The 241,674-nt window shown below is 38.6% G+C and overlaps 18 protein-coding genes across 27 annotated transcripts; 15 read left to right on the top strand and 3 right to left on the bottom strand.

Annotated features, from left to right (window-relative positions):
• Positions 1–541: 541 nt before the first annotated feature.
• On the top strand, positions 542–4,140 carry LOC130432835 (macrophage mannose receptor 1). 2 transcript variants are annotated; one of them, XM_056762379.1, is made up of 6 exons: positions 542–660; positions 762–871; positions 1,001–1,381; positions 1,505–1,840; positions 2,558–2,641; positions 2,902–4,140. In XM_056762379.1, exons 2-6 carry the CDS (start codon positions 841–843, stop codon positions 3,312–3,314), a joined length of 1,245 nt encoding a protein of 414 aa, XP_056618357.1. In that variant the 5' UTR covers positions 542–660; positions 762–840; the 3' UTR covers positions 3,315–4,140. The 2 variants fall into 2 exon arrangements, with proteins under 2 accessions (XP_056618357.1, XP_056618358.1); XM_056762380.1 differs by having other exon boundaries at positions 569–660; positions 745–871.
• Positions 2,683–11,040, bottom strand: LOC130432834 (uncharacterized). The gene is made up of 2 exons (XM_056762378.1): positions 10,938–11,040; positions 2,683–7,643 (listed from the first exon to the last, which is right to left on the bottom strand). The coding sequence occupies exon 2, from the start codon at positions 7,633–7,635 to the stop codon at positions 5,569–5,571; it is 2,067 nt and encodes a 688-aa protein (XP_056618356.1). The 5' UTR covers positions 7,636–7,643; positions 10,938–11,040; the 3' UTR covers positions 2,683–5,568.
• Positions 11,041–11,080: 40 nt separating this feature from the next.
• LOC130432836 (uncharacterized) lies at positions 11,081–14,418 on the top strand. The gene is made up of 4 exons (XM_056762381.1): positions 11,081–11,259; positions 12,457–12,485; positions 12,576–13,060; positions 13,254–14,418. The coding sequence occupies exons 2-4, from the start codon at positions 12,463–12,465 to the stop codon at positions 13,763–13,765; spliced, it is 1,020 nt and encodes a 339-aa protein (XP_056618359.1). The 5' UTR covers positions 11,081–11,259; positions 12,457–12,462; the 3' UTR covers positions 13,766–14,418.
• A 9,117-nt stretch (positions 14,419–23,535) lies between these two features.
• Positions 23,536–42,281, top strand: c4b (complement 4B (Chido blood group)). The gene is given in 42 exon segments (XM_056762058.1): positions 23,536–23,671; positions 24,527–24,713; positions 24,904–25,093; positions 25,471–25,541; positions 25,636–25,721; positions 29,920–30,002; positions 30,245–30,329; positions 30,433–30,553; positions 31,004–31,136; positions 31,369–31,481; positions 31,598–31,759; positions 31,853–32,020; positions 32,229–32,414; positions 32,546–32,713; positions 32,841–32,973; positions 33,108–33,179; positions 34,045–34,254; positions 34,435–34,546; positions 34,728–34,798; positions 34,885–35,024; positions 35,234–35,440; positions 35,568–35,619; positions 35,734–35,823; positions 36,188–36,394; positions 36,637–36,712; positions 36,841–37,033; positions 37,701–37,802; positions 37,900–38,014; positions 38,017–38,061; positions 38,569–38,789; positions 38,875–39,033; positions 39,335–39,394; positions 39,699–39,789; positions 39,899–40,067; positions 40,223–40,313; positions 40,480–40,554; positions 40,650–40,752; positions 41,012–41,101; positions 41,214–41,306; positions 41,409–41,492; positions 41,609–41,741; positions 41,833–42,281. Coding segments are annotated over 42 exon segments (5,166 nt in total). The 5' UTR covers positions 23,536–23,594; the 3' UTR covers positions 41,975–42,281.
• Positions 42,282–50,012: 7,731 nt separating this feature from the next.
• tnxba (tenascin XBa) lies at positions 50,013–57,920 on the top strand. The gene is made up of 14 exons (XM_056762192.1): positions 50,013–51,148; positions 52,258–52,461; positions 52,536–53,612; positions 54,323–54,445; positions 54,676–54,819; positions 54,907–55,026; positions 55,101–55,256; positions 55,898–56,022; positions 56,115–56,247; positions 56,338–56,489; positions 56,935–57,031; positions 57,265–57,426; positions 57,503–57,666; positions 57,804–57,920. Exons 1-14 carry the CDS (start codon positions 50,878–50,880, stop codon positions 57,918–57,920), a joined length of 3,045 nt encoding a protein of 1,014 aa, XP_056618170.1. The 5' UTR covers positions 50,013–50,877.
• Positions 57,921–59,017: 1,097 nt separating this feature from the next.
• Positions 59,018–66,000, top strand: LOC130433106 (steroid 21-hydroxylase). The gene is made up of 12 exons (XM_056762804.1): positions 59,018–59,144; positions 60,794–60,985; positions 61,091–61,180; positions 61,274–61,428; positions 61,672–61,767; positions 61,871–61,981; positions 62,062–62,148; positions 62,653–62,739; positions 64,741–64,854; positions 64,957–65,123; positions 65,372–65,475; positions 65,560–66,000. Exons 1-12 carry the CDS (start codon positions 59,018–59,020, stop codon positions 65,802–65,804), a joined length of 1,575 nt encoding a protein of 524 aa, XP_056618782.1. The 3' UTR covers positions 65,805–66,000.
• Positions 66,001–66,723: 723 nt separating this feature from the next.
• Positions 66,724–68,540, top strand: LOC130433065 (uncharacterized). Of its 2 annotated transcripts, XM_056762735.1 has the most exons (4): positions 66,724–66,952; positions 67,058–67,125; positions 67,283–67,376; positions 67,507–68,540. In XM_056762735.1, the coding sequence occupies exons 2-4, from the start codon at positions 67,097–67,099 to the stop codon at positions 68,032–68,034; spliced, it is 651 nt and encodes a 216-aa protein (XP_056618713.1). In that variant the 5' UTR covers positions 66,724–66,952; positions 67,058–67,096; the 3' UTR covers positions 68,035–68,540. The 2 variants fall into 2 exon arrangements, 1 of the variants encoding a protein (XP_056618713.1); XR_008908529.1 differs by lacking the exon at positions 67,058–67,125.
• Positions 68,541–70,612: 2,072 nt separating this feature from the next.
• Positions 70,613–82,127, top strand: si:ch211-257p13.3 (kinesin-like protein KIFC3). Its single transcript, XM_056762999.1, has 20 exons — positions 70,613–70,821; positions 71,163–71,342; positions 71,838–71,934; positions 72,019–72,176; positions 72,629–72,884; positions 75,680–75,852; positions 76,190–76,255; positions 76,391–76,528; positions 76,773–76,970; positions 77,379–77,552; positions 77,677–77,824; positions 78,139–78,269; positions 78,376–78,487; positions 78,868–79,049; positions 79,132–79,236; positions 79,352–79,482; positions 79,761–79,881; positions 79,966–80,095; positions 80,256–80,485; positions 80,573–82,127. Exons 2-20 carry the CDS (start codon positions 71,244–71,246, stop codon positions 80,702–80,704), a joined length of 2,781 nt encoding a protein of 926 aa, XP_056618977.1. The 5' UTR covers positions 70,613–70,821; positions 71,163–71,243; the 3' UTR covers positions 80,705–82,127.
• Positions 82,128–82,244: 117 nt separating this feature from the next.
• ccdc12 (coiled-coil domain containing 12) lies at positions 82,245–88,960 on the bottom strand. The gene is made up of 7 exons (XM_056763000.1): positions 88,799–88,960; positions 87,018–87,091; positions 83,862–83,941; positions 83,473–83,534; positions 83,321–83,355; positions 83,151–83,227; positions 82,245–82,543 (listed from the first exon to the last, which is right to left on the bottom strand). Exons 1-7 carry the CDS (start codon positions 88,880–88,882, stop codon positions 82,464–82,466), a joined length of 492 nt encoding a protein of 163 aa, XP_056618978.1. The 5' UTR covers positions 88,883–88,960; the 3' UTR covers positions 82,245–82,463.
• A 2,504-nt stretch (positions 88,961–91,464) lies between these two features.
• Positions 91,465–147,694, top strand: nbeal2 (neurobeachin-like 2). The gene is given in 56 exon segments (XM_056763001.1): positions 91,465–91,604; positions 101,580–101,668; positions 101,946–102,107; positions 102,263–102,344; positions 102,742–102,854; positions 103,470–103,552; positions 104,186–104,271; positions 104,379–104,691; positions 105,751–105,857; positions 106,256–106,342; positions 108,438–108,521; positions 109,854–109,952; positions 110,121–110,752; positions 111,203–111,335; positions 111,779–111,898; positions 111,979–112,324; positions 112,445–112,527; positions 112,860–112,952; positions 113,462–113,633; positions 114,873–115,006; positions 115,778–115,937; positions 116,034–116,136; positions 117,271–117,421; positions 117,663–117,821; positions 118,122–118,281; positions 118,367–118,455; positions 118,650–119,345; positions 119,480–119,655; positions 121,839–121,995; positions 123,111–123,257; positions 124,605–124,922; positions 133,271–133,420; positions 134,017–134,174; positions 134,552–134,676; positions 135,136–135,253; positions 135,741–135,901; positions 136,005–136,138; positions 136,259–136,366; positions 136,528–136,623; positions 136,699–136,823; positions 138,668–138,808; positions 139,088–139,218; positions 139,320–139,429; positions 139,589–139,706; positions 139,848–139,945; positions 140,994–141,107; positions 141,191–141,277; positions 142,049–142,158; positions 142,539–142,711; positions 144,233–144,327; positions 144,431–144,547; positions 144,667–144,675; positions 144,677–144,829; positions 145,063–145,211; positions 145,333–145,468; positions 146,821–147,694. Coding segments are annotated over 56 exon segments (8,406 nt in total). The 5' UTR covers positions 91,465–91,553; the 3' UTR covers positions 146,926–147,694.
• A 5,052-nt stretch (positions 147,695–152,746) lies between these two features.
• nradd (neurotrophin receptor associated death domain) lies at positions 152,747–165,228 on the top strand. Its single transcript, XM_056762536.1, has 6 exons — positions 152,747–153,125; positions 159,265–159,391; positions 159,494–159,862; positions 162,535–162,763; positions 163,525–163,667; positions 163,914–165,228. Exons 1-6 carry the CDS (start codon positions 153,072–153,074, stop codon positions 164,225–164,227), a joined length of 1,236 nt encoding a protein of 411 aa, XP_056618514.1. The 5' UTR covers positions 152,747–153,071; the 3' UTR covers positions 164,228–165,228.
• Positions 165,229–169,341: 4,113 nt separating this feature from the next.
• Positions 169,342–190,598, bottom strand: setd2 (SET domain containing 2, histone lysine methyltransferase). Its single transcript, XM_056762065.1, has 22 exons — positions 189,953–190,598; positions 188,482–188,599; positions 185,489–185,510; positions 181,375–185,354; positions 180,593–180,724; positions 180,284–180,412; positions 180,084–180,207; positions 179,922–179,999; positions 179,583–179,680; positions 179,328–179,472; positions 178,643–178,777; positions 178,409–178,537; positions 176,975–178,126; positions 176,632–176,680; positions 176,284–176,545; positions 175,413–176,157; positions 175,134–175,259; positions 173,511–173,644; positions 172,519–172,630; positions 171,310–171,384; positions 171,106–171,207; positions 169,342–170,826 (listed from the first exon to the last, which is right to left on the bottom strand). The coding sequence occupies exons 2-22, from the start codon at positions 188,508–188,510 to the stop codon at positions 170,665–170,667; spliced, it is 7,920 nt and encodes a 2,639-aa protein (XP_056618043.1). The 5' UTR covers positions 188,511–188,599; positions 189,953–190,598; the 3' UTR covers positions 169,342–170,664.
• A 1,422-nt stretch (positions 190,599–192,020) lies between these two features.
• Positions 192,021–195,772, top strand: rbm12bb (RNA binding motif protein 12Bb). The gene is made up of 2 exons (XM_056763309.1): positions 192,021–192,226; positions 193,307–195,772. Exon 2 carries the CDS (start codon positions 193,329–193,331, stop codon positions 195,216–195,218), a length of 1,890 nt encoding a protein of 629 aa, XP_056619287.1. The 5' UTR covers positions 192,021–192,226; positions 193,307–193,328; the 3' UTR covers positions 195,219–195,772.
• Positions 195,773–195,993: 221 nt separating this feature from the next.
• gra (granulito) lies at positions 195,994–202,354 on the top strand. Of its 2 annotated transcripts, none has more exons than XM_056763195.1 (8): positions 195,994–196,076; positions 197,451–197,575; positions 198,421–198,500; positions 198,622–198,662; positions 198,779–198,854; positions 201,028–201,134; positions 201,270–201,317; positions 201,406–202,354. In XM_056763195.1, exons 2-7 carry the CDS (start codon positions 197,493–197,495, stop codon positions 201,294–201,296), a joined length of 414 nt encoding a protein of 137 aa, XP_056619173.1. In that variant the 5' UTR covers positions 195,994–196,076; positions 197,451–197,492; the 3' UTR covers positions 201,297–201,317; positions 201,406–202,354. The 2 variants fall into 2 exon arrangements, with proteins under 2 accessions (XP_056619173.1, XP_056619172.1); XM_056763194.1 differs by lacking the exon at positions 195,994–196,076 and adding an exon at positions 197,058–197,079.
• Positions 202,355–202,693: 339 nt separating this feature from the next.
• upp1 (uridine phosphorylase 1) lies at positions 202,694–206,196 on the top strand. 6 transcript variants are annotated; one of them, XM_056763191.1, is made up of 8 exons: positions 202,694–202,850; positions 203,011–203,066; positions 203,464–203,575; positions 203,696–203,854; positions 203,957–204,071; positions 204,484–204,693; positions 204,786–204,948; positions 205,422–206,196. In XM_056763191.1, exons 2-8 carry the CDS (start codon positions 203,029–203,031, stop codon positions 205,483–205,485), a joined length of 861 nt encoding a protein of 286 aa, XP_056619169.1. In that variant the 5' UTR covers positions 202,694–202,850; positions 203,011–203,028; the 3' UTR covers positions 205,486–206,196. The 6 variants fall into 6 exon arrangements, with proteins under 6 accessions (XP_056619169.1, XP_056619165.1, XP_056619167.1 ...); XM_056763187.1 differs by having other exon boundaries at positions 202,695–202,850; positions 204,786–204,932; XM_056763190.1 differs by having other exon boundaries at positions 202,743–202,850; positions 203,017–203,066; positions 204,786–204,932.
• A 483-nt stretch (positions 206,197–206,679) lies between these two features.
• stmn2a (stathmin 2a) lies at positions 206,680–212,618 on the top strand. Its single transcript, XM_056763559.1, has 5 exons — positions 206,680–206,856; positions 208,987–209,082; positions 209,331–209,506; positions 209,701–209,892; positions 211,125–212,618. Exons 1-5 carry the CDS (start codon positions 206,838–206,840, stop codon positions 211,182–211,184), a joined length of 543 nt encoding a protein of 180 aa, XP_056619537.1. The 5' UTR covers positions 206,680–206,837; the 3' UTR covers positions 211,185–212,618.
• A 3,116-nt stretch (positions 212,619–215,734) lies between these two features.
• Positions 215,735–216,702, top strand: fabp4b (fatty acid binding protein 4b). The gene is made up of 4 exons (XM_056762665.1): positions 215,735–215,886; positions 216,028–216,203; positions 216,311–216,412; positions 216,537–216,702. The coding sequence occupies exons 1-4, from the start codon at positions 215,814–215,816 to the stop codon at positions 216,588–216,590; spliced, it is 405 nt and encodes a 134-aa protein (XP_056618643.1). The 5' UTR covers positions 215,735–215,813; the 3' UTR covers positions 216,591–216,702.
• A 2,354-nt stretch (positions 216,703–219,056) lies between these two features.
• On the top strand, positions 219,057–240,664 carry ankib1b (ankyrin repeat and IBR domain containing 1b). Of its 2 annotated transcripts, XM_056762162.1 has the most exons (21): positions 219,057–219,192; positions 221,319–221,583; positions 222,932–223,232; positions 224,025–224,207; positions 225,173–225,290; positions 227,564–227,772; positions 228,586–228,674; positions 228,786–228,930; positions 229,705–229,871; positions 230,762–230,850; positions 230,985–231,115; positions 232,076–232,210; positions 232,435–232,521; positions 232,912–232,978; positions 233,144–233,289; positions 233,368–233,546; positions 233,733–233,784; positions 233,935–234,009; positions 236,040–236,151; positions 236,706–236,749; positions 236,836–240,664. In XM_056762162.1, the coding sequence occupies exons 2-21, from the start codon at positions 221,396–221,398 to the stop codon at positions 237,595–237,597; spliced, it is 3,279 nt and encodes a 1,092-aa protein (XP_056618140.1). In that variant the 5' UTR covers positions 219,057–219,192; positions 221,319–221,395; the 3' UTR covers positions 237,598–240,664. The 2 variants fall into 2 exon arrangements, with proteins under 2 accessions (XP_056618140.1, XP_056618141.1); XM_056762163.1 differs by lacking the exon at positions 233,935–234,009.
• Positions 240,665–241,674: the final 1,010 nt, after the last annotated feature.

The raw sequence follows: 241,674 nt of genomic DNA, 5'->3' as shown, positions 1-241,674 counted from the left end.
CAACAAAAAAAACATGATTTTTTAAAAGTTATCTCATTTTGGAACCAATCTCTTCATAGCCTTTATAACGTCATATATACAGATAAATATATATATATATATATATATATATATACACACATATATGTTAATAGGGTCAAATATTTAGATGCCTCTAGAACACACGTTATACTGTATTTTAAGTACTTCTGAAACAATCTGATATAATTTATGAATAGACACAAATCCATTGACCGAAACTAGCTTGTAAGCTATATATGCCAACTTTGTGATTTTAAAAGCAAAGTGTTTTAAGACTTTTTATAGGCAGATTAAAGACCACAAACACAGCACACTTTTCCAGTGTGACATTTCCATTAGTTTGATCTGCAACATGACCTGCTCACCCTCATTCTTACACTAAATGCCTGAATGAACGACAAATGCATTGTCATTTTCAGGTGTCAAGGTAACCTCATAACTCATAACTTCCAATTCTTTGGAAATATGTAGCCAGTGCGCACATTCACCGCATGAAAGCTGATCTGATGAAATACTGTGCACAGGAAGGTTTTAATTGCAGCTTTTCCAAACAGGTTAAGCAACTTTCTTGAAGTAAACCACGTTTAAAATAGTTAGACTTTGGTCACGCAAGACAGGTGTAGGATCATTTTAGAGACGGTAAGTACTTGTAGATTCTTTTTATTTTAACAATCAAAAAGCTATCAAATGTAATGTTGTTATGCTATGGCTGATTTGTTGAAGGATGTGTATTTTTGAAGGAGAAAAGGAGGCAGAACAGACCATGTTAGTTTGCTTAAAGCCACACACCGTTCTCAGTGTTGTTCATGAAAATAGAACATGATGCTCTTCTTTCTCTTCATTCTCTTTGGTAAGTGTGCAAAAAGAGACTTGTGTATACATCTTTCAGTTTATGTGTGTGTACGATTTGTGATTTATTATATGATTTATACTTTAGAGTTGAAGTTAAACTTCATGATGTGATCTTGTGTCTTTTTAGGAGTCCTCTCCTGCACTTCAAGCCAAATGTATAGGGAATATCACTTCATAAACGTAAATAAGAACTGGACTGAGGCTCAGAGTTTCTGCCAGGCGATGTACACAGATCTGGCAACTGTAAATAATAGAGATGAGATGAACAGCTTGCACAAAAACATATCTGATGTGTCACAAGATATGTATATTGGACTTTATAGAAGTCAAGTGTTCAAATGGCATTGCTCAGTGACAGATGGTTTCTTCAGTGGAGGGGGTTCAGTTTTTGAAAACTGGAAACCAACAATTTCAGATGGAAATCACGAGGGCTGTGCCGTAATGGAAAACAATGGGAAGTGGATTAATGATAGCTGTGATTCACAGAGACAGTTTGTTTGCTTTAATGGTAAGTCACCGTATTCATTTGTCACTGTAACTGATTTCTAAAAGAAATAAAACCAGTTTAACATTGTACCATATGTGATGTAACACATCTAAACCTTTGATTTCTGGTGTCATTTGTCTGTAGCAACAGCCACTGAAAAGTATATTTTGATTGAGGAAAACAAGTCCTGGAGGGAGGCCCAAGAATATTGCAGAACCTTCCACACAGACCTCGCCTGTCCCAAGGTCTCTTCAGAAAATCAGGATATCAAGAACACCGCCAAGAAAGAAGTGTGGATTGGACTATTTAAAGACTCTTGGTCATGGTCGAATCAGAGCAACACGTCCTTCCGTTTCTGGAACTCCAGTCAGTCGAACAGTGTGAGCAAAGGCCTGGACTGTGCTTCAGTGATGGTGAACCAATCAGGGAGATGGAATGAGGTCTCATGTAATGTCTCTCTGCCCTTCATATGTCATGGTGGTAAGGATTTATATCTACCACATAAGCAGCCTTCAAATTCTGTTAAGACTTGCTCGTGGCTCAATGTCTTTTGTTCTTGCCCAATCTGACTCCCTTACCTTATGTTTAACATAAAGGTGCAACAAAACTAGTGACAGAAGCGATGACAAAGTAGACATTTTAGTAAAAGGCTCTTAAAATATTTTTATTTTACTTTAGAAGTCCAAAGAGCCTTTTTGCACTAAACATATTTTTTAAATTCTTTAGATAATAAATTGTACTTATGTAAGCAGGCAAAAATGTTTGTTCTATGGCATTTTTTTGCCACCTTTTTACCAGATTTTGTGTGTATTACCTACTCCTTACACTAGAGTGCAGCAATAGACTGACAGGACCCCAATCTAATCATAATCGTTATTAAAAAAACTGCCTTCTATATACCGTATATTATGCTCATTTTATATTATTTTGTTGCTTTATTATTTTTATTTCATAGCTTAGGATATGTAAAGGAGTTATGTTTGTAAAGAATCAACAGCATGTCTCCTAAAAATGTTTACAAACATAATAAATTATTATTATTATTACTAGAATAATATCAGTGAATAATATTGTTGTTTGTATAGCTTCTTTAATACAGTCAAGACATTGATCTCTCTTCTGAAATCTTGCACATGTGACATTACTTTGTAAAGCAGGAAATATTGTTGAATCTTTTCTCATTTTATTTTCACTAAGATCTGAAATCTCAACCAACCACTGAACCAGTTACACTACCAGCAGGCGGTCAGAATCTGAACACATCACCCTCAGCACCTTCATGTATGTAATGCTTGCCACATTCATCCTGAAGACAAAAAAAATGCAATAAAAAGCCAGTTTATTAAAAAACATTGCACACCATATTGATTGATATAGAACAACGTACATGTTATACAGCCAGAGTTTATAATAAATGCATTTCAGACTGTTACAGTGCAAGCCTGAAAAATGCTATTTTAGAGCAAACACATGCTTCCTGAATTGTTTGTTGTTAATAGAAACATAAATTGAATATACTTTTTCGGCAAACTGTCACACAGACAACTTGATTCTGGTCAAGGAGAACCTGACATGGATGGAAGCTGTGAGTTACTGCAGAAAACACCATGTGGACCTGGTCTCCATTCATAGCCAAGAGCCTCAGGACCGGACAGCAAGAAAGGCCACCGAGTCCAACACCTCTTACGTATGGATGGGTCTTCGTTACACGTGCAATTTTCACTTCTGGTTCTGGATAAACAACAGAGAAATGGGCTGCTACCAGAACTGGGCGCCCGGCCATGGGCCACATGGTTTTGAGGAGTGTGGACTGTCAGGAGCTATGGAGTCCACCGGGGGGCACCGTTGGGTAGGGAGACCAGGGAGCGATAAGCTTAATTTCATCTGCTATACTTGTGCCAATTCATGTGCTAGTGGTGTAACAATAGAAAACAAGAACACAGGTTGTGTATAGCTGCTTATATGGTGTGATATGCCACAATGTAATAGAAAATATGCAATAAAATGCATACAGTATAATAAAAATAAAAAAGTATTTTGGGAACATCATGAGATCAGATTTATTTAAAAGGTTTGGTTTTATTATTTCATATTATATTTATAACTTGCTAATATAGTTTGAAGACCTAATTTTTGGAACTTCAAACACTTAAAATACAAGCACTATAAATGCGCATAAAATATAAAATTCTATTGTAATATTGTACACATAAAGCCAAGGAAAACATTAAGAGACCATTTCAAAATTATTTTGAGTTTTTCTGAATTTACTATTTATATGTATGTGTTTGGGTAAAATTATATATATTTTTATTCTATGTATAACTACCAACAATACTTTTCTCCAAAATTAAAAATAAGATTGTTTCTATTTAAAAATATTGTTTTTACAGAAAATAAAAACCGGAGAAAGAGGTCAAAATAACAGAAATGTTTCTAATTTCAGACCTCAAATACAAAGAAGTTCATATTCACTTTTAAGCAATACAACAGTTATGTACATGTATTTAGGAAATGTAAAAAGCATGTGAATTATTTTATGAGTGCTTTTATTTTGATCAATTTTCATTTGTCTTGTCATGCTGTCAGTCTTTCACATTGCTGTTGGATGACTTTGTCACTCCTGAGGTTTGACACTGTGTTTGACACTGGACTGGAATGGCCATAATACATCTAGAAACGTAATTTAATGAAATCTAGAATGGTCTCTTTATTATTTATCGCGTATAATTGCCTTTACGTTTAATTGTACATATTAAAAAGCACAAATTTGTCTCTTATTACTTTGTCTCGCTGTCTATGTTCAGTAATTTTCCACTGTTACTTTCCTTTACATTCTTGTACTCACACACACCCATTTCCTGTCTCACAAACATCCTCTTTACACTTGGTTTACTTGAACATTGTCTTCTGATATGTAATTGACAAAATCTTTCTTTTAAGCAAAAGTTAATGTTTATATCTGAATCAACCCATATCTACCCTTTATGCTATTGCCCTCCGTTTTAAAACAAATTCTTCCATAATAAAGCTGTGAAACTAAGCAAAATTCTTACGTCTGAGTTACTTATTTAATCCTTCCAACATTGTAATCTTTTAATAATCTAGTTATATCTGTTAACTTTTTCATATTATATTTATAACTTGCTAATATCCTGTTAATGTGTTCAAATAAAAGTATGAAGACCTAATTTTTGGAACTTCAAACACTACAGCATTCACCCAAAGCACTTAAAATGCATATAAAATATAGAACTCTATTGTAATATTGTACACATAAAGCCAAGGAAAACATTAAGAGACCATTTCAAAATTATTTTGAGTTTTTCTGAATTTACTATTTATATGTATGTGTTTGGGTAAAATTATATATATTTTTATTCTATGTATAACTACCAACAATACTTTTCTCCAAATTTAAAAATAAGATTGTTTCTATTTAAAAATATTGTTTTTACAGAAAATAAAAACTGGAGAAAGAGGTCAAAATAACAGAAACGTTTCTAATTTCAGACCTCAAATACAAAGAAGTTCATATTCACTTTTAAGCAATACAACAGTTATGTACGTGTATTTAGGAAATGTAAAAAGCATGTGAATTATTTTATTTGTGCTTTTATTTTGATCAATTTTCATTTGTCTTGTCATGCTGTCAGTCTTTCACATTGCTGTTGGATGACTTTGTCACTCCTGAGGTTTGACACTGTGTTTGACACTGGACTGGAATCGCCATAATACATCTAGAAACGTAATTTAATGAAAATCTAGAATGGTCTCTTTATTATTTATCGCGTATAATTGCATTTACGTTTAATTGTACATATTAAAAAGCACAAATTTGTCTCTTATTACTTTGTCTCGCTGTCTATGTTCAGTAATTTTCCACTGTTACTTTCCTTTACATTCTTGTACTCACACACCCATTTCCTGTCTCACAAACATCCTCTTTACAAGTGTTTTACTTGAACATTGTCTTCTGATATGTAACTGACAAAATCTTTCTTATAAGCAAAAGTTAATGTTTATATCTGAATCAACCCATATCTACCCTTTATGCTATTGCCCTCCGTTTTAAAACAAATTCTTCCATAATAAAGCTGTGAAACTAAGCAAAATTCTTACGTCTGAGTTACTTATTTAATTCTTCCAGCTTTGTAATCTTTTGATCATATAGTCATATCTGTTAACTTTTTCTCCCATATACCCCATCAGTAGTAAGATGCTGCTTCATCCTCAATGAATCCAGCTTGAACAGCCTCATGAATTCTCTCCATTTGCTCTGGAGGAGCAGGGGGCAGAACGGACAGCAACTCCTGCTCAATCCGTTGTTGTCTTGCAACACTCTTATTTTCAAACTCCTCTTTTTTCTTCAGAACAAACTTTAAGATGTTTTTCTCTGCCGCCTCACAGGAATCGTGAAATCTATGACGCGCCGCCTGAAATTCTGGTCTGCTTCTGTCCATGGTCATAAGAGCGCTCAGTGAACCGATGCTCTCCATCAGATACCTGTCGGACACCTCTGTGTATGTTCCTGAGATCATATGAACCAGATTGGCGATGTTAGAGGCTTGGAAGGCTTGCTCGTAGATCAAGTCTTTCGATAAGAGCTTGTTATTGTAGGATAGGCATTTGGTGTCCGCAGATGTTGAGACAAAATCTTTGAGACACGGACTGAGGTTCGTTTTTACAATGTTGGAAATCATCTGAAAGAACTGAACCATCATCTGCCACCTCTGCTGCAATTCCCCCATGGCCTCCATACCTTTGACCAGCATGTCTATGGTGGTTTTGAAGTCAATCTCTTTAAGGTCACAGTTTCTCATGGTGTTGATGAGTTCGGTTAGATCTTTCTCGTTTTGCTTGTGTGCCTCCATTAACTTTTCACGGTGTTCCATCGACATGCTTAGCTGAGCTCGGTTCTGCTCCATGAGGAACCGTGCATTTTCTGATGCCCGTTGTGCAGGATTCACACACTCCTTATTGTTTGCTTTTTGAAACATCATTGGAGGTTGTGGAGAAACGGCTGGGGATTGTGTTGAAGCTTTGCTTTTGCTGTCAAAAATACGAGCAGATTTTTTTAATTCTGAGAACTCCTTTATTATCTTCAAGCATTTGTTTTCGTCACATACACCTTCCGGTGCATAACATGCCAACTGCCTGCATATGTTAATGCCCTTTTGGCATACCACATGAAGTTGGGATTTTCCCTGGCATTCTGAGACTCCCTCTAAATCTCCAAGAATTCTTTCGAACTGCTGTTGTATGAAATCAGTTTTTGTATACTCCTTCTCCTGATCATAAAGATTCTTCCAGTCAATCTCATTTTGGCCATTCACAAACATGTTTTCTTCTATAGCATTAACAAATGCAAGAATCTCAGCAGATTTACTCAATGATATGATGTCATCAATCGTATTACTGCGACCCTGACTTCTAATGTTTTGGACCGTTTCAGCAACCTGTGTTGGTACGGCACACATGTGTGTCACTGGGTTGGCTACAAATGATGTCAGTCCATTTAACAATGTGTTGAAACTCTGGAATATTCCTCCGGCGATCTCCATCCCAATCAAATTCCACCCAGTTGGAAGAGAATGCTCCGCTTTCTGGAAGTTCCCTCTAGCTCGCTCGATATCTTTGTCAATGTCTCTCATTGCCTGCTCAAGTCTTCTCTTGGTTTCTTGTGCTGAATTCTCACTACTTTTGGCAGCTTCTAGTTTCCTCCTGGTCTCCTCCCTCTCATTGCCATAAACTTTCTTCGAATCCACACATGCCGTCAACAGCTCCTGGATAGAATAGAGGACCGTTTTGAAATGGTCTTCTGTTTCAACAGACAGTTTAAAACATTCTTCTGATATGATTTGGATATTTTTCAGCTGACCTGGAAGATGTGCATTAAGGACCTCGTCATTGTCTTGGAATAAAATCTTCACAGCCCTCTTCGTGTAATCTGGAATTCGTGCAGTATGGAGACGAATTTGATCCATGTTTTTATGGGCTTCATTAAATGCCCACCAACCAGAGTTACACACTTGCATGAGGCAAGCTCGGAAGGATTCTGGGTATCGCATGTATTTGAAACCACCTTCTGGGGAATTCTTGTTGATAGAGAAATCTGTCTTGGAGGATAGGAATACCAGCTCTCCCAGGATAGCTATGGACATTGGTGCTGGAGTCAAATACTTTTCCCAGTTAGAGTAGGACAGCAGTTCGGTTTGGTTCCTCATGTCCTCGGCAGTGGTAATGCGTTGGGTACTCGAAATGATAGGATCCATCTCTGTTTCTGTTCAAAACAAAAAAGAATTTAGGATATTTCATCAAAATTGATTTTAGGATATTTCATAAAAATATTGTTGTGTCCCTTCTAAAACGCTTTTCCACCATCAGGGGCGTATCTAGGATATAAAACCATCAGGGGCTGAGCATAAAACATTAGGGGTTAATGTAAAGTATTTGGATTATGTTTTAAGGGGTATTCTTTTCAAGGAAAATATGCATTGCATTAACTTTTTTATGCAATATAGTTTATAAGCAAACACTAAATATTTTCAGTATCTATTTGAAATATATTATATAATATATGTATAAAAATGTGAAACCTATTAAAAGAATGCCCAAAAATTGATATAAAAAAACTGCTGATGAGACCATCAAGGCATCTAGTGGTTAATCCATGTCATGTTAATACATTTCATTTTCTTTATTTCTACAAAAAAAATGAATGTCAATTTTTTATGTAAGTATATAATTTTGAAATGTGCTTTATTAGTGCTTTCACGTTTATGAGCTGGACGATAATAATGCATGAAATTAACAGTTAGTCCCTTTAGGATTTCATTCTATGATTTCGTGCAATTTCTCCAGTGCTGTCCTGACATTAGCCAATGGTGGTATGTAAACTAATACAATCAGAAAAACTCCCTTGGCATGTAGAACAGCATCCATTTTACGGCCAAATATTCCAAATATATTCCAAATCTTGGGAGCAGAACGTTTCAATGACATTCGTTGCAGTGCACCAATTATTGTGAACATACTGTAGATGCACACTCTACCGCCTTTACTCTTACCACAAGCTGCCGTCCTGTCAGCTCGATAAACGGAGTGGCCCTTCAATTCAATAGCCTCGTCAGGTTTATTGTTATTAAGCCAAGTCTCTGTGACGATCATCAGGCATCTATTCGTAGCACGCAACATAATCCTGAGCATTAACTCATCCAAAATTGGACTTTTTGAGTGTAAACTACTTTTTTTCTTAAAAAATGTAATTAAGTAAAAGGACAAGTATTCATTTATAATTGTACTCAAGTAATGTACAAATCCCCCAAAATAATACTTAAGGAGAATAATCAAGCAAACTTACTTAAGTACTTTACACCTCTGCTTCTACTTTACCTCGAAGGGACAGCCAAAAGCAAATTGTCAGCAGACCTAAGTGCTCTTAGCGGAGCATATAGCTTAATTAAGTCGGAAAAATATTTAGGTGCTAAACCATTAAGCGATTTAATTGAACGAAATAGAAGCCTGACTATTGCCTATATAGAAACTATCACAGTAGTCCAGATGAGGAAAGATTTTTCCTTGGTGAGTTGTCTCATTTGGAAAAAACTAGATTAAAGTATACCGTTAATCTGTTTGTCTAGTTTCAAATCACAATCCTTAATAACACCTACATTTTTAACATAGGGCTTCACAACTGGTATAATTCACCAAGGTACAAATCTAATGACTCACAGGTACCTCCCTGTTTAAACAGCATAACTTCCATTTTGTTTTCATTAAAATTAGGGACATTTATTGACATCCAGTCCTTGATTTCCTCAAGGCACTGCAGTAGTGGTGCTTGAGAGCCAATATCTTTCATTTAAAAGGGAATAAATTTGCGTGTCATCAGCGTGGCAATGAATTAAAAAAATCCTAAACATATGTCCTAAGTGAAACATATACAGTGAGAACAGAATAGACACCAAAATGGAGCCCTGGGGTGAAACCATGACATTATCGTGTGATATTCGGCAGCTCCATCAAGGGTTACTTGCTGAACGTGCTTTCATAGGCTGGAATGCAAATGTAGTTAAGGCCAAATGCTTGCCAATTTTTAAAAGAAAGCATTTCATCTGGCAGGCTCTTATCTCATGAGCCGGGGCTGTTGCTCATGATACCAATATTATGAACAAAAACTCAACTGTACTAAGACTAGTTCTATCAAACTGTTAAGCCAAAAAAAAACCTGCTCTTTTCAAAACTTATAACAATTATTGCGGAAATATTTTCATGTATTTATCATTTTTAAAAAGACACTTTACTTGCCAAGAGATTCTTCTTGTGAGAGAACATACAGAGAGTTTAATGCCATTGCTACTGTACGGTGTCTGTTTGCATCTCGGCAAACTTTATGTCTACAGCTGGATACATATCAATTGTATTGATATGTCTAGATATTACAGTGCCAGAAACACATATTCCAAAATGAAATGGGAGGTGGATTTTGGAATTTCAGAGAAAACTCGATGTGATTTACGAAATGACATGACAATTCTGTTTTGTCACTATTTAAATGAATAAAAGGAAACATTAAAACCTAAATCACTGATCTTTGTTTAGTTTTTCTGAGCTATCCTGGGGGGTGTTTGAACATATAGTAGCATGAAAATAACATGTAACAGGGATTTTAAGAAGAGCTTTGTCCATTTAACTACATCAGCATTAAGAGACAATAACCTGTAACGTAGAGGGTTTGACGGATTATCCGATTAAGGTTTACGGATCCGTTTGTAGTAAATTATGAATTTTATTAAATGATGACAAAATAAAGATCTAAACAAAGAATGCGTAATCCCCATGGCAAACTAAGAACAAGAAACATAACAAAAGCTCTAACAGGACAAGAGCCAGATTAACCCAATACATCGACTCAACCCAGACAAAGGAAACACAGGGGTTTAAAAACATAGAAACTAACAAGATAACCAGACACATCTGGAGGAACTAATTAACACTAAAAACTACAAGGACTACAAAACATGGCACACGTTTTCAGCTGAGGCCGCCAGCTGAAATGCTTTCTTTTAAAAAATGGAGAGAGAGAGAGAATACATCATGTTCTTCCTGTGATCCTGTCAAAATCCTGGCTAAAGTCTCATAATTCTGAGAAAATGAGCACTAAAGTTTGATTTCAAGCATTTTTTTAAATTTAGATTTTAATCTTTGACCTCAACTCAATTTTAAACATATCAAAATCAGATTTTCACGGAATCTGACATCATGAAGGATCCTATCACAGTGAGAAAACGGTAAATCACAACGGTAAAAAGCTGTTTTCACATGTTATCTGTGAGACTTAAAACTCCAGGTCTGTACATTTAAAATGACAGACTAATAAACATTTACATACTGTACATGCCGATGTTCACAGACAGTCACAGAGCGACATTTTTATAAAAGCACTCAGGATTGGGATTTTTTCTACATAAGTCTTGAATGTTTCTGCCATAAATTGACTTGAATCTACTAGCTAGCGAGCAGAAAATACAATGTGTATTTTTAATTTGTGCAAATATAAATGCAGTTGCATTACCTTGTTTAAGTTCGAGAGATGTCTCAGGGATAGGGTCTGTTGAGATGCTGTTTTAAAGTGGTAAGACGTGGTAAGAGAGTTTCATGTGGTGTCCGCGCCCCTGTGTTCTGTTTGTAACGGAAAGTAGTTCAGCTAGAGGTCAGGCATAAATACAGCGCAGCGGAGCTGTTTGTCATCGAGCGAAATTCTGACTGTAACATAAGCATAACTTGAGGGCTTTAAGACTGGTTCGGTGATTTCAAGAATGAAAGCACAGAGAGCTTTGTTCATTATATAGAATTTAACTTTGGCTTCTCTCAGTTTTGGACACAGTAAGGACACGGTAAGGCTTGTTTTGATATTTTGCCATTTACACAATTTAATAGATCACGGTTGCTCTAATAGCACACATACAGTTAATCTCTGAGACATCTATCTGATGTCTGCATTAACACCTGCAAGATGTATTTTTGGATTGTTTTGAGACATCTCCTGTCAGATGTCATACAGATATTTGGAAGATATCTGTAAGATGTTTATGATTTAGAATGTATTTAAAACTTCTTTTAAAACACGTTAAAGAGACATTGTAGATGCAGCAAATGTCTTCAGATCTCCAGATCTTCAGCAGACATCTTATAGACCTGCTTGTGCTATCAGAGCTTAAGCTAACTCCATGTTGTGTTCAAAACCACGTGCTGTGACATGAGATGGAACATCATGTAAATTGCAGACAGATTTTACTTTTATTAGAAGTTTAATACACTGTATAAATAAAGTTTAAAGAAGTGACGTATGATGAAAGAGTTAAAAATACTTAAATTATAATCTTACTGACAGCTCAGAAGATTCTAAAGAGACAATTTCCAAGTAATGCATAATTTTTTGTTTTATTTATTTACTTCTACTTCTTTATTTTGATTACACATTTTCTAGCAGCTGGGGCACCAGAAATATTCCAATAAATAACAGTTTTCCCTGTAAAAGTAAAACATTTTCTCTGTTTTTCTTGTAATTTTGCAGGGGCGCCAGAAATATACTATAAAAACTGTTTTTTTTTCCTGTTTTCTGTAATTTAACGGTTGTCAAATTACCTTTTTGATTGTATCTTTTAAGTAGTGGATTTGATTTCAAGCATTATTTTTCATTTTGATTTCATCTTTGATATGGCTTTCCTCAACTCAATTTTAAACAAATCAAGATTAGATGTAGACACTGTAAAAAAGAAAAAAAAACTTGGACATTTTCCAGCAGCTGGGGCACCAGAAATATTCCATAAAATAACAGTTTTCCCTGTAAAAGTATGGTTTTCTCTGTTTTTCTTGTAAATTTGCAGGGGCGACAGAAATATGTTTTCTGTAATTTAACAGTTGTCAGATTACCTTTTTGATTGTATCTTTCCTCAGAAAATCTGTTAAATAGGATAACACTTTTTCAGCATGTCAGGGACCATAATCAGGGACAATTTGTTTTCATGCAGACAGTTCTCTGCCACAGTCACGAATATAATATAAGCCTCTGTTGTATTTCTGTATAACAGGTCAAAATGAGCCAGTACTACTTATCCAGGTAAGTTATTACGTGCATATATTATATGATTACAAGTTAACAATGATACAAAATATGTCATATTAATGCCAGCAAAATTTGAACTTTCAGTGCGAATGACTTGCAGTCTATGGAGGCCATAACTAGGCTCATGCAAGAGGGTATTTGGTCTCTCAGTAACATGTGCACATCCCTCTTTAACGCACATGTAGATCCAGTCACTGACATGTGCTCCAATTTTCAACAAATCAAGAGACACATCGAGCACGCCGATCGGTGCTTGAAGGAGTCAGAGAGATTACTGAAAGGAAAACTGACAGATTTGGACGAAAGCATGGTACGACTTACAAAAGAGCAGCAACACGTTCAGCAAGAGAAGCAAGAGAAAAGCCTGACCATTGAAACATTACACAGAAGGATGACGTCTGCTGAAGAGTCATTAAACGCTTCTAATGCAGCTGTGAAGCAAGCAGAAAGAAACCAAGAGGCGGCAGAATATGAGCTAGAAAAAATGGAAGAGTTGAAGACCAGTGGTAAATTGGTGGCAATTGCAGGGGCCGTCATTACTGCAGTACCAGTTGTTGGGTGGTTTGCTGGTAAGAGACCCCCCTTTTTTATTTTATGCAACTTTTGTCAAATTCAATCAATCAAATCAGCGCCATCCATCACATATCATCAGAAGATGACATCAAACAGGCTTACACATCACATTATGAAACACATCTACCCACCTTAAAACTTGAATTTAAACATTTGTTTGTTTTTCAAAGATGTCTTGTTTTCTTTTAGGCCCACCGATATTGTGTGACGGATTAGAAACAATTGTCAAGGCTGAAAACGCCATCGTAAATGCTAAAAACGAGGTGGAAGAGTGCACGTCTCAAGTGTGGAAGCACACAAAAAATATTAAAGACTACAGGAGCAGAATCTCCAAAACACAGAATGAGATTGAGCGGACCAACCAGATGCTCAGTAATGTTCAGAGCAATATTGAATGGCTGCAGCAGCGCCTAGTGGTCATAGGTGAAATTCAGCACAATTTCAGGCCAGCTGTCTTCCACATGAACATTCTAAGTGGGCGGGTCAATGTAATGCAGACTCACACTGGAGGTTGCATTTACTGGGAGCCTGTGATCAAGATTATTCAAGATGTTGGGAATGCAGTAATAACTATTGCAAATAATCAGCTCCTCAATGGTCAGAATGTACCGGCTCTTATAAATACTTTGAGTAAGAATATTAGAGGACTGAAGGCTTTATGCACAACACCTGACCATTCTGAATATGTTGGCTATTACTGAAAGATCTCCATCTATTTTTATAACAATCATTTTTATATTACCAACCATATAACACCATTTCACTTCACACAACTGACTTATATTACTTCAGTACATTTTATATTTACATTACACAGCAACTCAAATAACAAGCACCTATTTTGTTCAATTTATTACTTAAATACTTTTAAACCACTCTGTTATGCCAAATCTCAGTGTAAAGTCTAAGTTATTTTTATAGCTTTTTATTATAGAAATCTAGATATTAGTTGAGATTTGTTTTGTCCTGTAATATTTTTTCACTCATTGTATTGCATATTGTAAAAATCCTTTCAAAAGTAATAGCAGTAATATGAAACTTTAAAAAGACAGAGAGGGGTTAACATGAAGTGAAAGGGATATCGGTTTAAATAGAAAGAGCTTACATGAGTCTCTATTACAGAATATCACATCAAAAGTCAAATACAATATGTATAGTGGATAGATAAAACAAACTTAGTATTTCTAAATGACTGTTTTGATGAACAATATTGGACTTTGAAAATGCAATCTTTATTAAAATATTTTCAATTTCATTTGATCTAAAGGCTTATAAGAATATATACAGAGAAAAGTACATTTCAAATGAAATCATGTTTGTCTTTTCACAGTTCTAATAAAGCAGCTGTGAATAAAATGTAGGACTGGATGTTTATTTGCATATGGCTCTCCTGTTTTTGCCAAGTTGCCTCTCCTGTTCTTGCCAAGTGGTGGATGTCCTTAGGACAACATCATGTTGACCCCGGAACAGCATTCAAATCAACCAATCAGATTTCAGAAATCTTTAAATTTCAGAAAGTTTAAGGTTATTTAATGTTTAATCTTTCAACCAGGATTAGGTGATTCTAGACCATTGTTTTTCACTGATCATTTCCCACTGATCATCTCGTCCCACCAGCACTTTATTGTCTTTTAAAACTCAGTAAAAGACGCATTCAGGATTTCGTATGGACATTTTCATAGAAATCCGATTGCTTTTGGACAATGCAAGTTCTCTTGGAGGACATATGGGAATGTAAATCAGCAGCCAAATGAACCAATTCACCATTCATTTGCATATTGCTATTGCCCTCTTAGCTGCTCTTTTGGCCGATTCCCCTTGACCCCCTGGAACAGCCTCACAACCAGTCAACCTGACCTTAGCTCGGCTGACCTCACCTTCACACCGCTCTGAAGAGCAAGCAGCGGTTGGTACCTCAGACCATCATTGCCCAGAACAAAATAATAGTTCTTTAAGTTTCTTTTTGAAATAGATCAACAGGATGCAGAAATAAAAGTACTAATATTATCCTGTCAAGCTACACAGAAATGATAGATTTAACTATGACTATCCCAACAATGGCCCTACAGATCCAAGATTTAAGATTCACTTGCACTTTTTGCACTTTATCTCACTTTGTCAGGAAAACTTTGAATGTTACTCAATGACAGGCATAGGTAATATTCCTACTTTACCATGAGGCAGATAAAGATGGGGCCAATAGTGGGTAGAAAATAGTCCATGCATTTAAAACAAGGTTAAAATTAACTTCATTCAGTCTTCAATAAATATACAATATAGATATATACGGATATATTTAGGCTATACTGTATTATATTTATATAATTTTCAGTCTGACTTCATCTCACTAGAAACACATTCAGAAGGTGTATTCAAGACAGTGGAGATTTATACTGCTTTAACAGCAATGTCTCATGATAACATTAAAAACCCTGAGATTGAGACATTCCTTATCTGGACTGTACTCCCCCTTTACAGATAAAAAAACATAACAAGTTTGGTACAAATTTTGGGGTACATAATTATATCCAGTGTTGGGTGTAATTAGTTACTAAGTAATTAGTTACTGTAATTTAATTACTTTTCCCTTGAAAAAGTAAAGTAAGGGATTACTCATATGTTTTCTGTAATTTAATTACAGTTTCTTTTGATGTAATTAAACTAAATACTTTGTGAAATATATGCGTGTGCAATAGTGTAATTGACATCAAGTCTTACTTTACTTTAAATCTGTGATTTAATGTATAATTATCACCTTTGTAAGACTTTGGTCAGTTAATAATATTATTTATTATTAATTGTTATATTATTTCATGTCTATCCTTGAATCACTTAACTAATCAAGGTTGATGTAGGATATAGAAAGTAATTAGTAATGAGTAACTAAATACTTTTTGGACAGAGTAATTTGGACAGTAATCTAATTACACTATTGAATATGTAATGAGTAACTAGTAATTAATTACTTTTTCAGAGTAACTTACCCAACACTGATTACATCCTAAGTACCCATTTTAATGTTTTGTTCTCATAGGAATAAAACTGTACCTTCATAGTACTTTTTTCCTAAAAGTGTGTGAACGCAATATAGACTCAGTGTAAAATCATGAAACAACAGTATACTACTTAAGGATAGTAATACAAGTTAAGTAGAATGGGAAAGTATGGAAATAATGTATACAATTTCATACTTTATAAAATGAATTTATAATTTAATAAATAAATAATGGAGATGGGCCGATATACCGGCCAATAATCGGAAACAGTTGTTAAAAGCAATTGTTCACACTATCGGCTGATGATCAGGGCCGATATATCCAGTCGATCAATTTTTTTTTTTTTTTTTAAACAAAATCACCATTTCGATGTTTAATAGTAATAGACATTATATGAATAAAAAACATTCAGAAAGTTAAGAAATATTAACTTAATCTTCATAATCAGCATTGGCAGATATCACTCAATAATCCAACAATCAGCATATCTAATAAATAGATTTAACGATAGAAAAATAAGTAGTGAAATACAACAGTGTTAGTTCTCTCTAGTCAGAATTTTACCTCTCAGACAATACACATGCAAATCTTTAGATATGAATTGTTACTTTCAGCAAATGTGATTAAGAAAGCACATACTGGTTTCTTTCGTATTTCTAAATTGTTGTGATTTATTTTATTTATCACCAGGCTAATGGAAATAACCATTCTCTATAGCATACATTTACTGTAAGCGCTACTTGTCACCACTGAATGTAAGTTTGACTATTTATCTAGTTATCAATAAAACTATCATTGTTATTTTTGTTGTTTATGTTGTTTACTTATTTACACTGGAATTTTTGTGTTTATAATTGTATTTTTTCTGATAAGTAGTTTTTACTGTGTATTTAATATTGCTTATTTTAATAATTTGTTGGTTAACAGTTGTCATTTTTGTTTGTCTTGTTTGTTTGTTTGTTTGTTTGTTTGTTTGTTTGTTTGATGTATTACTAATCGTAATTTCATTCTTTTCTTGTCTATATATTATCCAATATTATCTTCCTATGAAATGATTCAGTTATTACCAGCTGCTTTACCACAAGATTTAGCATTTTTCTCTTGTTTATCAAATAGATATTCTAATATGAATATGTTGCTAGTGTCCAAAGTGTCATCATTATATACACCTCAACTGCAATGAATCTTTACATATTTATTTCATGGTATTCAAGTATAAGTCTGCCACCACACATCCCGGATACAGATTTGTGTCGCCGCTTTTCATCCAGCGCCACTGGGACATTCTGTCCGGCCTGAATCGCATGCAAAGTTCCTTAATACCTATAGGAGCCTGAAGCAGATGTCACCGAATCGCAGAATCACATGAACCGTTACACATTAGCGGGTTTTTCTGCAGATCTGGCCTTGTCAGCTGAAGACTGTTCAATGGACCCTCATCAATATTCTGTATTATTCTGCAGTTCAATGTTAATGTCTTGTTGAAGCAGCTGCAATCCCCCCACTCCCCTCGTCCCCTGTTCCTTTCTCACCCTCCTCTCCTCTTGTGTGTTGTCCAGCTGCTGGTGATCCCTGACCTCATGACCCTCACTCCTGACCTCAAAGAGCCTTTCCCACGCCACACCCTTTTGTGTGGAGGTTGTCACGGTAACACAGTGGTCAGTGGTACCACATGGTATTCCTATAAGGGAAGCGTTTTGATTTTGCACATCAAGCATCACTAATGCCAAAAGAGTCCTGTTATTACAGCAGTAGTTTCCAAAAGTGTTAGGGAATGAAGAATTGACGATGAAAATAATAATAATATTGGTTCAATAATTAAAAAATTACCCCAAACAGGCGATAACAAAATCTAAAATTATTTATTTGTCCGTTTTATCTAATGGACCTTTTTCGGTTTCTCAACAGCGAAATAGTCATAGTTGGGTAAACTTCTGTAGGGGTGAATGGGAGACTATAACACAAATGTAATTTTTGCATTCTCATTTGCTCAAATAGCAAACTCAACAATAGAGTTTTCACTACTTTTAACTAAATGAAAAAAAATAGAGTGAGTGATAATGGCAGTCAAAAGAGAGAATCCTGTCAAATATTCCTTGACTTAGACGCCCTCACATTAAGCGTTAACAATTATTTTTGTAATTTGATGCAAAGGTAATTTAATGCAAAGTATATTTACTTAAGTAAATACTTAAGTATATAAAATATAAAATCTTTAGTGGATTTACGATGCTAATGAACGTTGAACGCATCATCACAGTCTTGTGAAAAAGCTCCTAAAACAATGTCAGAGAAGGCCGAACTGAGCTCAGAGTAAAACACACAAACAAACGAAATAAGGGGCAGTTAAGTAATTTACAAATGTTGCGTTTCTTTTGCTTGCGTTTCTTGCTTGCATTTCTTGCTATTTTTGAGCATTTTTTGAAAATGATAGAGTTGCTTATTTTTTAACTACATGCACGACTTAAAGATAAAGTCTGTAAAAAGTCCAGTTTCTTGAGCAAATCATCAAAAAACATTTTATAAGTCCGACTCGAGTGCTTGAAACACACTCTTGAACAGATTGACTATCTGGGGCATAGTCACACAAGTAGTTGCAGTTATTCTTGAATCCATCCACCTGTCATCTGTACTTCTCTCACTCTTTCTCCATCTCTCTCAATCCCCCGCCCCCCATCCTCTGTCACTTTCTCCGTGTATTGTAGTAGGAGAGATGTTCTCTTTTCAGGCCTGGTCTCTTAGGCAACCCCACTGCTGCATGTAATGAGATGGATAGAAGGAAAGGCAGAGGAAGGTGTGGACACACACACAGATACCGACAGACTGAGCAGGACGCTGACCAGAACACTCCTCTGTGGATTTATCCATAACATTTGAAGTTTGTGGGTTAAGAAATAGAACAGCGTAGCTACAGGTAAGATGGAAAGCAAACTGTGCTATGGGAATTTCAGCATAAAGATTTATTTAACTGTAATTTAACTTTCTTTTTAAATTGTCTTCAGTCAATAGTTTAGATTTTGTCTGTCTGTGCATAGTATATCATAGTCAATGATTTTAGAGAGAAATACACTTGATTCAGTCTTATTCTCATTTTATTTTACAATGTTTTGATGTGAATTGATGTTTAACTCTGACTGATATAATACATAATCTTAAGGTACATTTCTAGTTATATATCAAATCCTACTGAAGTCTATACAGTCTGGGAATAACTTTTTACAGAAGAATCTGAATCAACCGAAAAATGATTCACTCTCTTTTTTTCAGAAGATGCTTTCAGTTCATTCTTGATTCTAGCAGTGGATTGAGTTGGACTCTTCTATCAAACCTCCATATCTTCTGTTCTCTACAACCTGGCAACCAGAGACTGATTGTCCAAACGCAATTCTTGTGTCTTCTTGATCATAGTGCAGGAGTTGTGGATGGACATCATGCCTCTGGATGGCCACTGTCATCAATCTGGAATTATTTTTTTCTTTATAACCTAAAGGGCAGCATACTAAATGCCTTAAAGAATTTGTCATATCTGTATAATTTGAAAGTTTATCTAGATCTTGGGACTAAATAAGAATAATCTAGAAATCAAGTAATATCATACTGAAATTCCTGAAGCATTTTTCTTCAATCTCATCTCATCCTTAGAGTTCAATAAAATATTGTAGTAGAGTAACATCTTGTTACTGGATGAGCATCATGATCCTTTAAAACTGTAAATTATATAATATGTAATTTTTAAATTATACAACAGAATTAAAAATTGATTTTAAATTGTATAATATATAATGAAAATTGCAGTAGGATTTCTTTCTTCAGGTTTTGACTTTTAATCGTTTTGTTTTGATTTGTTAACAATTTTGGGAATGTTTAACTAGAAAGAGTTCAAGGACTATTTGTTTAAAAGATGAGGGAAATACTATCGAAAAAATGTAAATAACCTAGTCAAAGCACAACAGACCCACTGACCAAACTAATTAAAGTTAGACACACTGTCAACTCTGTTACACACACACACACACACACACACACACAGGAATTGCGTAATGTGAACACTTGTTACTTAAGATTTCCTCCACAGAGAGGAGAGTCAGAAGTAAAGGTTACTAAAATTAAAACTTTGAAATCGTCACTGTTCATTGATATCAAATACTGTAAAATGTTGACCTAAAATAATTGGAAGAACTTATATTAAGAAATATCTGAAATAAGTATAAAGCACAAAAATTGTAACAGTAAACAAAAACTAAAATATAACAAAACAAAAACATCAATTAATGTTATATAGCAACATAGAAAATAAAAAAATAATTATACAACGACCAAAGCATATACCAAAATTTCTACAACTTTAACAAAAATTAACATAAGAACTACAGGTCTAAAAATAAAAGCTACTTTAAAATATTAATTAAATTAATACAACAAATAATATTTTAGGATAATTTCTGTAAAATTAAAATATGAGTAAAGTAGACTCCTGCGACCGTGCAAACATTATTTGATCATTATCCATTCATCCTCTAAACTGACCCTTTCTTCACAGGGTCGCAGGAGGGATGAAGCCTATCCCAGCATCACTTTCACACACAATTTCACACTAACCTCACACTATAGACCACTTTTAATGATGTAAACAATGCTGGTTCAAAGCTGGTCCAGAATAATTTATTTCAGTTTTTTAAACTACACATACATTTGAACAAAATACCAAACCAAACCAACTCAAAATTTTCATAGATAAATCAAAGATCGATATCTGTATAAAATATTAATTAAAATTAAAATGGAAGGATCAGTTTTTGCATCTAGTGAAGTGGTCAATAGTGTTGTTCATTATATCATAAAGGATGTTTTCTGTAAATACAACAACACTTATTATACAATATTTATATATCACCAAGATTTTTGAAGGGGGAGCACTGATCATGTCCGTAGCCAGTTATGAGGTCATATTCAAAAATAAAAGGTAAAGCTCTGAAAGAATAATTACCACTCTAAAACTCTTCTGAGTGTCAGCGTTAAGGGTATATAATTCCGACCATGAAGTGTTTTTTGCATACTTTTACATTAAAAGAAATTGGGAGACACTCATGTCTTCATGTTTTCATTTCATCAAGGAGCTTTATACACAACCCTATCAGAGCTAAATATCAACAATGTCTTCGTGATTCCACTGCTATCGATCAAGGAAGCACTGCGGCTGGCCAAGGTGGAATCTAAGTCCTCGTTCCTGATTCTGCTTGACCTATCTGCAGCGTTTGACACTGTCAATCACCAGATACTGCTAGCAACCCTTTCATCTCTAGGAATCTCAGGCTCTCCACTCCGCTTGCTCAAATCCAACCTCCCCGGCAGATCCTTCAGGGTGTCATGGAGAGGCTCACAATCTACACAACATCCTTAGGACCCATCATATGGGCACTAGGCTTCTCGTATCACTGTTATGCTGATGACACCCAGATCTACATCTCATTTCACCGAAACGATACCACTGTAGCAGCTCGCATTACAGCCTGCCTAGAAGAAATCTCAGTTTGGATGAAAGCCCTGCCAAGACAGAACTAATCGCATTTCCGGCACACCCCACGGTGCAACACAATCTCACCATCCAACTTGGCAATACCACGATCACTCCTTCCAAAACAGCCAGGAACCTCAGAGTCATATTTGATGAACAGCTGTCTTTGAATGATCACATTGCAAAGACAATGCGGTCATGCCAATATGCCTTATTCATATTATAAAGGTTAGACCCTATTTCACTGAGCATGCGGCACAACTCCTTGTCCAGGCCCTGGTAATCTCAAGGTTGGACCACTGCAATGCTCTCCTTGCTGGTCTTCCTGCAAAGGCTATTAAACCACTCCAGCTGGTTCAGAACGCAGTAGCATGCCCACAAAGGCTCATATGACACCCCCTTTCATCTCTCGCTACTGGCTACCGGTTGAAGCCTGTATTAGATTCATGTCACTAATGCTCGCCTACAGGACTATCACTGGATCTGCACCGACATACTTTCACACCCTCCTACAATCCTACACCACATCAAGGATCCTGCGTTCAGCAAACCAGCGGCCTCTTGTTTTGCCTTCTCATAAGGGGAGTAAATCCCTTTCCCGCTCATTCTCCTTCACAACTCCTTCCTGGTGGAACATAATTCCTAACTCGGTCAGGTCAACCACATCTCTCAGAACATTAAAAAAACTATTTAAAACCCATCTCTTCTGTGAATACTTGACAGACAAATGAGGAAAAAAAAGAAAACAAAAACACTAACCCTCTCTCTTTCTCTCAACAGGTAGTGGTCTAGCTAACTTTGTATAAGCACCTATTATACTACTGCTACTGTATGACATATCGCTTATTGCTCCCTGAACTCTTTGTAAGTGGCTTTTGTTAAAAGTGTCTGCTAAATGACTAAATGTAAATGTTAACAACGACCATATACAGTTTTGATTTGGGTGCATTCATTAAACATGTACATTTATAAAAGGTGCCAGCTCAATTGAATTTTAGCATGCTAATGTCAACATTTATCATATAAAACAATTTCCCAAAAACAAAATTGTGGTGCCAGTGAAAATGTTGTGTCAAATGGTCAAGCCCTGCACATACAGTGTAAAAGTTTGTCATTTTACATTATTATTGATAACATTATAAAACAATATTAATAGCATTTATTAATAATATTAGGTAATTATACTTTCACCCCACCCTGGACCTCGCTAATTTTCAAACCCTGGCTACGGCCATGACACTGATTAAAAATATATTAAAAATATGGTGTATATTTATTTGCACACCGATTAGAACAGGCTAGATGGAACAAATCAATTCTTTGTTGAACATCTTTGGTTGAACAAACATTGCACCAGCTAAAGTTAACAACACACATATGTGCCAACGTGTCATTGGCATAAAAGGCACATTAAATATCACACAAAATCCTAAAAGTTGGTTATTCATAAGATATGCTCTACAATTCTGTTGATTAACACCAGACAACTGAACACAATCGTCTCTATTAATGCAACAGTGAATTTAAGAAATTTTATGTCAAGGCAGTAAGAAACAGCTGTCAAATTAGCATGTTACGAATGGTTTTGTTCAATTTGACATTACAGTTATTTTGTAGCTATTTATGTCTTTCAAACAGTAAGATTTTAGTGAAGACATTTGAGACATATAAAACTGCCAGAAAATGGTTTAATGCTGTTTCAAAATTGAATCACTGCAGTTTCGCATTTTGTGTTTGAATTTCTAGACTGAGGTTTAAAAAGACTTTATGTCTGAGCTGAATGCAGCAAATTGTCTTTAGAGATGTTATGTAAGAATGACATTTTGGTCTGAATATCTTTCAAATCACATGACTTTGGAGAAGGCAATTGTGTATATCCAATGAAAATACACAAGCACCGGTTGTGCAATAACAGAACCACTAAAATCCACATCTAAGCTGCTCTTGTGCAACATTTACACAGCAGAGTTGAGTGAACAAAAGCAGCCTGCATGTCTTGCTGCTCACAAAGGGTTCACTATGGACGTACAGATGAGCCCTCTCCTCTGTCTGCTAGTGTACATGACTTGTGTTATTCATGGAGATAACACACACAGGTATATGTGGCATCTTTTGGCATCTATTTATGGCATGCGGGAGATCATGTAAGAGCATGTTAGCTATACTTGTTTATTTTGTGGTCTGTTTAAATACTGGTCTCTGATTGGCTGGAAGGTGTGCATTAAAAGTGTTTAATGCATGGGTAGTTCCAGTCAGTTTGATCAACGTTTGAAATTAACTGATTCAATTACCAAAATATCTGACCAAATATTGTATAAAATACCACAAATTACCATGGTATAAGTGTGATATTTAATGGCTAGTATTTTAAAGCACTTTGCGTCGGGGGGTTCTTTGCCTCCACTTCTGGCTAGCTTTGTATTATTCCTTACTACAGTATTAACAAAAAATATGAAATATCCATTTTATACAACTTTTACTTTTAGAATAGTCTGTCTTTGAATAACTGTTCAGTGGTAAGAGCATTGCGTTAACAACCCAAGGTTGTTGGTTCCAACACCAGGGGATTGCATATACATATGTAAAAATGTATAGGATAATGAAATGTAAATGCATTTACATGAATAAATAATAAATTAAAAACTAAAATTGTCATCATGTATTTACCATTATGCTCTTCAGAACTGTTATGTGACTCTTTCTTCTGTAAAATACAAAGAAAGATATTCTGAGCAATGTCTTAGGGTTTCCATTCAGTAGAAGTCAATGGGGGACAATGTTCTTTGGTTACCAAAGTTCTTCAAAATATCTTCTTCTACGTTCTGCTGAAGAAAGAAAGTCATGGAGGTTTAAATTAAATGAGAATAAGTAAATGATGTAAGAATTTTCTATTTGAAGTGAACTATCCGTTTAACATGAGTTAAAAAAAAATTAAATAATTTGTGTGTCAGATTTCTAATTACAGCCCCGAGTGTCTTTCATGTGGGGGTGAAGGAACGCATATCGGTCCAGGTGGGAGAAACATTGCTCGACAAGACAGTGTCCTGTTGGTTAGAAACTGAGTTGCTTGTTCCAATGTCTGACAGACAAAGTGAAACAATCACCGAAAAAGGACAGGTTAAGACGATGGATCTTGAGGTAAACGAAATATGTAAATAATAAATACTTGTATATGCAATTCAAACACAGAAAGCTAGGTATACATTTAAATAACTGTTGTTCAAAACCTTTACCAAAAGTAATATAACAATACAGAACATAATTAAAAGATAAAATTATATAAGCATCCATATAGATTCCATCCACATCATTCCTTTTCTTTTTAAAGATTTATGCGAATGAAGTTTCAAACCTGAAACTGTCCACTGTTGGGACTCTATACGTCAATTTGGCTTGCAAAGTTGGAGGTGTAAAAAAGACGGCCGCTGTCCTGGTCTCTCAACACCGTGGTTACATCTTTATTCAGACAGACCAGCCCTTATACAACCCTTCAGAAAAGGGTGCAGGCCGTGGCACAGGTATCTTCCTTGTTGATTCTGTAATAGTGTGAAAAACTATTAAATTCTGCCATCATTAATACACTCTCAACCCATTCCAAACCTCACAGGGTTTTTTGAATAATGACAAAATGTTGGGGTTAACTTTTCCTTTTATTTAGCCAACATCAGATGTAGTAAATACAGGCTGGAATGACTTAAATGTGGACCATTTACAACTATTTTATTCTTAGTGGAAAAAAAAGAGAAATATTCAGTACATTTGAAAAGATTAGGAAAGAAAAGCACACTGAATGGGATTTTTCTGATCCGTTTATTCATGTATTTCCTGCAGTTTTAAGCACTAAAGGTTTAAAAGTGGACATGTCATTAATAGATTTAAAATTTGTATTTCTCAGTAAGGTTCAGGATCTTCGCTCTGGATCACTCCATGCGACCAAAATCGGACTTTGTTCATGTGTCTGTGTTTGTAAGTGAGTTTGAAACCTCAAAAACAGACAATGTTTGTTTATAAGATTATTTGATACGGTTTGCTGTTTAATCTCTGTCTGTTTTTTTAACAGAACGCTGATGGAAACCGGATCAAGAAAATGATGGTCAAAGTTGATCGCATTATCTCAAAGAGCTTCCACATTCCTGATGTTTCAAAGTAGGCATTCATTTAGTTTCATCTTCTATCATACGGAGATGAAACTTAACTCTCTACTGAAAGTAGTCCAGTGGTTGAGAGTCAAAGAATTAAAATCAAATAAGCACAGTCTGCTTTAATCCTTTGGGGTCTTGGGGTGTTTCAAATGAAATTCACAATCAATTCCAAAAATTGTTCTTTAGAGGTTCTTCAGCGGTTCTTTGGGATGATTGAGGTGCTATATAGAACCGCTGAAGAACCATCTGTAATGGTGCTGTATGGTTCTTTAGTGGATCTATATAGCACATCAGTAATCCAGCTGAAGAACCACTGAAGAACCACTAAAGCATCAAGCATCAAGACTTTCGATACTTCTCTTTTTCTGCATAGCAGGACGCTATGGGTAAACTCCTTTTTCTCCGATGACTGAAGCCTTTGGTTCGTGCTAGGGGTGACCCCGAATCATCGACGATGCAATGCTTCGTTGGGAGGAGCCTAATTCGACTACCAATCTAACAGTTGAATCTACAGGGAGGTGTTATGCAACGGGGATCATGACATTTTTGCCATATGTGAAGTGGCGTAGCAGACGGGCATGCACTGGGCTATTTATGATGTTAAGAAATGAGACATGTTTAGCGTTGGTAACCGAAACCCCCAGCTCATATAAGCGTGAGGTCTGGCTATGACTCAGGATCACGTCTCTCTGCGTCTTCTGTGCTGTGAGACCGGCAGAGAAAAAACACTTACTGAATGTTTGGGCATTTATATGTCAGAGAGCTTATCTGCCCCTTGTGCCCTTCCGTTTTATTCATCACAAGATGCGAGTAAAATGCAACAGGGTAGAGGATCTAAGCACTCGGAGAAGAGTGGGCTAATGCCACCACAGCGTGCCACGCCTGCTCCACAGAGAGAGATTTCGCGGTTCGTTTCACCCAGCCTGACCAGCGTCTCTTGGCTGCCTCCAGTGATATGGTCTTGTTTGGCGGAAGAGAATTTGAGGAAGACGACAGCATGTCGTTAGCGGCTTCTTTTGTTCAGATATGTGTTTTTCTACCCTGGTGTGAATGTTGAGCCCGTTCTAGCCCGTATAGCAGAAAATGTAAAAAAACACAAACATTTTCAGAAAAAAGCTACATTCCTCTTCCACTTACCATGGGAGTCAAGCCCCCACTGGGCGGTGTACCTCCCCAAAGCATTCAACCCCTTGCCACATGGGCCAAGGCGTGGCAGGCCATTCCCGGGGTATCCGATCCGGTTCTGGGCATCCGATCCGTTCGGGCCCTGGCTCCTCACACTTTCACGAAGTGCATGGAAGCAGCTCTATCCCCTCTCAGGAAGAAGATAATCTGTGTGCTAAACTACCTTGAAGACTGGCTTGTTCTAGCACAGTCAGATGATGAGCTATGTTTCAACAGGTCCCTTCTCCTAAGCCATCTAGAATGCCTGGGACTTAGAATCATCTTTGCCAAGAGCGCTCTGTCTCCCAGCCAACGGGTCTCGGTCCTGGGAGCAGTTTTAAATTCGACCCGAATGGTGGCCAGAATTGCACCAGAACGTGCATTGGCTATTTAGCAGCTTGCGGCCTCTTTCAAATGGGGAAATTCACAGCCCCTCAATGCTATTCAGAAGATGCTGGGTCTCATGGCCTCTGTGAACTGCAGTTAGGCAGCCTCTTCAGTACTGGCTGAAACAGAGAGTTACGCCACACGCTTTGCGTCTCAGACGCCAACGTGTCAGGGTGGGTCATGCCGCTTAACTACCCTGGCTCCCTGGAAGGATCCTTTTTGGCTGGAGCAGGGTGTGTCCATGGGCACGACATGCAGATGAAAGTGTTCACAACAGATGCCTCCAACACAGGTTGGGTGCTCTGTGCGATGGCATGCCGGCTTTCGGCGACTGTTCGGATAAGGAAAGAAGCCTGCACATCAACTGCCTGGAGATGCAGGCAGTGTGGCTGGCCCTTCACAACTTCCTGCTGGTCTTACAGGATTGCCACGTCTTAGTCCGGTCGGACAGAATGACGGTTGTGTACATACAAAAAATGGCCAGGGAGGCCTCTTTTCGAGGTGCCTTTTTTCCCTGGTACTTCGTCTCTTGGAATTGGCCCGGTTCAATCCGCGCTCACTGAGAGCAACACACGTGCTGGGCAGACTGAACCAAGGAGCGGATATGTTATATCGGAGCAATGTCCCTTCAGAAGAATGGATCTTCGGCATGGCAGAAGTCGATCTTTTTGCCTCAAAAGACAACGCTAATTGCATAACTTACTTTTTGAATGGCGGGGATGCCTTGGCCCACAACTTGCCCAACCGGCTCCTCTCATACCGCAGAGAACCCGCACACAGGATGCTTTTCGTAGCCCCACTCTGGAAAAACTAGTCTTGAGTTGCGGAACTGTCTCGGCTTCTTGTAGCAGCTCTGTGGCCTATTCCCCTGAGATGGGACCTACTCTCTCAGGCAGCCAACACGATTCGGCAGCCCAAGCTGTGGGCACTGCACGGTTGGCCTCTCGATACGAGCTCACGGACCTCCCCGTGAGTATCATGAACACTATCACTTATACTAGAGCTGCGTCCACAAGATGGCTCTACACCCTCAAGTGGTCTGTCTTTTCCACCTGGTGTGCAGTCCACGGCAAAGACCAATAATCCTGCAACACATTGTTCATACTGTCCTTCCTGCAAGATCTGTTGGATAAGGGTCATTCCCCTTCCACGCTCAAGGTCTATGTGGCAGCCATTGCGGCTTCCCATGCCCCCATAGCAGGTCAAACGGTGGGTAAGAACAATCATGTAGTTTGTTTCTTGAAGGGATCCGGGCAGCTCTAACCTCCTTGCCCCCTCCCTGTTCCCACATGGGATATGCCCACAGTGCTGAGAGCTCTGAAGAGCTATCCCTTTTAGCCTCTGCGGTCTGTGGACCACGTCCCCTTGCGCTTAAAACCGCTCTGGCATCGATTAAACGTATGGGTGATTCACAGGCGCTCTCTGTGAACCCCTCCTGTTTGGGGGGTGGTCCTCAAAACAAGGCATGGCTATGTGCCTAAGGTGCTCTCTTCCCCGTTTAGAGCACAGGTAGTGACGCTTTCTGCGCTCCCCTCCTATGAGCAGGACCCGGAGCTAAACCTGCTCTGCCCCGTCAGAGCACTGAAGGTTAACATAGAGCGTTCTGCCCCCTTCAGGCTGTCGGAACAGCTCTTTGTTTGCTTCAGTGACCGCACCAATGGTCCCCGGTCACTGAAGCAGAGAATTTCTGAATGGATAGTTGAGGCTATTAGACTAGCATATTCTTCCTTGGGCTTTCAATAACCCATGGGAGTCAGAGCCCACTATACTATAGGTGTCCCTTCTTCGTGGGCATTGTCTAGCAGTCTGTCCATAGTGGAGATTTGTGCGGCAGCTTCGGCTTCCACATTTTTCAGATTCTATAGTCTGTACACCCTGGCTGTGCTTACAAGGTGCAGCTGGTCATCGCTTCAGTCGAAGGATAACTATAGCAGATTACTTTGATTGATTCTTAAAGCTGTTGCAAGGTGAGAAGCTTAAACATAAATGGACTAGTTTAGACTTTGTTGCGTCTATTCTAAAGCTCCTCACAATCAACTCGATTCTCAAATGCATAAAAATACTTTCTTGGCATATTGTTTTATAAAACTTTGGGGTGTGTAACTGATAGAATTCATAGTTTATGTTAACTAAAACAACTTTTAGGACCATAACACAAAACAGGGAATGTAAATCACATATATTTTTTTAAACTGGGTGACTTGTTTCTTTCTCGTTTGACCTCTCTTCTCTACCTTACGGCATGTTAATACACGTTGAGAACTGTGAAGCGCTGCAGCGCCAGTGCCATTTCTCTAAATGATCCGCTTACATCTTTTTAAAAGACACACACACACCTCATACGTCATAAGGGGATACGGACAAACACACCCAGGTTTTGATGGGCCCTTAGTGAAACAAGGGGCCTGAGAATCGTCCTCATTCTAACAGCCCCCCCGTAACGGTGCCCCTGAACATAAGGACATGTTTAGCAGGCTCCATCGGAAAAGGAGTTTTCCCCATAGTTTGCTGCTATGCAGGACTGGGAACCGAGATTACGTTAGTAAACGAGTACATTCTATATAGCACTTAAAGTTGTTCCCATATGATTATTAGCCAAGAACCCCTTTTAGTGGAATATAGCACCATTGATGACTTTATAATCTCTCCAGGACGGGTGTTTGGAAGATAACAGCGCATTACAAAGGTGATGAGAAAAATCCTGCAGTGCGTGAATTCAAGGTCCAAGAGTTTGGTAAGTGACAACTGGCATATCAATTATAAAGAGATGTGAAGAGAAATATACACTTTCCTTTAAAAATTTTGCTTGAAACAAACATCTTGATAATCCGATTGTTGTACACAGTACAAGCTATGACAGGTTTGTGCTATCAAATCAGACAAGAACTGTAAAATCTGTGAAAAATCTGAGGCAGCAAATACATCTTTTCTTTGAAAAATGTTAAGGCATTACATAAACAATGCTTTTCTGGTCAGTTCTTCCCAGCTTTGGGGTTTCCATTCAGCCATCGACAGGCTTTCTGCTTGTGAGTGAGAAATTCACATTCACCATTCAAGCTTCGTAAGTCCACATTCACATCAAAAGCTCTTGATAATATCAACATGTTTTGACTGAATTAACGGTAGTAGATTAAAACCAAAAACTTTTTGATTAATATATGAAGATACACATATGGAAAGACCATTGAAGGTGCTTTTCACTGTCGATTTGGGATAAAAGAGGATAAGTCTGAGAATAAAGGGCAGGAAATCAAATTCCTTGGAGGACTGGAGCAAATGGGATCTGTGAGTAAAAAAAAATCTATTTAATTTCCAAGTTGAATAGGTACATTAAAAAGTCATGTATTTTTCACATACAATTACGTTTTTCTGGTAAATTTGCAGTCTTTTTTGTAATTTAACGTATTAAAAAAAACATAATTTTCCCACACCTGGTGCGCCAGAAATAAACAGTAAAACTGTAACTTTTTCCACCTAAAATTACATGTTTATCTTATCTAAATTTGCAATCTTAAAAAAAAAAATAATAATAGACTGTTGAAAAACATGTGAAAAAAACATAAATTTCCCGCACCTGGGGTGCCAGAAATATATACCATAAAACTGTAACTTTTTCTCAATAAATGACGTTTTTTAGACACTGTATATGTGAAAATCTTTTTGAAATTTTGTCAACAGATAGATTTCAGTGACTATTATCGCTCATCATTTTTATCTTGTCGTCTTCTGTTTCAGGTGATAAAAGGGAAAGCTGAGGTTACAGTTCAAATTGCAGACCTCCAATCAAAACTGAAGAATTTAACACTAGAAGATTTGGCAGAAACTCAGTCCAAATTCTACATTGCCGTCACAGTCACAGACATTTTAAGTAAAGCAGTCAATAATAAATTATTGTGTTAACTATGCTATTTCAATGTTAAGTAAAACATGAAAATAGATCAGTTCGGTCAAAGTAAATTCATTTTATTTTGATATCAACACATATGACAAAAGCTGACTTAATGCAAAGTTCTGAAACATATTCTAAAAGCCAATTAAGCAAAGATTTATTCGTTGTTTTAACTTCAGTTCTTCCACTATAACTTTGCACCCATTATAAGGTGGAGAGGTCCAGGAATCAGAAGTTTTTCTTCCCATTGTTAAGAGTCCATTTATCGTGGACCTGTCACGGACAAGATTATTCTACACCCCGGGATTTCCCATTGATGTGGTGGTAAAGATACCTTACACAACTGTTCAGTACTGTACAGGACAGCACTTATTCATAATAGATTTTAGTATTTTCCTATCATTTTGTGCTGTGGTACCAGTGGTTTCTTTTATGACCAGGTGACGGTTCATCACCCGAATGGTTCTCCAGCCACACGTGTCCTGGTGGATTTAAATGTATCAAGTACAGATAAGAAGTCTATCAGTATTAAAACTAATGGAGATGGAATAGCTACTACTACTTTTAACTTAATAGAAACACCATCTTCCATATCAGTAAAGGTAAATATCTCCAACAAGTGTTTAGAAATTCATCCTTTTTAACATATTTTGAGACATTTATCTGACCTATTTCTGACCTGTCAATCTCACCAGGCAACGGTAGATGGTGTCAAAGAAACGCTAGTAGTGCGGCGTATCAGTTCCTCAGGAAACAGCTTTCTGTATATGAGCGTGACTACTAAGGTTTTGTCACAAGGAGAATTTATAGAGGTTACGCTGCATGTCAACGGTGATCCAGAAGACGGAAAAATTTATTACATGGTATGTAAAAGTTGTTGATGATGATTTCATTTACTTCGAAAGACGCAAAGGTGGCACATTGGGAAACTTACATGAAAGAAAGCTTCCATTACTTTTGGTCATGTCTAAATGTAAATAAATAAATGTAGAATCACATACTTAGGTGTGTGGTTGTTATTGTTGTCATGTACAGTAGGCCTATGTATAAAGGTTAGAAATATCTCTTCAGACTCTGAGCAGAGGGTTACTGAGAGAAGCAAGATCTCTCGATTCAGGTTCTGTGGTAAAATTCCACATCCTCATCACTCCAGAGATGATCCCTTCCTTCAGATTGATCTCCTTCTACTATAACACTGGCGGGGACATCATTGCAGACTCTGTGTGGGTGGATGTAAAGGACACGTGTGGAGGAAAGGTAAAAAAGTGATCAGAGACTTTTCTAGTGAGATTCCAATAGCTTCATTCAGTCCATTCCATCATTCATCATGGAAAATACTTGAAAAAATAATCCACTGCAGATTACATCCTGTTAAATTTTATGTTAAGCTTGAGGTAAAACTCAAACAAAAACCTGGTCAAAATCAGTACGGTCCAGGAGATTCGGCTGACCTTGAAGTTGATGTGGGAAATCAGGAAGATGCAACTGTGGCCTTACTAATCGTGGACAAAGCCATCTACGCCCTTGGCACTCAAAACAAACTCACTTCAAAACAGGTGTGAAGTAAAATCAGTCTGAAGAAACGTTCAATTCAAAATAATCTGGATTTGTAAATGTGAAGGTCAAATACAGTCTTTATTCTATTTGTATTTAATGTCTTTTCTACTGTATTCCTGCTTGAAGGTGTTTACCTCAATGCAGTCGTATGATCTGGGGTGTTCATATGGGAGTGGAGAGAATGCAGCTGCAGTGTTTAATGATGCTGGTCTGGCTTTCATCTCCCACTCGACCTCAGTCCTCTCAACAGTGAGAAAAGGTATAAACTCCCAATTCCAGAGCCAGTACTTCTAAAAATGTGACAGATTACAATCTACATGAAAAGACATTGTCTCTATAAAATTGTGTTGACACAATATGTTATATATATATTTTTAAATCCATCTTGTCTAGGTTTCAGCTGTAAATCTGGGTTTAGACGAAACAAACGCTCTATAGATCTCCAAGCTGAAATGGCAAGAAAAGGTAAGATGTTGTCAGTTGTATGGATGTTGTGAGTTCATCAGTGTCAAAACTTAGGCTATTCACATGATGATTATAAGTAATAAGTTAGATACATTATAAGTAAAATACATATTCAGTCAGTCATGAAGCTTATATAGCAAATAAAGAAGCTTTATTTAAGCTACTATTACATACACACACTAATCAAACAAAGAGCAACAAACTTCAACACCACTCCAAAAAACACCACAATTCTATGATCTCATTGACATTGATCCAAAAAACTCCAACAGGGGTGTAACACTGACCAATCAAACACAAAAGCGACCCTCCAGTTGTTCCGAACCTGTGTATGTGTTCACCTGAACTGAACTGAACAGTTCTGGGGCACAATTGACTTGTGACATTTGTTTGAGTAAATGATGACAAAAGTTTTATGTCAACTTTCCCTTTATAGCATCTACACTGTAAAACCGTCACTTTGTAGATTTTTTTTACAGATTTTCCACGTAAAATAAAAAAAATGTAAACTGTTTTTACAGATTTGTATTTGTTTTAAAAATATAATCAAAAGCTGAAAATTTACAAGAAAACCAGGGGGGGAGAAAAGATTTGTTTTTTTACAGATGTTTTTACAGTGAAGGCCTATTTCATGTAAATAAACATGATCATATATTTTATTCAAAGTACTATTCATTTCATTAATGTTTTTTAAATAAGAAAAACTATTACTGCATGTACATTTAAATTTTGTAATTACAAATATATAGAATATATCACAAATTATATTTTTCTTAAAACTTTCACCTGAGTTGACTTTGATCTGATTTTGAAGACTAACTGTAAAGTTATGTTCATCCTCATTTATATGACATTTGTTCTAAAGAGGCTGCATTTGAAAAGGAACAGCAGAGGAAATGTTGTCGTCACGGCTTTACCCAGATTCCAATGAAGCTCACTTGTGAAGACAGAGTGAAACGAGTGAGCAAACTGGAAAACAAAGACTGTGTTGATGCCTTCAGAGAATGCTGTGAATTTGCAACCAAACTAAGAGACAAAAAGAGGAGAGAGGACCTAAAAAAGGGACATGCTCGAAGTGAGTATGAGTAGAGCAAGGGGTCCAGTTAATAAGACACTGTACATTGCTTAGTCATGCAGGTCTTTTCAAAGCATCTAACATCACATGCCTTGTTGTTTATACACCATGAAATCTAAAATCCATCAATTAGGCTAAAGCAAAAATCCTCAAAAGAAGATCTGTCATTTCTTCACACAGGTATGAATGCCAATGAAATCGAGGAATTATTTATGGATGAAGTACAAACTATTCGCCGACATTTCCCCGCAAGCTTTGAATTTAAAGAGATTAAGGCTAAAGGAATATTTGAGTATGTCAGTTTTGATCTAAATTTTAACAGTATCTACTTTGTAAATTATAATAATATATTTTCTGTGTTAAATAAATATAAAACAAATATTATTTGCATAGAGATAAAATAGTTCAAATCAATACATATAGTTATTAAAAACTATACTGGTTAATATTTGTGTGACCATACTTTCTTGCAGACACAAAATCTATATTCCTGACTCTATCACAACCTATGAGATCCAGGCTGTCAGCACGTCTATATCGCATGGTACAGTCGGTTCCCTCACTGTTACTAAATTCCACACATCAGTCTGCTAAAGAATTACTGCTTCTTCTTGCTTTCATTGCTTACAGGATTCTGTGTGGCAGAGCCTGTTGACCTTCGTGTATTTACGGCACTGTTTTTGTCCTTGAGGCTTCCCTATTCTGTGAAACGATTCGAACAGCTGGCTATTGTTGTGGTGATCTTTAATTATGAAAAGAGTGAGCGTGAGGTTTGTTGAAATGGATTTTATTCGTATTTATCTGAATATTCCAAATTCACTGAGTATCATGTAGGTATCAACTGTAGCCTGTGTGTGTATTTATCTACATGCAAGTGCTCTGCACAACACCTAATATGATGTGCAAATTGCAACACATATACTTGTCAATGTATTACATTTTTTCATTAACATATTTTCTTTATCGCTCTGTTCGTCAGCTTATTGTGCGCATGAGAGAAGTGGAAGGTCTTTGTTCACCAGGGACATCATCCTACGTCACTATCCATCTGGAACCTGAGTCCTCTCAGACTGTGTCTTTCTCTGCTGTTCCCATGGTAACAGGCGAAATACCCATCAGCATTGAACTTTATGATACTGACTTCAGAACACAGGTGGACGCCATTCAGAAGATGCTCTTGGTCAAGGTAAGTGGAGGTAGAACTGGGAAGTAGCTTGCATTTACTCGCCAGTTAACCTGACAGATAATCCTGTTACATTTTGTGCATTGAGACTGCCAATAGTCAACTGTCTGAGTTTCTCCTCATGTTTCAGAATGAGGGAGTTGAAATAAGAAGTGAACAGACTTATGTCATTAATCTGGATGGTGAGATTGTGTGCTGTCATTTGTTAGCCCATCATTGATACAAGACATACAGTGTGGCAAGCTGTGACAAACTACAACTAAGTATATACAAATTTCTTGTCTTGTGCACATCAGGTAGAAGTGACCAAAACCTTTTGATCAATGGAGTTTTCCCAAACAACACAGTGCCTGAAACAGACGTTAACCTGTTCGTCAAACTAGAAGGTTCAACACAACATGCTAGAAACCAACACAACTATGCCATTTTCACCTAAGAAAAAAGAGAGTTGTCATCATTTCATTTCACTCTCATGTCATTTTAAACCTGTATGAATCTTTCTTCTGTGGAACACAAAAGAAGATATTTTGAAAAATGTCTTCATACAATGTAAGTCAATGGGGTCCAATTTGGTTTGGTTATCAATGTTCTTTAAAATATTTTCTTCTGAGTTCTGCAGAAGAACGAAGGTAATTCAGGTTTGGAATGACACGAGTATGAATAAATGACAAAAAAAACTGTCCCTTTTGGGTGAACTATCCCTTTAAGTGCAATATACAATGTAACATAAAGTCAATTGTTTCATTGCAGAAGATGGATTTGGCCAGTCGACTGCTGTTCAGCTGCTTTCACCAACGAAAGTGGAAAACCTGATCATGGAACCTTTAGGCTGCGGAGAGCAGACTATGATCAGAATGTCCCCGACTGCCTTATCAATCCGCTACTTAGATAAAATTAACGGCTGGCTGGAGCTGGAAGCAGGGTCCAGAGACAAAGCACTTCTTTTAATTGAAAAAGGTGTAGTGTATGAGTCAACTCTTAAACCCATATACCAATCCAATGGACCTAAATCTGAAACAAATAGATAAAATTGAACAAAAGTGAAGAGCTGTTGAAAATCTGAAATATTAATATCTTAACCACTAGCCTTTCATTTACGTTTTATACAAAATGTTGTCTAACTTGACAAAGTTCTATGATCGGAAACTATTTGTACTGTACTCTGCATTAAAAGTTGTGGTATTATTTTATGTTGACAGGTTATGAACGGATTTTGACATTCAAGAAGCCTGATGGATCATATGGAGCTTGGACCAACTATCCAACAAGTACATGGTAAATTTTGTGTCTTACCAATACGCCAAATCAAACATACATAACTTTTTGCTGCATATCATTGTAACAGTTTAAGCCCAGGATTTTGTTTGTTTTCTGAGCTGTCACGTGTACCTCGCCTCACACAGGTTGACGGCACTAGTGGTGAAGGTGTTGTCCCTCGTGGCTGATCGGCAGATAGAAACCAAAGAACAAAAAGGACAGACAGAAAAAGAGATTTCTCAGGAAGAAATCCGCCAAACAGTCCTTTATCTGATTAACACACAGAGTTCAGATGGATCCTTTACTGACTCTAATCCAGTCATTCATCGGGAAATGCAGGTCATTCTACACATTATTTATAAGTTTTACCATGATTTTACAATTGTTTTTACTTAGGGGAAAGTTCATCCATAATTGAAAGTTCTGTCATCATTTACTCACCCAAAAGTTGTTATAAACTTGTATAAATGTCTTTGTTCTGCTGAAAACAGAAGATATTTGGAAGAATTTATGAAACCAAACAGTTCTGGTGCACTATTGACAACCATAGGGAAAATCTAGAAGTGTACATACAACTTACATTTGTTCATTTGGCAGACGCTTTTATCCAAATCGACAATAGGGTGCAGTTGGCAGCTATCACTGCAGAGCAAACAGGGGTATGGTGCCTTGCTCAAGGGCACTTCGGTCATTTCCTGGTAGCACTGGGAATTGGACCAGCGACCTTCTGGCTACGAGTCGAACTCTCTAACCACTAGACCACAACTGATTAACTAAGTAGAGCTGTTTGTACATTCTTCCAAAAATCTTCTTTGGTGTTCAGCAGAACAAACAAATTTGTTGTTGTGGGTGGGTACAAGATGACAGAATTTACATTTTTGGGCGAACTATCCCTTTTGTCAAAAACTGAATTATATGTCAAACATTACAAAATAGTATGAACACGGCTTAGTGTTCTTGTAAAACTATAGTGAATGTGTTCTGATGTTGAGTGTTTTGATTGTAGGGTGGTGTTGGGGGAGTTGAGCAAGATGCCTCTTTAACAGCTTTCATCACTATAGCCCTCTGTCGCTCCCTGCCTTTTCTGGACCAAGAAACAGAACAAGTGGTATGAACGAGTGATCATTGATATTAACATGATGTAAACACTAGACTAGTAAAGACACAAAGGCTTCCCATAAATACTGTGTTTAAATGTTTTGTAGAAAAACAGCATCTCCCGTGCCACTGACTTCCTGCTCACACGGGTTAAGGATCTGAAACGAACATATGCCTTAGCCATTACAGCGTACTGTTTGTCTACCTGCCTTACTGACCGAACTCTGCAATCTCAGCCTGGGAGAAACTCAAAAGTCTAGCAAAAAAAGGTGACAATTCAAGGAAGTTATGCTGAAGGTCTTTGCTTGCCATGATAAACTTTAGCTTCCTGCGTCAATGTCTATATTCAAGTTTTAGAAGACATCTCAACAATGTCAAACTAAACTCAATATGATTTAAATACATATCTTATTCAAATTTAATCAAATTTACCTAAATCAAGATGAAGTATTAACAATATACAACAATTTAACTGTTTCATATCCCATACAGGCTAAAGGACAATTTGTTTCTATTTTTGTTTATTCTAAGCATTTTTGCAAGAAACATCTGAGTTGATATACTGTATAAAACACAACGGAGAACAGTAGAGAGCTGAGAGCTATTAAAGAGCAACCTTCTTTAGGACCATAACATGACCTAAACTTTAAAACTATAGATATACGGTCAACCATGATTGTATGAACCTGCTTAACTTTTCCATGTCACAATCATTTATATTACTGCCAATTTCATTATGTGTGGCTAAATACTTCCCGCCTGATCCACTAAAACAGATACAAAGAATGATTGTCTTGTATGGGGAGAGGATGACACTATGCGATTGAAAAATGAGGCTAAAGGTTACCTGGTTCCCTCTGGAGTGGCAATGACAATTGAGAGCACAGCATACGCTCTTCTGACCGCAACTGAACATAAGGACTTCGAGACTGCAAGTAAAGCTGCCTGCTTCTTGTCTTCACAAGAGAACTATGAAGGGGGTTTTAAATCAACACAGGTCAGATCAAGTTTTTATTGCAAAGAATTTACATTTCTGAAGAAGGAAATTAAACTACTCGAATACTGTTCAAACACTCTGACAGGACACTATCGTGGCTTTGGAGGCTCTCTCTGAATACAAATTGAGCATACCAGAACCTCCCATCACTAATGTCAATGCACAATTCACCGTGTCAGGCAGATCTGAGACCGAAAAGCTGCTTTTCGACAACAAAGAAAAGGGAGTTGAAGCAGAATTGAAGGTTTACTATGTTCATTTCTTAGTGAAGTTCTTTTGAACTGAAATTTAAAAATCTACAGATGCTTTGATAAAATAAGATTTCCATTAAGATCTAATTTCCAACCAGTTTTCTATTGGGATTTATATTTGATTCTGTGTAGTATATTTGAATATATTTGCAATTTAAATTGTCTCCTGTGTAATTTAACCCATTTCCTCTGTGCTGCTGTTTGCACATTTATATATTGTAATGGTGACAGTTTTGTTTTATTCATTTTGTTGATATTTTCTTCCTATGATCACTATTTTGCCTTCTTATCCAGAGGCTTCTCGGAAACAACATAAATGCAAAGTTTTCGGGAAAAGGAAAAGTTCAACTGAAAGTAAGAAGTTCAGAAATATTGATTCATACCGTCTATAGACCACTTTGCAAGATGTAAACACTTGTCCAGAAGCACTTCCGGTTTCTCTTTTGTTTTAGTATTTACACATATAAACTAAAATCTAAATTCGTTTGGCATCTAACATCCTATTATAATGTTCTGTTGCATTTTGTTCGAATGTTTGTGTAGCGTTAATAAACTGAAACAGAATATTCTTCTTGACCAGCATTAACGTCTTTCAATATGCTCTATAGTGTCACAATATCATATTTTTTTTAAAACAATGCCTTGTTTGTTGTCACAGGTGGCAAAAGCTTATTATGCTTTTAAGGAAGATAGCAACTGTGCTGATGTATCAATAAATGTGACTGTGACGGGAAAAGTAGAATACACAAGTGAGAAGATTTAAATAATTATCATATCTATTGATACATTATTCAGAATTATACAACTACATTCTCATTGTTGTCCTGCTCTTTTAAAATGATCATATTTCCTTTTTAGCTCAGATAAAAGAAAATTATGATTATTATGACTACGGAAACGAAGAGGAGAGGAAGGAAGAGGAAGACTTCCCTCGAACCAGCATCGAGTGGTTTGATGCCCGCAGCAGACGCAAAAGAGACACCGTGCAGAACAAAAAAGATGACGTGATATACGAAGTGTGCCTTAGGTGAGCAAAAATGGTTTCTGTAGCTCAACCGGTAAAGCGTGGCACTAGCAATGCCGAGGTCATGGGATTGTTGCCAGGGAAAGCACACTTACAAGTTGCTGGGGGTAAATTGTGATCTGCTGTATTGATGTAATGGCATCTGTCTTGTCTCACAGTCACGCTCAGGGGAGGAACCTCTCTGGAATGGCAATTGCTGACATCACTCTTCTTAGTGGCTTTGTTGCTGTCACTGCAGATCTAGAAAAGGTCAGCTATGGTCATGTCAATTGAGTATGAACCAATAGTATACAAAACATTTTGAGTACAACATTACATCCATGAGCAAGAGCATCGGTTACTTTATTTTAAAATGTTGCTGTATTGCTTCCTGTTTCTCATTTTTGTATTGCTCCCTGTTTCACCTTTCCTACAGCTGAAAAACCTGGTTGATAGCTATATTTCTCACTTTGAGACAACAAAAGGAAGAGTCTTGCTGTACTTCAATGAGGTGACCGAAAGCACACATACCACACAAACACATGAATAGTTCAAAACATCTTCATGTTAGAAAATTGTTCATTATGTCTTTATGACACCTTTCAGATAGAAGCCGATCGGACGTGTCTAGCATTTGGAGCTGAGCAAGATGTACCCATTGGTTTAATTCAACCAGCTCCTGCTACGTTTTACGATTACTATGAGCCAGGTAAACTATCATCTGTATCAATAAAAAAAATTACATAAACATAACAATTAGCCCTGTATGTGTAATATACAGACTCAATACAGACACTAAAAGAGACAACTTAATTATAAAATTCCTAGGTTTTTTCATAGAAATAACTAAAGAAAATTGGTATTGTTAATGGTAAATCTAAAGAATCACAGAATCCCATAACATTTGTAAATAAGTCATTTATCTTGTTTCCTATGTCGCTAACAACTGCTCTCCATATCCCTGACAGACAGGAGATGCTCTGTGCTCTACAGCGCCCCCAAGAGGAGCAAGATGGTTTCTATTCTGTGTTCTGATGATGTTTGTGAATGTGCAGAAAGTAAGCTTCACGAAATGATTTAACCATTCAAACAAATGTGAACCTATTTGCATTTGCATTGAACAGTTTCATGTCATAATGCAATTTTCATAAAAGATCTCTGTGTCCTCAGAGGGTTGTTTCACTGAAAGGAAAACAATTGAGATGAAAATTCAAAAAAAGGACCGCTTTGAATATGTCTGTTACCGATACCATGTCGATTATGGTGAGTAGCACCCACGTTTTTTGGAAGCAAACAATAATGAAATGTACGTGCTAACAAATTGTGGTAGAACTAACATTGAATTATTTTTTTATTTTATGACAGCTTTCGAGGTAAGCGTGGAAAGAGCTGATAAAGAAGGAAGCTTTGTGATGTACTCCACAACTATAAATGAGGTCCTCCGATACAGTAAGTAATGAAGCTTTTTATGTTAGATTTAACTAGTTCTAATAATTACAAGCATTGCAGATCATGTCATGATAAATACAAGATTTGCAAGGATAAATGACCTCTTTGACCCTCAGATGAAGACCAGGATGTGAAGCCAGGCAGCACCCGGGTGTTTGTTAAGAGGAATCACTGCAAAAGTCAGCTGATAGTGGGAAACACATACCTTATCATGGGCAATGATGGCAGTACCAGAGACTCGGATGGAAGGTATGTAGCGATCCATGAAACTTCTATACTTCCAGAAAGTACTGTAAAGAAAATGGACCAAGGTCACTGCTATTTCCTTTTTCTTTCCCAGCATGAAGTACCTGTTGGATTCAAAGACATGGGTCGAGCAGAAGCCAACAGAATCAGCATGCTTGGCGTCAGTCAAAAAGGAATTCTGTAGGGGATTTAAATTGTTTATGAAAGAGTACCAAGTTGATGGATGTGACGTTTAATCTGTATTTGAGGCAATTTAATTACTCCACCTGACACTAAACCACTCTTTTATTAACAGAGTGTGAGTGAGAACCTTAATTTCTAGGTCTTGGTTTGACCATTATCATGCCTTGTTTGTGTATGGAAATGGCATCTTTTACAATTTCAACTCATACTTCACATTTTAGAAACAGCCATAATTCATCAATTTTATTGTATACAGTATCACAATACCAGAATTTGACTACATGATTATTATGCTCAAATGATTTCACAATATTATTGAATATCTACTGATATGTTTTAAATAAATAAATATTGTCATCATTCAAATGCGTCTTTACTTTTGTTGGGGTGTTTTTGCAAATGAATCCCACTCCCAATACACGTGTAAGAGGGCAAAACAGAGTTTGTGGTTCTTAAGGCAAAAACTATGATAATGTATCAAGCAAATACAAGAAACGAATTGTTTTCAGGTCCCCAAAATACACAGACCACTTTTATCTTTCATATGGCGTTGCTGTCCTTCTGAAACCTCAGATGTCCTATTACACTGTTTTTCAAAAACTTTACTTTCTTTAATGATTAAATACTGTGTTGTCAAAGTGGACAAGCACTTTTTATTGGTTAGATATTTACCAAACCCAGTGACAAACATGAAAGATGACTAATAATAATGATTTATGGCAAAGAATAAAAATCACAAAATGGAGATACGAGGTTTCAATAGGAGCAGCAATATGCAATAACATTTGTGTCCTATGAAAGTATTTAAAAGTAGTCATGATTCCATCCAACGACAAAGTTAAATAAACCCATTGATGCCAACTTCAACCATGATGCCTTATTTGTTCTTGTCCTCTGCCGAAATAAAAAAAATTGATCATTATTTGATTTTACTACACGTTTTAAATGTACACAGATATATATCATCACTGTGAATTTGGAGCACAACCTATTACGAATATTATCGAACGCACAGTATTAACACAATCTCATTAACTTCAGTTATTAATATCATGATCATTGTATAAAACATATTTTCGCATTTGGCTAAAAGATGCAGCAAATTACTAATCACTGACCACACGCAGATAAATCAACACCAACGTACGTTTACTGAAACTTTGTGGGCAGGCATCTTTCACCAATCTGTTTCATGCTGGTCTTGTGATTGAGACTCGGGTTAGGGATCTTTGGGTGATTCAGCTTCCTAGCATACATGTTTCATTGTTTTGGAAGACTTCCCTCCTTGCGCCCACACTTGTCAGTTGAGAGTGTGAGAGGGGTCTCTGTGCTCGAGGTAAACCTGGTAACATCTGTGCGCGGGTGGGAAAAGAAAGTGTATAACGGTGCAGTCACTCTGTTGGAGGGCAATGCATCACAAGTCCATATGAAGTGTCCAAGTAGCACACTCCGCTTGGAAAGGCTGGGGTGCTTTTCTCAGTTGGTGTTAAAACCTGTGGATATGGCTCTGTGGTAAAACAGCCGAGGCTGGAGGATGGATGACACTTGACTGAATTATATTAGTCCTGAATTAATCAATCCCCTAATTGCCGGGTGAAAGTGGAAATGTGTTTCCCTGTTACATGTCATTCTTGTTTATCAATCAAAACCCATGTTTCACTGAGTTGAAATTTTCACTTAGTCTTTAAAACTCTTGGAGGGAGCGACATAAAGAGGTAAGAGAGTTAAGAGCGGAGGAACAGACGCAGGCTTTATGCTCATATATTATTCTAATCTCTGAGGGCTGGTCCAACATAAGCAATAGGGGGGGATTGGCCATCCCTTCAATCAGCTTCAGATCAGTGCTCGCCTTGTTTGTGCTGTCACCATTAAACTTGTCATTAAGTTTGCAAAGTTTGAACAAATATGAAGAGGCTGAAACACATATATTTTTCTTTGAGAGGAAAAAAGGTCAAATCCTGTATTTATGAAACTGCTTCTCCATCTCCTAACATCATCTCGACATGCTTGTTATGCATTTCTTGAATTTTGGACTGTTTTCAGCATGGACTTGCCAGTTTGATTTTTGACAAGTTCCGTGTCAAAAAAATAGTGCAGCCACTATTTAGCCACTATTTAGCCACTATTTGGCTGCACCACTATTTATTGGTGCAGCCAATAGTAGCATTCTTTTCAATGCTACAACACTTTAAGTCAAATCCTGTCATCTTCTACTCACCTTCAAGTTCCAAATCTGTATCAATTTCTTTGTTCTTATGAACACAGAGAAAGATATTTGGAATAATGCTTATAACCAAACAGATCTCGACACCCATTGACAACCATATTATTATTACCGGCATAAACATTAATAAGCATTTAAGTTGCAAGCCATTTCTCATAAACCACACAGAGAAACTTAGATAAATAAATGCTTGAGAATACAAACTGACCTATGGGAAGTGTTCATCCAAGTAAAAACAGAAAATGCTCTATTTGAAAATACGTTTCAGTAAATTCACTGAAGTGCTTTCCAGAAAATGTTTGTTTCTTCAGGTGTATATACAGCTATGTTCAAGGCTTGGCTCTGATCTGTCTGAAAGGGTAAGGTCAGGTCAGCAATAGATGAAGGGTGGTCTCACCTTCATTTGCATCAGATAAATATCCTCCAGCTGGGGGCGCTGGTGAACAAAGGCCACCCATCGTTTCGCATCATCTGGCATGACAAGCGGCATGTTTCCACTAGAGGGGATTTTGGGGACACTGAAACGTTCGTCTGCTGCCTGGAACGGAAAAGTACAAGTCTTTTTCAAGGCTTGCTCCCTAGATGGGTGAAATAGCCGTGGACTCACATGGGGTCCAAAATAACTATCTGTGACATTTCATAGATCAAAATGTTTTATGTTCAGTAAGGTGCTAAAAGTATTACGTTTGCAAATCTGAACACGAATTTTTGTTCTGCTTTTATAACGCATGACATGATGAGTGGGCACAAGTCATTCAGGCCCGTAGCCGGGGGGGGGGGTTCGGGTGGTTCGAACAAGTTAACAACCCACCCCTCACTGTCAAAGGTTTGTGAATTTGTGTGATGAAAATGTGTCCTTTTAAATAACTGCCAATAATTTATATCACGGGCGTCGAAATCACAGAATATATAGTACTGCAAAAACGACTCAACTTTATTAGCATCTTCGGTGGAGCAGTGAGTAAAGCCCAATTTATGGTTCTGCGTGGAACCTACGCCGTAGCCAACGCAGAGCCGCCGTAGCCTGAGCGCACCTCTCCAAAAATGTAACAACGCAGCGAACCCCTCCTTCAGGTAAAAAAAACTCATGTTTACGCAAACGCATTTCCGAATGAATTATCTAAGTAAATTATGTGTGCTTCTGTATTTAACATCTTACATATGCAACAAAAGTTACTGTTTACTTGCCGCTATCACTGCTAATGCTTCTCAAACGATAGTGTGTGATCCTGTCATCTGCTCTGCAAAAAATGACGTTCTTACTTAGTCTTTTTTTTCTTGTTTTCCAGTAAAAATGTCTACAAATTCTTGAAACAAGATGCATTTTCTTGGTGAGCAAAGTGACCTAAGAAAATAAATCTTGTTTTTAGTAAAAAATATGAAATTTCAGTGAATTCGTGCTTAAAACAAGCAAAAAAATCTACCAATGGGGCAAAAAAAATAATCTTGAATTAAGGTTTACCTTTTTCTTAGTCACTTAATTCAAGATCATTTATTTTACTCCATTGGCAGATTTCTTTGCTTGTTTTAGGGGAAAATTCACAGAAATTTCATATTTTTTGACTGAAAACAATACTTATTTTCTTAGGTCACTTTGCTCACCAAGAAAATGCACCTTTTTTCAAGAATTTGTATACATTTTTACTGGAAAACAAGAAAAAAAGACTAAATTAGAACGTCATTTTTTGCAGTGTGCCCGACATCTCCCCATGCAATTATCCCTTCGTATTAATTTTTCATACTTAATGTCATCGTGTCTTTGTCCCTTGCCGGTTCGTTGCTTATATTGTTCATGTCGAGTTGTTGGTGTTCATGTTGGTTTATTGAAGAAGCGCACATTTTTGATCCGCGCTTTGTTTGTATAGTCATATTTTTTCCTGTTTTGCCCCATTGTGGGGTTTGTTTTGTGTTTTTATTCAAATAAAGTATTTACGTTAACCCTTTCCTGTCTGCGCTTGGGTTCTGTCCTCAAAATCACATATCGTTAGATAGCCTAAGTGTTTTATAAGGATTGGACTTTGGGTAATCGTGTAAACAAAACGATTCATCAATGTAGCGTTTACTCGAGGTAAACTGTAAAATATACTTTGCCAGTTTTTGACAATAAGCGTTTATAAATTTGCACTAGCTTTTACATCGTGAGAGCGTGTGTTCATGCTTTCAAACCCGCATGCGCAAAGAGAGCTCGCCACAGGTGTGTTCGACTCTATGCGGCGCCGAAAGAACCGATAGGCGGGTGACATCACATCAGCCCGAGAGAGAGAGAGAGAGAGAGAGAGAGAGAGAGCCGACTGCTACATATGCTTTGATGTCGATTCTTGCGCAGCCGCATAAAGTCGAACTAGCCTAATGTTGTGTTCAGACCAAACGCGAATGGCGCGTCAAGCGCGAGTGATTTACATGTCAAGTCAATGCTAAGACGCGATAGACCTACTTGCGGCGCGAATGAGGCGGCGCAAATGACGCGATTCGCGCGAGTTGAAAAATCTGAACTTTGGCGAAAATTCGCGCCGCGTTAACCAATCAGGAGCTTGCTCTAGCAGTCAGGTGATTATGATGTTGGGAGGGGAGGCAAAAATCCCAAACAACAATGGAGGACAAAATCATCGTTGCTGTATGTGGATACCTGGAGCTGTACGATACATATTACTTTTATCGAAACAGAAATAAAAAGGATCTTGCTTGGAAGAAAGTGAGTTAGGAGGTCGGACAATCTGGCAAATTGTCAAAAACGATCTTTACACAATTTAAGCAATATGGGACTGGAGCCGCCTGGCAGAAGCCCCTCCCATGACGCGAATTCGCGTCTGCAATGAAGCGAATTTGACGCGCGAATGAAGCGAATTTGATGCGCTAATGAGGCGAGTAAACTAAAATGTTCAAGCGTCCAACTACGCGCGAATAGCGCGATTCATTCGCGACATTCGCGTTTGGTCTGAACACAACATTATAATACAGCTGTTGGCTGTTTTCATGTGACCATATTTTTGTTATAAAGTAATCACCTTGTGATTTGCCGCTTTGTAACAAAACTGTTAGTTATTGAAATACACAATCATGACAAGAACCGCAAATCTGTAAACATAAAAAAACTAAAATCTGTTCTCCTGACAAAAACGTCTCACTCAGCCAAATTATGTACCACCGCAGTTTTATTATTTTTTTAATATATATGTGGGAGATTGAATTGGTACATTTGTTTTGGTCAACAATTATATATGAATATGTCAAATCTTTGACCAGCAGAATAAAAAAAACACGGAATCAGTTTAAAAATAGTCAATAGCTTGGGAAAATAGCGAGAGTTGGCAACCCTGGCTGGAGCTCTGATGTTATTGGCAGAAGTCTACACAACCTCTTTCTTAATTATGCAGAAATTTTAGAGTTCAAGAAGACGACAATTAAATAAAAAATTGAATTCCAAAATAACGTTCCATAAATTTCACGGAAACACATTTGTAATGTAAATTTGAAATGTATGCAATGTTATTTAATCATTATTTTAAACGCTATTATAAATTCGACATAGGTGTAGTTCACCAAGAAAAGGTCCCCATTACAATGGTCAAGTCAATGGGGACCATTTCGGGGTGAAACATTCCTTTAAGTGGTTATGAGAATGAATCAAGGTGTTATAGTAAAAGTAACAGTTTTTTGTATTGATTACCATTTGTGTAACTATGGTTTTACTATATAAAAACGGAGCAGGAGGAGGAGTTTGGAAAAACTTTAAGTATGAGGTGATTTGATTGCCCCGATTCTCTTTGCCCGTGAAGCTCCTGCGCACACGTTCTCTCTCTTCCCATTTATCTCAATCAGTCACATTCAGCTTCTCAACTCTACTACTGCAGCAGGACAGAAGGCATCTTCAAATACCGGTGAGCCAATATTTTCACTATATTACAAGTACTGTAATCATTACTGGCTTGAAAGAATGAAACAACTGTGTCATGACATTACTGTATTGAATGTTGAATTTATTATTTTATAAGTGTTTCTAAATTACAGATGCTAATAATACCATTTTTCTTTAATAGCTATAATTTCAATTTTATCGTTGAAAAAACTCAATGTTTTATCACTTTCCAAGAGCAGATTTTATGTTTGTTTTAATTTTATGTGCACTTTTGTTCACATTTTTAAAAAAAAATGATGATTATAAAGTGCATGTATAAATATGGTTGGAGGGTTTTTTAACTTAAAATTGTGATAGGCAGTTCTAAGACGCCTAAATAAAGTTTATGTAAAACTTGAGTCAAAGACATACAGTAAAGTCTCTCTGAGAAGGAGACAGTGCAGCTCTGTTACTGCGGTAAAGTCTCTCTGCTGACAGGGGTCTGGGGGCTTTTTTCCCAAATATGCGGTCTTGAGCTCAGCCGCCCTACATAATCCTTGCGTTATGCCAAAAGCATTTTTTGTTTGTACACATGAGTTTGATATGACATGCAAAGGTATTTAAAGTACTATGACACCAAATTCTTGGTTCCTTTAATGAAGACAAACTAACTTTGCTTTCTCTGCTTTTCGTTTTAGGGAAAACTTCAATTTTTAGCACACATTTCTAAAAAAATAGAAAATAACAGATATTCATCTAACTAAATTTCAACTTTCAATGTAGTTTTCAGAGGTTTAGTTTATTATTAGATATAAGGCACTTTAACTTATTGCAAAATGTTAATGTCATTGGCCTTTATTCTCTTCCTAATTCCTCTGTCCTCTGTTCAAGGAATACTTAGTGAAAACAAAAATTTGACGACCGAGTTTACAGAAGACACTATTAGTTCAAATGTTCCTAAGCAGGTAAATACGTTATTAAACAACAAAATCCAAACCCAAACTTTTTCTACATCTTCAAAACCCAGCACTTTGAATCAAACTCTATCATCTTATTCTAAGCCTTCTGTGGATGCTGACCAGAAACACTTGTCTTCACTTCAAACCACAGCCGCTGAAAAGAAAAATACTACAACCAAGTCAAAAGCCCATACTGCTAGTTATAATTTTTCAAAGCCTTTAACTACATTATTAAACACCAAAATAAAAAACATAACTCAATCGGATTCATCCAAAACTATCAATTTCAATCAGACGCTCGCATCTTCCTCTAAGCCTGCTGTAGATGGTGATCAGAAACATGTGTCTGTTAGCGAGAAAAAGAATAGACAAACAGCAAATACTACTGTTCGTAATGTTTCTAAACCAGTTACTGCTCTGTCAAACACCAAAATAAAAAAACAAAGTCATACCGATAATGTGACACTCTTGTCAACTTCAAATCCTGCTTCGAGTGTTGATCAGACACATGTTCCTTTACTCCAAGATGCTATAAGTGAGAAAAAAAATACTACAACAAAGCCAATAGCTAGCACTATGTTTAATGTTTTAAAGCCAGTAACTAGGTCATTCAAAATAAAAAACCAAACCCAGACTGGTTTGTTTAAAACTAGCAGCGTTAACCAGGGTCTCGCATCGTCTACAAAGCCCGTTGTGGACGGTGACCAAAAACATGCGCCTTCCAGCGGGAAAAAAAATACTACTAAGTCAGCAGCCAGCACTAGTGATGTTTCAAAACCAGTTAGTAAAAAACAAACTCTCTCTGCTTCATCCAAAATTCATCCAACTTTACCATCCTTCATAAAGCCTGGTGTAGATGGAGATCACTCATTTCAAGGCACAATTAATGAAAACAAAAACAGTACAACCAAGTTAAAGGTCCACACTGGTAGTCTGAATGTTTCAAAGCCTTTAACTACATTAGTAAACACCAGAAAAATAATTAAAAAATTTAAAACTATTAATGTGAATCAGACTCTCCCATCCATCTCTAGGCCCGCTGTGGATGGTTATAACAAACATGTGTCTTCTACTTTATTAAATACCAAAACGAAAAAACTAACTCAGACGACTTCGTCCCAAGCCATAAGTGTCAATCAAACTTTACCATCCACCTCAAAACATGCCATGGATGGTTACCTGAAACATGTGCCCACTAGTGGGAAGAAAAATACAACAACTAAGTCAACAACTAACACTAATCTTAAAGTATCTAAGCCAGCAACTACTCTATTAAACACCAAACCAAAGAAACAAACTCAGTCTACTTCATCCCAAGTCATCAGTGTCAATAAGACTTTAGTGTCCACTTCGAACCCCATTGTAGGTGGTGACCTAAAACATGTGTCTTCTAGTGAGAAGAAAAATACTACCAGGTCAACTGCCAACACTAATAATCTTAGTGTTTCTAAGACAGTAACTACTTTATTAAACACCAAAACAAAAAAACAAACTCAGTCTACATCATCCCAAACTATCAGTGTCAATCAGACTTTACCGTCCAGCTCAAAACATGCAGCGGATGGTGACGAGAAACATGTGCCCTCTAGTGAGGAAAAAAATACTACTACTAAGTCAACAGCAAGCACTAGTCCTAATGAATCTAAACCAGGAACTACTTCAATAAACACCAAAACAAAAAAACAAATTCAGTCTACTTTATCCCAAGCCATAAGGGTCAATCAGACTTTACTCTCCACCTCAAAGCCCGCTGTGGATGGTGATCACAATTATGTGTCTTCTACTGAGAAGAAAAATACTACAAATAAATCAATTCTTTATGCTTTAAAGCCAGAAACTACATTATTAAACACCAAACTGGCAAAGCACCCTCATCCTACTCCCTCAAAAGTGAGCAAAGTCCCATCCCCTACAAAGCCTCCTGTAGTCGATGTCCAAATGCCACCAAAAGACAAACCTGCAGTAAGTTCGCCTATTAAAGTAATCATCACCGAGGGTTGCAGTCAGAAGGAACACCAGACGAATACGGGTAACGCAACAAGGACACAAGAAACTGAGCTGAGTTTGAAACCTGGTTCTCCTTTGATAATGACCCATCACATCAACCTGATGCCAGCGCTCTGCACGGGAGTTTGTGAGACAGAGATGGCTTCTCTGAGAGATAGGGTCAAGTTCCTTGAGACGGAGATGTCAGCACTTAAAGGAATGTGTAAGTATAGAGGCCTTTATACTTTCTTAAACACTAATGTTAAGCATAAAGTCATAATAGTCTATTAATGGAAATGGAAAAACGAGAATTACCATAAAAGTGGCCATTCACACAAAACACTTCAGAACACTAGGATCCAGAAACGCTCCTTTGAGACGTGATGCAATAGCAGAAAACGATTTTACAAGGTGGCTGATTTGTATGAATTTGTGCGGTGTAAATCACAAAATCGTAAGATTATTACACAAATCTTACATTTGCGCATTTGGAAGACGCTTTTATTCAAAGCGATTTGCATTACATTAATCTATACATTTGTATTTGACCATGTGCAATCCCAGGGATCAAATCCCAGAATCTTACAAAATTTAAAAATAAGGTTGTTCAAATTTATATGAGTTAAATAGTTATGAATTCCTGTGAGATTCAGTGGGGAATAGAGTTCCTCAGAGAGTACAGATTTTTGTTTTCAAACCCAGAAAGCAAGTTAGCATTTTAGCACTTCCGGTTCCATCTCCACAAAGTCAATGTTTATTTTGAATGGGTTTTTTGTAAGTTGCCTGAAATAGCATGAATATTTTCACACTTTATTCTGTGACATAAAACACAGCAGTTATAACCCGCTCGTGATTTTTTTATGCTTTTTTATTGTGAAAACATCCTTACACAGGGACATTAGACGGCATATATATAACACAAATAATGCAACATGGACACAAATCTTTAAGAACGTGGATGGGGATTCCTTCACGGAGTAATTACGTACTAGGAAACACGTTTTTTCAACGTGATAAAATTGGAGAAACTTTTTCGGAGGCTTGGTGGTCGTGCGGTTGAAATTAAGCGACCGTAGTATAGTCTGATTACATATCATTGTGTTAGCTATTTACTTCTGGCTATTGTGTTTAAACTCTAAAAGTATCAAATGTTGTGTTTATCTTGATATACAAAATGTGCACAAAAGGTTTTTTGTTCTTATGTTTTTTTTTCAACATTAGGCAAAACACAACACAGCAATAGCTAGAAGTGCTTTAGCATATTTATGTAAAGCATGTTTATGGCCTAATAAATGAATTGTTTGCGTTCTTTACTATCTACTTTACCTACAGGTGTTCATTGTTCAGAGGTGCAGTGCCCTAAAAACTGCAGTGGCCAGGGCAAGTGTGAAGGTGGAAAGTGTGTTTGTCATCAAGGCTTCGGTGGCACAGACTGCAGTGGTAAAACGTGTCCCTCTAACTGCAACAAAAAAGGCAAATGTGTGAAGGGCAAGTGTGAGTGTCTGATTGGTTATACGGGTCTGGACTGCAGTAAAGGTAAGACGTTATGGTCAGTTTGATATTTAGTTACTTCTCTCATACTTCAAAGCCATAAACTTTGCCTTTTGTAGCCATAGTGACTATTGAAACTGTGACTATGAGGATGCCATCTAAAAACACCACTGCCAAGCCAGACACAACGGTGAAGGCAAAGCCTCACAGGACCATATTTGTGAAAAAGATAGATACAAAGGAAACCAAAGCGAAAACAAGCCCAACCATGTCCACCATTAAAACAAGTGTTGTCAAAGTGAAGTCGAACACAACCAATAGGAGCGACAAGATTATTACCGAAGGACAAGTTTTCCTAAAGAACAAAGAAGGAAACCGTCAACCGCAACAAACAAAGGGCAAAACGACAGTCATGAAAGTTGGTTTAGACAAACGACCGCAAACGGACGTGAAGCTGAGAACTGAAGAAAATAAAGAGTCCACTTTAAAGGAAAATAACCTTAAAGATGAGCCTGTCTACCAGAAGAATAATTGGACCTCCAATGTTCTGAACCAAGTTAAAGAGACCAAGGGATCATCTAATGGAACGACATCCAGAACAAAAGCCACTGTGGATGATCAAGGGAAAGCAAGCATGCCTAATGGTACATCTACTGAAAAGGACAAGAAACCAATCCATGGCGATGTAACAACAGTTCTCAAATTGGAGAAGAAGAGATTTGAGAAACATGTCAACTGGACAAGTATTGAAACCAAACTTCACACTAAGAATTTAAACAGCACAACCATTAGATCTTCGGTTATTGGATCCGTTGATGTTCATAATATCACATCCACTGGGTTCATCATGTCTTGGGAAGCCCCTCTAGATGCATTCAAGAACTTTACCATAACCAGGAGGGAGGTCAAGCCTGAAAATGACGTAGAAGACAACAAAGATGCAGGGAAAGGAAATGATAAATGGGCAGAAGATGTGACTGATCGGTTACAAAGGTCTAGTTCGAACAGAACCATAGCTAAAGTCCACGGTAGCAAACTTGATGGAAGGACTGGGAAAAAATTCTCACAGGTTCTTGCCGGTACAGCACAGTCGTATCATTTCAAGGGCCTTCAACCTCAAACACAGTACTCTGTCTCCTTGTTTGGCTCCGGTCCTGGAGTACGATCCAAAATTCACCGCCTTACATTATATACGGGTAGGTTATTTCTACATCCTGCTTTCATGCACCGCGTAAGAGAGGTTTCCTCTCCTGCTGTGTGCTGGCAGCTCTTAAGCATGCTCATTTCTTTAGACGAATGCATGAAATACCTTATTGTGCATCTGAAATATTTACTTTGGCTAGCACAGGTGACTTTATTTTTGTCGTAAATACTAGGCATGGGTTTGGGGATGTTAACAGCACAAAACAGCCTTAGATTTTGTTTGGCAGTCAGTGGAGTATTGGAATTCATAATTGTGTCAATGATGGTACTCATTCATATTTAAACAGAAGAGGAGAGAGTTATAATTTTTCGAATATCGCTGATGTCCTTATCAAACCCCTTTTTTGCCATAAATCAATATTATTAGTTACCCTTTCATTTTTTTTCAGTGGGTTTTGAAAAATATCTAACCAATAAAAAATCATTAAAAAGTGCTTGTTAACTTTGACAGCACGGTATTTGGAAATTTCCCCCAAAACAGCGAATTTGGACATACAAGGTTTCAGAAGGACAGCGACGAGATTAATATTTAAAACAATGAATGTTCTGGCACATTAAAAGACATTTATGGTATATTTTTTATAAAAAAATTTCCTGCTGTTTGAATTTATTCTTATTTATTTATTTATGTAACACATTTATTAGTATGTTTTGTACAGCCAACATGTCTAGTAATAGATCTCACCAATATGTTTCCCTACAGGCCCTGAGCCTCCTGCTGACCTGATGTTCAGTAATATAACAGAGACTGCTCTCACCGTGTCCTGGACGAGCCCTAAAAGCATCGTAGCAGAATTTAAAGTCACATCCACCAACATTGTAACTGGTACTGTGAATGTCTGTATGCATGTTCTTGTCTGAAGAAAGAGTTTGAAAAATGTGTTTTCTGTCATCATTTACACACCCTCTTATATTGAAGAAACTGTACATTTTTGAAGAATATTGTGCATACTGCTTTTCATGTAAAGAAAGTGAGTCTAAAAAATAGCATTAAAGTCACATGCGTAAGTATAAGCTACACGATTTTATAATGTTTTTTACTTTTTCATGCTACAGGTGAGAGTGGCTCCATGTCTGTTGACTCCCAGCTGTCTCATGTCCTCCTGTCTAAGCTCACTGCTGGTGCCACCTATGACATCACTGTGAGGTCATTACTGGAGACACTTGAGAGCGAGCCAATCATAGCCTCTGTTACAACAGGTTTGCATAAAACTCATACATTTTATGTTTTATTTTCCTTTGGTTTGATATTGTGGTCTCTGATGACCTTTTCGTGTTTCCCCAAAGTGCCTGATTCTCCTACTGAACTGAAGGTGTTGAACATCACAGACACCAAAGCCCTGCTGGTTTGGAAACCATCCCAAGCTAAAGTCGACAGTTATATCCTCAGTTATGGCTCATCAAAGTGTAAGTCTGGTGCTTTAGACTGGCCGGTTCCCCACTATCATGATTTTTCATCTGTTTTCTTTTTTGCTTTTTAGCTCCTAATGTGACTGTTACAGTGACATTATCCGGCAACACTGTGGAGCATCAACTCAGAAGCTTGCAAAGATCTTCGCTTTACGTGGTGAAAATCACAAGTCAAGTCAACCGCCTCCAGAGCAGCCCAGTCTCCACAACCTTCACGACCGGAAGTGGTGCGTGAGATGACACTGCGAATTATAGTCCCTGTTGTGTTAAACGCATGTGCTGCCATACCATGTGTTAAATAAATAGCCCTTGATTTTGAATACAACAATTCAAGTTATTCTTATAAAAAATTATTCCAGAATTTTTTTAGCTGAAAAGTTTTTTTTTAAGCTGTAGCATAAACCACTCATATACATGTCTACATTTGATCGATTGAGTTGAACCTTCTGCAAATGTTTTAGTCATATTCTCGTGTCACTCAATTGTAGTGTTTTCGTGTATAAAACATTATTGTCAAAATGTCGAAAATGTCATAAAATAAAAGTGAAGTGAAATAATGAACTTGTAATTTTGCTTGGTGTAAATGTTTAATTTGACAATAAAAACCACACCACTAGATTTCTTGTCTAGGAACAAAAGGGGAAAAACAACTGAATAGTGGGGTCTATCACAATGGCAAGTCGTGCATTTTAGCACTTTCAAACTAAGAAAAAGATCGGATTTTTAATGCAATTTGTTTTATTAGTCACATTAACTTATTTCATTTACTTTATGATGCTACATTTCATGTCGTCAAACATTGACAATCCAGCAGAGCATCTGTCATATCTTGTTTGATGGTGTTTTTCCACACCTGTATGGATTCCAGGAGTGAAGCTTCAGGTGGTGACTCCTGACGACGTGACCTTTCACTCTGCTGTGATTTCATGGAAAGCTCCCCGTGTGGTTTTCAAAAGTTATAGAGTCACGTACCAACCGACGGAAGAAGTCAAGGTGAATATACGTGTGTGCATGAGCTCTAATAACTCTAATAACAAACTCTTTGGTGTCTGTCAGACAAGTTGACCTCTGTTTTCTTTTAACAGGAAGTGATTTTAAATCCATCTCTGACTCAATATGAGCTGACAGGGCTGGCGGCCTTTACAAACTACACTGTTAAAATAGAAGGAGAAAGGGACGGAAAGTACCTTGATTTTGTTTCTGCAGAGTTTAACACTGGTACACTGTCTTCCACTTCTTTAAATAGTATCACCATTGGGTCATGCTTTCTTGTGCAGTCCTAAATATGTTATTTTTCTTTTTATCTAGCCCCGCTTCCACACCTGTTCCCCAAAGACTGCTCAGAGGTGCAGATGAATGGAGTGAAGGAGTCGGCGGAGGCTGAGATTTACCCAGAAGGGAAAGATGGAGAGCCAGTGTGGGTCTACTGTGACATGGATACAGATGAAGGAGGCTGGACAGTAAGGACATTTTTGAGTCCATTAATGTTAATGTTTACATGCTGTAGTTGTCAAATTAAATGCTTGTGGAACTATTTTTATCTTAAACTATCAACAGACAACCAACACTTAGTTTTATGTGTATTTCATTTGTGAAGTGTTGTTTGTGTTTAATATTTAGAAAATCTTTAAATCTACAGTGTATAATGAAAAATCATCTACGTTTATGCACAGCTTTAGTAGCCTATGTCAGCTTAGACAGTTCTTCCCTGTAAAATGACATGTTATTCCTGTTTTCCTTCTAACTTTATGGTCTTTTCCGTAATTTTACCGTATTTAAAATATACATAAAAAATATGTAAAAAAAACAGTATCATTTACATTTAAGTTGGAAAATCTGTTTAAAAATAAAATAAAAATTTAGCAGGTTTTGCTCATTTCTAAATAGTTGTAAATGCAAATGCAGGTATTTCAGAGAAGAATGGACGGATCCACAGATTTCTTCAGGAGCTGGAGAGACTACAGTAAAGGCTTTGGCCTCCTGACCAGAGAATTCTGGCTGGGTGAGATTAATATGATCTATTTTAGCAGGTATTTGGTACCTGACCTACACAGACAAATACATACAAAGTACCCGTCCTTTTTCACCTAAATGGGACGCAAGAAAACACATTTTAAGAAAATACTTGAGGTTCACACCCAATGTGTTAGTTAAGATATTTAATGATATTTATGTCATAAGTTAAGATATTATGCTCATATCAATTTTTTCTCTGTGCTCTGCCCTAAAATCTAGGAAATGAACTCCTTCATATTCTCACAAGCCTTGCACCAATGGCCATGCGCGTTGACCTGCGTTCAGGAAATGACACAGCTTATGCTCACTATGAAAACTTCAACATTAGCTCTGAGGCTGAGCACTATGCAATAGAGCTGTCTGGATACTCGGGCACTGCTGGTAAGTGAAAAAAAATAAAGTTGTGCGTGTGATAATAGTAGATAATAGAGAGTTCTATCATACTGTCTTTTTGCAGGCGATTCTATGAAGTATCACAATGGTCGCCCATTCTCCACGAAAGAAAAAGATCCAGACATCCTTAGCATCCACTGTGCAAAAGCCTACATGGGAGGCTGGTGGTATAAAAATTGCTACAAGGCCAACCTCAATGGCCTCTATGGTTCCTTCTCAGACAATAAGGTATTGCTTGAGCAAACTGATGCATTTAACTTCACATTTTGCCCTGCACTACATATATTTAGCGGTATAACGTATATTTAAACATCAATGTTTGGACTAATGGAGGGATTTCTGTGCTTGTACCTCTCGTCTTACAGGGTGTGGTGTGGATAGACTGGAAAGGCAAAGACTCATCTATCCCATTTACTGAAATGAAGCTTCGGCCCTCTTATTTGAGTCAAAGAGCTACGACAACTCCAACAATCCAAGGTTAAATCTGCAGAGTAAACACTACTTACAAATACACTGTACAACCTTCTACACAATGGTACTTTAACATTATCTTTTAAGTATAAACATGAAAGTAATAACATATTCTGACTAATATGGATTTTTTTTCTTCAAAATGTTGTGTAGTGGTTAGAATTGTGTAATTTCATACTGGTATCCCTGCACTGTTTTTGGATGTAATTTTGAAGATGTCAGCAGATTTGATTTCTTGCATCTTTTTTATATGGCTGGTTTTTATATGAAGTTCTTCTCTTTAAATCTTTCTATGTTCTAAATTTGATGTCTTGTATGTACACAATCAAATAAAACTAATTAGAAGTAATAAACCAGTTCTGGGCTCAGAAAGTTGAGTGTGTATGTGTATTTTTTAAATCAGCTACACATATTTATGGCAGCATTATATGTTTCAAGAAGTCAGGAATTATGAGCACATCAATATTAGCTGACACGAAGCAATCAGAGAATTATTGAAGGGTCATTTTGCTTTACAAGCAAATCTTGTTCTAGAAGTCTGTGTTTGGCTGAAATGTGAGTGGCACTGGGCTGGTTTAACAGTGCGTCTATTTTTGTGCAGGGGTGAAGGGCTTAGATTGTGGTTTGGCTATAGACTAGATTCCTCCAAACCTGACACTATACTTCTTTGAGTGGTTTTTCAGGGTGGTAACTGTATTTCACTATATTCCTCAACGTATACTGAATCACTGCTTTATTTGCCATGAATGGGGCCTTTCCATCCCATGCCTCGGGCAATATATCAGCAAGGAGCCTTGCGGTAAAGGTTATACAATAGCATGCACAGTAACTTATTTTATTGCTTAAATAAAATGCAAATGCAAATCCAACAGCATTCGGCAACATTGGTTAGTGTTGTATCATTTATAAAATCACAAATGGGGGTGGATAAATTCCATCTGTTTTGCGGGTAACATTGAGAGAAAGGTTAAAAAAATATTTAGGTCTCCTTGAAGAGAAGATAAATGGAGTCATACACTGAATGGTACATGTTGGGACAGGGTGGGAAGAGATACACAATAAAGGGAAGCTATCAAAAAGATTTTGTATGCAACGCTGAAGGAACAGCATGTTTGTATCAGTGGTGAGTGTGGTCCTGCTGCTGGCCATTCTGTGGATGATTGCTGTACGACTCTGTGGACATCAGAATGAAACGCAAAGTCAAGAAGATGCCAATGCAGGTGGCAAACCAGAAAGTAAGTGGTAGATTTTGTTAGTTTAAATGAGAGATGCTGAGTTGTAACTCACAGCATATTTTTTTCTAAAAAGATGTAACACTTACGCAGAAACGGTATAAGAATGTTAAAATCATGCAGGCCTTTATTGACATTCCGTAGGCAGGGTATGGGCGTAGTGTGTACTGATCTGAACACATAAATTACAGACTGCGGTTGTAGCCTTATTATACAATAACAACAGAACGTTAATTATCAAATTAATTAAAATTATTAAATGGATGCCTCTATGTCATGAAGTGCATGAAGCAGAACCCAGATGCAGACAGCTCTTTAACATAACGTGTTTATTAAAACAGAATGACAACAAGACTGAACAGAAAAATCCCTCGAGGGTTAAAAACAAGACCAGTACATAATGGGATAAATACAAAAACTAAACTTTTAAATAAAGAGCTTACAGGATGACAAGACGTGGCAGGGGAATAACAAAACGGTCCAGCACAAGACAGAAAACACAAAGGCTTTAAATAGGGAACAGGTGAAAGGCGTAAACTGTTGTTATTGTATAATAAGGCTACAGTTTTCCTGTAGCTAAGTGACAAGAGCACTGCTTTAACCACGCAAGGTTGTGGGTTCAATCCAGAGGATTGCACATACTTCAAAACAAATGTATAGGATAATGCAATGTAAGTCGCTTTTAAGCGTCTGCCAAATGCCTAAATGTAAATGTAAACAAACGATGGGATGATGAATAAGGAAACAACAGGGCGGGGCTAAGGTGGAGGACGGGAGAGCACATGGCTTCCAAGACAAAACTCAAGAAATGGGGCTGTCATGGTCCCATCGGCCAGAACAAGAGAAATAACTTCTAGGAAGGTGGGATCATGACAAGCTAATTGGGTCAAAAGACCTCCCTACTACAGCTAACATACACTTTTTTTATTAAAAACCTGTTAGCCATTTTTCTGATATTTCTTCCTTTTTACAAAAAAAATTCCCGTAGACATGAAATGTAAAAACGAAGAAGAGTGAGATTGGCAAAAGGGGGATCCGAACCTGCGTCAAATTAAGCCAAAACTATAAGTCACATATTTTGTCACCAGATCACTGAAACTGGTGGTCGTTTTCACTCAAGGTTTTTCTGGGGGAGGACCCATCCACATTTTTTGTGCTTACGACGCCCATGTATCTCAACAAAGTCAAACTGAGCTAAGATGTGCCAATGCATATTATTGAAGATTTGAATATAAACTTAATCCTTTCTTACCAGATTTACTGTTTTGTTTGTTCTATTATACTATTGTACTCAGCACCATCAAGAGGAAGCTGATGAATACTCCAGTTACCCGCTTTATTTTTCCATGGCTCATGAAATTATTAAGTCACTGTGTAAAGCACATTTCTACGATCGCATTGCTAACCAAAAACCGTTTGTGTGATGCAGTAGTCAAAGATAACATAAAATATTAATAACCAGAACAACAAGACAAAATTACTAAATGCACCTTCAAATTTGCTTGTAGCCGACATTGTTGACTTCCAGAAAAATAAAGACACCTATGCAAGAAATAAAATCAGCAGATAATTGGAGGATATTTTGATTTACATTTAACCGCATTTTTATCAAACACCCGTGCTTTTACCATCTGTTTCTTTTTTCATCTCAGCCACTTTTCCCAAACTCCTGCAGTTCTTTTTTAAGCGTCTCCCCGGTCCCCCATCTCCATCTCTTCCTGGTCCTCCCTCTTTCCCTTTTCTGGGCAACATGCTGGATCTGACCCGAGACCATCTGCCCATCCACCTGACCGCACTGGCACAACGCTATGGAAACATTTATCGGCTTAACTGTGGCAGCACTAGTAATTCATTGTTTCTCATTATTCATTGTGATATATTTACTAAAATGATATACATTTGTTCAGTATACGGACCCCATGTTTTGTTTGTTTTATGTTTTTTCAAAGCCATGGTGATATTAAACAGCAGTGAGCTCATCCGTGAGGCTCTAATTAAAAAATGGTCTGACTTTGCTGGAAGGCCTCATTCATATACAGGTCAGCTTCTTTCAACTTCAAGCACATGAGTAGGAAATAAATTTTAAAAGAATTGCCAATATGAACCATAACTGTTTCTTGCATGCACTTTAGGTGACATAGTGTCAGGTGGAGGGCGATCGATATCTTTAGGGGACTACAGTGAGGAATGGAAGGCTCATAGACGTGTAATCCATGGTGCTTTACAGCGCTGCACCTCAGATTCTCTGCAAACTGTCATAGAGCTGCAGGCACGCCGTCTCATTCAGGTCCGGTATAAAGACATTCTGATGTCTTTTTAATTAAGACATTTTTACTATTAAAACATTTAATTTGCTGGGACACACATTCAAACACGTGCCATTGTTTTGTTGGTTTTCATAACGTAGCTGAAAAAAACACTTATTTAAGTATAAATAGACTAACCCTGACCAAACTCAACCCTGTCAATAAAATAATACTTAAAACACTAAATAATTGCTTGCTGAAAAAAGTCGTTGGTCTTCAAACAGGTATTGAGGGACTACAAGGAAACTACAGTCGATCTATCTGAGGATTTCACTGTGGCTGCCAGCAATGTGATCACGACACTAACTTTTGGCAAATCTGTAAATAACATTTTGTGTGATTCTCAGTACTATACCTTTAAGAATTCTTCTACATTTATTACATTCTATCTTTAAAATCTCCGTGTCTCGGTTTCCGTGACAGTATGACAAGAGCTCAGAAGAGCTACAGAAGCTGCAGACCTGTCTCAATGAGATTGTGTCTCTGTGGGGTTCACCCTGGATCTCCGCGCTGGACTCATTTCCTCTGCTCAGGGTATCAACACACAAATATCTTACCCTTTGTTTTAATTAAATGTTTATAATATGGTTCAAACTAAAATTTCCCCCTCATAGAAATTACCCAATCCACCCTTCTCCCGTCTCATGAAGGAGGTTGAAAGACGCGATGAGCTGATTGGAAAACATATAGAAGAGTTCAAGGTAACTGAAATGTAAAAAAAGAAGCTCACCATAAAGCAAATATGTGACCCTGGATCACAAAAACAGTCTTAAGTATCACGGGAACATTTTATTAAAAGACAAAAATAGATTGTATGGGTTAAAATGATCGTTTTTTCTTTTATGCCAAGAAAGTAAAGATCATATTACGTTAAGATAGTTTGTAAATTTCCTACCTTAAATATAGAAAAACTTTATCTTTGTGAGTGGACGGCTTGCCACTGTGCCCCTGACTAACAACTTCAAAGGCAATTTTCTCAATATTTGGATTTATTTGCACTCTCAGATTCCAGAGTTTCAACAGTTGTATCTCAGACGGATATTGTCCTATTGTAACAACTCACACATCAATAGAAATCATATTTATTCAGCTTTCAGATTATGTAAACATCTCAATTTCGAAAAATTGACCCATTAGACTGGTTTTGTTGTCCAAGGTCACATATATCTTTCACAAATGACACGGTGCGTTTGTGCTTTGGCCAGATAAGGGATTCTGAAGAAGGTGGCACTCTGACGTCCTCACTTCTACAATGCCAAGAAACGCCACAGGGGGCAGCAAAGCAGCAAATGGTGAGATGCGACAGAAACACATTTGACAAGACTAGTAGGCTACTTAAATGAATTTATCTACATCATGTTGTGTCTACATTTATTTATAAGTATTATCGTGAAATGTAAAAAAATACTGAAGCAATATATTTGTAAAAATCTAAGAAGTATAACACCTCTTTCAGTGCTGGTTTCAAGAGTCCTAGACTAAAGTAAATGCTAGAGCTCCCTAAACTGAAAACAATTAATCAAAAAAATAAAATCTTCTTAAAATCTAAAAAAAGGTTATTTTCTTGTGAAGCATGTATGAAAACTAGTCTTGGCTCAATCTAAAACCTGTCCGGGAAACTGCCTCTTAGTGTTTTTGGACCTTATTCAGTAGGAATAACCAAGAGCAAAGACGGACTATTTGTCTTATTAATGCTGAAGTTACAATATTTGGTATTAAATGCTAAACTTAAATCACATGTCAGCAGTTTGAGTGCAGCTATGACACGTCAGAGGGGATCTGGCCCTCCCGGTTGAGCCTGGTTTCTCCCAAGGTTTTTTTCTCCATTAATCAATCATTGGAGTTTGGGTTCCTCGCCACAGCAGGGCAGTGTTGGCCTGCTCACCGGGAGACTGCATTCATTCATTCATTTATTTATTTAGAAATGAGATATTATTTATTAGAATGATCTTACTCGTTGTATTAACACCATGCACTGTGCTGTGTTCTAACTTATCTGTTTTTCCTGTTTGACCCTGTAAAGCTGCTTTGAAACAATACACATTGTGAAAAGCGCTATATAAATAAACTTGAATTGAATTGAATTGAGTCGGGCCGAGTACCAAAACAACCTTTTAGCCAATCAGCAGTAAGGTGCACAGGATGGACATTAGCCAAGCCGAGCACTGATGAAAGAGAAAGACGGGAGAAGGGGTGTGCTTGTTTTGGTGATTTGAACATCAACAACAGCTATGAGAAATCGGACACCGTGCCTTCAAATAATGTTCAATTCATTACCATAAACCAGATAACATCAATAGAACCCAACTCAGCAGAGATCCACAAAGAACTTAATGTTTTCTGTAAAAACAAATACAATTCTCATCATAACCATTAAATGTCATGACAGAACACAAGATAGACCCAAGTGCGGGGTAAGAATGTTTTATTTGCATTGTACAGTCAATAATACAGCTAGTGTCCAGCTAGTGAATGCCCCCGTCCACGGCGGTGACAATATAGAGCACCAGATCCCAGCAGGTATGTCGGGAGAGACGCCTTTGGGTCGGGTGGTCTTGTGGAAGCCGGGCGGCAGTCCTATGTGGTGCCAACGGGAGCTGGAGGACAATATCAGAAGAGGTAAAACACAACAGGAAGATGCCACCAGACAGCCGTCCTTGGTCAGCGAGATGCAGAAGGGTGGAGAGAACTCTAGGAAACTGTGACAAGAACTTATAGGCTAGACAGGTTTACAAAAGACTTCTACAGATGAGCCGGAGCAACACCTAGGTCAGTCTGAACTGGCAGAATGCAACGGTCAGACAACGGACGAGAGACACTGAGGAAATAAATAGGGAAACATAACAAGGGGGATGACTAGCAGGTGCGGGGTACTGAGCTAAATGAGAAGATAGTCAACAAGTGTGTGAGCATGGAGTGGAAAATAACCCGTGTTGGGGATACCTAAGGAAACAGGGGGGCGGGGAGAATGACGCAGACACTGAGCACGCGGTCAGCAAGTGACTAACCCCGCGCTCGACAAAGACAATACACCCACGTGCAGATAATGCCCTAACCCGACCTGGGTCGTGACATTAAAGCCAATACAATTTCTATGATGATGATTAATATTCATTACTTTGTCATTTATTGTGTGGCACAAAAGAGACATTATGAGATTCTCTTAGCTTATTATTCTCTTGGATTTTTTCAAACTTGATCAATAGCCTAATTCTGCATTTTATAGAATCAAAAATGTCTTTCAAACAAAAAGTCATTAATCATGGGAAAATATTAATGTTGCCCATAAATAGACTCTGACAGATACCCATGTGCACATGACTACGGTGGACCTTCTGATTGGAGGAACAGAAACAACGGCTGCTTTGCTCAACTGGACAGTGGCCTTTATTTTACACAGACCTGAGGTACCATCAGATTTTCTTTCTAATAAATGACTACTATTTAAAAGCCCATTAACAAACATATGGTTAACAAACAACATTATATTTCACTGTCTCCTCATGGAGGTTCAGAATAAAGTGTACGAGGAGCAGCGTTCTGTCCTGGGGGTCCGGTACCCTCAGTACAGTGATAGACACAGGCTGCCGTATCTGTGTGCGACGATCAATGAGATTCTTAGATTGCGACCTGTAGCTCCTCTCGCCGTGCCACACCGAGCTGTCCGAAACAGCAGGTGAGCACCAACATTGAACTTACTGAAATATTAGGTTTACAGATTTATAAATGGACTATTATCCAAAATATCAGTTCTCACAATTCATTGATTTAAAATGCTCATTCATTTGACATGATGTTTAAGTATAACTTAAATATTTGATTATCATGTCAATTATTATTTATTTAAACTAATCGCCTGTAATAATGAAAATTAATTGTCATAAATGAGATTTCTGGACCCTAATAAGCTGTCCACGTGTTTAGTATTGCAGGATACTTCATCCCCAAGAACACTATAATCATTCCTAATCTGTTTGGTGCCCATCATGATCCAGAGGTCTGGAAGGATCCGTACAGCTTCAGACCAGGTCCGAAATTTCACCTCTTCAATTTGCACTTAAATACATAATGCAGAACTCACTGACTGTGACAGTCAATGTGGTTTATTACAGAGCGCTTTTTGAAAGGTGGTGGAGGGTTCATCCGTGCCCTGATTCCATTTGGAGGGGGGGCACGTTTGTGTTTGGGAGAGGCGGTGGCCAAAATGGAGATGTTTCTCTTCACTGCTTACCTACTGCGAGACTTTCAATTCCTGCCTGCCAGCAAAGAGGAGCCTTTGCCTGATCTTCGAGGCTTGGCCAGTGTGGTTCTTAAAGTAAAACCGTATACAGTTATAGCACGTTCAAGAGAACAGTAGTTTATTGTAGCTGGAAGTGTTTTTCTTGACAACTCAATGTAGAAAGCATTTATTAGGCATCTCTGGGTACAACTGGGCAACAACTAGTTTAAGACTATTAAACGTTTTAAAATTTATTTAGCAAACATTGTTATCCACAGGGACGTAAATGAGTAAAGACAAGCCCAATGATATTAGCAAAATTGAAAAAGTTCAAAGCCACACAGATTTATAGAATAATCACACCATGCTATGGACTAACATAATTAGTAGCTAATTCTATAGAAAATATAACATATTATTATAGCAATTATACTATAGTATAGTATTATACTGTTGTATTAGTAAATGCACATAGGTTATTAGTGGTATACTATAGTTTTCTATATTAAGGTTGTATTATATATTGTCTATATTAAGATTTAAGTTATGTATTTTTATGGAGTTAACTATATTGTACAGGTATACATATACTATGATATAGTATACTTGTTATATGAGGTTTGCTTTACTATTGTATGCTGTTGAATGTGTTTCTTATTAAAATAATAAAAAGAAAGAAAGAAACTCCTAAATTAATCTACAAATCTAAAATTGATTATGTAATGTTGATTCAAAGTTTGCTACACTAATGTTTCCTTACATGCAAGGAATCACTGAATATATATAGTACACAAACTATAAAATAATGTTATGAAATGATTTTAAATATTAATTTGTAAACGAATAAACTTAAAAATATAAGACGCAAAAATGACATACCAACATAGTTCATGCTTATCTGACAGAGGTTTTTCATAAAATACATGTTTATATTCTGTAACAGTTTGTGAGTTTTATGCTTGAGAGAATTGAACAGATTGAACTGGTTGCTCATCTAATAGCATCTTCTCATCTGCAGTGTGAACACGGGTGTTGTGATGCTGTTATACACTAGGGGGCAACACACACACACAATCAAGTAAAACACTACAAACACTTCCTGCTCGATGTGTGTTGGTAAACAGTGACCACATGCGATCTCTCAGCGATCTCTCATCTTTGTTGTGAAAGAGAACGACAACGACTTTGTTTAATAGCCAGTATCAGTTTAACAGCGTAACATTTTTTGCTATTTCCACGTTCTTTCTGCAGTTGCACGATGGGAAATGAAAGATTGTCTTTCTGAGGTAGGGCGTGACACTCATTTTTTCCGTTTTAGCACGTTTTATTTCAAATTGTTTAGACATTAGTAATAACTGCATGATCTAAGTGTACATTACTTGTCGTCACAGTGTAAACTACCCCTTGCATGCTGCATTTTCGCATGGTAGATGCATTGTCTCAGTCTCAAACAATTACAGTTAAGTGATGTAACAATAAATATTATCAGTTAGCCTATTAATACTGTTGTAAATTTTCATTAATTTCTGTGTTATAACGTTATAATTTCTGTTTGTTATACAGCAGAATTTTTTAATGGTGTTGTGTCCACGCGCCTGTGTTTTATGTGTTTGTAGGTCCCTGATGGATTTTATAAAAGCATTAATTCCAGCTACTGCAAATATTGTTTTATCTGTGTCAGCATTGCATGCTGCTCATCACCTATTCAAGGTAAATTGTGTTTTGACATAAATATCCTTAAATGCAATAAATGCATGTGTGTAATTGCGCATTAACTTGCTCTTTTAAACTATCTATGATGTAAATAAAGAAACCAGGTCACATTTCCCACTGTCCACAGGACCACAGAGCATCAGCGCTGGGCTTCTTCCTGATTGGCTGCTCCTCTTTCCTCTCAGTCCTTTCTCCCACTAGCCAACCAATCATATCACTCCAGACGGATCTAGAATGGGCAGGTGAAACACTTGGACCGGCACTGTCTAGTTTTGACTTTCTGTGGCTCAGCGAGGACCACTTCACTGCCCGGATCCTCCTGATTGGCTCCACCCTTCTCCTTACGCTCTCTAATTGGCTGTCACCAGACGGGTTGATGTTTATGTCATTCTGCCTGGCCTTTTCCTCCCTGTCCTGTTCGCTCACAGTGTGTGCGTTTGCTGAAAATGCAGCAGGGGCAGTGGGCAGTATAGCCCTCAGTCTGTCTTTGTTCATGTCTCACAGGAGCCGATCGGGCTCATTGGGTTCTCTTATATCTCCTGAGGTCACAGGAGGACTCCTCGGCTGGGCCCTCAAAGTCATCATGGCATTAGGTTGCTGGACCACTAGGAGGGCGCTTAATAAATTTCTTTTGGATTTAAAAGGTTGGGACTGAGCAGTATTATAGGGGTGTAAAGTTAAAGCATCTGATGTATTTTATAGATAACAAAGTACCACAAACTTCTACTTCTGTCATCTCAGGCTATAAGCATAAGCACCTATACATGCTATTTAAGCTTACATAATGACTTCACTTATCTAATTTAAACTGTGGAATATAACCCATACACGTCATCAAGATCGTCAGGATTACTTGACAATTACCGACAAGTTTGACGTAAACCTTGAAGGACAGCAGACACTTCAGGACCATAGTTAAATATCCTTGTGTACAGTATATTAACTTTGTATTAGCACCTATTGTATTATTGCTCCTGTATGGCATATCACTTTATTGCTTCCTTAACTCTCTGTAAGTCGCTGGATAAAAACATCTGCTAAGTGACTAAATGTAAATGTAAATATTGAAACTGGAGATTAACAACTGTAACTATGTGAGTTTGGTTATAATGGATATACATTCACCTAAAGGATTATTAAAAACACATGTTTAATTTCTCATTAATGTAATTATGGTGGTTGTGTAATGGTGTGGGGGATGTTTTCTTGGTACACTTTAGGCCCCTTAGTGCCAATTGGGCATCGTTTAAATGCCACGGCCTACCTGAGCATTGTTTCTGACCATGTCCATCCCTTTATGACCACCATGTACCCATCCTCTGATGGCTACTTCCAGCAGGATAATGCACCATGTCACAAAGCTCGAATCATTTCAAATCGGTTTCTTGAACATGACAATGAGTTCACTGTACTAAAATGGCCCCCACAGTGGAACGGGAGCTTTGTGCATCCCACAAATCTCCATCAACTGCAAGATGCTCCATATCCTATCAATATGAGCCAACATTTCTGAAGAATGCTTTCAGCACCTTGTTGAATCAATGTCACGTAGAATTAAGGCAGTTCTGAAGGCGAAAGGGGGTCAAACACAGTATTAGTATTGTGTTCCTAATAATCCTTTAGGTGAGTGTATAACAAAGCTGTTCCATACAATTACATTAAGGCCTTGTAAAATCCATGTGCTTTGAAAAAATCTGCATCACCAACAATGGGTTCTTTATGAAGAAGGAATGGGACTCTATGGGTCTAAACATACATAGCAATGTCTTCTATGCAGAGAACAAACGCAGAAGTGTGTAACTATATGGAAGTCCAACAAATAATAACAATCTGACTTTTTCTCACGAATACGCAGCTTTGGAAAATACTGTAAGTAAGCCTATCATTACAAATAATATTCAAAGCTTAATATATTTTTATACAAATCACTTAATAAACTGCTTCCATTTAGAATTTTTTATTGAATAACTAATTATATTGTATGTGTTCTGCATCTGTTTATATAAAATTAGCTTTAGGCTATAAAGAGTTGGTCCAAAAATGAACACTGTCTCACGATTTACTCACCCTCATGCCATCCCAGATCTAAAGGGTTTAGACTTAATATGTGACCCTGGACAACAAAACCAGTCTAATGGGTCAATTTGGTCAAATTTTAGATTTTTACATCATCGAAAACCCGAAGAAATCGGTAATTTTAACCCCTACAATGTATTTTTGGCGATTACTAATAATGTCCATTGCTACCTGAGACTGGTTTTGTTGTCCAGGGTCACATGTCTGTCACATGTACATATGGAGATCCCAAAATGTTAAAAGACCGAAAAAGAACATCCATCCATTATAACGGTTATATGACTCCAGTTTGTTGAGAAATGTCGTCTGAAGAGAAATGTTAGGTTTATCAGAGAAAACTATATATATTTTGAACTTATTGAGCTATAAATATAAAGTGATATTAGTGTTCAGGTGAAAAATTAGTCATATACCATGACATCGGCTGAGTTCAATTTTCAATGTTCAGGTGAACTACTCGTTTAAAAGTCAGTTGGTCTTAACACATGGTATGTGGTTTTCATATTTGTCCTCCGTGTAAATATGAAAAGTGTGAAATCACTAATGTATCAACACAATAAATCCTTCTCAGAACATCACTGTGCTACGTTTTTGTGACTTAAAATAAAGTTCAAGTTATTTCTTTGCCATGTGCCTTAAATTGTATAATGAAAATCATTTACTCATGTCATTCTAAACATGTATGACTTTTTTACTTCTGCCATACACAAAGAAGACATACGTTAAAGAATGTTGGTAATCAAACTACCTTGGCCCCCATTCAAATCTCATTGACTTCAATGTTATGGACATTTCTCTAAGAAACGTCTTTTGTGTTCCAGATCAGAATGAGTCATATAGTTTTAAATGACATTTTGCTGAATTAATGATGCTAGAATTTTCTTTTTTGTGTGAACTATTCCTTTATTTCACACTTTTGCTGAGATGAAGGTTTCTGTGACTAAATCATCAACATATAAACCTGTTCTTTGTCACTTTGAATATACCAACATGACATCCTTTTTTTTGGCTTGACGATCTGACCTGACATCCTTATGTGTTACCCCCTCTATCATCAATCTTCATTAGCTTCCCTCGGCCACTGCAGTGCACGGTTCATCTGCACTCACTGAGCATGCTCAAAGACTGTGTTGAGGAGAGAGCGGCAGGGGGAGGAGAGAGATGGATATTGAGAGAGGAGGTGAAAAGGGAGGGGAAACAGAGCAAGCTATCCCAAGAATAGCAGTTAGGCAGATGTGTCCCCATCCATAGACCTGATATTCAAGAAGCACTCGGACGGCATCACAATGTAGTGCTTTGGTGAGAAGCTGCGGAATGAGGAAAGGATGCAATGACCGCAGCCCTGGAAGATCAACCTCAGCAGATGGTAAGACACTACAGACTGGGGTGATCATGGATTTGGATACTGCAGTATATGAATTCATAACCTGCATCAGTAGAGGAAAACAACATCATTCTATTACATTTATGTATTTGGCAGATGTCTATCCAAACAGATTGTATTGTAGGTATGCGTTTTTTAATTCATGCATTATTAGGGAATCAAACCCATGATCTCTGCATTGTAAATGGTCTTCAGGAATTATTTGTGGAGCTTGACAACAATAAGAACATTTCAAATAGGATCGTGCCCATCGTTGTTTAGGAGATGTGGTGGGTTTTCCTCTGGGGCAGCGGTTTGTTAACATTTGTCTGTTTGTGTTGCAGTGAGAGAAGAGCGGAGGCATGCTGTAAAGCCGAAGCGTTTATTTCTGGATCTGTTACTGTAAAATCCGCATCTCAGGAAATATGTATGCCTTTTATTCTCTCCTGGTATACATCTTCTACACTGTCTTCAAAAAGGATGAGGAGGCAGAACTGGAGGGGGCCTGCGGAGCATCTGCTGAGGTACGTCTGGACGCAATGTACACACAGACATGCTAATATATTCACTTTCTATTGTTTTGTCACATAACATGTAATTGACACATAACTGTATGTGTCCAAACAAGCTTCGGTTGGCACATGGTATGTAGGTCAAGGAAAATTTGGAGATTTGTCTGATGCTTTTAACCAAAATGAATTAAGTGCACTTTGCATTTCTATACAGTTTTGTGATCTGTGTTCCCTGTCGCTCGAACCCATGACCTTGAACCCATTCTCTACCAATTGAATTTCTGAACAACGTTATACTTAAAATGTAATCCGTTTTTTATTATTCAACCAATTATTATAACAAAGCAATACTTTTTATTTCAATATGCATGAATGTCAGTATATTTAAAAAATTAGACGCTAGACTGTCTGCACATATTTTCTCACATGCAGTCACATCCTTGCAGCTGACTCTTCTGAACTGTGCGTCCTCCAATAATCACATCGCTTTCCTCCCATAACTAACAGGAGCCTGGCCATGTTTCCATGGAAACAGCGAGCAGGGGGAAGGGTAGCCACACCCCCAGGTTGGGAAAAAGAGGATGTGCAAGACTGAGTGATTCAAGTAAGAATGTTTCCATAATAACAGAGCGTGTCATGATGCTATGAATGCTCACAAGTGTCGTCATCACCGTCCAATGAATTGCAGGTACCAGCAGCGAAAGTGATGGAATGTCTCTAAGCGATGAAGATTTTGATGAAAATCATGGCATACCTGCCAAAACACCATTAACAGCTTTCCTGTCTTTCAAGCATGAGACGGAAAAGAGAAGAACATCTACTGCTCAAACAGAACCTAGTGAAAAGGTGAAGAATCATTTTAATCAGATTATGTTCATGTTCAGTAATAAGTTATATTTGAACATTTCATGAACAGTGATGTCAACAATTATAAGATATAAAATATAAAACAAGACATAATTCACCCGATTGTTTTGTAAAACGATCTACTTGGATGAAAAGAAGTGGTAGTAACACAGTTTACATGGATTAACCAATTCATAATTTCTCCTTTGAGGAATATATTGGTGGTTTGTATGTGCAATGAAAGTCAAAATGGGCCAGTGTTGTTTAGTCACCAACATTCTTCAAAATATCTTCTTATGTGTTCTTCAGAGGAAAGAAATTAATACAGGTTTGGACTGACAGGAGTGAATAAAGGCTTTTTTTGGGTGAACTATTACTTTATCTGTTACTAGTATCTGTGTGTGTGATGTATCTGCAAGTATCTGTTACTATTATCTGTGTGTGTGATGTAGGTGACCGAGTCTCCTCTGCTGTCGGTGATGTCACACCTGCTGAGTTTCCTGGAGCAATATTCTCACCTCCAACAGCTCCAGCAGCAGGCCGAACAGTACCGTCTGCAGCTGCGCAGACATCGCGCCCAGCACCGCAGAAAGATGAAGGCTCTGCGTGGCACCTACCGCCAGCGGCTCAGAGACAAGAACAGTGTCATTAACAGCCTGGAGGAAGTGATCGCCCAGCAACAGACCAGTCCATCACCTGAAAATGAAGGTGAGAAATGCTAACCTGAAGTTTTTATTTTAATTTACGTTGTCCCTACTGGCCAGGTTTGGTCTGAATATGTCCTGCACTGTGAAAAAGTTTATAAAAAGCATGTTTATTTAAAGGTGCTGTGTGTATTTCTTGGAGGATCAATTTGACAGACATGCAATATAATATACATGACTATGTGTTCAGAGGTGTATTAAGACCTTACATAATGAAGCATTATGTTTTTATTATCTTAGAATTATATATTTCATGTATGGAATTCACCATGTTTCTACAGTATCCCTGCAGCCAAATTGCTCTACAGTGCGTGTTTTGTAAATACGTGACTTCCTTCGGGAAAGATGCGAAAACCTGTGTCAGCCTCCGTAGTGCTTCGAAAGGGAGGGGTGGCATTGGTTGCAATTTGCAATCTCACCACTAGATGTTGCAAAATTTTGTACAATGTTGCGTTTGATGAAATCAATTTAATAGACCAGAGTGATCTAAGGTTTAAAACTAAATTGTTAGTTATAGATGTTACAGTGATTGTCCAATTTGATGGTCTGATAACACTGCGCAGTTTGAAGTGTTCAAATCAATCATAGTAAAAGTTATTTTGAAACATACCCACATCATTTGCAATAATGCTAGACGGACTGACGGTACAAACTACTTCGGCATCTTTCTACGACAGTGTCACGCGGTTGCTACGTCAGTAAAGGCGTTAACAAAGGGTAACGGTTTTTGGATATTGTACTGCAAAATTCTTACAAACTATACCTTTAACGCCATGCACTTACCACTGAACTACTGGAATTTGTACAGAACTTGTTGTTGGCACATACTGTACTAGGTGACGCACATGTTTTGTTACGAATCTTATAGTTTGACGTTGAAGGGATGAGCTCACGGGTACATCATGTGGACAGCTAAACTTTGCATCTAAATTAAATGAGGATAGTGGTACAAAGTGCCCGGAATAGCAGGCAGACAGTTTGAGCCACTGCAGCCTCAGAGCTGGAGGGCATCTGGTCTCACCGGCTGTCTGTTTCTCATCACACATCCCCAGATGTTCCTCTGTGAAATGTTCCTGCGGGTCATCTATCGACCAGATCTACTCGCTCTTACCTTAACATGCATGTGCAACAGATGCCAGCGGCACGCATCGAGTGTGTCTACATCAGTGTCAGGTGTACACTTGTGTAGGATACACATTGTTCTTCATGCCAGGAATTAGTGTGCTATATTTAATCCTGAGGTGTTTAATGGTCACGATGCCCACATCAGTTATCTTTAACACAGATACAGTGACTCAAGCTGTTAGGATATGTGTGGGTTGCTACATGTTAGCCATTTAGTAAAAATATCCACTGGCCTGTGTGGCACATGTCTAGAGCACTTTGCTTGTGCCTATGTCTGGCTCACAGAGATGAATAAAACATCTCTGTGAGAGCTGCTTCTATTACAAAAGCACGTGCACCACTGCCAAATTTATAACGATTTATATCGATATTAAGTCCATAATATACTTTTGACTGCTCTAATGACACTTAAGTATTACACAGCTGCCACATTTTCGCAGTTAGATACGAATTTCCAGTTCTGATTATTAGGCTTATCTGTTTTTTTCCGTTTCTTCCACATGACGTTTATGGCTGCGTCCTTGTGAGTTTCAATTCACTTCATTCCTCCATGCTTCCCCCTGAGAGACTGACAGTGCAGATCTGACGCAGCCTGACTCTGTAATTAACATTCAGCACTGAAAATATTAATAATGGATGTAAGGAATCTAAATAAAATGTTGCAGAGCATTATAGTGCCAGGCATGCTACTCTGTTGGAGTCTTGGAGTTCTCAGACTTTGGCTCTGAGATCCTCAAGATGCTAAATGTTACAGTTAAATCCCAAGAATATGGGATTCTTAACTTGATGTTATTGTATAAAATACTAGAGGCGGTTTCCCAGACAGTGTTTAAATTAAGCCAGTTAAATCAGGGCATTTATATTTTTTTTACAAACATGCTTTACAAATAACATTTGTAAATCGTTTCAGTTAAGACAGCTCAAGCAGTTTGAGACAGGCTTAAGCCCTATGGGGAACTGCCCCCAGAAGGAGGTACAATGAACTGAATGCATAATTCCTAATGTGTTATGTAGATCCAGGGTTTTAACCATGGTCTATAGACTCTTTGAGGCCTGAAAAGCAGATATAAACAAACATAATGTAGACGTTTTCACACATCTTTTTATTTCAGTATCACCCTCTGTCTAGTGTTTAAAGATGTACTATTGGCAACTTCTTAATTTACGTGGAATAGATGAGTTCAATTTCATTCTGAGCTATTATTTGCTGCTTTTTCTTCATTATTTAGTCAAAGTCATGGATTTAAAAAAAAAATGATAACAATGTTATTCTTCTAATGAAAGAAATCCTATTTTGACTCAATTATCTTTCTGTTAGATTTAGGCATACACCTTAAAATCAAATTAGTAGGATTATGATAAACATTTCAGTCAAGTGACCATAAACTTTGAATGCTAGTTGAGATATACTGAACGGAAGTCGAGTAGTTTTTCTTCGGTAATGTGGCGTATATCTGAGTGTAACACAAAGTAGGGCCGAAACATGAAAAATAAGATCTTCACTTACATTCATTTATAATAAACACTGCAATATTCCATCGAAAGCCACATTTTCAGTTTTCATTGCATGGTGACTCTAAGGATTATGTAATGTAGTTAGTACATGTATTAAATGAACATTGTTATACAAGGAAAACCCACTTCTCATTTTTGGGGTTGACTATGTGTGTGCAGGTGAATGTGTGATCCCTTCCGGGTCACAGGAAGGTCTGCATAAGTTGGTTCAGTCTCTGTGCGGTCTTCAGGGAGAGAAGAGTCAGCTCAGAGGAGAACTGCGATCGCTTCATTCCCAGCTTGAGCAGAGAGAACGAGATCGCCACACTAAAGTACAGGCCTTCCAACAGCAGGTTAGAAATCATTGATTCTATTCATTCATCAGCCTTCCTCTTTTATTCATGAAATCATTTAGCCATTTCCAATTAAGTCTTGCAATAGCAGCAGTTCTTGATATATTTTCTCGATACCTTCCCAGTGATCCAAAAGGGGTTCTCATGGGTGTCGAAAATCAGCTATAAAATCCCACACAGTCCAGTCACGTTTTACCTTTGAGCTGTATCTCAGTTTCCTCATTTCGACCATTCAGCTACCTTTCCATCATTTCGGTCATTTCATCGATTTTCTGTTCGCTCATGTATTTTTCCAGGCTTACTCAGCTGATAGCATTGATTGGTTTTCTTCATGTAGATTGATGAGCTGAAGAGCTGCATTGAGGAAAGAGAGGAGGAGCTATCCAAACTCAGAGTGACGTCGGTGAGCTTTTGGAATAATCCAGTGCATTTGAAATCGGGCAGACTGTGAAACAGTAAAACCAGGCTACCATGTCTCTAATTATTTTTGACCAACAGCATATATTGTCCTATTTTATTTGTGTGTGTATTTCCCCAGGGAGTAACAGACTCAGAAAAGCGAGTGCTGTGCTTATCAGCAGAGAATGAGACTTTGAAACACAGTCTTACGGTGACACAGGGTCTCCTACAGCAGCTGTCAATCATCCCATCCCAGTCCAGTACTGTGCTCATGAAGGTGAGACCGATAACTAAATGCAATGATAGAATTGTAAATGTTAACTTTAAATATTTCATGTTTGTTTGCTCAGTATCACTGGGGGATTTTTCAAATGAATTTCAAAAAATATTTGTGCAAAGTTTTTATATACTAAAACATTTGCTGTAACCCTTTAAAACAATGCCAAGTGTAATGTCGATTGATAAAATTCATGCTTTTCCTTTGTAACCTTTTCCTTGACTCTCCCCTCTGTTCCCTGCAGGAAAATGAGAACCTGCGCAGTCGTGTCCTGCAGCTGGAGAGCTGTCTGCAGCAGCGGGCGGAGCAGCTGTCTCGTGTAGAGCATCAGAGGGAACAGAGCGAGTGGACGAGAGCCGAGGAGCTGAAGAGACGAGAGGACAGCGTCAGACAGCTACGGCTCGAGCTTGACAAAGAACGCAACAAAGCCCCTGTGGTAAAAGTAAGAGCGGTAGAAAAAACTGATTGACTGATTTTTTATTTATTTTTTATCCAGCAGCTTTAAGGATGTTTTTATATGATCTTCTCCTAAAAGTTGCACATTTAAACATTTAGAATGATGATAAGTGATGAAATGCTAATTCCTTTTTGTTGGGTAAATAAATGTCCCATTTTCTTTTTTTGACAGAAAAATGCCAACCCAGCAACGAATTGGAAGTCAATGTTATACCTTTGTGTATATTGATCGTGCACAGTTTAGGATTGAAACTCTTGCAGATATAGTACAGAAGTTTTAAAGGAAAAAGAAAAAAAATCTTTCTTTTAAAAGGGTCTATGTTTTAAGTGAAATGCAACGACAATTGATATGAACTAAACATGTATTTTAAGGTAATCTCGCTCTTTTATGTAGTATGTGACTCAAACTGTGGAGGTGGAATCACCTTCAACTCTACGACAACTAGCTGAAGCCAAACACCAGAATGAACAGCTGTCTGAGAAGTTGAGCGATCATAGAGAAAGATGCCGACAGCTGGAGGACAACATCAGACGCTCAGATGAAGTCAGCTGCAATTTGCAACACAAGGTACTGTACATTACTGTACATATAGCTGCCGAACTAACTAACACATGAAAAAAATTATATAATTACCGTATACAATATCAGAAACTCGAAACCTCAGCTCTTCTAAACTTGAATGGCTTCACAGATCGCAGCGTATGAGAGAGAGATTGGTACCCTCAGGCAGGAGCTGCTGAAGGAGATTGTGCATCTGGAAGAAAAGAAAGAGGCGGCTGTGAAAGCTGCAGCTAACTGCTCCGAGGAACATCTCCAGAGTCTACAGGACCAGTTTACAAGTAAGTAGAAAAAATATAAATGTTTCTAAAAGGTTCTTTGTCAGGTCTGTTTGGTTTCGATGAAGAACATTGATAAAAGGTTGACAGACTGGTTTTAGAAACCCTTTAATAAAAGTTCCTTTGGGGAACCATAAATGGTTCTTCTATGGCTTGGCATGTAAGAAAGCTTCATTGTCATTATCTTTATTTTTTAGAATATCATGTCTGTCCAGAGCTAAGTTTGGTTAGTACTGTTGAAGTCTTGCAACTGATATTGTGGTTTAACTCGGTAAAGAAAGTTTTGCACAATAAATGTTTCTCTGTGTAACTGGCAGCCCTACAGAAGCGTTTAAGTGCTCTCCCTCCTACCTTGCGCTCCATGAAGACCGACTATGCCAGTCTGCGCAGTCAGGTCCGCAACTTTTCCGACTTCTATGGGTCAGCTATCAAAGAAGCCAAGAAACAGGTAGATATTTACTACTGCGCAAATATTTATAAGTACTAATTTAGCCAATGTAAGATCATTTGTTCGAGGATTGCTTCATTTCTGAATTGTTTTGTAATGTCTCTAGATCACGGCAGCTATAAGTGAGATGTCAGAGGCCAATAAAGACCTTCTGGAAAAGTACAGGAAAGAGGTAGCGCTCCGCAGGAAGTACCACGAGCAGCTGGTTGAACTTAAAGGTTAGTAAACTAAGCACCATGCAACAATTTCAACCATGAAATCTAAATCTAAATATTTTTTGTTATATTGTGTTTATTATAATGATTTATTTGTGTGAGTCATTACTTTCTTTTTAAAAATGTCCCCTAATAATCTTTAATCTAAATCAAAAACTCCCCCATCAAACAAAGACCTTTTCCCTGCATGACATATGTCTCGGCCTGAGGGCGGGCTTCCAACCTCCCACGATTCAGTCAATTTCAAAAGGTCAAAGTCGAGCCCCACCATACATTTTTTCAATCCAGATGCTCAGAAGAAAACATTATTGCAACTTCCATTTCATTCTGAACATTTTAACACCCCAACTTGTGGTTACAGTCTTTCCGTTTCTAATGATCAGGTAATATCCGTGTCCTGTGCCGTGTAAAGCCGGTGCTGAAGGAAGATCAACACGAGGAAGGCCAAGCAGTAGTTGTGACCACAGACCCCCATAATGAATCTGCACTCATTGTTTCAAGCAAAGGCAAACCCAAAATCTTTGAGCTGGATAAAGTGTTTCACCCTCAGGCCACTCAAGAAGAGGTAAGCAGACTAGAGGTCATATTAACATGCGAAACCTATACATACATGTACATTTGATCACGATTCTGTCTCTGTCTCTCAGGTGTTCCAGGAAATCGATCCGCTCATCACATCCTGTATAGATGGATATCACGTCTGCATCTTCGCTTACGGCCAGACAGGATCGGGCAAGACCTACACTATGGAGGTGTGTTCCTGTAAAGACTGGGGTCATTGGTCCCTTTTTAACAGTTGGACCGAGATGAAATGTCTAATGATTCAGGACGACTGTCAAGGTTCGCTAACCTTCTGTATCTGCTCAGGGTACTGTCGAGAACCCTGGAATTAACCAGCGCGCCCTGAAACATCTGTTCAATGAGATCGAGGAAAGAAAAGACATGTGGACATACAATGTCAGTGTCAGTTCGGTGGAAATTTACAACGAGGTCCTGAGGTACTGTATCTCCTTTCTATGAGTGATGTCATTTATAGATTCATATTCATCTAAAGGCCTTAGATGTTAGATGTTAAAGAGAAATTTAAGGTGGTTTAAGATGCTCTCCTATTCTGACCAGCTTAGAAAAGTGTCCAGAGCCAAACTAAAACCAGCCAAACTGGAAGACCAGATCAAACCATCCAATCAGACAACTGAAAGCAATCCAATATCACAACCGAAGGAACATCTATGTTATCCATTTTCTTAAATGATCACCTTTTGAAATTCCTTTTCAGAGATCTGCTCAGTAAAGATGGAGAGAAGCTTGACATCAAGATCAACCCAGATGGGACAGGTCAGCTACATGTGCCAGGCCTCAGGGTCATGGAGGTCAAAAGCTTCCAACATATCAAGAAAGTGAGTCCCGGGATGTCATCTGTCAAGATGGCCACTGACTGTACAACAATCTCTCCAAAAATAGTTATTGTCTTTTTATTTTAGATTTTAGCCATAGCTCGAAAGAACAGGATTACATTCGGGACGCAGATGAACCAGCATAGCTCTCGTTCACATGCCTTGCTCACTGTTACTGTGCTGGGGACGGACCTCGCCAGCGGAGCCAAAACCACCGGTTAGTCCTAATAATTCATAATTTACTACTTCAGCATCCTTAAAAAGAAAGGCAGATAGCATCTTAGAAACACCATTGTGTTAGCAAAAAAGCAGGAAATATACAATGTTAGAAAGAAAAAAAATTCTTTTGGACCCTTATCCTGACTTTACGTTTGCAGGAAAGCTGAATCTTGTGGATCTGGCTGGTTCAGAAAGAGTGTGGAAGTCCGGGGCAGAGGGTGAGAGATTGAAGGAAGCCCAGAATATTAACCGCTCACTGTTAGCTTTAGGAGATGTGATCCAGGCTCTAAAGGCCCACCAGACTCACATACCCTTCAGGAACTCCCGACTCACCTACCTACTGCAGGACTCACTGGGAAAAGGCAACAAAACCGCCATGGTTGTGCAGGTATCCGATTTTACCAAGCACTATTACAATACTTACAACAACAAAATCCAGGATTATTTATATATTCTCTGTTTGTGCGTGCTTCAGGTTTCTTCTCTGGAGAGTAACGTGGGAGAGACCCTGTGCTCGCTGAAGTTTGCCCAGCGGGTCTGCAAGGTGGAACTTGGTCCTGCTGCACGAAAAATTGAGACAGGAGGACATAACGAAACCAAAAGTTAATGCTTGACATCAAACCCCCACCTTCCTTCCAGTAACCACAGGACACGAAATCCAGCAACTCAATCCTATTCAAGGGCTACAAATCTGGAAGCTTCAGCGATGCCACATTACAGCGATGAGAACAAATATGCGATCAACTTTCTGTTACACGGCAATGGGTTGTCTCCACCAGCTGACGTGCATGTTAAAATCTCACCTGGCATCAGGCGTATCCAGACAAGCTCTTCCTCACTGTATGTTTATACTGTAGCAAACACAGAACATCTCCAGGTAAGATTTGTGTGGAAATGTTAGTGAACTTCGCTAAAACACACCACTATCATTTTTGATAACGTGTAATGCTTGTCTACTCTTATTTAGTCAAAAAGTATGCTGAAATTATCGGTAGAATATAAATACACTCTAGGAACTACTGGCCAAATGCGTTTTATATGTTCGTGCGTGGTCATTGTGGACTACCATATCTAATGTTTGTAACAATAACATGGAGATTTATTTATACAATACCAACATTTGCAAGCTTTAAAGGAATGTTTTTGATGACGAGGTACAGGTGGAGATTGACTGTACGTGATTATGGAGGAACATTTGGATGAAAACATCTGCAAAGTTGATGACGAATGTAATGTTCCGTACAACATTATGTGCAATAGCACCTCTTAGTGGAAAGTATTTTGGCCTTGGTAGGACACCTTTATACTATATTGAAATCATGTATATTTTTATTCTTGATTATAAATATGCCTCCAAAAGATACGAAGACAATATTATAATATCAATATATTTCAATGATTATCTTTAAGGTATTAACTATGTTTAGGGTAAGCTTACATTCGATGTGAAATGTCTTTTTGTTCTTTGGTCTCTTTGTTGTAGTTATGTGCTTGTCGGAGGTAATGTAATGCACTTTATTCTCAAAGACATACTTTCAATACAAAACTAGCTGCTTTGTCCACACAACTTGTCTTTTAAACAAAAAGATGTTTGTTTCGGAAATTACATTATGCATTTTTTACACGCTTTTACCCAGAACTCCTTACAGTACATTCAGTCTACAAATTTATATCAGTGCGTGTATTTCTTGGGGTCTAAACCTATTACCTTTGTTAAGCTAATGCAATGTTGTCCCAGTTGAGCTAGATACACTATTAGTTGCGTTTTCACTTTTGTCTATACGCATATTCAACATTGCCTTGAAAACCAAGTTCACCCCAAAATGAAAACTCCTGTTTGGGGCTACAAGTACTTTTTTCGATTTGTAGTGAACTTTAGATCCAAACTGGTGTATTGTAATTTACAAGTAGTATCTTTCAACTGATGTTCTACAACTCTAGCTGATTAAAGGTAAACCACCTTATACTCTTGAAATAATGTTCTGTTTTCATTGTGTACGACAATAAAAAGTCTCACATAATTTATACAAATGATAAACGGAATTAAGAGTGTCAACTTAATCCTTCTTTACCAACATTCAACCAATTGAGCGATTTGAATAGAGTGATTTCATCATAAGGGCCAGATAGGCAAGAATAAGACAAAGTCAATTTAGAAAAAGGTTTGTTTACTTATAAATCTCAAATAATAAAAAAGAGAAAAACTTCTCTGTGTACTCCACAACAAACCATATAAAGAAAAACCTCCTTTATCATTCTTTCTGTATCACATTCACTAATTCCACACAAATACAAACACATCTGGTTGTAAGCTCATGTCATCTGCCGCTATATCAAGACACTGAAGATCTAGACAATTTGTCAGGTCATTCCGAATCCCCCTCCTCCAAGGCAACTGCTCCGACTGCTCCCGCCAGCTCTTCCTCGCTGCCCTTGAGCCGATCACCTGTCAGTTCATACATCAGGTGTAAAGTTTGAAAATATGCACTTAATATAATTCCAACCGAAGTGCCCTACAGCCAAATAAATGAGCATTTGTGATTGTTAATTGCATATATAAAAAACTACTTTCAACATAGTACTAAATAGTAATTTCTGTTTTTAACTACATGAGAAAATAATTTAAATGTAGCTGAAATGGGTCAAAATGGGTTCATTTGAAAATAGAAAGATATATGTGCTGTCCCAAATGGCATGTTTGTGGTCATGAGCTGACGCTATATGCCCTCGATGTGCATAATTACAAAGTATGAGATAAAAGCATCGTGGACCCTACGGTGAACTTCTATGCAACATTACATCACCAAGTGTGTACTCCGAGGAAGACCATAAGGGCTTTAGGCGTCATTTGGGACAGCCACAGAGACAGAAACTCCACTTGTGACATCATCAAGAGGTTTCGGATCTCTGGGGCTTTTGTTACTCACATAGCAATTAGCCTCACATGAAGTCCTGCCTGAGCTCATTACAAGCTGACTTCACAGCTCTAGTTTAAGTAGGTTACAAAAAAGACATTAATAAAAAGACAGTGTACCGTGTCATATCATACTCACGTATAAGTTCAGCAATGGCTTTCTGTGTTCGCCTCTCTAATTTCTCAAGCTTCTTGGCAACGTCTCTCTTCAGATCCCTATTTCAAACACAAAACTGTTAGTTAGATTCCTTTTAATGAACTATACAGTACAACATCATTATCAGCAAACAAATCATTTAAAGCCCCTACCAGTCTGGTTTTCTGGGGGCAAGATTGGCTAGATCCTGAGGAAACAAGTCAAGAAAGAGATTTAATTGTTTTTTTTCTGAAATTAAAGCAAGTAAACCAACATTCAATCCAAATGGCATGATTGAAAACAGAGACTTTGGAAATCCACTCACCACTTCCTCAATAACAGGCTCTGGGTTTGCTGCTTCCAGTTGCTCTTTGACCTTGTCCTCCACTATAGAAATATAAATCCAGAATTAAATACCAGATCACTGGCTATAAAATTATCACTTAACATGACAATTACTCAGAATTTTCTGCCTGGACTTTAAATGAAAACCTTTAATTATGATTTCTAGGTGCACTCAGTAGGATTTTGACAACATAATAGATAAAAATGTAATGTTACACCCATGCCTCAAAGTAAAATATTAGTTAGTGAAACATTACTGAATACACCTTGAAGGGAACAGTAATGTAATTTTATTTTAATTTTAAGACTATGTTGATACAAAGAATCAAAAAACAATTGCATGCATAGAGAAGAAATGAATCTTGTTACCTGATGCAGGTTTTGCTTTGGGCACCTGTCTCTCTTTCAGTTCCTCATCCTCTGGGGTGTAATTCCTCAGCTTTAGCTCTCTACAAACATATTAATTCATGCATTCAAAGGATTTATCATCTGACAATCTGCAGACTGTAATCTCTTTACTCAGTTTTATACAGTTTTGACTTTTTGACACCTTTTAAACCTATTGTCAGAATACAGTGATGGGGAAAGTATATTTATCAATATATTACATAAATACTTTACATTAAAAAACTGTATACATTTTTTAAGCATAACAATTTTTCCACATAGAATTTAAAAAATAAATGAATATTGACCACCACTTTGGGAAGTCTGTGAGAATCACTATAAACCGGTTCAGCCGCAACAACACAAACGTAACTTCCGGTGTAGACCTCCGCAAAGAATCAATAACCATTGAGTAGTTTAAATTTATTTAAAACAGTTAATATACAATAAATATTACTTTGAATTATATATAAATTAAACATCAAATAAATGGTTATATTATAATCAATCACAGACTGAAAGTTAACTTCAGGCCAGCACATGCGTCTGATGCAGCACTAGATCCCTGTCAATCCAAAAAATATTACATTTTTGGCCAAAATTAGACAGAACAAAATCAGAATTCCGAAAACGCTCCAAATTTCCCACCACCGATATTATAATCACGTTTGGACAAGCAACTACAGGATTCACCAGCAGGTGGCTGTGCAACTTAACAAATTCAGGCTGTCCAATAAGCAGCTGGTGATCGAAGCAATGAATCTGATTTGTGGTGGCATGAAGAGAGAACAATCATTCAGCATGTGCACAAAGGTTCCCTTCATCTATGTAGCTAGCTAATTAGCATCTAGCACCTGTTCAATGGGCCGTGTCAGGGGACTGCAGCCTCACAGATGATAGGGCCTGAAACCAGCCCATTTATCCTCTCAACTGTTAGGTCTATTAACATCTTTGCAAGTTATAGCAATGTTGCAGGATCTCTAGAGAAAAAAAGATAGGCATGAAGAAGATTTGTCTTTATAATTCATTTTCGTCACAGTCCTCCCATGAGACGTGTCCCCGTTTTGTACTTAAGGGTGGGGTTATAACCACGTTCATCATCTCATCACTAAATGAGCAGAATCAAAACTATGCAATTAGACGGGCGGGGGCCAAAATATTTGCTACTATTAGCTGTTGAACCCCGAGTGACATGAGTCACTCATTTTCAAGGATCCTGGGTGTAGGGTTTTCAAAACAAAGTGTAATGAAGTGTGGGAACATGTCACCGAAAACAAAGCATGCCATCAGTACCTAAAAAAATACTTCATTTCACAGCAAACCCTGTCAAGGCCCTGCAGAGTAGCTCAAAATATTATAGTCAATGATGGGTATTGGAAAAAACACTCCAACAAGACGCCCAAACAAAGAGTTGGGAACACCTCCTTGTGGTGGGTTTTCCTTAAGGGACTTCCTGACCACCTGCTGGAACAATACAAGACCGCTGGCTCTCCGAACAATCCAACACTTGAGGAATGTCAACAGCCGTTTGTCAAACTCAAAGTGAGCTTTACAGCCTCCTCAAGCATTACGTGTAATTCAGCGGCTGACGGTTTGGCTGCGAGTTGGCTAGAGCTGTATCCTGTTTTATAATTGAATCACATAAAGAGAGACCAGATTAAATTACAATTCCTATTTTTCATGAAATAGTGCAGTGTAGACAGTGTTTATTGTTAATAGTGTCAATGTGGGTCATTCCCTTTTTAAAAATCATGTCCCTCATAATCTTCAATTAAAATCTGAAAATGCACTTGTATGTTAGATGGCTTGGGTGGAGCATCCGTTAACTCCTCCCCTTCAACTGTCAAATCGCAGAGAAAGACAGAAGCCACGCCCTTTATATTTCTCATTCAAAATTCCATTTCACTAGGAAATGCGTGAAAATATGGAAGTTGAAACAATCGCATCTTCTGGTTCGCAGGGACTTTGATGCTCGGGGAGGAAAGCTGTCGTGTTCTTGAAGTGCGCAGAGGGAAGAAACTGAAATAAAGACCTTGATGCTTTTGTATGAAGGTCTCTTGTTTCTCATAGGCTGTCAAACAACGGATGAGACAGCTGGGCTTTTTTTCAAGCAAATTGTTAGCAGTAGTACTGTAAATTCTGACTGCTGCTGACAAAACAACAACTCTGGACTGGGCTGTAAAATTGCTGTGAGAGTTTTGGGTTTGGAGGGAAAACATGGTGGGGATAAGTCAAGTTCACTGCTTTTCATACCTTGTCACCGCTGACATTTTTCAGCATAAGCCGTGACTAAATAATATCTGTCTGTTTTACGTGAAAACAAGCTTCTTTTTCAGTAGACACATTCATTATCTGCCGCTTCAGAATTTTGACAGCTTAAAGCCACATACTGTAACATCCTAAGCTAAGGAAAGAAAAGAAGGTAACACAAAGTTAATTTTGATTCATTCTTTAGAGGCATTTTTCAGCTTTGTATACATATAAACTAAAACAACAAATGTTTCATAGTATTGTATCCAACTGTTTATTCTTTCCTCTCCATTAAAAATATTGTCAATGCATTTCTTGTATTTAGATTATCTCATCAGGTAAAGCAGTGTGGAATGTGAAAACACGTGTTTTGGGTGGCGTATTACAATGTTACCAGTTTCTCTGTTTGCTATCCAAGCTGCCTCTCAATTTTAATTATACTTGCTTAAAGGAGACACACCTTTAAACATTCCAATCCAATATCATCTCCATTTCAGAAACTAAAGTTAAATACCCACAAACACATTTCTGAAAGCTAACACAGAACAGATGTTGGGTGTTGATTGTTTCAAAACCTTTGTAACTGTCACTGTCAAACAGTTCTAGTGCTCGGGCAGGACAGCTCAAGGGTTCTGCGAATCTAAAAGTAAACAATGGAAAAAAGTGAAGAGCTTGAGGCCTTGACTTGAGCTTTAAATAGAGCTGAGAGTAAGAGAGACCTTTACCTCACAACAGTTGAATAAAGAGAGAAGCACTGTGATATAGTCTGTTCAACTAGGTCTTTTTAGTCTCTAAAAATAATAGAGCTTATAATAACCCCGGTTAGTTTTGTGGAGTACGAATAATTTGCAGTGTTTTGACTTTGGATTTTGTGTGTTTTGGTTTTACCTGTGTCTCTGCTCTTCTTCAGACTCCTCCAGGGCTCTTTTGCTTTCAGGCTCTCCATCCTCAGGTGCCCGTCCCTGTAGTTAAATATCCAATTAAAATAAAAAAATGATCCAAAGTTCTAATCAATTCAGTCTGAGAAACACTGAGATGACTCAGAGACAATGTGCTGAAGTGCTCTATTAAATTTAAACCTTCAGGGATCATCAATCAAATATAAACAGGGTTAAAGAAATGTTCAATGATCAACATAAGATATGCCCTGTATACTACATTAATTTTTGTGGACAAATACGCCACTATTGTATAGTAAAATATGAAAAACACAGAACTTAGAAAAATTTTAAATAATTTAGGTACACTAAAAATGATATGGCCCTAATTTATCCATTTGTATGTAATATTAATGTCATGTGTCATTTCCCTGTCTATTTATGATGAACTGCATTTCAATATTTTTTTAATGATGACAACAGACGATTTACTGCTGCTCCTTCTGTTTGGCCTGTGCTACCAAACTTTAAACCTCTGTGGCATCAGTGCTATGTGCAAAAAAGTTAACTTACAGCCTTAACATAATAATTACTGTTTGCCTTTGATTAATAGCAGTCACGAAGAGTAGGCCAGTAACCAAAGTCGGCCAAAGCGGACACTATTTAAAATGCTTATAAGCAAACTTGACCTAATGTAAATCCGAAACAATCATATTGAGAAATCTTTCTTTTTTAAATCTTTGGACAAGTAAATTTTGTACTCGGACAAGTGAATGACAAATTTACTTGTCGGAAGGAAAACCACATGACAATACTTAATGTCAAGTCCTGAGTATGTATATTAGAGTATTTATGCTTAAATTATAGAAACATATAGCATATTGTTTGAATCAGACCGCTAGACATGTGGCTATTAAGAATATTTTTCTAGGTTGCTCTGGAAGAACATCTATTGTTTATTTAATAAAAAATATACAAGAAAAGTTTGAAGGTTAATGCAACATTAACAAGTGTAAAGTAGGTTTGGTACATAATTTTCAGGGGAAGAAATTGAACTAATGATTACCTTGTTTTCCGCAGTCAATGTTTTCAAATAAAATCACTGGTTAACATTATGCCTTTTGTTTCAGTCTTATGGAGTGTAATATTAATATTTAGATACTGTATATAGGCCATTAAATCGGTTATCTGCTTACAATGTTAAAGAATTATCGGTTATCTTTATCAGCCAAAATGTACATATCGGTGCATACGGTTACACTTTACAATAAGGTGATATTTATTAACAGTGGTAAATGCATAAAATAACTCTGAACACTTTTCAGTATGTATTAATCCCTGTTAAAGTTAGTTCATGTCAATTCATGGTGCATTAACTAATGTTTATTGACAACGTTCCATTTTAATAATGTTATAATGTATGCTGAAAATTAACATGAACTAACTGTATTAGTATTGTTCATTTTAGCTGATGCATTAACTAATTGTTAACAAATAGCACCTTGTTGGAAAGTGTTACCAGACTATACACGCATTCAAAATAAACCTTAGCGAAAGTATCTGCTTCACTTAACTTAGCCTTCTGTAGGTAAACGGTAAGATCATTAATGACTCAAAAACTCCATAAAAGCAACAGAAACCTAGATTAATATTTTCTATGAGTTCGTGTTCATACAATGTTTTGAACTGCTTCAGCGTTTTGCTAACATGCTAACAATCAAGTTAGCCGGTGGGCTTATATCTTTCTCGCTGTGTCTTATTAGGAAAAAAAACATTTGTTAGGCGACTCACTTGAAGCTGTCGATCTCGTAACGCTTTTAGTCTTTCCTTTCTTTTTAAAGCTTGCTCTTGTAAAGCACCGACAGGCTTCTCCATTGTAAGATGAAAGCGTGGATCATAGCAGATCACTGAATCTGAGATCGATTATGAGGTCTGTTCAGAGGTTACTGGCAGTAGAGCGCCGAAATCATCCACCATTCGAAACCTTGAACGTATAGAAACTACGAGTATCTTATGAATTACTTAAACAGATGGACAAATTAAGAGGTAACATATGAAATACATTTATGTTCTAATATACTGGTGCTTATTATGATGAGATTATGTTGTAAAAATATCAACGGTAAGCGCATAATGCTAACACTACAGTGCACCAAAGAGTCTAGTAATAAAGTGATGGTGTTTTTTATTAATGGACAAAATAAAAGACATTTTTATGTCTACCACATAATAGTTTTTAAGTTATTGAAAAAGAAATATGGTAAATATTTAATATTTATTTACTGAGAACATGACTTATTGGAATAGTAAAAACACCCCGCTTTGCAACAGGCCAACAAACAGCCTGTACATGACATGTTGTGGAATGTAGGCCATTGCCATGGCAATACAGCTGCCTCTAGGTCCATCCTCTTCCCATTGACCAGCGCTGGCCAAACAGTGTCAAAGATGCACAGTATTAGGAAATGGTGCACAATGACCCCCAGACTGACAGAGTAACTTAATTTGACACATGAGTTATACGAAATGACATGGAAAAACTTGTTTATTACTTTAGGTTAATATGTGCGTTAGTGTGCTGTATTGTGGATCCATAAGAATTGAGTTATTATGTGACAGGTTAAATCTGTAATAGCAAAAGTTCATGCAAAAACAAATTTGTAATTATACAGAATGACCCTGGGCAAGACTTCGCAACATGAGATCATTTGGACAAACAGCGCTTAATTTGCATTGTGTTTGCATAAGTCCACAAGAGATCCAATGGGCGTATATAAACAGATATTGAAGTATTTTGAAAGTAAAATAGCGCTATTTTACTTACAAAATCTTGAGCTGAGTTGGAAGATGCCAGCTAAACACAGCAGAGCCAGGAAGAAAGTTTCCGTTTCTGACAACACAAAAAGTCTGAGAGAAAAGTGCATATCAGAAAATATCTGGAAAATATGTTTTGCTTGTTTGAATTGGGTACCAAGATGATCCTCAGACTCAGAAGGGTTTTAAGAGTGGTTTGAAGATCATTGGGGTCCCCGCTCCAGGACATTTATGGAATCCATCTCACCCTCTGCATTGCAGGTGATCCCACCCACCCGCCACAAAGCTTCTTCAGGCTGCTGCCATCAGAGACGAGACTGCGGAGTCTCCAGTCCAGGACCAGCAGACTAAAGGAGAGCTTCATCCACCAGGCAGTCAGGAAGCTAAACTCCCTCCCGAGCCTGCCCCCCCTCCCCTCTCTTGCCCCATGCACCCCTGAACTCTGACCTGATCCGAAGGTCCTTCCACTCAGCGGCCCCACGATATACACTGACCCAAGTTACTTTAGACTGCTCACTACCTCATTCAGCATCCGTCTCCCCCTCATCAACTACCTCTTCTGACTAGTTAAACAAAGCCAGCTCTCTTTGACACTTTAAACAGTCTAATAAGCTCTTTGCACTACCTTACATCTGCACTGTTGTATATTTCACTGGTTTGCACTCTGTCTGCCATACATATCTTCTTTTTCTTTTCGTTATCGCTCCTTTTAATAGTTGTATTTGACATATATGTATAATCTGTATGTATCTGTATAATTGGTTTTATCTGATTTTAGTAGTGTTATTTGTATGCAATATGGGTCTGAGCGTAACACAATTTCAATCCTCTATATGTATGAAATGTAACCATGGCAGAATTTAAAATCAAGCAGACTTTTGACTTTTACTTTCCAAGTGGGAGGGCCACTAAACTCACTAAAATATCCAAGTACATCTAATTTGTTACTTCCCATCAAACTTGTTTTTTTACTCTCACTGTGATGCAACTGCACAAGCATAGATCCAATAGGCTTTGTTTCTAAAGGTGGAACTGAGAATAGTTACAGTTACAGAGTGGCGACGACACTGTGAACCTAAAATGTGTTTTATGGCTCATTTGCTTTCATGTGTCTTTCTTCAAGTTTCTTCAAAAACAATTTATGTCTTTAATTTAAAGCAATGTAATCAAACATATAGGCTGCCAGTTATGATTAAATTGTAATCAACTCAGCACGATAAACATTAAGAAACTAAGATACAAGGAATCACAGTCCAACAGCAACAAAGCTTAAAAATGAATATAAAGTCTGCATTGCACATCCCCTCCATCCATGCTGCTTTGAGGCTGAACTGAACTCCTCCCGATAGTCTTGGTTTTCTCTCTACTGCCACAGACTGTATTCGAGAGGAGGGGAATGGAGCGCGCGCAGGGTTGTACGTGCTCAGACAAGTGCGTTTAACTCCCATACAATTCTACCAACAGAGATGCATACTCACACCATATCCGCGATCATTTTATGACATGTTTCTCTCAGCACGCTTTTGACCCTTTGCTCGGAATTGCCATTTAGACACACCCGCCGTCTGAAAGCCATGCAACTTTGGGAGAGCTTGGCAACCAGGTAGTAGTGGACAGCCGTACAGCAACATGCCGTTTCCCTCAAACAGTATTCCATGGATCTTCGTTTGCTTCCCTCTGGATGCACTGTCAAGCTTTAATTGACGCGTGAGTGGAGGAAATACGAGGGAGAATGGCTTCCAAAGAGCGTCTGTATGAGCTGTGGATGTTATATTACACTAAGGTGAGTCACTAGCCTGCGATGGCAACCATACGACACCTGTCGGAGTTTAGGTTGACTCGATCAGCTGCCACATACTTGCCTTTGCCATTATGTCGCATCTTACATGTAGTAGTTTATACAGATCATACAATTCCTTTTTAATTCGTTGTCAGTCTGTGTTGAAACAGTTTCAGGAAGTGCGTTTCGGATTATTTTGGGAAGGTTGCGCGTGCACGCACACTATGAAAACATCAGGCGCTCATTTGATATATTATTATTAAGTATGTTGATATTAATGTGATTGGTTAGCTAATGCATAAAGCTGCGGTTAATGATCCCGGATAAGTGTTATGTTTTCAGTGTTATTCTGCTCGCTGGAGGTTGTTAACCTGTGGAAGTTACTGCCACTTCCTGCACACCTGTGATTAATAGTATTTGCAGTAGTTAGTATTTGTATTAATAGTATTAATGTTATATTTATATAACATTACAGTCATTCATCCATTCATCTAAACACGGTGTTTTGCAAGTTCGTAAGGTTTGTGTATTGGACCCAAATACATAGAGCATCAATAGAGGTTATACACTCTGTGTTTTATTGAATGATTTAACTTTAATACTACAGTCCGTGTAAAAGTGTTCATAGTGTATAATACATTTGCTGTATGTTTAATTGCAGGAATTCTGTAGATTTAGGGCACTTATTAATACAAAATAGTCCTTGCATGCCCCTAGGAGAATTAATTTGTTGACTACACCCTCTGGTGGTATGTAAAGATGATGTTGTTAGCGATTATTAAAAACATTGTAGACGTGAGCAGCCTTGTTTTACACATGATGTAAAAGCCATCATGACAGCCACAGTGCTAGTCAGCAGCTGAAGTCAGCTGTAATGCCTCACTAGTACACCAAGTGTTCTTTATGAATGGCTGCCATGGCAACCACAACAGCAGGTGCGGGATACAAGAAGCACCAAGGGGTCAACCTAAAGAATGCTTACAGATCACGATATGCACTACCTAAAATTGTAGTAAAGCAGATTGCATGGAATATTAGAGTCATCAATTATGCAGATATGTTCCAAACTGGTCTTGCCTTTGGCACACATTTCTACAGATAGCCCGGACATGTTTTTATAAAGTTGTAATACAACAATATTATAATATATTATATAATAATATAATAATGTTGTTATTCCAGTGCAGCTTTCTACATGTACATGTGATAGAATCGAAATGTTCTAAATGTAGAATCTAAAGTTAAAACCCTGTAACATGTCTTTTCTTCCCTCAGTCTTATAAAACCTGCATTTAGGGTAGGTCTTCTCTGGATCTTTTTATTGTGTTTATGCACGTTTTTAGGATTTTAATGTATATTTGCATAATTTTTATAATGCTTTACAAATACAACTTGATAATTTGATAAAAGTGATACACAGCAGACATGCCAAGTAAATTGACTTGTTCTACAAAGCAGAGCAGCAGAAGTATGGATCTGCCATTCGTAGTGAATACTGTACAATGGCATACATTTATAATTTTTGCCTTAATAAATATCACCATTCCGCCATTCGTTGTGCCATCACTATGTGCTGTGTGTGATTTTGCCCCCCCATATTGTGGGTTTGTTTTTCCCAGCATGGTTGACAGCACAATGCATTCCAATGTTTTGAATCTTTTGGAACACCAAATTCTATACATCTGCTGTCTGCTGAGATCTTATCAAGTTTGATTGACAAATTGATTGCTTGTTTTTCTCCCGTCTCATGGGGTTACGGTATACACAGTTTTTTTTTTTAACTTAAAATATGTTTAATATGTACACCTCACCTGTTATGCTTGTATTTTAATGGGCTTGACTTTGCATTCACCATTTTCATTTTTGTATAATTACAGTATCACATTCTGGTTCCAGGTATTGAATTTCACAGCTCAAAATGTGAGACATAGACATTTTAAATTGATCGTTGCTTTAAGTAGAATGCATGATGAGGCCGCCCAGCATTTGATCTGAACACTGTCTCCCCGCAATGGCAGAAGAGCTGCTACGCTAAATGTCATGTCATTCCAGTCATCTTGCTGTACTGTAATGGTATGCCAGCCTTTTCTTCGTTTGGATGTGAGTGCAATGCTGTCAGACCACTTCCTCTTGACTGTGCTGTTTAGAGGACAACACTGATGTGATAAAACCCACTTCCTGTCATGGTTGCTACCATTGGTTACCTCCCAGAACAACCTGTTTTTCTGTTGTCAGACTCATGGTACACATTGTCATCCCAATTCAGTTAAGGCCTAATTGAGGAAGAGGTTTGAAAATATACAGAGCTTGTGTTTGGGGTTTTTTGGGGTGTTTGCGTAGTGATTTTTGGTATGTTGAGTGTAGGCACTGAAAATACTCTGAACACGTGAAAGGTCATTGCATTGACTGATTTACAAAACAGCTTGAGTTAATGGGATATTTCGGATGCAAAAACATGTCCTGACTGAATATAACCTTCTTCTTGAAGAATAATGCAGTGTGATGCATTGATCCAGGCGTTTTGTAAGTTCTGGTGATGAAAGCGACGTTTTTATCCTCTGTGCGGAAGCTATCGTCATCGTCATTTGCCGGAAAAACAAGCCTCTGGTTCAAGCGCAGCCAATAAAACTGTTTTGTTTTACACAAAATGAGTTGACAACATTACAGGTTTAATTGAACCTTCTGTTTGTAAATTAATAGAAATTGAAAAGGTCATTAAAATAAACTATGTAATAAGAATTACAATTACAAATTAAGAAAGGTTTTTTATGTTGACGTACGTGTTGGCAGCCTATAGAAATCAATAGACATCAAATTGAGAAAAAAACGTTACATTGTAACTTTTTGTGCTGCGATTTGTTGTGATACGACATATTGCTTAATCCCTAATAAATGTTAACATTACTCACTTTAGTTTCCTTCTGCCATAGCTCTCCAATTCTAGTTTCTTCAAACTTTCATGTGACATGCAATGTCATCCAATTTAATTTTATGGAAAATGTTCTCTTACAACTGTTTCCATTGTCACCAACTGTTATCAACAGTGACTTTGTGTCAAACCTGCTGGACAAGTTTAGCTCTTTCCTGAATTACCGTACTAAAACTTCAAACTGATTTTTATTGTTAACAGTCATGTAACATTACAAACATCATACTATTTTTCTGTTTTTGGTTGCTGCTCACACATGTACTGTATATCCAAGGAAGTGACTGAGTTGGCAGGTGTGAATGTTTTTACACACAACAAACCTGAATGTTGATTTGAATAGATCCGGAGTATTGTCACAATAGTACAAGAGTCCTTGTGTAGGCAGTGGTAGAACAACATCACCCACCTGACTTCTTTGAATCGACAGTGTGAAGCTTTGTCATGTACTAGTAGATCAAGTTTTAGGAATCTAAATCACGTTGGGGGAAAATGATTGCACATAGATGCCTTTATTTTACTTTAATCTTATGTGAATGCTAGCGTTTTGCATGGGTTGGTCTTAAAAGTCTTTTCTTCTTGTGTTTCATCTATACCTTTACATTCCTGAAGGCAATTAAGAACAGCTAAAGCCTTTTATTCAAGCGTTAATAACACTGAAATTATCATAATAAACATAATTGTGTTTTCTACCTTGAAAAAGAAATAATTTTAACATAACAATTAATTATTTTTTATTTTATACCATTTTCTGCTAAATATCTCATTATTGTAACACATCCATCTATGTCGTGTGCATAATAGTTTGTCATTTAAACAGAGTAAAAATTTTATATTCTTAAACAAAACAGATGTTCTCAAAGGACAAAAACATTGACAGAATATTTAAGTATTGTAACTTTAAAAATAGTGGGAAAAAAGAATTGTCCATGACTAATGTGCTATATATTTTTAATAGTGTTTACACACAGATCTTTACATTAAGATTGATTCTGTGTAAAGTAACACATCTGCCACATCTCATTGAAAACAAGTAACACAAGGAACAACAGGTCATCATGGGCAATACAGAGTCAAAATAGTACTTTTTTCCATGTACATTTTACAGTATATTATCACTTTGATCTTCAATGGCTTGTATACATAATCCATTTCACCCAATGTTCAATGCATTTGTCCATTTTATATCTCACCATAAATGTAAGCCTCTCCATATTATATATGTCATCCACAATTGCCTGTTGGAGGGTCTCTCTGGAACCATTTTCGGGTTATGGCTTTACGGCCACTTGCTAAGAGTATCTTTAACAGATAATTATTGCAAGTACCTTTTAAATGTTTTTTCTAGTTACAAGTGTTATATTCTCTTGTCGTGTCATTTCCTATAAAGGTAGTTTTCCACATTGAAAGGTCCAGTGTGTAATCATTCTATTCACCTATTTCAGCAGTATCCGCAAATGGACATCTTAGTAGCCACATCTTAATTATACTTAATTGCTACGTTAGCAACTTTTAACTAGTTTTAGTAACTTTTCCAACCACTTTATTGACTTTTGTTTAGAGGTGCATACAGACAAACTTGCTTTCCTGGTGCAGCTAAAGTTGCAACACACAAAACTACGCTTTGACGTAGCGAATATGTTATAAGCCTATCATGTCATCCAGCGCCACATTTCCACAAAATCCTAGCGAAAACACTGGTTACGGTAATGAGATTTTTAAGGTCATGTTTAAAAAAAAAAGGTAAAATGAATGCTTTAAAACGTGCAACTTAGTCTTTTTAATGCCTAAATGAAAATGAATGATGCAAGTGTTTTAAGAAATTGTGTTTGTCATACATGATGGGGAAAAAATGTATATAAGCAGTACCCAAAAGGACTTTTCTGTTATTTAGTCAGTCATTTAGACATAACTTTTTAAAGTTTTAGTAATGATGTGATTGTTGCAAGCAAACAATTTCCAAGTAGTATGATGGGTAACATTTAGGCAAGTATTTTAATGACACTGCACAAGTTACAGACAAAGTTCATGTGCAGCAGCAATGTTTTTGTGTTTGTTGATACATAAATAAAAATGTAATAGTATATATTTTTTTCCAAGATGGGCAATATGTTGGGCAATATCAAGGTGTAATTCGAAATTCACCTTCAAAGTCTGCTAGCCCAGTACTTAAAACAGCTGACTAACAATTGAATATCACCTAGCTGTAATGTCACTATCTATGGAGATTGTATATTTTCTATACCGCTCTGATATTTAGACAAGGCAACATTTTTAAACTGCATTTTAGAATAAAGCTCCAGGTGAAGTCCACGCCCCTACAAAGGAGCTCCAGGACTTTCCGAGTCTTCCCCTCGGGGCTATTCACCTATATTTAGCCATATTTGACTAATTTCAAAGATTCAGTTTTCTGTAAAGAGATTATCAAGATATGTCATCCACTCCGACACTGCTCTTCAATGGAATCACTGTTTACTCAGTGTTATAGCCCCTGGTGTGCCTTTACTTTATTTATTGCCTTTTTATAGTCTGTGAGCGAATAAAATGAAATGTACAATCATCTTTATGCTTTTTAGGACGTTCACTATTTTTTGTTTGTGTAGTGGACGAGGCCAATAGAAGTTGGAGGGAAACTGTTTATAAGGATGCCACGCAGAACACGGTGTAATTAGGAAACTGGTTTAGTGTTTCTCAATTAGTTCTGTCACTGTATCCGATTTCTCGGTACACGGTTATCGTGGCCAAACAATTTGTTGTGATATCACAATATTTATCTAAATGTGACCGTGGATGACAAACCAGTCTTAAGGGTACATTTTTCAAAATTGAGATTTTTACATCATCTGAAAGCTGAAGAAATAAGCTTTCTATTGGTATATGGTTTGTTAGGATAGGAAACTATCTGGCAGAACAACAACTGTTTACAAAGATGGAAACTGAGGGTGCAAAAAAAGATAATATTTAGGACTTTGAAGTTGTTAATCTGAGGCACTGTAGCAGGCCATCCACTCACAAAAAGAAAGTTTTTATACATTTACTGTAGGAAATGTATTCAATATCTTAATGGAACATGATCTTTACTTAATATCCTAATGATTTTTGGAAAAAGAAAAATCTGTAATTTTTACCCCTACAATGTATTTTTTGCGATTACTGAAAATGTTCCTGTGCTACTTAAGACTGGTTTTGTTGTCCAGGGTCACAAATGTTTTTGTTAACTATAAAAAATGCATGTAGAGGAATGATCTTTTGGGGTTTTTCACTTGTGTCCCATGTGTTTCCCAACAGTCGGCATGATTAGCACAAACCCAGAGAAAAACTCTCTTTGTGTTCATCCAGCAGCTGCGGACGAATCTGCCATGAATCTAAAACAGCATGACTCATCTCTGATTTAGCATCTTCAGAGAACCCAAATCTACTACTGAATGGAAATTTATAAACTCTACCTTAATCCTGTCAGTTTAAAATCGCCAGACGTTAACAGTATCATTTTAACCAAAACAGTGTTGAAGGTACTTTCCAAAAAGGGTACTGTTACTTTATATATACTATAAACCCTAGGGGAAACTAGCCGTAGTTTATAGTAAAAGTTTTTGATGGTGGTTTTCGGCAGATCAATTACCAATTAGTTAAATTACAAATATAATGGTTAAACCATGATTACTATAGTTAGACCGTTGTAAATATGTGTTTTATTACTTTATGTGTGTTACTATTTTTAAGGGAAGACACAAATACCATTAAAAGTTTAATGTTTAAACGAAAACGGACCATCGTACTGTTTCAGTTCTGGGATTTGCATACACAATTTTTCATTTCCCATTATTTGTCACATTTACTTTATTGGCTATGGCTGTTATTTTCTTTGAGGAAGTGATATTTATTTCTGTTGAAATGAGGTAAGATTGACAGATCACCTAGTGGTGTAACAGCAGTTGCAAGACCACCCACTCTACTCATAGGCATGCTTTTTTATTGTACAGTTTCTAAAACACAAATGTTTGAACAAAATACAACCAACAGAACATTAATTACCAAATCAAAATGTTAAACGAATATTATATACTGTATATGTGAGATAACGTATTGGACCGGAATTGCTTCTGGACCAGTGTTTACATCTTCCTAAAGTGCTCTTTAGTTTCCTCTATTATTGTGTGTACCAAGTGTTAGCATAATATATCTTTGGGGAAAAAACTTGATTGTTAAAGCCATCTTGTCAGTCTGCTCGTCTCAAGATGTGAAATGTATGTCAAGTTCAAATCTCATTTACTGGAGTTAGCTGTGCCAGAGCTTAAAATGGAAAACTCATTAAGAGTGATGATATCAACAGTAGGCGACACTGGGCCCACAGAGACACACTACTGACATTTCCCCACTCCACACTTCAAGTGATCCATTGTTATACACCTTACACAAGCTCAACTTCAGTTTTACCAAATGTCACTGAGTAAATTGCTGACTGATCTTCCCAGTGCTGATGTGTCATGCATGTGTTCAAGCCAGAACATGTTACTTCCCTCCCTCTTCTGATTAAAACCAGTGACGGAATCAGTCATGTTTGTTGCTCAATCTTCAGGTTTCCCTCCAGCTATGACTTGAAGGCCACACCAAATCTATGTGTCTTTAGTGAGAGTAAAAGCCTGTTATTATAATGTTCTCAACCACAATCGCCATACCACGAAATGACTAGACCCTTTGTTTTTGAACTGGGATTTCAACTTTGTAATGATGTATGAAAAGAATTTTCTAGCTTTGCATTGTTGCCAGTCAGCTTTGGGTAGCGTGTTGATGTACACTGAGGTAAATTTAGATTACATAACAAGACTATTACTTGTTGTAACAAACAAACATGAAGAATTTTGACGTGTTTTGATCCAAAACTAGAGCCATATGATATCTTTGTTTGGGGAACGTGTAGAGTAATGCAAAAGAAAGAAAATTCTGCCCACCTCGATCTGACATCACTGTTCCCACCGAGGTGAGACAGCAACCTACCTAAAGCCGTGTAAGTGTCAGGGAGGAAGAGAACGGGGTGACTCTTAGCCCAGCTGAGAGCAAAGAGGAAATGCGTCTCAGTTTAAGCGCCTTGCCATTTCCTGGTCTCTTGACAGATGCAGAGACAGCAGAGAGCAGATAAGAGCTGAGAGAAGTGAAGCCAAAAGCTCACGTCATGTCTAAATAAGAAGTTATGAAGGATTCTGAGGGTTCAACACGTGGCGCCGTTCTGGAGTTTTAACCAGCCTGGTGGGGGCTCAGCAGAGACTGGGGATCAAGAGCCCCTCCACCGCATTTTACCTGCAATGAGATATGGACTTGCTCCTAAATGAACGTCAACTGGTAATGCTCTTCGTTTTTATCACGTTGCTCATTTGCTTGAGCACCTTGCTGATGATGCCAAAGTTATGGGTTTGAGTCCAAGGGACCTGATCAAATGCACATCTTGAAGGCAATGTCAGTCACTTTGGATGAAGTCATCCTCGAAATGCATAAAAGGGAACGTTTAACATTTTAATTGTAGAACTTGCTTTAGAAACGCGTGTGATGTCAAGTGAAATCAAAAAGGGTATCTCAGAGTGTTTCATGGTGCAGCGGCCGACAACTTAACTTCCTCTATATGAGGGGGCGGATCAAGACAACATTTAAGCTAAGCTTAGCTCTTTGCCCTTTGTTTCAAATGTTTTCCACCAGCTGATTGAAGTGACAACATGTGATATTTATTCATATTGTGCGTGTTGACTCATTCTCGACTCAATTCGTACCTTGTTGAACTTTACCGTAAACGCAGCGGTATTCTCTCCATCTAAAATGAATAATATCAATAGTTTCTGTCATTCATTGATGATGACTTTGAAATTTCAAGGTGACATTTATGATTGCACATTGAATGGTGTTTTTACACAACATAGCTGAATGTGATCTATATACGTCTATCGTATTAAATTACCTGGACATATGATCTCTGTTAACTCGGGCCTTCTGTTGCCGTTATAATGGAGTCATGAGATCAAATAGCAGGTCTACGGTGTGACTGATGGTTTGCTGGTATTAGATTCAGCTTTGCCTGCTCCTGCCCATTATTGAGTGCAGGAGAGAAAAAACACAGGCTTTCATACTTTGCAGCTAAGACAAGAGTGATGTTTACCAACTATGTGATCTGATGAACGATGAATTGAATATTTTAGATTTGGTTGCAATGGCGGCGGCATAAATAACATCTCATTTACTCAAGACACAAACCTTCTACAAATAAATTGTTGGGATTACGGAGCATATTTTTTTTTCTTTAATTTAATGTTGAGCAAACCTTTATAAAGTTTTTTACATGTTAAAGGAAATTTAATGCAAGACTTTTGGATTGCAGAATTGAATGTAGGGTATTTTTTTGGAAAGAGCTATGGGTGTCATTGTTACTTTATTGACAGCATTCACAATATCCACCATTACATCGCACAAGTTGCACATGCTGTTGTTTCCTGTTGTGTCGACAGCAGTGTGTGCAATCTCTGATTTTAAAGATAGCACCCCACCATAAAATCTTGTGGAGTACTATCAGTGTCCAAAAACAATATTCACCAAGTGCCAAAAGTAAATAAAGCTTTGGTGATGAAATAAAACTTAAGTTAAGTATGGTAATGCGTTGTTTAGGTTCTGGCTAATTAATGAAAGAAAAATAGTTATTTGGGAGTCTGCTTGATAGTAGTGACATGCGATTCTAATCTGAGACATACAAACCCTTAAATGTGGTGACTCACACTTTTTACAGACAACAACCTCATTGGACAATTTATCAAGGATGTATGTGCTTTTTTAAATTGGCTATACTAGCTTGTTTAACCTGTTTTTTTTCTGTCCCATGGTCAACAAATAAACAAATAGAATGATATTGTCAAAAGCAGAAATGCATATTTTATGAATGTTTCTGTAAGAATTTTTTATGGCCAGATTAAAAATCACGTAGAGATGGGCAATCTAGTAACGTTAATAAAGTGTTTTTGGTAACCCTACAAGTCGAAACTTCTTCTGATGTTTTATGGTTCCTTGTGTTTCAGAAAGATGTCGGGTACCTGCAGCAGTGGTTGGAGACGTTCGTGGCGTCTTTTGAGAAGGTCATTGATGTGCAGTCCACGGAGCCAAGGCGGTGAGTCAGTCACACGCTGACCTATCAAAATGTCAACCACATAGGGAGTTTGATCTCTTGGTGGTCCAGAAGTGCTGAAGTGGCCCATATTTGTTTAATTGGTCACCACTTTATCGTTGCTCTTAAACATTTAAGAAGACGTTTAAAGTGCTTATAAGCTTATACACAAGTCATGCTGCAAGCTGTTATACTGCAGACACATTTAGCTCTTCTGCTTTTGACGGAGATATGGGTTTAATTCCTTAATCTTGTTGAGTAATCGTTTTTTTAACTGCAGGCTGGAGGAATGGAGCGCCGATGTGCCTCTCCTCCCTAAAGAGGTACTGGTGCTCCTCAGCACACAACTGTGGCACAGCGCTCTCCACCTGTCAGGACAGGACCAGATCAGCACTGCTCCACAGCCTCTGCTCCTCATCAAGTTCTTTATCATCATCTGCAGGTCTGCTCCCATTGTGCATCGAAGAACACCAACATTTTCAAGTGTCTATAAGCTTCATACGAAAGCGACACAGAACAGCAGATCGTTTCTCAATGTGCATTTCCAATGTGAAGTTTCCAATGCTAGAAGTTCTGATATGAAATTTCTACTTGCAGGAATATGGAGAATATTGACTCGGAAAAGACCCCTGGGTTTGTGTTCGAGACAATCAAGGTCCTTAACTTCTGTTTGAATCAGGTAAAATGTCATCCGTAGGAGGAATTTAGGTGACAAATGAACAGATCAGTGAAGCTTTTGCTCACTTTAGATTCTTATCCAAGCCAATTGTGGGAACAGAATACCAGTGAGTCTTGGGTGTGAAGTATCACCAAGATGGTCTCAGACAGATACTCATTTTTCAAAGATCACTGTATGTCTGTTGTGTTCACTATACTTGCTCTTGTGGCGTTATTGGTTGTGAGCTTACAGAACAGGTTAAATCAGAAAGCAATGGGTGGAAGTATTTTTACCTGGGCTTTATTGAAAGGAATGTTTGTCTTTCTCCTCATGATAACAAGCCAAACAATAGAAAGGTTTGTGTGTTCAAAGGACTCAGTCATGTGTTTATTTTTGTATGTGTGTGTGTGTGTTCCAGCTGAAGAAGCAGCCAGAGGATCAGGCCACTTTAAAGTCAGTGGTACAGCATGGCCTGCTGTTGTGTGAAAATCTTTTTGACCCTTATCAGACGTGGAGGAGACGGCAGGCGGGGTAAGAACGTGTTGCGTGTGTGTTTACTGCGTTGGGTGTTAGCTGGGCTCTGTTTCAGCTCCACTTTAACAGTTAACAACACACCCAGACCTCACCTCAAAGCTTTAAAGCCTTCTTATGCTCAACTGACTGATTTACACACACCGTAAAATCCTCAAGCACCACTGAACAACCCATCCACTAACACAGCGTTTATAAAGCACTACGTTTTATAAAACCGGATTGTATGCGCAACATTTAAAACCATTGTAAAATATTTAAAAAAATTTAATGTTGTGTTATTTTAAATCAGAACACTGTAACACTACTCTCAGAGTATAAATTAAAGGGAAAATAATAAATATTGGTAAGAATCTAGCAAAGCAAACTGTTCTGGGGCACTTTTGACTACCATTGTAATTTTTCCTACTATGGTAGTCAATGTTGTCCAAGAACTGTTGGGTACACGCATTCTTCCAAATACCTTTCTCCTTGTTCATCAGAACAAAGACATTTATGCAGATTTTGAACAACTCAAGGATGAATAAATGATGACAGAATTGTATTTTTGGGTAAACTGTCCCTTTAAAGTACATGAAGTATTAACATGAAGATCTTTGATGTGTATGTTTTTAGGGAAGAGGTCAGTATGATGGAGAGAAGCAAGTATAAATTCTCTCCTCTTGTTCTGCCGGAAGAGATCCCCGTGCTCTTTCACGGTACGTTACTCAGGCCCGCCTCCGATTCAAAACATTCCGGTTTACTCCCTCTGTCCGCCATGCATGTGTGCTTCATCACTTCCTGGTAGATATCACACTTCCTCCTGCCGAGGATTCAAAATATCTTGTTTGTCATAGAAGACCTATCTGATCCATCTATTATTAATTCATAATGACGTGTTTTGTCGTGTTATTTGCTGTAAATGATTATAATTTAATCTGTTAAATTGTCCTTTTAGAAATGCAAGTTGGTTGTGACATTAAACACCTGACACGGAAGGTGGACACTGAGTTATGCTCTGTCTAGACACTGTAAGCTAAAGACAAATACAGTAGGGAGATCTCCACATCGCTCTGAGCCTCAGTTGTTTATGTTTTCTGTCATGCAGGGTGGACGTAGTAATGCTGGGTTGGAAATTAAAAAAATGCAAACATCTAGAAACATCTCTCCTTTTTGTATTTCTTGGCGATCTGTGTTAAAGCTTGCATTCTTTTTCTATGGAAGGCGGTTCCCATTTTATGTCAGAGCCTTTTATCAAAGAGACATTTATGTGCCTCAGACGGATTAGTTATTTGAACAAAAGATGCACAGAATGTACATTCTGGTGACTAAATCACTGGTTCCACCCACAGACAGCCTGCAGGAGAGTAATGTCATCCCCGAGGCCCTGGTGCTGAGGCTGGTACATCTACAAGGGGCCGTGATCAGTGGATGCAAGGTAACATCATCTGGTATTATCTTTCTCAGGCGGTTCCATCAGAAGTGGTCAGAACTATGGTTTTAGTAAAGTGTTTTATATCACACTGTGCTTTGTGTGTGTTTCAGCGGAATGGCCTGCTCTCCATCACCCCCCAATCTGTGGAGGACCTTATGTCTGTGCTGCGTTCCTGGTGCCTCCATCCCAACCAGCCTTCACAAGAGCCCAGAGACCCTCGGCTGCTGAAAACCACCCTGAGGTGCCTGACTGTTATGATCCACCTGCTACACTCCAGCAGCCCGGCCGAGAGGCAAGTGGAGATCAGGACCGTTCTGGACAGCTACTTTCAGCTGCTCAACTGGAACCGGCCACCGGTCTGTCAGAAGGAGGATATTCAGGCCTGGGAGGATAATCTCGTCGTCCTGCTTGAACACATGCTGAGTAAGAACATGTTACCCATCAGTGTTTTGTGTCGTCCTCAAAATAAACACTTTTGAAGTTGATCAGAATCAGCAATCTGAATTGCAATACAACTTTTTTATTAATGTTTTGTTAGATAGTTTATAATGATCCTGTAGTGTTACCAATTCATCAATAAGTGCAAATACTTCATGACATTTCAATGCCGTATGAGCTATAGGTATAATTATTATGAAAGTATTTAATTGATCAAAAGTTGTTAAATATAGTTTATGTGACACTGTACCGTGGTGAACCATTGTAACTGCTGCTGGACAATTCCATTGAATGTGACATTTTCATTCAAAACTTGAAATATTAATTGTCTGGGAATGTATTTATTAGCAATACATTAAATGATCTGTTTATATTTAGTTTGATGTCCAGACATCAGAAAAATATTGGTCTATGCACAAGCTTTCTATTTTAAACAAGGGAACATTTCAGGCGTTATGGTGGTGACGAAAAAGCACACTTGTTTTTGAAAATAGTATTTGAATATATTATAATATTCAAACCAGAAGCAATGATACCCAACAACTGGAGAAGGGTTGTCTCCTTATATTTAAAAGTTACTATATTTTATTTTCACGTTTCCATTTATGAGGACCGTTATGGATGTGACAGTTCTGTTATGGATGTGACAATTGACTTACCTGACTATGGAAAACTATACTTGAAAAACACAAAAAATCTTCATCTCATGCCTACAAATAACTGATCTAACACTGTATTTCCTCACTGAGTTTGATATGATTGACATTTTGTTTAAACATTTATACAGTTGAACTTCCAAACCATTGCAGAAGTCCAGAGCAGTTGTGGCTTTGTCTTTAAAACTAGTTTGTGTAAACAGAGAAGTTGTAAAATGTCAAGATGACTATTGGTTTACACGTAAATTATAAGTTGTACGGCCATGCCAGAACTGTTTAAATGAATAGAAAAACTTCAAGTTCTTTTTGGAACTTGAAACTGGCAGTGTATTTTTCTTTGGAAAGCACAGGTCAAGACATCTGAGCGTTTTTGTGTTTTGTCCCACAGACGCTATTCCAGATATCCTCCAGTGCTCGGACCGGCCGGTGCTACAAGCCATTTTTCTATACAGTAACTGCTTTGAACACATCCTCCGCCTCATCCAGAACAGCAAGGTTAGAACACCCACCTGTCTACTCCCTCAGGTTTCACAAATCCAGCCCTTAAGTTAAAACAAAATTGGATGACTAGCTGTAGCAATACGGTGGTCTGACGATTTGTTCTGAGAGATAGCTAGAAGACTGCCAGGTTGGATTTGACTAATCTCACCCACAGATTTTCAGCCGTTATATTTTAGATACTGGTCATATGCGTGTTTGTGTATGTTTGTGATCGAAATTGGTTTGGGTGAGCTTGGTGGTTTGGAGCGTGTCTTAACATTGCGTCATGTTACACATTGAGGACTTTCTCTGTTATTACGTTTTTGCTTTATATACCGATAAGTTTTATTTGTGGTTGCTGATTTTATCTTGTGTTCCTCTGTTCGGTTTGGACGGTGTGTATGTGTGTGCAGCTGTATCAGAGCAGCAGGTTTAGGGTGGAGAGTGATGGTCAATGTGACCTCACCACACGTTTGCTCACAGAGGAAGAAGTGGAGCAGGTACTTTCCCTTTAAGGCTGTTTAGCGTGATGTTCTTCAGCAGGAAGCTCACCCTTCACTCGACTCAAACAACTGCTGACAGGGTGAAACCTGTCACGGTGAAAACAGTGGCCAACAACAAAACAAATTTGAAACACGCCATTTCCCTTAGATGTTAGGGGTATTATTTGGATGTTTTTTGGATGTTATCACGATGAAGGGATAGTTCAACCCAAATTGAAATTTCTATCATCATTTAATGAACTTCTTGACATTTTATGTGCCTATGACTTTCTTTTAAAAAACACAAGAGAAGATATTTTGAAGAATTTTGATAAACAAAAACTGTTGGGCCCCATTCACTTCTATTGTATGAACACAAAACCAATGCAGGTCAATGGGCACCAACAGTTTTCTGTTGCAACATTCTTCAAAATATCTTCTTTCGTGTTTTGCAGAATAAAGAAAGCCATACAGGTTTGAAATTACTTGAGGTTGAGTTAATTCAATTCAATTTATTTATATAGCGGTTTCCACAATGTGCATTGTTCCAAAGCAGCTTTACAGGAGCAACTCAGAAAAACACAGAAAGGTAAAACACAGTATGGTGTTTATAGAACAAGCAAGATCATTCTAACACATAATATCTGACAAATAAATAGATGCAGTCTCCCGATGAGCAAGCCAACACTGCCCTGATGTGGCAAGGAACCCGAACTCCAATGATGAATAATGTGGAGAAAAAAAAAACTCCGGAGAAACCAGGCTCAGCCGGTAGAGCCAGATCTCCTCTGACGTATCATAGCTGCACTCAGTGACCCCGACCAAAGCCACCGAGCAAACATCCACGAAGAAGAGGGAGAGCCCGCGACCCAGGAATTCCCACTCGCCGAAACCGCGCAGGTCCAACCCGGTCCCACTACACGATCGACACCAGAAAACAGAGGAACAACCAGAGAAAACTATTACTGGCATAATGTTACTTTATTCCTCTGTTAATGGAGTTAATGATGACAGAATTTTCATTCTGGGGTGAACGATCCCTTAAAGTGAGGATGTAGAGAATAACAAAGGTTTGTGAAAATGACATTGTATCCATTGATCAATGAACATTACAGTGAAGCACCAAACCAAATTTTATTTACCAGAGTCATTAACCAGAGTATTAGGGTGAGGATCCTGTCGGTGGTGGTTGAGTGTAAGTGTGTGACAGGGGAATATGTGTGTGTGTGTGTGTGAAGTTGTTGGGATGTACTTGTCACTTTGCATGCTGTCTTGCAGTGGGTTTCTAGACTTTTAGCATGTCTAGTCTGTGGTAATGTGGGTGTAGCAGTTTGTGTGTTTATGTTGGTGGTTTTTGCTGGGCTATTTGTGGTGTAGTAGTGGAAATATTCAATGGCTGTGCATGACTAGATAGTGCATGTTTTCGATTATTTTGTTTGACAGTTATTTGTGTTTACTTCCCTAAGTCACATCACTTCCTTGTGTTTAGTCACTTGACTTCAAGGTGGAATGTTTACAGTTTATGAATGTTACATCATTGTGTGAGGCTTTCTGTAACCCTCCAATTAAACAGATAATTCACCAAAAAACACTTCTTTTCAATCATTTATTCACTTGTTTTAAACCTATGTGAACACAAAGGAAGATATTTTGAGAAATGTCTCCTTGGGTTTTGTGCCTATAGAATGGAAGTCAGTGGGGGTCAATGTTGTTTGGTTACCAACATTCTTCAAAATATCTTCTTTTGTGTTCCGCAGAAGAAAAGAAAGTCATACAGGTTTAAAATGAGATTAAAAGAGTAAAGATGAAGGAATATTCATTTTTGGGGGAACTATTATTTTAAAGGAACAAAAAGGATTATTCAGTTTCATTTTATTACAAATCAAATAATTATTTATTATTATTTTGTGAAAAACAATTAGAGAGAGCAATAAGTTAAACTCTTTTTCATGCATTGTTTGTTCATATGGACCATGTTTGACAAGCTAAGTCTGTTAAAGACTTTTAATAAAAGTTATGACAATAAAATTTTCGGGGTGACCTAAACCTATAATATTTGAGAAAATGTGAATATTTGGTTGTGACCTAAATGAAGTGTGCGTTATGTGTGTAGGTGTGGGAGAAGGGCTCGGATTGCATCACAGTACACGCCATCCGTGTTCTCACCGCCATTATGAGCAACTCGCCCTCTGCCAAGGTATGACATGTGTGACTTCTGCGTGTCTCTGCTTACGTCTTTCGTGGCTCTGCTCAAGGACGTCTCCGATCTTATCAGCGTGATAAGTCAAAGTGCTTGCAAATGATAAATGTGCCCCATACATGCGTGTGTGGTTAATCGTATCAGCACATTTGATGTGGTGTTGCAGAATCAGGTCACTCATGTTTTCCTGCCTTATTTCGTAACTAAGTCAAAGTTCTTTTTGTCAAGTCTCACTCCAGAATGTGTTTTAAGAGACCACATCCTACATACAGCCACAGAAAAAATAAAGAGATCATTCAAAATTTTAATTTAATCATCATTTCAAGTTGTGTTGTTGTCATTTCAGTCCAGACAAGACAGATGAAAACTGATAAAAATCAAGCTTATCGCATCACATGTTTTATACTTTCCTAAAAACATAAAGAAATATTACTGTTGTATTGCTTAAAAGTGAATATTAACTTTTTTTCTTTGCAGTATTTGAGGTCTGAAATTTTACAGAGTATCATTTATGTTATTTTGACCTCTTTCTCCAGTTTTCATTTTCTGCACATAAATGCAAATAGAAACAATATTTTTATTTGAAAGTTGAGAGCAATATTTTGAGTAGTTAACCGAATGAAACAAAAAGGAACATTTACTTAATCACATACCTATAATAATAGATTCATATTTTTTTATCATTTTTAAATAGTCACTTAATTTTTCCTGTGGCTGTATTTATTACTGATCATCTTCAAGGTATTAGTAATCATGTTCTTCTTCCACTTTTCTACCTAAAGATTCAAATTAAACATGCTGTTCAAAGGTTTGTTTACTTCAAAAATTAAAACGATAAAGGTTTTAATTAAATTGTTATGAAGGGTTTTATAAATCTACAAGTTTTAAAACAAAATTTCATGCAACATGTTTAATAATAATGACATAGAGAAACAATATCATTGGGATCACTTTCAAAAGAATTTCAAAATTCATTTGAATTAAATCACATAATTCTGCATTTAATATGTAAAACTACAAAGTGCAAACCAATTATTTTGTATGCAAATGTGCTTAGTTATGATTGGCTGACCTTCTTACGAAGGAAATAAGCAGTGATGCATATGCAGTTTTGCGGTTTTACAAAGCCATGCATTGTCATGTCACAATATTAGACTCTCTGCTTTCTTTTTTGTCTTGATTTACATTTTTGCAAGTTTACAAAAAATACGTTTGCTGGTTTCTACTGTTCCTTTATCTATCTGGTTTGTTCAAAAGCAGCATTGTGTTCTGTGCGTGACTCAGCCTTAATTGTAATGTAATTGTAGTTTGTGTGGTTTCTCCTCCCAGGAGGTCTTTAAGGAGCGGATTGGCTACTCACAGCTGTTCGATGTGTTGAAAAGTCAAGGTCAGCCGACCAAGAGACTCCTGCAGGAGATAATGAACATGGTGAGTGAATTATAAAAGACGGTGTGACCTCCACCGAGAATCACCTGATTACTTTGCAACTAAACAGTAACACAGTATTATGAGGAACACCCCCCACACCCAAAACCAAACTTTATATCATCATATTTTTGCTCTCTATCTTTCTTTTATCCTTGTTCTGTCACTCAGGCTGTGGAGGGGGAACATTCCCAGGCCATTCAGCTTGGCATCAGCAATGAAAAGCCATTGCTTCTGCTGCTACAGTGGATGCCCGATCTAGGTTCCCGTTCCCTTCAGCTTCTGGTGTCGCAGTGGCTGGCGGCCGTGTGTCGAGGCACTCTGTCCTGTCGCACTGTCGCCGTGGAAGCGGGGCTGGTGGGTGCGCTGCTTGAGGTGCTGTCAGAATCCCCCGAGCGTCTAGACAGGCAGTGCGCTGATGCCCTCCTAGGCCTGCTCCAGGACCTGGGCTCACTCTGTCTGAGGCCCTGCGAGCTGAAGAGTCTACTGAGGCTCTTGCGGACCGAGCCTGGTTCGCCCCCACACCCGTACTGTGGCCGGGTGGTGAGGGTGCTGTCTGCCATGGCCGGCCGCGGAGAAGTCGGTCGCAGCGCCTTGCAGTATTTTGACCTTACGCCCCCTATGGCGGGTATTATGGTGCCAGCTATCCAACGCTGGCAGGGGAATGCGTTCGCTTTTCACGCTTGGTTGTGCCTTAACACGGATTTTCCGCCACCTCAGCACCACTACTCCGAATCCCACCTGACAAACCTGGATTATACAGTCCGCATGGCAAAAGGCCCCCGTCGGAAACAACTCTACAGGTGAGTTTGGCTGTATTTCTGTCATATTTTCACCCTTTTGTCATTTCAAACCTGTATGACTTTCTTTCTTCTGCAGAACACAAAAGAAGATATTTTGAAGAATGTTGGTAACCAAACAATGCCGGTACCTATTTATATCTATTGTATAGACCCAAAACCAATGCAAGTCAATGGGTACTGACATTGTTTTTCACAACATTCTACAAAACATCTTCTTGTTCTGCAGAAGGAAAAAAGTCATACGGGTTTAAAATGACATGAGGGTTAGTAAATGATGACAGAATTTGCATTTTTGAGTGAACTGAAACTTATTAATATTTCAATATTGAAAATTTGCAGTATTATACTGTGATTTACTTTACTACTTAAAGAAACTGGTTTTATTTGTCCCCTGTTCTTGTGTTTTGTGTGTATTTTTACCTTTCAATGCTCTATTGTTTTTCTGCATAGTTTCTTTACTGCAAGTGGAACTGGCTTTGAGGCTTTTTTTACAACAGAAGGCATTTTGGTGGTGGCTGTATGTACCAAAAAGGAGTACATGGCAGTTTCTCTGCCAGACAACCCTCTCAATGACTGCTCCTGGGTTAGTAATCTTACAAACATTACAACAGAGACATTATGAGGAGGAGACGGACCTCCTAAATGAATAGGAGAAATCAAAAGGTTCAAGAAAGGGAAAGTAAGCGCCGCCTATCAGATAAAAGAGCCAGTCACCTTTTGAATAGAGGCATCTGTAGTTCTTACGTTATTTTAAATTAATGAATTTTATTATGATGCCATTGTTTCTTGGATTTTATAGAAGATTCAATGTGTATTTAAAACTTGACAAACCGCTTTGAAGATTTGGCATTTAGCCATTCAGTTTAGTTTTGAGTTCTATCCATGAAATAGGAACATCCCCAAGACGGAAGTAAAACGTAAACTGATTTTCTTCTAAGATAGTAGCACTTACTCATAAACATTTGAGCAGGAATTATTTTTTTAATCATTTTTGGAGTAATGTATGATTCTTACGCTTCTCTCTAGCACTCAGTAGCCATAGTTCACGTTCCTGGCCGTCGCCCCTTTGGACAGAACGTGGTCACTGTCTATGTGGATGGAGTCCAGTGTAAGACAGCCCCTCTGCGTTTTCCCTCTCTAAATGAGGTAAGACAGAAAATTCAATGAGTACTGTAGTTTAATTTATTACAAACACAATTTTTCAGTCATCTGCTTCAACCTTTCAGCCTTTCACCTCCTGCTTCATCGGGTCAGCCGGTCACCGCACCACCACCACCATGAACTCCACCTCTCCTACTCTTCCCAACCCAACACACTTGCCCTCTGAGCTGGCATTTGCCGCTCATACCGGGCCACCCGCCCTCTCCCGTTCCCAGTCCTTCCCAGCATCCTTTGCTGCGGCCACAGGGGGGCGGACGGTGGGGGGACAGGACCATTCAGTCCACACTATCCCTGCTGGGCTACAGGACACTGCATGGGGGTCTCCCTCATCACTGTGTGGTCTTCTGGCCACGGCATTCGTCTGCCATGAAGCTCTGCAGCCTGCACAGGCACGAGCACTGTTTACTGCAGGTACACACCTGCTGATACTGTATAAAGCATGGGCTCATTTGTATGTTCAGAGTCAAAACGGGTCTTGTTATAGATAGGAATGCATATACTAATATGCAGTCTGTTTATTCTGTGTTGCAGGTCCGAATAATGTTTCTCTATTTAAATCTGATGGAGAACCTTCCGAGGTCAACAGTAAACTAGTATTGTATTATACACCTCAGGTAAACATCCATCACTTTGTTGCAAAAAAGGTAGCAACCTTTTAAGGGAAGGTTTCTAATGTTTTCATATTGATAGAAAAATGAAATCTGGACAAATTGTTCAAAACAAAAATACTAGTGTTGGCAAACTTTAAATACACGAAACGATACCAAAGTTTTTATATTAGTATTATATCCTCATGTTTGTTTTCTCTGTTATAAAATGGTTTTAAATTGAGGAAATATCATTTCCAACTAATAGCTGTTGTCAGGTTGGTTCAACGTTTCATGTGACAACAAAAACAAGCAAGATAAAATAATATGGGTATGTTGTACACATTTTTGTCTTGAAGGCCTTTAAAAATCAGATCTGCTTGGATCTGTCACCCAACCATCTGTACGATGGCAGGCTGACTGGTCACAGGGTGGTGAACTGGGATGTCAAGGTGTGTCTTCATCAATAACTTTTGAGATGATTTATTTAGTCCTAGGTATTTTACCAGTGTAAGCAAATGGGTGTGTTCTGCACATGCCTCTGGAACAAAGCCTGTTAAAGATTTGTTTAGCTTGTTTTTCAAACCTTACATTTATGAAATAGTTTTATGCATACTGAACAGTTAGTCGATCAAATCAATTGAATGGGGAAATGTGTTGTATGACAACTCAGTCCATCATTATGATTAATGTGTTTAATTAAGGAACCACACAAATCCAGTGATTCCTTTTACTATGGGATAGTATGTTTTCACTAAATTAGTTTTTCCATGTAGTCAGCAAGGAAAGCAACAGAATTTTTATGTTGACTTTCTATTTTGAACAACATATTGTTTCCTTCTGTCTTTGTATATTTTTTCCTGGTTAGCAAATGTAAAAGACACTGGTATTGTAGTCTGCTATGCATTGTTCTGGCTGTGTACAGTATGTGTGTGTGTTCATGATCTTGTTTTGTGTTTAGGATGTGCTGAGCTCAGTGGGTGGGATGAGGGCTCTGTTGCCTCTACTGGAGCAGGTGTGTTTACTGGAGCAGCGCGAGACTGTAGGTCAGGAGATCTCAGATCTTATCGGGCCAGAGCTCACGTCCTCCAGGGGTCCTGCTGGCATGCTGCTGCCACTGGGGAAGACATCCGGTCAGTACTGTACTGGGTCGGAATTTATATAATATTTGTCAGAGCCATGGCAATTTTGGTGCTAATGTAAATGATGCTGGTTTGAATTTACTCATCCTCTAGTCATATCAAACCTGTATGACTTTTATTCTTCTGCAGAACACAAAAGAAGATATTTTGAAGAATGTTGGCAACCGAACAACGGCGGGACACATTGACTTGCATTGGTTTTGGGTCTATACAATAGAAGTCAATGGGTGGCACTGTTGTTCGGTTACCAACATTCTTAAAAATATCTTCTTTTGTGTTCATACAGGTTTGAATTTTCATTTGAGAACCATCCCTTTCAATTAAAAGCATAGCCGAAACACAGAATAAAATCCAAAACTCCTGCAATTTTTGTTTATTTATCTCATGAAACTTTATAGTCAGTCATTGGAGCTCCGCCCTCGCACCATTCCTTATCACCGGAAGTGAAGAGCAATCGTTTTGGGGGGGGTTGAGGGTAATGTTTTTGATTATAGATTATGAGGGCACATGGATTTAAATGAAGTACAAATATGTCAAACACTACAATTTTCCAAAAAAAATATAAGATTTTTCAATTTTGATTTCATGCCGTCTTTAAGGCCATAAAGTTCATATATATTTATATTTTTTGAGTGAAATAAAACCTGGACGTTAGATTAACTGCGAAAAAATCCCTTTAAGGACAGTGGCCATGTTTGCAATGCCTCCATGCAGCTATTTTAGTCACACCAGAGAATCATCTTTATTAATTGATCATTGACACTGGACCTTCTTTATTAGAACACACTGAGCATCGCGTTTCCCTCTATTCATTGCAATAGCAATGCCACATTTTATTAATATCGGTTATCTTTGACCGCAGTCTTCAGTGTTAAACAAAAGTAGTTATACTTTGTGTCACTTTGCGCCAGCGTTACAGCATGAAACATTAACAGCATCATCCAGACTTCTTAGTACATTCATGGTGTACATTTCTCTATAATTACAATATGAGTCACCATTGATATTTTCTGAACATGCTGTATGAATATGCTTTGAGGCAGTGATTCACAGAGTTGTGTCGTGTGCATATGTTTGTGTACTGCGCGCCCGACTGAGTAAGTGTAAATGTATGTTTGCTTTAGTCTTTTCTTTTGTGTTTATTTTGCATTACTGATTTCTCAATAAAGCCCTTGAGTTGTTTCCCAGTGTTACACTTATGCTTATGTGCAACTTGTGTGTGTGTTACAGAGGGAAGGTTAGAGAAGAACAGCGTGGCAGCATTTTTGCTGATGATTAAGAACATGCTGCGCAACCACCCAGCCAATCAGGAGAGTCTGCTCCAGTGCCACGGGCCGCCCATCATTGGAGCAATGCTCAGCAAGGTGAACACCCACACACATACTCATGCAAGCGCACATGCAGTTGTCAATAGAAAGGGCGTCTGGAGTTCTGACGTATGGTGTATGTGACTTGAAGGTGGAGCATCCTGTTAGGAAACACTTGTGCTGACAATCCCACGACATCATTGCACAATACACACACAACCACACGTTTCACATCATGCAATGCTTCAAGGTTTTATCTGCATCTGGGCGTCTTGAAAGATTGGTTTTAGAGTGCCTGACGTCAACATATTCAAATCTAGAGTTCACACATTCGGTTCACACGCTGGCCTTGGAACCTCAAAATTGAGTACAACGTGTCAGCAGCATTTAATCTATATAGAAAATATGTTTTTAAAACTTTTTTAAAATAAGTCACCAATTTTTTTAATCTATTAACTGTCTGGGTGTAGAAGAAGCGTAGACATAAGTTAAGTGAGAATTATATCCATTGGCTGCTTGGATACAGAGTGTCATTACACAGCAGCTGAAGTTCACAGATATATTTCTGATGCGGCGTAAGATCAGATCTGCATGAAACCACAGAATTTAGTGATATCTGATGTTCTCGAGATATGTATATTAACTCAAGAGGCCTTTGAAGCCCTTTGAAGTCTTTCCTCGCAGTGCGAGAACTGTAAAAAAACAGTCATCTGACCATGCCGTTTCTCCGGGCTGTCAATGTTGAAAGTCTTTAATATGTTTAATTTAAACGCAAAGTATCGTTTGTTGGATTATTTGGTATATTTTTTCATTTATTTCTCCTCACAGGTCCCCAGCAGAATGATGGACATGAGCGTATTGATGGCCACTCAGTTCCTGCTCAAGCAGGTGTCCAATGAGGGCAACAACCACCTGCTGTCACAGCTCTATCAGTACCTGCTGTTTGACTTCAAAATCTGGAGCCATAGCCACTTTGCTGTCTGTCTGGGTAACAGCAAATGAGAAATCAAAAGCCATAGTTTTTTATTTATTTAACATCTTTCCATGAAGTGCAACTCTAAACCGGATGTTCAATGGTTTGTAGGTCATGTGCAGTACCTAACCACTGTCATCAATGAGGGCAAGCTGAAGACTCGCAGGAAGTACGGGGTTCAGTATATCCTGGACTCCATTCGAACACACTACAGGTGCGTTGGGATTTAAAATGTGTTTTTTTTATGAAATGTTACATTTTATCTATACTACTATTGAACACTTTAGGATCACTCATTCACATTTGTGACCCTGGTCGACAAAACCAGTCTTAAGGGTACATTTTTCGAAATTGAGATTTTTACATCATCTGAAAGCTGAAGAAAAAAGCTTTATATTGATATGCGGTTTGTAAGAATAGGACAATATTTCAGAACAACACATTTTTACAAACATGGAATCTTAGGGTGCAAAAAAAGCTAAATATTGAGAAAATCGCCTTTGAAGTTCTTAATCAGAAGCACTGTAGCAGGCCATCCACTCACAAAAAGAAAGTTTTTTTACATTTACGGTTGGAAATGTATAAAATATCTTCATGGAACATAATCTTTACTTAATATCCTAATGATTTTGGGCATAAAAGAAAAACCTGTAATTTTTGGCGATTACTAAAAATGTTCCTGTGCTACTTAAGACTGGTTTTGTTGTCCAGGCTCACATTTGATTAAACCCAAAATAAATGAAACCATTCTAAATTTTCAAAGTAATCATCCTTTGCCTTAAATTTGTCATTTTATTTTGAAGCTTCTTGAGGTCTCATAGTGGTTAATATACATTTTGAGCTGTTTTGAAGGAGTCTTTTATGGGCTCTTTTTGGCTCCTTTTTCTTCATTATGTAGAAGCTGACACCCAATGTAATTACATTTAGATTTAGGTACAGTATTTAGCAGATGCCTTTATCCAAAGCGACTTACAGAGAAGATAAGGAAACAATAAAGCGATTTGTCAACAGGATGCAATAATACAATAAGTGCTTATACCAAGATACTAGTTTCTAGAAGTGAAGGAGAGTGAGCGGGAAAGTGATTTAGTACCCTTTTATGAGGGTATTACCAGGCGGCGTTCAATCACTGAGCGCAAGGCTCTGGATGGTATGTAAGAGTGAAAGTGAATGGCACGTAATTCATAAACAAAAGTTATTTTGTACTAAGTAAATTATTAATCTGTTGGAACAAATATAACCTTCAGACATATGCCTTCAGATCAAAGGTTTTAAACATAGTAAAGTATATAAAATATATATATAATGGGATGAAAGTGTTTTTAGGAGTGATGTGTTGTTTTCACAGTACGGAGAAGGATGGCAGTCCTCTGTCTGACGAGAAGAGGACAGTTCAGACCTCTCTTTTCTCTCTGCTGAAGGACCTTCTGAAATCTCCAAGTGCTGAGGAGCTTCACAGTGTTTTAGCCTATGCAGCTGTAGCCCAGGATGAACAACAGGTGACATTTGTTTTGGAATGTTAAAATACTCTCCGATTAGCCTGATACAGCATCATTGGCTCTTTAAGTAACGTGGGACTTTTTGTTTGTGTGATGTTGTGATGTGCAAATTAAAGTCTATTTTAAAAAGGACCTGTCAAGACATTTCTAGGGGTCTTTAAAGAACAAGCACATCCTCCTTTGTTCCCTCAGATACTTTGATATAACAGATGTTAACAGGATGTTCTCTCTCTCTGTTTAGGCGATAAGTGTTCTGGATGTTTTACACACCGTATTGAGGAGCTCTCCTCCTCCACGCGAGCAGGTAGTGACTGTTTTTCTGGATCGAGGGGTGGAGCAGCTCTACTGTCTAGTACTCAAATCCAACTATGGCGACGAAGCACGTGAGAGAGTGTTTAGGGTGAGATTCATATCTTATACATTTATAATCTCCATGCAACATGTTCTTGACAGTAACTTAAATTGTCTAACCAGCCAAGCGCTGATCCGTTGGGTTTTACATGACAGGTTTTGCCGGAACCAATTGTTATGGGTTTGGGTAAACGATGAGGGTGGAAGGAGGCGTGTTTGGACATTTTTGCAAATCCAATTGATACTGACACCCAAGCAAAACTCAAAGTCATTTGTTGTTATTGACAACTAAAAAGCTAACAGTTGGACCAATTTTTTCCATTGTGACATCACTCTATCCATCCTCCAGGTCATGTATAAAGTCCTCAAAAGCGACCGTGTACCCGACCGCAATAAACAACGCATGAAACTCAAGGATTCCGGTTACCTTGGCTTGGTCTGTTCATTTGGAGAAGTCCCCATCACCATGACAACTGTGCGCTGTCTGTATGAGCAGGTGCTCGCCACAGGTAAACCAATGAATTTAATGTGCCAGCGATTTATAGGTGAAATTTAAGATGTTGATTGTTCTATCTGGTTTTGTTTTTGGTCCAGATCCCACCCCTAACTTCAGAGACCTGTTGGCTGTGGCGTACTTGTCTCAGCGTGCTGACCTTAGTGTTCGATTAGATATCTGTCGTAAGGTAAGTGTCCAACCTGCTTAATAAGATTTAAATGGGATGTCTCACAAAGCTCATTTAAAGTATCACTGTTTTTAACTCTGAACTCTGAACGTTCTTAACTCTGAAGACTTCCAAAAATAGAATTATTTTATTCTCATGAGCTACATGAATATGTGTGGTATATCAGTTAATCAACAACTCTTTCCTCCATGTAGCTCTTCCACTTAATCCACTCTAATGAAGAGAATGTGAAACAGCTTGCACGTCAGCCAGGATGGCAAGATGTCCTCACCAAACTCTACGTCAAAGAATCATACGAGTCGCGCCTTCGTAGCCAGTCGAATTCTATGAGCAGCCCCCCTATCTCGCTGGACCATGTTCATTCCAGACCCCCCCTCCATCGAGAGAACAGTGCGAGCGAGGACGTGCGTCAGAACGTCTACATCTCACTTTCCGCCCACCGTGACGATGAGGAGGAGGAGGAAAGTGACGAAACGGCTCGGGACAAGACTGAGAGTTACTCAGACCATTCACAGTCGCCCACTTCGACTGGGCAGCTGAAGAACGGTGACCTCCACTTCAAGTCGATTGACTCTGCGGAGCAAGGCAGTCGTTCATCTTCACTGTCTAATAATGACTTATCACCTTCGTCCTGCCTGCTGGAGGAGGAGGAGACTGTATATCAGCCGCAGTCACCTTTCAGCTCACCCTTTGAGCTGAATATCAGCAGCCTAAAAGGACCCCAGACCCCTGTGGGTAGCCAGCCAGAGACCCCTTCACCTCTGGAGCACAATAAGACCTTTCTTGGATTGAGGCCAAGGAAGAGCTCCAGCCTGTCAAATGTTCTGGACGACACAAACTACAGCACTGAACCTCCCACAGACACCATCTCCAACACATCCAACCCACAGGTACACACTCAACATCCCGAACATGAAAGCATAATCAACATTAACAGTGTTAGTGATAGATATCGAGTTATTATTCATATAAATTATGAGTGATACTTGATAACCTAAAAATGGTCTCAATGTCTTTCTGATAGACTCCAGAGGAGGAGTTGTGTAATCTGCTGACAAACATTGTGTTCTCTGTGCTGTGGAGTGGCACTGAAGGGTCTGAGGATGTGATTTGGAGAGAAAGGGGTCAGGTCTTCTCTGTCCTCACCAAGCTTGGAACATCATGCCAACTAGTGCGGCCACCTGATGACATCAAACGCAGGTCAGAAGCTAAGGCGCTTAAGACTGTAGTGCTTTAGATCTTACAGCTTCTGAAATTATGACATTCTGCTGTTGAATAAAAATGATAAATACACAAGCAATCATATAACAATGTTCTAGAAACCACTCACAACACCTCAGCAGCAACATAGCAATGCTCTAAAAACACCCAGCAACCATATAGCAACATTCTAAAAACACCCAAAACACCCCAGCAACCATATACCAAGGCTCTAGAAACACCCACAACACCCCAGCAACCATGTTGTAACACTCTAAAAACACCCACCACACCCCAGCAACCATGTTGTAACACTCGAAAAACACCCACAACACCCCAGCAACCATGTTGTAACACCCGAAAAACACCCACAACACCCCAGCAACCATGTTGTAACACTCGAAAAACACCCACAACACCCCAGCAACCATGTTGTTACACCCGAAAAACACCCACAACACCCCAGCAACCATGTTGTAACACTCTAAAAACACCCACCACACCCCAGCCACCATGTTGTAACACTCTAAAAACACCCACCACACCCCAGCAACCATGTTGTAACACTCGAAAAACACCCACAACACCCCAGCAACCATGTTGTAACACCCGAAAAACACCCACAACACCCCAGCAACCATGTTGTAACACCCGAAAAACACCCACAACACCCCAGCCACCATGTTGTAACACTCTAAAAACAGTCAAGACACCCCAGCAACCACAAAGCTACACTCTAACAACACAAGTAACACCTCAGCAACCATATAGCAATGTTTTAAAAAATACACAACACCCCAGCAAATATATAGTAATGCTGTAAAAGACACACAACACCCCAGGAAGCAAATAGCAACATTCTTAAAAAACACCCACAACACCCCAGCAACCATGTTGTAACACTATACAAAAACATCACAACACCTCAGCAACCATGTTGTAACACTCTAAAAAAATATTACAACATTCCTAAAATACACAACACCCCAGCAACCACATAGCAACACTCTTAGAACACAAGCAACACTTCAGCAAGCAAATAGCAACATTCATAAAAAACACCCACAACACCCCAGCAACCATGTTGTTACACTCTAAAAACATACCACAACACCCCAGCAACCATGTTGTAACACCCGAAAAACACAGACAACACCCCAGCAACCATGTTGTTACACTCTAAAAACATACCACAACACCCCAGCAACCATGTTGTAACACCCGAAAAACACCCACAAAACCCCAGCAACCATGTTGTAACACCCACAACACCCCAGCAACCATGTTGTAACACTCACAACACCTCAGCAACCATATAGCAACGCAAAAAAAAACCCCACTAACCATATAGTAATGCTCTAAAACACCCACAACACCCCAGTAACCATGTTGTTACACTCTAAAAACACCCACAACACCCCAGCAACCACATAGCAACACTCTAAGAACAAAAGCAACACTTCAGCAACCATATAGCAACGCTTTAAAAAAATACACAACACCCCAGCAAATATATAGTAATGCTTTAAAAGACCCACAACACCTCAGCAACCATATAGCAATGCTCCAAAAAATATATTCAACACCCCAGCAACCATATACTGACGCTCTAAAACACCCACAACACCCATGCAACCAAATAGCAACATAAAAAAAAACACCCCAACAACCATGTTGTAACACTCTAAAAACACCCACAACACCCCAGAAACCATGTTGTAACACTCTAAAAACACTCACAACACCCCAGCAACCACAAAGCAACACTCAAACAACACTCCAGCAACCATGTTGTAACACTCTAAAAACACTCACAACACCCCAGAAACAATGTACTGTAACGTGGTACCTGTTTGCCATACATAATGGCAAAAGAATGACACAAAAAGCTTATTTAAGCTGCAATTGACCCCTCATTAGAAAAATACTGACGCATTTAGACTACATTAGAGATTCATTTAAGACTTTTCTGGATTCCTGTGCTTCAGTCACTTGCAGGGTGGAGAACTCTGGAGGGCAGAGGTTCTTTGTGGTGCTTTTCAATGCTGGTGCTATTCTTTGGTGTGGCCTCAATATTGCTTCATCACAAAGTTTTAAGTCGAGCTGTTAGGGTGTGTCTGTCTGATACACTTGTTGAAGCCCAATGGTATTCTCTGTTTTGTGACGGTGTTTGTGTGTTGTAGTCTGTTGGAGATGATGCTGGAGTCGTCTTTGTCCGATCTGAGGGACTCTCAGGGTGTGTTCCTGCCACATGTGCCTTCTTCGCTCCGCCTCCTCAGACTGCTCCAGGACTTCCTGTTCGCAGAGGGCACTGCTAATCAAACTCTATGGAGCGAAAAGGTGGGAGTTACTATTGCAGTGTATAAAGTATAGAGCTCCGGCAGTCACGTGACCTATTCTGTTTACTGGCCATACTGTAGGCCGAGAACGAGTAGGAAATGAATGGCGACAGCAGGATTTTCTCAAGGCAACAGAGTTCACTGCGCACTATAAATCAAAAGACATAGACATGTGCTTAGCAAAACTTAATAGATAAGCAGCAGATCCCTATAATGCCACCGGAGTGCTTTTAACCTGCAGGATCCTAATATCTACAAGTACCTCATCAACTTTTCATCATACTACTGCAGAGACTCTTTAAAAGCCTGGAGTGGTAAAATTTGACATGAATTTTGTAATAGATTTTTAACTTTGAAGTCTGCCGGCTTTAACCTGCTTTGTGGTCATTGGAAGGGTATGTCAACTGTGTTGTTACCACTAACCCTAACCCTAACGTAATCGACCCTAGCTGGCCTTGTTTGTAGGTAGCCAGCAAAGCTTTGTCACGGATCTTGCAGGTTAAGCATTCCCAAAAAACGTAATGACCTTCCACTGAAACCATGGGTGGTAAATCAGACACAATGGGGTTGTGTTAGGAGCCCATTGTGACTGCACAGCTAGGTGAATGCTCCTCTTATGTGTCTTGTTTAGGATCTGACGACATAACGACAGTAGGAAGAGAGACATCGGTGACTTGTGTTGGCTAGCACGTTTTATTTTAGTTAACCATTTAATCGTCTATCAAGGAACCTTATGAATATGATAAAATGATTTGCCCTTTGCTTTCCTCAAACTGTTCTGGCAGCCTGGCGCACAGCAGCTGTCCATCATGTTAAAATAGTACAATCTGTAAAGCCTAAACAGCCTGGTTTTAAATTATTGTTAGACCACTGTCCATACCAATGCTACATCCGCTCTAGGGCTCCGCTGATAACCTGCCAAAATGGCGGAGTTCAGATTGCGGGACGTCAACCTCCGGAGCTACAATTGAACAGAGCTCATTATGCGACAAGTGTTTCAGACAGTACTATGTAAATGTGGAATACAGATAAAATACTTGTTTAAGTAAAGTCAAGCTTTAGAAAACATTCTGCGTTTGGTTGTTTTGTGAATGAGGGCATCTGTGTTTGTGGCAGATCTTTGAGGGGGTGGTGAATCTGTTGGACAGGCTGCAGGCGTGGCACACGACCCCTGGATCGGCAGGGGCCGCAGAGCTGAAAGAGATGTCCCTGATCGGCCTGCGTATTATTACCGGATACATTCAACAGCAACAAAACCCACAGGTACATAAACCAACATACAGACCTTGAGTTTATCAATGATTCTGTTTTTTGGTATTTATATATGTCTTTTTATTTGTTGATTATGTGAGGTAAAATACATAATTATCATGATAAAGATGTTGCAGGAAGTAATATTTCTTTTTACAGGTGGTGGGTGGAAAACACACGTACATTATGCATGGTCATGAATTAATAAAAGTGCTATTGGGTTTTGTGTTTGTTATTTATATAGCTGATAGCTTTCAAATATTTTTTTAAATAGTATAAATAGCATTAATTTCTTACAGTTGAGGGCAAATGTTCATATATGGTCAGATGTGGGTGTTGTTATCATGTCCTGTCAGACTGACAGACTCGTGAACTCCTCAGTGCAAAGTGCTGCATTTATGACATTTAATACAAATGATTAAGTAAATTACCAGTATTTTTTATATTGCTAGTACTTTTATATTTGCACAAGCCACAAACCTTTTGAGACATATATTACATATACATATTTCTTTCTGCACAGAGGAGAATTGTACTGCTAAGAGATTTCTCTTTCATAGCTCAGGAGATTTAATAGTGTTGTCAGTTGTGTTTTATTATGTACAGTAAGAATCAACTTGAGTCTTAACTTAGTCTTTCTCCTAAAATTGTAGATTGTAGAAATAAAATAACCTGGGTTGTTTGGCTAAATTTGCTGAGAATGTTTGAGTTCATGTTGAAATCTTCAGCAATGTTGAGTTGATTGCAGACTTGGCAAATCTGAGCTCAGTTTTGTAACATCTCTTCTGAAATTCGAATGGAGACATTGTGAGATTTCGAAGTCTTTTACTACATCTGAGACGCAGGAAACTTAAGCAAATGTTTCCCTTAAATCACAATGATGTCCAAGGGAAATAATTGAGAGATCATTTCTTTTTATGATTTTCTTTCTCATGGGTGGGAATGAAACTGTTTTGCATTAGTTTTATTAAAGCAAGACCTCTCCGTGACAGTGGAATTGTTCAACTGTATTTGCATTTGACACATGGGGAGTGTAAAGTTTTAAACCTGATCTTATCGGCTTGCGACGACATGAATATTATATTACAGAATCATAAACTAAAACATAAACACAAACTACCATAAAAGCACCCTTACGCCATAAATGAACCTGACACAGCAGAAGTGAGCCTATGGCATACAAAACAGGTTTTTGATCCATCCTTTTGGCTTAGTAACTGTGTTTTGCACAGGGTAGTAGTGAGATCGTATATCATTCTGAACATTGCCAAAATACTTTAACACATATAACGTTGATCAAAGACTCCTTAACAATACAAATATTTAATATTTCTCCCGTCTGCTTTCTGTCCATCACAGGTGTGTGAGATGGCGTGTTTAAAGCTCCACAGCCTGCTACAGACTGTGCTGTGTCTGTCTTGGGAGGAGGTGTGTTTTCTGTTGGGTCGTCTCGGTGCTCCGCTACGCCCTGCAAACTCAGGTTCCGACCTTGGTAACGAGGCTCTTCTGAGTCCGCTGGTGCCCATCGTCCGAGCGCTTTTGGATCAGCATGCGGATCGCCACACCCTTCAAAACATGCTCCCGAACCTGCCCCCCACCAACGGCAGCCCGTCCTTCGCCCAAGATCTTCTCATCTACTGCAGCACCAACGAGTGGCAACACTTCTACCAGAACGACGTCAGTACCTTTAAACAGACACACAGTTAGAGTTACTTCGGCGAGGCGTTTATGATAAGCTGGGCAGCTCTGTGTCAGTTTGTTATCACGAATGGGTTTTGTTTGACCTTTTTTGGATACAAAAGATGTATAGTCTCATCCCCCTGACTCTCTGACAAACACAACATTAAGTTCATCGTTTTACACAGCGATTAGTTATAAAGGATTATAGGCACATGTTTTCTTTCATATAATCAGATGGTTGGTAGATAAGAACCAAGCAACGCATGTACTAATAATGTGCTTTAATGCACTTTTCCTTATGAAATTTAAGATATATTAAATTTATCAATTAAATGTATTAGTATTTCTAAATCCGTCTGTCTTCAGGAGTGGTCCGACTTTAGATTTGTACACCGTCTCTCTTAAACATCACGTGTGATTAACTCACTGGACGTCTGTTTGTTTTAGCTTGAGGACTTTGACAGTTAATCCTCCTCCATTGTAAATATGATCTCTTTATTTAGACCCTTTAGAGAGGAAAGCTACTCATCTTGTGCCAAAACATAAGGGAAAGATCCAGACTTATCCCCCCAACTCACAAATCTAAAACAAAGCCTGTTTTTAAATTATACAGACATCACTCTGTAAAGATCTGGACAGGATTTATGAGCTGAGGAGTGTGACAGCGTCTGGTTATAAATCTGCTCTGTTTGGACTGTTTGTATATACAAATCACATGTTCAACTGCCATGCCCTGATTCTGGAAGCGGACTGTGGTTCCCTTTCTGTCGGTCTCTCGACGTTGTGTCGAGAACGACAGATGGGGTTCGCCCTTGAGAACCAATCAACTCTGACTACTATAGAAAAGGCCAATGAAATTTGGCGAATGCAATTTGCATGCCGGGCTCCGCCCCCGGAAATCCGGTATAAAAGGAGGCCGGCGTGCAGCATTCACTTACCTTTTGTTCTTCAGAGCCATCGCTCATGAGTACAACTCAGGATTCAATCCTCTACAACTACACGCTGGTGCTACGACGTGTTACAGCGGATCGTCCCTTCCTGCAGCGACCTTCCCCTGGGCGTCTCGGCGGTTCCGGAGGTGTTAGAGATTTTTTCTAAAAGTCCTTTTCAGGACTGACTGAGCATTCTCCAGCGCGGCATGTCCCGCTGTTCTCTTGGGTGCGGCACCCTCATCGAGGAGGGGGATGGACACGATCGCTGCATTAGGTGTCTGGGCGTCCAGCACACTGAAGCAGCGTTCGTTGACACATCTGCCTGCACTGCGGGCAGATTGTCATTCAGAAGTTGCGGTCACGGGTGGCTGTCTTCCTACGGGAACCAGCCACCATTTCGTCTGCTACCCGGGCTGTGACATCTGTGGCTACGGCCCCGATGACCACCCACGTTAGCAGCGTTAGTGATACGGGGAACTCTGCGAACGTAAACCCGCCAGCCAAGTGCTCACGGGCCGATCGCACCCCGATTCGCTCTTCTGAACGTTCCCCAACCGGCGGTGGCATACCGTCCGGATCCTCACGCACACACTCGGAAACGATGTGTGACGTAGATGAGATGTCGCTCGCAGCATCGGAGGGAGACTGGCATCCGACTCTGCCGAATCCAAACTCCACCCCCAGCGGTCGAGTTCAGGAGGAAGCAGAAGTGATGTCATCCGTGCTAACCCGGGGATGCGTGGTTCCCGAGGTCGGTGCGCGGTGCAAACCGCGCCCACCCCGGGTGCCATGTTTTTCCCGGAGGTGCATGAGGAGCTGTGTAAAACTTGGAACGCTCCACTCACGGACCGTTCCAGTGAAACCAGCTCCGGCTCCCTTACTTCCCTCGATGGTGAGGCAGCCAAGGACTGCGTCGAGATCCCCCGGGTGGAACGTCCGCCTGCGGTGCACCTGTGCCGCGGACGGCTACCACCTGGGGGGGGATCGACCACTCCTACCGTCCAAAGCACGTAAGACTTCGGCATCACTGGTGTCGAAAGCTTGCGATGTTGCGGGCCAGGCTGCCTCCTCTCTCTATGCCTTGGCCATCCTGCAGGTCCGCCAGGCCAGGGCGTTGAGAGGGCTCCACGAGGGTAAGGCCGACCCGGGTATAATGCAGGATCTCCGTGCCACCGCTGACAGCGCTCTACGGGCGACTAAGGCGGCGGCACGGGCCCTGGGTCGGACGATGTCCACGGTAGTGGTCCAGGAGAGACACCCCCGGCTATACCTTGTGCAGAAGAGTGACAGCAAGGAAGTCCGCTTTCTTGATGCACTCATCTCGCAGGGTGGGTTGTTGGTAACACCGTCGAGGACTGCGCTCAGCAGTTTTTTGACGGCGAAGCAGACAGTGGCAATTAACCACATTTTTTTCACGCCGCGACTCGGCCGCCTACAGGCCTCCGAGATCTCACGTGACGTCTGCTTCCCTGCAACCCAGGACCCTTTCGACATCGGCTCCGGTTCCTGTGCCCCCACAGGCGGCACCCCGGAAGCAGAGGTCGAGGGGGAAACCTCCACCCCGTCAGCAACCTCCTCGCGAGAAGGGACACTGACGGGAAGACCCCAGGGAGAACAACATCGGGCCCGAACCTTCACAGCCACGGCTCTGATCGGTCGGTACGGGACGACTCCTGCCTCGTCACCAAAGCCGGGCCCTTGTTAGGGCTTGGCGCCCACTTACTCACTGAGTTTTCTGTTCTCCCCGGGTTTACTTGCAGCCGATCGCACACTCCACTGGACTGTGCTCGGCGAACCGACCTCACACCCTGGCGAGGCGTGAGGTCGTACACATACGACAGCCGTCACCACTCTCAAACCGACAGTGCGTGCCGTTGTCCCGCCAGGCAGGTAAGCAGGCGGAGCAAAAACCTTCCCTCCGGGGACTCCCCGCGACATGGTTAGCTCCGCCAGCCGACGAACCACCCCCCGTGGGAATGATGAAGCAGACCGTCCCCTTGGTCACCCTGTCACAGTCCCTGGGAGCTCGAGAGCTGCCCACACTGTCTCGCTGGCTAATGAGGGCGGTCCGTCTTGGTTACTCGATCCAGTTCGCCAGAGACTCACCCAAGTTTCGGGGCATCATCTCTCCCTCTGTCAGAGGCAGGGACGCCTCCGTACTTCGGGTAGAGGTCACCACCCTTCTGGCAAAACAGGCATCGAGTTCGTCCCTCAAAACCAAGATGTTCAGTGGGTCACCACCCGCACTTCATCGTTCCCAAGAAAGACGGCGGGTTGCCCCCAAAGGCTGCGTACCCTGAACAGAGCACCTTCACAAGCTGCCATTCAGGGTGCTCACACAGAGGCGCGTCCTGACATCTATGAGGTGTCAGGATTGGTTCGTGGCAATCGACCTGAAGGACGCTTACTTTCATGTCTCGATCCTCCTCGACACCGGCCGTTCCCACGGTTCGCGTGCGAGAGGCGGGCATATCAGTACAGAGTCCTCCCTTTCGGTCTGTCCCTGACCGCCCTTTCTCCCTGAGAGGAGGAAGGCGAGCGGGTACTAAACTATCTCAGCGACTGGCCTATCTTGGCACACTCGCGAGATCTGTTATGTACACAAAGGGACCTGGTGCTCCGGCACCTAGGTCGATTGGGACTCCAGGTCAACCAAGAGAGGGGCAAGCTCTCCCCAGTGCAGAGCATCCTCTTTCTCGGTATGGAACTCAGCTCTGTCACCATGTCGGCACACCTGTCCGCAGTTGTGCCCAACCAGTGTTGAACTGTCTGAAATGAACATTTTAGGCAGACAGCGGTCCCCCTGAAACAATTCAGAGGCTCCTGGGACACATGGCGTCCTCGCGGGTTAATACCCCTCGAGTTGATGCACATGACACCGCTCCAACACTGGTTTCAGAGTCGAGTTCCGAGGAGAGCGTGGCACACCGGCAGCAGGCGCATGGTGATGCCGCCCTGATGCCGACGCACCATAACCCCTAGTCTTTATGACTTTTTCGACGGACTCAGGTCCCTCTGAGCAGGTTATGAGGCAGGTCGTGGTGACGACTGAAGTCTCCCTGCAGGGGTGCGGTGTAGTGTGCAACGGGCACGCAGGTGGGGTGTTGGACGAACCCCCGCCTGCGCTGGCATATCAATTGCCAAGAGTTGTGGGCTATGCTACTTGCACTGAGCAGGCTACGGCCTCTCGTGCGAGACATGCACGTGCTGTTCCGAGGACAGCACTATAGCTGTAGCGAATACAGATCGTCAGGGTGGCGTTCGCACACAGCAGCTAAACACAACTTGCTCGACGCCTCCTCCGGTGGAGTCAACAGGTGACTCGTTCCCTGTAGGCCACACACCCCGGGCAAACTGAACTAGACAGCCGACGTGCTTTCTCGCCAGTTTATGCCTCGTGGAGAGTGGCGACTCCAACCCCGTGCAGTCCAGCTCATTTGGAGGCTGTTCGGGTAGGCCCAGGTAAAACCTGTTCACCTCCCGTAACACCACCATTTGCCCGCTTGATAGTCCCTCCCCTCGGCACGGATATCCTTGCGCACAGCTGGCCGCGGGATGGGCCGAAGCACACCTTCCCCCCAGGAGCCTTCTTGTACAGACTCTGTGCAAGGTCAGGGAGCAGGAGCACCAAGTGTTATTGGTTACACCACACCGGTCTAACCGCACTTGGCCTCAGAGCCGATGCTCTGGACAGCGACTCCCCCTGAACCATTCCCCTGAGAGAGGACCTGCTCTCTCAGGGGAAGGACACGTTCTGGCATCCCAGATCAGACCTCTGGAACACCCATGTCTGGTCTCTAGACGGGACGAGAAGATCCTAAGATGGCTACTCCCCCTATACGGCTGAGACCATCACCCAGGCTAGGGCCCCATCTACTAGGCGGTTACACGCCTCTAGACGGTGCCTCTTCTCGTCCTGGTGTCTTTCTCAACGAGAAAGACCCACTGAGGTGCTTGATCAGGATTGTGTTCCCCTCCTCACGAGACTGGAGACTAACATCTCCCTTCCACACTGAAAGTGTATGTAGTCGCTATTGCCACTCATCACGACTCAGTCGGTGGAAAGTTTCTAGGGCAACACGACCTGGTCACCAGGTTCCTAAGCAGCGAGAGGGCGGAATCCGCCTCATCTCCGCTCCATACCCTCTTGGGACCCTAAGTGGTCCTGGGGAGCCTCAGGGCCCCCCAAAGAGCCCCTCGGAGGTTCCGATCTTCCTCATAGAGTAAGACGGCCCTCCTGACGGCGCTCACTTCCTTCAAGAGGGTAGGGGACCACCGAGCATCCTCCGTGTCCCTGGATTGCCTTAAACTCGGCCCTGGAAACTCTCACGTTATCTTGAGACCCAGGCCCGGATGCGTGCCCAAGAAGTTCCCACTACTCCCTCCGGGGCCAAGTGTTGAACTTGCAGGCGCTCCCCATAGGGGAGGAAGACCCAACCCGATTAGTGTTGTGTCCAGTACGTACTGGACCGCACGCAGAGCTCTGAAGCTCTGACCAGCTCCGTGTCTGTTGGAGGACAGCAGAAGGGGAAGGCTGTCTCCAAACAGAGGCTGGCGCACTGGGTCGTGGACGCCGTTACGACGGCATTCCGATCTCAGAATCTCCCATGCCCATTGGCAGTGAGGGCTCACTCCACACGGAGTTTAGCCACCTCCTGGACACTGGCAGAAGCGCCTCTCTAGCAGACATCTGTAGAGCTGCGGGTTGGGCTATGCCCAAACACCTTCGCAAGGGTTAACAACCTTCGCGTAAACCCGGTGTCAGCCCACGTCCTGCGTGGCGACATGTAGGACTTGCATCCGGGGGGGCGTATGCCTGCGAAAGCACCTTTCCACCCTCTAACAGGTTGGGTCAGTGTGCTATTTACCTTTTCTTCTTACCCGAACACATCGCTAAGAAACTGGTACCTCACCAGCCTCCCTTCTTACCCAGACACTGGTTAAGAATAGGCATTCCATCCATCACCAAACAAGCACCCCCTGGGGGCTGGCTGGGCAGAGCAGCCTTCCCCCTTAGGCCGGGATACCATGTGAGCTATCACAGATAGCTCTAACCGGACCTAGTGCTACCGGACGTCTGTAACACCCCCTCCGTGGGCTGTTCCGTCTGATGTATCCTCATGAGAATGGTTCCCACTCCTGGTAACCCATGAGCTTCCCCAGGTGGGCCTCCACCTCGCGGTTAACTACTCAGTCCGCACGTTCCATGCGTTCTCCTCCAAGGACGAGACCATACCTATATCCACCATATTCCTCCCCACGGGTAGGAGGTGGCCTCTGTAGCGCTTCTCTGATTAAGAGTCGCGCTTACCCGGTGTAAACTGATCTGGACGGCCTCTCGCCTATAGAGAGCTAAGGCCCCGTCCGTGAAAGTTACCGGTCAGGGCTGTACCCATCTTTCTCCAAGAAAGCTCTGGAACCCCCCGACCACCACACTGGAAGGTTACAGTCTCACGAAAGCTTCGAGATGACACGCCCAGGCTTGTTACCGTCGCTTCGCTAGAGATTGTGACGCGATACAGCGTTGTGGCGTTTTCCATAGGCAACCCCATCTGTCGTTCTCGACACAACGTCGAGAGACCGACAGAAAGGGAACGTCTTGGTTACGTATGTAACCTCAGTTCCCTGATGGAGGGAACGAGACGTTGTGTCCCTTATGCCACGAACACGTATCGTATTCTGCTGCAGTTTGAGAGGTCTCAGGCTCTTCAGAACAAAGGTAAGTGAATGCTGCACGCCGGCCTCCTTTTATACCGGATTTCCGGGGGCGGAGCCCGGCATGCAAATTGCATTCGCCAAATTTCATTGGCCTTTTCTATAGTAGTCAGAGTTGATTGGTTCTCAAGGGCGAACCCCATCTGTCGTTCTCGACACAACGTCTCGTTCCCTCCATCAGGGAACTGAGGTTACATACGTAACCAAGACGTTTTCATGCCATGCCCAAACATGCGTATTTAAGGAAGACATAGAAAAGAGAAAATAATGATGGTTTGTAACACACTGATAATGTATGTTTAAATATAGATGAGAGCAGGCTGGACTACACAGTGTTTGCACCATAAATTTAAGGGTTTTCTTCTACAGATGCGATAAGAATTAAGAGACCATCCCAAATGTTCATTTAATCGGCATTTGAGTAGTTGATGAAAAGGCAGTAAAAAATATGTTTTGTAAAACACCATTTCTGAAGAAATAATACACATATTTATGTAAGGTAAAGTCTGAAGTTTCAGAAAACATAAGGTGTCACTAAATCAGTCAACTCTTTCTCTGTTTTTTGGGGGGGGTTAACAATTATTATTAAATTGTTTAAAATGCTTTTAAAAAAATACCTTGTTCTCTTGTGTGACAATACAGTTGTCACACCAGTGGACATTATCGCTTTTAAAAATATATGGATGAACACAAATGATTGCCATGACTAAAATAGACACAAAATTATGCCGGATGTATTTATTAACATTTTTATGCTTTTCATTCTCATTTATAAAAGTTGAATTTACTGATCCATGCTTGATACACACCATTGAGATTTGGCTCAAAATAAAAAACATCTAATAAAAAAGCAGTTTTATAACATTAGGTCCACATAAGATAAAAATGTGCTTAACCATTTACTGTATTTAAAATGATGACAATACTAATCAAATTCATTTTTATCTTGTGTGACAGTGAAAATGCCATGTCACATCAGCAACCCATTTCTTGATGTATTATGGCCATTACAGTCCGGTGTCTGTTGAAATTCAACTAAATTAAACCTCAGGAGGGACATAAAGTAGACCGACAGAATGACAAGACACATAAAAACTGTGATAAAAATCCAGGTCATCACAAAATAATAAATGTTGAACTTTACCTAAATAAATTGCTTCCTAAATATTACTTTTGTATTGGTTTAAAGTGAATATGACTTTGAGAAAATACAGAGCACCTCTTTCTCCAGTTTTTATTTTCTGCCATTACATGAAAATAGAAACAATTTTTTTATTTAATATTTGGAAGAAATATTGTAAGAGGTTCACAGAATGAATCAAAAATCATCATTTACCTAAACACATACATTTTAAATCAAAAAACTGATTTTGAAATGGTCTCCTAATTTTGCTGTGGCTGGATATAAAGTTTGAACAACAGCAATATCAGAAAAGGCATCAAATAAAATGGTTGTAAACAAATATATAATAATCTCAGTGATATGAATGTATATAATTGTCTACTAAATGCCTAAATATAAATATAACAATTGCACTTATCAAAAATCTAATAAAAAAGGTACTTCACTAAAATATAATTTTAATTATAAGACCATGTTGACATGTTTAAAATGATTTGTTGCACACTATACTGTAATTGTACTGTTTGTACAAATGAAATATTTAGATATTTTTGTTTAATAAATTATGCCTGTAGGTGGAGCCCACTATGCACCAGTATGAGCTGGACACTTTTGGGAAGAGTCATGACCTGATGTCCAACTTCTGGAACTCCTGTTTCGATGACCTCATGAGCACCGCCCAGAGGAGAGACAAAGATCGCTCCGACTGCAAAAACAAGTTTCAGGTACTGTATCACTTCATCCTATTCATTAGGGACCCCGACTGATGCTGTTTTCCAGCATTATCAGATTTGTAATATTTCCCAACTCAAACCTGGAAAAACTTCTGAATTTAGTAACATTGAAGCCATTTAGTAACACCCGAACATTCATGTTACTAAAAGAAAAGTATTGTTGAAACATTTAGGCTGGCTTTCACAGAGAAGGCTTAAGGCTAGTCCCAGCCTAAAATGAATGTTTGTCTTAACTGAATATAACTTGCCCAGAAATATCCTAAAATATATTAGTGCCATTGTTTTGTCTCAAGATGCACACCATTAATGTATTCTTCTAAGGCATTTTTTTAAAAGCGACATAAATATCTTAATTCAACAAAGCATAGTCCTGATTTAAACTACCCGTGTCTGTGAAACCGAAACTTAAAGTATTAAAAGCTAATTCTGTAAAGACCTCAAGTTGTACAAAACAGATGTGCTGCCACAACAGCTACATCCATAACAACAGCACAGTCTATTCTTTTCAATTTAGTAATTCTTGTCTTATCCTTTCCTTGCTCGGACCAGATTTGTTCATGAGTTATTCATGATCCTTCTTTTTGCAGGAGCTCATCATTGAGCCGTACCTGAAGCGCGTGCGCTCCGAGAACAGCAGATATCACATCGTGCAGAAGATGAACAATGGCCAGCAGGTGGTGGTGTGGAGGCACTGGAGATCTCTGTACAGACTGCTCAGCAGTGAGAGAGGAGCCTGGGCTCTCAGGTCTGATGTCTCCATTACTGCCCTACTATTCATATCACACTACTTTCAAACTGGCAAAGATTTCTGATTCTTATCCATTTCGAAACGAATCAGAAATCAGTATAATATTTTCAAATCACTAATCATGAATCATTGATGTTTATTGAACAATTATCAAATCAGGATGCGCAAATTTTAAGAAGTTGTTTAGAATTTGGTCAATGTTTCATTATTCTTTTCTGTTGTTCATCTAAAAATACATGTTCAATAGTGCTCTCAGAAACTGTAAACTGAGCTAAAGTTCAAGAGTGTTCAGTGAAGTTCACTTGAGTCAGTGCTGTATATTCAGATATTACATTACAGTAAGTGTGAACTGAAAGGAAGTGTTTATGTTTCAGGGTTCAGACAGAGGTGAGGTGGAAGCTGTCGAGCGCAGAGACGTACTCTAAAATGCGTCTGAAGCTGGTGCCCAACTACGGCTTTGAGTCCCATAAGGATGCCAGTGCATTGAGAGACAACATGGGTTAGTTGCACTGTTAATGACATGAATCATACAATTTTTCGACATTTTTGCAGTAGTGTTGCACTGTTCCTCTTTTACAAAGATGTGAATAACTGTATATATGGTATATTTTAAACAATATTTGAGTAGTTCCATCCTGCTCTGTGCTCTGTCTGGCTGCTCTTCTTGATTATTCAGTCCATTCCAGCATTGGGGTTAAAAACATTTTTAGTTTGTTATGAAACATTTGCACAATTGCATTATTGTCAATGAAACTCGTTTTAAACATTTAGACATGCACCTTCAGATCAAAACCTTTTTAAGATAATGAGAAACATTCCACACAAGTGAAGTTAAAATCACGATATAAATTGTAAAACATAAATAAATGCTTTCAGATAATAGATCTTAGAATGAAATATTTACTCGTTCTTTCAGTGTTTTAATGCTAAATGTTAGTTTTTTTTCTGTTATTGACAGGAGCCGACAGTCCTCGCAGCTCCACGGAACCCCTCCCACTAGCTGTTGCCAAAGAAGCCAAAGTTAGTGATATGGAGGATGATAAACTAGGAGATGAGGACTTACCCTCGCTCGACCAGTGAGTGTGTCTTTATCTCACAGCATGACAAAAATTTGCAGCAAATAGTTTTGGTGTGAAAATGGTTTTGCATATTTTGTGTTCCTTTGTCACATCAAACATGCCCTTCATGTGAGGTTTGTTCAACCTAACACCAAAGGAATAGATCATTCAAAAACGATGTTTACACCATTTACTCAAGTTTATAAAATGCTTTGTTCTGTTAAATGCAAAAGAAGATATTTTGAAGAATATGGGAAACTACACCGTTTTGGGCACCATTGACTACCATATTAATTTGTTCCCTACTATGGAAGTCAATAGTTCCCCTAGAACTGTTTGCATACAAACGTTCTTCTAACTATCTCTGTTTGTGTTCAGTGGAACAAAAAAATTCGAACCGTTTGGAATTAATGATGACAGAATTGACATTTTTGGGTGAACTATCCCTTTAAGATTATTTTAAGCCGGTTGCTGTGTTACTGATTAGAGAATATTCATTCCACAGGACGGAGGAGGGTGAGGAGGAAAGTCAGAAAGAGAAGCTAGTGCTCTCAGAGGATTGTGAGCTCATCACTATTGTTGCCGTGATACCAGGTCGTCTGGAGGTCACAACACATCACCTGTACTTCTATGATGGCAGCAGTGAGAAAGAAGAGACCGAGGAAGGTGGGTGTTCCAGCCGCCGTCACCCCTTATGACAAGATTTTTTATAAAATGGTCAAAGTTCAGAAAGTAGGTTTAGGTCATGACTAATGTTTGCATCTTGCAGGTATAGGATTTGATTTCAAGAGGCCATTGTCACAGTTAAGAGAGGTACACCTGAGGCGCTACAACCTGCGAAGATCCGCTCTCGAGCTGTTCTTCATCGACCAGGCACACTACTTCATCAACTTCCGGAAGGGGGTGAGCTAGACTGGTGCACTGTGGGATTGATTGATGTCATCACAGAATAAATTGAACATAGAGCATTTCTTTACTGTGATTGTTCATGTGTGGGTTTGTTTTGGTTCTTCTTCTTCAAAGCTACGGAACTCTGTATACACCAGGATTCTTGGTCTCAGACCACCTAACCTGTTCTACTTCGGGTCTCGCTCTCCTCAGGAGCTCCTGAAAGCCTCCAACCTTACTCAGGTATGAGATAAAGAACATAGATGGAACATTTTACATTCTTGTTATGAATGAAAAAGATTGAAGAAATATTGCAAATTGTTGAAGCTTTGGCCTGTTGGTTAGCTCATGTTCCTGACACATTGAGCTTTTGGTGATTTAGAAGATTATGCTTTTTGTTTCAGAGATGGATTTGCAGAGAGATCTCCAATTTTGAGTACCTGATGCAGCTCAACACCATTGCTGGTCGCACATACAATGATTTGTCACAGTATCCAGTGGTGAGTTTGCACACATCCGATGTATTGTTTGTGTTGGTTATTGCACCGGTCTCACTTTGTGTGTGTGTGTTTTAGTTCCCATGGCTGTTGTGTGATTACACGTCTCCTGAATTGGATCTGGAGGACCCAGCTGTGTTCAGAGATCTGTCCAAACCCATAGGTGTTGTCAACTCTCGGCATGCACAGACTGTCAGAGAGAAGTAAGATCATGCCAGAGTCTTTACTGCATTTTTGTAGATTTTGTTGAAGCCTTAATCACAGAACTGTTACCATCTTGTTAAAGGGACAGTTCACTTAAATATGAAAACTCAACCTGCCGTTCCAGATATTTATGATGTTTATGTTCTTCAGTTGAACACAACCAAAAAATGTCTTGTTATAATGCGGTAATGTTATCCTTTTTCATTAAACGGCTCGTTGGAATGCTTGATACTGATTGGCCAGTCGCGACATTTGCAGGTCCATTATTCCCAGATAACGACCTCTCAAAACTAATATCACACGGTTACCCAGATGTATCAAATCACTTTGACTGTTTTTTTTTTGTCAAATTAAATATAAGGCCATGAACACACTTGACGTCTTTTTGAACTAGAAAGGTAAAAAAAGAACTCTGTTCACGTTTGGTTACATAAAGCAGCTGAACGGCATGACTTTGGAGGCTTCGTCTATGCACGAAGACAGCCCAGAGGAACAGATAGGCATCGTGATGAAAGTCTACTTGAATTATAAACAGGGAGCATATTTGCACTAACTAATCACATATTCAAAAACTATAATACTAATTTCCCGATAGAAATGCAATCAAAAGTTATTGAAAGTGAAAGTTCAACTTACATTTATACAAAACTTTGCTTCAACCGACGTTTCGGCCACCATTTTTTTTTTCGATCATGACCCTGCTCGATCTCCTCCCTCGCATGTTGTTATGGAAACGACACACTACTTGCCTGTCATTAGTTAGCCGTGAAAAGGAACTTGACGAAGGGCGTCTTTTCAACTTAAAGAGACACCCTGAGCTGCAGAAAAAGACGCCGGCGCTGGAAAACACAGTTTACTCATTATAATGTAACACAGAAGCTAACATCTGAACACGGCCTAAGTATGTCTTTAAATTAAGACATTATATTTACAAACGATTAAGCCAAATTGCCTGTTCGAGACATTTGAACGTCATTTCTTAAGCTTACAACCTTAAAAGTGAACAGCTTTTTCTCACGGAAGGTCAACATCCGATAAAAATCAGCTAATCAAATATTTTTAATTCACATTTGTTTACAACCAGCAGGCTCTTATCGCGAAATAAGCCTCTTCATTATCCCTTACACATCGAAGCAAAAATGACAATGCCTGAACAGTTGCATAGTTTTCCATGGATATGCAACATATCTAAATAAGCTCAAAATAGTTCTCTCACAAATGTTTTGTTTCGCTTCAGAAGACATTTATTAACCCGCTGCCTGAATGTGCCTTTAGGTGCCTCATAAATTGATTACTTTGTCATTTTGAGTCAGTTACGAGAGATTTTTCGCATTTGAGTGAAACATTCCTGTTCGGAAGTTAATAAAAAGTCACATGTTTTTTTTTATAGCGATGCTGGCCTTCTGAAACGTTGTATGTTCAATACAGAGAATCACTGTACTTTTCAATTATTTGAGACTGTGAGGTCCAACCTGACAAGCACTTTAAAAATATATATATCTAATGGTTAGATTTTTGCAGAACTCAGTGGCAAACTGTAAAGGGTGACTAATAATAATGATTTATGACAAAAATAGAAATGAATAAATATGGAGGTATTGGAAGGACAGCGACAATCAATGAAATAAGCAACAAAACTAAAATCTACAGTAAGCCACTGACTGTACAGTGGATGAATCAAATGTTTATCAAATCAAAATATATATATATTAGAAAAATGTATAGCAAGAGGAAGAAAATATCCCACATCACACTCAATGAATTGAAATAAAACCAATGTGAATGAAATGTATTTGTAGTCTTTCAGCTGAATAGCTGAGTGTCTTGTTTGTTTGTTGATCAGGTACGAGAGTTTTGAGGACCCTACAGGCACTATTGATAAGTTTCACTATGGCACACACTACTCGAATGCTGCAGGGGTCATGCACTACATGATCCGCACTGAACCCTTTACTTCATTACATATACAGCTGCAGAGCGGCAAGTAAGACCTGACTCACACACACAAATGCAGTACACAACAGTGATTTTATACTACAATTGTTGCTTTTTTCTATAATAGAAATGGTGAGTTAATGTTTTAACATAAATAAATTGAAAAAGCTTATTTATCTTTAAGTTGATTTAAAGAATCATTTTGACACTCTCAAACTATAAAAGTGCTTTTACGATTGACCACTAGGCAGCAGTGTTGTTGGTTTGTTTTGAAGTCATCAGATGTTGGTCTATGGGTCGGCTCTCACATATTTGTGTTTGTGTTTAGATTCGATTGTGCTGATAGGCAGTTTCATTCAGTAGCAGCGGCGTGGCAGGCCCGTATGGAGAGTCCAGCTGACGTGAAGGAGCTAATCCCAGAGTTCTTCTACTTCCCAGAATTCCTGCAGAACTTGAATGGTCAGTATGTTTGTCTGAAGCTTTTCAGAGAGAGATTAATGAAAACCATTGAAATATGTTTAATCGATTATTGCGTCACATGCTGCTGTGTGTGTCTTCAGGGTTTGATCTGGGCAGCCTTCAGATGAATAACGAAACGGTGAACAATGTGGTGCTTCCAGCCTGGGCATCTTCACCTGAAGACTTCATTAGAAAACACCGCAAAGCTTTGGTAAGAAAAACACAACATCTTGCTATTAAGTCAATAAATACAAAGAAAAACATTTCTGTAAATTGTAAATATTCAGCTGTCCAGGACACACTGGTTTACTGCATCCATATTGTTTTACGCCTGACACAAACCCTCTTCCCTGTATATGTGTATTTGAAGGAGAGTGAGCATGTTTCCGCTCACCTGCATGAATGGATCGATCTGATATTCGGTTATAAACAGCGAGGACCAGATGCAGTGGAAGCTCTGAATGTCTTCTACTACTGCACTTATGAGGGTAAGAACCCACTGACCTCCTTATTAAGACGCTGAATAAAACTGCATGAGTTTTTAAACACGCTTCATAACGTGTTCTTTTGGGTTGAAACATGTTCCTGCCTGGAGAGAATGACTGAACGTTGTATGTCTTGGCTCCCAGGTGCTGTGGATCTGGACGCCATCGCTAATGAAACGGAGCGGAAGGCCCTTGAAGGCATCATCAGTAACTTCGGCCAGACGCCGTGTCAACTTCTCAAGGTGGGTCCCTAGACAGATGTTTCATGTGTGTTGAGGCAGCATAGCGCTTTTCTGGATCGAGGGAGGAGGTCTACATCTAAACTAATCCAGATAGAATTGAAAAGTGTTTTTGTTTGAAAATGCTCTTTGTCCATGCTGGCGTTTTCAAGTGTTTTCTAAAAGGTTGCTCAAACAAACTCAAGCGTATTGAAGTCCTTACATCCTGGTACTATACATAATTATCATAAGACAATTTCTATTGTGCGCTTTTTTAGAGCTTTTTAATTGGATGGACAATGAAGTGAAGTTGTTGATGTTGGTAAGACGAAACTAAATATAAATAAGAAAATAAAAATTGATAATAAAATGATAAAGAAATTAATATGAGTAATACAATTAGAAATATAAATGAAGTAATAAATAAACTGATAAATAAAACAGGAGAAAATGCAGGTTATCAAATTCAATCTAAAAAATAATAGTAATAGTAAAATAAGTAATAAAAATTAGTAAAAACATAAAATATAAACAAAAATATAAGTCATAAAATAAAATAAAAATGATAAAGAAAATAACAAATGTAATTAATAAAAAAACAGGAAAATGTAAGTAAAAAAATATGAACAATAAAGAATTAAAATAAAGTAATAAATAAAACTATAAATAAGCGAGAGAAAAGTGTAAGTAATAAAATATTATAAGAAAAGTAAATAAAATTATAAAAGTAATAAGTGTAAGTTATGAAATGAAATATAATAAATAAATAAATAAATGTTAACAAAAATAAGGTACTGTAAATAAGAATTATATTGGACGGCATTGCTTTGAACCAAATAGATCACACTTGCTTTAATATAATTGTTTTCACAGTTATATGTCAACATTTTAGCTACATATCTTTAATGGAAAAGCTGTTCTTTAGACCCAGATATGTGATCTTCCATCAGTGGCTATTTGGATGAGATTAGCCAATCCCTTGACAAATTGATCTGTTATTTGTATGCTATATTTTTGCTATGTATTGTGGGTCATATGGCACAACTCATTTAAAGTGTTTGTCTTTATTCAGGAGCCTCACCCTACCCGTATGTCAGCTGAGAACGCTTTTAGACGGCAGTCCCGCCTCGACATGTTACCCCCCAACCTTTTTGATCAGCTTAATAAACTGCGATCCTTCAAGGAGGTAAAGGGATTCTTATCATCTCAATCGAACTGTTACGGTGTGAATTGTCACAGTGATGTAAAAAGGGTCTGTTGCTGGTTTAGGTGGTGAGTGATGGTCTGCCCCTAGTACAAGCTGTGGTTCCCAGAAATCAAACCCGGTCCTTCATCATTCCAGGATCTGATATACTGGTAAGAATAGAAATGGCCTTGCTGTTCAGTTTACTTTTATACTCATGGGACAAATCACTATTATTTGTGTTTGGAAAGCACCGCAGACATGTCAATGCTGATTAACTCTGTGTGCTCAAATCTTCTACAAAGATGTCAGGAAACTCAAGCGCTGTGTGGGTTAATGCAAGATGATCGAGATTTGTAACAAATCTCCCGCTTTCAGATTTCAAGACAATTACTGTCAAACTTCAGATCGCCTGCTGTGTGCAGTGTTCCTGCTATTATAATATAATATCTGTCAATAAAACGTCAAATGTGTTTATGCCATTTTTTTGGTTGAGTTTCTGTTAGTTTGGGTATTAAAGGGCTATACTTAAAGGAGTAGTTCACCTTTAAAATTCTGTCATCATTTACAGGCCTATTCTTTCTTCTTCAGAACACAAAAGAAGGTATTTTGAAAAATGGTATGAACACAACAGCACAGCCCCCCATCCACTTATACTGTAACCCCATTTTCCAAAATATTTTCTTTTGTGTTCTGTGGAAGAAAGAAAGTCACTCATAAAAGTTTGAAATGACAAGAGGGTGAGTAAATGATGACAGAATTTTTCATTTGAAGGTGAACCACTCCTTTAACTAAAAATGTCCTTAAAACTTTGTGGCTTCTTTTTACTCTCACAATGCATCGTTTACATTTATGCATAAATTGCATTGAATTAAACTATATTTTATAAATAAATGCCAGCCAATATGCTAAACCTGCACAACTGTGTCTTATTTGTGATGAAGGTTACAGTAAATGCTAATGGGATGATTGGGACTCATAGCTGGCTGCCATATGACAAAAACATCGCCAATTATTTCACCTTTACTAAAGACTCAACTATGAACAACCCAAAGTAAGTGTGCACAAACACACATATCTAATAAACAAGATGTCAAACTTGTTTTCTCAATGCTTCATATTATTGTGAAGGCATGAGGTTTCGATTAGGCAGAAAGTCCTGTTATGGTGACAACATGGGTGCATGGACGAAACATCAAAGGGTTTATAGCAGCATAAACTTGGTTGAGATTCTGATGGTTTGGCTGATTTACGTTCTATGAATGTACTTCAGAAAAATCAGGTTCTTTATAGTTACAGTGAATTTGCTGCCTTACAATGTGTTGACTCTAAAGGGGAAAACAAATATTGATCCCTTTGATGTTCTACCACTGTTTGTGTTGACAAGTTTGGACGTAATTGTTGGTAATAACCTTTTGTTTGATCTATTTTCAGGACACAGCGGTTCCTCAGCGGGCCGTTCTCCCCAGGGGTAGAGATCGGGTCCCAGGTGCTGGTGATGTCCAGTGACGGGCGTCTGTTGTTCAGCGGGGGGCACTGGGACTGCAGTCTTAGGGTCACTATGTTAGGCAAGGCCAAGCTGGTGGGAAGGATCTGCCGTCACATAGGTAAGAGACGTCCGTTTGACAAAGACGTACTGAAATAGATCGAGAAGTCTAGAACCAGCTGGGGGAATAAAGATGAGATGTTAATGGAAATAAAGTGAGCGGCTGTTGAATAAAATTGAACAAGCGTGTCAAACAAGTACAGGTTGTTGAGATTTATAAATGCTCTGATGATATTTTCCTTGTCAACACTGCTAAAAAAAATACATTTTTGTAACAAAAATATTTTTTTGAATTGTCCCTACCAAACAGAAAACATCAATTAATTTGTTCATACTGTACATACTGTATAGAATGTGAAATCAATAGTGAAATATAAAAATATAAAATAAACAAAATTTTTGCAAGACAAAAAAACATGCACAATATCAATACTTTCTCACAGCCTAGTCCATTAGGCCTTCCCTAACGTTGAGCCCTGAAGCATATTTGCTTTTAAATGTTTATACATACAGTCAGGGGCGCCGCCTGGAATTTTGGGCCCCATGACAAAAAGTCTAATTGGGCCCCCTTTGCGCAGCTGTTGTCACCACATCTCTAGGACCTAACTGTCCCATCAAAAGCTTCACATAACTATAATTAAAGGCTTGCAACTGTCTTGCTTCTTGTAGTTCAATACTAGTACTAGCACAATATTTACTGCTGGTGAGTTGTACATAAATGCAAGTTTAGTATCCAGTTCACTATTTGATGCAAGATTTAAAGCGATCATAAAATGTGCTGAAGGCTATCATTTACAGTCTTAAGGTGTTTTTATTGTAAAATGTGACAAAATGGAAAATCCTCTTCACAAAGTTATTATTAATTATTATTATTTGAATTATTAATGAAAGATTTAAAAAAGAAAAACGAACAAACTTAAATATGGATTAACTTTTCAATCAATTCAATTTCTATTTCCACTCCAGGGTTATTATAGTGCTAAACGTTTCCCTGCACTGATTAAATGATAATTAAATGTAGGCTAACACTAGTCTGTTGCTAGCTAACTTTCACTATGGACATTAAGCCAACAGGTTAATTCCACTCACAGACTATAGTCTACCCACCTTTCTTAGTGAAAAACTGGGTTACAGTTTCACACCCTTTCCTTTGTCTTTCCTCTCTCTCTTTTCTCTCTTTCCTTTTTTGAAAAACAGATTTTGATTTATTGTTACTTGGCAACATTGTGGTCACTGTAGTTCTGGCGCATCTACTGACTGCAACTAAACTGAGAGCGCTAAGGCAGGACCAAAATATTTCATGCAGTTACGGGGGGTGGTCGGTCAATATGGATGTTTACTTTTAGGTCAATGGGGATTTTTTACTTTTACTGCCAAAAACAAAGAGATCATTAATTTTATTATTATATAAATATATATACTGAATAATGATGATGGTTTAATATTTTTTACCTATTTTTGGGGCCCCTGTAAGTCATGAGCCCTTGGAATTGTCCTATCTTTTCCTGCATGCAGTTACAATACATAAATAAATGAATGACTGTCATGAATACTAATCGTTGTGCATTTCTGTGGAACGTAGATGTGGTCACATGTCTGGCGTTGGATCTGTGTGGTATCCACCTCATCTCTGGCTCAAGGGACACCACCTGCATGATTTGGCAGGTCCTACAGCAGGTCCGCTGCCACTTCAAAACTTCAAACTTGAATTATTATGGAGGAAATAATAAGCCTGCATCAATATACTGAAAGTCATGAATGTTCTTGTTTTGTAATGAAGGGTGGTTTCTCCAGCGGCCTGTCACCGCGGCCGGTACAGGTGCTCTGCGGCCACGACCAGGAGGTCACGTGCGTGGCTATCAGCACTGAGTTGGATATGGCAATCTCGGGGTCAAAGGTCAGTCTAAATCAGCGCAACACTTGTTAAACTCCTGGCCTGCTGGTGTTCTGATCTTTCTCACGATGTGACACCACCCGGTTGTTCTCACACTCCATATCTGTGTTTCTGTTACCCAGGATGGCACCGGTTATCATGCACAGCGTGCGGCGCGGACAGTACCTGCGGACCCTGAGACTGCCTTGTGAGGGCTGCATTTCTGCTCCTGTGGCTCGGCTGGAGGTCGGCATGGAGGGGCACATAGTGGCACATACTGTTACGGAGGGGCGCTCAGTTGGAAAGGTGCTGACTGACAAAGAACACTAAATCCTCTATAGTGTATCTCTTTTTTAATGTTATGCTTTAATTTAGTTCATTTAGATTTGTTCGTTTTCAAGAAATTTCAGGTTGAATTTTTTTCGTAAAGAAGTTATGTATTTCATTACAACTTTCTCTGCCCCATGTAAGGAAAAAAAATATTGAAATATGAACCTGAGTTTCATGACATATAGCCATGTATGTTTTACTCTCTGTAGGACAAGTATGCACTGCATGTGTATTCAGTGAATGGGACTCTGTTAGCATCTGCGACCTTGGATGAAAAGATTACAGCAACGCACCTGGTGCCTCACTACCTCATTGTGGGCACACAACAGGGGAACCTCCACATTCGAGACTTATACAGGTAAACACACTTATAACTTATATAAACATTTTTAATAAATCCGATGTGTAACATTATGTCTCCGACAGCTGTGTCCATGTGTCTCATTCCAAAGTCTCAAGGTTTCTGTTTTTATGCACAGCTTGAATCCGGCTGTGGGGCCTTTAGCTCTGAAAGTCCCTGTGCGGTGCGTGTCTGTCACGAAAGAGAACAGTCATATTCTGGTGGGTCTGGAGGATGGCAAACTCATCGTGGTGGGAGCAGGCAAACCAGAGCAGGTGTGTGAATTAGAGAACGTTCTTATATAACGCACTGAAATGATACTAAAATAGTTTTCACTGAGCACATACAGTAATTGACCTTATTAACATAATCTGCTAACAAACACATAAAATCCCAGAATAAAATCATAGTCATCAAATCACACATGTGATGTTAAAGTGACAGTTCACCCAAGAATGTTGTTATCATTCACTCACCCTAATGTCATTTCAAACCTGTATGACTTTCTTTCTTCCGCAGATCGAACAAGAAGATATTTTGAAGAATGTAGATAATCTGCCCCCATTCACTTGCATTGGTTTAGTGTCTGTACAATTGAAGTCAATGGGGGGCCAGTGCTGTTTGGTTACCCTCTTTCTTCAAAATATCTTCTTTTGTGTTCTGCGGAAGAAATGACTTATACCTTTAATAAATAAAATGTCGTTTTTTCATAGGCAATGTGACATATGGACAGCTACCAGTTTGATGCATTATTTACGTCAGTCTTTAATAAAAGTGATTAGCCTATTGTAATAATATTTACAGACTTCCACTTTAGATACTTGGTTATGGTGTTTTACTTTGTTCTTATATGTTAAAGGAGTAGTTCACTTTAAAATGAAGTTTCATGATAACAAAATGTTTATTTCTTCTGTCAAAAACAAATTGAGGCTTTTGGGGAAAGCTTTCCAGGGTTCTTCAATATAATGCATGTCCACGACTTCCTTATCACGCAATCAGGTGGAATGGTTATGTGTGACGTAGATTTAAAAATATTTAAACATCCCTGATATGCACACAAACTTACCATTTTAAACAATAATCTTAAATAAAGACATAACTTGTCATTCGACATCGATGTACTTTCTCCACACTTGTAAACACTGGGTCGGAACTTGTGACCTTTCCAACATGATTACGTAGTACGTGAAGTCGTGGACGCACTACATGGAGGCACTCCAAGCCATATATTTATGTTTAAAAAGTGTATAATTTATTGGTTTTCTATGCTAGACTACACCATTATTCATCGGGTGGTGTTGTTAAGAGCCTTGAGGCTAAAATACACTACAAGACTTTTGCTCACATTTTACCCAGATTTTCAGTTTAGACTTGTTGCAGACAGTCTGTGCCAGTATGCAGATTTGATCAGTTATTGTGATTCTATCTTAAACTTTCAAAAAGTCTGCAAAGTGTGTGATGTCTAAAAGTCTTGAAGTGTATTCCTCCCATAAAGCATAAGACTGAAATTGGACTTTAACCAACACCCCCCCCCTTCCCCGTTAAAGTCCTATTCCTTCAAATTCATGTAATTGTTATGCATCGGTTGAATCCATATCTTTTCAATATCCAAATCTTTTGTCCTCAGGTTCGATCTTCGGTTTCCCGTCGACTGTGGGGCTCCACGCGCAGAATCTCCCAGGTGTCATCAGGAGAGACGGAATACAACCCTGTCGAGCCTGGTGGCAAATAAGCATCCAAAATGCTATCCACGTGCCTTTACCTGCAGAAGAGACGTGGCTCGCCTTCACGGGTCCTGCAGCGCAGGTCCAGAAACAAAAACCAGAGAGCAAAGGGAAAGGAAAATTCTTCTTTAAAATGAAATGATTTATACTGCTTTTAACAAGTAGACATTCCAAAGATCATTGGAATCGAGCTGTCACCTTCAGACTCTGTGAACGTTGACAGCTTGTCGCCAGTCTTGACGTCTCCCTGATGAACTTTGACTTTTTAAATGCAGTGTGTGGTATCCTTTGAATCACAGACTGCCTTCTCGCTGGCTGGAGCTCAAGGCACTGTAGCTCAGAGTGGTGAACTGTCAGTCACTGGGTGACAAAACGTCGTCACCTGAGCTGTTGTTCAGCATAACAGATCTTCCTATGCTGATTTTTGCCTTGCTGGTCACTCTGTGGTCAGCACTGCGTCGCTGGTACTTTGTCTGACACTTGAATAGTTTCATAAATAAGTCCTGTTGTTTAAACAGCCTGAATATTTTCTGTAGGGCAAGCATTTTGTATGTGTATGGATGCGGGTGTTTGTGTTACTTCCAGATTTTTATAGTAACGCAATCATTTTGAACCTGAATAGGAACAAGTGCTTTCACTTTTGTGTAATGCTGTGGTGTGCTTTGAGCCCTGCTAAGTCTTAAGACTTGATTCAGTACCTCTGGTGCCTTAAAACGTGTGATTGTATATCGTAATAGTTGTTGTTATTGCATTATGAAGAAACAAACTCTTTCTGATCACTTGTGTGTGAATCTCTTGTATCCTGTTATATTAAGGAAGTGCCTTTCCTGTCTCTGTGGGATTGACGGACATTCTCACAGTCACAAAACTCCCCAAATAATCTTTTCCTATACAATGAGTGCAGTGAGTTCTTTCACTGGACAGCGGAAATTGCACTTGATGTGAAAAAAGAAAAAGTGGTTTCATCTGCTTTTGGCATCTTTTCATGTTGCGGCCACATTTCAGGCCCACGTGGAGTCTTTAGCTGCATATTTGGATTGAAACGGGCTCGACACATCTCTGTCCCTCATGTGTTTATCAAATGTTTTAGATTTTTAATTATGCTTTCTATAAAGTGTCTAGTCTGGTAAGTTTCATTTAACTGCACACAGAATACATCATAAATGTCAGCAGATTCTGTCTGGGTCTGGTCGTAATGGTTTTGGCACATGCTTGGGTGCCGTCTTATATGAGGCCTGCACCACCTGCAAATAAATGCACTCATGTACAGCCTAATCCGATATTTTCAGCACTTTTTGCTATTTTTCTGATACCTTCTGTCTCATTTTGCTCTTTTTTTCTACAAATAAATGCCTCGACCGCTGTCCTTTATTAGAATCGTGTAACTATTTGTAATATGTGAAACACACACCAGCTTGTCTTAATTGTCCTGTGAATGTTTCTGTTGGCTGGGACCATATCTCTGTAACCATTGGAATTTTATGTCTGAATTATTTTTTATTGATGCACTGAATGCTTTGAAGGCTGAGCTGTGTGTGCAGTGTCTGTGAGACACATGGGAAAGTTAGAGGACACATTTTGCTGACTTGAATAGACTGGATGCATTAAATATGCTGCTGGATGGCAAAGTCACAGGAAAGACAAAGAAACGCTGGGACACATCGGCCAGCAGCTACACTGTTTAATACAACTTTTCCCTCAGAAGTCTTTATCACTGCACTCCTGTAGTCAAACACTGCCACCTGAGAAACTTATACTGTATTTTGGTGTAGTTTAAGGAAGCATTCTTAAATATAATGCTTTATTTGTTCACTGTATTTCCGATAATCCTTTGGTACATATGCACATACTCTTGCACAATGTCTTTTTAAATGATCATGGAAATCAAATGATGCTGTTTGAAAACTTGTGTGTTCGGAAACTGAAGCCATAAGACATCCTTTTTATAAACCGCTTATGATTAATCACTCAGCAAAAAACTGTTCAGTGCGAACTATTTGATGTTGTCAGGCAGATTTGAATTGTATTGTTTTAATGAAAGAGTCAACTTTAAATAAGATCTTTGTTGCACATGTCATTTGCCCATCTCTGTTTCACAGCTTTCCTGTTTGTGTGAGTTAAGCAGTTGTGTACATGCATATTGTTACTATTAAATAAATATAAAAGTCTATATAAATTGATTTACCCTGGAATGTATTTGGACTGCATTTGTTTTTTTAAAGCAAAATATCAAGCCATGTGGTATTTACTAGACAGTACAGAAATTACAGAATAGCTGATATGAAGAGTTCATTTGCAAAAACACCAAAAATCATGTTTTTTTCTATTGTGCTTTCCATTTTATATCAATCAAACTGCAGTTGGTTCGTTTTGAATAAGCAAAAAAATCTCAAATAAATACAGTTTTCTGAAAGTAAAAAGCAAAAACATATTTTTTTTTTTTTTTTTTAAAGGGAGTTGCCTGTTTTCGCTAATTGTTAAGACTGTCAATAGTTTATATGTTAAACTACATCTGCGGCTAGTCCTCAATTGTATTTAACTTATTTGTAGCTATTTTTACAGTATTGTATTATGGCGAAGCAGCTTTACAAATACAAATCAGGAGGATAAACAAGAAATCACAAAATGTACAGAATACTTAAATAATGTTGCATTTTTCGGTTAGCTTTTAATCGAAGATACTAACTTGTCAAAATAATTGTAGATTTTTTATGTTAATAGTGCTATTAAACACGTATGTGTATCAAATTTTTCATAAAATCTATATTAGCAATACTATACAATAAAGTAAGATTGTAAACTATTTTAAGATCTTGATAGAGTAGAGTAGATAAGGAAAAAAGGACTTTCAGCATTGACTAAAAATCACATTGACAAAGTGACTTAACCTGTGCATGTTTATTCACAGGGTTAATGTTATTTGTCTACTTGAATTATGCAAGGAGTTGTGACACACTGTATGGACTGTGATACTCTTTATTTAACACATTTTATGATATTTAAATCAGTTATACTGATTTTGTAGTCTTACTGCTCAAAAAAATTAAGGGAACACATAAATCAAACTGTATTAGATCTCAATGAACGAAATATCCAGGTTAAAACTCTTCACTTATATACTTTGCATAATTTTTTGAGAACGAAATAACGTGACAATGGTCTATAGAAGCCAAAATCATAAACTCATTCAGGGCAGGACTTACAGTAAAATCCCTGTAAACAAATGAAGATACTGGCTGATTCAACTTGTTCGAATGTCATAACAGTAACTCATAATGTTAGTCAGGAATGTGCATGGCCCTAAGAGCCCGTATGATCTACAAACGATGCATACTCCTGAAGAGATGGCACATGGTGTCCTGTGGGATCTCCTCCCAGACTTGGATCAGAGCTTAAGTGAGCTCCAGGACAGTCTCTGATGCTACTTGACGGCTTTCTTGATGCTGTGATGATTAGGTGTTCCCTTGATATTTTTGAGCAGTGTATAAAGTAAAACCTCAATGCTAAGTTTCACAGACAAGGCTTGGGACTAGTCTCAGACTAAAATTAAAATTTGAGCTGTTTTAACTGAAAAATAAATTAAAATATGTAATTGCCATTGTTTTGTCAGAAGATGCACACCAGAAATATTATTATCTTAGGAATTTTTATAAAAGCGACTTAAAACCTAATTTAACTGAGTCATACTCCTGGCTAAGCCTCACTGAAAAAAACATGTCATTTTATTACATTTTTTACAGATTTAATTTTTTTACGGATTTTTTCATTTATTTTTGAAATACGGTTAAAATACCGCAAAATTACAGAAAAAGACTGCAAATTTTGTAAGAAAACCAGGGGGAATGTTATTTTATAGGGAAAACACCTGTACATTTTACAGCTTATATCTCGTTGCCTCACCTACTGAAAAACGGTCAGTAAGTTTATTTTTGAAAAACGGTTGAAAACTACAAAATTACAGAACTAGACAACAAATTTACAAGAAAAATGGGGCAAACAATTGAATATACTGTATTTCCGTATATCCTATAATTTTACAGAAAAAAAACAGTATTTACAGTATATTTCGGTTTTTCAGGTTTACAGAAAATTTTACAGTTTCGTTTTTTTACACTGTTGTCTATGAAACCGGGCCTAAATGTTGATGCATCAAGCCGAGTATTTTTTATTTCCTCTCCATTCTCAATCGATTCTCTGACAATTCTCCGGCTTTTATTCCCTCCTCTTGTCCTGACGTGTTAAACCCTATTAGGGTTGAAGAGGTCACTGTTACAGCACATTTATCAGGGCTGAAAACCTTTGATCTCTCGATGGGCCGAGCATCCTGTTGGCTGACCAATAAACACCCCGAGGGGTACGTTTGAGTGGACGACAGTTTAAGGGGGGTCGACTCTGGAATGGAGGGATGGAATGCACCTCTTCCAGTCACTACAAGCACCAGGACTCCGAGGAGATGGGACGTGGTGGTTATGGTGGCAATTCTGCTCTGATCTGTGTTGCAGACAATGGGAGGAGGGTTTTGACACCTTGCTATGAGTAGAGTTGGGCATTTCCACTCCACCCCCAGAAAGAAGATGTGGGGGAAGGCCGAGGGATAAAACGTCCTAACAATCACTTGTTGTCTAGTAGTTCCTGAACTACAACAACCTGCAAACTACCAAGAGCTCCCCCAACCCAAATCATCTTCCGTCAGTTTTATTATTTCTTTGCTGTGATCTGTAAATTCACACGGGGGTAAGAAATGACCAAAGGTTTGCATCTCTGTATCTAGAGCTGCTTCGGAGGGTTTAATGATTTCAGCTTCTCAGCTGGAGCTGTCTATGATCCAGACAATGTAAAAACATATGGAGAATTACTAATAGGAGTTGACTTAATTTTTAAAGAAGATTTGACATCTGAAACTTATAATGTTTACTGTTTGTTACCACATCTTTTCACATTGGTATATGTACAAAACAGCATGCCTTGTGTTTAGACAATGATAAAAAACACACAATTTCAATCATGAACTAAATGTTCACCAACATGCAATATGGATGTAAAACAACAATTGTCTTACAACTATTCAGAAAGTGATAACCTTGAATAGCCTAAATAAATGATCAAATCACACCTTTCCCAACAGGCTGACTTAACCACTTTCTTATTAACACGCAGTGACAGGGAGAATCGCTGAGGAATGAATTGTATCTTTTCCTTCATATCTTGTGAGTATTGCTTTGAAGGCCTGTTATCATTGTATGGAGGGAAGTCTCCATTTGTTTCTCTCTGAAGTCTGAGAGTTCCTGCTGAGTTTTACGACTCGACTCAGAAATCCCTCAGATCTGAGAAAGGTTACCCACTGTTGTGTCCCTTTTTTATCTCCGACTGTCTGTTTAATCTGTGTTTGCAGTCTTTTACCATAGTAACCATATAGACTCCAGTACTGTGAAAATCCTGTAAAACCATAATAGAAACAGTGTAATAACTGTGTAATCTTTGTTCTACATTGAATTTATTTAATGACACGGGTGGCTAATAACATAGAAATTATAACAACAGTTGTAATCATTGTAGGAGCAGTAATTGCTACGGAAAATTATTTTAATTATAATTAAAAATGCAATGCTGAAATCAAACTCATAAAAAATTGAAAAACAAAGTTTGTGTATATCAGTACAACCATTTTCACCTTACAAAAACTTTCACAGTTCACAAGGTTTTATTCACCGTGCATTCGGCTGTCTGTCCAATCACAGACTGACCTCTATTAACCGCCCTCTCTCTCTCTCTCTCTCTCTCTCTGTGTTTCTGGGGGTTTATGACCGTCCCCTTCATCCCTAGTTATTTAGTTAACAGCTGGGCGTGGGCACAGGCTCAGTTGAGTGGTGGAGCAACACTAACAAGTTGATTTGACCGTGTAGACAGCAGAAAGACGAAGTATTAAAGTTACAAACGGGACATACAGGGACAATCCGCCTTTACAGTCACGAAGTTTTTCCAGTGGAGACTCGATTAAAAATCCCGAACTGCCCGTTCGGATGAATGGAAGAGTCTGTGAAATACGCACAAAAGATGCTGTAGTATAGCGTACTCTCATTTATGCTTGCGCTGGATTTGGAGCACAAAAGACTCGTTGTGTTATACCCCATCACTAAGGAAAAGTACCGAAACGATGAAGGGAAGGATGGCAGCACTTCAACTCTGTTTGTGTATCTTGGCCGTGAAGGTGAGTTTATGCTTTGTATTCGTTTTCTTTTCATTTGCCATTCATGACGTACAAGTGGGACATTCCATAATGCTTAACGTAAAAAACGCATAATGTAGCTTAACGTACGTAAAAAGCGATCAGTGAAAACCAAAATTCTGTCAAACCGTAATTGTAATAAACACTGCTGTCAAAAAACAGTCCTTTTTTACTGAAAACGTGAAAAATCTCACGTTAAGCGTTTTCTCCCCTATTTAAATTCATTATGTGGAAACATCTTAACGTGGCTTAATGCATCAAGAAGTGATATTAAAAGAAGAAATTTACTACATAACTTAAAAGGCATTCTTTGAATAGGTAAACGATAGAGACGTGAGTACGCAACATGCAAAGTTTTACGTTAAGCAAGAAAAATGCTAAACGTGGTTAGATGGATGAATTTAGTAATAATAAAAGACCGATTTTACTACACAATTTTCTAAACAATGCACACTATGTACTCTTCAACAATAATCCAACAAGATAAATGTCACGTTAAGCATTTTCCCAAATAAAACCATTATAAGAAAACGAATGGACGTGTGTTAAAGCAGTGACAAACTGTGAACATGGAGCATGTTTATGTTTGATATCAGCCATGAAAGATTTTTTAATAATTAGATTTTCTCTGGTCACTGTTAATTGCGTCATATTAAGCCACGTTAATTCTTTTATGTTCTTCTATGGTGGAGAAAATGCTTAACTTACAATTATTTACTTTATCTGTAAATCAAGGGCTTGTTCTTTTGACAGCAGCTATTGTTTATTACAAGGAAGGAAGGTTTGACAGAAATGATGTTTTCACTGGTCGTCTTTCAAGCGTTTTTCGCGTTTCGTCCCCGCAACGGTTAGTTGTGACTGTTTGTGCTTCTGTCAATGGAGTTTGCAAACGTGAGATATTCGTTTAGTTGATTTTTAATAACTAAAGTAGTACAAATATTTGCTATCTGTAGTGTTCTGTTTATTTAAAAGAAAAATGTATAAATAAAGTGTGTACAGTTTAAATTAAGTTCCACAGCATTTTTTAAGTCAATAACTTGAAAGCTATTTGTTTAATATTGTCTTAATTCGTAAGCTTAGTTTTGTCATTTACTTTGAATAAACCCTGCAAAGTGAACAGAAAATGAAAGACAGGAAAGTAACCCTGTTTCTCTCAAGAAGATCCCAGCATAGCTCCATTTTAACGCGTTTAATTTCACTTATTCAATATTAAGGATTGCTTCTTAATATCTTTATACTTCATTCCATCTCTCAGTGTATAAATATTTACCATTAAGTCCCAATATCATACTCGCGCCAAAAAAATCGTCATGTTTTCCACACAATTTACGCTCAAGGAAACTAACGCTCGAATAAAAGCTGCGTTGTCCCTTTAAATAAAAACACTTGTTGACAAAACAACTAAATCAACTTATTTGCTTTTTTAAACTCTGCTGTTACAAAAATAATGCAAAACTCAAGTGAGCAACGTTTAGCCTGACGCTGTATTTTTAGGTCAGTGGTATTTAATACTGCTCCAGATCCTTGTCTCCTGGTGTGTTCAAACAGTCTGTGGGGGTTCGGAGTAGACCCCCGTCCCCCTCAAGTATGTGGGTTGATAGGCAGCCGCAGTTTAAGTAGGCCTACTGCTGGGGCCCATGATAACCGGACCATTGTAATTATGATCATTTTCTCTCAGTCTGTGGAGAGAAGGAGGTGAATTTGCAGCTCAGTAATTTGACTTTCCATTTAGCCACATCAATTTACTTCTTTCTGTGGGAGCAAAACTGCGGTTTCCTCTTGAACTCCCAACCTCTTTTTATCTTTTCCCTTCTACTCCTCACTTCACTGACTCCATCAGCTAACTGACACTCCTGTAAATCTCCTTGAAGTTTGGGATGCCTGGGGTCGTGTTTTGCATTAAATTATTACTGAAAATACGCTTGTTTTGTGTGAAACATATTTTTTTTGCTACTGTTGGCCACAGTGAGATAAGAACGTCTCGGTCTGTCCTATCAGCGGTAGATGTGGATGTCTGTGGTTGTATGTTTGGCGGGTGGGGGTGAGGGGTCAATCGCTGTTGCCTCCTGGGGCTTGTGTCCCCTTTCATGTTCTCATCATTCAGACTACTCTTACAAAACTCACTCGTGCACTGCACACATGTGCGCATATATCAAATCTTACAGCAGATCCCATCGTTCAGCAAATGTGTGTTTGCATGTGCATGTAAAAATGTACTGATATCCATAAGAAAAGTCACAAATGAGATCTCTTTAATGTCTTACTTGTTATTTCTGAATGGCAAAGTACTTCTGAGAAAAAGAGCCATGTTATTCAACATGAGTTTCACATACAGTCTCAAAAAATTATGTTAATTCTAACAATATGCTCAGATTTATAAAGATAACAAAGTCCATTATGAAAAGTCATTATTTTAGTCGTTATTTAGGATTAACTTAATTTATACTAAAATCAAACATAAAGTTTGACTTCGCCTGAGCTGAAAGGGGTTGCTGGAAATGTATTTGTAGTCAAACTGATTTTACCTCTCATTGTATGTGTGTGAGTCTGGTTGGGGGGGGGGGGTGATGGAGTGATGGATCAAAGGTGTTTTGTGTGAAATGCCTTCTTTCATGTGTTGTTAATCCCTCAGTATTACGTGGATTCATCGCAGAGACTGAAAGTGTGTTTAGTGATCAAACTCTTCTCACAAACTTCTGCTCTACATTCGTGTTTATTGGTGATGTATCATTTGCATGAACTTTGTTTATGTCATTTAGTCAAGAATTCGGAGGAAATTAGATGGTAAAATATTGTCAAAACGGATGTGAAGGTCCTCCCACAACCCGCTGTGCGTTCGGGAAGTATTAAACACCATATTAGGAAACTGACAAAGAAAATTCCAATGGTGCTGCTCAGCTCTCTGTCTAGTGAGCCTAGAAGTTACTTCTTAAATGTTCTTGTGTTAAAAGTTTTCCAAGTATAGGAATGCATCAGAATACATTTTATTCACCGTGTGTGTACACACACGCAAGGAATTTGTTGTGGTTAGAATTAGAAGTACTTAACACAACATACAGTGTAAACATAAACACAATAAATAAATAAAATGAAATGCATGGATTTGAAAGATAATATAAAAATGTAGGTATAAAGGGGTAAGTGGGAGAGTTATTTTACAATATTACAATTGTGTATGTACTATAAAAATATAAATAGCCTATTTATTTACATAAACTTTTTTTTGTCCTCTAGTTTCTGGGATATAATTTAAAATTACTTTTTTATAATTATAATTGTCTGCATTTATAATATTGTGAACATACTATTTTCTGCAGTATGTATATGAACATTTATATTTCAGTGTATTTTGTAAATGTAAATTGGAATATATAACAATATTGAAAGATGTTTTTATAATTAATTAAAGGAGTATTTCACTTTCAAAATAAATGTTCATGATAATTTACTCACCCGCATGTCATCCAAGAAGTTTATGTATTTGTTTCTTTAGTCGAAAAGAAATTAAGGTTTTTGATGAAAACATTCAAGGATTTTTCTCCATTTAGGGAGAAATTTGCATGTTTAACTTGTAAACACTGACTCGGTACTTCTGCCTGTAATGCGTGACCTTTTCAACGTAATTACGTATTTTGTGAAGTCATGAACGCGCATCGCAGAACAGAGCAAGGCAAGCATTTCTGTTTATAAAGCATACTTATTTTTTATTTTTTTTATAAGTGACAGATTGTTTCACTAGATAAGACCTTAATTCATCGTCTGGTATCGTTTAAAGCCCTTTGAAGCTAAACTGAAACTGTAATTTTGACCTTCAACCGTTTGGAGTCCATTGAAGTCCACTATATGGAGAATAATCCTGGAATGTTTTCATCAAAAACCTTTATTTCTTTTCCGACTAAACAAAAAAGAACATATACATCTTGGATGACATGGAAGGTGAGTAAATTATCATGAAAAATTATTTTGAAAGTGAACTACTCCTTTAACACAATAAAAAAACAAAGAAAATGTAGCATAAAAAATAAACGAGAAATATTTATTATTGTAAATGGAAGCAAGTTTGAGAAATGGGTTGTATCTTGATTTAACTGGAGCGCATACGTTTCTCTTCAAAACATTATCAGATCATGCTATCTCAGATCAATGTCATTTAAGCAAAGGGAAGAGGCCTACTTAAAAATATATATTTCAGGTCCATTTTTCCATTCAATTTAATGCAAAACAAAATGATTTTCTGTATGATTGTCACAGTATAAAATATTAAAATGAGTAATCAACAAACTAGATTTTAATTGCAGATTTAACTTTAATTTAACACTATTGCCTTATTTAAAGTGTATCTGGTGTGTTTAAAAGAGCAAGCAAGGACTTTTTTACCCCAAGGACAGATGTGTACAAATGTGTATTTGTGTTTTTATGAGCTTAAAAGTGTGTGTACTTGTTCGACAAGTTTACACAAGCGTTCTTGTCCTAAGAGAGATCAGAGACACATCAGAGCAGTTGTGTGGGTTTGCATTCGCTCTTTTCAGGAGGTTTACATGTACAGGCATCTGTTGGCTCTTGTCAGAGCCCCAGGGGGCAGTTGTGAAGTAGAGGGGGTGCGTGAGGGGCAATTTTCTCAACCAATGCATGTTTAAAATGCCGCGGAACTGATCTCCGTTATCACACCTGCAGAGCTGGGGGGGGCATCAAAGGCTTGTCTCTTACACACACACACACACCATACCAGCCCCATCACACCCTCCCCTAAGGTCTTGAACTACAGAGGTCTCCCCAGCACACTGAAATGACTGCAGATACACATAATGCGTCAGTTTCATGAAAGAAAAAAGCCTTTTTAATGATCCTCTCGTCCTCCTTCTTTGATAGTTTTGTGTATTTGACAGTGCTTTCCTCAGTCGATGCCTGTATACATTGCAAGTTAAACTCGCCTCTTGCTCTCACAGGAAACACAGTACAATTAAAATGCCTGAGATCAGTTTAAAGCAAAATGTGTGTGTGTGTGTGTGTGCGCGCTTGTGTGTGTGTTATAAAGAAAAAGAAGATAATGTCCATGCAACAATGTGTGAATTACATGTTATGGCATAATGGAAAGTTCTCATTCAAATTTAAAGGTTGAGATATTTTAAAAGTTGTTGACGTCAATCCAGGATGTGTAATCTTTCGGTATTTGTTGTTTAGTGCTGTTTAAATGTTTAACTATAATCTTTATAATCAGTGTTTATATTGCATAAGGGGCTTGTTTTGTATCCATTCCTTTACACACCTCTGTGGTTCAAGATACATCAATTAAAGAAATCACAAATGTAAAATATTTGAGTCAGGCGGGGGAAAGCTGCTGTTCCCCTGAAGGGACATGGTGTTGGAAAATTTATGAGAATGAAATATTCACAAATACGTTTGCGAGAGAATGCAAAAGTTTTGAAACACTGTATGTTTTTCTGTCAAGTCTCATTTTTTTCATCACTATGTCCCCTCGGGGCTCCATAAAAGGCAGCATACATCATGTATAATGTAAAAGCAGGTAATTACAGAATATGAAAAGACTTTTCACATATTTTTTAAATACGGTAAAAGCGGCAAATTTCAGAAAAAGACTGCAGATTTAATTTACATTAGAAAAACGTGATTTTAGGTGATTTATTTTTATTTTAAGGTATTCTAGCCGCCATAAATGTTTTGTTTTTCTACTTGTTTTTCTGTGTATCTTCACTTTTAAAACATTCCGACCTACGAAATTCTTGTTTCATCTACATTTTTCAGTTGCCTTTCATAAAACCTTATTTATAAAACCTTAAAGGCCTGGGTGTACTTGACTTTCCGCAGACGGCCGGACTATACTTTTGCCTTAACTGAGTCAATTGAACAATTTAGGTGCAACAAGTCACAAAACATTTTGAAGCTCTGAATTTGCATTCTGATCCCCAGTATGTTAATGTTATGCTAATGTTCCTTCCAAGCTTTATAACAATCCAAACGTTTCTTGGGCAACCAGCTATTTGTAATTCCCATGAGCTGGTCTGAGTTTCTTTTTCAGGAGCTGTTAACAGCAGATTGCCTGTATTTTGTTGTCTTTGGTATGTTACTGTGAATCTTACATTGATGTCTTGTGTTTATTCAGGTGGTTCTCGGCGAGGCTTGTGAGCAGTTCAGAAACACGGGAGAATGTTGTAGCATGTGTCCTGCGGGTACTGGCATGGCAAACAGCTGTGGCCATGAAGACACGGAGTGCCAGCCGTGTCAAGATGGTGAGCATTTCCATATTTGTGTCTTCTGAAAATATGAAGGCCTTTTGGCATCTTTATTTAATGTCTTTATTATTGACAAACATCACTTTAAATATCTAACAGGCGTTTCGTTCTCCGACTCTGAGGGTCTTGCCGTTTGCCGGCTGTGCGCCCGCTGCCCCATGGGCATTTCTGAGTTGGCACGCTGCACAACCAAACAGGATACCCAGTGTGACTGCGGTGAGCATTTCTTCCTGTGGCGGGACGGTAACAGCACGAGCGGGTTGTGCAACTCCTGTTCTGTGTGCGGTAAAGGAAGCGGAGTGGTTCGGCCCTGTGGCCCACTGGGAAATACAGTGTGCAAGAGGTGCCAACCAGGGACTTACTCAAAGGAGAAAAGCGACATGAAACCCTGCATACCCTGTTCACGTTGTGGTCAGGACGAGGTGGAGATCAGATCCTGCCAGCCTGACTCTGACACTGTCTGTATGGGTGAGCGGAATCTTCATAATATATAACGTGATTATGGTTATTTTTTGGGATGTGTAAAGGACATTTGACAGATACTTTCATCCAAACTAACTTACAGTGCATTACACTTTACATTTCCCTGAGAATTTTATTGATAACGTTTGGGCTGTTAATATAAGAGGAACGCTATACAACCACATGTTTACCCTTATGAAACAAAAATATATGGGAATATACTGGAAAATATGAAAAGTTTGGTTCCAAAAAGAGATAACTCTGTGTTTTTTTTTTCTAAAATCATGTTTTTTATTATGTTATCATGTTTTTATTGTGTGCTATTGTGTTAGTAAGCTTTATTTTTTTGTTCAAAACAACCAACTGCAGTTTGATTGATATTAATTAGAATGCATAATAGAAAACATGATTTATGAAAAATAAAAAAAACGTTAACTCATTTTGGAACCAAACTCTTCATATAATGCAATAAATAGTAATAATGCAATTCCGTATATTGTAAGCAAGTGTTTATATTTGAAAATATTTGAAAAGTGACATTTGCTCATGTATTATTTAGTTTATTGTTATATTGTACTATACATATAAGATGATTTATTATATTGACAGTAGGGCTGTTCAGCGACGAATCCCATCCAGAATAAAAGTTTGTGTTTACATAATATACAGTATGTCTGTATACTGTGCATATTAATTTTATATTTATAAACACAAAAACAAACAGATACATGTATATAATTAGGAAATATTTACTTGTTTTTATTTATATTTACCAATAATTGAAATTATATTTGAACATGAATTATTGATTATATTTTTCTTAAATATATGAATATACATTATGTGTATGTGTTTATAAATACAATATTAATATGCACAGTACATAGACATTTATTATGTAAACTTTTATCCTGCCATTAAATGCGAATTTATAGTTTAACAGCCTTAACTGATAGTTAAAATGTAGGAAAACATATTTTCTTTGCATAAGGGTAGGCATAATGGGTTTTTGCTGTCCAACGCTATATATGGTAACATATCTGTGTGTTTGTGTGTGTGTATGCATATGGTTAGACTGTTAACATGTGGCAGACACCTGTGTTCAACCAAAAAGAGCCAAAGTGTTTAAACAAACACAGTTCTCAAGTTTTACTGCATGTGACAAAATACAGCACTTACTTTGCCTTTAGATGTTCTTCTTGTTCTTGAATTCACATAGGAACAGTCCAACATGGTGACCAGACCTCCATAATCCAGAATCTGAGGATAAATACTTCCATAGGTTTAGTTTCGCATTGTCCTGAAGTATCACAGAGCTGTATTGTGCTCATTTAGAAAAAATAGCATCTCAAATTTGAGATTGGGTTTATGGTAGTAAGTGTGTGTTTCGTGCTGGTTTATTTTTTTTATTGCTCAGAAGTTTCTCTTACTTTTTTATAGCTCAAGACGCAGTTGATGCAGTTCACAAGTGTTTAAGGTCTAAACTTAGTCTTAAAATCAAGATTCTATTTGCTCCTGATTTAATCTCATTGATGTCTAGGAAAAATAATATTGTCCTCATTGGATTCAAGTGTGTTAAACACTAGTCTGAGATGTTAAATCAGGAGGTTAACCAACTGACCAGTGGGTCGCATCACACGTCGGCCCCTGTTCCCCGCAGGGTGTGGTCACAAGTCAGGTCACCTGACCTGCAGAGCGTTTGATCCGTGCCGGCAGACTGTGGGGTGTGTGTGGAGAGAAAGTGGACAGCACACGTGTATCTGTGTGACTGTGTGTGGGGTGATGTGCAGGATATAATACAGGACATTGGGTGCAGGGCAAGAAGTCTCCTGACCGTTCTGCACTTTTCAACATTACGATGTGGCGCTTTAGCCTGTCAGGCGTCCCTGGGCCCGCTGATGATGTGTTAATCAGCCTCACAGCAGATGCATGTCAGATGTGGGCTTCAGGTTAAGGCGGGAATGAATGTGTGTGTTTTGCAGCAGAGGTGTTTAAATGCTTTAGCGTGTCCTTGAGCTCTCTTCAAATATCCCGGCACTACTAATGAGTTTAAGGAGTTCAATGTCAATAAACGAAAGAGCAGTTCAAATTCCTTGGGTGATATAAATATAGAAACAAATAAGAAAATGGCTGACAAACAGTAATAGAGATATAAACTGAATGTGGATAGCATAGCTCAGATTATTTGTGATGCACATAATATCACATGAGAACAATTCCTGTAGGTCAATTGGTAAACCATTGCATCAGCAACTCAAAGGTTGGGGCTTTGATTTTCATGGAACACAAATGCTAATAAATGTATAATACATTAAAAGTACTGTATGTTACTTAAAAGTGTCTGCAGAAGAATGTAAATGTTACCATATAAATCTTGAGAAAAAATAATAGCAATGATTTTAAAATGAATAATGATTATTATTATTATTATTTGTTAACAATAATACAAATACTTATTATTATACATTATTATTATTACTATTATTGTAATAATATTAACTATTAGCATTGTGGAATTATTAATTAACAGTTATTGAATAAACTTAAACAAACGTACTTTCTTAAAAACTAAAATAAATTAAATCTGATTTATTACTGTACTTTCTTATAGATAAAACACAACAATTTTTTGTTAAAGCAGATCAAAACAATAAATGTGGGTGGTTTTCCTATTGCAGTGAAAGACCTCAACATTCTGTCCCGGCCGTCCAGTTCTGATGGTCCACGGGAATTCCCCCGATGGCCGATTATGAGCGAGGAGATGGACAACAGGAGCAGCGCGAGTCCAGACTCTGGGGATCCTCGACTCACACCACAGGACTTAGGTGGCAGCAACAACATCCTGGTTTATGTATCTGTATTGGCTGCTGTTGTGCTTGGCCTCCTGCTGTACGTCGCCTATAAATGGTGAGGTCATAGAAACATTTCAAGCAGAAAAAAGCTAAATGGTCAATTCCAGTGTTATGGACGTGACATTTTAGGTTATGGACGTGACATAAAAATGCTCAGAGAATGAAATTGTTACGATTATATTGAACCATCTGTTTATATTTTACTAAACCGTCGACGATAGAGTCTAAACATCAAAAAATATATAAAAAAAAGGGAAATAAACATGCGTTATGGATGTGACTAAAAAGGGACGCGGTTTTTGGGAGATGATAAACTTTGTAGGATTTCTGTAAAATAAAATGCACAATCCTGAAGCAATAATACCCAATGAATGGAGAATGGAGGCCTCTTTATAGAACATAAAATAGTTACTTTATATTGATTTTCATGTGTCATTTATGAGGAATAAGTAGCGTTACGGATGTGACAAAATTGAAAATGGCACTTACCTGACTATGAAAAATCAGCACTAAAAATAAAACAAATGCTTTACAAATTTGAAGAGAGATCTCACATGGGTATTTGAACCACCAAATGTTTAAATCTATGCTGTTACCATAGTGAAAACCACTGGTAAAAACTTTATTTTTTCATGGTTGACATTTTCACAGAATTGCCCAAATTGCATTTGTTTAAAGTGCCGTGAGAGATGTATTTATATATTTTTTCGTCTGACAGAGACAATAGCATCAGTTTTGATGTTTACATTGAACACCACATTATGAGTGAAATGTAATTGTTGCAGTAATAGGATTGTGAACTCTGTTTCCTTCCAGCTGGAAGTCGTGTCAACAGAAGCAGGCTCTGGTGAAAGCTCGAGTTGGAGAGCTGAACAATGCTGGGGAAGGAGAGAAATTACACAGTGACAGCGGTGTGTTCCTGGACTCACACAGCTTGCAGGACAGCCAGCCCAGTAAAGGTATAAGAGGAGAACCTAAACTCACTCATACGATGGCACCAAAACTATTTGGACACCTTAGCCACACTTGAATGTATGAAAGCATTACATTAAAATGCATGACATAACATAAGATAACAAAACTTTAAAGAAGATTTTCACAAAAAATGCATCAATCAAATGAATAAAATACTGTATTTGGACACTTCCTTGTTATCAAAGTTGAGAGAAAAACATCTGACACAGTTTTTATTTTATTCTTGACAGGCAGTAAACGGGACAGCAAACAGGACACGCGGCTTTACGTGAATCTGCCCCCTCACAGAAAGGAGGAGGTCGAGCGAGTTCTCGCGGAGGGGGGCAGTCGGAGCTGGAGGCAGCTGGCCGCCACGCTTGGTTACGAACAGGACTGCGTGGACGTCTTCGGACGGGGCCAGGACCCCATCCACACCCTGTTGACTGACTGGGCGCAGCAGGAGGGCTCCACACTTGGCCTTCTATGCTCGGCTCTCACCCGCATCGAGCGGCCGGACATCATCGCCGTACTCACCTCCACCACGCAAGGAATGTCAGTGGTCTGAACTTGAATAAAAAACTCTTCATTAAAGTGAAAGAGACACCGTAGAGTTACACATGAGGAGCGTTAAAAGACTCGGAAGAACAGGACTGCAAGGTTTTTATTCATCATAACATCTCACTTTAGAATTTCCTTTCAGCAGCCTCACCCCATCGAGACCGAGATGTTTCCTCCAGTATTCACAAACACTTCATGTTTTATAAAATCCGCTTTGTAATGTCCAATCAAACTCCAGAGACTCATCCATGCAGAAAACTTTCATCATCAGTGCTGTTGTGGCTTCTGCGCTTCATATCAAAGAACACAGACTTTTATAGCCTTGCAGATGAATTTTCCATTTTTTGGTCTCAGTGCAAAAGAAGTGTAGTGTGTTTAATGCGGTCATGTATTTATATTTGAGGGCTTCTGCTTCTGAGTTGGATGAAGTGTGCAGCTTCGATAAAGTGTCTGGTTGAAGTTTGATCATTTCCAGATTGAAAGGAAAACCACTAAATGAGTAATACAAGAGAATTGAATATACTGCAATTCCCAGATCAACTGGCATTCGTTTTAAACAATGTTAAGTTGTTCTGAGAAAAAAAGATATCATTTGTTTGCAGATTCCACTTGGTTCTATGTCCACTTAGTTTTGTTATCTAATGCGATGACATTCTGTTTTCTGTAAGTGTTCAAATACTGTATATAGACACAAGTGCCTGGTTTGCACTTTAACCAACAATGCAACCTAAAAGCAATAGAAGCTCACCCAGCTTACGCTCTTCTGAGTTACGAGAAGAAAAACCTCTCTGGTGCCTTGATTTTGAATGCTCAGGTTTGTGCTTTGCTGGTTTACGCCTCATTGTATGTATTTGTAGGTAAGTTTCGTATTTTAGTGCTGGGAGTTGTGGGTGGTTTCTGTGCCGAGATGCTTTTTATGTTCATAACATCAATCACTTATTTTTGTTCTTTTTATTCATAAATTGTTTATAATTGTCTTTGTATTTTTGAAAAATAAATAATACATTGTGTGAGCAAAGAAATCGTCTTTTCATGCTTGGGATTTAAATAAGGGATTTAAAGGGGAACGTTCACAAAAAAAATTGATTTGCTGTTAATTTACTGAGCATGTAGGTTTCTTTAGTAGAACAGTGAAGATTTTTAGCAAAAATAGTTAGCCTTCGTGATTTATAAAATAAAAAAATACTTGTTTTTAATCTTTACTGTTCGACTGAAGGATACGAATAAATAAACGGCTATTTTTCAGGTTTTAGTGAACCATTGCTTTAAATAAATAAATAATGTCAAATGCTTTCTTCCCAGAAACAAATTCAGTCAACATTTACTCACCCTCGAGTTGTTCCAAATCTGTATAAACTTAGATATTTGGAAGAATGCTTGTAACCAAACCCCCACCATTGACTACCATAGTAAGAAAAATACAAGTAGTCAAAGGTGCAAACTGTTTGCTTTTCTAAATTCTTCAAAATATCTTCTTTGGTGTTTAACAGAACAAATACATTTATAAAGCAATTTGTCAGGCAATGGAAGTCAATGTTGGCCAAGAACTGTTTTGTTAAAAGCATTCTTCCAAATATCTTTCTATGTGTTTAACTGATCAGAGAAATTTAGATATGGAACAACTTGAGGGTTAGTAGATGATGACAGACATTTCATTTTTGGTGTACTGTTCCATTAACCAAGTTCGTCAACGTTGAAGCCATTTCTTAAGTCTTTAGTTTGGTGATGTTTTATGACATTTTGACATGTTTTTGCCATTCCTGTGCATTTAAGAAGACATATGCTTGGAAAAAAATAGTCTCTGACTGTTGATGAATGTCTTTTTGGAGACTAATTGCTCAACTTGGCAAGAGAGAGCCACAAGATGTGTAAATCTGAGGCAGAATAATGTCACATTAATGCCAGTCAAAACCAGAAGCTTCTTGGCAGTAAGAAGTTTCTGACATAACAAAAAGTCATCACAATAGTGTGCTTTGTTTAAACATGGCATACAGAAATTATAAAAAATTAATTTGTATATAGCCAAACATGAAATAACATGCTATTATTTTCTTTCAAACTTTATGCTCTTTAAAACAAAATCACACTGAAGGCACATTCAAAATGTAATAAAAAGTGAGGCTGAAACTTCAAGTGAATCCGTAGAGAAACCTCAAAGACATCAAAGACTCAAGTGTTACACTTAAAGAAACCTTAGAATCACACTGGTGGGAAGCAAAAATAAGATCAGCCATCGCTGTTGAGAACGTTTGCAGATCAGGTGTGTCCATTTCCCTGTATCCTCTCTCTATCTCACTGAAATCTGCTAAAGATTTATGTGACTGCTCTCTTAAATGAAAGCAGAGGGTTTGCAAGGACTTGGGCGGCTCTGCGTGCCGTCACGTACTCCAGACGGAGCTGTTTAACTGCGGTCTGGAGCGGCCCGGAGGAATGTCCTGGCCCTGATAGCTCTGCTCAGCACAGAGAAGGGGCAGGCTGAGGCGAGAGGAGAACAGAACTGAGATGACTATTAGGGCACCATGTATAGCTAGGTAGAGTCTAAAGCCTGAAAGAGCGTCTAATGAAAGCAGTGCAGAACATTTATATGGTGCTTTACTGGAACCAGATCTCTGCTCCAGTGGCAGGGGTATAAGCTCTCTTTATAAGCTCTCTTTGAAAGCAGGAAGTAAAAAAAAATCAAGCCTGCATGATATCCAACAATTTCTTAATACGGTGTTGTTGTTGTTTGTTTTATTGTGTTATTTAATGGGGTATGCAGTTCCAAAGTAAGTTTTGATTCGCATGACGTCACATACAGGGTGCATATAGGGAAATAAATAATGTTTGCAAAAAATGTAGAGTTGTAGTCATGATGTGGTTTTGTAGGCCACGAGTTAGCATTTTATCACACGCGCAATTCCAGTGTTATGTATGTGACAATTGAAACTTGACATATAAGTTCTCAGAGAATGTATTTATCACCAATGTATTGAATCATCCGTTTATATTTTAATAAATGAATCCATTATGGATGTGACAAAAAAGCACATTTTTGAGAGACTACACAATTTATAGGATTTCTGTGAATTAAAAGGTACAAACCAGAAGCAATAATACTCAACAAATTGAGAGGTGATGGCCCTTCATAGACAACAAAAGGTTTTATTTTTATTTTCATGTGCTCATTTATGAGGATTATGAATGTGCCATCCATTATGTGATAATTCACAAAACTGACTATGGAAAACTGTGCTTTAAAAACACAAAACATCCTTTAAACATCTGACCTACATCAGTACAGTGAAAACCTTTGGTAAAAACGTTTTTTTTCATCTTCAGTTTGACATTTGCACGAAATCGCCCACTTGCGGTTCCCTCGTCCTTTTTTTAAGTGGGTTTTCGGTTAACCATTTCAACTGGAGAAACACAAGCTCAAGATGTCTTTACAGTGTACGACATAAAAACATATGTAAACCCCCCCAAAAGTTGCTACATCTAAATGTCATCACACCTAAACATCTTAAATATAATGCAACACTGGCAGTGTTTTAAAAAATGTGGATGGAGATTCATCCAGAGTCGATCCTCATTATGAAACGTTTGTGATAATGGTTAAAAGAGTTGTTGGAAACTTGGTGGAGCTGACATTGATACATTGAACTACCTTGTAGTTTGTAACTTCCAAGTTGGCTTACAAAAATACGTCATCCCTGCAGCATTTTTTTTACATTTACATTTAGCAGACGCTTTTATCCAAAGCGACTTACAAAGTAGGGAAAACAATAGCAATTTGTACAACAAAAGAACAAAAAATGCATAGGTGCATTAAAACTGGTCTCTGTTAGCCTACCACAGTGTACGAAGCTGAGAATTTCTTCTTCTTTGGGGGGGTAGGAAATTACAAAAGAGGCTTTCCTGTAGCTCAGTGCATTGCATTAACAATGCAAGGTTGTGGGTTCGATCCCAGGGGATTGCAAATACCTATGTAAAATGTATAGGATAAAGCAATGTAAATCGCTTTGGATAAAAATGTCTAAAAATGTAAGTAGAAGACTGTACTGTACTAATGGGTCAGATGTTGATATAAGAGATATGTTCTTAGCCGATCTTAAAGACAACTACAATCGCTGATCTTGTGGCAAGAGGGAGATCGTTCCAGAGTCATGGAACACATCCGGAGAAAGTGCGGGAGTTATATTTTCCCTTTGTTGGACGGCACCACAAGACGTTGTTCAATTGCGGAGCGTAGGGATCGGTCGGGTACAGAAGTCTGAATTAGGGAGTGAAGATATGGGGGTCCCGAACCAATGGAGGTTTTATAGGCCAAGAGGAGAGATTTGAATGGGGTGCAAGTGACTATAGCATTCATATAACAAGCGACATGATCTTATTCATTTCAATGGAGAGCTAGCAACTTCCAGCGACACGAGTGGTCGCAACCGTTGGCGACTGGATTGGGCGTGTATAGCGACTCGACAAAGTTGAGAAATCATCAAATTCATGCAAATGAATGGCGACTTTCAGAAGCGACAGCCAATAGGAAGATGGTAGAGCTAACATGATCAGTGGATGTCATCACTCAGGCAAAAACTAATGGGAATGCCAACAATGCAGCTTTAGAGAGGAGTTACGTGTGCTCTCTTCGGCTCGTTGAAGACCACTCTCTTTTGGAAATGCAGCCTTCTAAAAAAATCGTGCCAGTAGGTAACACTAATAATAGCTTTCCTCTAGCTCAGTGGTAAGAGCAAGGTTGTGGGTTCGATCCCAAGGTACAGGATAATGAAATGTAAGTCGCAAGCGTCTGCCAAATGCATAAATGTAACTGTAATAAATGCCAGTAATTAAATATGTGTAAATGTTGGATTGGTAAATGAAGCTCTAGCACTATTATACAAAAATCTTTGTACAATAATCATCCAACCTCTAAAACCCCTCTAACATTCTCTATTTTGATTTCTAGTTGTAAATGAGTCGCATCATAGAAGTAAAACAGGTAAACGGCACATTTGTGTTGACTGAAATTTCAAGCAGCACCCAAACGTGATGTTTTGCATGGATTGCTTTCAAACAGTCACCACTTTAAACTGATGGACGTTGGTGGACAAATTCTACCATATGGACGCATGAGAAAACGAACAAGACTTATTTTTAGAAAACCATTTATTTTATCTTAAAATGTTTTTACACGCAGTATGACAATGTGCTTGCACAGTACTTACAGTGGAGTGGGGTGAGACTCCCATTTGTCCTTAAAAAACAACAATCCCAAGTCTTTCAACAGAGAGAGCTAAGGAAAAAGAAAAGTTAATGACACCCCCACCTTTAAAACCCCACCCAACGTACGGAGCAGTGGGCCAGTCTGGAATTCTGCTTGATGTGGGAACACCAGAGTCATGCTGACAGGACGGAGGACTTGGATCTATGCACATCCTTCTAATCCCATTATTCCGGTTCAGTATAATTACACATATTTACACAAGAAATTGTGGACCCCAACAGTCTTTTTTTACAAAGTCTCAGCTAATGGTCTCAAAAACTAGGTCTCAATATATTCACATATAAAGCAATATAATACAGATTTAATGCATGTTAATTTATGTTGGGTGAGTCTGTAAATGGCCAGAGTTTATGGCCACAAAACAAGCTTCGAATTGCCCGGAAGGCTTCACATTTGCCTTTGCGACATTGAATAAAAATGTTAATGTAAAAACAGTGTGAAAGACCTGGATAAAATATCATTGCTACATAACCTTCTCCCCCCGTTCGAGAGGAGAAACAAGACAAGACCAAATGGGGTTAGATCACAGACCTGCACGCTTCAATGTAACTATGCCATAGTTTAAAAACCATTAAAACAATGTGGAGCAGGGTGAGCCCACGCAGAAGACGAAAAGTTATGTGGATTGTTGAGTAAATTATGAATAAAGGCTCACTTTTGTCCCCATAATCCTTTGCATCTGTCTTCACAGCCACGCCAGAACTTTCTTCATCAGCCTTGACTGTTATCAGTAAGGAGCGGAAAAGCTACCAAAAGCCCTTAATAAAAACTAGGGAAAAAGCCTTTAGATGGTCCACTTAACGTGTAACGTCGGGAACATTTAAGACTTTGCTCCCCTCCATTGTGACGACCACGTCATATTTAGATCATAATTAGATGTCTTTAAGACAAAAAAAATCATGAAACCTGTGATAGAGTCTGTGTAGCACCCTTAGTGTGTGTGTGTGTGTGACCTCTGGATTTCACAGCGCAGCAGTTTCCTGCCAGGCCAATCTCATCGAAAGATCGTCCCCGTGAGGAACAGCTCGGCCCAGAGCAGCATTTAGGACGTGGTTAGAAAGACAATGGAACAAACAACACGACTCGCTTCGCTCCTGCCCGATGTTTCGGAAACTGTCTGGGCCACCTGCTCGTAGCCAGTGGTTGAAAAGAGCTGCCAGGAGGTTCCTGGGTTTGCAGTGGGCAGTTTAGTCCAGCTCGGTGTCTTCCTTGGGCCGGTACACGGTGCCGAATTTATGCATGTACTTCTTGATGTATTCCTTGGTCTTGTGTTTGACGTTCTCGTTGCATTCAAGGTCTTCAGGGTTCTTGCAGGATTTCAGTTCCTTGTTCATCACCCCGTGAGTCAGCTGTGGGTACACACACAGACACACAAATAAAGGGTTAGAGGGATACATTTATCACGACTCATAACATAAGTCTAGTTTTGGGGTCACCGGACTTTTAAATTTGTGTTTGAAACAAGGCACTAAGGTAAAGATGTGACCAGTCCAACTGGATGTTTACGGTTTAAAATGGGGGTCCTTTGAAAGACCTTGGTGCTTATATACTGTATATGTTGGTGGACACAGTCTCGGAGAAGTTCTTCAATTACTCATTTTCTTACAAAACATGCACACACAAATTACCTTCCTAGCAAGATGTTTGAAGTCATCCGTGTTACTGATGCGGCCCAGCTTACAGTCTGGCTTGCGATACGGATTAAGGCATTGCACAATAAACTGTGACATCTGAAGAGACAAGGAAGAGAAATTGAATGGATACATGAGCCAGACGCACACGACCTGCTGCTATAATCATTTTGTAAAACCCAGAGACATTCTCAAGTTTACCTCCTTACGGAAGACTTCTTTGCTTTTTTTAGCCAGCTCGCTGGAGGTGTCCGCTTCTGCCGTCTTGGTAGAGAACTGTGGAAAGGGGTCAAACAAAAACCCACTGATAAATCCCCACACTTTATTTGACACATAATAACGCCGACACTTTATTTAGAGGTAACCCTATACAATCCAAACACTGTTTTATCTCTCTTTTCCGCATATTTCAGAGATAAAATCCGAGAACACATAATACTGGAACTCCCAGGGTGTCATTAGATTTGAACAAAGCGAAAATCATGTTGAATCGATGCCAAAAGTGTCATTGCCTCCTATCCCTGAAGGCTGCAAACAGAAATGTTAAAGGCTAAGATAAAGAAAATAAAAGCTTCCTGTAGTGTCAGTCTTCTAGTCAATACACTGTGGAGTATAAAAGAAAGAGGGAAGGAAAATGGTTCGCAAGAAGACAAAAGAGATTTGCACAGTTCCACTCCAAAACAAAAAACCACACATAAATGAATGCAGTTTCAACAGCTGGGTTGCATTAGCATCAAAGAGAGCCAGAGAAAACACCAGCACAAACTGAAGAGAGAGAGAGAGAGAGAGAGGGGGGGGCGGTCTGCACTGAACGCGGGTATCGAGATGGTTATAGCCTGTAAGATTACATGTCTATAAAGAAATGTTTACTGTATCTCGCTTTTGTCTCGGTTTACCCTGGTCCTACCCCATGTGTTCATGTGCACCAGATGATTTGTCTTAGAAGTCTAAACCCACGCATAAAACCTCCTGAGGCAAATCTAAGCGATCTAAGCGTTTCCCTCCAAACTCCAAATAGCTTTGCTCTATGAGGATAAGCCCCAGCTGTGAACCATTCCATCCTAGATGCCTGCAACAACATCTTCAATTATCCAGAAAGGCAGGGCCCGTTTTAGACTCCACGAGAGTGCACTAAACTGAATTCGAGAGCGCTCGTGGCATCTTCAAAACCAAATGTTGTTTATATTATTTTTGTTTTGTTTATTTAAACAATAATCTCAATGATTGCTAACAATGATCTCAAAAATGAAACAATAAAAAAAAAATCCTAATTCATCCCTACACAAATGTGCTTATTGTTCGGATGTCATGGTTAAGTTTAAATATTCCATGTGGACCTGGCATGAGGGTTCATCAAACGTTTACGGTAAAAGATCAAGGAAGAGCCAAAATATGTCCCTGGAATAATACCTTTGAAGGATTTTCGTCGTATGTGGGAGTCCCGAGATCCATCTCAGCCTCGTGTTCTACACTGGCCTCCTCTGTTGTCCCATCCCAGCTGGGAGGATCCCACTGTGTTTGTCTGCCACACAAAGGTCAAAATCACATCTCGCTTATACCATCATGTCTTAAATCTGCTGGCCTTAAGGATTAGTTAAAATTGTGTTATCGATAACCTATTCCCCCCGAGTTAATAAGTTGAGTTTCATCATTTTGGAAACTATTCAGCTGATCTCCGGGTCAATAGCAATAGCACTTTTAGCATAGCTTAGCATAGATTTATGAATCCAATTAGACCAGTAGCATCGCGTTCAAAAATGACCAAAGAGAGTAGTCTTTATTTTTCCCATTTAAAACTTGACTCTTCTGTACTTATATCGTGTGCTAAGACTGGCGGAAAATGAAAAGTCGGAAGTATAGTTCCTAATCATAACGGCCTAGAAAATCACAACTTTTCATTTTCCGCCAGTCTTAGCATTCTAGATTCTAGTGCCATTGCGGACAGAAAAATTGTCTGGCGGAAAGTTGGGAGTATAGTTCCTAATATTATCGACCTATAAAATAGCAACTCTACATTTTCCACAAGTTTAAGCACACGGTATAAGTACAGAAAAGTCAAGTTTTAAATAGAAAACATATCGTAACTCTTTGGTCATTTTTGAACACGATGCTACTGGTCTGATTGGATTCAATGATCTATTCTAAGCTATGCTAAAAGTGCTATCGCCAGAGATCGGCTGAATAGATGCTAAAATGATAAAACTCAATTTAAGAATAGATAATTAACTGTAGGGAGTTGTAGAATGAGCCTGTTTCCAAAAAAAGTGGAGTGTTCCTTTAATAATGCAAATGTATTTTCAGTAAATGAGTGACATACGGAGAAACTAACTTGCCTTGAATCAGAGTGAGACAAAAAGCTCTTTTTAAATCGTGATTGTTTGTTTAATAAGGAAAGTTCGTACCTGGTGATGATGTGGTAGTAATATATTCGGCCCTCATGGTCACGTGCCACCTTCCAGCTGGGCGGCAGGATGATGGTTTTAGGTTTGGGCGGGGAAGGGGGTGGTAGGTCAATAATGTTGTTGGGTATCATTTCCTGTGGTGAATCACAGTTCAGAAGAGGTAAGTCGGCATGTTAAAGTTAGTGGAACTGATTGCTGTTGACTATTACATGTTAATCACAAGTGCTCCAGGACTTTGTGGTGTAGTACTTAAATGCTTGTGAGGATGTCTTATCGGACAACTAGGGCCATTCTTGCTCCACACTAAAGATGAGTTGACACAAATTTAAATGAGGTGTATTTAAATATGAATGTCTAGAAAATGGTATAATATCCTCAATGATTTAATGATTCTAGTGTCATTTCGGACAGAAAACAACACACTAATTTTCATAACAAAGACACCAGAGCTCCATGAGTCTGCATTACCGAGCGTTCACACCAATGGCGTAAATCGCAGTATTCGCACATATTTGGACGCTTGAACCTTTGGAGTTTACTCGCTTCATTTGTGCGTGAAACTCGCTACACTTGCACGTGAAATTCACTTCACAAAAAATGCTAATTTGCGTCATGGGAGTCTCGTTGCAAAATGGCTGACATGGATTTTGTTGAGACTTACCAGATTGTCTGACCTTCTCATATAATTTTTCTACGCATCAAATGCCCGAAACGCTCAATTCGTGCCGCAGGATGACTATCGCGTCTTTGCATTGACTTAACATGTAAATCACTCATGCTTAATGTTTCATTCGCGTCTGGTGGGAACGCAGCATTAGAGCAAACACATCACAAAAAATCAAATCCCCATGTTTTGTGATTATTATGTTTTTGACATAAATCATTATTATTAGTCACCTTTTATGTTTGTCACTGGGTTTAACAAATATCTAGGTCTTGTCATCTTTGACACAGTATTTTATAATTTAAAACGTATTTTCTGAAGAACTGCAAATTTGGACATCAGAGGTTTTAGAAAGACAGCAACAATATAATAACCTCTCGGATTTTACTAACCCTAATGCCAACCCAGATATAAAACTTCATGAATTAATTGAGCGTTAAAAACATTGTGTATCCAAGTAAACCAAGTATTCCATAGCTAAGTCTAAATATAGCAAAAAAGAATCAGGTTCAAAGCTATCGGCAGAACTTTGCAGGCTGGTTTGCTAACATAATAAATGAGGTATTGACTGCTAAATCAACACAAAAGATAAATTAGCTTTTCTCAAGCCATTACATTGCGTCATTTCAAAAGAAACAAGTCATTTAGATTAATAAAGGATGGATGTGCTTTTTTGAGCTTTTACACTTTTTATTGCTTTAATCACATACACAGTTATGCAATTATGCAACTGGTAGTGAAAAATAATTTGGCTAACTCTCTGCATACTGTGCACAAATAATATAATATAAGATCTAAAATCTGAGGTAAGAAAAACACTAAAGATATCTTTTGAATCAAATATGCAAAACAAAATATAGTCTGTAGCAGAGATGCATTGTTTGCTTTCATTCAACAGAAAAAAGCATGTCATATACATATGGGAAGGCAGCGCCCTCTTCTGGCAAAAGGCTACATACCTGTTGAACGGTCTGAGATGTGACGATTGTTGTGACAGTGCCTCCCTGTTGCACGACCACACCCTGCTGATGGCCTGTGTACACCTGCTGCCCATGCAGGTAACTGGCGGCTGGCTCACTGTACGTCTGCACACGCCCACAAACAAGAGAAAATGAAATTCAAAGGCTTTAGTCAATGAAGTGGCATTTTCATTAGAGAACATTAACACATAATATCAACAAATCTAAAGATATCAGCCACTACGACAATAAGAATTTAGGTAGGTATCGGTGTCCCACCTGTATGACAGGAGTGTTGGTCTGTGGGTATCCTGCAGGAATGCTGTAGATGGCCTGGCAGGGCTGACCTTGATAGTAAATGGCGGTCTGAGGCTGCGCTGTAGTGGAATACTGCTGGGTGGGTTGCGTCTGCACCGTGACCGCCTGCTGTGTGTTGGGGTCCCAGAGCGTGGTGTAGCCTTGCTGACTTTGAACCTGCGGGCTGGGGATTTGCACAGGCACAGACAAGACCGCCACGCTTGGATCCTGCACCGGCACAGCGGGCTGAACAAACTGCTGAGTCGGCGTGACGGATGCCAGCTCCAATGAGGCAGGGATGTGTGCCAGGCTGGAAGCAGCTCCAGCTGGGGTGGTTGTAGAAGAGGGTGAGGCCAGACCAAGATCAGATATGATGGGCTGAGTCGCCACTTGTTCAAAGGTAACGGCCGTGCCGTCAGCAGCTGTGACACAAAGAGGGTCTAAAGGAGGTGTGGGTAGGAGAACTTTTCCCGCATTGGGATTTGTGGGGTCTATGTAGGTTTGGATGGGGTATCCAGGCGGGTAGCCAATGAAGCCCGGGCTGGAGGTGTAGGCCAGCGGGTTGAACGCGAGCGTCTGCAGTTGCTGCTGCTGCTGCTGTTGCTGTTTCTGGGCTTCCCGCTGTGCCACTTCTTGCTCAAAGAGCTTGCGTCGCTCCTCTGTGGACAGCTTGTTACGAGACTCTTTGGTGTGCAGTTTCTTCTTGCTGCTGCTGGTCTGCTCATAACTACAGAAAATATATACAAGAAAATGTCACTGTGAGTTTTATTTCAACACTTATGGCCAGAATATTGTGCGCAAGTCAGTCATATGGGTTTGGGATCATGAGTTTATGACAGTTTACTGATCTTACCGGTCGTCATTTCTGCGGTTGCCCCTTTCATAGACTGGAGGCGGCAGAGGGGAGGTGGAGCCTCGCCTTCGCTTCCTATCTGCACTACGAAGTGTCGATCTTTCTCCATCACGCTCACGGTCCCGATCCCAGTCTCGCTCACGCTCCCAATCTCTCTCTCGTTCCCGTTCTCGATCGCGCTCCCTCTCTCGTTCGCGCTCTCTCTCTCGACTGCTCGAGGGCGTGCGAGGGGTCATTAGCGCTTCCCGATCACGACTCCGATCTGTGTAAAAGATGAAAAAAAAGTTTAGCTAATGTTGCTAATAATACAAGTAGGAGGTATAGTTTCAAGATACATATATAACTTACCATTGGACTCTTTTTCAACCTGGCTCTTCTTCGGTATCCTGTAAACCTCCTGAGAAGAACATTTTTTAAATATAAACCAGAATTTATTTATAAAATATGACTAACATAAGTTACATCATCACTAAAATGCAGGTATCAAATATACAAAAAATTAAGAGACCATTTCAGAAACCCTTTTTCTGATTTTAAGATTAGGGAAAATTATCCTCTTTGTTTCGTTCGGTGAACAAATAACAATATTTCTCCCAAATTTCTAATAAAAATATTGTATCCATTTGCACTTATTTGAAAACAACTGAAAAAACGCTCTGTATTTTTTGCATCTTTAAACGAAAACACTTGCCTTCAAGTCTTTCCAGCTGTCCAGCAGACGTGAGGCCATGTCACTGATGTCACAAGCCCGCACTTGGGGCTCCTGACTGCGTTCGCTCTCTACATCAGACACTCCCTCCTCCTCATCTTGCGAGGGAGTTCCAACTGCAGCGCCCTCTGCAGGAACAACCCCAGCATCCAGCACCAAAGTATCTGCAGGACCAAGAGCCGCTACAGGCTCCGATAATGCGTTTACTGAAGAAACGGAGTCAGAAGCAGGTGTAGTCGTCTCCACAGAGACGGATGGAGATTCTGTGGGTGTAGTCTCTATGGCAACAGCTGTGGCTTCAGAGGAGATGCTCTCTGATGGTTGTGTGGGTGTGATCTCTTCAGAAGTTGTGTTGTCTTCTGAGCTGCAATGTTCAGGTGCATTCTCCACCTGTTCATCTGCGATAAGAGTTTCAACATTTTTATCATCTACATCCTCTGCAGAAGTAATGTCCGTGACTGCAGGAGGATCTTCGGCTGGTGTGGACTCAGAATTCCCAGATGGCTCCTCAATCTTGATCTCCTCCATCACCTTCTCTTCTTCATGGGTTGGTTTATTCTCCTCTGTGGACAGTTGCTCTTCAGTCTCACAGGGAGGTTTCTCTTCAGATTCTTGCGCTTTAAGGGACTCATCCTCAGTGGTCATATCCTCAGTGCTCATATCCTCTGGCTGTGATGGTGTGATGTCAGCAGCCTCAGGTGTTTCCTGTTCCACCACGGGGTCAATCTCAACTCGAACCTCATCAATGCTTTCAACTTTCTCCAATGTTTCCAAGTGTGATGCCTCATCCTCCATCTCTTCTTCCTCCTCATCCTCCTCTTCTTTGCCATCGGAAGCTTTACTAGCATCTGAGAGTGCACTGTCCAGACTGTTCTCGCTGATGATCTTCAGCCTACGGTAGACCGCCCGCTTGGGGGTGTCTCCGTCGAGCTCAGTGGGCAGCTTGGCCGGTGGACCATCAGGGGTGTTGAGTGGTGTCTGGGCACGTGAGGTGCTTTCACTGGAGTAGCCGTCTTGTTCTGTAGGTTGAACAAGCGGCCGGCTCTGAGCCCAGCGCTGGATGAACTGCAGCACACGGCTCTCCTCCAGCATGTTCTTCGTTGAGATGGGCAGCACTGCCAGTGCCTTCATTATCTAAGGATGGTTCAACAGACTGTAAAACTACAAGCTGAACATCTACAGGAGTTTAAACGCTACATATAACTATCACAATCAAGTCAAAACAAAGTTTTTCATTGTATAAATAACCGATCAACCAGGTAGAAAAGAAACAACATTTGCCAGAAAAATTTAATTCACTTTATAGTATTAACAATCAACAGAAACCGCTTGCAGCCCAACATTTTGCTCGTTCCTCATTTTCATTTTTTTTTAACTTCCCTCTTGCAAGTTTGTAAATGCATATTGAACGTTTACCTCTAGCTGTAGTTTAATGTTGTTCACAGAATTGGTCTTTGCCTCTGATAGATCAACCATAAATATCCACAGCAGCGAGAGGCCATGGTGATCCAAGAACTGCTTCAGGCACAAAGAATTCTGGGTATTCTGCACAAGCATGCAAAATCTTCAGTTAGGAGTGGTTTAGCGATTATAAAAAACGTAACACCCAACCTACACATAAGCCCTCCAGCACTACATGTGCACTCTTACCGTGATGACTTTAAGGCAGGTGAGTCGTTGCTCCATCGTCTCCACACGTACCATGAGCCTGCAGAGCAAGATCACATCCTTCTCTCCACATAAGCCCTCCCCGTTTTCCTGTAGAGCCTCAAGCTCTTCATCCAACTGCAGAATGTTACAACATTTAAACATCAACTATATTAATAATAACAGGATGAATCACTCTCCTGTTGTAAGCCAACTCACTCGATTCAATGCATCTAAAATATGTTTTCATTTTTGCTGCCATTTTTAATGTAGGGGTGTACCAGTGATAGGGAGTGCTAGTTGAAACAAGCTGTAAATCATAAACTGAAATGAGCTTGAACAGAGAAGAGCTGTGTTATTTGTGGACTAGAACAGGTCCTGCAAGTCTCAACGCAATCAACCTGGCTGCAGCAAGAACAAAGACGACCCAATTCAATTGCGGGATCATCCCTCTGGTGCTGCTATCTTAAAAAAAGTTACAAACAATCCGGCAGACCGTGCATTATATATTTGTTAACCATTATGCAAAATCATAGACTCATTACGACAACAATGATTGTGTTGGGGTCCGATTTTCCCGTAATGGCTTATTCGTGGTAATGGTTAAAATTCACATGAGGCGACAGTTATGCTCCAGTCTACTAACTCCTAAAGAGGAAGAAGCACAATAACCAAGCCTCCTCCTTACCGTGGTAAGGGCACTATCAGTGTCTTTCTTCCGTGGGCGTTCCCTCTGTTTCTTTCCACCCGCTGCACGAACACTGACCCGAGTCTCTCCCCCAATTAACCCTCGACAGCTTGGAGCTCCACAGAAACACTTCTGAGCCTCTTTCCTGGTGGACGGAGTAAGATTTATTATGAAAATGCATTTATGACAAGTTTTATTTTTACAAAGTTAACAAACAGTGCCTTTTGATTTAAAGGAATGGAGTGAATTGTTTACCCGTATCTCTGGAACTGATAGTCAAAAGTGAGCTCCGTCCCAGCGGCCACAGCTTTTGTGGTGAAAAAGCCAACTCTGAGCTGACCATTCACAGTCCACTGCAAAGAGTGCAATTTGTAAGACATGAAAAACAAAGTTTACATATAGTATTCAACAAGCTGTTTCAGAGGAAGCTCTAATGCTAAAGAGGTCTAAGGCATTGCAAGGCATTTGCAGCTGGCTGCTAGAGACCCCAGTACAGTTTTTAACACTACTGGCTTTACACTAGTTTTATTAGAAACAAATGACAGGTGAACATCATCAACACTGGTTGTTCACTAGACAAGCAAAACAATTTACCTTCTGAGTCTCACAGTTGGGTTCGCAGCTGTGATTCATGAAACGGGAGCAGTTTCCTTTCAGTGTAGCATCAATGATCTGCAGATATAATGAGGGACTATGCATTTAACATTGTGCTTAAAGAACTGTTGATCATGCACTGAATTTATCACAAAGCATCACCTCATTGTTCTTCAAAGCCATGAAATAATAGTGAATGTTCTTGTTTCTGGCATACTCCTTCACCCGTGCCTTAAATTCCCGGTGGTCTAAAACTTCCCCGCAGTACTCTAAAACAAAGGTGTTCCTGAAAAAAGTAAAAAGTTATTTACACAAACAAAAAAGGACTTACACACATGTTAGCTGAAGGAAACATAACTTACGATGGCAGATCTTTGGCAGCTCGTAAACCCCAGCCTTTGCTCTCGGTCAAAATGACCTCATAGCCTGCGTGGCGTTTCATCTGGAAGCGACGGTTGGAGCAGTACGCTCCATTTAAACACCGGGAAGAGCTTTAGAGAAAAAGGAAAGCAAAAACAAACAGTGTGTTCTTACTATAAATTATAGGATGAAGGTTTGATATTTTAGCAGTTATTGGCAGTAACACAATAAGACTAGCAATTAGCGTAACTATAATTAATTATGCTCTTTACTAGCATCCTCATATTTGGTTTATGGAAGAGAGTCAATACCACTCAATCATCAGCAGGCGATTGAGACAGTCTTCTCCACATGCCATGATGCCCCGGGCTCGCTCTTCTCTCGAGAGGACGGCACATTCACACTGCATTCTCTTGATGTCACGATGAGACTTATTTTTCTTGCTGTGCAGAAAGAAAGCAGATTTTATTGCTTTGGGGAATGGAAAATTATATCTTTGAGTTAAGAAAAAAAATTATCAGGCCTGTCATGCTAATTGATATATATTTATTTTAATTACAACTACCTAAACTTTGTATTTTATGGTTTAAATTGTACAGTCACATTACCACCCAAATAAGAGAATGTAAAGCAAATGACACAATACTATAAAATACTTGTTGTATGTGAAGTAGGCACTCATAACAATTTACTTTATTATCCTGTTGTAAGGTTCACATACGTCTGCCTCTAAATGTTTTGTGTTGCCTTCTTGAGCACTAGTCAATGTCTAATCCTTTTGTAATAGTTGTCTGTGAATTGTCTTTAATGTGAAACTATGGATCTCAAAATCATATAGCCTGTCGGACAAGGGTCAAATATGCAGAAGATGAAGGAAAGGCAAATCATTTGAAGAACCTGGAGAAATTTTCTGAAGCCTAGTGGATATTTAAATGGTTTAGGAAAAATAAAAGACACATGAACAAGTATCACAAAAAACCTAAACAGTCATTGACCATACAAGTATCAAGGGGATGTAAACCATTGAATTGAGTTCTTTTTGTATATTCAGTTACTGTGTTGTGGACTGTAAACAGGCAAAGGGGGTACTCACCGTTCAGTCAGATACAAATTCTCCTCAATGAGGTCAAAGTAAGGTGGCATTTTTTTCTGCTTTGCTTTTTCCCTCCACTCTGCTGGATCATGGAAGTTTTTGAGACTGAGCAGCGGTCGTGGAACCTCCCGTGTTCGGTCAAACAATTCCTTTCCATCTTTCAGCCCCCTTTCATCAAAACACTCTTTTTTACTTGTCAAACCGGCCTCTGCTTCGTTGTCTGATTCCGACTCAAAGTCTTGACGTCTCTTCTTGGGTGGACCCCTTCCTCTATGAGGCTTCTGGTTGTCTTCTTTAGGAGTTTCCAAGTTGCTTTGAACCTCTGGGATAAAGCTGCAATTGCTACTTATCTCATGAGCTTGAACAAATGGGGATGACCCCGGATGATCCACAGTCGGGACTGAGACTCGCTTAATCCCCACTACCCTTCCCTCACAGTCTTCATCGTGATCATTGGTCAGGGAGTCTGGATGAATCTGGTTGACTGAATCATGATACTGAGCAGGCACGTGCATGTTGACTGAATTGCTCGTTTTAGAGATAACAGGCTGAGCCCATGGACCTTGTCCGTGAACGATGTCAAATGCAGCAGCAATTCCCGGATGTGGCAGGCGTTCGTTGCCATGACTGCTGTCCGGCTGCTGAAATGTGCTGGTGGGTTGTTCTGAGTGGTTCAAGTCCCAGGCCAAATTATAACCCTTCCCACCACTTAAGTCCAAATCATTATACAGCTGCTTTCCTCCCTTTCTCCCATTCCAGCTATCCGGACGATCGTGGTATTGATGGTGGCCAGATTCAGGTTGTCTACAAGACATCTCAAAGTTCTGAACAGATGTTTGGGCGTAAATGCTTTCTTGGGCATTCCAGTTCTTGTCCATGTGAGGATGGGTGGCTTCTGGATGGCTGGTGCTGTCAACCGTGTCGCTCTGTGATTGGTAGAACGCACTAGCAGACTGACATTTAAAATCTGATAATAGCGTGGCAGTTCGCTTACCGGTCTTAAAATGTGAAGCGGATAATTCCGAATGCTTTGACTGGGAGTTAAAACTATAACCAAACTCCCTGTTTAGGGGTTCAGCTGTATCGAAAGGTTTCTGTTGTACTAAGGAGCCAGAAGACGGTTCAGAAAAGTCTTTCGCTTCAAGAGCAATGGTTGAATTTTTTGGCACAACCACCACGGAGTGCAGTCGTTTCAAGGAGACCTGTTCATCATCTGAATCCGAGTCTGATTCTTCACTCTCACTGTCCTCACTGTGGCATTTATTATCACGATTTAAAGAATCAGGATCTTGTGTTTTAGAGAGAGGTTTGTCTACGTTCAGTTTTTCAGTATTGGCAGAGCCACAATTAAGGGGAACATCAAAGGGGGCACTATTTGAAGGAATTACTAAATTCTGATCTAACAGAGGTTGGACATATCCACCATTGCTGGACTGAGTGTCATGGTCAGATATCTGAGTACTTTCTTGTTGACAAGATTCAAGACAAGTCTCATCTCTTTCTAGCCTTTCTACAGATTTACTCGACAGTAATTCAGTTTCATCAGGGTTAGTCTCACTAATGACCTCAATCTTCTTTACTAAAATGACTTCTTTCACAGAGGCAACTGTTTCTGGACTTGCCATTGTCTGAGGGCTTTGAGATTCTAAAGAGTCTTGGCCAACAATGTCCCATCTTGACTTTTTAGAACTACTATCCTTTTTCACATTCCCACAACTGGGTTGCTCAGATTTTACATTAAGCTGCTCAGAGTCTTTTTCATAAGTACTTGGTGTGACAGGCATACTAATGTTAATGATGTTTAGCGACGAGCCATCCAATTTAGTGTTTAGTTTCAAGCATCCTCCAGGTGGTGATTCTTTCACAGAAAGAGGGTCTGACAGTGCTCCGACTGGATCCTGGTCTGGAGTGTGGAGCACAACTGGATCAGTCTGTTCTTCGGACAAGGATTCACTTTGGAAAGGAGTCTCATCCTCCATTTCGGTTTTCTCAATCTTAATGGAACTTTCAACTTCTATACAAATAGAATTACATTCTGTCAATATCTCAACATTCTTTTGTGTCTCTGAGACATCTGTGCTATTTTCCATGCTACAAAGATTTTGGATTGGATTTTGATGCTCAGCTAGTTGATCTGTTGTTTTGTGTGTTTCTTCATGAATTTGTTGGGAGTTGTATTTATATTTAGACTGAATACTGCTTTCGCTCAAAAGTTCAACGTAAACTCTGCATTCCCGCTGAGGAAGAAGTTGACTGGAGACTAAACGTGACTGCTTTTTATTATAACTTAATCGATCTGTTGATTTTCTCTCAGTTCCAGTTATGTTATTTGAAGTCTTGTGATCTGAATCCGTTTTTTTGGATGATGAACTCCGGGTACTCCTGTCTGACGCTTGTGACTGAGATTTTTTCCTATGCTCTTCATCGGAGTCTGAAGTGCCAATGTTCTTCTGGACTCTCCTCTCAGATGTTCGCGATGAGGTAGCTAGGTTGGAATTTGAGGTTTTAGCATTAATATCGGAGTTTGATTGGGCACTAGATTTTCTGTGACCCGCATCTGCTTCTGAAGAGCTCTTTTTATTGGATTCAGAGTCACCGTTTTTTGCATTAGATCGTTCTGATTTTGAATGTTGTGTTCTTTTGTCGGACTCTGATGATCGAGAACAATCCATGGACTTTGAGTCCCTGTGGGATCTGGAGTGAGTTGATGATTTTGAGTCTTTTTGCGAGCTTGAGTAATTAGACGATCGACTTGAGTCACTACCTCTAGTCCTCATCCGCCTGTGGTCGTCCTCTGAGTCAGAGCTGTCACGCAACCTGCCGTCACCTCGAGAACGTGAGTTTCTCCTTTCGCGATGAGGAGAACTTCGATGAAATCTCCTCTCAGAATCATGGTAATGTGACCTATCTGATCTTGACTGTCTATCACCCCTCGATCTTTCAGACCTGGAATAAGAAATAGTCCGGCAGCCTCGAGATCTAGACCGTGACCGACTTTTGGTCCTTCTTCTGTCTCTGTCAGAACGAGATGATCTAGAAGACGTATGTCTGGAATCCCGCTCAGACTTGGAACGACTTGACCCCTTTTCATCTTCCCTTCTATCAGACCTTGATTTTTCAGACTCCTCCACTTTGGAATTCAATGATATTTTTGTTTCATTACTGTGGGATTCAGATTTATTTATATTTTTGCGATCACTAGACTTTTGACTAGAAGATGTCCTGATTGAATCCCCGTCAGACTCTGAACCTGGAAGAGCGCAGTCTGATCGGGTCTGGGATTTTCTGTTTTCTTCATGCTCAGAAATGGCAAACGAATCTGTATCTCCTTTCCCAATATGGGAAGAAACGGAACCCTTAAGGCATGAGTCTAATTTCTCCTGAGGGTTTTCCTCATTAATAACTTTTTCAGAGGAACTATCAATGACAGAGTTCTTGTGATCCTGCTGCAATGAGGTTTCAGTTCCAACCTTGACTGGAGATCTAATCTTGTCTGACTCAGAAGGGACTACCGGCTCTGAAATCTCACCTGAGGCAGTGCTGACAATGGAGTTATCCTCAACAACAGTAACGCTGAGAATCTGCTTTTTAAAATGCATCTTTCCAAGATCATGTCTTGATTTGAGAGCAAAGGATACTGGGGGATGCGTTGTCTGGGACTCCCCCCCCTCTGCTGCAAGATCGGAAGTATTGACATCCACATTCTTAATTTCAATACAGTGTCCCACTAAATCTGTAGTGGGTACGGTCCCAGCTTGTGATGGATCCGAGTGATCGCTTTCTTCCAGGCTTGGTGGGGCTAGAAATAAGTTCTGACGTGTCTTTTTAGTCTGCGTGAAGCTGAAGGAGATCTTCTGTCGCCCTTGTTCCTCAAGGTTTACTTTAGATTTGGTTCCTTTGGGCAGGAGGTGGTTTGTCAATACAACCCTTGGGGCAAGACCTTTGAATATGACTTGCTTTGGGAGGCTTTCAACCTTGATCTAGTGACATAAAAATGTAAGAAAAAGTGAAAAACAGTGAGGATCATATCAGTCAAGTATTTCCAATAAGAACTGTGCACATTATATCAGCGATAATGTTTTATGTATGTATACTGAGTGTGTTAAGGACTTACCGAACAATCTTTTACATCCTCCCTGTTATCAGAAATTAACAGCATGGGGGAAAAAAGGAAGCAGAATTAGCCAAGTCTATTTAAAATACAGAATACAGAAAACTGAAGACCTATTGTAAAAATAATGTTACTCTATTATAAATAGCCAGCTTGTTGAAACTGGTCTAGAAAATGTAACATTTCCTTTCTTTTTGTGAAGATACTTCATATTATACTTCATATCACACACCTTCAACAACAATGAACAAGGTTAGCAGGTTCTCAATTGAAACTCAAATGAAGCTGTCAATCAAAAATTGGGTAAAATGTTCCTCGGAGACTACTTTTCTCCCTTTAACCTTTATAATAGAGTCACCCCACAACGATAGTAGTAGAAAAAGAGAGGGTCTTCATATCATTCCAACCTCACCATTCATATCTGTCAGCAAAAAAAATAATCTTCCAAGACCAATGTTGAATGTAATAGCGCTAATATGAGGTGGGCTAACAAATCATGTATAACAAGTCACTGTATGAGCCATATTTAGCAACAGTGATATCACAAGTTATACCCTTAAAGACACTGAAGTCTAGTACAACAAATTCAGCTAACATATCAACAATGTGTCATCTTGGGCATACGCAAAAACCCTGAACAATGCAGTAAAAGAAAGAGGTGCACAGTTTGTAAGAGGAACATCATTTAAATATGTAGTAAAATAAACTTGCCAGATAAGAGAGTAAAACATTGGCATTGTCAACTTTTCAGTTTAGAAAATTCTTATTAATGAATAATGCAGCCAAGGCATGTTCAAGACATTTTTGAAGTGTCAAACCATTTTTGTTTTCTCAAGCGTACATGTATTAGGTCCGACACCATGGCAAAAGTAAGCAAAGCACGCTTACTGTTCTGTTGGTATATGCACAGACTAGCACAGAACACTGTTCCCAGTTAATTATTTTATTTTCAATGGAAATCCTCCAAACTGAATGAGGCAAAGCTGCAAATAAAGACATTGTAACTGTGTTTTTTTAAGCAGGACCTCAGGGACCTGTGGCAACTTAAAATAAATTGTAACGGTAAAACTTTTTTCCGTTCACTCATAGAAAGCAATGTTGAAGGTTAATTGTTCTGTGTAACGTTCCTTTCACTTAGGGAAAATGCGATATGATTGTCTTGTACTTTCACCTATAGAAAGCAGTGTGCATGGTTTGTAAATAAGCGACTGGTTTGTCATGTTTAGTTTCGCATATAGATAACGTCACACACTTGTTAGGAGTCTGTTCGCTTATAGACATACCGTCAATACTCCCGTTTTGGCTGGAGTCTCCCGTTTTCTAACACCCATTTCCCGCCACACTCTCATTTTGCTATTTCACCCATCAAACCCCGGTGATCGCAGGTCTTCCCCCGGAAAGCGGTTGTGACTGGACCAATGGGTACCAGAGCGCATTCGCAAATGGCCCCAAGGGATACAGGTATACTTGCAGAAAACAATGTGTTTGGTGCTCAACGACAAGACAGTGTTTCTCATTCCCATGCAAAAGTGGGCATTTGAGGCATGGTGTAATAAAAGATCTGAGATGTATTTTAAGCTGAAACTTCACAGACACATTCTGTGGACCCCTAAGATTTATATTACATTTGTGTAAAAGTAGAAAAAAGATTTCCCAATTAAAGGCGTCATATGGCGCGAACACATGTTATTCTGTGCCTTTGGTGTGTTATAAGTTGCCCATGCATGTATTAGACACGTAAATTTGCTACATTTAAAGTGTCGGAACAAAAAATGCATTCTATCTGAAAGCAAATGCTCACCCAGGCCTTCCTGAAACGCCTCATGTAACCACACCCCCACAAATCTACGTTAGTTCAGGGTATGATTTGACTAAGCCCACCCAAATGTATACGCAAGTAAAGTAGGTGTAGCTGTAAGTACAATTGCTTTGGTAGCTGATGTTTCAAATATGGTAACATGGTTAAACATATCCGTCACACGCTTGAAGTATTAAACCAATCCCTACGCACTGGTTAACTTGCCAATCACAGCACACCTCGCTTTTCAGAGCAGTGAGCTTTGTAAAAAATCTGGCCGTTTCAAAGAGGCGGGGCAAACATGCACGGTATGTGGAAAATACAGATTTTTTAACCTTAAATCGTGTAAACACTAGGCATGGGTCGAATACTGGTTTCAAGGTATATAATGGTTTGGAAAGTCACGGTTTTATAACCACTAAAAGTTTCTGTTATACCGCTTCAAAGCTGACATACTGTTCATGTTTACTACTGTTCCAAATATTTTGTGTTGCTTAAAAATCAAATCTATTGTGGGGCTGGTGGTCTAGTGGGTTAAACCACTGAACTGGTAAATCAAAGGTTGCTGGTTCGATCCCAGCAGCCACCACCAGTGTGTCCTTGAGCAAGACACTTTACTCCATGTTGCTCCAGGGGGATTGTCCCTGTAATAAGTGCACTGTAAGTCGCTTTGGATAAAAGCGTCTGCCAAATGACTAAATGTATTGTATTCAATGTTTTTTACTCAGACATTTAAAATAACACATTTTAAATCTGCAACCGCAATACCTTGATAGTTTGACCCAAGGTCACGTACCGTCAAAATATCATACCGCCCCATGCCTAGTATACACACTGCATTACATCTAAAATAAACTATAATATTCATTTTACCGGTGTCATATGACCCCTTTAATACCAAATTTAGCCTGAAACTGGAGAAGCAGGATTACTACTTCAGTGAAGTATGGCTTAACATTCCTGCATTGTTTGTCGACATGAAGTCCTAAAGATATATTGTCATATGTAATTTGGCCAACAAAATCTACAAATCAGACAATGCTGAATAAAGCAAAACACTAAAAACTTTTATAGAACACGGCCACTTTTGCATAAACCGAGCGAATGTTTTATTTAAATGAACACATTCAAATTACAAAAACGTATTTAAGCCTATTCCACTTCACAATAACGTGATCAGCTGCACCTGAGAAAGTACCTGAGCTCGGAATTCAACAGCTCATCCATTTTGCGGAAGTTCTGATGCTGAGCAGCTTGCAGAAAGCTGCAACACCGGGGCAACCCAGAGTAGTATGCTCTATAGTGTGATGTCACACCTATGGATAAAAGACAACACAACTGCATTCAGTCACTGTACATTATATGATAATAAATGTACTTGTTAGTGTATGTGCGGAGGAAACAGCAAGGGTACAATATTGTCAAATGTTTTTGAGTATAAAGGTCTACACAAAACCCCCCAAAGAATGTTTTTAAATATGTAATGATTGAATTAATGCTCATATTACCATCTTTTAAACATCTTTGCTACCATACCTTTGAGATAAGTTACAACATTGCATTAGATTAAACTTATTAAGACATTTTAGTAGCTAGAACAGGAAAGAACTTCATTCTAAAATAGCTTATCGATAACTTATAAAGGCTAGACTTTGATATTTTTTGCGAAAAGTGAAACCCGACAGAGTTGAAACATTATAACTTACTTGTTGCAGCAGTCAGGAGTGGAGGCAAGAGTGCTTATCTGTCTCTGCATGATAAACTAGCTTTTGTGTCAAATGTCTATAAAGACATTGCCTGCTGTGGTTCCACAATATCAATGAACACGCTGCGTGCTCTTAAATACTATTTTCAAGTGCCATGTTGTGTATCAGCGAACTAAGAACTTGATTGACTTAATTCAAATTGAAATGTTTGGCAGAGTGAACTTGCCTACTGCAGGAGCTATCAGTAGCATGTGGGTAGCATTTGTTTTCACAACATACAATTTTTAGCTTACAACTGATCGGTTACTGTTATAGACTCTAATATCTACAACAATGTATATTGCTCATGTCCTTGAACAGAATGGCTTATAACCCAGTAATACCAACTGTCTGGTTAGTTATGGCAGCACAGAGACCATTCAGTGCTTGACCGCAGGCAGCTGACAAATTTATCACGCGGATTCGAGGCCTACGCGGAGGCCGCGCTGCATCTGTCTTCACTTGTGTTTCCTTTATATTCAAACCATTATGATATCACGGTAATGTCTGCGTTTATTTTTAGACGCACAGTGAATTGGAGATGTTCTCTGTAAATCCTAATTGTATTTATGTGTTATTGATCGGTCCCTGTATTTAGTTTCTTCAAAGCTCGCTGGCTAGTTAGTTACAGGGTGAACTGTCGTTGTGGTCAACAAAGTATCTGACTGCTTGTCTTTACAAACTAACCTCTTTGTTAACCTTAACGGGCTATTTACAATACACTCTTATCTACAAAACGAAAGTTATAGTTAACCTAGGATTTATGTCTTTAAAACAAAGTACCAGGGTCAACGTCGGTTAGCACTACTAGTACAAACTAGGTAGCTCGCTGGCTAGCTGGGTAAAACTGGTAGTGCATGCAGGCTTTCGTTGAGTAATGTTTTGTATGCCAAAAGAAACGCAAAGAGATGGCAAAACACTTACTTCGTATACTTCTCCAGTTCGTTGAAGCTGCCCATTTTCTAGGACAACCATTTCCCTTGATTTTTCCAAAACATCCAGCAGCACACAGACGTCAAATCCACACGGGGCAACAACAAACTGCTCTCGACAACACAATTTGCCTGGTGTTAGATAGCCTGTAGCTAGATCCAAACGCTTTCATTTAATGCTCGGTCCACGGTGCTCAATTGAAGACCCATCAGACGATTCCTCTGTAGTACTATTTGATCAGTACAAAGCGGGCTGTAAAAAGCAACATCCTTTTTGTTTCATGGTGTGGGGCAGCCTCAAATTATCCGTTGGAGTCGATATGCGATGCGCCGGTCGCGGCTCCTCCTCTCTCTCCGTGAACGAGGTCGACATGCACTGCTGCCCAAAGGGACTGATGACGAACCGACTATCTGGGGTCTTTGTTGAATTACGACATCGGCAGTTTCAAAAGATGGTGGAAATAAACTGGTTTAATGCAAGAGAGGATGTGCAACCCAAAGACGCAAGACGTTAAACAGACGTTTCCCGAAATGGATGTATTCAGACAACGTGGAGACCATCTGGGCCTCCATGCATGCTATGAAATTCTTATCAAGAGGTCAAAGTAGCTTTGCCAGAGGTCAAACTTTTAGTTTTGAGGGATTTTGATAATGGGTAGTTGACTTGACTACTTTTGCATAGTGAGGTCTGTTGATATTAAAAATGGTTAGTTGCATCTTTGGTGTTTTTTCTTTTATTTTAAAAGGATTGGTGGGAAACAATACAAATAACAATACTCATCACTTCTAACACTACGGTTAGCATTGCTATCAGCTTTAGGTATCTGCTTCTTAATTAATTTTAACTTTTTTGTCTATACTGTACTGTATTTTACCTGTGTTTACATAAGATCCAACTAATAGGTTTGTTCAAAATAAATCATCCCACACAATTACAATTGAACTACTTTTTGTTGTTTTGCAATCTTGCAATTCCGTCAGAAATTTTCTTCACCTAAGATGTGTCCCTCTGTAATAACACGAAAGAAGAAGAAGAAGAGAAGCGGCAAATCAGCGTATGGCAGACCCACCTTAGAAGTTTCAACAAGAATTTTAAGACAATGAAATATGGTGAACAATTAAATTATTAACCTTGATACATACACATGTATTGATCTGTTGCTGTTTTTTTAAGATCATTATAAACCACAAGGAAAGAGTGACAGTGGGAGTGGCTTGCAACAGAACAATGGAGGCAATCCATTACAATCCCCCCATTGCAACTGATATGGTAGTCCTGCTTCACAGGTTGAGTATGCTATTGTGAGCACCGTAGAAGTCGCCTTTGAGGAGAACATTATAATAAACAAGTTTTAGGTGAAAACCAAAATGAATTGTATTTGTATAATGTGACCTCTGCAAAAGGTTATTTGTGCTTTTATTTCATTTTGGTCCTGGCTGTTGGCTTCATGAGAAGCTTTGGTTAATAATTTCAGTGTATTTTATCTTTCACATTTTTTTATTTGTAAATGTAGCACCTCCTCACTCAGTGCTAGAAATTGGTCATTGTTATCAGTTTACCATAGTAACCTCCAGCTATTAAAATGAAGACTTTAAAATAAGAGCGGCTATGTTGCTGAATAACAACAATCCCATCAACTGTTCCTAAGTTGACAATGTCTAATAATGTTAAATAAACCCCATCCTCACAATTAAAAGTAAGCGATATAGCTATACAGAATCCGTTTAGTTAAAAAAACTTGCATTTTTTTTTAAACTTGCACATTGGTTTTATTTTTGTGATACAGTTTTATTCAGTCAGAAGTGCCATCGTTCCATCCCTTTGTCTATCTGACCTTTATTTTCTCGTTACAGAAAATACTGATTCCAGCTTGGTCATTTGATAAAAAAAAGCATTTTCCTCTTTATGTATATAATTTTTTTATTACTACAAAAAGGACCTAAGCTGCCAAAATTGTTTGATATGGAATGTATTGGTTGGACGCCCCTGTGTTGTTCACCAGCGACACGCATTCTAGAATGATCATCATACAGATTCGCAAATTCGCTACTTCTGCCTTTTGGGCGTCTTAAGGCTTCCGTACTGCTACAGATGGCGCTGCTAAAGATGCGGATATTATAGCTTTATGCTATTTTCCCCAGCTGTTAATATCACAATAACACAGTTTTTTATTCGAGGTGTAACTTGGACGGACGATTTCCAAAATAGACATAACATTTCGTATTCGTTTATTTTCGGAGAAGAGTGACATTTCCTTTGTTTTGTGTAAGTTTGTGTATATTGTGCTTGTCACCTTCTGGGCCTATCATCCTTTCGTGACCGATTACGTTACTGGAGAAAATGATTGTTTTAGCATTTTCAGTTTTTGCAGAAAAGGGTCGACTGTGTTTATCACTAAAGCGTGTTGGATTATTTGGTTTGGACGAGGAGGATATTGACTGTAGATGTTGTTATCAGACGATATTTTGTTAGAAGCACGTGTAGAAGATCGCGGTTCATTCCCGAATGTATAATTATTAACACCATCACATAACGTTAGTTATGTCTGTGTGTTGTGCAAATAGTGTAACGATAAAATATTTGAAATACAACTATTTACAGCACGGAAAGCAAATACTGGTTCTATAAAAATGGCTGCATGTCATTTTCGTCGATTGATTTTATAGGCTAAATGAAAACGTTTATAGAGTAATGGACTTTAGAAATGAAACGGGTGCATTGTAAAGTTGAGCCAAGGCTTTAAGGGAAGAAGGTTGTGAGGACCTAAAAACAACTTGTCCTTCGTTTGTGGTGATGATGTGAAATTGTGTTTATAATGGAGCATTGTTTTATTGTTCATGTTTGATCAGGTGTCTGTTGTACTTTAGATCTCAACAACTTGAGTAGGAATATGTTGCTGTAATCTATTGTCTGGTTTTGACTTGTTAATGGTATATTGAAAGTATTATTAAAATGAAAACAGAAACGGTATTATTAGTAATACTTTTTAGCTGTGTTAGTTGTAATTTCTAACTTTTGTAATGATGTTTCTCTCTGGAAGTGGAGTCAGTTTATAAGCTTTAATTGTAAACCAAGTTTTTTTTACATGCCGAAGCTAAAAGGTGCTAAACTTGTCTTTCCTGTTAATCTCAAAAGTTTGGGTTCATTTTCTGGAATAAGTTATTATGGCTCATGGTGTCATTGGATTTGCATTTACTGTATATGTTAGGTTATTGTTTCGCAACAAAACTTGGTTGTTCAAGATTGGTTTGCACACTATACCTTGGAGCTGTTTTCAATATTTTGATGTGCAGGGAACGTTTGTGTCAGCTATAATGCTATCATATGTGCCCCTTCTGTCTGCAGGTGCTGTTGTGTGTGCTCCATCATGGCTGTGGTCATCCGATTACAGGGGCTCAGAACCACGGCTGGTTCTGAGGACATTCGCAATTTCTTCACTGGCCTCAAAATCCCTGATGGTGGGGTTCATATAATTGGTGGGGAGCTTGATGAAGCGTTTATGATATTTGCATCTGACGAAGATGCGAGACGGGCCATGACGCGCTCTGGGGGCTGCATTAAGGGCTCCCCTGTTAACTTGCTTCTGAGTAGCAAGTCAGAAATGCAGAAGGTTCTTGAGGAGAGCACTAGAAGGTCAGAGTTGAAAGGCAGGGGGATGTACGAGGAGGGTGGTAAAAGACCTTCTATGGAAACGGGTCCTCCGCAGTTCAATAAAGACCCGAGAGCAGACATGCGAAGGGTCGACCATCAAGAGAGGAACAGACCATCTCCAAATTCTTTCATTGACACGCGAAGCCAGAGGGAAGAGGGTGTGTCTGAGAGGGATGGTGTTTATCTAAAGTTGAATGGAATGCCGTACTCTGCAACCAAAGAAAATGTACGTAACTTTTTTGAAGGGTTACAAATTGAAGATATGCTCTTTTTGAGGAATCATCGTGGAACATTCAACGGACAAGCTTTTGTACTGTTTGTTACCGCAGAGGATGCCATCGAAGGTCTGAAGAGAGATCGAAAATATATGGGACCACGGTACATACAAGTAACAAGATGCTCAGAAGAGCAGTGGCTGATGGCAGGAGGGCTTGTTAAACCAGACGGTTCAAAGAGACAATCCTTAGATCGGACGAGATCTCAATCTCCTGCTTCCTACAGGTCACGGTCTCGTTCCCCCACCAGTGATGAATACTGTGTCTTGTTTGAGAACTTGGCTATTGGCATTGAGAAGAGAGAATTGAGGGCACTGCTGAATCCGATTTCTTTGAAGGACGACCAAATTATTATCTTTGCCCAAAAACAGGACGATAGGACCAAGTCGGCTATCGTGGTGTTTAGAAATCTTACAGATTATTGCGCTGGGTTGGCTCATCATAAGGACACATTGGTGAATCGTGCTGTGTATGTATCCCCTATCTCCAAGGAAAAAATGGTTGGCATGTTGGAATCGTCTGTTGACGGACAGAATGACAGAAAAGGTTTGAGGCGATCAGCTGACGTGCCCCAGACTCAAAAGGATACTCCGGACTCGGAGATGAAATGTGTCTACGTACGCAACCTTCCCTTTGATGTTCGGAAAGTGGAGATCATGGACTTCTTCCATGGGTTCGCGCTCTCTGAGGATAGGGTTATTTTATTGCATGATGAAAGAGGAGCTGGGCTTGGTGAGGCTTTGGTGATCTTTCAGTCGGAGGAGGTGGCCGTAACGGCACAGTCCCTGAATGGACGGAGGTTTCTTGGATCACAAGTCATGCTCAAGTGCATTACAATGGCCCAGATGAGGGAATTTGGCGTGAATGACCACTCAACGGTTAGCCTGCAAGGACAGAACTATCCGAGACCACAAGAAGTTTTCAATGATGTTCCTTGCTTTAATAACCAGATGCAGGCAGAAGATTGCAATATGCAGCGTGGTTTTGGAGGTGATTGCTTTGAGCCTAATTTTAACTGTAATAATGCATTTAGACCCGGACCGGATGGAAATGGCCATCATGGGAATGGAAAACCTGACCAACAGTTTGAGGGACCGACGGGTATCAAATTGCTCAATCTACCCTCGCAGATAAGAATCGATGAGATTTATGATTTCTGCTACGGATACAGAGTGATACCAGGATCTGCCTCTTTGCTTTATGATAGAAATGGAGCTCCCAGGCGGTGTGCGACTGTGGTTTTTGAAACCCACAGAGAGGCACTCACTGCTCTGCAGGAATTAAATGGAAGACCAATTGGCACCAGGAAAATTCAGGTTGTGTTCGAGTAGATATCCACTAAGAACAGTTTCAAAGGAACTGGTGTAGTGTCTCTTTGTTGACTCAAGACAAACTTTTAAAGGAATGTGCAAGTAAAAGCATGTTTTTAAAAACATTTTTTTAGTTAGATTCTCAAATTTGCTGATAAAGTTCTGCTTTGCTTTATAACACCACATTATGTTATAACAGTAACCATCATCTGATTTCAAATATTTTGCTGTGTTTGGCCACTTTTGATATTCAAGTTCATCTTGTACGATGTGTGTTTTATCAGACTACTAATTTGTTTCTTTTTTCAAATGTACAAATGTCAGTAATATTAGCTGTCTGATTAAGAAAAAGATTTAACATGTGTTCTTGATAACATCCCTGTGAAATTCTGTCAACCGTTTTCTCGTCCACTGAAAAGAATGTGATTGTCATTTTGAAATGAGTTTTGTTATTGACGCTTCTTTTACTTTCATTCTCGATAAAGGAGTCAGTATTATCCAGTAAACATTGTAATCATAAATAACATTTCTGTACGATTGTTAAATTCTTTGCATTCATAAATTGTTTCTCATTCACAAACTGCATGTGTCTGCTATCACGTTTATTAAATGTGCACATATTGTCTATTTAAAAGTAACACATTTATTGGTGTAATTACATTTTTAGAGGATTTCTTGTACCGTTTGTAGATGAGCATGCAAGGTAAGTGTGGAACAGTCACCTATGGAGTAAAATCATTAAAAGGCCTTCTGATTGGCTGTATGATGGAGTTCATTAAGTGAACAATAGCTGTGGGTCGTTTTGAAAGGCTGCGTCTTCTGGAAGTCGCATTCGAAGGCTGCATACGTCATCAAGACTGTCTCGTTTCATTAAACCAGGTAGGGCACTCAGAATACACCCTTTAAATGCGACGACCTTGCACAGGAATTCAGAAGATGAGTGAAGTGTATCCTTCGTTGATAAAGAAACCACAATTCTTTACTTAGACCAACGGCTTTTATTCTGAATAAACGGCAGCAGCAAGACATTCAATCAAATTTGTGGTGTTTAAATGTAAACAGTACACTTTTGTGTTAAGTGTTTTTACCTCAGCAGTACGTAGTATTCAGAGAATGCGACCTCCAGAGTACACGAGGACGCAGCCATCTGAAACGAGACACCACTATTGTATTGCTAATCTGAAGCAGATCATTCTATATTGTAGTTACAAAAGGTGTGATTATATTTTAACAGTTATGCTATGGATGCAATGATATCGGCAGCTATACATCAATGCTTTAACCATCGTCAGTTTGTTAAAAAAAAAAACACCTCTTCATGATAAATGTCAATAGAGGGCACTGCGGTTCAAGGAATCCTGGAGAAGGAACAATTTCGTTGCCGAGTGTGGGAATGATGGGTGATATAGAAAAGGGAGATTTCAGCAATTAAAACCTATTTTAAGAGGTATTCTTAAAATGATGGGCCACATTAAAGTCAGAAATCAATGTTAATCATGTGAGTGCTTCCTGCGCCATAATATCAGACATTTTAGTGATGTCTGAATTCACATAGAATTTGATAATCTGATCAAGTGAGTAACGTTAGTGTTCAATTTACAAGATGCATCAGGCTACAAACAACAGTCAGCTGTTTCATGGTCTGCAGGACATAGAAAAATACATTTCAGGAATTGGGAGATTTACAAAGCACCAGTTTGGGTCAGAATGGCCATTAAAGTAACGATTCTTACACCGGACGCGGCAAAGGACAATAAGACGCTTTATAACCTATTTTAATATAAAAATGTGTCCAGACTGGATGCGACGCGACGTTGTTACTAGAATACTTAAAAGGGGGCATCAAGTTAACTTGAAGCATGGTTCCTAAAAAACCTTCAGGGTAAGCTCTGTTATATGCATCAATACAGGTTGTACTATTTAGCTCCTTGTAACAAAAAGTCTTTATAGGTAAAGAGTGTCAAAGGTGTCAGAGTTTGCATCCCTTTAAGTTTTTACTTTACATCTACAATATTCTTCTCTTTTTCTTAGAGCACCCTGACATACGACTTTTTTAGGATTTTATTAAAATAAACCCCTGTATTGACGACAACAGACAAAAAATACGTTTCTAGAATTGTTCGCATTTTTCTTTTAATAACAGTACAAAATATAATGATATCCATGATAGTTTAAATTAAAAAATGATGTAGAGACTCCTGTATAATACTAAGCACATTTTTTTGGCCACTTTTCATTCCATGTGATGTGCAGGCAGCTCGAGCGAGCAGATGAAGAGTCACGAGCTCAGGCCGAATGCATGCATGCGTGTTTGTGTTTGAAATGACGGAGGCAGATAACGCTGTGGCTGGAGCTGGACGCTTCGTCAGTGAAAAACTGTAAGAAGCCATTCATTGTTTGTTTTGTATGAATGTGTCACGACATTCGTCAACATTTACATTTTGTCTGCCGTGAGCATGTTATGGTGTGAAAACTAAATTATCAAGTGTAAAGTTGGCAGTCATCATGGCTAGCCAGCTAGCAGAAACAGTAGATGATGTCGATGATAAAGCTCATCTTCACTATTTATTTTTAATATTTCACACTTGTCGATTTTATTTGACGTAAATCTGCAATTACATGTTTTTTTACAGGTAATTTGAACGTTTTTAAATTGAACGATTAAAAATATTCTAACTTGCTGTTATTTTGTGGTGTGTGAGCGTGCGTGCACGTGCGCGCGCTTGCATGTGTATCTGTCAATACCTGTCATCATCTATCATACCTTTTCCAGAAGATTTTAACTGCCAGTTAGACTATGCAGTAGCCCCTTTGTGCAACAGGTTTGAATGGATCATCTAACTTTACTTGTAGTTGCCATGTTTGTCTCAAAAGTTAGTTGGCACACATTTTACTTGACCAGACTGACATCAACACGAAATGTTCCACGGTCAATGTAATGAGAATTTCTTGGTTCTTCGACATGTATATCTTTGTTTTCATCTATAGTACTTGATGATATGTTTATGACTATATGTATATTTTGTTCTGTGTTCTGTGATGTTCTTGTCAGACTCAATTTTTCTTGCAGCTCTGTGATGACAGAGAACTACAATACATTGGTCTGGATTTTCAGAAAAAAAAGAATGTCTAAATTTTAGTAAAAAAGAAACACACTCAAGCTTCATGTATTTATTCATGTCATCTTGGACTCGTTAACATGGTGACTTTTCCGCCTATTCAGGAGAAAAATGGAGATGTCAAAAAGGATTGTACGAAATTTGGAACCAGCGAGGCCACTACGTCGTCTTAACATAAATCAAGGTACATTGGGACAATGTTAACACGTTGTCAAAACCATAACAATGCAACTGTGTTAGGTCCTTTTTTTATTCTAATTTGAATGTTTTTTTTATATGTGTGTTTGTTGGACACGTCACCGTAGTACCCCAAAGCAATGTTGTGATCAAGCCATTTGAAAAGCCAGTAAGACCAAGTTTATTGTACTAAGATAACACAATGCTTTGTACCGTAATTGTTGACGCAGGTCTTTTTTCTTATTTGACAGTCTCTCACCCCAAAACTGTGTTTACTGTCTACAGGACTACATTATTAAAGTGGAGCAGCTGTACGAAATCCTTCAGCTTCAAAGCACCAGTATCCAGCCAAAAAAGAAAGGCAGGTGTCCCTCTTAACACAGAATTGTTATTTTACAGAGATAAGGCCTATTCACACAGGATTAGTATTACCTGGGTACCTCTGGTCATTTGTAATAATTGTAGAGATTGTCTGTGATCTTAATCCTGTGCGAATCCGCCATGTCTGTAATTTGTAAAGTAAAAATTCCCCCACAAATGACCTACCATATTTTTACGAACACCCAGGTCCTGTGATAATATTAGTCTTGTGCGAATCGGCATCTCTGTGAGTTGGCGGGCTCATATATCATTTTTCAAGGTTTATCTATGGAAGCAAATAAGAGACATAATGTTTTGAAATTTAACAGCCTATGAATACTTGATTTTGAATTATTTTACTTTGGAAACCATGTATCTGAATTTATTTGTTTCGAATTTACCTCTACGAAATTTAATTATGAAAATTCTTGATTTCCAATTTAAAAACCTGAATTTAATGCTCACAAGTTCAGATACAAAAAAAATCAACTTACAGAATTTCAGATAAAATACATTCAGATTGATCAAATTTGATTGCTCTTATTCAGATCCTAAATTTCAAGTTAATACTTTTCAAAGAAAACATATGTCTAATTCGACTGCTCAAATTCAGATCGAAAAATTCAAGTTAAATATTCACATGGTAACATCCGGGCTACCCAGGATAGGAAAAACAGTTGAGCCCAGAGCCCGTCTGCAATTGAACCGAACCATTGAACCGACATCGGGCGGCCTATCAGAGCACGACAACCTGACTGTCTGTCATGATCCAAGAAGAGGCCAAGGCACGGATATTAAACCTGTAAAGAAGATGACTTCTAGGGAAAACGAAGGCGCTCCGGTAAGTTTGCTGTTTATGTACAATCAGACTCTACAGAACAAAAGTATGTTGTTGCTAATTATTTTTTGGAACTATTATTATTATTATTTTTCGACCGACGTCGGTTCGGTTCATTGGTTCGGTTCAATGGTTCGGTTCAATGGTTCGGTTCAATTGCAGACGGGCTCTGGGCTCAACTGTTTTTCCTATCCTGGGTAGCCCGGATGTTACCATGTGAATATTTAACTTGAATTTTTCGATCTGAATTTGAGCAGTCGAATTAGACATATGTTTTCTTTGAAAAGTATTACCTTGAAATTTGAGATCTGAATAAGAGCAATCAAATTTGATCAATCTGAAGTTGATTTTTTTTGTATCTGAATTTGTGAGCATTAAATTCAGGTTTTTAAATTGGAAATCAAGAATTTTCATATTTAAATTTCATAGAGGTAAATTTGAAACAAATAAATTCAGATACATGGTTTCCAAAGTAAAATAATTCAAAATTAAATATTCATAGGCTGTTAAATTTCAAAACATTATGTCTCTTATTTGCTTCCATATTTATCCACCGTTTGCGAATGATGGAGGAATGTTTTGAAGTGTTTTGATATTAATTTGTTTGCTGGGTCATTTCCATACATTGCCAAAACTGTTGTCTTGACCGGGAGTCTCCCGTTTATTTATTTATCATGGAAATGCTTGTAGCATTGTCAGCATTTCAGACCCGTGATAGCGAACCGGACAGAAGATCACTGCGATCGCGGGTGACACAAATGCTGGCACAGGCTTCACTTATCTCGTGCGAATGCACCACATGATCACAGACAATCTTTGCAATTATTACAAATAACCAGAGGTCCCCAGGTAATACTAATTCTGTGCGAATAGGGCTTTAGACAGGTAAAATAAGGAGAAGAAATTAAAGGGATAATTTACCCCAAAATAAAAATGTTGTCATCATTTACTCCCCCTCAGGTTGATACAAAGATGTAAAAAAATATTTGTTTTCCTAAACACAAAGGAAGATATTTTGAAGAATCTCAGTAACCAAACGGATATCATCCCCCATTTACTGCCATCATAAGGAAAATAAATATTATGGGAGTCAATGGGGGATGAGATCTCACATTCTTCCAAATATCTTCCTTTGTGTTTAGCAGAACAAAGAAATTTATACATATTTGGAACAATTTGAGGTTGAATAAATGATGACAGAATGTTTATTTTGGGGTGAACTATCCCTTTTAGATTAAAGTCAAGAATGTAAGAATCACTTAACATCAATGGGTAGATGGAAATAGATGGATATGTAGAGCCAAAGCTGAATGTTTTTTTTTTTTCACGATGGCAGAAAGGATATGCTACACTAGGGACTTCCTTATCAAGCTGGCAAACTGTCCAATGGCCAAGAAGAAACCTGAGTTTTTGCCAGATCATCCAATAGTTTTGGAGAACGGAGTGAGTATTACTAAATTTTGTAATACAGAGCTTTTAATAATTATTTTATGTGAGGTGTTTTTATAGACGTACAAGAATGAACATGCATAGACAAACAATGTTTACGTTTTGTTTCTGATCTATGATCCAATTTAGAGAACTCGTGTTGTGCTAAATCAGTAACCACTACAAGAAAGAGGACGTGTAAGTGCTAATATCACACTACATGCAGTTAAAATATAATTATCCTTTAGACCATGCATTGCTTACCTATTTAATTTTCTTTTCATAGGGTTGCCTAATGTGGCGAATTCCTTAAATTCTTTTTTATTTAAATATGAGGGTCTGAAACTGCACTAAATGGGAAGCAAGGTGGAAATGGTTACAAGCTGCTTTTTAAGTTCTGAAAACTGCAGAGCCCTTCACAAGTGCCTAATTCATGCATATAAGAGGTTGAAGAGCATCTTCACTTTTTTGGTCTTAAAATGAAGGCATCAAAAATGGAAGAAAAAGTAATAAAAAAACATGTTCTTTAAAAAGGAAATATTAAACTGCTCTCTTTGCGGCTGAATACTTGAGTTTTATTCTGCATAGCTATTGCAATGCTCATGTGTTGATGAACGATCTTCAAAAATTGTGCACGGATGTGCACGGATACTTGCAAAAGCATTCCATGCAAAAATGTATAATTATACATTATACGCTCATTTTTTATCCTTTCTTTTGAAAACTTTTTTCCATCATCAAACAACTGTGATTTCTAACTCTGGCTTTTCCAAAATGCTGACGGTTTTGCTTTGCACTTGTTTTGTGATCTTTGAGGTTTGCTGATATTTGGATTCGTAATGGAGCTTGAAGTTGTGCACCTTGAGTGATATATATTTTTTCAGATGTCGGAGTTAGACTTCAGAAATGTTTGACTTTTGAACACTGGACATTAAGTGCATGAGGCTGGATTCAAAGAGTGAGCAGGCAACACATGTGTGGCACAATCTTTTTGACAACTACTGAGTCTTTAAAATAATTGTACACTGACCGACACATCCTTGTGACGATGGATAGTAATTCACTTTATTTCAGTATTTTTGTTTATTTAAATGTTTTAATAATATATTGCAGTGAATTGGATTGAATCACACAAAGTGTGTGTTACATCTTTGTTTGAAAATATTTGCTTTTTATCATACTGACACTGTAATCTGTAAACTCCTTGTTTTAAATTAAAATCTAATATCTTAAAACTCCACAAAATTAATTACACACAATAATGCTTGTTTTACTTGGTGCTTTGCTTTATTGTTTCATTAATCTTAATTAATTGACTAATCGAACACATGGCCCCTCAGGGATATCATACAGCATTTGGTTTGTGTGGAGGAATTGAAAAGTATTAAAAGTTCAAGTCTGCGAGTTGTTCAGTACTTGTTAAACCAGAACTGTAAATAAAATAAACAATGCTGTCGCGTGAGAGAAAGAGAAAACTTCGCAACTCCACCCTGTTGCTGCAACTGCCATCTCAACTCTCCAATCAGCCTGTTTGGAACTAGTTTCGTCCCGCCCACTGTCGCAGGAGGCGGGGTTTGTCGGAGTTCTGGTGGAAAAAGCCACGGCGATGCTGCTTGTGCGCTGCCGCACGTTACGTACTGCAGCGCCGCAGCCGGATGTCACAGCTGAAACTGACAGAAAGCGACCTTGCCGACGAGAAGCTCATTTGACGGAGTAAAGTTAATCGATTAGGTATTTAACATCCCTTTTCAATGAAAGACATTTCTTTCTGAATGTTGATGTCTGTTGTATGTAGTGTGTATGATATGGGTGTGAATGATTTACGTAAGTATGACCAATGTAACCTTATACAGAGCCCAATGAAAATTACAATGAAAACTGTCACATTAAGTTACAGTGAAAACGGAAAATGCCGCGTTGTGATGAGAAGAACGGGACTTGCGAGAGGTAATGATACGATTCTGATCGTTTTTCCTTAAAATATAAATATGTTTATTATGTACATGTACGCCCTGACCGCTCCTTTAGTTTGTTGTCAAATGATTGATGAAACACATCTGACATTTGTTATGTATTTACGGGTTGACACGTAATAAAAACAGAGTCATTCGTATAAACTGTGCCGTGTTAGTCATGAAGTAAAGTTAAATTCCGCTTCGTGAGAATCGATAGAAAAGCATAGGAATTTCCGCATAAAGCCCTTTTCATGACCCCCAGTTACTGTTGTCCCACTGTACTCTGTTAAGAGTGTGTGTTATTCAAGTCGTACTTTAAACCTGTCTGCCCCGGACAATAATCCATACATATTGCGTGTAAATGTCTAACTTCTATAATTCCTGCATAGGACCATATATGTTAAAAATCCTCATTTGGATTCCATGAAAGATGATATACTCTACCACTTTAACCTCGGAACGTCCAGTCACGACTTACCAGCTATGTTTGAAGATGTCAAAGTAATGTAAAAAAACATCAACTCTTATATTATGTGTTTTTTGTGCTGATCAAAATAATTCATTCTTGTATATTACGTGTGTAACAACTAGAGGCATTACGTTTTATGCATATTTCTTTAGTTTGTGTGTGTAGGGGGAAGTCCAAGGAGAATGAAGTCTTTCACTGAATACATCGCAAAGGATTTGGGTCTCGCAGACCCCAATGCAGAGTACCCTAATTTATGCGAAGGGACCGATCGATATGCTATGTTTAAAGTTGGACCTCTGCTATCTGTCAGTGTGAGTAAGCTTAAACTCCATATATATTGTGTTTAGTGTAGTATTGTGCAACAGGCATCTCACTCTGTATGAAGATTAATGTTAGATTTCTCTGTTTTCTAGCATGGCATGGGCATCCCGTCAATCTCGATCATGTTGCATGAGCTTATTAAGCTTCTCTATCACGCTCGGTGCACTGATGTTACAGTAGTGCGCATCGGAACCTCAGGTGGAATAGGTACATACATCCATTGATTTGACTTTTTAACTTCTCGCTTAAAAGGGGCTTTTGTGCTTTCAAGAATATTGTGTAATCCCATACTTGTGTTGTAAACTGAGAAAGCCTTTTCTTTGTAAGTCATTTCATGATTCACTTGGGGTTTCTCATATGTTGAAACTGGATTAACAACATCAAGAATTAGCATTGTTTCATGTTTTTAATGTGAGTTATATTTTTAATTGGGCTAATAAAAACACATAAATACAATGGTATCTCACACGGGGCGATCAGCTGATTTTAACTGCTTAGATGCACAAAACCCTTGTTGTTACAGAGAGCCATTCTTCTAACTTGGCAATTGAATCATTACACATACAGTGGTGAGTCAAGTTATTGTTTTTCAACCCTTTTTTGTCTGGCCTTTTGTTAGGTTTAAAGCCAGGCACTGTGGTGGTAACCAAGCAGTCAGTTGATGCTATGTTCAAGCCCAGCTTTGAGCAGATCATACTGGGCAAACCAGTCGTCAGGAGCACAGAACTTGACGCCAAACTTGCAGAGGACCTGCTCAAGTGTGGCGATGACCTCGGACAGTTTGAGACCGTCATTGGTAACACGATGTGCACGCTAGACTTTTACGAAGGTATGTTAAAATCAAATCTTCGCTTAAGTACTTGCTGTTGTTCCATTTCAACTTTTCAATGTTTACTAAATTTGAAAACTGTTTTGGGACAGGTCAGGCTCGGCTGGATGGGGCCTTCTGCTCATACACTGAGGAGGATAAACAGAGCTATCTTGCTGAAGCTTATGCTGCTGGGGTTCGTAACATTGAGATGGAGTCATCGGTCTTTGCGGCCATGTGCAAACTGAGTAATCTTCGTGGTATGCAATTTGAAAGGCAATAATGAGTAATCCTTGTACAAACCATCCTTTTCTAGTACACCGTCTTAAATACACTGTCAAAAATTTCCAATATTTACACTGCCAGTTGTAAACATTAGCACTGTGAGAAATAAAATCGCAACCTTTAGGGGTAGATAAGATAGTAAAGGTTCAAATACATTTCTGTCTAATATTAAAGTGTATCTTTGAGGGAACTGCCCCAATGACAGCTATCTAAAGGTACAGATTTTGCTAATTTTTTGTAACTCTGTTGGCTGATTAGATTCATTCACTTATAGCAGGGCTCACGTTTTTCACACATGTGCTCAAGATTTATCTTTTTATTGGAGTCACAGTAGTCGCTTGCAGAGTGTAAAAGACTTCTTGGAATTTGTCACACATTAAGCCTGCTGTTGTTTGTTTGGGTTGTGAAATTTATGGCTTTAGGTATAATATAATATGACGGCTTTTTCGTTTGTTTGTTTTCAGCGGCTGTCGTGTGCGTGACACTGCTGGACAGGCAGAAAGGAGACCAGCTCACCAGCTCTCATGATGTCCTGAATGACTACCAGCAGCGGCCACAGATGCTGATAAGACATTACATCAAAAAGAAGCTGAATGCCTCCAAGAAAAGCTAGTTTTGTGCTAGCTAGAACAATAACAGGCAGGTTTCTGTGCAGGCATCGGAAACAATCCTCGCCTGAAGATAGGAAACAGTTCTAGGAAAATACTGCAGTTTTGTTTAGGAAGATCCTTAATATATGAAAACCAGATCAAGTCGACTGGTTTGTTTAAATATGACCAAACCAACAGAAATACCTTTAATCTTTTTCTACGGTTTATTATTCAAGTCACTCATATGTTGTACTCATGCACACTCCTGCTTTGAAAGTAATAGATAAATTGGTTTGAAATTACATTAGTCAAAATGTATTCTTTATTGTCTTAAATTGTTTTAAATATCCCAATACTTATTGTTTAAAAATACTGCTTTCTGATATAGTAGTTATTTACAAAGGGAAACGAGAGATTACTGCACAGTTCTTAACTTAAAGCACTAGTTACATTATCGTCTAGCACTTATTTGGTCTTGCCTCATTTTCTTTGTTACAACAGTTTGTAAAGTTGTACTATTTAAAATCACCAATGTCTTAAGTTTTTCCATTACAATTAACAAAATGTAAGCATGCAAAGTTATGTTTTATTCCAATGACTGACTGTTTATATAACATTAAGAGAAATAAACTTTAAGATATTTATTGAATGAGAGTTTTTTTCTGTGTATTATGTGCATTATTTGCACTACATGAAATAAATGCTAAAAACTAAGCCACCTTACACTAATAATGTATAAATGTCATATATGCACAGTAGCCCACAAAGACAACTCGATAATGAACCCAATAATACTTAATAAAAACAATTATAAACACTATAATACAATTCATAATTTATTAATAAACAAATAAAGAAGAAATTAGAAACCCTTGGAGTGCAAAAGGCTGCCTCAAAGCCCAATGTGTGTTGCCTTCACAAACAACAGACACATCTCTGGAAACATGTAGGTTTTGCATTAAACTGCATGCAATGATATGCATCCTGAACATAACATGAATTGTCGTTAAGATGCAGGTGGTTTGTTTCTTCTCACACACAAACACACACACGCACGCACACACGCACACACACACACCTACACACACACACGTCAGTGAAGAGGTGCCGGTAGCCAATCTGCTGCTGCGCGCAGAGAGAGGATCATAACTCAGCCGCTCCCTCCTCACATCTCTCCGCTCGCCTCATTGTGCTCTGCTGACTCAGTGCCTTAAGCATCATCCGCACCCAACGCCACTGGCACAAACCACCACCATTGTGGAAATTAATACGGATATAGGAAAGAATACAATGGCCAAAACAGCTATCGGTAAGTGATGCGCATTGCTTTTGATTGTTGCGTTTGGAAATGCGATAACTGAGTCTGAGGAAGAAAACGACTGAGGCATGCCAAAACCGTGCGACGCAAGAATATTTATATTAATAAGCAAAGCAATTTTGGCATTGTTAATATGTTTCTTATATGTTTTACCTAAAGTGGAATATGCGCATATGACTAAAGTCTACGATTAAATTATCGGAGGCATCATACAAAGCGCATTTGGCGTTGTTGCCGTCTGAAATAGACTAATATATGGCGAGAATTAATCGTAATTTAATCATAATTAAAAGAATATATATATATGAGTGTTTGTGTGTGTGTTTATATATAATGATAAAAAAATTGTGGGATGCTTGGCTATGGCGCACCTGCTCCTGCTGCCGCGCGCATCATAATGCAGAAAGACCGCACCCAAGAAACCGGGATCTTATCACTGCCCACATAAAGCCATAAAACCTCTACTAATATCACCATACCATAAGTGATTGATCACAATAAACGAGCGATTAACGATTTTATGTGCTCATATGTGCGAAATGAGATCATATTTTTGATCGTATAAAATGTCATCGCCTTTATGAAGTCTGAATGCTGGCATATGCTATGATCAGATGTTATCAAGGTGACAGATTCACTTACATTCTCAGCCTACATTTTCAATAAGGCTCTTAAGGCATTCAGAGAAAACTAATAAAGATGCTCTTAGATATACTAGCAAAGGCCTTGCTATTTATTTTCATGCGAAGGCACATCACTAAATATAAATAACAACGTCAGGAAAACAATAATGGAGGTTCTCTTTTGGTGATTATATTAAAAGGAATGTGTCATAAAATCTACCATTAATAACAGTTTTGTATTTTGTTCCCATAATAAAACTGTCTGACTGATACAATACATGACTGACCGGCATGGGCGTCACTAAGGTTTTACTGCGTTTTCCCCCAGAATTCAGTAGGCTGTAAAATTACAGACGCTATTAAGTCACATTTCAGAATCTTTCATGGGCCTTTTCTGTCAGGATATATTGATCTCAGTCTAAGGCCAGCATGCAGTGGGCCTGGTTGTTGATATCGGAGAGAATGGCTAGCAACTGCACACTGGGAGTTTGGCCAGCCCTGCAGCAATGAGATGCTGCACATGGTGACCTTTACAGCACAAGACACATAAGTATTGTCAGCATGTGGACACTGGGGGATATTTGCATAAATGGTCCCGGATTCTGTCTTTGTGATGAATTACACCTGTATCGCTGGAGAGATTGGTCTGGATTATTCCTTTTTTTAGGATTAATGCAGGACAAACTATTGTCTGCTACTCTGAATAGTGTCTGGTTCTCATTTTCTGGCTAATGGGCAGTTGAGGATGTGCTTGTAATCTGTACAATGCTACAGAGGGCAGGAAATGGGAAGTGTCATTAGTGTTCCTTTTGCATTTTTCATGAGTCTGCAAGCTTCATTCAATACGTTCCATTTGAGGCACTTTTTATGGTAGGATAAAGGTTTTCAGGTATCTGCTCTGTTGCATTCTAGACGGTTTATTGTGTTATGCATTTAATCTATAAAATACTATAGTCATGATGGGACATTCGCTGAAGTGTTATTGTTGTGTAGCCTGTTAACTGTCACCCGTTCCGTACACGGGACACCAAAGTTTGCGTCAATATTGTGCATGTAATTTCTAATCGAATCATGACAAACTAGATATCATTGGAAAGGTCTAAGACTCTAGAATACAGATTTCTTTGGTGTTTTTTTAAATAATTTATGTAGGGAGAGTAATTGATTCTTATTTACAAAGAGTGTGCTTAGATTTTTTGTTGTCCTTTTGCGATCCTTATTTTATTTAATGTATTTTTTAATCAAAGAAAAACATCAACTTTTTTATTTATTTTTTACAATAAACCTAACAACATACCTTACATTTTTTTTGTGTGTGTAGAGAAAGACAAAATTCCTAAAGTTTAAAATGAAGTGTATGAAATTATAGCCCTCTCTCGAATACTCAAAAGAGTTGCAGTGACTTTGCGATATGCAGCACCCTGTTAACTTCAGCATATTTGTGCATGACTAGGTGTGTTCATATAACTAACAAGGGGCCAATTTACTTTTGTTCCAGCATACAAGGAGAAGATGAAGGAGCTGTCCATGCTCTCTCTCATTTGCTCCTGTTTCAGCCCACAGACACGCAACAACATTGTCTGTGAATTTGAAGGTAAATCAAAGAACAAATATCTGTATCTGAAATCATCTTTAATAGAGAGAAAAGACAGCCGTTGTAACAGATATTTTGTCTATATATGTTAATATAGGAGTATTTAAAATATCCATGTTCTTTTATTAGAATGTTATCTAGCTACTCTTAATTTGAAAAAATAAAAATTTTTATATTTATTAACTGAGATTGAAATCTGAAATCTGCCCCATCCTACATAATAAGACTGTCTGTAATTGACTGTCTAGATATGGAGGTAAAGCCCATCAATAAGAGGGCCTCAGGCCAGGCCTTTGAGGTGATCTTGAAACCACCTTCGCCAGTGACCGATGTGGCCCACAGCATCACCTCCCCTCCAAAGAAGAGGGATGTCTCGCTGGAGGACATCCAGAAGAAACTGGAAGCAGCTGAAGACCGCAGGAGGGTATGTGGAGGGCGAACTAGAATGAGAGCTTATGTAGCTATAATCCTGAGCGAATGTTTTACAGTAATGTACGTATTACTTTGTGGAGCCACAAATGTTCAGTACAGAGAGTCTTGATGGAGCATAATTAGCCAACAACAATAAAATCACCCTAATGAAATATTGCCTGTGTGTTTGGATCTATATAATGACAGTCCCAGGAAGCTCAAGTGCTTAAAGCTCTGGCTGAAAAACGCGAGCACGAGAGGGACGTGCTGCTCAAAGCCATGGAGGAGAACAGCAACTTCAGCAAGATGGCAGAGGAAAAGCTGATTCTGAAGATGGAGCAGATCAAGGAGAACCGCGAGGCTCAGCTGGCAGCCCTGATGGGACGTCTCCACGAGAAGGTGAACAAAACTCAAGAAACGTAAATGTCCAGTGTGTAATTTTTGGGAGGATCTATTGACAGAAATGCAATATTCCGTACATAACCATGTATTCAGATGTGTAAAAAATTTACAAAATGAAGTGTTATGTTTTTACTACCTTAGAATCAGCCTCCGTAGTGCTTGTTGCAATTCACAACCTCACCAATAGATGCCGCAACATTTCATACACTCGGCCTTTAAGAAATTAAGTGAAGTAAACTATGAAGTACTAAATAATGGACTGGCATTTGGCCAGTTTATAGTGGCCATAGCTCGTACAGTTTCTGCATATCTCACGTTAATCTTTGGTTCTTACAGAATAGTATCGCACCCTTCAAATATCCGTAGAGTCTTAAGTCTGATCACATTTATAAAAGACGGATACAGTTGTACGATTATTTCCGAAAACATAAGACCTCCTGCCGCACGCGTACGGGTGGGGCGCGGAACTAAAGCACTTGTGCACCCATTGCCAAAGCACAGACATATGACATTCTTTCACTTACCGCATGCGGTTCATGTCCGTCCCTTTTTAGCGCTGGGACCGCTCCATCTATCAATAGATCAATCTCCAAATCCAGCATTGTATCCACCATTATATAACATTCCTCACCGAAGTGCACTGAACAAACAAACCCAGCTGAACTTCGCGAATGCAGTGCTCTCTCTCTCTCTTGCTCCAACTGGTTGACGTGTGCGCATGCTCCTTTTCCCGCTCTGGCGGATTAATGTGCGGGTGTGCTTTTCCGGGAGAATTGACCAATAAGGGACTAAGAAAAGTTGTTAAGAAAGGGATTTTCATTTTAAAAAGAACATTCCCAAACCTATACGAAGGCTGGGGGAGTGTATCCAGCACAGAAATACTACGTCATACGTCCAACACCTTTTCGAAAAGATGACAAGTTCAAGCATGAGAAGAAATCACGTTTAACATTGTAAAGAAGTCAGAATGCATGAATCACCATTGCACCTCCCCTTTAACCTGGCTAGTAAAAATAATTGTATTTCTTTCCTTGCGTTACTCACGGAATCATTTTAAAGCATTTTCAAAGAATATTTTATATATATATATATATTTAGAGATTTTAATAACTATTGTATTAAGAAGTTATTTCTGCAATCTGCATTATTTTGCAGTCATATGTTCGCGCATATATTGCATTTTGTTTTCACTATTTTATGTGTGTAAAATTAATATTTTTGACCCTCAGGAGCGACACGCTGAAGTGGTCCGCAGGAACAAGGAGCTGAGGGAAGAGCTAGTAGCGTGAAGTTCTTCCACCTCCTCACACCCTTCATCAGCCAACCTGTCATCCTATCCTGCTCACGCACACTCACACACAAACAAACGCTGGTAAACAACAGTCAAAACAACAAGTATCACAATTGTATACTGTTTGAATTGCTTGATTTCATAGAGTAACGGAAAGACACAAGTATTATTTTGTATATACATCTTTTTTTATCTATCTATCTATCTATCTATCTATCTATCTATCTATCTATCTATCTATCTATCTATCTATCGATCTATCTATCTATCTATCTATCTATCGATCTATCTAATCTGATTGAATGATAACAGATCAAATGTATCAAATCAACGTGATACAATGTTTTATGTAATTAATTGATGATGATTATTATTATTTGTCAGTTTATTGGTTCAACCACGTCGGGTTTGACCATGTGAAAGGTTTCGGTGTTGTGAGTAAGCTGCTTGCTTACGTTTGCAGTGTTAAATGATGTAAAGTTTGGTGTAATTGTGAAGAATGCAAAAAGCTTCAGTGCTCAGGCCCCAGTTTAACACAGGTTTACCTGTTCAAAACAAACATGCCACCATATCGAGACTCATGAATATATAGTGCACTTCAGTTTATATACAGCATGATCAAGACAGGCTCCTTTTTTCTGAACAAATTGCTTAAAATATGAGCGCAGAAACAAATAAAACACATCGATAGTGTCTCATTGATAAATGAAATTAAACTGAATGTATGTCTTTGAGCTTTTTGTTTTAATATTCTCTGTACAAATAAATATCACTTTCTTGAAATGTTATGAACATCTGCATGTTGGCGTCTGCAAACCTACATTCATTGGCTGACGTTTGGAAGCACTGCGTCCCTTCTGGACTTCTTGGATTGGACGGCTTGACACACCCTGCGTCATGACTGAAAGAGAAAAAAGAATCAGCCAGGTTTCCTGTTGTTTTTGCTTCTTAGAGCAAGATCTTGACCCCGTATCCTCACATTGATTCAGGCTGTTGTTTGTCATCTCTCACTAGCAGGAGTAGACATCATTTTTAATCCCGCGGTGCAATTAAGGGAGTTCATCTCCTTGAATGTTCTGTCATCTGTCTGGCTTGATAAAACAGGTAACATCTTTACCAGCTGAATGTATCATCCTATACGCCATGCTAAAGCCTTTGATGTATAACTTATTTTTACCTTGTGTGAGATAGGATGAATGTGTGTAAGTGTGCGTGTCCATGTTAGGTTGACTCAAGCATTTGTGTTCTCTCTGGAAGTGATAGGCGTTTGCAGTATATGCACTGAATGATTTTTTTTTTTCTTTGAATCACTGTCTCTTCTATAAATATGCTAGAAGCATCTTCGGCTGCCGAATTGTCCTTTCCCCCCTCTCATTTCTCTGTGTGCAAACTTTGGTGAAAATAAAGGTTTGGGGTTCTGTGAACAATGAAATGCTGTGTTATTTGCCTTTACTATAGTATACTGTATATATGAAACATTATGTGGAGCACCAGAAGGAGGCATTGTTTTTATGATTACGTAAGTAAAACTGCCTGTAATAAACACCCTTTTTTATGGCAAGTATGCATCCATAAAAATATTAACAAAATATAATCTAATTATAAATTAAAAATAGTGTTGTAAATAATGAAAATTAATTCAGGATCTATAAACATGGCCGCTACAAAAAAATACTATATTTTTGTAATTAATTAAAATGTATAGAAAATTATTAATTATATACTTTTAGTTTTTTTTCAAATTAAAATATACTTATGCTATTACACAAAATAAGGATAAAACTTAATATTTTAAGTTATTAAAATATGAAATAGGAAAAATATGAAATTAATTTATGAAACTGTGAAACAGAAGTAGTTTATGTACCACAAGAGGGCAGACATTATTATGAAAGGACATTATTTGCGAAAATGAGAAATTAATCTTGATGCAGTGGCTGTGCCAAACTCCCATGGTGGATGTGAACATTCCCACAGACAGTGTTTTCCTGAGAGAGTCCTTTTCCCCACGTTTCTCATAAGCATCTGTAATGGAAATATTCACACACTGAATATGTACTTCTAATCAAACTAGAGTGAAGAAATTAATACAAAAAACCTCCCAAACGTATGAAAAAAATTAAGGCATAGGATATGATATGTTAATATTCTTAGCTCGGTAATATTCTTTTCTAGCACCCAGTGGTCTTACATGAGTTACCTAAAGAGACTAATATTATTCAGCATTTTTTACATTTATTGGTTTAGCTTTAATTACAAATAGACGTTTGCATAATTTATATAATGGACAAAACATGAATATATGATTGCTTTGAATAGAATTTTTAATGACTATATAAGTTGTTAAATGACTGATAGAGATCAGCCATTACAAGTGTGTTGGTTGAGTAGGTATCTGAAACAACATAAGAGGTCACTAAGCCATGTGTTCTTGTATGATAGATGATATTGCATCATTAGCATGCCATAATTAAAAAAAAAATGTTTTTACATTTCACACTTATTAAAACTATGTGTCTTGGTAGCCTGGGGAAAATGTATGAGGGCGCTGTGCAAGAAAAAAGACAATTATTGCTCTACATACATTATTTTCCCCTCTTATCCCTCTGTAAGATTCATTAGACTCTACTTTCATTTAGAGCAAATCTTTATGCCCACAGGGTTTATTGTTTTATTGTGTGTGCTTTTCCTTCTATATTTCCACCTGCAATTGATCACTTAATTATAAAAGCTCCACTGGGATCTCTGTTGTCTGGGCTGTTCTTTTAGTGCCACACTGCTAAATGTTTAAGTGAGCAAATTAACTTGTCATCTAGTATAATCTGGAGACAAACTCTCAATACGCAATCACACACAAACCCAGTCCATGCTTTATTCCCAAAGAGCACCATTTTTTCTAATTAACATTTTAATGGAGTCATCTGGTTGGTCAGAAATTGCACATCAGTGCGACAAAACAAAATTAAAATAATCAATTGTCTAATCTATAAATTTGCTTTGATCTTTATGCAATCCCAGCACAGCAAATTCATATGGAAAAAAAAGAACCAGGAACACGTAGTTAATAGAAAGTAAACATTTCAGTGCAAATGTGAATAAAATGAACTGCTTAAAACTTTATTAAATATTATTTATCTGCTTTATGTAAGTATTTTAACCTTTTAAGGTTTTTTTCCATTGTTTAATTGTGATGTTTTATTATAATGTATTTTTTGTGATGTGGTACCATTTATTTCATATGAGGTTATTTATATAATGATGTGTTTAATGATGATGACAATGTAGGCTATTTTGTTTGTTTGCAGCGAATTTCCTTCTGGGGACAATAAAGAATATTTCAATTTCATTTGCTATTAAAACATAAAACTACTTCACTGGAATGAGGTCACGTGCACTGTGTTTCTCTTTGTAAATTATACATTGGAAACAAAAGGAGGAAGGGATGTTTTGCATCTGTACATGTTTGGAGAGTAACGTGCTAAAAGTTCATAAATTGTTCTTATTAACTAAATCCTATTACTGTTGCTCATATTTGCATGCTTTTGATAAGGACAATACCTCTTAGATATAACACAATTGCATGCACACTGAATGAAAGTGGTTAGGTTTTTAATACAATGTCAACTAAACCTTTTGTCTGGCAGGTCACCGGAGTGCAGTCATCTCCAGCTTTGATCCTTAGCGAATGAAAACAGAAAGCCATGGCAGTAGCGAATTTTGCTTTGTATTACAAAAATGCTTCACCATAACAAGTCAGTAGAGAGCGCCATTTCCTGCCATGAACGCTGTAAAAGTAAAACATTAAATAAGTAACAGTCAATCCTCTAACAACATATATCCATCCATCCATCCATCCATTTTCTACCGCTTATCCGAACTACCTCGGGTCACGGGGAGCCTGCGCCTATCTCAGGAGTCATCGGGCATCAAGGCAGGATACACCCTGGATGGAGTGCCAACCCATCGCAGGGCACACACACTCACTCATTCACTCACACACTCACACCCTACGGACAATTTTTCCAGAGATGCCAATCAACCTACCATGCATGTCTTTGGACCAGGGGAGGAAACCGGAGTACCCGGAGGAAACCCCAGAGGCACGGGGAGAACATGCAAACTCCACACACACAAGTCGGAAGCGGGAATCGAACACCCAACCCTGGAGATGTGAGGCGAACGTGCTAACCACTAAGCCACTGTGCCCCCCACAACATATATCATAATCAATATTTTTAAAGATGAGTTTTTATATAAGTTATACAAATGTTCATTTTTGAGGATTATTATTTAAGGAATTTTGTGAAGCATGTTGTTTCTAAAAGCACACAACTCTATTAAGTTAAGGTTGTAATTTAAAAATACATATATTTTCTTTCATTTCTGATGTCACTCATATTAGACATTCCTTCCAAAATCTCCTAACCAATCACATTTTATCATCACACCCAGTGTTACTGATTGGTCGGTGAAGCTGACCTCTTTTCCTGAACTCTTTAAATTCACTTCTGTTCTGGTCTACACCTTTACAACACTTTGAAAATTTGAAAACGTTCCTGTTTTGTTTGTTGTATTAGAAAAATCTATATTTTTTGTGTTTGTTTTGGTTGAATATTTGACAGAAACAATGGTTGAGCAGTTTGTCGGTAAATGGAAAATGACTTCAAGTGACAACTTTGATGAATACATGAAGGCTGTAGGTAAGAAAAGACTAAATAACATTGATTTGTGTTTACCTTCATCATGAGTATTTTACTCAATATTATATTCATGCAACTGTGACAGAAGAGGGTCTTTGTTATAAGCAAACCTGTATGTCAAGTCAATGTATGTGTACACAGGTGCTGGGTTTGCCGCTCGGCAAATGGCAAACCTGGCAAAACCCAATCTGTCGATTGCCGTGGATGACCAGGGATTCATCTCCATGAAAGCTGTCACCACATTTAAGACTCTTGAAATCAAATTTAAACTGGATGAAGAATTTGATGAAACAACTGCAGATGATAGGAAAGTGAGGGTAAGAGTATTCTTTTGAAATTATTAATCTGATTTTGATGTTTTGTACAGACATTATTTTTGTGTTGTGTCATTTTCTTTAATTGCTTTCAATGTTATTTTCTTTAGACCACCATGAGCCTTATGGATAATAAACTTATTCAAAAACAGACCTGGGAGGGCCATACCACAATAATCGAAAGAGAGATTCAAGATTCCAAGATGATAGCGGTAGGCTATGTGCTACAGATATATGCAATGAATGCCTATTTCATTTTTGTTACAAATCCATTTATTCTAACTTGTTTAGTGTTGCTCATCTCTCTATTTTCTATTCACCCATTTATCTCTACAGACATGTACAATGAATGATGTGGTCGCTGTCAGGACATATGAAAAAGATGCATGAAGTCTTGAACTCTGTGCATTAAAACCACTGCTTTCGATATTAATATGGTTCTACTACAACCTTACTGCCTCTTACTGAAATGTATGACATAAATGGTTTTGTTGGCATAAAATACTTTTTGTAACTTTCTAAAAACAATAAAAAGTAAAAAAACCTGTTGCCTACCTTTATTTACAGGGTGTGATAAAAGTAAAAATATTTTGGTATTGTTGCATATACGTAGTAGAATGAAACATGTGACTGATGAAGCATTGGACAATATTAAGATAAAACAAATATATATAACATATTAGAAAATACTTATGTATACTTAAATTTTCAAAAGCTTGACAAAACAGTAATCTGACAGTTTTACCAGTCCAGAATTTCAATTCTTTCTTGTGAAGGATTTCACAGTTCATCTCATACCGCCCAGTTCCATAACCCCCCGCATCTTACCTTTATTAAATATCTTGAATTTCCTGCAAATACTCAGTGTGTTATTGCACACAAAATTCATGAATGCTGTGTAGAAAAGTAATGGTGCATGATTCCATTCACATACCTTTCTTAAAAAATACAACAAATTAAAATTAATCTGTGAGTTTAAATGAATTCTTATGAATATAAATCACAAAACAGGAATGGTAAAATGCCTGGCATCCAATAGCAACCAAAGCAATATTGTCTGACCACCTTTCTCCACCACCCACTGGTCAGTGAACATGTGATGCCTTAATCCATACTCCAGTTCACAATAGATCCTGAGACCAGTAACCTCAATACCTCCAGGATTAACATTACTTTAGCAGCTGGAGTGAAGTGATCCGAGAGGCTTTTTCAGATATACATTCCCCTTTTGTGATCGTAATATTACTGATAAAATTCAATCCCATTAAAGCATGTTGTGTTAAAGAGGATTCCACAATAATAACATGAGAATAATATAATAGCTACTTAGAATATAAACGTCATCAGGAAGGTTAACAAAGCAGCTATAAAAAAATGATCACATATTTCTTAACAGAAAATGTCTAAACACATCCGATATAAGCTTATTATACAATAATAATAACATTCATCTTATCAGAGAACAGAGAATTTATGTATGGTCCCTGGCTAAAGTCATATCAAATGATGCAAGCTTAAAAGTCATGAGACAGATTTGAGTTTTGAGGGTGAAGCCCTGTCACATTTTCTCTCAATAGCCTATTGTTTTCTGGCATGACTGATAAAAGACACCTTTTTAGAATGCATTTGAAATATTCCATGAGCCTTACATTTAAAATGATTTCATGGAAAATGTATATCACCACAGCAAGAAGTTGGGAATTAAACACTAGATGAAGGATTAAAGTAAATATTTGATTAACAGGAAATAGATGGCTTTGATTCCTTTTAAAACATAAAATGAAATGTTAACAATTGAACAGGATTGCATTAAATGTTTCTTACTTTGCTGCAATGCATTAGATATAACACTATCAACCTGTAATGTATTTATGCGGATATGTAGCCTAAATTATAGAATACACTGGGCACTGTAAGACATTAAGGATCTGATGTCACCTTTCTAGCACAAGCAAGTCTACTTAACATCACCATATTTTATGGCCATGTGATAAAGTTTAATATGTCCACAAGATTGGGGTTACATTAAAACAGAGTTTTAAAAGTGTAATGGTTTAAAACTAACACACTCACTTAAGTTTCTATCTACACTGCCACCTGGTGCTAAATTTGTGTAGACTAATAAAACATTAGCGTGGTGAAAGGCACTTGCATAAGAAGAAGTGTGGTGAAAAATACCTTGTAAGAAAATAACCTTATAGTTAAAAAAGTAATACACTTGGGGGCGATACTAATTACACCTTTATCCATCAGTGTTGAACACACACGTTACGTGACTTTTATTTTGAAACATAAAAATATATTTAAAACATAAAAAGCAATATCGTTCCTATTTAACAATATCGGCTTATCTGCATTATAAATTCGACCTGATTACCAAATTACCATTATTTAAAACCCACCAACGTTCCCAATTTTAAATAAATGTATACAACATGTTGTCTGAAATAAAAATGGAGTGGACGATTGTTTTAATATAAACTTATTACAATTTTAAGAATAGCACAAGAAGAATAACCTGATGAATGTGGTTTTAGGAGTTCGAATTAATGCACGCCGACAAAGGAGGCAGTGTGCGATTCCAATAGATTTAACATGTTTCTTAAAAAATATCACATAAAATATCATTTATTGTTTTCAAATATAATTCAGTCACAAAATAAGGGACATGTGTAAAAAAGTCTAAACAAGCAAAACAACAGGTTGTCTGATATATATAAAGTATATTGAAAGTATCTTAAGCAAAGAAAATATCGCCCTTTCCCAATTCTTCACACTCAGAGCAAAACTGACGGGCCTTTTATTTTGAAATTCGAAATTTCGTGCCGAGGCAGCGGCGTGGTTGACGGATGCTTCACGGCGGCGGAGGAACGTTCACAACAAAGGCGAGAGGCAGAATTTTTATTTAGAGTCAACACAGTTTCATCTGAAAACCGTTGAATTACTCACGGCCATAAAGAAAAAACGCGACTGCTATCATCACGACAACTGGGTAAGTGGGTTGCATGGGTTTGTTGCGCTGGATCAATAAAACGACTTGTTTATAACAATCTGCAATATTTTAGAAGACAATTAACATCTCCTTACAACAAAACGGCCGCGTGACAGCGATTCATCAGTATTGCTCTTTTATAGTTCCGTCTGTAAATCACCATTTCTTTGTTGTGAAATCTGTGTTTTAATGATAAGTTGCCAAGCTAACTCAGTTGCGATTAACATCATGATTAACACGAGGGAACTAGAGAAATCAGACATCTGTTATGATTGTACGTTCAGAAGTAACGTTAGCGGATTCGCCTTTCTACGTGACGTTAATGGGAAACGCAGGGAGAATAAAATCCGCCAGCTATTCAAACACTGACTGGCTGAAAAACACTCCCGGTGATTATTCTGTCTATGTAAATAATGTTTTTACAGACGTTTGTAATAGATGTCAATACGCTCCAGTGATGACATTCCTGTGATATGAGCGTGTAAGCTTTGTAATGTGCATGTAAATGGAAGAGGCTGTAAACATGTCGCTCAGCCCCTTCTAGGAAATCGACGTTTGGCTATAAACAGCGCACAGAATCTAGAGCAACACACACACAACACAGCAGCTGACTTCCTGCATGCCGATGATTTCACTTTCAAGCAGGAAAAAATCACTCTTATTTAGCTTATTTCCCTTCTAAATTAACAAACCATATCAACTGTAGCTTCTATGCCAACATGTTATATTTTCTAACATTGTTATTATTACTTATGTAAAGACGTAATGCATCAATATGAGTCTAGAAACTTTGGAAGAAACTTGGATAATTCCTCTGTCGTATTTTATCGATTGACACCTATAGATCGATAATACACAGTCATCACCTTACTGTAGTAAGAGGAGCTGGAGTAACTGTGGTGTATTTGGGGAAACTGTGGTTACCATGGCAAGATATTTTTGTAAGGGTAGGCTTGACAAGTGCATTAAAATGCCTTGCAAATCTGTGGCACCCTGATATGAAAAATGAAATGATGTCAGTTCAGTCTGTTTTATTCTTTACAACTGGGTGACTTTCCCCATTGATGTTAATGATTGACTTTCTTATTTCGTGCCATCCCTTCTTAAAATGTTGCTCACCTAAATAAGCCAACCCGAGACCACCCGAAAGAGGTTGAACATGAAACTAGGCCAAACGAGTCTGGTTTTATCCATGATGTTATCTGTCTGTACCGAACTCGAGACCTTTTTTAGTAACTGGCACTGGATTTATGTTTTCTGTTGTTTTTTCGCTTTTAAAGCAAAGAAATCAGGTTTAAATGTACTTGTATGTCGAAACTGCACAAGCGTTATGGCTTTGTAAATATGAATCCAGCTGACACCTCAGGTGTCCATGTTGACAGATGGCATTTGTGGGGGCATAACTTTTGCCCTGCTGTATCCTGCCCCTCGACAGAACCTTCTCTCAGTAGGTCGACAGCAGTTGGCAGAGGGAGCCGGAAGCCCCTAGTGTTTCTGGAGGAAGTCTGTGTTTCTTTCCTATCAGTCTCCTGTGGAGAATGAGTCAGTGTATTGGGACAATTAGCTGCCTGCCTCTGATCCAAGGCCGGTTTTTCTCGTGGGAAGGTTCACGAGGGTTTATGTAGACGCGCTGGTCTCAGATCAGCTCTCAGAGGTTGCTGCGCCTGAGGGTCTTTTAAAGGGTACACGCATGTGAAGTGGGACGTGTTTAGCATCTGCTGACTTTGTGACTTTGTTTTGTCTGTGTCGTTTGGCTATGGGGATGAGTCGGTTCACTTCCTCATACACATTTTTATTTCCGTTTTTATTTTAGTAGTATGCATATGTTAAATAAACCCTCATGTAGTTTAAAACTGGGTCCTGTTTGGTGTACTTTTGAAATTTAGAATTGTCTAGGTGGTTCTGTGTTCAATGGAAGTCAATGGGGTCCAGTTTTGTTTGTTTGGGTGCCAACGTTCCTCAAAATATCTTTTCTATTCTACAGAGGAAAGAAAGTCATACAGGTTTGAAATAACATGAATAAATGCTGAAAGAATCTTTATAGCTTTGATTTTCAAGCGTGACCTCTCTGCTTTCTGATGAAGTTCTCCAAAGAATATGGACACATTCTTTATTGATGTTTCCAGGAAGTCCATCATGTCGGTTGTCTGCAGGCCCACAGGCTGAAGAGGTGTGAGCAGTTGGGAGAGCTGGGGACGGAGCAATGGGAAACACGGCCACAAAGTTCCGCAAGGCACTGATCAGTGGAGATGAGGTTCTGGCTTATCAGCTCTACGAGGGCAACCCTCAGTTCAAAGAGTCACTAGACCCCAACACCTCATATGGGGAACCTTACCAACACAACACCCCGCTCCATTACGCTGCCAGACATGCCATGACACGCATACTCAGGTAAACACATGGCTGCGTCCATAACATTTTGTATTGTGCTCTTCTGCTTGGATATTTTATACTTCATATTTTCATTAGTTACTCTTAAGTGAGAGCCTTCACTTCAAACCTTGTAACCCCTAAAGATTACATATTAAGAACACTTTAATGTTCTAGTAATTTAATTAGAAATTAGACTGCAAGGTGAAAATTAGACGTAGACATACATTACAATTGGTTTGGAACCTGATGTTCCAAATATGGAAAGAGGCTTTACATTTCCGTTACATGTAGCTGACCGATCAGTACTCAATTACAGCGTTTTTTACCTTAAATTGTGTATACACATTGCATTACATCTAAACCAAACGATAATATTCGTTTTAGCCGTGTCATATCACCCCTTTAAAATGTTTTGTTGTAGATTTTAGGAAAGCGTAGCTGTGCAGGAAACACTGTTAATATCCATTGAATCTGACATTCCAGTACATGTACCATTCAGGCTTAAGGCAAAAAATTTGCTCAAGGAGCGAGAAAAGGTTTTCTTTGGGGTTTTTTAATACTCACATGGATCTTTACGTATCATGTACAAATCATGTTCTGCTGTTCTTTCTGCCCAGTATGAAACTCTTTGGCCTGGTGAGGTGAGGAATTTTGCACACAAAGCTTTTAAAGTCAAAACAGCTGTTGTTACTGCAAATGTGCTTAGTAATGAAGATTTTAATGATGGGAAGTCAGTCTTGGCTTGAATTTATAGTTTTTGAAGGCAAATTTATTCATTTCTTGTGCAATTTATACATTTTTGAGTTGGATGCATTGTTGTAACAAAAGATCTGGGCTGGTAAACGAAAGGTTGAAGTTTTAGAAGTAGTTCATGCACAATCCATCACCGTGGCCTTGAGCAGTATACAAAACCTGTTTGCTTTTTAATGCGTGTTCTTGATCTTCTTGTGAACAGTTCGTACTTATTCCAAGTATTTTGTTTTCTTCATAATTTAACCTGAAACCACTTTCTTTTTCCATTTCTGTCACTTGCTGTTGGATAATGCTAACGGATAGTCAGATAAGTTTTAATGGGATAGTTCACCTAAAAATTGTACAGTTACCAACATTTTTTTTAAACATCTTCTTTTGTGTTCTTTAGAAGAACATAAAGGTTTGAACAAACAAGAGGATGAATAAATGATGACATTCTTGGGAGAACTATCCCTTTAAGCTTTTGTTTAACCAACTTGCAATCAAGTTTGACTCAACTGTGATCGGCACTATGAAAAGAAACATTGCATAAGTAAAATAGGTTGTTGACTTTATTTTTTTATCTTTGGAAGGTTGCTGAAAATTTTACAGTGTCATTTTTTCTTACACACAGGTCCTTCCTCTTCAGCAAGGACGGGAACCCAAACAAACGTAATGTGCACAATGAAACGGCACTGCACGTTTTGTGCATGGGACCACACATCATGCTGTCCGAGGGAGCCCTGCAGCCACGCCTGGCCCGGCCCTATGAAGATGAGCGCAGACGGGCTGAGTGTCTGCAGATGATCTTAAAGTGGACTGGTGCCAAATTGGACCGTGGCGAATATGAGAGCGCGGACGTCAGCGCCAACGATAACAAAAAAAACACACCGCTACATTACGCCGCTGCCTCAGGGATGAAGATATGCGTTGAGGTACAGGCTCCTGCACTTTATTTTACATTGCTGTTTTGAAAAGAGAAGACATTTGAATCTGGAACATCTTGAAATGTGTCATGTGTGCATGTTTTGACAAGATACAAAACTTAGCCATCAGTTTCTAGCCCTTAGATATTCATTTATGTTTTTTATAAATATGAATCCTGCTGTTAACACTTTTTCCAGGTTGCAAGGACCGCAATCCATAAATGACTGATTATATTCTAATGTTTCATCTATTCATGAGTAATTTTCAGGTTGCAAGTTTGTTGTCTGGTCCAACATAGTTGGCATTGGCTCACGTTTCACTGACAGGTTCTTTGCAAGTGTTTTGCAAATATTGTGTCTTGTTCACAAAACAATTCAGGCTGAAATGTGCTGAGCAAACATATAATCCCACACTGACGTGATCAGGCACTTTGTTAAAAATAAACTTAAGCCACTCTTTCCAAACACTGCGATTCTGTGGAAGATTATGCCACAATGTATGGCAAAGTTCTCCAAGATCTTAATCTTAACAATAGTTAAAAATCAACCATAGAGCAAATGAATGTTCCTGCACGCAGCACAAGTGAAGACAATGTAGAGGACGGGCCAAGGATTAGTCACCGATTATATGTTATATGTGTGATGTCAAAAAAGTTGTGTCGCGTATCAGAGTAAATGTTACAGTAAAACCTTTTCACACTGGTAAGAAAGTTTGAAAAATACAGTATATTTGTAGAGTAAAATTCAGGCTATTGACATTTTCTCTGTATAGTCACAGTATTATTCTCCTCTCCTGTGCAGTTTCTGGTAAAGCGTGGTGCCGACCTGTTTGCGGAGAATGAGAACAAGGAAACCCCGTGTGACTGTGCAGAAAGGCAGCACCATAAGGAGCTCGCTCTCAGTCTGGAGTCTCAGATGGTCTTCTCCTCCGACCCCCACGCTGAGGATATCGAGGCCGAGTACGCAGGCTTAGACCGCAGGGAGGTAAGCTCTCTAAATAAACTCTGGAATATCTTGCGACATCAGGACATTGACCTCAGAACCTGGTGTCCAGATGCGACGGTTTCTAACCTGCATGATTTAAGATCAATAAAAAATAAAAGTTAGCACTGTTATTATCTTGTCTATAAAAGTGCTTTTACAACGTTTCACGTCAGTATGCAGATTATGAAGTGTGGTATGACTTTCTAAATCTTGAATCACCCCATAAAACACGTCAGAATAAGTGCGGGTTTTTATTTTAATTTATGTTGGGTAAAAATTTATATTTTCTTCCTTTTGGTTAATGGTTTTGTCTAAAGCGACTAACTACCCATTTAAGCTGCACATGCAGGTCCTTGATGTCCTGTTATCAGATTTTTTTTTTTAATTCTCAAATATTGAGCCGTTAATGTTGATATTTTATTGGTTAGATATTTGCAAAACCCAGTGACAAATAGAATCACAAAATATGGAGATACAAGGCTTCAAAAGGACAGCGGTGATATATTAGATCAGTGTGTGTGTTCTTGGGACTTGGGACCTAAAAGCATAGCTCACCAAAAATGAAAATTCTGTCATCATTTACTCACCCTTCAGATTGTTCCAAGCCTGTATACATTTCTTTGTTCTCCTGAGCACAAAGGAAGATATTCGGAGGAATGTCAGTAACCAAACAGATCTTATCCCCCATTGACTGCCATAGTAGGAAAAGTAAATACTATGTGAGTCAATGGGGGATGAGATCTGTTTGGTTACTGACATTCTTCCAAATATCTTACTTTGTGTTCAGCAGAATAAAGAAATTCTTGTAGGTTTGGAACAATCTGAGGGTGACTAAATGATGACAGAATTAAACATTTTGGGTGAACTATCCCTTTAACAGATTGGGCCTTAGAAGAATTGTACTGAAGGTCATAATCTGTCATAATTCATACACTAATTAAAGTGCGTCTCTACCTGCGTTTCAGTTTTATGAAGGTTTGAGAGTGCAGGATCTCAGAAGACTGAAGGACATGCTGATAGTGGAAACAGCGGACATGCTGCAGGCTCCTCTCTTCACCGCCGAAGCTCTTCTCCGGGCTCACGGTATGCTCGTCACGCTTACCGAGACCTTTCATTTAACATTTAAGCACCCAAGCTGTAGGTGCAGTTTGTTAAAATTTTAAAAAGCCACAGATGTACGATCGATAAGATCAATAAGCTGTTAGGTATTTGTCCTCTTGAAGCCTGCTTGCAGAAAGCCACAGGGAGGTTTTCTTCCTCTTAGTTTTCCAAGAGCGCTCATCTCCAGAGCTGCTAAATTCTTTGGCACAAGACTCGTAATTGGATCAGTGCTTTCTTTAATAATCTTCAATTATGAGAGCAGGCTGTTGAGCAGGCCCAGTTCCACATCACTGAAGCCCATGAGAGGAGAAGGGCAGAGCTGGAAATCATCTGTGATGCTATTATTGCCATAACCTCTCTGGAGACCTTAAGCCCAAACTTCTATGCAGACTCACCTTCTTTTAATTTGAAACCCAAATGCACACCTTTTACTCACTCCTGAAACTGTGATATTAAACACAGCAGAGTACAAACAGTTGGTCAAGCAGGTGTAATGAATTTTGGGGTTTCATAAAGTTGTAATGGGAATACCTGTCCTCTTTCTGTGGAGGTGATCAGGTTATTTTTGGCTTTGTGTTTATGTCTTGTGTGTGTTATTTCCTAGCCAGTTCTAGCTGTGTTGCATCTGTTGTTCATCAATTTTTTCTTTGATTTGTGAGATCATGGAACATTGACTGAAGTATTTACCCTTCTGTGTCTGTATCTCATCTTGTATAGCCAAGTGCTCTTCATTTATGTTGCAAAATGTATTTGAAAGAAATAAAAATACAGGGTTTTGTTTTATTTATCACAGTCCCTTGTCTCAAGTTTGAAAAGGAGTAAGTTAAAACCGGCAATCCATAACTTTCGCCTCTATATCGGCCTATCTTTGAAACAAAACATGGCATATTATTTAAATGACATCAAACTGGAGTCCATCCTAATAGTTTGAATTATAAACGTAAAGGAGCAGTTCACTATAAAATTAAAATGTCACGATAATTCACTCACTCACTTGTCTGTGTGTTTATTTCTTCTGTCGAAACAAATTTAGGCTTTTGAAGAATTATTTTGAGGGTTCATCTCAATATAATGGACTTAAACGGGGGGCTGTTGGTCAAGTTCAAAATTTCAGTTTCATTGCAGCTTCAAAAGGCTCTAAACGACACCCGCCGATCAATATGGGTGTTGTCTAGAGAAAGGATTAGTCATTTTCCAAAAAATGAAATACTTTTTAAACCTAAATATATGGCTTGCTCTTCCTCGGAGTGGCTCAATGTAGCGTCACGACTTTACATAATCACGTTGGAAAGGTCACATGTGACGTAAGCATAAGTTCTGACCCAGGGACTGACACTTTGTGGAAGATTATTGTTTAAAATGGTCAGTTCGTGAACATAACAAAGATCTTTAAATCTTTTGAAATCTACGTCACACGTAACCTTTCCAACATGATTACATAATACGAAGTCGTGGAGATTTATTTGTGTTTAAAAAGTATAAAAAAATTATTTGGTTTTCTTGGAAAATTACTAATTGTTTTACTAGACAACACCCTTATTCATCGGCTGGTGTCGTGTAGAGCCTTTTGAAGCTGTGATGAAACTAAATTTGGACCCCGTTTAAGCGCATTAAATGGATAAGAACCATATTTCCTCAAAAGCCTCAATTTGACAGAAGAACTAAACACACAGACTTTGTGAGATTGTTGCTGATGTGACCAATTAATTCCGTCACGATACCATCACAGTTAGTTCTTAGCAATGTTTATATGAAGGGGAACGTTCGACTGGTGTGTTGTTGTAGCTATACAATGTTTAATACTTCATAAAGACACAACAGCTGTGAGAAGCAGAAATCATGTCTTTGTTCACATACTAACATTTTGCTATGGTTGAGTGAATTATAATGAAATCTTTATTTTGTAGTGAACTACTCCTTTAATGTTGTGTATATTAGTAGGGAGTTCTGATCATTTTCACATACTTATGAATGATTTTGTTGTGAATCATTTGCGTGACCTGCTTTAGAGGCTTTTGTTCGTTCGGTGTAAGAGTATCTGTTGTCATCTGCTGTGGGATCAATGACACTAAACCTGTTTGGATTTTGTCAGCCAGAGGTGCTTGAGTTTGTCATTTGACATGCAACCAAAATTGCTCGGCTGTTTAAAAACAAATCTTTTTAGCACACGGGCTGCTTCAACAAAATATTTGAAAGGTCGAAGAGTTTTTAGAGCGAAACAGTCCTTCATTTCTTGCCATTTGTTTGGTTTATAGACTGGGACAGGGAAAAGCTCTTGGAGGCATGGATGTCTAATGCTGAAGACTGCTGCCAGCGCTCGGGCGTTCAGATGCCCACCCCTCCGCCCAGAGGTTACAACACGTGGGACACCCTGCCATCGCCCCGTACGCCCCGCACCACACGCTCATCCATCACCTCTCCAGACGAGATCAGCCTGACCCCCGCTGATGACGATCTCTCACTGGTGAGGGATTAAACCTGTCCAGTTTTATTGATTCATTCTGCAGCCACATGTTTGGAAATGATATTCACTGCTTTTCATCTATCTAGTAGGATTTGGTCTGTATAAATGTTTTAGATGCAAATGCCATCCCATTGCAAGACATTTAATCTCTGGTTATGTGTGTGGTTGAATTGAAATTCTTTAAATATTGATTTGACGTACAAACCTCTATTTTGAACAGCATTGCTAATTCTTTTGAAATGACTTTGCATGCGGCTTTCATGCCCTAATAAGCATTGAGAGACAGGATATTATGATATCTACTCATACTGTATTAAATTACTGTTAATATATGATATAATGCCAAATATTAACATTAACTTAATGTTATATGGTGCTAAAAGTTTATATGGACACATCGGCCACATCTAAAACCCACATTTTACCCAGTATTGTGTGCATTTTACAATGCTTACTTTCATCTAGTGTGCTGAGAAACTATTTAGCACAGTTCGCTCTTTCATGTATCAATACAGACATTGTATAAAAATGGGTTCCTTTTCATCCATTTCCACTGCTTGGAGTTCACAGTAAAGTCAGATAACGGTTTCATTTGCTAAAAGGACAATCCAATTTTTCATGGATGAGGCAATCTGATTCAATAAAACGTGGGATATTCTGATCCTCTTTTAATTTTTGCATCTGTATTGGACATATTTAAGGTCTAGTTAGAAATATTGAAATAATAAATGTTTTCCAGCAATCTGAGGTTAAAGAAATCATACCATCTCCTCTGTGATATCTCACGGTGGGTGTTTTCTTCTCTTCTGTCAGTGTGGGATCTGTATGTGTGCAGCCTCCATGTTTGAAGAGCCTGTTGATATCCCATGCGGACACGAGTTTTGCAGAGGATGCTGGGAAAGGTATGTTTTTTTCGTGTTGGAATGTACTTTTTTATTCTGTTATTTATTCACATGTCAGTCACTGTTGTAGTTGAGGCGTTACTCCACTCATGTGCTTGTTGCTCTTTGCAGCTTCTTGAATCTGAAGATCCAGGAGGGGGAGGCCCATAACATCTTCTGTCCGGCTTATGACTGCTTCCAGCTAGTTCCTGTCGAGGTCATCGAGAGCATTGTGTCCAGAGAGATGGACAAACGTTACCTGCAGTTTGACATCAAGGTACAGTGGCGTGATCAGAAGTTACGTTACGTTGTAATTGGGTTATTTGTTGATGTTCGAGTACGAGAATCCTCTAAAGAGCTTTACTGTGGAAGAGACCTCTTCCTCAGTCTACGGGAGACATTATTCAAACCTCCTGCTTTTTTTCTGCAATGTAAATTTAGTAGAGTCCTCATGTATAGTTTTGCAATCTCGCACAGATCTAGCCTCTGGTAACTCGGATTGTTTGGTGTTAACGTGAAGTCAGTCCACAGCTGTGGAACATTGACATGAGAGCTGAGAGCGTTGAAGTAACTAACAATGGCAGCTTTCATCAGAGAATGTCTGGACGCGTTTTTATGCTGTGGAATCCAAAGCCTTTCATTATGGCGATCTTGAATCTTCCACCGGGGCGTTGTAGCTGTGTTGTAGCCATTTCAGGGTCAGAGTGTTTTATCAGTCCTCTGGAGCTGCTGGTGAAAATGAACCTCCTTCATAAGAAGACTCCGCAGATTAGATGAGCTAGGGAGGACTAAAGGATTTAACACTTTATACAAGGCGAAAAATTTGGCAGAAAGCTGTTTATGATGCTTAAACTATTGCTTAATATGTTACAGTATGTATTTTACAGCATTTATTAATCCCCAAAATGTTTATTGGTATGCTATTCTTCATTGGTAGTTCATAAGTTACCACCTAATGTTTAAAAAGTAACCGTGTTAACCGTTAACTTACATAAGACAGCGGCAATGTTTTACAGTATTCTCTCCCTCACTTCTACTCTCATCTTGTCAGGCATTTGTAGAGAATAATCCTGCCATCCGGTGGTGCCCGCGGGCCGGCTGTGACAGAGCGGTGCGTTTGTCTGGACAAGGGCCCGGTGCCAGCATTTCTGACCCGCTCAGCTTCCCTCTTCTTCAGGCTCCTGCGGTGGACTGTGGGAAGGGCCATCTCTTCTGCTGGTCAGTGCCAGTCACCGATACCAATTCCTTACTCCAGTACACTTTTCCCCCTGAGTTTCACATATTTTGTCAGTTGAAACACCAAATTATTGGCATGATTTAGTCTCACGTACAAACAAAACTATATTTGCTACTGTACCTTTAAGAATCATAAAGACCTGTTTGATGGACTCAAGTTGTCCCATACAGTGTTCTTTACTCTCAAAGTGGCACGGTTACTAAATACCGAATATGTGTGAAATGCGAGTGATCAAATGTAAATGTTTTCATAATCACATTTCTGACTGAATCATTTTGCAAAATTGTTTTTGGAAAATCCTGTTTTTCATTTTATAACCCTTCAGGAGTTCAAGTGTTTCCACTTTCAACAAGTTCACATGTGTTTTTAATGTATATAAGGGAAGGCAGAATCTGTTTGTATGTTTTGCTCAGTGGTCTCTGGCAGATCTGTTTCCTACAGCTCTAGGCCTTCTGTCCCCATCACACAAACACATAGACATATACACACCCACACCGTGGGCACATATCTCATCACAGGCTGTGCCAGGTCTGAACGTTACATTTCACTTAGTTTACCCTCCCTTCCCTCTCTCTGTCACACGGACAAACATTTGATCTGTCTGAGTAAATATGTCTCGAACCTTTCCCAGAAGCTGTCGTCTAAAGGTGTCTGTGGGCAACAATTTGCCAATGTTATGTTTAATAGTGTATCAAAACAAGGAGATGTACAAATTAATATGTTTCCATATGCTAATGTATGACATACAAGTTCTATGGCGGGAGTTTTATCGTCCATAATCTTTTGCATAAAATCCAAAAAGTAAATCTTGTAAGAGATTGAATTTTCTCCATGCTGAGTCCTGACATCGTGCTGATGTTCCTCTCCACAGGGAATGCCAAGGAGAAGCCCATGAACCCTGTGACTGCCAAACATGGAAGATGTGGCTTCAGAAGGTCACTGATATGAAACCAGAAGAACGTGAGCATGACTTTTGTTCTGCTGTAACCACTAACCCACCGAATACTTTTCATTAGTTCCGAAATGCTGTTCAAACCTGATTAAAAATGTTGTCGAACCACAAGGATCTTTATTTCTGTCTCTTTCCGTTTCAGTGGCAGGTGTAAGTGTGGAGTATGAAGATGCTGCCAACTGCCTGTGGTTACTCACCAACTCCAAATCCTGTGCCAACTGCAAATCTCCCATTCAGAAGAATGAAGGCTGCAACCACATGCAATGTGCCAAGGTTATTTGCGTAATAATAAAATAATAATAGGGTTTATTTTTATACCAGGGTACATGTGGCATGGATTTTGCAGGGATAGATGAACGCTAGCTTGATGAGAACACACTTTAAAAACATTTAAAATCTTTTAAATTACATTTTTTAATAATTTTTTTAATAGAAATTTGAAGTAAATTTTGTGTTTTATGTCAATGATAAGGATTGGTTGTGAAATGGGTGGCAAAAATAGGTGTGCCATCAACAAAGTAATGATTACTGAGACCATTAAGATCAATGTGACTAAAAGAGCATGTAAATTAGGAAAATTAGCGGGCTGAGAACAGAACCCTGTGGGACTCATCGAGTGATAGAATTGTGTTTCTGGTTTGTCAGGGGTTGAAAGTAAACCAGGAAAGAGTTGTCAGTGATACACATAGATTTGAGCCTAGAATAGTATATGATTAATCTTAAAAGTGGACCTTTAAATAAAATCCAGACTGAACGAGACCATTCGAAAGTACTAAATTTAAGCATTTTGTCAGGTTATTTTTGACGTATTTCTTCAGGCTTATTTTTCCTATAGGTCTAATTTTTGTGCCTTGTAATGATATGTTGAAACCAGCGATGAGATAGTCAACACAATAACTAAATGTCATTGTTGAGATTTGTCGACAGTTCCACAATTACATGATGCATTTATTTCTTATGGCTGAATAATGCGCTTTTTAAAATGACTGTTAAGTCAATCTTTATAATCCTACCGCAAGGTTATCTAACAAGGAAAAAAATGGCAAATACAAGCGCTCCAAAAATACAAGTGTGAGAAATAGTTTCCTAGCAACACGGATAATCCTTACTGTCAGAATCCCACTTCTCCCAGTGAACAGTACTGTCAGAATAGACTCATATTACTTATGACACAGTAAATATAATAGACTTGTCTTAGTGTCGGTAATGTTATTTGTATGTTTGTCTGTGTAGTGTAAGTATGATTTCTGCTGGATCTGTCTGGAGGAGTGGAAGAAACACAGTTCATCCACAGGAGGATACTATAGGTGCACGCGTTATGAGGTTATCCAGCAGGTGGAGGAACAGTCCAAGGACATGACCGTTGAGGTGCGTAAAATAATCTGTTTTTTATCTGTTATCAGGAAAAGATAAAAATGTTGCAACTGTTGAAAGTTAATTTGGTCAGAATAAGGCAACCAAACTCTGCTTCTGTATTCATGAGGTCTTAAAACAATTCTGTGCATATTTATATGTTGAATTAGAATTAGTAGATCGGAATTGTAATAAAAAACAAAAGTAATGCTGTGCATGCACTTCTTACTAACCTGCAGGCGGAGAAGAAACACAAAAACTTTCAGGAGCTGGATCGCTTCATGCACTATTACTCACGCTTTAAGAACCACGAGCACAGCTACCAGGTAAAGTAGTCTCCAAACATCACAATGATGTTACACAGTCTCCCATTTCTGGACCCTTGACTAAATGGTGTAAGCTTACTTTAAGAACTTCCCACTTAAACAGGAAGAGACTCTATGAGTCAATAACCCCAAACAGTGCGCTTTTCGGTTTGTTTTTATGTGCTGTATATGGTGGAAAATGGGTGATCTGAATTTCTCTCAGATGTTAAAGGATATTATAAAAAAAAGGCCAGTGTTGTTTACAGTGGTCTATACAGTTCAGTTCACAGTATCTGCTGTTGGTACTGCATCTACTGTACTAAATCACAATGAGAAAAGTTTATTTTACAAAATAATTTATAAATTCAACTGTGCTTTGACAATAAAAGTCTTTACTGTGCTTTTGTACAGCTAGAGGAACGTCTTCTTAAGACAGCCAAAGACAAGATGGAGCAGCTGAGCAAAGTTCTGAGCGGAAGTAAGATGCTTTAAAATCTTAATAACTATTACATAGACATGTTAATGAAAAATGTACCATGTGTCCTTTGTTACTGTACGTAGCTCTAAACTGGCATGGATTTATTTACCACTACATTAAGTGCTATCTGTTAGAGACTTCATATTTTTTCGTGTGTTGTTGCAGGAGAGGGAGGCCCTCCAGATACTACTTTCATTGAAGATGCAGTGCATGAACTACTTAAGACCCGTCGCATTCTCAAGTGCTCTTACCCATACGGCTTCTTTCTGGAGACCAAAAGCACAAAGAAGGAAATATTTGAACTTATGCAGGTCAATATCACAGGTTCTAGTTCGTGCGTGTAATTTTGTATCCTGAGGAAGTGATGACACTCTTATTGCTCTTATTAGACTGACTTGGAAATGGTGACTGAAGACCTTGCGCAGAAGGTCAACCGACCGTACCTCCGCACACCACGTCACAAGATCATCCGCGCCGCCTGCCTGGTGCAGCAGAAACGGCAGGAGTTTCTGGCGTCTGTGGCGAGAGGCGTGGCGCCCAATGACTCACCTGATGCCCCTCGACGAAGGTAAGACCCTTTTCCAAACTAAGAGGATGATGTCACGTACGAAGGTTCACAACCCATTTTACTTTTTTAAAGTGACATATTTTGGGGTGAAAAGTAGCGTTTAAAAAAAGAAAAATACATTGATGTTAGATGCCACCTACAGAAGTGTTATTCAAGTAATTTAATACTCTTTTTGTATACGTTTAGTTTTGCTGGAGGAACATGGGACTGGGAGTACTTGGGTTTCGCCTCCCCAGAGGTAACGTGTTTTGTTTGACAAACAGTTTTTTGTATATCTATACTTGTACAGCACCCGAAGATTTGAACTTCCGAGTTGCAGCAGTTGTGAATGTGTGAGAAGTGAAATGTGCAGATAAACAGTGTGCCGGTGTTCTGTTCTGATCTAAAGATCCAGAGGAATCAAGCCTTTCTCGGGGGAAATGATCCGAGAGAACAGTGTCAGTATACAGGAAGCCATCCGCAGGTATTAATGAATCCTCATTAGCTCCCTTCTCAAGAACGGCTGATCGATCGGCAGAATGGCACCTATCATGTACACTCCCATCACTTTTAATTTGGTCGCATGTCCTGTTTTCCGTTGCCTTCATTATTATATTTTTTCCTGTGCATGACGGGGATTTTTCTTCTGATGCTGTTTTGCCATCATTGAAAAGTCATTATTATGAAACAATGAAAAGAAGCCTTTGGTGTTCAAAGGTTCATTATTAGTTTTTTTATTTCGCTTTGGCTATACTGTAGAGGTCATGAATGATGTGTTTCTGGAGACTTTCTGAAGTGAAACAGGCCACTTCTTTATTTAATCTTGTGTGCAGGTTATGACGTCGTGTTGTTTTCATGGATTTAAGGCTTGAGGAAAGAGGAATGAAAAGAAATGCACTTTATTTATGTTTTCTATTATTGATGCTTGAGCAGTTTAAGAACCTTTTCGTGTGTATGTTTTCATTTGAGTTTGCTCTCAATGTTGCATGCTTATTGCATGCAGCCTTAGTTTGGGTTAGTTTTTTATTTTTGGAAAATTGATTTGTATAGTCAAGATCTGTGGTGGAACGAGCTCAGCGTAGACCAATCGCCATTGCAGAGTGACATGTAGTTATTACATGTAATGTTATTACATGTAGTTGTTACTCTGGAATAGTTTCTGATTGGTCAGTAACTTTGTGAGTTTAAGTATTTTTGTTTAACCTCTTAAACCTTTTCTTAACACAGACCCAACAATGAATCCAACATCACATCATCAGATCTATAAGTTGTGGAGCACAAAACGACACATATAGTGTATGGTGTAAATGCTTTCTTACTAGTCCCATCAATTTCGCATTTGTTACATAAAAGAAAATGATACGTTATGAATTTGTCCTACCAAACCCATCCCCCTGTGAAAGTTGTGCAAATAATATTTGTATTCATAATTGATATTTATATCAAACAAACTTACAAAACAAATGATAGAGCTGGCGCTCTCAAGAATATCAGCTATATTTCACTATTGTAACACTTTAGAATAACATAACACAGAATGAATGTCAAATTATTGCAAAATTTAGAGGGGTTTCTGTAAAAGTATGTAAGTTTGTAAATAGTTAAAATTCACATAAAAATGTTTTATATGCACTAGAGCTGAAGAGGTTTGCAAAAGTGTTTGACTGAATGGCAAACAACCTATTACACTTCTACGTTTCTTCATAATCATGCAAAAGTCAATGCATTTTTCTTATTAAGGGTAATAAAAGGATGCTATTATTCTTGTAATAAATAGCATCTTGAAGAGGCTTATTTTGCGAGAATGACTGGCTGACCGTATCATGTTTGATTTTGTTGTCATTTTTACCAGTTCACCCAAAACAAAAAAATTCTGTCTTCATTTACTCACTCTCGAGTTGCTCCAAATCTGTATAAATGTCTTTGTTCTGATGAACACAGTCAAAGATATTCGGAAGGATGCTTGTAACCAAACAGTTCTGGGCCACTATTTAATACCATAGTGGAAACAATGACAATGATAGTTGGTGTTCCTACATTTTTCAAAACATCTTCTTTTGTGTTCAACAGAACAAAGAAATTCATAAACAATACTATGGTATTATATAAAGTTTTTTATTGCTACTATGGTAGTCAGTACTGGCCAAGAACTGTTTAGTTCAAGCATTCTTCCTAATATCTTTCTCTATGTCAGAACAAAGAAATTTATACAAAATTTGGAACAACTCGAGGGTGAGTAAATGAAGATGGAATTTGTATTATTGGTTGAACCGTTCCTTTAAGGCTTTCCGATTATGTACTGTACATGATTCAAGCAACTTAGAACTTCTTGCAAGTAACGACTAAACTCAAAACGTCTGTCTGTTATTCTGACCTGTCAAAAGCAATAACCCCCGAGCTTTGACGGTGTCACAGCAGATATCTGTGTTCCTTTAACTTACAGGGCCCATGAAGAATGATGAAAGCTCATCTAAAGTCAGCTCTGAAGCAGTGCTGTGTGTTTTTGTGTTGTAGGAGTATGCAGAGTTCCAGTATAGACGCAGACACAGGCAACGCAGACGTGGAGATATGGCCAGCCTCCGCAGCAACACACCTGACCCAGATGACCCCAACAATGGCACTTTAGGTGTGGGGAGAAATTTAAATTTGAACATTGTTAACATCATTTTGCATAGAATGGAATAGGGTAGAAACTGAAATATAAATAGTTGATCTTTTTATTTTGTATAGGGACATCCTTTGTTTTGTGTTTCACACATCATGCCTCTTTAGCACATAATTGATTTGTGACACATTGTCACACTGCATATAAAAACAGATTTGTGTAGACTTCTAGGAGCTAAGCTTATTTTTTATATGCGTTTCACGCTGAACTCAGCAGAAAATAAAATGTAATGTAAACCATTTTGTTAACACTGTCTTTTGTGATATAGGCTGTTATTAAGCAATCTAAAATAAAGCAGCGTTGTTTTTATTTGTTGTTTGAGAAACGATGTCTGTGTTGAGGCACATAAACAGCACTTTCTCGTCAGTAATTTCCATCTGAATCCAGATGACTTACTTTAGCCAGAGTTAACAGCGTTGCCACCCTTAGATTTATATTCCCCTTGAAACAAAAATCACAAAATACACGAGCAAACAAAACAAATGATGATTCTTTCCATTTGTCTCGTTTTATAGACATGCAAGAAATCGGTGGTGGTCCGCGGCAGGGTCTGCCAAGGGTTAGTTGAGATCATTGCATGCGTTTTTTTCAACAAAGTTTCAAAGACTGTCAGCTGACACTGACCTCTGATCTTTTGCCCTACAGACCCACAGTTCCCTGGATGAAGATGATCCAAATATCCTCTTGGCCATCCAGTTGTCTTTGCAGGAGTCTGGTCTGGCTATGGGCGGCGCTGGCATTGACGCCCAAGAGATACTCGCCAACGAGGCGTCTCTAGGGGCCATCGGAACATCCCTACCCACACGGCTGGATCCGGTGCTGTGCGGTAGAGATGTGCCCCGCGCTGCCCTGAGCAGCTCCGAGCTGTTAGAGGTGGGTGACAGCTTGAAAAAGCTCGGAAACATAAGCGGGCAGAATGTTCCTCTGCGTTTTGACAATCTTAATACTCGTGAGTCCGAAGAGGTTCAACCGTCCTCTGATTTTGGCTCAGACAGCGCCAACCTTCTTGGCAACATCATGGCTTGGTTTCATGACATGAACCCTCAGAATATCAGTTTGGTTCCTTCAGCCGGTGCAATGAATCAAGAATTCACCGCTTCAGCTGCAAGGATGACGTCGGAGCTGACTGCAGAGTGCGCCGTTCCAAAATGGACAGCAGAGTGCGATAGAGATCAAGAGCGAGAGTACGGCACCAGCCGTGCCACGGAGGAACGCGAGCCCGTCAGGCCGACGCAGCTTGACCTGGTGGGTCTCGATGTGTCTCCGGGACCTCCTGAGTCTGTCGAGTTAGGGGACACTCCGAGCGGTTCCAACCCGTGTCACTCCGACACCCCGAAATGTGACTCAGACCCTGACCAGCCTAGCAGTAGCTCCTCGGAATGGGAGGGTCAGGTGCACCTTGTATGAAATACTGACTCCTCCTACTCCGTTAACCACTTTATGATGTGAAATAGCTATCGGATTTGAACCCGAGGATCATCATGAAAAGAAAAGCCTATGTATTGTCAGATATGTCGAAATCAAAGCCGTTTTTAAAATCTGGCCAGTGTGTTACAGGCCTCCGTTTGAGGCATGTGTTCACCAAAAACTTCCAGTTATAAAGTGCGAAAGATTTTTACTAAGTCAGCAACTGAACCAGACAGCATTATGTAATCCTAGAGGGAAAAGTTTATGAGGTTATCATGAGCAAGCAGTCAGAGCCGTACGCCTCTAATAATGATAATCTACTGTATAGAACAGGACCGTGTTTGGAGGACATCCTGTCTTTATCTGCTTAATTTTCAATGATGTAAAAGGTGCCAAAAACACCGGCTAGTACACAGCGTTCACTAACGCCCGGTGGATGGTGTGCCGAATGTGCCTCCTCCTGAAGGGCTCGGTCGCCCTCTCCTTCCTTTAAAGTCCACCTGTAGTGTTAGCACACAGAAGAGCGGGCCTGTTCTGTGGTGCAAAGAATCACAGAAACAAAAAAAGAACGTAATTCTAGTCGCTGTTCGCTTATTTCTTTTTCGGTTCAAACGTAATCACTGTTTCAATGGTAAAATAGAGAGGAAAGTATCTGTGAGGTTCAACTCATTTCAGGAGTGCCGCACTGGCTCTGTTTTCTCTTTGCAACTTATCACAGTGCCTTTTCTGTGACACTATTCTTTATTTATAGGCACTCTCAGAACACAGAATGTGGTGAGTTCTATACACGCCGTGACCGTACTTTCAGGTGGCAAATAAGCAAACGGCCTCAATGTTTTTTAAAAAACACTTTTTTTTAGAAATGTTCAATTGCCCTTTAGCATGTTTCTGGTCCCTTTCCCCAGAGTGTTTTAAAGAAAGTATTTAAAAACTAGAGAAAGAATGAGTTTACGTGCTCACTCGCATTTATGTGGATTGCATTCATCTATATTGAATCTGGAGATATTATAAATTATGTGTAAAAGAGAAGATGTGATATCCAGAATGTGTGGTGATGATGTTAAACATTTCAGTGTGGGATTTAAAGAGATAGTTCACCTCCCCCTCATGTCATTCTAAACTTCATTCTTAGTTTTGTTTAACATTGAAAGTGTTCACTAAAATATTCGGGTTGTTTTTTGTGCACACAATGGCTGTCAAGAATGAAAGATGATTTATATTGATTAATTACTTTTTTTACATTTGTTTTTCACACGAAGCTGTCATATGGCTACAAAATACTTGATCTTAAAGGGGCAGTTCACCCAAAAATAAAAATTCTGTCATCAATTACTCGCCCTCGAGTTGTTCCAAATCACAGCAACACAGATATTTGGAAGAAAGCTTGTAACCAAACAGTTCTTGGCCATGGACTACCATAGGAGGAAAAATGACAATGGTAGTCAGAAGTGACCCAGAACTGTTTACTTTCCTACATTCTTCAAAATATCTTCTTTTGTGTTCAACAGAACAATTACATTTATACAGATTTAGAACAACTTGAGGATGAGTAAATGATGACAGAATTTTCAATTTTGGGAGAACTTTTCCTTTACGAACCATGATTTACTTTTATGGTGTTTTTGTCATGTTTATAACTTGAACAGTCCCAATTACCATTTAATTTTATTATATAGAAATGAGTTCCTTTTGGGTTCAACGGAAAAAACAATATATAAGTAGTCTGGAACACCATGAGGGTGAGTAAATTATAACACTTTTTTTGAGTGAACTTAACCTTTGAAATATCACTATGGCTAAAATCCATAGATGTGACCATATCTATGTTTTTTATTTTTTTATGACACAATGCTTGCAAGAGCGTCTGTTTTCACCTTTGAAAATATTCAGGTGTGTGATCTTTGGATCTTTTTTAAGGCTGTGGCAAATATACATCGATGTGACAGTCAAAAGCGGCAACAATTCAATTACAAACAAAAATAATAAATATAACTGGTATTTCTCTACAATAAATAATGAAAATGTATTTTCTATTTATTTAAAATTGAATGCCCTGCTTTAAAAAAAGTCAATGAAAGTAAAAACCCAACAAACAAAAAAAATCGTAAATATATTTTTTGTGTATATATAAAACTGTTCTAAACAGTGCCACTTCTGACAGCGTGCGTATTACTTACAAGTGACTGGTGAAATCTTTAAAAGCCATTTAAAAGAAATTAACAATTTGTACAACTTTTTGATTTGCTTTTTTTCTTGAGAACACCTGGTCAACTTTACTTCAGATGAAACTGTCAGTTCAGGTAGAACTGAATTCTACGCACTTCAGAAAATTGCACAAAACTAGCTCACACTTCAGCCTTGAAATAACCCACTTGAGTTCATAGGTTTGCTGTTATATTGGCAGCTCTAGCTGTGCAGGCGCCTCATGTTTTACTGTGGGCTTGATGGAATATGTATGTTGATTCTGAACTATTGTCCTAATGCAGTATTGCATTGCATAATGGAAACTGACATGAAGTTGTTTTTGAAGTGGTGTTTTGCAGCTTGGAGTCATTCCAGAAGATTCATCGATTAAGGAGAGTTCACGCGTTTTTTACTGTATGTATGTGTGATCTGAATCAGTTAAGCTCAATAAATTGCAGTATTTCTCTTTGAAGTAATGTATGTCGGCAGAGGCACAGGTGGAGCAAATGTCTGTTTTCATGAAGCGTGTGATAGATTTGAAACAACTGACCAGACATGAGAAAAATAGGTGAATACAAAGTTGTCCTGTATGTGTCAGTATGCTGTGCATTTAGCAACTATAATAAACATAGATCATGTTTTCCTGTCTAAAGGCAATTCAAGTGTCAAGGCTATTGTTTGGGGGAAGGGGCGGTGGGGTAAAGCAAATCTTGTAACCCATTGCAGATTTTATATTGTTAACCATCTAATCCTCGAAATGGTATTTGCACTTTTATGATCTTGATACACTTGATACATTCCCAATTTATATTGACAATACAAATGTGTGGTGCTTGGCCCGATTTGAGTGTGAATCTTAATAAAGTTGCAGTTGTTAAAGTGGTAGTGTTCTTTGAATAGAATGACTCATAAGAGCCCACAGGCATAGAAAAAGACTCTAAATGCATGTTAAAGCAACAGATACCCTTAAAGAAACAGTTCACCCAAGAATGAAAATTCTGTCATCATTTACTCGCCCTCAAGCTGTTACAAATCAGTATAAATGTCTTTGCTTTGATGAACACAGAGAAAGATATTTGGAAGAATGCATTTAACTAAACAGTTCTTGTCCACCATTTCCTTGGCCAAAAATGTCTCAGTTCTGTTGAACACAAAAGAAGATATTTTGACGAATGTAGAAAAATAAACAGTTCAGTGGGACTTTCGACTATTATTTTTCCTATTATGGTTGTCAATGGTTACAAGCATTCTTCCAAATAACTTTCTGAACAAAGAATTTTAAAAATACATATTTTTGGGTGAGCTGTCCCTTTAAGGTTTCTCTAAAATGTTGTACCTTTTTGGGTACTAGAGGTAAAGTTTAGAGCTTAAAGGTAAATGATTTTGTGAGCATTGATCCCTCTAGTGGCTCAAGTAGGACTGTGTGCTCTCTTGACCTGCCCTGGAACCTCTCATGAAGTAAATCCAAAAGACCACAGCAGTTTCACACAAGCAAAGCAGTACAATGTATAAATCATGTGTATAATATAGAGGTCTTTAACAAGTGTCTTTTTTTAAATCAAGTAATACAGAAGTTAGAAAGAATGAATTGAGACTCTATGGGTATGGCCTAGTCAGTTAATACAGTGATCTTGTTAACATAGTGAGCATAAATGTGAGGAATTTTCAGTAGGGACATTCATTTTATAAGGGACACTGTCTGATTTAGGGATGCTGTTTGGGACCAACAAGGATTTACTTTTGGTGCATATACTGAGATGCTACAATGATGAAAAAAAAGAATGATTCCAAAAATATATGAGTTCTCTATGACGACTTCTGCAGACACCAAAGACAATATTTTGAAAAATAATGCTGCCTCAACAACATTGGGGCTCCATTGATTTACATAGA

Source organism: Triplophysa dalaica, chromosome 12 (assembly GCF_015846415.1).
Source record: "Triplophysa dalaica isolate WHDGS20190420 chromosome 12, ASM1584641v1, whole genome shotgun sequence".
Lineage (NCBI taxonomy): Eukaryota > Metazoa > Chordata > Actinopteri > Cypriniformes > Nemacheilidae > Triplophysa > Triplophysa dalaica.
Note: the sequence above shows the minus strand (reverse complement) of the source record. Positions and strands in the feature narration are given on the sequence as shown.

Coding starts and splice junctions, on each gene's coding strand:
- LOC130433106 (XM_056762804.1), top strand. CDS start 59,018: ATGTTTGTATCAGTGGTGAGTGTGGTCCTGCTGCTGGCCATTCTGTGG. Junction 61,768..61,870: donor CACTAACTTTTGGCAAATCT/GTAAATAACATT, acceptor TTTCCGTGACAG/TATGACAAGAGCTCAGAAGA. Junction 65,476..65,559: donor TCCGTACAGCTTCAGACCAG/GTCCGAAATTTC, acceptor GGTTTATTACAG/AGCGCTTTTTGAAAGGTGGT.
- ccdc12 (XM_056763000.1), bottom strand. CDS start 88,882: ATGGAGAAGCCTGTCGGTGCTTTACAAGAGCAAGCTTTAAAAAGAAAG. Junction 83,942..87,017: donor GAAGAAGAGCAGAGACACAG/GTAAAACCAAAA, acceptor ATATGTTTGTAG/AGAGCTAAAGCTGAGGAATT. Junction 83,356..83,472: donor AGCCTGTTATTGAGGAAGTG/GTGAGTGGATTT, acceptor TTGTTTCCTCAG/GATCTAGCCAATCTTGCCCC.
- LOC130432835 (XM_056762379.1), top strand. CDS start 841: ATGATGCTCTTCTTTCTCTTCATTCTCTTTG. Junction 1,382..1,504: donor ACAGTTTGTTTGCTTTAATG/GTAAGTCACCGT, acceptor ATTTGTCTGTAG/CAACAGCCACTGAAAAGTAT. Junction 1,841..2,557: donor GCCCTTCATATGTCATGGTG/GTAAGGATTTAT, acceptor ATTTTCACTAAG/ATCTGAAATCTCAACCAACC.
- ankib1b (XM_056762162.1), top strand. CDS start 221,396: ATGGGAAACACGGCCACAAAGTTCCGCAAGGCACTGATCAGTGGAGAT. Junction 233,290..233,367: donor AAATATTTGAACTTATGCAG/GTCAATATCACA, acceptor TGCTCTTATTAG/ACTGACTTGGAAATGGTGAC. Junction 234,010..236,039: donor ATACAGGAAGCCATCCGCAG/GTATTAATGAAT, acceptor TTTGTGTTGTAG/GAGTATGCAGAGTTCCAGTA.
- fabp4b (XM_056762665.1), top strand. CDS start 215,814: ATGGTTGAGCAGTTTGTCGGTAAATGGAAAATGACTTCAAGTGACAAC. Junction 215,887..216,027: donor TGAATACATGAAGGCTGTAG/GTAAGAAAAGAC, acceptor ATGTGTACACAG/GTGCTGGGTTTGCCGCTCGG. Junction 216,413..216,536: donor AAGATTCCAAGATGATAGCG/GTAGGCTATGTG, acceptor TTATCTCTACAG/ACATGTACAATGAATGATGT.
- setd2 (XM_056762065.1), bottom strand. CDS start 188,510: ATGGATGAGCTGTTGAATTCCGAGCTCAG. Junction 185,355..185,488: donor AGGATGTAAAAGATTGTTCG/GTAAGTCCTTAA, acceptor TTATGTCACTAG/ATCAAGGTTGAAAGCCTCCC. Junction 179,473..179,582: donor TATCAGTTCCAGAGATACGG/GTAAACAATTCA, acceptor TCCGTCCACCAG/GAAAGAGGCTCAGAAGTGTT.
- stmn2a (XM_056763559.1), top strand. Junction 209,083..209,330: donor CATTGTCTGTGAATTTGAAG/GTAAATCAAAGA, acceptor TTGACTGTCTAG/ATATGGAGGTAAAGCCCATC. Junction 209,507..209,700: donor CAGCTGAAGACCGCAGGAGG/GTATGTGGAGGG, acceptor ATATAATGACAG/TCCCAGGAAGCTCAAGTGCT.
- LOC130432836 (XM_056762381.1), top strand. CDS start 12,463: ATGAGCCAGTACTACTTATCCAG. Junction 12,486..12,575: donor AGCCAGTACTACTTATCCAG/GTAAGTTATTAC, acceptor TTGAACTTTCAG/TGCGAATGACTTGCAGTCTA. Junction 13,061..13,253: donor AGTTGTTGGGTGGTTTGCTG/GTAAGAGACCCC, acceptor GTTTTCTTTTAG/GCCCACCGATATTGTGTGAC.
- tnxba (XM_056762192.1), top strand. CDS start 50,878: ATGCCACCAAAAGACAAACCTGCAGTAAGTTCGCCTATTAAAGTAATC. Junction 54,820..54,906: donor CATAGCCTCTGTTACAACAG/GTTTGCATAAAA, acceptor GTTTCCCCAAAG/TGCCTGATTCTCCTACTGAA. Junction 55,027..55,100: donor CAGTTATGGCTCATCAAAGT/GTAAGTCTGGTG, acceptor TTTGCTTTTTAG/CTCCTAATGTGACTGTTACA.
- LOC130432834 (XM_056762378.1), bottom strand. CDS start 7,635: ATGGATCCTATCATTTCGAGTACCCAACGCATTACCACTGCCGAGGAC.
- rbm12bb (XM_056763309.1), top strand. CDS start 193,329: ATGGCTGTGGTCATCCGATTACAGGGGCTCAGAACCACGGCTGGTTCT.
- nradd (XM_056762536.1), top strand. CDS start 153,072: ATGAAGGGAAGGATGGCAGCACTTCAACTCTGTTTGTGTATCTTGGCC. Junction 159,392..159,493: donor GTGCCAGCCGTGTCAAGATG/GTGAGCATTTCC, acceptor AATATCTAACAG/GCGTTTCGTTCTCCGACTCT. Junction 163,668..163,913: donor GGACAGCCAGCCCAGTAAAG/GTATAAGAGGAG, acceptor TATTCTTGACAG/GCAGTAAACGGGACAGCAAA.
- upp1 (XM_056763187.1), top strand. CDS start 203,029: ATGCCGCGTTGTGATGAGAAGAACGGGACTTGCGAGAG. Junction 204,694..204,785: donor CACGCTAGACTTTTACGAAG/GTATGTTAAAAT, acceptor GTTTTGGGACAG/GTCAGGCTCGGCTGGATGGG. Junction 204,933..205,421: donor CAAACTGAGTAATCTTCGTG/GTATGCAATTTG, acceptor GTTTGTTTTCAG/CGGCTGTCGTGTGCGTGACA.
- gra (XM_056763195.1), top strand. CDS start 197,493: ATGCATGCATGCGTGTTTGTGTTTGAAATGACGGAGGCAGATAACGCT. Junction 197,576..198,420: donor CGCTTCGTCAGTGAAAAACT/GTAAGAAGCCAT, acceptor CCGCCTATTCAG/GAGAAAAATGGAGATGTCAA. Junction 201,135..201,269: donor CAATAGTTTTGGAGAACGGA/GTGAGTATTACT, acceptor GATCCAATTTAG/AGAACTCGTGTTGTGCTAAA.
- si:ch211-257p13.3 (XM_056762999.1), top strand. CDS start 71,244: ATGTATGCCTTTTATTCTCTCCTGGTATACATCTTCTACACTGTCTTC. Junction 71,343..71,837: donor CCTGCGGAGCATCTGCTGAG/GTACGTCTGGAC, acceptor CATAACTAACAG/GAGCCTGGCCATGTTTCCAT. Junction 79,237..79,351: donor GCAAGACCTACACTATGGAG/GTGTGTTCCTGT, acceptor GTATCTGCTCAG/GGTACTGTCGAGAACCCTGG.
- LOC130433065 (XM_056762735.1), top strand. CDS start 67,097: ATGCATTGTCTCAGTCTCAAACAATTACA. Junction 67,126..67,282: donor CTCAGTCTCAAACAATTACA/GTTAAGTGATGT, acceptor ATGTGTTTGTAG/GTCCCTGATGGATTTTATAA. Junction 67,377..67,506: donor CTGCTCATCACCTATTCAAG/GTAAATTGTGTT, acceptor CACTGTCCACAG/GACCACAGAGCATCAGCGCT.